General features: G+C 39.6%; 2 protein-coding genes and 1 long non-coding RNA gene across 15 annotated transcripts; 2 read left to right on the top strand and 1 right to left on the bottom strand.

Moving 5' to 3' along the window:
- Window positions 1–15,469: 15,469 nt before the first annotated feature.
- LOC123616372 (uncharacterized) lies at window positions 15,470–36,482 on the bottom strand. The gene is made up of 4 exons (XR_006724338.2): window positions 35,630–36,482; window positions 28,831–28,890; window positions 24,129–24,276; window positions 15,470–17,130 (listed from the first exon to the last, which is right to left on the bottom strand). It is a non-coding gene; the product is annotated as an uncharacterized LOC123616372 (long non-coding RNA).
- Window positions 36,343–240,039, top strand: LOC105067618 (pro-neuregulin-1, membrane-bound isoform). Of its 13 annotated transcripts, XM_074353787.1 has the most exons (14): window positions 36,343–37,398; window positions 75,815–75,992; window positions 85,727–85,848; window positions 93,719–93,769; window positions 96,120–96,170; window positions 198,734–198,863; window positions 211,467–211,525; window positions 218,293–218,316; window positions 222,909–223,011; window positions 224,560–224,686; window positions 227,160–227,290; window positions 228,102–228,308; window positions 230,462–230,603; window positions 231,006–231,143. In XM_074353787.1, exons 1-13 carry the CDS (start codon window positions 37,302–37,304, stop codon window positions 230,580–230,582), a joined length of 1,401 nt encoding a protein of 466 aa, XP_074209888.1. In that variant the 5' UTR covers window positions 36,343–37,301; the 3' UTR covers window positions 230,583–230,603; window positions 231,006–231,143. The 13 variants fall into 13 exon arrangements, with proteins under 13 accessions (XP_074209888.1, XP_074209882.1, XP_074209889.1 ...); XM_074353781.1 differs by lacking the exon at window positions 230,462–230,603 and having other exon boundaries at window positions 231,006–240,039; XM_074353788.1 differs by lacking the exons at window positions 211,467–211,525; window positions 218,293–218,316 and adding an exon at window positions 210,822–210,889.
- On the top strand, window positions 124,396–124,863 carry LOC141575161 (uncharacterized). Its single transcript, XM_074353792.1, has one exon. The coding sequence runs from the start codon at window positions 124,662–124,664 to the stop codon at window positions 124,848–124,850; it is 189 nt and encodes a 62-aa protein (XP_074209893.1). The 5' UTR covers window positions 124,396–124,661; the 3' UTR covers window positions 124,851–124,863.
- Window positions 240,040–243,793: the final 3,754 nt, after the last annotated feature.

Below are 243,793 nucleotides of genomic sequence, written 5' to 3' on the forward strand. Positions count from 1 at the left end.
GAGGTGCAAAAGGATGAGAAGGAATTTAAAGAGGTCACTGTCTGAACCTTTGGACAGATGCACTTAGGTAGCCAGTATATGGAGGATGCACACGTAGGGAGCAGAACACGTAGTCTCAGCCTTTGAGGTGACAAAGTGAGATGGCAGAAGCCATTCATGAGAACCACAGGGCAGTGTAGCTGGAGCTGCCATTAGGAAGCACTCCATGACCTCAAGCGAGTTACTTAGCTGTTCTCTGCTTTATTTTTTCATCTCTAACACAGAGATGGCAGTAGTCTGGAATAGTTTAAGAAAGTGCTGAAGACGGTGTCCCGTGGACTTTCTGAAGGAGCTGGACCTTCTGATTGCCTTGAAGTCGGGTTGGCTGAGAATAGGGAGGGAGAAGGCATTGCACTTTATCCGGTGAGAGGGGTTGGTCTCGGTGGGAATGCAGGGATGGAGAAATGCCCGGCTTGTGTGGGGGACGTAGTAAAAAGACTTCTAACTGGGACTGAAATTTATTTCCCTCCAGAATGAGGATCACTGGGGTCAGACTACGAGTCCTGAATACTTGGATAAGGAGTTTGCCTTTTCTTCTGTGAGACAGTTTTCCACCTCTCTCTTCCTTTTAAGACAAACGAATGATGGTGCTGTATGAGTAACGGAAGATGGCTGTGTATAACTGTGGGCAGAATTAAGCACCTGTAATCCAATAAAATTCACCGCAAAATTAATTTAGCATATCGTGATATACATCATCAGTGGCGTGCTGGTAGCCAGCTCTCCAGAAAAAAAAAAATCTTAGTTTATATAAATATCCTTATCATGGTCAATTGAAATCATCAAAGGATGTCACAGAACAGGGAGCTGGGAAGAGACTTACACAGTCGGCTCTCCTGAGCAGGTATGAGCGGGTGTGAGCACTGCATCATGCTTGGTGTCTACAAGCACAGACTGAGCTCCTGGGAAGCAGAGGCTAATGCCTTATCCTCCTCTGTATCCCCCGCTCTAGGCACCTAATAGTTATATGTCATTATAGTGTATGTGTATAGATGACGTATCATACATATGCCTATAGGTGTGTAGGTATACACAGGCGGACCTGGAAAATGGTGGTAAATGGCACTGCCTTTATATAGACAATCCAGATGTTAGGTTTTGCTTTCTTTCTCTTTATTTGTTCTCTAGTATCTGTAAATAGAATCAATGTTTGAGTGTCCCCCTGTTTATTCTTTGCACATCATTGCTACATGCTAAAAATCAAAAGCTTGTACGTCCCCCAGAGCAGATCCCTGCCGAGACCTCTGTGCCCTGAGGGTCCCGCTTCCCTGAGTCAGCCTGACCTGACCTCCCTCCATTGTTCCGGTGTGGTTAGGAAGGGACTGCTCCAGTGCTGCGGGCAGCTTTGTGGATAAGCCCAGTCCCTCTGTCTTCCCTACGGGAGGAGCTGGTCCAGAGTCCTGACAGGAGGAAATGCATTGAGTAGGGAAAGGTACAGCCCAGCAGGCTCGAGGTCCCAAGCTTCTCTGGAGTGTAGAGTCACGAGGATGGGGGCCCTGTGGGAAGAGGGAGGGAACGGGTAGGCGGAATGACCTGCAGGCAGATGGGCTGAGCTAAAACCCCAAAGATCCTCCCCTTCTCAGTCAGGAAGCCTCTAAGCCAAGCTGGTGTCAGGGAATAGTCCTGGCTTTAAAACTCATTTACACGAAAGTGCAAAATGACTAATTTGAGAGAAGGTTTTGATCTATGGGGAGAGAGTGTTTAAGCAACGTGAGACTCGGGCTGGCCAGGTGTCTTCCCATAGCCCCCTGCCTCACATATGGGGCAGTGTTTTGGATGACACTGAGTTAGCATGACCCACCTGTAACTGAATACGAATGCCTGTGTGTGTGTGTGTGTGTGTGTGTGTGTGTGTGTGTGTGTGTGTGTGTGTTGTTTGGGGAGAGGGGAGAGAGAGCATCTTCTCCCAGATCTTCCAGTCCTTGTAGTTCATTGTCTTGTTACTCATCCACACTCCTCGACTAAATCCTACATTCCCCCAAACACAGGCTGGCTGGAAGTGCCTTTTATTCACGGGGATAACAGGTCTATTATCTGAGATACGGGAGATATTTCAGGAAGACTCCCGGGAATGCTCCACTCCTATTGCCTTTGAAGAGACACACGTAATAAAACAGAAGAAACAGAGTGCTTGGGATGACTTCAAGTAATCTGACCTCTGCCTCCATCTTTAACTTCTTCTCTCTCCGCAAATGTCCTGTTCCTAAGCCCCTCCTGGTCCTTTCTCTGGACTTAGTGCAAGTAACTATTTCTGCTCCTCACGCTCTCAGGGACTTATGTCGGAGACTTGCACCCTCTGCCTTATAACCCTTGTCTAGGATGTCCTGCTCTCCATCTCCAACCTTATAGCGACCTATATAGAGCTCTCTCCCAAGGGGCCTGTCTGGCTTCTGTGCAATAATAACACAGTACAAGTCAGAGGAAATGGAGTGAAGAGGCCGCGGTAGACTACGGCTGTGCCCAGGTAGAAAATATTAAACATCCCTATATTGTTGCTGTCACTAGGCAGGAGAAGAGATATGGCAAAATATGTTTGGAATTAGCACGATTTAGGGACAGACCTAACATGGAGAAAACATGAGAAGGGGGAGTCAATATCGACAGAGCTTTCTGAAACAATCTACTGATGAAATGTGATCACATTAACGAACATAGAGAAGTTAAGATGGGTTTGGTGACAACTTGATGAGTGAAATTTTAAACACACTGAGGTCAAGGTGACTATTTGAAATCCAAGTTTCCTACCCAGTAGGCAGTGTGAGCTACAATCCATGCCATATATATATATATTTATTTATAGATGAATCTATGATATAAATTTATATCTATGCCTCATATTAGCCTACCTATGCCTTATACTGTTTTGTCTTCGCCTTTTTCTGGTGTGCTAAAACATGATGGGAAATATTCTAATTTTTCTCTTTTTCAGAAATTATTCAGTTTTACTCTTTGCCACCTTTTCCTTGAGTCTCAAAAGAATGTAAAAGCAATTTTTTAAGGCACCATCGTTTCCTCTAGAGGCTACGGAATTGCCAAAATGTAATGCCAACTCTAGAGTCTTTCCTTTCTAGATCTGGTAGATAGCAGGTGCCTGATACACGTGAATGAAGTGACTCTGAAAAATCTGGAGTGAATGGAAAAGTCATTTTTTAATGAAAAACCTATGGAGTACACTTTCGTCACATGAGCATAATAGGCAAAGCAAAATCTCATCTTTTAAATTTTGTCATTTCCATTCCTGCCAATACTAACATGTAGAACAGGATGTGTATGTCCCCGGCCAGCTACTGGATTCTAATTTTTTTTAACTTGGAAGAAAAGAGTAAAAATCAGTTTTGACCAAAAGTTGTGATACTGTCTCAAATCTGCTGCTGAAAGCATGAATGAGACTGAAGGGGTAACTTTAACGTTGCCTATAGCTGAATTTCCACTCTACCAGGCACATATAGACACTGTTTGACAAGAGACAAGGAATCTAACTTTTATTCATTTGACTCCTTATGTCTTCCTGAGAGAGAAGTTGATCTGAAAAGATAGATTTTTGGAGACAGTTTTTTCTTTTTCTTCTTTGTATTTGCTGTAAGGCAGGGCTCAATTTCTTCAGGTTTCTTCCAACCCTCTAATTTCCCTTCCCAAGTAAGCATTTGATACCAAGAGTCTCGGTGGGTGTCTTTGTGGACTGCCATTCCAGAGATAAGAGCCAAATGAGACCTTAGAAATCCCTGAACAAATGAAATGTGCCCCCATTTTATCCTTGGATTCCTCATAGACCCCCTGCCTGTATTCCTGTCCCCTGGAGTCCAGACTCCCCTGTTGAGCATTTGGTGCCACTGAACCCTGAAAAGGCAGGCACGCGGCATCTGCTGAGGAACACAGTCTGGTTTCTGTGGATTAGAAGCATTTCTCTAAACATTAGCGTCTAAAGGATTTTTAAAGAGAGGGGGGTGTCTACTCAGGAAACTCGTTACGCATCCCTCTCAACTGGAGTCCAAGCTGAGAATACTCAGCAGAAGGTTGTGGGGGGAGTAAATTGCATGCAGACTCCAGTCATCCCTGACAGATCTATTTTAAAGGCATGAGGTTGTGTAACGAGCTACAAAGACAGCTCATGATTCTAATTGTTGGGCCCTTTTGGAAGGGATCTTTCTGGAGACCTGTGGTTTCGTACAGCACCACAGTCCACCACCAAATGAAAAGTACCCTGCTGGCTAATTTCCTTCAGCACTTTCTTCTCTATTGTGCCCCATTTTTGTTTTTGTTTTTGTTTTTGTTTTTGTTTTTGTTTTTGTTTTTGTTTTAATCCCAGACCCTGTTTCTCGTAGGGCTGATGGAGTTTTTTTTATTATTTCCTCCAAATATTTTATTTCGGATAAATAAGTTTCCATCAACCACTCTGATCTCATTGCTTTCTTCTGACTTCTCATCTTTATAATTGATGATTTTTTAAATCGAGATAATAGAGGGAAGGTTTTTTTAAAATTCAAGTTCTCTTGTCTCATTGTCCAGCATTATGAAATCTGTGATTCTTGGAAGATAGATTTTACCCTATTTTTGAAAGTCCTGTGGCAGAATTTACAGTATGATTAATTCGATTTTCATTGATTTCAACACCCTCTATGAACATGATTAAATAATAAAGAATTCAATTTCACGACAAAATATGCAGCAGGGTCTACTGCCTAGAAGTTCTACTAGAGCAAGTGTGTTGCCAAAGCAAAATCAGAGGAATTCATGGAAGTCTGGGAATGTGAAAGTAAGCTTTCTCTTGGAATGCTAATCAGCACAGAGGGGATGAAATGTAGCAGCAAATGGGAGAGAGAGAGAGCATGACACCTCTGACCACTGGGGAAGCACCCCAAGGAAACGGCTGAGAGGCCCGCTGAGTTGTTCAGTGGTGCGCTCTTAACTTAGGATCTATGGGATAAGGACCCAGAAATGAAAAGACAGTAGGTGGAGAGGAGGAGCCCCAGATGGCACAGAAATGTGTAGCACCTGGGTGGGAGTGACCCTTCAAAGCTGAAAGTCACTGCAGGCGCCAGCCCAGGGCTGGGATCATGGTAGACTTTTCCTAAGGAGCCTTTTAGCCTTCGTCCTGGTGATGGACCAAGATTGTATGATGTTGGGGTGCAGATAATCGAAGATATTACTCATGGAAGGTAAATATTTAAATTAATAACTCATAATATTTCTCCAAATATTGGCAAAAGGCTTTCATTGAACAATAGTTGGCAAATATTATGTCAGTGGAAAACGCAGCCAACCTTTGGCTCGTCCAAAATGTTGTCATCGCCACCACTTTAATATTTAAGAGATTAATGTTTCAAGACTCTTCCAAAAAAAATTGTATCTGGAGCCTGAATGAAAGATGTCTCTGCCTCCCTTTGTTGTTCTTTGTGACTTTGTGACTTGGGACGTTCTAAATACACTTCAGTTGTATGTGCCTATGGGGAAGTCGTTCCTCAAAGGGTGGACCCTGGGCCAACAGGATCAACATCACCTGGGAACTTGTTAAAAATGCAAATCCCTGAGGCCCCACCACGGACCTGCTGAGTCCGAAGCACAGGGGTACGGGCCAGCTTGTTGATTAACAAGCCTTCCGTGCGATTCTGATGTGCACTCAAGTGTCAGAACTGCTGCTCCCTGGAAATGAGCAGGTACTAGGGCATGATGAGTTGAAGGACCGTTCTTGAGGGAGTCTTTCTGATTCACGAATAGTCAATCCACATTATTTCGGTCCCCACTAGATGTAAGCATTCTGTTGGTATCATTCGTTATCAATTACAGAGCAGAAGTGCCCCTCCTCACACTCACGGCCACATGGAGAAGATCAGGGTATCAGAGCCCAAGGGCACCTGCAACCCTTAAAGACCTGCCAGAGACCACAACCCTTTGCCTTGAGATAATTTAACCCCCCTTTTGTTTACAAGGTTCATTTAATCTTATCTTTACCAAAATTGCCCCCTCATTTCCTTGTTTTATTTTCCCACCTTAAATAGAGAAGAAGGTTTGGAAAGGAAAGACCATCAGCCACGCATTCTGTCCTCAGAGAGGAGTGCTTGTCCGTCTGGTTCCGATCTCCACCTGTCCCTCACCATTCAGCACCGCCCGCGTGATGTCACCCTAGGGTCCCCCATCTCCTAGTCTACATCCTTGATACTTCTTGGCATGCCTGTGTGGACAGTACCAGAAGAATACACAGCAAACCAAGGGTCAGTGTCCACAAAACTTCTACAGGGACTTTTTTCTTTCTTTCTTATCCTCAGGGAGGCATTGCTTATACTTAGTTACCACAGTTCTGTTTCTTAAGTAATCTCTATCATAGGGGTAATACCGGAAATCTTGGGAAGATGAGGAGAAAAAAAAAAATCCTTGAAATACTTGGCATAGAGTCTGATCCGTGCAGCCCATCAATCATGATAAATTATTTGATGCCAACACAATTGTTTTGGTTTCTTTCTCTATTTCTTTCAGATTAGTACCTTTGAAAGTAATCACAAGGAACCAATTCGCAAGAAAAGCAGCCTTTTATTATAGCACAAAGGGGATATGATATATTCCAGGAGATAAGTGTTTGAATCTATTACCCTGGTATGCTTGTGAAAGAATCATCGTTCAAATAAATTTCCTCATCACTTCGACCATGTACGAAAAGATGTTTTACTCCTTAATTATTGTGATAGGAGACTAGGGAACAAGCAGATTCATTTGCTTTTGAGGCCAAGAGGTGAGAGGCAGAATGTTTTGGGGGGGCAACCAAAATAGAAGGTTTCCTTCCCTTCAGTTCAATCAACCCTATATTATTGGTTACATGCCGTGTGCTGGAGAGGGGGCTCCCCAGGTAGTCTGGCTTAGGATGGAGCCCCAGACCCTGGCCGTCTGCACAGCTGCTGGAGGAAAAGACTGTCTCCACCGACTCCAAGAATGTCTCAGGGAATGAGAGTATATTCATGGACGTAAGTGCAGAATACTGTCTCACACAACGAAAGCTCCGCCGTAACATACCTGGTCTGTGGGTAACACCTTCCTGGACTTGAGCCACGTCCTCTGGGGCTTATGAGGTCAGAGGGATAGGCACAGGGACGGCTTTGGCTTCTGATGATCCAGGATAGTCCAGGATATGGATGAAGTGGCATTCTCCCTTGTGTGCTGTAAATCTTTCACCACAGCCTGGTCCCTGAAAAGGTGGAAAGCTGGACTCAGCTCTAGATTAGAGACATCAGCTGTGCACTCTAACCAAGAAACATCAGGATATAATATTCTTTATTCTGCATATACGTCTGCATTTTGCTTTGTAATCCCCATAAGGGTTTCATTCATCAGAGCAATTTATCCAGCTGAGACATCAAAACTTGAATCAGGATATTAAAAAAAAAAAAAAAGCTATTTTTGTCCCCAAACAGTCAGGGGGACCAGATTGCCTCTGTGATTCATCAGGGCCTGGTCCAGTGTTGAACACATAATAGAATGTCCAGTAAATCCCTGCGGAATTGAGTTATATGCAGGTCAATTGCTCGGCCAAGCATTGGGTTAAGAGGTTGAATCCCTGATAGACTTAACTTTCAGTTGACCCGTCTAACATTTGGTTTTGCAGCCTTGCATTCAGTGTCTTCCCATGCCCTTAGAAATTTGCTTTTACTCATCTTTTTTCCTCTTTTTATTTCTTTCTTTCTTTTTTTTTTTTTTTTTTTGAGAGAGCATACATCCTCATATAAAATCTCCACCAGTACACCCCAGAGCCAAGGTGTGGCACTTAGCTTCGCCCATGAAGCATGCTAAAGGGTCACTGATAATTTACTATGGACCAACATCCTTAAGTATCTTAGCACAAATCCTTTATTTTTTTTAAGAAAATTAACTCTAAAGGAGGACTGCTGTGGTGGAAAGAAAGTAGCTGAAACCATGTAATGTGTTCAGCGGATCTTACTTTCTGTCCCTGTGTTCTAACATGTGTCTTCACCCCTGTATCTTCATTTATTTGCAACCTTTAGGATGCTTTGTTCTCTCACGGTCCTAGTTTCTTGGAAATGCCTGTCCTGGTCTAAGCAGCTGTTACATTAAATAAGTTTTCACGAAACAAGTTTTGAGTGTGTGTGGTCAGGAGGGGGCAGGGTGTTAGGGGATATTAAATTCAGCATATTTTTAGCGAACAGTATGAACAAGAAATGTGTAAAGTGTTTCTCAAAACATATGGCAGCACAACAACAACGACGGAAAAGAATAATAGTAAAGATGGAGGCAGAGTTCTAATTAAAACAGAGCTTTTCCATCCAAGGTAGATGCTGGAGGGCTCCGCTTGCTGTTTCGTGTTTAAAACAAACCCTGCTCCAAGTGACTTCCAGTGGCAGCTTTACCCAAGTGGAGGCCACTAAGAGTCCTTCTGTGTGTTAAATCAGGGATCTATGGGGCGGGGAAGATTCAGGTTTTTATCGTGAACCAGAACCTCTTTTCTCGTTCATCGTGCTCTAAAAATCTCCTAAGACAGCAAAATAGTGACTCTCGATCCATTAGAACCCCTGAACTAAGAATCACAATGAGAGGTTCTGAGACCCACAGAGACGTGGAAGCAGGGTCTGGACCAGCTCTGCTTGACAGACCACTCAGTGGGTGATGCTCCCTGCGACTAGGAGTTGCCTAGTTCAGACAGTAACAAACGCCGAAGGACTGGCCGAGAGCAGCTCTGCCTTTTATTCTTACAGCGGAATTATTTCTTCTTTGCTTGAAATTAAAGGATAGAAGTGGTGTTGTGACTGTGGGACAGGGGATTACGCCTTCTGAGACATCGGTTGAAAAAACTAGTGGAATGGAAGAGACACAATGACATCCTTGTAAACGCTTCATTTGAAATCGCCACCTTCTGTGGGGCAATAGGCATCCCTCAGCTCGTTTGGTGAAGTATAGTAAATTGTTATTCAAAATAAAACTAAATCCATCTCCAGCATCTTTAGTCCCTGGATTGGGGCAGGGGGAGCGGTGTTTAATAATTCCAAACAGATCAAACAATTTTGCTGTTAACTTTGCTGAAGTTGCAGGAATGAACTGATTTGAAAGATAATGAAATCCTCCCTGTCAGAGTGTTTCAGGTTTCAGCTGGATAATTCCAGATGGTGTTGGAATAGGTGATTTGGAAGGTCCCTTCGAATCCTGAGATTCTATGCTTATAAAATCCATCATTATTATATTAAAAAGAAGAACCTTTAAAGGTGTTTGCAAGGAAATAATAGAATAATAAAGGGGAAATGCAGAGATGACTTTTTTTCAGTTGTCAATATGGAGTCATCTCACTTTAATAATTTTTTTAATTGCTTGTGTGTTTGTGACAAATGCCGTGTTGTAATCAAGAGGCTTTTACAATAATAAAACACTCCTCCAATTAAATGCATGGTGAAGAATGCAATGATGAATACAAGTAGTTCCTAGCCTTTTAAAAGCTTATTTATAAGGATCCCTTGTAAACTTAACTTGCTTTTCTGATGAGAAATGTAACATGTGTTTATTATAGAATATTTGGAAGCTACCAGGGACTGTAAGGAATCCATCATTGCCCCACTAGAGAAGATCATTCTTAATATTTTTAGTATTTTGGTATATTTCTTTCCATAGGTATTCAAATTCACATTCAAACTAAGTTTCCATATTATGTATCTTATTTTAACCTGGTCTTTAAACTTCATAATGTAATTGTACATCAAGGCAGAATTGTGTTTCAAGGCAGAGCTAAAGTGATTCGTTGGTGAATATTTTTTAAATCTTGCCTGGATGAAATGGACAAAGAGGTGCCCATCTGTATGCGGGGACGATGGGGCGAGATCAGGAGTTTTACTGTTCATTTGGGGGATTATGCAGCAATCAGCCGTGATATAAAGCCCAGATCACCAAACTGGCAAAAAGAACTTCTTTTTGTGGCCATGTGTCAAGGCTCAATGGAGACAAACAACAAAAACTAGCATAGAAATAAAAATGGAGAACTACAGTTTTTAATGAAAGTAAGAGCTTAGAAAAACCAGTGTCCAGATCTACTCAGACTAATTTTCTACCCTGGGCAATTTTGAATACTGCTTTAGCTTTTTTCTATGTGCCTGTTCCTCAAGTCTCATTGCCTTTAGTCATAAATTTTGTACACTTCCTGTTGCCAAACCTTCAAGTATAATATGTGTAAAATCACAAATTATGTACCTCTGGTCCTACATATACACCGTTCCTCGCCAGGGGAATGGCTTGTGGAGATGTGAAATACGCCTCAGGAGTTGTAAACCTAGACCAAGTCAACTCTAAGGAACAGTACAGAAGAAAATGCAGACTTTCCCATTGCTTCTGGGGTTCTGATTTGTTTCCCTTTGATTCTTTGCTTTGGCACTGAAACCCACTCAGTGAGTAATGCCGATAATTACAGCTGACAGTGACAAGGGGTTCTGTGCTCTCGCAGCAGCTCAGGGAAGAGGGACCTTCACGGGCCGGTCTGTCCTATTTTCAGATTACTTTCTTTGACTTGTCAAAGACTTTTTTGGTGAACTGCATCAGGCCGGTTATTTCTGAACAGAATCCCCGTTTGGCGGTGGTCTGGCTGAATTGCAATACATTCATAACAATTTCAAAAGACTCCTCCAGGAGTTGTATAAAGATACATGATATTAAGCTGGACAAATAGCACCAGGTAAGAGGGGAAGGAAATCTTCCACTATAGTTGTGGAGCTTTCTGACTTTAGCAAAAATCCCCAGACACACCGTCAAATTTCTGAGCAGGTTTCTACTGTTACAGCTCTTCCCCTAAGCAGTAGTTAATGAAGGACTAGATGTTAGAAAGGTGATTGCTTTATTGTTCTGTCTGGGTTGCCTTTTATCTGATAAGCCTGCCATTGAGAGCCCTGAACACTTTAGAGATTGCTCAGGAGACTTTCACCTCAAATTAGAAGGGATATGTGTGTGTGACGAGGTGGTTAAGCAAAGGACGTGGGCTCAAGTAAGGATTCGCTCTCATTTGAGTTCTTTTCAGTCTTTTTTTTAATGTCTGAGCATGCGTATTAGGACCCACTTGCACTATTATTATTACTATTACTATTATTTTAATTCCCAAGTTGAATTTAATAAGCTCGGGAAGGAATCAGCAAGCCTAGATCTTTCCTCTTTACATCAAAAACTAAGTCCTATGCAGCACTTGGCTACTAATGCATGCTTACATCTCATTTGAAACTTACTGTAATTTTGTAACATAGGGAAGGTGGTTACAAATTCTTATTCCCCTTTCACCCATAAGCAAATTAGTCCAGAGACTTTTAGGAAGTTGCCCAGAATCACACAGCTATTAAGAGTCAGAGCGAAGAAAGGGATCTTAGTTCCATGCCTTCTGGTTCCAATGCCATATTTTCCCACCCAGATGTGGTGGGATCTGGTTTTTAACTTTTCTAATTGATTTGTGAGTCTTATTGTGAGGAATTTAACGGAAATATCTAAAATCTAAAATCACATTAAAGTGTCGGAGAATTTAAATTGAGCATAATTATGGCTTCTGAACTATAGGTTACCAGATCACTACTCATATTTTGAAGGTTTGGAGACCATAAAGACCCAAGTCCATGCAGCTTCCAGTACCAAACAGTTGACGGTGATTCCCATCAAGCCCTGGCTCCCATCACAAGCTGTACACACAGCTGACCAGTGAACTAACAGATGCACATTGTTAGTTCAGGGACGGAGGGTCATGCAAGGTGACAGGTGGAGAGGAAAAAATTTTCCTGTACCCTCTTAGGTTCAGTTTATGGGAGCCTGCATATTAGAATAACAAAAGAGATTAACAAGAAAAAGGGCATACCAGTTTTATTAATATTTGTGTGCATAGGAGTTCACAGGAAAGAGAAAATTCAAAGACGTGATTAGATGTGGAGCTTATAGACCCTTCTTAACAAAGGAAAGAGCATTTGGACTGCAAAGGATGATAAATCAGGGGGAAGTGGCCAAGAAACATATGGGGGAAATTAACAGATGATATGGGCCATTTTAGTAAGATCCATTTATACAAGTTCATCTTGATACCGACTCTCCATCTTTGATGGTCAGTTTCTTCTTCTTCCTGGTACAGGGGCAGGGGCGTTCGGTGGTGGAAACACTTTCCTGAAAGGGAAATTTACACTCTTCTTCCAGGTATAGACGGGGAGGTGAGAGAATTCCCCTTGCATCTGTTGATTCCAAATTGCCTTCAGCTCAAAATAATCCCTGTGTCAAATTGGCATATATTGGGGTGGCATCTGGGCATAACTTGGAGATATTATGAGTTCAGTTCTGGATTCATCAAGATAAAACTAATCACACAATTTTTTTGGTTTCCCAGTGCCTATAAAAGTAAGTTTCCACTAATCTGTAGTCTCTTAAATGTGCACAAGCGTTATGTCTAAAAAAAAGTACATGTCAATTAAAAAATACTTTATTGCTAAAAAAATGCCCAATTATAGCAGTAACATTAAAGATTGCTGACCACAGATCACAAATACAAATATTAACAAATGAATATATTTGCTATAATATATTTTGTTACATGTTATATATATTTATATATGTTTTATATATATATATAATATATAACAAATACAATAACAATGAAAAAGTTTGAAACATTGTGAGAATTACCAAAAGGTGACAAAGTGACATAAAGTTAGCAAATGCTCTTGGAAAAACTGGCTTGCTTCAGGTAGGGTTGCCACAAGCCTTCAATTTGTTAAAAAAGAAAAACAGAAAGGCAGTATCTGTGAAGTGCAGTAAAGCAAAGCAGAATATAATGAGGTATCTGTATTCTGATCCCCTTTGGGGGAACTTGGCTCCCTTTGTATGACTCATCACAATTATCCTAGACCAACAGTTTCTCTTTGCATATGGAGATCAGCACGGTTCCTCTGTTTCATTACTTTCTGTTGGATGATGCCAAACAGAAACTTCGAGAAAGGTAAGGTGCACTTTCAGATTTACATCATGCCTTTGCGGGAGTAGGTAGGGAAAGAGATCGGTTATAGGCCCAAAAGAGCTTGGGCTGCCCAATTTTTAGAGCAGTTTTTTAAGGATGTATCATTTCCTAAGTTGCTCGGTTCTCGGATTCTTTACCCTTTAAATCATTCAGCCTTTTATTTGTCCAACATTGTTACCAAGACTCTACTTTGGGGCCCCCAGGATCCAAACATGAACCTGGCCCAGTTCTTAGACTCAAAATTCTTAACTTGTTACCGGAGAAGAGAGAGAAAATACATTTGTGGCAAGTCCTGAGTCAACACGGTGAAGAAAAGACTGTGAAAGAATAAAGAAAGGAGCGTGCAGCCTGCTAAATGCAGAACTGAATTCTAAAGCGGAGTAGTTCAGATGGAGAGGAAGTGGCTCATGGAGGCGGCGTGGCGGGGGCAGGTTAGTGACAGAGTATGTGTCAAATCTTCGAAGCACAACAAATTCTCAATGTCCTGGGGGCAGTAGAAGCATAAGGTTTGCAGGAGGCAATATCTAAAGAGGACACCAAAATGGTAGGTTGAGGCCGGTCTGTGAACGCTGTTGGAATGTTCGTTGCCTCTTGTTGACTACAGAGATCTGTCAGGGGCATTGCAGTTGGGAAATGTTATGATCTTCTTTGTTCTTGGTGGCTGTGAAAATGATAAATCAGAGTGGGGAGCATTTGTTGGCAAAGAAAACTGTTAAGATCATGTTGCAATGGTCCAGTCAAAGAGTAATACACTTTCAGTTGGAATATACATTTTGGGGAGGTATTTGGATAATATTTAATAATCCTTAAGAAATCTTTGCCCGAGGGTGCAAAGATCTATGTACAATCACATACAACAAGGTAGCAACCCATATGTCCATCCAGAGATTGACTAAACTGTACTATAGCCGAACAAGGTAATACTTTTCAACCTTTAAAAAGAATTTTAGAGATATACCCTACACGACAAGATGTCCTCCATGTAAGCGTTTTTTTTTTTTAAGTTGCAAAACAATATATGTGATATAAATTATATGTGCGAAAACGAAAGCAAGCTTTTCTATTTGGCTGTATGAATATGGAAAATATATGTACCAAAATGGTAGCAGTTGTCATTCTGATGTGTAAATTTACTGGGACACGTTCACCATCTATTTTTTATGCTTGTTAATAGTTTGGATTGTTTATATTATTCGTATATTACTTTATGATCTAAAAGAAATTCTTAAGACTTTAAAACAGAGATGCCTGGATTAAGGCAGTGGCGGCAGGAGAGAGGGAGGAGACTTCAGAAGTCTTCATCCGGAGATGATTTGGTGTCCGAGGGATATAAGAAATCAAGGTCAAGGGGAAAGAGTTGAGGTGCTTCTAGCTTGGTAGATTGGTTGTGTGGTGATTCTACAGATAGAGAGAAGAGAAGGCAGAGGAAGGTTTCCTTGAGGAAGATGAGTCTGTGAGTTTCATTTTGGATTTAAGTTAGCGGGTCCTGGAAGTGCATCTGTACCCTGGCCTTGAACCACTCTACTGTCCATCTTCTCAGCAAGTCATTGCTACACAGGAAGTCTTGGCAGGCTGATGTGTGTGCATGGCTGAGAGGAGTTAACGTTTTTAGGGATCAACATTTTTATCTGCATTGATCCTTTTACTTTCCTTTCATTCAGACCCTGACATTATTGCTGGAGGGAAGGAATGTGGTCTGGCCTATAAGATTCTATTTTTGGTTTATCTTCCCCCTCCAGCTTTGTCCCAGAAGAGAGAGACAATTCCTAACTATTGGGGAAAAAATGTCTTGGCCAGAACAGAGGAAAGAACACGGCTATCACGGACCTTTTAAAAATAAGAAGGAGGAAAAGAGAGAGAGAAGTGTTTACGGGTATCTGGAGACAGGAAGTGGAAAAATCTGCCCTCCACTTCTTGGGTAATGATGCTAAGAAGACAGTAAGGCACCCAAGGTTGTAAAGCCCTACTGGGTAAGGACCTTCTCCTTGGCAGGAAGGGGGACGGGGGAGGGGATGGAGGGAAAGACAAGAGCCGGAAGAACAACCCCTGAGCAGGAATGACTGTTTATGTTGAAGCTAATGGCCTCACTGATAGCCACAACCAATGTTCCAGTTTTTGCCCCAAAGCATCAAGGGCCATCACACCCTAAGGGCCATGCAAGCCGAGACAGGGTCTCTTCTAGGCACTTAAGGAAGGTGGATGACCCCAGGCCCAAGGGCTCTCCTCAGCTCTGCATCTGTCCCCTCCACCCAGTACCCTGGACAGACATCTCTAGGCAGAAGATCCTGGAAAGACTGGGGTTGTTTTTCTCACCAGTCCCAAAGATTATGGATTGGAAATCAACTTTGAGAAAATGGGAGTATATATTTTTAAAGTTTTAAATTATGAATTATGAGATTTTTTAACTCCTAGATCAGGTCAGATGGAAACTGTTTCAACTCACAGAGCAGCGAGACGTGTTCAATCATGAAAAAACATATGAATTTTTATTGAAAAATATATCAGTAAGCACACTTATATGACTCTGCTCCACTATTCTTATTTCTCATTCACACACACACACACACAATTCTGTGGACTGTAGAGAAACATGTACATTATGAGTGGATAGGAGCTGCATATAGCCCTGCAGTTCCATTGAAAATCTCTCCTTTCTTTAACATTACGGAAGTACTACACTTTTCTTCATTATTTTCTCAGATCAGCACAGACACTTCTGATCCATCCCACAGCCCAGATGATGTCCAGGCATTTCATACGCTGAGTGAAAGGAGCAACAGTCGTTAGGTGATTTCAAGCCCCTTGGATTGGGGGGCTCTGAGAACGTTTCTCAAGTGCATCCAAAGTAGGGTTTGTCAGTTCAGTCACGTGGCTTGCGTGGATCAAGGACTCCCAAACGAGGCAAGATTCTACTAACATCAAATATGCTATGCACAGCCACAGACACGCTTGAAACAAACTTCACAGCAGATGAGAAGTGGACAAGGAGCCATTAGGAGTGTGCAGCTGTGACCTCCGCCCGGGATGCTGTGATGTGATGGCTGTTGGAAGCCAGGTTTAATGGACAGACAGAGCAAGGACCAGCAGGGTAGGAGTAGGGTAGAGGCTCCTGTCTCGTGCTGGACACTGTGTTGCTTTTTCCACTGCCCAGCACATGCCAAGTGGGTGGCATCAACGTGGTCTGAAGCCATTCCATGCCACAGTTTCTTAGCTCCTGAGCTGGCCTGCTTCGTAATTCTGGAATACAGAGAAGAAAGAAATGGGCGAGAAAGCACTGCATTATGAGGGAGTGTGGAGAGTGGAGATGCTTCTAGAGGAACTGGAACTTAGATGGAAAGTCAAATCTGTTTGATACTAACACAAACACACATATTTAGTCAATATACTTTGAATTACCTTCAAAATTCATTGAACACGCTGTATTTGAATTACTTCAGAGAGTGTGTCTACTTTTCAAAAGGCTTTGATGTAGACCTTAAAATTTAGCCAGTTGGCCATACTAATAATAACTTGCTAAGCTAAACTTGACATTGAGGTAATAGACTGATGAAATACAAACTGATACCATAGCTTTATGATTCCATGAATTTCCTTCAATAGCCGTAATTTTTTATAGCTTTTTGTTGATGGTGGTGGTGGTAGGGGTTTTTTTCTTCCAATTTTATTGAGAGAGAATAGACATATAACATTGTATTTGTTTTAGGTGCACAACATGGTGATTTGATACAATTGTATATTGCAAAATGATCACCACAATCCGTTTAGTTAACAGCCATCGCCTTATGTACTGAGACATTTTTTTCTTGTGTTTTATAGCTTTTTATTACTCCTTTCCCGATGCTTTTGTTTGCATTTTGAAAGAACCTGAGAATAATTGCTAACACTTTTTGTGCATTTATTTTATGGCAGGCATTCTTCTAATCGCCTTTGTCTCTTGTGTCCCACACAGCATCCGTGGATGGAAAGTGCTTTTTGTTAATGTCTTTTATTGATACTGTGAATGAAGCACAGAGATGCTGGTTAACTTGTTCAAGACCACACAGCCAGTAACTGGTAGAATGAGATGTGAAGCCAGGCAGGTTGATTTCAGCACTTAAAATCTTCAACAATACTTTGTTGCCTCTAGAGTACTATGGATGCTTCTGGAAGAGAGACAAATAGGCTGCATCAGAGGGAGGAATTTCCAATTTTTCCCTTTTTAGAGTCATAGGCTGTTTGCATTTGTTTATTATAAGCATGCATTTATTTTTTAACATGAAAACAACAAAAAGAAATAGAAAAACTGATTTAAATAGATAGTGTCAGGGATCTATTTTGATCTAGATTTAGTTTTCCTTTTATTTATTTTAGTTTTAAAGTCATTCAAATGAAGATAGGTGTATGTGAAAACTGGGGACAATAAAATTATGACCTTTCTAAGACAGAGAGATGTCTACAAGCCCATTTTAATGGCAAGAGGATAATGTCAAGTCCTGGTCAACTATTTTGTATCATAGCTTATTTTAGCTAATTCTTTGCATTGGTTGGTTTACTGAACCTGGTTTCTGCATTTAATATATAAGATACACATTTAAATCTTTTTAGTCCTTTCTTTTTATTTGTGCTTCTCGACATGTTTAAGCAAGTGGTATCTTTCCATATAAGGGGCAAAAGAATTTGAGGCTGTGAGGCAGGCTGACAAAGAGGAAATATATCCTGTCTGAGCAAGCAAGAAAAAGAGAAAGGAGAGTGAAAATTCTTGAATCATTTAGCTCTTCAGAAAAAAAAAAATGTGGCCATAATTTCTCCATGCAGTTGATCTGTCACCTTAAATAAAAGTTCTAGAAATATAGCTATACTAGAAATGCCTGCCTGGGGCTCAGTCTTCATGTGTCAAATTGGGTAATGGGGCATTGGAATCAACTTCATGCCTGAAAAATTCCCTTCCGGTTCTCCCATCCTCTGAATCTCTAGGGCTGGTCTCTGTCCAGCCAGAAGTATTACTGGATACAAAAAAGTTTGTATCTTTTTTTTGAGAGTAAAATGAACAGCTTTTTCTCATGCATGTCAATGAAAATTTGGGTTGGAAAACAAAACTTTGTGATGGCGAAATAGTCCAGTTTATCTTTGACAGCACAAAATGTGGCATTCTAAATGAGAGTATCTTTTTAGATGGACTAGGAACTATTGCTTATGCTAGTTTCTTATTTCAACTCAAATAATAATCCTGCATAGAAATGGGAACAGGGAGAGCCGGCTAGTGTGTAAAATGCTCTAGAAGTATGTTATTATTCCTCAAGACCCGATTATGACCTGAAGAGGTGGTGGTTCTGATTAGCAATACTAATTGAACATTTTTCTAACGAGTCCATAACCTACGTACATTTTCCAGCTGTATACTGTAGCTCCCAGGGACTGGCAAGGCTGAATCAGAACATCTCCTTGCCAAGACTTGTCTGCAAATTCTTAACCTTTTTTTGTTTGCCAAGAACAAAGAAAAATTGTTGTAAACTTAGCTGCTGTTGTAACATATGAACAGTCTTTTTCTAAAAATGCAAATTAGACAAATAAGAATCATTACATCATCTGCCTCATGCAGTTACATTTGGGTTCTGCTATTGTGTGTTTATATTACTTTCATACCTTACTTGATACATTTTAGAGAGCTTTACTGTGTTCAGAGCACTTGCATATGTGAATATCATTTGATCTGTTCTGCCATCCAGTGTTTCTAATACATTTCGTTTGCAAAAACATTTGATACTTAAATTGATATGGTGCACATATCATACAACAATTGTTTTGATTATTGTTGTATGGAAAATTGTATTCTATCCTAAAATATAAGTGACACACATTTGGCAAAATAAGCTATTGTCAGTTTTTATTGCCACATGAGCTGGATTTTTGAATACTACCAAGTGCATCTGGTTTTTTTTTTTTTTTTTTAAGCAAAGGCATCATTTAATGGTTGCTATCCCAATACATGGGGAAAAGCCAAGTATTTTGGGTCAGGTGGATGACTACTAAAGATTTGATTAGGCTTAAAAATTTTATGCACTGAAAATTTTATTATTAACCTATAGATGACTAATAAACCCATTGCTTCAAGTGAAACCATATTTTTAGTTGTTCAGGCTTTGTTATTGTTCGGGTAAGAGCTGTCAGTTATCATTAGTTGTGACGAGAGAATTGATCAAGAACAGCAATTCATGGTTTTGTTTGGTGAGCAGCTACTATACCCCAGTGACAGAGAACACGTTCTCTGCTGGAATTGGAGGGCGACTGTACTGGAGATCTGTGGCAACAGGCATATGTCTGAGCAATTCTCTAAGTAAAAATGGGTAATTTGGAGTCAGACTTAAGATCACAAAACATGGCTAAAACTTGCATTTGTTCCTTCATCTGCCTGCTCCCACCTATTTGAGGCAAGGCGCGGTCTGCCCGGAGGGTTACCCTGAACAGCTAGAGCCTAAAGTGACCTCATTGTCCTTCAGCCAAATTGCTATCCTGCCTTTACCTTGAACGCACCACCGCCTTGCCGTTTTCTGTCTGGAGTACTTTTCCCCCTACTCTTCACTTTGGAAGCTCCTCCTTAACCTTTAGAGCGGCACTGAAGTTCATGTCCTTGAGAAACCCTTCCTTTGTAACACAGACGAAGTTTATTCCTTCTGTTAAACACCCTTACAGCATCCAGGATGTAACGTCCCAGCTGCGCATGTGGGATGAGGCTAGAAGAAGGAAGTTTTGTATTTGGTATCACATTTGAGAGGACGAGGACTTGGCGAAAGAAGAAGAAAACAAAGAATGCGTTTATATATGTTTCTCAAAGGCTTTTATTTTTATCTTTTCAGCGAAAACTGTTAACAAGTATCGTGTTTCTAATGTGTGGATACTAACGTGTCTCGCTCTGTGACATATACAAGATTAAGGACATCGCCTTTGTAAAGCTTAGATTTATTTGGAGAGGTAACTACAGAGAGATGTTCTATACAGACTCATATTAGGTATAATAGAACGAGGTGCTAGATTGTATGACATACAGACGACTGGCTTACACAGGGTCACCGGAGAGCTAAGACCGAATTTCTTTAACTTGCAGTACTTTCCCACAATATTCATTTGGGTTAATGCGCTACACTTACTAAATTGTCCACAAGCTAGCTAAACTAGAAATGTAGCAATATATTACCACATGAACACAAAGGGGCTTAATTATTCTCTAGCAAAGAAATATACAAGACAGGGAAACAGGAGAAGAAAACCGGAAACATCTGGAAATGGGACTCAGAACAGGGGACTGTATAGTAGAGAAGCCTGAACGTCAAGATGTAAGAAGAGGAAAGGGGACCAGAAGGAGGCTGCCAGCGCCAGAAATAAAGATATATTTTCATATCTCACTGTTGTGTCCTGAGCCAGTGCTGCTGACAGATTTTCAGATGCTCTTTTGAGGACTCATTTGGCACATCCAGGTCCTATAATATCTATCAATAGTTTGTTGGAATTGAGTAACATAGAAGCAATATTGGAGACTTGAAGAAATATGGCTGGTGTGGGGGGTGGAGTTCAAAAGAGAGAAATTAAAGTCCTGGTTACATGAGCAGCATATGTGGAGACACACAGCGCGTGCTTAGCCCATGACGAGTGCCCACAAAGTGTTCTTTTCAAATAAACAAAAGGACATTGCAGAGGGGTTCTCAGTGGAGGACACCGGGCAAGATCGCACGGCTCTCTAGTGATCTTGTTAGTGGCTGATGTCTGGCACAGCTGGACAGACAGGACACACCTCTGCTTCCTTAATTTCTCTCTTTGGAGCCATGTTTCCTCAAGCCTCCAATATTGTTCCTATGTTACTCACTTTCAACAAATGACTGTATCTCATTCTTGCCTGAAAAAGCCTGAAGGTGCCTCACCTTTCCTGATCTTAAACAGTTACCGTGTTCTCACTGCCTTGGATGTTCTCTGTGTGACCACTTCTCCTTACTCACCTTTCGTGTCATGAGGAGAAGTCAGCACTCCCTCTTTACACGGCACTCTCCACCCCGCCCTCCATCCCTTCACTTCTGCCCTGCCTTAGGACCTTCATCCAACATTTCTCTTCTGCATCCTCAGTTTCTCCCTTTCTTGTTTCCTTCCCTTCCACTGGACTTCCAAACATCCTTAATTTTTCCTTATTCTTGAAAAGAAATGAACTCAGAATCCTTCCTTCAAACATGATACCCCCTTGCGTGGCCCCCCAATTGGTCTATTTTTGTTGTTAAATTTTCTCAAAGAAGTTCCCTACATCAGAATTCTCAACAGATGGTTTGCGGACCTCTAAGAGTCCAGACACTTTTCAAGAAGACACTCAGCAACCTATCTGTTTGATGCCAGATTTTCTACATATATTTCAACCCAAACAAAATATTACAACAGACTGAATGCAGAAGCAGAGATGAGAATCCGGGTGTGTTCTCTTAAGCCAGACATTAAAGAGATTTACAAAAATGTAAACGAAAGCTTTCTTCTCACTAAAATTATCTTTGTTTGGGAAAATACAGTTATTTTTTCATTAAAATGATGTTATTTATATTAACATATACTGGAGTTGCCATTTTTTAATGAATTAATTCATTTTAAAATGTCTTCTTTTGTTTTAAATTTCTAGGAGGCTAAATACTGGTAGATATGACCCACAAAATCAAAAGCTCTCTGGGGTCCTGATACTTTTAAGAGTGAAAAGGAATTCTGAGATTAAAAGGCTTGAGAACAGGAGATCTACATTCATATTTCTTTTTCCCCACCACCCTCCCACCTTTCTTTTGTCTTGGCCCCACTGGTATCTTACATCAGATTTCTCAAAGTTATTTCGACATTAAAGACTTTTCCCCAGTGTTTTACTCTTCCTGGTTTCTCAGCAGTGATGAACATGCCTTAGCTCCCTTTTCTTAAACTTCTTCCTTCAGTGACAGCAAACTCCTCTGACTTTCTCCCTACCTTCCTGGTTACCCCTCTTTCCCTCTCTTGGTTCCTATTCGTGGAGATTTTTTCCCTCTCCGTTGTCTCTACATGCTTATCCTTACAGACATCTTCCCCATCTCTTTTCCTAAGTTTTTTGTAGATCTGAATTTTTCCCACCGTGTGAAACCCGAAGCATTCCAGTTGCCAGCTGACTATCGTGCATCTCACTATCAATGGCCCTAAAACCAAATTCAACAGCTGCTCTTGCAGAAACTCAATCCTCTTAGTTACCCAATCTTAACACCCCAGAGTAAGTGTCCACTCCTCCCCCTGCCACACCGCACGCGCGTGTTCTGATTGTTCTGGGCGTCTCCCATCCATTCCCAGACAAGGCATGATCAGAAACTTCTCATCACACACGTGGACTGTTTCAATGGTCCTTTATTGACTGCCCTCCCTTCTACCCACATGGAATTTCACCTGCCCAATTTTCCCTGCACATGCCGTCCAAGTTGCCATCAAAATTGTGTGTTTTCAACTTTGTAAGATTTTTAACCAGGAAAAGTTTTTTTTTCCACCAAAAACATCAATCCTAATATTTAGCCGTAGCTGGGCTGTACAGGTGGACTGATCCCTGACTGAAGAACTATGTGACGTTTCTTCTAGGCTGTGTGGTCACCCGCTAGTCGAGGTACTGGAGTAGATCTGTGTAGCTAAATGCCTCTTACCCTTTCACTCAGTCAGTCCTCTGTTTTCACTCTCCCCCTTTCCCTAACGTCCCATTCTTGGGCCCTTCTATAGTTCTTTAGCATGAATCATTGTTGGTTTCATCCTTCAGAGGAACAGCTTTTATGGCTATTTACTAATTTCGTTATCCCAGATCCATCAGCTTCCACCTTACAAAATCTGATACATCTTCCCTACTATTTTTTTTTTTATCTCTGCTAGCTTTTCTTTCTTTTTCTCATGGGTTAATACCCATTTTATCCCCCAAAGCAGAAACCAAAGATAATTTCCATAGTCTAGAAAAAATATTTCTCTAAGTTGCTAATTTTTGTTTTCATTTTCATTTGTGTGTTTTGGCATCTTGTAGATATAACCTGTGCCTTAGTTTACTACATGTTGGCATGGCTTCCAGATGTTTTTCTAAACCTTGAAAAAAAATAAAAAGACTGCTTCTGTTTCCACATAGAACACTTTTTTTTTTGATTTTTCATAGTTTAGGTCCGTAACACTGGGAAAAACAACAAATGCTGTCTTGCGTATATATAAATGCATATATACAAACAATAGAAGAAATATGCAATTTCCTATGATAGTAACGTTTGAAGACGTCATGACCAACGACAACAAAAAGCATTACTACTGTTAAGAGCTTGACCTTGAAAGTATAACCTTTAACTCCTGTGTTTGGAGATAGCATGCAATCAGGATATGAAACTCTAGAAATTTAAGTAAGATAAACGTGATTAGTTATGTATATAAAATACCTCTATATCCTAATTTTAGGGTAGGTCTGCATTGGACAACAAGTTAAATGATTTGACTGGATTAATTTAGTCAATTTAACTTGAACGATTAACTTGTGTTCATTTCCTCCTTTGAAATAACCACGGGATCATGTAGAGTTGGCACAATCTCTTTTGAATTAAGAACTGTTTTATACCATTGAAATTCTTCACTTAACTCTATCCCAAAATAATTCCCTTAAAAATAATACATTTAGCAATTTTAAAGAGGAAAATATTAGGGTCTATCAAAATTGAACAGTTAATTAACTAAACACCTAAGGAAACAGGCTCATTCATTACCCACCAAATATTTTCAACATTCCTAACAGGCAGAAATCACTCTATTCAGGACCACTGCAGATATAAAATTCCAATAACAAAGAAACTTCCCTCAAAGAAATGACACCTATTTATGTTTAAATTAAGATATATTCATCATCAGAAGGCAGATAGAGCTGTGGACAAGGACACATGAGCAATGTAATCAGGCATGGTCCTTAGATTCTAGGATTTGCAATGTAAGGAAGAAAGATCCAGCCAAAGAGTAAGGTGAAAATGTTAATTACGTTTGTACTCTGGAACATTTTTATAAGAAATATATGGGAATAGAACTGTGTTTTTGGCAGTTCCCGTCATGGTGTCAGCAAACCGATGTCATCCTTGTGGCTGCAGAAAGAGGACATTCTTTTTACCAGCCATGAGCCCCTTACCTGGAAGAAACTTTTGAAGAAACTCTTGAAGGAACTTTACAACCCATGTGCTCAAAGCATGGTGACCAGAGGATGCTCTCTGCCATGAGAATGGGAGGGTGATCTAACTCATTCAGGGCTGATAATGTAAAAAACATGACTTGAAAAGCTAAAAGGAAGAAAAAAAAAAAACCCAACTGTTTAGTCAAATTTCAGTATAGTGAAACCTAACTGTTAACCTTGTCTGTCCTTCTACTATAGTTGTCAAACAATAGTAATAGTCTCCTTCAAATAGGAGTTTAATTTTGGAGGCCCTTTTAAAAAATAAAGAATTATTAATACAAAATTAGTTACAGCCCTTGGAAGGGACTTCTGCAAGCGTGGAGCCCTAAGCCTAAGTTTTATTGGTTTCACCGTAATTCCACCTTAGTTCCCAGATATTTTCAATTCATGGGGCGTGTGATTAAAGACATGTAAGTCCAGTTAAATATTAGTTCCATCACCACATTGAAACACCTAGGGCTAGTTCATGAGTGGCTTTTATTAATGATCTGAGACATGGTCTACAAAAACGTTGATATCTGATTGTACAGATAATTGCATCCATGTCTACAGACCAGTCTGGATGGTTCAGACTTCAATGGCAACATTTCCTTTAGAATTGGGGCCCAATTTGTCAAAATCAGGATCACTATGTTCTTTCATCTTCCTTTTTACTTTGTCTATATAGATAGTCTGTGGACACGGTTAAAGCATGCTATATTATTGAATATTTGGAGATTGTTCCAGGATTTGAACATTGTAGATAACTTTGGTTTCTTGGAATTAGTTAATGCATACCACAACTTTCCTTGAAAAACACATTTGAGCCAAAGTGGCTTCAGGGAAGTGTTTTATGTTTTAATTAGGTTGGGAAAAGGAGATAAATTCATCTAGTCAGAGTAACATAGTAAATCTTGTTGAAAGGACCCTTTTCCTAAACGACCCAGCTATAATTTCATTCCAGCTGATTTTGCGGACTTGAAACACTTCACTCTGCTTTTCTGTCTCATAAAGAAGTTTCCGTTTGGGTTATTTGTACAGATCAACAGATAAAAACTTATGTACTAGAGCAGAAACAGCTCTGTTAAACATATCTCTTCTCCATGCCAACAATTTTGCTTCTTCAGGACCATGGACATTCCTTGGGAACACGTACACATTTCCCTAGAGAATCCTTAAGCTGTGATATATTTTTGAGTTAAATTGCTATTGTTTATAGAAAAGCTTTTTTTCCACCATCAATGCACATCAAAGTTTATCCAGCATTCATCTCCATGGCAGATGCTTTATCTTACTGATTATTTTGGCAGAAAACGTATGCCAAAAATCTCCCTGTGGGAAATAAAAGCAAACCTCCACCCTCCCAAAATAGAAAATAGCCACAATTTTTCAGATCCCCTTTGGACCTGTGGCTGAAGCTTATAAACCCTCCTGGAGTCCGTTTAGTGTCTGGGAGCCTGGCTGAAGCTTGGAGAAAGGGTTGGAGACAGGATGGTCTGCAAATAGAGGAGCTAGGATTGCTGCGTTGGGTTCGATCTGCTATCTGTGCAATTTTCCACATCACTTCCCCATCTGCCTTGTTTGTTCTCTCAAAAAATAAGAGTTTTATCACTTGAGCATTGTAAAACAGAATGTGAGAGGACTTTTAGAACCTGGAAAGCACCAAAGCAACTTGGAGGCACTGTGTCCATTGTTCAGCTCCTCATTTTACAGGAAAATTAAGGCTGGGAAAGCTAAGTGACTCCCCAAATCCATGGAGCTAGGAAGTGGCAGAGCTGGGAGAGTCACTGTAGATTCCAGCCTTTCTTCCTATTTGTCACTTCCTACCCTCTTCGAGATCTGCTGTCTAAAGCACTATATAAATTAAACTGTTTTTGTAAGTACATTAGGTTACTGTTGCTATGTAACAAATCATTCCAGTCTTAGCACCCAAAAGCAACACTCATTTATCAGCTCTCAGTTCTGTCATCCAGAAGTCTGGGCAGGGCATAACTAGGTCCCCCACTTAGGGTCTTACAAAGCTGAAATCAAGGTGTCAGCTGGGCTGTGCTCTGATCTGGAGCTCAGGTCCTCTTCCTGGCTCACAAACACTGTTGGCAGGATTCAGTCCCTTGTGGTTGTAGGACTGAGGTCCCTATTCTGTTACTGGCTCTCAGCCAAGTTTGCTTTGAGCTCCCAGAGGTCACCCTCCATTCTGAGGCCTGTGACCCTCTTACTTCATAGCAGCTACTCTTCAGAGTCAGTAGGATGAGCTTTCTCTTCAAGAAAGGCCCAGCCCTCCTTTAAAGGACTCACCTGCTTAGGTCCGGCCCACCCAGGATAATCTCCCTCCAGATTAACTCAAAGTCAACTGATTGATAATCTAATCACAGGAGCCATATCCCATAATATCCATAGGTCCCACCCATACTTAGGAAGAGAGGATCATACAGGGGGTGTGCAGAGGGGGCGAGAACCTTGTGATTAGAACTAGAATTCCATTTACTAAATCTACTAAATCTTCTACTCAATCAAGTACTAGCTTCCCTTTTTCCCCTCCTCTTCCCTTCTGCTGCCTCCCATTGAGCCAATTGAGATTCATCTGTCCTACAGAAAACCCAGAAACGGATGATGAGAGGAGGTGAATTAGGAGCAGTGTGGTGGAAACTTCAAATCCATGAAAAAATCTCATTTTTATTAGTTGTATTTATTCTTTGTAGCCTTAAGAGCCAATGGCCTGGGATAATTCAGAAGTACCTATTCAGTAACTACTGAATAGTTTTTTAAAAATTGCCTCTTCTTTTAGTAAAAAAGTTGGCCTGGATTCAGAGCTGTTTGGGGAAACCTGGATTCAGAGATGTAGGAGCAACAGCAGCTGGAAGTCAGGAGACAGTGACAACCAGCAGAGGTGCCATTTTCCTAGCGCCTCCTGCAGGTTGGCCACTTGACTCACAGGGGCTCATTTAATCCTCACAACAGTGATGTGCTATGATAGATAATACAGCTGGGAAGCGGCAGAGTCAGAATTCAGAGCGCTGACTCATTGGTGCTTTCTTTGCCAAGCTTCCATCGAAGGTTCAAGGTGGAGACCGTGACCCTGGGAGGCGCTCAGACCCAGAAGCAGAGAGGAGGGGATGGGAGATGGGTCTGCTGGCTGACATGCAGTTTCTGAGAGGGAGGCCTTTCTAAGCAATCACAAAATAGCACATCATCAAGTTATTATTTTTCTTTATAGACAAATTTACAAATAAGGAATGAGTTGAACTTTATAATACCTCCTTATGATGCTTAGTGAGTAACAAGCATTGATATCAGTATACAAGTTTTTTTTTTTTTTTTTAACGTGGACAAATACAGCATAGAGTAGGTCGACAAGGGGGCTAAAATGGATTTAAGTACATAAAAATGTAATGATAGAGACCAGCGAGCCTTAACCTTGAACCTGCTAACCGTAACTGTTGGCTGAACCAGTCCGTGAAGATACAGCTCATAAGCTGCAGAGCCTGGAAAAGTCGTGGCTACTTCGTGAAAGTCTCCTTTGCGTGGGAGTAAAAACTTGTATTTGGAAAGATTTCAAAACCCTTCAACTGCTGCTCCATCACTCTCAAGTTGAATTAAATGCAAATTGTGAATTCTTTGAATACATTTGCAGTCTGTTCATTTTAACATGCAGGTGTTGGACGTGTACTTGAGGGAGATAGAGGGGTGACTCCTGAGGCCTCATTCCCGCAGGGCAGAGACAGACTGGAAAACAAATAAGGGTGCAAACAAAGGTGCTCGGCTGAAGGGACACAGAAGGCAGACACTCGTGCAGCAGCAAATGATCCTGTTGGGGAGTCAGGGGAAAACAGACAGAAAAGGTGGGGTTTGAGTTCTATTAGACACAAAAGGGAAAGAAGCTTTAGGTAGCAGGAAAAACAGTCAAAGGCCCAGAAGTAAAAGAAGTTATAGTTCGGTGTGACCAGAGTACACCGAATACCGGGAACAGGTAGAAAAGAGGTTGAGTATTCATGCAGCACTTAAATTGGGAACGACCTGACTACCCTCTAAGGAGAAGTTTCAATTTTATAGCAACAGGAATCCAATAGAGAAATCCCATAAAGGATGACAAGATAATAGCTGTGTTTTAGAAGATTAACTCTGGTAGCAGGAAGGAGAAGGGCTGGGTGTGAACAAGGAAACTGAAGCAGTAAGAAAAGAGGCTGAAAAAGACGAGTCTAAGAATGACAGTGGACCCAGATCCACGGAGAAGCAAAAGAGCCAGGTGATGAGGATAAGAGCTGCTTCAGAGGGGAAGGCGCTGGAACTGGAGCATCAAACGGCTGGAACTGGGGAAGAAGAGAAGGGTGTGGGGAGAAAAATGATGATGCTGGCCTTTTTTTTTTTTTTTTATCCTTTGGTGGGGTAATCAGATTTATTTATTTACTTACTTACTTATTTATTTATTTGCTTACTTATTTATTTTTTAATTTTTTTTAATGGAGGTACTGGAGATTGAGCCCAGGACCTTGTGCATGCTAAGTATGTGCTCTACCACTGAGCTATACTATACCCCGCCCACAACGCTGACCTTTTGATCTTGCACTTTGTCTGTTTTTTGGTGGGCAGAGAGGGTTAAGGATTAATAAACTGTTCAGTTTGAGGCAGTTGAAAATAGAGGCTTGGAGTTTAGGAAAAAAAATACACACACACAGACACGTACCTTTGTGAATGACCAATGTTTGATGTAGTGGCAGTGAATCACAGTTTTTCTAGGATTATTCTGTAGTTCAGAAAAACAAAAATAGTTTTAAATATTGAGCCACGAGCTAGCATTCACAACACAGGTAGACGAAGGAAAAAGAATCAGGAAAAAGAGATAGAGAAAGTTCCACCATTAGGACATGACTACAAGTCGCTGGAAAAGGTTTCAAGATGTTGTGTGTGTCCGTGTCCCGTAAACATAAAGACACGTCAAAGGACAATCAGGAAGGCCCTGGTAAGTTCTGAGCAGTTCCGTGAGATCAGTGGTGAGCTGGGGGAAGAAATGGATTCCTTGAGCTGATAAAAAAAGGAACTGAATGTTCAGTCAAAGAAGGAAAGAAAGAGTCAAAAGAGAGATTTTTGTTGCTGTTGTTCTGACTTCTTTGTGAAAATGGGGAAAGGTAATGTTCATGGAGAAAACTGGGGGTTTGGGGTGACCTGGCATTAGAGATTGGCAGTTGGACAAGGAAGGGAAAGAACCAATAATAATTCAATGAAAGTTTTTTAGTTAAGAGGGAGAAAAGTAAATTTTAAAAGAAAGCAATGAGTTGAGAAAATGTGCATTAAGTTCTTTTACCTTGCACTTCTGAGCTAGAACTGTAGTTTTAGTACATTCAGTAAACACACAGTGATGTAAATCCTAGCTCATTGCTGGCTCTCAGGAGTCTACTTATTACCATGGAAATAAAAGTAATAGTGGATTTCTACCTCATATGTCATTAGATGATTTTTGTAAACAACTACAAAAGAAAAAAATGGCATAATTCCAAAGCAATTGGAACCTAAGCAAAAGTGACTTTCTCTTGCTATCTACAATACCAGGTTTTGGTCAATCTTCAAGACAGAAGTTGCAAATGGACTGAGATTTTTTTTGTGCCTGGATATATCTGCTTTATAGGACCTCAAGATTTCAGTCTGCTCTAGGACTCAACCAAGATCACTCACAAATGCTAATCCAAACATATTTCTTAGACATTCAATGGAATATCTAGGATCCAGGATCACTCCCAGAATTTCTTGGGTCCCAAAAGCATCCTACATGCTGGATAAGACCCTAAGCAAGACCAGAGCTCTCTGAGCCGTTTGAACTAGGTGGTTTCCATCTTGCATCTATGGGAATGGGTTGGAACAAGCTCATTCTTTATGATTAAGCAGAAAAGACAACATTTTCCATAAGAATGCAATCTTCTGCATGGTTGATCACCAGTTATTTTTTGGGATGGTCATTTAGTTTCTGTCAAGTTAGCTAATTGTCCTGCTAAATCATCTTTACAAGATGACTTGCTTTCTTGAGTTGTTAATCCTTGGGAAATTCTTTTCCCAAATGAATGAGAATTGAAAGATATACATATATATTTTTAACATACACATACACAAAATTTCCCAAACATCTAGTGTGTTGGAAGTTGATCTGTTGCAAAGTAACTTGAATTCTAGGCCTGGGTCCAGGGGTGTAGATGACTGTAACATTCCACTGAGAACTTCACTCTTGGCTCTTAGCTGAAAACTAAAAATCCCTAGTCAAGATATATGAAGTACTGAGCTCTAACTTGAGCAGGAACTGAAAAAAAAAAAAAAGGCAGGGAGGGTTGTATTCATAAAGATTTAGTAAGGAAGTTAGAAGGAATTATGTGGGAAAGAAGGAAAAAGAATGACTGTGGTGTTACTACATGCCTGGGCCAGGTACACAATATTGTGGGCCAGGGTTTCATTCCATACAGACCAGTTATCATGATGACATTATGAAGTAATTTCCTATACACTATGATCTGTTTTGGAAATGCTTTCTGCCAGGTGTCTCTTCTGAAATACACTGATGCCAAGAGTTGACCTGTTAAATTACTCTCACTGTTCAAATATTTGAAGTACTAATTCATCACTCATGCCCTTAAATTTATATTTTAACATCATTATAAATTTAACAGGGGCGAATCTTTTCACAATAATGAATAAAGTGACTCTTGAAAGGAAGGACGTTAACCGTGGAGAGGATCCTGTGGGGTGACTCTTAAAAGCCACGGAAGTATCTGAATCTCTCTCTCTCAACTATATATGAGGTGTTCACAGAATCTGAGCCCCACGCATGTATGGAGAAATGTCTTTGCATTTGGTATATGGATCTGCATGATGGGAAGTGATGAAAATATTAGGGGAGCTAAATCTAAACTCAAAGATAATTGTAAGGTGATTACTAGGTGCCATTCACTGAGATGACAATATATGGACTAACCACTAGTCTGTAAAGTGAAAAACCATCTTATGGGAAGAGGAACCTTATATTATGCCAAAGTTAGAAAGGGGTTTTTAACTCTCTATTAACAATACCATGTTTAAAAGTTTTCCTCCATGGTCATCTTGTCAGAACAGCCTTGCTAAAACCCAGCTCTTTTATGGGTCTCTCTGACACCTCGTACAAATGCAAGGGAGGAATTGCAGCCAATAAATGTCATCTACAGGTGAAATTTGCAGAGGCAATTTAGGAAAAGCAGGTAAGTATTCCCTTGAGATTTTACCATGTCACAAAAGTTATCATCTCACCTCTTAAAGTTTTGGGAAATTATACTGATTAATCAAGATTCTTATTCTGTATGTTTGTTCCTTGGAAAGGCTTATTTCAACTGAAGTTATCCCAAAATGTTATGCCTGGTGTCATTAGCAACATCATCATTTTCGAATTTACCAAATAAACATAAGCATATTTGTATGTATGGAGATATATATATATATCTCTATATATGAAAGCAATCCTATTTATCCTCATTTATATACCAAATAACAAAATGTATGTAATTGGCTATGATGAGACAGGCATAGTGCTAGAAATATAACATAGAACACGGAATAGTCAATCTTCGCCTCCCCCCAAAGATTACTGCCCAGTAGGAACAGATTATTGTAAAAAAACAATCACAAAAAGATCCCTGTAAAAATAAAAATCACACACAAAAAATAATTACAAACTGGAAGAAGTGTTATGAAGGAGATGCAAAAGTGGGATGGGAGATTAAAAGCATCTCCAAAGGGAATGGAAAGCTTTTCTGAGCAACTGGAATTTAGTTGGAGCCTGAGCGATAAGTGGAATCAGGCAAAGCATGGTCATTGTGGGAAAATCCATGCACAGGAAACAGCAAGTGCAAAGGCACTGAGACCAGAAAGAATGACAAGCTCTAGAGACATGTTGCAAAGAAGCCTCCATGTATGAGGCATAGAGAGTGAGGGGTGAAGCCTGGTGAGATCAGGCTGGAGTTAGGCACAGCCTAGCCCTTCAAGGGCATCGGTATGGTTCTCCACTGAATGCTGTGTATAGCCAAATAATTGGAGGGAGCAAGAGTCTAGGTAGAAAGCTTTACTATGATCAAAGCAAAGATAGGATGAAGGCTTGGATTGGGGTGGTACTTTGTGAAAAGAGGTAAGAAGAGACTGAAGTCAAAAATGACAGGATTTGGGGGAGTTGGCAGTAGAAAGGAGGTGTCAAAGATGATTGTCAGGGGAGGTGATTAGTAACTGACTGATAGAAAATGGTAATGTCAGGGGGAAGGGTATATATAGCTCAAGTGGTAGAGCGCATGCTCAGCATGCAAGAGGTCCTGGGTTCAATCCCCAGTACCTCCTCCAAGCAGAAATCAATGAATAAGCTGAATTACCTCCCTCTCATTAAAAAAAGAAAGAAAGAAAGAAAGAAAGAAAGAAAATGGTAGTGTCAGAACCAGGCTTTTAAACATTGATTCTATTCTATTTAAATTCATTCTATACAAAACTGTTTAGTCCTTACTAGGTGCAAAGTATGATGCTAGGAATTCTCGTGGATAGCAATGTGAAAAAAGTGGTTAAAAGCATATATTATCTCCACCTTTTATAGACTCACATTCAGATACAGTGTTTTTCATTTCCAGTAGAGGAAAGATAAATAATAACTATACCCCCACACATATATGTGCACACACACTCACAAATACAGACTTACACACACATGTACGACTGCATATGTGTATGTGTATATATTTGTATATACGTATATATAAATTTGAGGTATTTGCATCACACGCACATCTTAAGTATGTGTTGCAAGAGGATGAGGGAGACAAACAATTAGTGTGGAGGTGGGAGAAATCAAAAAGTTGCATGAGATTGTATTCTTAAAAAAAATTAAAATGTTTCAAAGGCTGTTAAGTCTTATATCTCCACCACACAACAGAAGAGATTTATAACACTGACCCCATTTTTCAAATAGTGTCCAGAAAAAGAAATTAGGCACTAGTATTCAGCTGTATAGTCCATTTTGGATCTACAATGTACCCCTACAATCATGAGAGCAGTCTTATCATTAATAATAATGATAAATAATAATAACAACCATCACTGGTATACGATCATGTTTAAAAATCACACAAACAAGCGGAAAAGCATAAACACAGATTTCATTTTAGTGCTGTTTGAACGTTACCTTTTTAGGATTTTTCTTAGGATTCTAAACTCAACAGTTTTGTTATCAAACTAACTCTCTTCATTGCAGACAGAACTTGAGTAGTTAATAATTCTGTTAAATATTTTCCAAATGTAACGGAGGACACCATTTCCAATTTTAGAAAGGTATCTTGTTGGTCAGGAGTCTTCTGTTTAACAAACTCAACTTCTGTGTTGATTCTAAGAGTCTAACTAAACAAGCGGGACAATTGGTAATCAGCGAATTCTTAAGGCTTCTTTTATCTGATTTTCCTTACACAATGGTCTGCTTGTTTCAGTTTTGTGTGTATTCATTTTGACTGCCTGTTAACGTCTTCTATTTATAATAATAGTATGTGAAAGTAGTATCTAATCTCTAAGCTAGTATATAATTGCAGACCATCACTATAATTGTGCAGATAGTGGAATATGTTTGAAATCAGTAGAAGTGAATTTGCCATGAAGCTAAAATGAAGCTTCAGGACCTCTCACTTCTAAGTTTCCCTTTAACATTCTTGGATCTAAATTTGTATTTTTTTGTATTTTTAATTTTGTGTTTTTGTTCTTTTCCTTTATAAAGATCTCCCATATCTTAATAAGCTTCAGAGCCCAGAAAACTTATCTGGCCCTGCTTTTCATCTGTATTGTAACAATTAATTTGTTTTAATACTTTTTTTTCATACTATTTTAGCTTCATGGGAATGGGGCAGTTTTTTTTTTCTTTTCTTGTTTCTCTACAGTCCAGCATTTAGTTCAGTAAATGCTTTGTGAATTAGTGACTAGGTCATGTGCATTTGTTGTGTTGAGCTGGTGAGGGAGATTTTTCTTTTGCATTCATGCATGTTTATTAATAATGAATTTGTTGCAGTTTTTAAAAAAGTAATCTTTAGAAATTATCTCGTCACTTAAAAGTTAAAAATATCTATATACAGAATTTTAAATTAAATTCCCATTGCTGCCAATATGCACAATAGTTTGCAACAATGTAATCTAGCTTCATGTATTAATGTTCTTTCTGTTTTCTTTTTTTTCTTTTTAAAATTTTCTTGGAGTATTTTCCAAACGGGAACTAATGAGAGAAGGGGTATTACATTTGGACAGCTTTGTAGAGTCTAAGAGGGCTTCTGGATGGTAAGCCTAGCCATAGAAAAATGCTATGGTGCCTCATAGCATTAATTTAAAGCTGTCATTTAATATAAGATGTACATTTTGTCTTGCTTTATTTCTCAAGTTGCTTATTTATAAATCTCCACTCTATTTTTCAGGAGTTGACATATGTTGACAGTTGGCATGTGTCACCTGAGAGCTGATATACCCTAAGAGCTGAGCAATACATAACAAATTAATACAATTATACCATGAAGACATGTCCTTGTTTCTAAATGAGACAACTGAGGTTCATATTCAGACTTTCAAGAAAACAAAATAGTCTTCTCCTTTTTCCATCCCTTGTTCTGATCATTTCCAAGGGTTTTATGAAAATGCAAAACAAAACCAAATTTGCTACTTCCTGACCATAGAGATGACTAATTAAGGACAATCTCAAACCTAGTTTTCCAACTGGCTTTCTGTTTTATTTGGAAAGATCTGAAACTTTTTTTTTTTTATTAATTCCAAATTACATTTCTGCTTTAGATCCTTCAATTCTAAAATAATGATATCTCTAGCAACATGGAGCAATTGTACACTAAGCCCTTACAGGGTCTCATGTCCTGGAGATAAAGTACCCCTTGTGCAAGGGCTCCCCTTTTCTGAGTTTTGCTGTTTCCTGTTTGTTAAGTAGTGGCCCCACCTGGGAAAGTATGGTTATGTCAGCCAAAATTCAACTCCAGTTTACATTAGACTCTGTGGAATATTCTAGTGCTATTCAGTGTTCACAATCTCCTGGATTTTGCTGTGTTTATGGCCCAGTCTAATTTACATGTGGTGTTTGTTGGGAGGTTATCAGAAGCTATTTGGACGTCAAACTCTTTTTAAATTAAATAATGTGGCACTATTGCTAAGATAGCTTTTAACAGTTTAACCCACCCAAAAGATTCTCATTTACAATGCAAATTGAAGGAGAATAAAATTCTTCTTAATTTAGGAGAGTTTTAAAATGAACGGGTTTGCCCCCCACCCACTTCACACGTACGTAGCAAGAAAGCACCCCGGGTTTCACCTTTATTTGAAATGGTGGCGTTTAGAAAATATACCAAGAAGGCCGGGTGTAGGTAATGGATCCGTTAGCATTAATCCCAGAGGATGGAAAAAGAGGAGCAAAGCACTTTTAAAGAGAAGTAAATAAATTTCCTATACGGATGGCTGGTACTCACCTCTTCCAGACCACAACACATGAGCCTGCCACTGTAAAAGAACCTTCTAAGTTAGCCACAGCTCTGATAAAACTGTGAGAACGTTTTCTCGATCATTCCGCGGTGGCCTTTAACTTTTGTCCTCCGCAGCGGGGTGCTAACGTTTTCTGGATTTTCCTGCTCTTTAGAATTCTCCACCAGAGGGAGGACAAGGCAAGGCGAAGTGGGTTTCACCCGCAGTTCTGAGCGAAGTTTGAAGCCGAGAAAGCGAGCATTGATGAATTAAGCATCTCTGGTTCCGTCTCTCCGCTCTCCTACTCGCTCTCTCAGCAGGACTGAGTGACTCCAGCTTTTGCAGTCATTTTATTGTCCGTGTGATTGCCTTTCCACTGGGGTTTTATCAGCTCTTTTAAAAATTAAGTTGTAGTGAGAGAGACAGTTTATGACCCCCTCCTTTGAAGAGGCCGGGCTATTATTATTATTTATTTTAGGGAAAGCTGAAGATGAGAATTCCGACAGGCGTGTCGTTAAACGCACGAAGACAGGACACACACACATCCAAGGAGTAGCTTTGGGAAGATGACGACATCTGACCGCCTTTAAGGCTCCCTGAGCCCTTCCCGTGTGTCCACAACCGCTTTACACTCAAACCCCTTTCTACCCAGAGTTCATCTTTGCCCTACATGCTTGCGGGATTTCTCACTAACGTAAGAAAGGGCTGAACCCCAGACTGAGGAAACAGCCAGCAGTCCTTTCCTTCCCACGGGTTCCAGAGCTTTCATTTGGCGGGCAGGTGTCAGAGTTGCAAACTTTTGTCTCCAGCACTTCTCCGCGCAGAAGGGAAGGGAGCGGCCCTCCCGGGCGCTGCCTGGCTGCGGAGAGCGAGGCGCCGGAGCTCCCGGGTCCCTCCCTGGGTCCCGACTCTCCCCGGGCCGCTCGCGTCGGCTCCCGCGGGCGCGGCGGCGGCGGCGGCGGCGGCGGCGGCGGCGGCGCGCAGCTTCCAGCGACCCCTGTCGGGGGTGCCCGGCAGCCGCCCCGCGCGCCGCCCCCCGCCCGGCCGGGCTCGGGGAGGGAAAGGGGCTGCGCCCGCGAGCGCCGAGCCCAGGCTCCTCCCGGTGGCGTGTCCGCGCCTCGGGGTGGGGGTGTGGTGGGGACGAGGGAGGGGGCGAGGCCAGGGGAGGGCGAGAAGGAGGCGCCAGCCTTCAACCTGCAGGAGGGAGGTGGTGGCGGTGGGGCAATTGAAAAGAGCCGGCGAGGAGTTCTCCTCAACTTGTCGGAACTCCGGCCTCGCGCGGAGGGCAGGAGCGGAGCGGCGGCGGTGCCCGGGCCAGACGGTGATCGCCTCTCCCTCGTCGTGTCGGGCTGCGAGCGCGCCGGGCCGAGGCCGCGGCAGGAGCCGACAGCGGCGGGAACCGAGAACTTCCCTGCGCGACGGGAGCCGCCCGGAGAGCGAGCGCGACCGCCTGACGGAGCGTCCCGCCCGTCCCAGGTGGCCCGGACCGCACGCCGCGTCCCCGCGCTCCCTGCCGGCGACAGGAGACGCCCCCGCGGAGCGCGCGCCGCAGCCCGGCCGCTGGCTCTCCTCCCGCCCCCGGAGGGAGAAACTTTTCCCAAAGCCGACCGCAGCCCTCGGACCAAACTTGTCGCGCGTCGCCAGGAGCCGTCCGCGCAGAGCGTGCACTTCTCCGGCGAGATGTCGGAGCGCAGAGAAGGCAGAGGCAAGGGGAAGGGCAAGAAGGACCGAGGCTCCGGGAAGAAGCCCGCGCCCGGGGCGGGCGGCCCGAGCCCAGGTGAGTGCGCCGCGCGGCCGGGGCTCCGCGGTTCTCCTCCTCCTCCTTCTCTTTCTCCTCCACTGGATCCGTCGCCTCTCCCTCGTCCGCCCGCTCCCTGCGCTCCGGGCGCCTGGCCCTGCCTCCTGGCGTCCGCGGGGCCGGGCGGTGCTCGCCCTCGGTGGGGCCGCCCCTCACCTGGGCGCCCAGCCCTACTCGGGTGCCCGCACCCCCGCGCGCAGGGTGAGGGGCGGCGGCCGGGCCCGCGCCCGGGGGAGGATCCGCGACGCGACGCGCCGCGCTCCCTGGCACGGCCTTTGCCCCGCGCCCCGCCGCTGAGCCCAGCCCGGGAGCCGGACCCGGAGTGCAGGAGCCGAGGCCCGGCGCGCGCGCGCGTCCCGCGCCAGCGGCGCTTTGCACGGGCCCCGTCTGCCCTCTAGCGAGAAGAGCGGGAACGGGGCTCCCCTCGGAGTGCCTGGCTCGGAAGAACGAGGTGCTCTGGAGAGAGAAGCCACGCGAGCAGGCACGCATCTGTGTTCCGGGCCCCGGGGAGGGAGTGCAGGGTCGCAGTGTGTGCGGCCGCTCACCCGGGTTCAGGCCTGTGGTAGTGCATCAGCTGAGAGGGATTCCTAGAGGTCAGCGAAGCAGATAAAAATCCAGCCCAGTGCCATGAAATGGTCAGCTCCAAATAAGTTCTCAAACTTTTGGCTTTGCAGTTCTGTTTTTCAGGACGTCCTTGATAAATATGGTTAATTTATGTTCCCAAGAAATACTCAAAAGTGAAAGTTCACCTGAAGTTTTGAACCCAGTTGCTTACTGCTTATATGATAGAATGAAATGGCGATTGAGGCTTTCCAGAGACAAATCTAGTTAGTACTTGATAATCAGAACAGGGACATGAATGACAGTCTTACCTTATATTTCCCTAAGAAGGGCTGATGCTTCAGGCACTATCTTGGACGGAGGAGGCACCCCAAATACATACTTGGTTATGAGAGATTGAGTGAAGAAGATACTGAAACAAAACAAAAACAAAAAATGGAGGGGAGGAGGAGGAAGATAAGGAAGGGCCTTTTTCTACTGCTGCCATTCCCAGTTGTTAACTGATCCAGATACCTTAAGTCACTAGAACATCCTCCGGCACATTTCGTAAAGCACTTCTGAAGAATTAATTCAATAGCACTTGGTAATGCATTGGCTGAGGAAGATAACAGAAGTATTTGCCTGTCCCTTGCAGGAAGAAAGCAAGATTTGCCTAGTCCTCTTATTGGCATCCCTGAGAACATTTCAGAACCTGGCTTATTGGCACACACCTTAAACAGGTTTTGAGCAAAACAAGTTGAACAGAGAGTAATTGTTTGGCCACTGACCATTCCTGTGCATGCTTCTATAATAAGACACTGCTGATCAGATTCACCTTACATTACCTTTCTTTAGCCCTCATGAAGGTGTATTAAAATTTTGCTTACTTTCCCCTATGTTTTGGAGATAGAATATAGCATTTTATTCAACAAGAGGTGAAATGGGGGGCTGGATTAGCAATTTCCCCAAATGACTTTCTCTATTGTCCTCTCAAAGGTCATCATAGTAAATTAAGGAGATCTTAGACCTAATCGCAGTGGTAAAGTTGTAAAGAGTTACTGGGGCTCTTTAAGTGCTGTCCTGTCCTGCCCGGGAACGCTCTCCCTGCAGAAGCTTCTCCGGTCCTCTGGAGGTGGTCTGATGAATTAAGGACGGAATGGTGATCTGAAGTGGCATTACTTTCAGGTAACAGGTCTGCATTTTGTCAAGGCTTCATAGCAGCAGTGCCTTACTTAGCATAGACATTTCAGATAAGCACCCATCAAGGGGCCAGGGAGAGATTTTAAGAGCAAACAGGCACTTCTGTGCCCTGCAGATCTTATCTACTAGGTGGGCAGCTGTGTTGGGACCTCCTCCTGTTCTCTAATGACACAGAGTTCAGAGCTGCCTTGTGATACTTTCCTGTCCCACAGCTGTGATTCCCTCGAAACCAGAGAGATTGGCATCTTTCAGTGACCTTCTGTTTACTACCTTCCCAGAAAATTTGTGGTGAACTTGACTCTAGGTTAGTTTTTAGTGTATTTGTCTTTTTTCCATCAGGTGGTTATCCTTCTTGGGGAGGAAGGCAGTTCGTGCTTATTAAACCCTATAAATCAGATAAGAATATTTATTCTTCATTTGATTCAAGAAGAGTGATCAATTTGAAACCTCCTGTATATAAAAGCACCTGGCATTGGATAGTATTGCTTTGAAATCACTGTTTCTTTCCTTCCTGTCATTTTCCTTGAAATGGTGTCAATGTCCTTTTCCCAGTCTTAGGAGAATACATAACTGATAGACATAATGGTCTGTGAGAGAAACCCACACCTCCTTTTCAGTCTTTTTTGCACCCTTTAGTCCTCAGGCATCCTCAGAGGACTGACCTCTAAAAGCCATCAATATAGCATTGCCACTTGGCATACCAGTGGACACCCATCTCTTAAATAGCTCCCGCATTAGTGCCCTCCAATCCCAACTTTCTTAAAACAGCCACTGAAACTTTATGTCCTACACGACAGACATGCAACAGCCAAGCCTCTCTTTGGATGTTATAACGTTTCTTCACGACAGCCGGGGGAGAGATAAGGCTGAGAGAACTCAGCCGCCCAGCCCCGCTGTGTGTTGTGTCCCATGCGGAGGGATAAACATCTGCTGGAGGGCTATTTCCAGGGGAGAAGCTTTCTTTAACTTTCATGCGACACGTGTGACTGATATGTGATACATACGTAGCTATGTCTCATAGCATCGCATTTTTATACAATTAACTGAATATTGAATTGCACACTATTGGGGCTGCAGATGTTCAGCAGAGTTATCTAGTCCATAATCATGGCTCTAATAGGTCCCAAGCCCTTGGGGTCATTGATTCCTCTTTGCTCAAAAAAACAAAAAAACAAACCATCTCAGCATGATCCTGGGCTTTGTAACGCAGATCCATGTACCAAGGGCCCTGCGACATCCTGCACCTCTTAGATACTGGACTTCCCGGGTCTAGATTCTTCACATTGATTCACTCAAGAAACTTTTTCTGTTGAAGCCTGAATTACAAAACCAGAGGTTTTTTTCGCCTTTTGGTATTTGGCTCTAAGCTGCTTTTATGACTCTATGTTTACTGACATATTTTTCTTTCATTAAAACACTGCTCAGGATTCTTTTTTTTTTTTTCCCGCCTTAAATGACCTGGAACCAATTCATTATCAAGCCTAGTTCAGTTCTAGACTAGTGGGTCTCCCTTCTTCCCTGGAAGAAGGGGCGTCCTTGAGTACAAGTGGTGGAAAAATTGAGACACTCAGTATCCCAAATGGGTAGAAGCCGGCCATGTGCTCCCCGGGTGACATCAACCACCTGTTTTGCTAACTAAGTGGCTCCCCAGGCTGGAGCACTTGTAAACATTCTTGGATGTAAAATGCCCTGTCACTAACGGGGCACCGAGTGTTTACAGAGCAGGAGGAGTGCCCAGTGATCTGTTTTAACCCGGTTACTCATAACCACTTAGATTATGTAATTATTAACAACATTAAATATTGTTTATGACATGAAGTCAGGTTTATTTGGAAGAATGGCTTTGAAGCAAAAAGGGGGGGAGAAGCTTGGGACACTGCTTTCATATCTGCAAAATGATAAAATGATCCTGTTAGGAAAATGGAGAGAAGAAATCATGCAATATGTAGGTAAATCAGAACATATGGAACCAGTACGAAAGCAGTGAACACTCTACTACATGCCAGGCACTATGCTGGACACTTGCATACTTATTAATAAAGCAGCTACTGTTTACTGACTGTCCCACCATGTTCCGAGCAGTGGTAACAGTTGCTTTGTGTATTTTATTGCCTGTCCCTTAGGAAGTATGAAAATGCCTCACTATTAGGCGGCAAGAGGCAGGATACCTAGTTCTTAGATCCAGAGCCAGAGTGCCTGGATTTAAATCCTGGTTCTGCTGCTCGTTAACTGTACCGTCATGCCAGAGTTACTCAGTCCCTCCACGCCTGTTTCCTTATTTGTAAAACTGGTATAATAATAGTATTATCATAAAGTTATAATGAGACTTAAACGAGATAATAGCATTCTGAACGTTGCCCGGTATGGAGTAAGTGCCCAATAAATGTTAGCTTTCTTCATAAAATTACCCGGGAAACAAACCGTCTGTGTCTTTGCCAAGATATTTGATAAAGTTTTCAAGATTTACCTTTTATGGTAAAAAAATAATCCAAAGCTGGCCTAAGATGGGAGTGAGCATAAATATTAATATTGACTACCTGTAAATACAGAGAGAAGGGGATAAACATGTCAAATACCATAACTGCATGTATGTTTCACAAAAAAAAAGTCCTGAATTCAGTCTAAATATTGAAAGTAGAGTGAGGTGAAGCATAATTTTATCTCTGGCAGAAAAATGTTGCGGTTTCAAGCCATGAGAAGGTTTTGAAACATGACTCCTTGTCTGGCAACACTGAAGAATATATGCCTAACCCCACCTTTGTTGTATCAAATGTGCGCATAGTCTCCTGTTTGGGGACTAGTACAAAAGACAGGAGTTGAAAAGGAAAGTGTGTACTAACACGCTCTTTGTTATCTTTTTAGCAAGTGTAAAGGTATATGCAAGATTCGTAGACTCCCGGGCAGGTGTTTCTAAATATAAACAGAATAATGAATATTTTTAAAAAATCTACATTTCTCAGTATCTTCTTCCCTCCCCATCCTCACTGGAATGGCTGTAGGTAGTGCTTAAAGTTCTGGGAGTATGGTTCTTACCAAATCAGTGATTTATTAGCATTCTCAAAGTAGCAAGTTAAATTTGACATTAACAGTATTGATGGTTTATCCTGTTTTGTTATGACAGAAAAAACAAACAAACAAACCAAGTGTCAGTATTCAGGGTGAGTGATTTTATTTGTTCAAAGAAGCGGAAAAAAGAGGCTTCTGATATTTTCGTTAACCCTAGAGTCCTCCTCTTGACAAACAGAAAATACAAAAACTTAAATCATATAATATTAGCTTACAAGCTGATTTATCTTAACCGGAAGAAAGAAACATCTAGTCAGTATGCTATCAGGTACATAAAATGAAATTTCCTCAAAGGAACGAGTGGGTTGTAGATTCATCCTAACCCTACACATGTTTTTGCAAGTTGTCCTTTCACAGGTTTCAACAGATTTTCAAAAAGCGAGCTACCAAAATGCCAATAGATGTCAGTGTTTGTTGCTTTAGAAAAATTGAGGTGTTAGAAGCGAAAAAAAAAAAGGCTTAATTTATCTCAGTTTTAATATGCATAAAGGTGGCTCCTTTGAAGTTTGACAATTAGTAATACCCTATGTAACCTTGTTTACTTACGTCTTGTGAATGAAAATGTCACATTTTTCACATCCCTCTCTTCTAAATATGAAAAGATGTCTCTCCAATTGATTGTGCAGAGAATTTAGAAATGCAGGCTGAAGATACACTAATCAGTGCATTTCTTTCTTTTTTTTAATTTAATGAAATTATTTGAAAATATTGTTACATATACCTTGGATTTATACTGTCTGCATCTGTAAACCGTAGATTTAGTATGCATGTTTCTTGTGTAGCCTTGATTAAGATTGAATAAGTACACTTTTGAGCCCAACTCAAGTGGAACGTGTAGAGTTCCACCTCTGGAAGGCCAGAGATGGTCAGAATTCTCTTCTTTCTTCATCTCACTGGTGTCACCCTTTTCTGGCCTCCAGAGGGTGCTCCAAGTGCATCACACTGCTATTCCCTAAAGAATGGCTCCTTTTTTCTTTTCTTAAGTGACTTCGATATTCTGGGCAATCTATGAGGAAGCATAGGACCTCTATTTCCTCAGAGTCACTACCTGAACTGGAGTTTGTTTCCCGGCTAGAGCAAGTAGCCCGAGTTCCAAAAGAACTCTGAATCAGAACCTTCCGAAACATCATTCTGAGGATGACAGTGCAGTTGTCAACTTGCAAGGGCACGTCTGTGAGATTACGTTTAACCAGCAAACTTTCCCCAGAGAACCTAGCATCTTATAAGCACCTTTCAGTTGCTCCTTGGAGCAATTCCTTTTGAATAAGTTTGGGCAGTACCAGCAAAGAGATTTAGTCATATTTAAAAGTTTCACTATGGCGTCGGAACATTAAACGTGAACACATCAAAATTAAACAAAGGATCTTTACAGAAGACGTCTGTTTTCATGTGTTCATACCATATCCTTAAACCCTAGCTAACATGTTTAAGAGCCCTACTTTGACTGAGCTACACGTTTTTCAAAATGGGTTTGAATGACTAATTCCTTTGGATCATGGGCTAATAGAATAGCACCGTCACAGAGTCGCTGTTGCTTGCTCATGGGTTATTCCCCCACTGGTCATCTTCATCATGAGTTATTCCCAGTCTGTTACTCCCCTTCTCTTTCTAAAGGGCAATAGTGTTCACATTGTTTTGGTCCAGGAAAGGTGTTATTGATGGGAGGTAGTCTTTGCTCTGTGACAGTGTCCCAAACCTTCTGTTTCGTAGCTTCAGTCGGCAGGCAGCTGGCTCCTCGGGGCAGCTGTGGAGTTTTAGTTTCCGCGATGTGAGAGGCAGGGGGTGTTTTATTAGATTGAACCAAAAGAAATTGTTGATTCTGTAGATCATACATGACTGAATATTGTCCGTGTCATATAGTTTAATATTTGGGCTCTCTTCAGTGGTCTGACTTTATGCTCTACGTGGTATTTTTAAAAACATGGTAATAAAAACTTCGAAAAAAATCGTAGAAATTTTGTTAATTAAATGAGGTTAAAGTGATGTATAAAAGGAATCTGGGCTAGGAAGTCACTGAACCAGTGGCATTTTCTACAGTAAATAGATGAGATCATACGATATGCATATAAAATGAATTCTGCATAGAGGCTGACTGCCAGGGTAACTAGCGGTGTTCCTTTGGAGAGAAAGGGGTACGTTTCTACCACAACGTGCAACTTGGATTTTTATTTGACCTGTTAGCAAACTGTTATGATGCTTCATCTCACCCACCACATTTCCGCAGAGATGTGAGTAAGAAAGGTTGGTGACTGACGGATAATCTTGGCCTTATTTTATGGAATAATATTTTTTACAAACTTCACTCAATTTCACAGGACTCCATCAATTCACTTTTTCTAGTAGTTTTAAGAAGTGTGAATTTTATTGTCAGGTGAAAATGCACTCGTTGGGAATGGCCTCTATTACTTTATAAGTAGGGTTAAAATTTAGGTAAAGACAGTTTTTTAAAAGCATATATATCTGTGTTCATAATTGTAACTCATCTGTTTATTACATATAATCTGACAATTGTAAAGACAAGCTGCATTTTTTTAAAAGATAATGACAGTCTCCTTAGCTATTCCATAGTAAATATAAAAACAATCTTTAAAATGAAGTGTCCAAATTTTAATTGGGATTTTTTTTTCAGAACAAATACATTTTCTACAGATAGCGAAATGTTTTGAGTACTGAATGTCTTATATTTAAGGACTCCAGAATTCAGTTAAAATTCCTACACATTTTATGATTTTTTTCAAAAAATGTTTCAACCTTATGCAAGGCAACGTTAGACTATTAATTATGTATAGAACATTTCTCTATTAAAGCTCTAAAGAAAGTTTTAAAAACTTTTGGGGGGGGCATAATTAGGGTTACTTATTTTATTTATTTGTTTTTTAATGGAGGTAACTGGGGATTGAACCCAGGTCCTCATGCAACCTAAGCACACGATCTACCTCTGAGCTCTACCCTCCGCCTCTAAAGAGAGTTTTTGATCTTAGCTGATGAGTGTATCATTTAAAATTTTTCATTTGTATATAACAGCAGGAAATCACATTTACATGTGAGCTGATAAGAAATGCATCCAAAAACCAAAGAAGGAAAAAATGAAGGAGCTGGTCAACGGGTATTTAAAAGAAAACTAAGGGTCATGAGAAGAGAGTTTTCTGACGTATTTCTTACATACATACGTTGCTATTTGGTGTTCAGAAAGGTGTATTTTGTAAAGATAAACTACTCTTAAGTTTACCAGGACTTAGAAGAGTTTCTGGTTATCCCTGAAGGTGGCTTCTCCCCTCTCCTGACCTGTGCTGTGGACTTTCTGTTATACTGGGGGACAGTAGGGGAGCTGAAGAGGCCTGGTAACTTGCTCTAATGGTGGCTGGTGTGAAGGAGGCTGCAGGGTGAGAGAAATCATTTTGGACACAGCACACTGCAGTTTTGTGTCTACAGCGTGAACAGTTGTATTATGTTTAACATGATTTAGTGTCTGAAAAAAATTTCTCGTGGAACTTCCTTTGCCCTCTCTTCCCCTCCAAACTTGGAAAGTTAACTTTCCAGTTATGAGTGTATACTGTATTAATGGTTACAGATACTTAAATAGCATAGTTGTTTTGTCTTTGTTTTACACATTTGTGTAATGAGAGAGTGTAGAGCAGGAGGACTTCTTTGGGTGGAGGCCAATGTCATATCCATTTGTGACCTCAGTTCGGGTTGAGCTAAAACACGCACTTTCTGCCCTTCAGTGAAACCCAGATGAACGCTTTAAATCCTCATTTTGGTGATTCTGTCATCATCTCTCCAAACCCGCTTCAGTGAAGGAAGTACAAAGTATGGGTGGCATTCTGAATCCACATCTACATGTTCCACAGGGGTTGGGACGAAACAATCCCCCACCAACCCCCCCAAAAAAGCACACACCTGGATTCAAGCCCTCCTGGGTGTGGTCCCACTCCTGACGCCGCTGATACCGCCCCCTCTCAACCTGCAACATCCTGACTTTCAGCAGCGCTCCAGAATTGAGCAGTATTTTGCTTCTCCCCAAACTGCCTGGCCTGTTCAGCTTAAAAATAAAAACCCTTTTTTTGAATGTGGCTAATAAAAAGAAAAATCAGCTCTCTTCTCTCCTAACCAGCAGGCCAAATGAGAATTCTTGTATTTGACGATAGTACGATTCAGACCACATCAACATGAAAATTTGGCTCTGGGCAGCACTCAGAATAGGTTTCTGGGACGCTTGCTTGGTGGCCTGGCTTAATGAGAGGTGCTGGGTTTAGTTAGATCAGAGCAGCCATTGAAAGGCAAGGCTCTGGTTCTGTCCTCTGATTGGCCGTCGTGAATCCTGGCTGTACCACCTCCCACTGATGGAACTCTGACAGTGACTCCGACTACGTAAGCCTCAGTTTCCACAGGTATACATTGTGGGAAATAATATTACGTAATTCATGTGGTTGTTCTAAGGAGTTGTGCTGAGTGTTGTGCTGGGTACAGAATAAGGACTAGACGATCAGTTTTACTGAATTTAAACATTAATAAAATCTAAGCAGTTTCTCCATGTTTGTTCCCCTAATACCATCTTCTTTCTGCGTATGTCTGTGTCAATGTTGTCGGAACTTTAAGCCCTCAGACGATATCTATAAATACTGTGTATCTTTCCACAGGGTCCTACACACAGAGGTTCTTTGTAAATAACTCTCGTGTTTTTGGTAACACATATCAAACACTTATTAAGCATATACATTCTATGGCTTTGGACTGTTGGTGAGAGTTGGATGCCATGTATGTAACATATTTCTGGAAAGAGCAGCTGGATATTCGTAACCTGAGTTAGCTTGAACGTTGGCCTATACATACACTCATTTCTAGAGAATGGAGGAACACAGTGGTGATAATTTAGCAGAGCAAAGCAGTAAGAGGTTATGTGCGCTTCTAGGTTTAATAATACACACACACACACCCTTCTTTTAAAATATATGCCAGTTAATTCTTTAGATGTAACGTTCCCATTCCTACTCTCCCACGTCTTAACGATCAAGAGTAACTTTGTTTTGTGGATAGTGCCTAGGAGAGTACTTTGTATACAAATATTTATAGAATAAATGAGTGGGGATCATTTTTCTGTATATATTTGTTGACTGTTTTGTCTCCTGAGCTACAGTGATAGATTATGGTAATTATTAACTCATCCAATTGGAGCATATTGTGTTGTGTTGTGTGTAAGTTCATTGATGAAATTTTCCACTTGTATATTAAGTTGACATTATCTTGTATATCTATAGCAAACCTGCTTTTATATTCTTTTGGCATTTTCCCTTTTCTCTGCCAAAAGAATGACAGTATTTGTGTTAAGCACAATACTGCATTGTTTGAAATGACAGGATTTTCTACCTTTTCCACGTTAAATGGTTTTTAAATCAATGAAAAGGGGGATCCTACCTTGAAGCTTGTGAAATGGTAGATTTTTATGGACAGTTATAATAGCAGTAACAGTGAAAATTATTGTCATCTTTTTTGAGAAAAATATTGAAGTCTGGTATATGGCCCCCAGAAGGATTAGTTCGAGTACAGAAAAGAGATGGTGATTATAATTTGTCTTAGTGAGGTCACCTTGCTGTATTCTTGGAATCTTCCCTGGGGGGGTGGGGGAGGGAACAGCTCATGCATTATCCGTTTTGGGAAAGAGTCATACACACAAGAATTATGGAAATGAGCTGGTGGGTTTGTCAAGAGAAAGCCAATTATTGGGATAGTGAGTTGAATAGAAAATGAAATACATAATTTTCCATATATTAAATTGAATAGAAATGGGAGACGTACGTCTTAAGGGTTGTTTTTTGTTTTCTGCTGTAACATGTTGGTTATATTGCATGTCCTCCATTGCCCTTAACCTGACAGGAAGGAGGAATGTCAATAGAAATAGTTGTTTTGTATATTTTGGTATTTGAGATGCAACATTAGTGTTTTAAGTGTTGTGTTTATTATTTATGCTCCGTCTAAAAGAACTGGGATCCACTTCAGGAAGGCAGGTGAGACAAAGGCCATTATTTTTCTCCAAGAATTAGCAGAAGTTAAGGGACAGAATTGAGAGAAGAGCTCCGGAGTCATCTGCAGACTCCTTGTTCTTGCAGACTGAATGGAGAAGAGACTCCTTTTACCAAGAGAGCCTCTCAGTTGGACTGTGCTTGGGGAAAAAGTGTCACCACTTACAATATGCTACTGATCACAGAATACATAGTCAGCAAACATAAAAAGCTCAGGGAAAGCCCCGCATCTGAATTTGGTGACTACGGTCACACTCTGTCAGGTGAAGACGGATTTCAGTGCTCCCCTGCTCCCTCCACCGAGGGTAGCTCATTTCATTCCACGTCCCAGTGGAAAGGGAGGATGCAGCCACCTTGCTGCTTCACCCTGAGCCCATCAGTGTGGGACTCAAACTCCCTGTGACTGGAAGGGTCCTGGCAACTGTCTTCCAGAGACTTGCATCTCCACATGCATGTTTGGGAAACCTCCAAGGCACCTACACCTTCTGACGTCAGAGAATTCCCTGAGAGAGGCAGCCAGAGATCTGAACGTTCTTTTTGTCTTTTTAAGTATGTGATTTTCGTAAAGTTCCTGCTGACCTTAATGCAGATGCCCTTTGGGGGTTTGTTTCTGTGAAGCTGGATGGCACAGCTTTCGAATAAGGCTGTTGCTCTTGTGCAAGATAAGTCACAACTTTGTAAAAGAACAATGCACTCATCCCCACAGTGGTCTTAACACTTCTCAGTTCCACTCACAGGGAGCAGTCAGCCTTCGGCAGATTCACAGGGTTTGGCTAGCATTCATATGTCAACTCCCTATAAAATAGGAACCAATACTCCCGACTCAGAACTTACAAGAATCTAATTCTTGATCACGAATACAGTGGTGCTGGGTTGAAAACTCCCTTGACAAATTAAATAAGTAATGGACATCCTTTGAATTGTCATGTTTCATGGTGCATTCGTAACTCAAGGCCACTTACTTAAGTAAGAACTGATGGTTTCATGGAAAAAGTTACTCTATTTCTGGTCTCTTGAGGAAATAAGAAACGGGAAAGGGAAATGATTACATATTGATATACATACGCAAGGGTCTAAGTACTAAATTTGCACGTTGCCTTAATATGTGGTTATATGCTTTCTATGGGAACAGACTTTCTTTTCAATTACTTACAAAAATTATTAATAAATAATTATACTTAAAATGGACTGCAGTTACCTTTTAAACGGTCAGATAGGTTTACTTTTTATAGGATTGTATTTGTGATTTCTAGTCCTATAAGTATTTCAGGATTTGTTATAAATGTGGTGTCGTTAAACCGTACGGACAGCTACAAATGTGTGTAGAAAATAGGTAACTTTCTTCGTTCTATCATCTTATTTTCTATAAAATGAAAAGCATACTATGACTATTTTTTATCTGACAATTTCATTAACTTTGATTATTTTATTTATTTTTAATGTCTTTATTCTTTTTGGTTTTTGTTTGTTTGTTTACAGAGCCCCAGTTTTTGTTTGTTTGCTTTTATTGACGTACAGTCACAGGGAACCATAGTCTTTTGTTTTTTATTTTTGGTTTGCGGAGATAGAGGTCAAAGCCATCTCAATTTTATTTTGAGCATTTTATTTTGTCACTTTTACAATTTTAATTCTTAGAGAATAAACTGTTGTCCTCACCTGGAGGAATTTTTAATTAGGTGGGCATTTTTGCACGTTTTAGCAGTTCATGTCTCCAGACTGTGAACCCGCAGGGTCATGTCTATTGTGTGCATTGTCTTATCACCAGGGGTCAGCACAGAGATGGGAACTAGCTTTGTTCTTAAGAATTTATTCAATGATTGAATGAATGAAGGTATATTGCTTACTTGCTTAAAACTGTCAGTTGTGGGAGTTTATGGGTAGCAGTTTACTGTGTTACTGTCAGTTAATAAGAAAGTCTGAGTGCAAATCACCAGCGATTCAGGGGTCTTTTCCTAAATTGACCCTTCATTATTTTGCTGCTTTAAATTTGCACACTTTATTTTAAAGCTCTCAGTAAGTAATAATCAGTGCTTAATTATACAGACCAATGAATAGGAATTCGAGGTTTGTTCAATCTACAATTCTTGCTAACCCTAAATTATTTTTGTTACATTTTTTTCTTAAGTGCATAGAGACAGTTAAGAAACTAAACTGGATGCAATTTAAGGAGTTAATATTTGTAAATACTTAGAACACTGCCTGGAACACCATGTTTGCTATATTAGGAGTTTGTCGTATAAATAAATGACAACCGTTCCTGGTAAGAAATGAAAATAATCTTAAACAGTATTAATGCCACCTAAATAGTAAGCTCTTCAATACAACCACAGTAGCCCTGGGGAAAACCATAGAATGTTAGAACTGAAACGATGATCTTGGAGGTCTTAGGTTCGAATCACAGCGCTTAAAATGAGGAAACCTCAAGATCCAGCAGAAATGTCCATCCCAGTATTGGAACCCAGGCATCCAGACTTCAGGGTGGGGATTTTAATTACTATGATGCTACACTTTCAAATCTAAGATTTATACTGTGTATAGTACTTTAAGTGTTTTGCTTCCAAGAAAGAGACAGATATTTCTGTGTCATCAAATCATAACTTGGGATACATCATGGATATGATTTTAGTTATTTTGAGGGTTGCAGTAAATTTAAATCAGCTAAACCTTTCTACCTAGTTGCTCCCTGTTACGGTATCTGGTACCCAAGTGGGCTGAATAAATACTGACTGACAAGATGACTGGTGAAGTAAGTAGTCCAAATGCCACAACCTGGAAGATGGGAGTCATGGCTGGGGGGTGTGTGTGTCTGTGTTGAATTCATGAATTCATGCATGGTGTGGACGTGAGCTGTCTCCGTCCTCTGAATCTTTGTTAGCACGGACACCTTAATGCAAGAGGCTCTAACAAGAAAGATCTCTGTGGGCTCTCTGGGTTCTCCGTAGAAATGATGTACATGCCAAAAAGAGTCATGAACACTTGTGCCTTGACAGCTGCTCTGAGACCACCAAGTCACTCTCTTGCATCTGTGAGCCACTGACCAGTCACTGATCACGGTGACATTCTATCACTAACAACCCGAATTATCTTTGACCCAGAGACCCAGAGGTCAAAGGTCGCCTACTGCATTATTGCATTTCCAGAGTGGTAGTCCAGTTGGCATTAGGAGATTTATTGATATTTATTTATTTAGCCTTTTGAGGGGAGAGGAGGGAGATAGGAGGAATGACAGAAGCAGTTGGTATTTTTAACCCCCTTATAGGATTAGGATTTAGTCCAGACCTTCATCTATAGGATGTGGCTAGCATCCGAAAAGAAAGGAAGGTCCCAAGACTCAACACATTGTGGTTTTTGTCTGGGCCTCCCACGGGGTCCTGAAAGTTACTGGGAACTGTCATCAAACTGGGGCTTCAGAGAAGAACGGCCTTCTACGGGTTGTAGCAGGGAGGGGCTTGCCTTGAGGACAATGCAGATCCTTTGAGGGTGGTGGAAACGCATCAAGCTGGCTGATTCATATTCCACTGGCCCCATTAATGAGGGACTTAATTAGTGGCTAGAAAGGGACTGAAGGGTTCACTTGGAGCCCATCCAAGGAGCTGGGAGGGCAGACAATGCTGATTCCCAGCCAGTCGCAGGGCTAAGGGCTCTTCCCGGTCGTAACCAGGGAAGCCTGCTGGCCGGGAGGGCGGGAGAGCAGAAGCCTGGCTTTGTGTGTGTCTGTGTGTGTGTGAGTGTGTGTGAGTCTGGACAAGTGGATAATAAGCAGTCACTTCATGGAGGAAGAGGGAAACAGGAGCTGTGGTGAAGGAGCCCCAGTGTGTGCTGGTGTGGAAAGGGCTCTGCTCAGGCTGGCAGAACAGAGAGAGAGAGAGAGAAAGAGAGGGAGGGTGGGAGGGAGGGAGAACACACTACATTCGTATGATTTGGACCATCTTTTAAAATTCTGGGTTTTACATTCTCTTCTAACAATTAAGGAGATTGATTTAGATGAAACATAAGCATTTTAGAGGTAGAAGAAAACTATGATTCAAAATCTGCATGCTGTTCGTTAGTGGTCTCTGCAAGACTGTCCTGCAAAATTTTGTGTAACGCTTTCCTGGTCCGTTTCTCTCAGAGGCTTAAGGAGTGAACACCTTTCCGGGAATCTTCGGGTATTTGAGAAATAGTGGTCACACAAGGTCTAGGCAATTAACAAATTCGTTACATGAGGGAAACATAGAATGCTGTTCTACAGAATAATTTTCGATGGGGTGAGCGAGTGATGTGGTTACTTTATCTTGGGAAACACCTAGGAGACTTGTTTAGGCATGTGAATTATTTAGTGAAAATACAGAACAGGATAATAAATATATTTATAGATTACTAGTACTGAAGGCTTTTATGTGAAGTTCCCGATAGAAACTGGGTACTGGCTGTGAATTATGATCTCTGATACCCTTAATGCTGTTGTTCCTAGAAAGCATATGGTACAGCTAGAGTTTATAGGATTTAACTGAGGGCCAGAGTGTGTGATGCAGTTAAAAAAAAAAAAGTACAGCCTAGACAGAGTCTTTGAGAAAGTCTCAACGTCTTTGCTTTAAAATTTATAGAATTTTAAGTGTTGTATGTTCTTTAGATTTAATTCTGATTCTTCTCCATCTTTTCCTTTCTATATAAGACACTTCCTCCATTTTTTTTTTTTTTTTGACATAGACCCTGTTGATTTTCCAGAAATGATCTCCTGGACTAAAATCCTCAAGAAATTGTTTTAACTTTGTTGATCATCTTAACAGAATAATGCTAACATTATGTTAAAATCCCATATCTTTTCTCTGTAGGAACTGAGTTGTCATCAAGATACCTCGTAAGCTTTGTATTATGAAGACTCCCAAATGTATCTAGTCTCCTCTGGTTTTGTTTTTTTGTTGGTTTTTTTTTTTTTTTTTTTTTTGGTTTGGTATTCTTAAGAAAGCAAATATTAGAAAAGCATCAGACTGCTTTTTCAGTGAAGTGGATTAAGCCGTTGTGATTGTCATTGTGAACGTGTACAAGTCATCGTAACTGCCTGTTTAACGTCAGAGTCACTGAGTTCCACACATAGAAGCCTAAAGTGTTCTCTGCACTTAATGCAATTCGTAATCATAATTAGAGATTTATTGATAAGATATAAAATGTGAATCAAAGGTCTGAGGAGAAGTAGGTGAAAGAAAACTTATTTCTCAAGAACTTAATTTAAGAGAAAAAATACTGAGCAAGCACCGAGAGCTTCATCTGTGGCCCAGAGACACAGGTGAGTGTAGCACCTAGAGGTCTGCTGACTACCAGGAGTGAATCAATTCCACTTATTCTTCTCTTTCTCTGTGGCACAGCTCCAGGAAGGAATTTTAATTGATTGGTGGGAACATTTTAACACAGATAAAACTTACAAGCCTAGCACCATTATTTCTAGTACCATGGCTTTACCACAGTATTGGGCAATAAAGCTAAAAGCAGCCCAAGGTTTCAGAATTATTTTCAGAAATTTACAACCTCTGTATTCCTACCACCTTGAGAAAGAGTTCAGAGGAAAGGCTTCGTCAGCATGCAATTATGGTATTAGATAAAATCTACAGTTTGGTCTACAACCAAGATGCAGTGAGTTGTCAGTGTACTTTAATCAATCAAGAATTGTTGAGAAATTAGTTGTCATTCTAACAGCCACTCCTTGAAAGTAATCTGCCTTTCTTCTCTGGATGCTTTTAAGATTTTGTCTTTTTTTTTTTTCTTTTCCTTTTCTTTTCTGGTTTCACTGTGATGGATTTAGGTGTGGATTCCTTTTTATTTATCCTACTCAGGGTTCATCGGGCTTCTTGAACCTGTACATTTGTTTTACTCTGGGAAATTCACACCCATTGCTCTTCAAAGATCTCCTCTATTCTGTTCTCTCCTCTCCTGGAATTTTAATTAAAAGTATGTTGGACCTTCTCACCTTCATCCGTTCCCTTCACATCTCTTTCAAAGTTCCCAGCACGTGTCTCACTCTGTTGCTGTATTTCTTCTGACCTGTCTTCCACTTCACTCATTGTTTCTTCTGCTGTGTACAGTCTGCTGCTAAGGTCATCCCTTAAGTTTTTCATTTCCATTCTTTTTTTTTTTTTCCTGGCAGTTTTATTTGACTGACCCCTTTACAGATCTTCTACATTTTATATTCTCCTGGTCCCTGAAGATATTCTTAAGTTTTTTCTTTCTTTATTTTAGCAGAATAAGCTTACTTATTTCATCGTTTGTGTGTGATGATTTCAGTATATGCTGGTTCTCAGTCAAGGCCTGTTTCTTTCTGTGCTTGTTATCTCTGACACTATGCTCGTTCTTGTTTGGAAAAAAAATGATCTGGAGCATGTCTCAAGACACAGGATGAAAGTGCATGCATGCGTGCCTAGGCCTGTGTTTGTTCCTGCGGGATATCGGGGACCCTACTGAGTTCATAGCCTGAGGTTCCAAGGCCTCTTCCTCTGCTTATCTGGGCTTCAAGAGACTGTCTTTAGCCTCATCTTTTCTTTCTTGCTTGCCTCAGGGTCAAGACAATTTCTCTTAGTTCTCTGGAGTTGAAGGAAGAGTTGGTTTTTGTTTTGGTTACATGTAGGCGTGGCTTTTTGGGCATCCTTCATAGGAATAGCCCTTTGGCTTCCTGGCTTAATCTGGAGAGGGTTTATTATAAGACTCCCCACTTCAGGGGTGGGCAAATGCCCTTAAAGGAAATGTGGTTGTGTTGCCCAAGTATTTCCTGGGTTCAATACTTTCCTCAGACTTTGTCCAAAAGTTCTCTGTCTTGTCAGATCCTTTTAAGGTGATGTTTGTTACATTTAACTCAGCATTTTAGTTGTGAAAATCTTACCCTCCATTTCTAGAAGAGGAAGTCGTTAATCAGAAAGAAGCTAAAAACTTCGGGGCAATATTAATGCCTCCCAAGAGATTTGTTAGCCTGAAGAGTCCCCAAGTTAGGGATTTCGAGAAGGTAATATTCTGAGGATGAATTGACTGGTTTTGTTGACCTTTAGGATCTAAGCAAACTTATATCTGGTCCATTTTGAATTAAGGAGATCTCTCGGAAATGCCTCAAGTGGAGGTAGGGGTGGCCTTTATAAACCAAAAGGTCAGTCCTGAAAACCTCAGTGAAATGAGGGGAAAATGTGGCTCAAGGTGTAATCGGACAAGATGTAAATCTCACTGAATGTAACTGCTGTGGTTACTACAGAGTTTACCAGAAAAGGGGCAAGACTTTGCAAAATTCATCAAGGAATCAGGTTTCTGGTATAGTCCAGTCATTTTCAAGAGAAAAGCCATGGAAGGTTAGGTGACTTGACCAAGGTCTCACAGCCTGGTGCCCCGGGGTGTCTCTACAGGCGGGCCTCATGCTTCACTTCCTTCCTTGCCTGGGACTTACAAGCTTCATGTGCCCCTCACTTCTTTTTAGTAAATGTGTGTGGTCTATTGCTGCTGCTTCACTCAAGCAGTGGCTGCCTGGGGCCACCCCCAACGAGAGTGCCCCGTCATGTTCTCCAGACGTGTGTGTGGCACAGACCCACAGTTAGCAGGAGAAAACACAGGCGTCTCTGCTTTTGAGTGTCAATTGAAGACACTGTGATTCCACTTGAATTGGCAACGTGTGCTCTCGCTGCGGCTGGAGTTTCTAGACATGTGATGTTGAGGGGTGGGGGCGGAGGAGACCAGCTGCGGGACGTGGGGAAGTGGCCGGGCTCTGGTAATCGTATTTAGTAGGTCGAGGGTGAGATTTAGCCTGACAAGATTTGGACTCTACCCTGGGCTAGCAAAGTTGTGTTAAAATCAACTCCAGGTGTTTCCGTTCTTCTTAATGCCTAAGTATTATTAAAGCAAAAAAATAATGTGTTTGAGGATATTGAAGGGGAGGGGATTGGTCACTCGCTGCTTGGGAAATCACTGATTTGTAATAGAGCCCAGTCTCTCTTGACAATTGCTCCTACTTGTTTAAAAATACACCATAAATCTCAAGTGCTTGTTTCCATAGTAAAGTTTCCTCCAAGTGAGCTGTTATCACTTTTGTCTTCGAGAGAATGCTAACTCAGTGAGCCTCTTCAAGCTTTTTACGCTTTGTCCTGCAACACTTTGGACTTTGCGTTGGCATATCCACAAGTTCCCAGGTTAAATGTGAGATGAAGAAGTTTTAAATCATTATGCTTATTTTATAAAAAAAAAATCTCAAGTACTACCAAATCATGGTTGATAGAAATATGCTTTGGAAATCTGTCCAAGTAGTAAATGGTAGGGGTTAGAGCACCATGAGACATTTTCTAAGAGATGCTTCTGATGGTTGAAATGTTCGTTTGGAACCTCCTAAGTCAGGGTCAAAAAAGATAAAGGGTGACTGACCGGTCGTCATTTAAGGCAGATTTTCCTTTACAACTTCTGCTAATTTTATCTTAGCCCAGTGCTGTAGAGTTTTCTAGGGTTACCTACCTCCTCTTTTTAACTTTTAGTGCCCGGCAAAGTTGGTTGAAACTCAATCTAGGCATAAACTTATGGGTGCAGGAGGAAGCTAGTCTAAATCTGTATAGTAGTTAAACATTTTTAACCTTATTACCAAAGGATAGGTTATGTCTTTCTTTGCCATGTCATTTTGGCATTTGGTGGGGGTGCCTACGAATGCCCCATGACTGTATCAGCTATGTCTTTCCCATCCTTGTCCTCCTTCGATTTCTCCTTACCCCTGCCCAAACACAAAATTAAGGAGTACAAACTTTATTAAACATGTTTAATTTTTTTAATTCAAAATTTTAAAAATGTTAATGAAATTTTTAAAGCTTACTTCCCATTTACAGTTATTACAAAATATTGGCTGTATTCCCTGTGTTGTGCATACATCCTTGAGCTGATCTTACACCGGCAGTTTGTCCCTCCCACTCCACCATCCCTGTCTTGCCCCCTCCACCTTCCCTCTCCCCACTGACAACACCTGTTTGTCCTCTAGATCTGTGAATCTGCTGCTTTTTGGTTGTATTCACGAGCTTGTTGTGTTTTTTAGATTCCACATGCAAGCAACATCATATAGTACTTATCTTTGTCTGACTTACTTCGCTTACTATATGTTTTTAACACCAGTTATTTTTCACACGTTGCCATCAGTTCCATGTTATCTGTCCTCTTGTTATTCCTCGGAGTATATAAGATACAGTGTGGTCTCTGGACCAGCAGTTTCAGCCTCAGTGGGAAGCTTGCTGGCAGATCCTCTGGCCTCTGCCCAGTCTTCCTGAATCAGAAGCTCTGGGATGAGGCCTAGCCATCTGTGTTTCCACATAGAGGTTGTGATGCTTTCCGAAGTCTGAGGCTCGTGCTTCTGGAGAACCTTGTTCAGCATAAAAGTTTGCATATCTGAATGAGTCAGAAGAGTTTTCTGAAAATAATATCCACCTCCTGGAGACTGCTCTGATTTATGGTCTCGCACAAAGCGCCATGTGCAGGTGGTGTCCTGTTAGTATGAGGAATTAAAAACAAGCAAACAAAAGATGATAAATATGCACATGAGTCATCCATCCAAGAGCCATGTGCTGCAGAAGCAGAGATAAAAGTCTTCGACAAAGAAAAAAGAGCCAAGACTTTCACAGAACCGTACGGAAGTAATGAAATTACACGCCAAGACCAAGACGTGCTTTAAGTGTGTGTGGGGTGGGGGTGCGTGCATGCGTGTGTTTTTCATGACTCACGTGCTTTACTAATACTGTGATCAAAGAAAGAGTGAGTGTATCTGGGTCAGGAGTGCTTCCGTAGAAAACTGTAATCTTATTATTTCTTTTACTTTCCATTTTCCCCTTTAAAAAAGAAAACATTTTACATAAGACCCATCATATTTGATATCTGTTAGAAAAATTAGATGAAAATGGTTACTCTTGCTTTTCTCTTCCTTTTCTCATGTGCTCTTTTCCATGCTTTGATATTATATTTCTCAGATTCATTTTCTTTGGACTTTTGTAATTCATCAGGAAGACAAGCTGGTGTTGAATTGCTGACTCATTACAGGAAGTTTTTGTATGCATTTATTCAACAAGTAATTGTTAATTATAGCCATCTAATAATGTTCTTTGAGTTGTGCTAAGTGCTGAAAATAGACAGTGAATAGAATAGAAATAATTCTTACTGAAGAGGAGTAAGTAATAAATATTCTAATGATATCCTGGAGTACCTTTTAACAGAACTCTTACTTATATACATAAACTCTAAGAATAGTAAGTTTTGCCTTTAAATTTTTTGTTACCCACTAATTGAACTTTATCAGCTCATCAGAAGAAGATTTAAATGGGAATTTCGAAATAAGTACTTTGCTCCACTTTATTATTAAGCTTTTAAAGATGAATAAATCTCAACTAAAATATGTTCAAATACAACATCATTGCTAATTAAATTTTCTGGTTAACTTAAGAATTAATCAGAAATCCCTGGGTATCAACCCTTGTTTTGAAAGAAACCTTTCTTTAAGATAAAGTATCACACACTTAACTGAATTATTGATGATTTTGGATCGTTCAGTAATCAATGATAAGGTGATTGTGCTCATATGAATTATGATTATAGGGTATCAGTAAAGGATGGGCGTGTTGGTGATGGACAGCGATGCACATTGAGCTTGCCATACCCGGAAAGTTAATCTTTGGGCCAGATCCACAAGAGGTGCTTTCCTTACTGCTTATCACATATGAGAGAAGAGTATATTTTATCAGTGAATGAACATATGGGTGGTGTGTGTATGATGCACACGTGAGCCACGCCTAGTTAAGTCCTGGAAAGACCTGTGGTGGGAAAGTTGGGTCAGCTGGATTGAAGGTAGCAGTGAACTTGTCATAGCCTTTATGAATATTTTTATAGACACTATAACAAAACAATAGGGACAGTGTTTCTCATTAAAGACACAACAGTGACTTGTACCTTTACAACTAATAATAATGGAGGCTAGGCTCTATAATTAACTTCTACTTAGCATCCCTTACTCACTGGGGCTGTTTTTGGGTCTTGATTCCATTGCAGTTTGAGATGCCTGTAGGTTCCTTTTGCTCTGTTATAAGTGATGTGCACACAAGGAGATTTTCAGCATCACTTCACCCCCCCACTGAACATCTGGCCTTATATCCAACTGGTTAGCGCCATCATGATTTTACAGCACGCATGAGGACGTGTGGTCTTCAAGGTTTTGACTTGTGTCTTCTTTCTGCTTGGGTCCTGCCCCAGTGTCTCTCCACCTTCTTGGTTCAGCTTTCATATACAAGTCTCGGATTCCTTTGCCTTGACACGAGCCAACAGAGTTACTCAAAATGAATAGGTGGAAATAAATCCCATTAAATAAATACCAGAAATAAATACCAACTCACTGTTAGTAAATAATGACATGTATGGTAGGGGAATAACCATATATGTCTATTTTTTAAGTTACAAATATACGTAGGGCTGTAAAAAGTGACACTGAGCTGGAATTCAGTCCTGGAACTATATCCGATTCCAAAACCCATGTCATTGCTATGTGCAGTTCATTGCTAGCCTTTTTTCTTTTATGTTCATCTTTATCTTCTGTCTACGTCGCCTGCATTTAAAAATTTTGACTTTCATCTGGCTTCTTACTCCAAGTATTTTATCCCAGTCCACTCTTGTAATTCTCATTTCCTCCTTTCAAAGAAACAATTGCAACACATTTTAGAAATATTTACATGTGACACACTTCCTGAGTCTTTCTAAAGTCTGTTTTCCTCAATTTCTCAATTTTTGGTTTTAAAGTCACTTATTTTTTTTCCTGCTAATCCCCATTACAAAAACTCAGCCTTATTTTGTAAACAATGTAAATGATCTCAGCGCCTTCCCAGCAACAGACTGGACAGTGTCATCCACACAGGATCAGCAGGGTCCAGAATCAAGTCTCTACGTTACAGTCTTCTAATACTGTTACTGTTCAAATTGGATTCATTAAGCCCCAAATCCGTCCTTTCTAAAATAATAACTAGTTGTCACAATTGGAATAGTTCCTGCTTAACCACAACGTATTATTCCAAATTAACATGTATATTTTTCTCAGTCATCTTGATTATAGTTGAAAATCATTGACAGCCATTGGGGCATAAAAACCGTGACCTCTCAAATCTAAACAGGGGAGATGATTTTATAAATGACAAATGCAGTAATATCAGAAGTTTCTTCTGTTGGGTAGATACAGTTGTCCAGATTCCTAAATGGCTGAGACATTTCATAACTATGTCTCTAACTTTACCTTCCACAGGCCCCATTTCCTCTCTCTGATAACTATCTTCGCCCCGGGAGTTTCTGTCAGTCAGGGTTTGGGTGAATCAGTCCCCTTCTTTTTCTAGGTAGGAAATCATCATTAAATAAAATTATATACACCAAATAGCTATATACCCAATCAAGTACGAATTCACAAATCCATAACACATTTATTTTCTTACTTTGAGGTTGATTTCTCCACCATCCTTTCCTAGTCTGTATATCCCATCCCCACTTGCAAGCAATTTTTTTTTGAACTAGGTAATGCCAGCATTTACCATAAGCCCATCGCAGCCGCCTCTGCGTATCTGGATGGGAAGCTAGCTCCCTTTGTATTCACGGGTAGTATTTTGAACATTCCACTCTGATACCCAGCTCATTCTTGCACCTCAAAACGTAGATCCCCCCATGGATTATTTCCATTCTGCAGTCTGTCTTTATGGAAGCAGCCAATTCTAGTTGCTGTCCAGACTATAGCATACTATGTGATGATCCTGTGTGATGACTTACTGATGCTCTGTAACAGAAGTTTGCAAACATTTCTGTAAAGAGCCAACGCTGCAGTTAATCGGAAAGCAGCCATAGAAGATTTATGAACAAATGAATTCTGTGTTCCAATAACATTCTATTTACAAAAACAGTTGGTGGGCAGGATTTGGCCTGAGGGCTATATTTTGTCTACCTCTATAATATCCTTTAAGAGTTACTGTATCTCAATATTCTACCATAAAATCTATATCCTTGCTATTTGCTCTGGCAGTCTGTATTCTGACTTTTTCTTAACTGGCATGGCTTATGTTCTCCAGTCCGTTCTGTCTTTTTACTGGGAATCTGGGTTCTCAAAGGGTTTTCATCAGGCCTTCAAAATACTTTTGATAAATTTATGCAAATCAATGATGACACTAAGGTAGGGCTTGAAGTTCTAATGAAGGTTAAACTAGGTCTGGGAATGAGAAGTTCTTCCACTATTTTTTATAGTTCTTAACTACCTTTTCTAGGTCTGGTCATTCCAATCTGAGGCCAGGCATGTGTACTGAGAGGAGAAAGCACAGATTTAAAGTTTTCTTTCTCTTACACGGATTTAAAGACGAGGGGAAAATATTTTTAAGCAACCTTCATCTGAACTCTCCAAAATAAATGTGTGCCCAATTAATACAATACATTTTCAAACTATTGTTTAAATATTATGAAATTACTCTGCTCTTACATAGAGAATAGTCTGCCTTTCGTAACATAGACAGATTCACGCAGGTGTCTAGTTCAGGAGAAATTGTTTGGAATAGCTGATTCTCTTTTTCTCATTTTCTCTCCTTTTTCATTTTTTTAAAAAAAATTTTTTTTACGCCCAGCACCTAGTGAACTGTTATTTTGGATATGAAGGGTTAGAATTTGAGCCTGGTAGATAAGTAAGCAGATGCCAACCATTACAGCACTACCCATAAGAACGTAAAAATTCTCATAATTTACTTTTGTCTCTTTCTGTAAGATCCTCAATTTCTCCAGAAGGGAAATTAAGTCTTATTTCTCTTTAATTTATCTAGGAAAATAAACTTTAAGCATTCCCCCTAAAAGATCCTTACTGGAAAGTGGGCATTAACTCTGCGTATGCTGAGCAACTTTTAGAGCGAACTGCTTCCCCAGAGCATTGTAATAGTTCTGAAAATACTGTGCCCAGATCACCCGTATCAGAGTCATCCGAGATGCTTTTTGAAGGAACTCATTCTTGGGCTTTCCTCCGCTTCCAGTGCATCAGAATCTTTTCAGGGGTCTATGAATATTTCATATTCATTTTGGTAAACTTGCCCAGGTGACGTGTTTATACACAAGGTTTGAGGACATCTGGCTTGGGGTAGAGCAATCTGCCAGACCATTGACTGATTCCTGTCCTATTTACAGATATTTTTGCTGTAATTCCATGTTTGCATTCCTGGAAAAATCCCCTCATTTTGCAAAATCATACACTAAAAATAACAGAGCTTCTGGGAAAAGTAGGGCTGGGTGAAGAGAAGTCAGAATGTGGAGAACTATAATTGGACCACTAACAAGAAAGGTAAGAAACTCTCACACAGTTACAGCTCAAATGGTATTTGTTCTCAGCAACTTAGTTCAATCTTTATACTCTTAAACCTTGAGACTGGTACCTAATTTGCAGACCTTGGTCCTTAAGGAAATACTCTTCTAGCAGAGATCAGTATTAACTTCATTATCAAATTTTTAAGACTGGTACATGCCATCATTATAGCACTTTGTACACAAATAGGGAAATACCTTTGCAGCCTTTTCATCTATACCCTCAGCTTCTCCAGGTAGGTTAACATAGTGGAAAGTGTAGCAATTCTTGAAGCTACTAAACCAACCATGACTTGCAATGCATATTTGTAGGCTATCAGCCTTTTTTCATAAACCGTTGTGTATTACTAAGGCTATCTCTTCATTCAGAAGGAAGCTTGTCTCTTAGTGCTTTCAATCAATAATGTGCTGATATGCTGCTACTTAGAACTTATTTATTACATTAACACATGCTGTAGCAGAACCACTATAGAAATTTTTCTTCTTTTTCTTTTTTTTTTTTTTTTTGGTCACCATTATGATAAAACTCAGTGAAGTTTGGGTTTTTGCAGTTATGTTCTAACAGTTAAATCAAAGAGGGCCACTGCATTGCTGGCAGATTTTTGTCAGAAAGTGCTGAGATACTATAGATGTTTAGAGATGGCTTTCATGACCTGTCTACAAGCTTCATGTAGCCAGGTTCTTAACTGTCATGTTTCTGTAGCTTTTAATTTATTTATATGACGTTCCCCCCTTTTACAGATAGATCATTGTTCAACAGATTCACTGCACACTTTTGGTCCCCTTACACAATTTTCCCTTGTGTTAGGTAAGATATTTGAGGTATACCAAAGTTATGCAAGAAATAACTTTCTTCAGATACAGAAATTAGGTCATAAAACCAAAATATATGATTCCCAAGTGATGGATTTCATTAGATGTCAACCCAGAAGTGAATGTAATGTTAATCTGTAAAGTCTTCTTTTGATGATTTTGTATAAGTTTTTGTTGCTTAAAATTCCTAAATGACATTTTCCAAAAACTAAGAAAAATTTACTGCTACTTTAAATAGGGAAGTCACTAGAAAAATAATTTATTTTGTTTTGTCACCTTAACTGTCAAATTTAAGCACACATCTACCAATATGTAGGTTTGGGTTCTTGAGAGCCTTGGAAAATTTTGTAAAAGTCTTTTCTTCTTTTTTCAGTCGTATGACAATACTATTGTCATTGGGACATAAATCATGTTTAAATATAAAAATTAGGTTGGTGACTCTCTGCTTATAAATTCCTAAAACACAGTGTACAAAAAGGAGAAGAAAAGATCTCTCTGACTCACTTTGGAGTTTAACAGCATTGAAAGATGACCTGACCTCTTCATGTTATGAGCAGGAAACAGTACAAAGAGAGAGAATAGTTGTCTTGGCCATAACTGGTTGGGGTCATTCTCTGGGGTTGAACCTCAGTTCTTGAACTCCTAATGGTTTCCAGTCCTCTGGGGTCCATGACTTCTTTGGTGGGAGGCTCTCCCTTGGACCCTGAATAGGAGTCCCTGAAGGGTGAGGTGATGCACAGCCAGTGGTCTATCTATTTTTATACACTAAGAATCTATATACTGTTTTGTGGGATGGAGTTCCACAGATGTTAATATTGGAAAATCAACATGATTGATTCCATTTTGGGAATTGTATTAATTTTCCGGTGCTGTTGTAATTAATTATTGCAAACTAAGTGGCTTAAAACAACACATATTTATTATCTTGGCATTCTATAGGTTAGAATTCCGAGATGGGTCTTACTGGGCTGAAATCAAAGCATTGGCAGGGCTGCATTCCCTTCTGGAAGCTCTGGGAGGGAGTCTATTTTCTTGGCTTTTTCATCTTCTAAAGGCTGCCTGCCTTCCTTGACTCGGGGCCCCCTTCCTCTGACTTCAGAAGCCAGCCACCCTACCTCTCTGACCATTCTTTTACTGACTGGGTGACACTGGCCGCTCTTACAGAGTCACACGATTAGATTGGGTGCTACAGCATCATCTCCACACTTCAAGGCCCTTACCTTCACCCCACCTGCAGAGTCCCCGCCCAGAAGGCAACAGAGTCACAGGGTCTAGGAAGTAGGATTGAGGCATCTTTGGGAATCATTACTCTGCCTGCCACCGGAATGAATGTACTTTCATTGGTCTCAGCTCTAAGTGGGCAGTCACTTTTAAACCTTTATAGTAACATAGAAAACTTTATAAACTGCTGAAAGTTACCGAAGACATAAACAGCAATATGATAAGACTATTTATTGAGTGCTTGCAATCGCACACACGCTGTTTGCTCAGTGCTTAAATTACATTATCTTGTTTAATCCTGTTAACACGTTCTATTATAATCTCACTTTAAATTTTAGGAAACTGAGGTCTAGAGAATTTTAATACTTTCCCCGAGGTTGCACAGCTAGTACTTGGCAGAGCAGGATTTGAATTTAGGTTTGTCTGACTCGGGCTTTTAACCAGTACATTTCAAGACTCATATCAAGTCATATGATGATAAAAGTATAACATAGTGTGAATATAGTTTATGCAGACAAAGCCTACCTAATGAAGAGCTGTTTTTAATTTGAAAAATAATTTGTTGTCTTGAATAAAAGCTTTCAAAATGCCGTTTTACCAATTGAGCTATATTTAACTGATTAATATTAGTTGGTTGTATATAGTTTTAGTGATCAGATCAAGTCACAATTTAAATGCAAAAGAAAGCTGTATTACATGACTAAGTGGAAGGGATGTAGTTCCCGCAACAGTTTCTTCGTGCTCTTAGATTGTAAAGATAAGAACTTATTTTCCAAGTCGTGTCATAGTCTACTTGGTTAATAGACTTCTCCTCAACTTCTGCCCCCACCCCAGGATTTAAACTTCAGGAGAGCCGGGATCTTATTTTTCTTACTCATGTCTGTATCTTCAGTACTTGAAACAGTGGTATCCATTTAATAGGCACTCAATAGTATTTGTCAAAAGAATGGAAGTTGAGAAATATTGAAGAGAATAAAGCTGATTATCTGTCTGAATACTAGTTGGATTTCAGCAGAAGGTCTTTTCGGTATGGAATATTCTGATGTGTTTGTTAAGAAAAGACCATATAGTAGGTTGATATCATACAAGTAAGACAGGTAGGCGATAACCCTGATGAATCCAATGTGTTTTTACACAAATCTCGTGCACTAGAGAGAAAGAAGGGGTTAATCTGATATGGAGTATTTGACTCACAGACTGACTTTATTTCTTTATTTGTTCTCCTGTTCAGCAAATATTATTGGTCACTGTGCTAGTTATTAGGATAAAAGATGAATTAAAAGAAAAAAGCCCCAGACTTATAGGAGCCTTCAGTCTCCTGGGTGAAGCAAATCCCTTTGAAGATAAAATGCATTGTATTAAAGGGAATAATAATGGATTTATGGTAACTCGGAAGAGGGCCACTTAACTTACTATTCAGAAAAGTACATAAATTGGGCCAGTTATCTTGCATATACTTTGGGGGTGTGGGGGAGAAATAATATAGATTCACAGGGGAGTTGCAAAGACAGGGCAGGGTTCCCATAGACCTTTCGTCCAGCTCCCCGTTCCCTTGGTATATTGATCACGACTGAAAATTAACATTGGTACAAAACTATTCACTAAACTGTACACCTTATTCACATTTTGCCATCTTGAGTCCAACTTTCTGTGCCGAAGTGAGATCATGTGTGAATGTGCTTCCTTTTTCATTCTAAAACATCTTATTACTTCATGATTCGAGGGTTTCCCATGCACTGTAGTATTCCTCTATGAATCTAAAATTTTTATGATTTTAAAGACCCCTCGCTTTCCTTTCTTGGCCTTCCTTGTATCAGTCTTTGGGATTCTAGAATGTTTAGTCTACTTCTTTACGTTGGCAGCCCTTCCCTTTGAGCTTTTTAGTGACCCTTCTTGATCGTTTCCAGCTGCTTTGTTTTTTTTTTTGGTTTGGGTTTTTTTTTTTTTTTTTTTTTTTTGTATCTTGAAGAATGACCACAGCTATGTGCAGTTTTTCAGGTGTTAATTATGTGAATTTGTGTCATTTGGATTTATAGGAGCTAATTTTTTTTAAGATGATTTACAGATACTGGCAGTCAAATCAGCACTAATCATGAAAACTATTTTTTTTACCACCATTTTTAATTAGAGCTTTCCAACTGTATGAAATAGGTAAGGCAGATCTCTCCCTCCCACTCCATTTTATGTACAAGCATATTGAGGTTCAGCTGTAATTATGTGTCTCTCTGGTCCCACAGACCAAACAACACTCAACTCCGGGTTTGCTGAGCCCTGATTCTTAACTGTCCGTATATACTGTCAGAAGCGAGAGGCAGAAGCACAGGATGTTATGTATAGAGTTTAGTCATTTAAATTCATGGGCTAGAAACTATTAGCAAAGAATCCAATTAAACTTCCTTCTAAATAAAAACAAACAAACCAAGAGACATCTCTAGTGGCGTGCCAGTGTCCCTGTGGAGGAAATGAAAGCCACGTGTTGACACGCTAAGGAAGCTTCCCTGAGGTTTCTTCTGAGTGATGTGTGTGAATCTTTGCGCTGAGAAAATTTTATTGCAATTTAGGAACCAATGGATCGTCTCAGAATGTGTGGGAAGCAGGTGACCCGTACTTTCAAGAGGTGCTTTAATGAATTAATTTCTTGCGTCAAATGAGGGAAACTGAATTCTAAGTCTTCCTTATTGCGATTGAGTGTGTGTGTGTGTGTGTGTGTGTGTGTGTGTGTGTGTGTGTGTGTGTGTTGTCTGAAACCAGACTCCTTTGGCTCTGACCTTATAGCTTGACTCCTGAGGATGTGCAGGAGAGCGTCGCAGCCTTGTCGCTCTGTTAGACAGGTCACAAAATGAGATTGCTGTAGGTGATCAGTGATGTAGCACAGATTTCCCAACTTACAAATAAACAATCTGTTTATCTGACCCAGGTCATTTCCCCTCATCTTCAACAAATTCGTGACGCTGGGAATCCTAAGATAAGAAACTTGCTTTCCTTGGTCTTTCCTGTGAGGTAGCAGGAAAATGATAAGGATTCAGTTGGTAGGTTGTCTGTGGACCTGCTTAAAAGTGCAAAGAACTACCCAAGCTTTTTAAAGACCCTCCAGAAGTCAAACCTGGGCCCTACTTAAGAAAGGATGCAATTACTTACTACTATTTCACTGTAGTAAGCAGAGCAGGGGAAAATTTAACTTTGATCTGGCTGGCCTCCCCTCCATCCTGGCATGTGCTTGTCAGTGTCATTCAGTTTCATAAGTTATCTGTGGATAAAAAAAAGATAAATCAGAAACCTCTGGTTACCAGGAAAATTGACCTGCCTAAATAACAAAGAAATAGACTTTAGAGGTCCTGACAGGACACATTTACCTCATGGTTAGCTCTGCTGAAATGTTTTCTTCTTCACAGGAGGGATAAGTTTTAAATGGCTTATATGCAAAGTAGATCGTGGGGTTCTGTGTATTGGTACAAATTAGGATTTTGTTCAAAAGCAGCGCTTTATGCTGTTTGCATGTGTTTTATGCAATGTTTAGAAGTTTCATGTAGCTGTCATAGTTTAAAACTAATTATAATCAAGTGTTAACTAACTCATCTTCCCTGGGAATTTTATCCAGTTTAGAACATCTAAATAAAGTTCTTCTCTCAAAGGGAAAAAGAGAGAGAATTTTAGTGACATGAGTTAATTGAATGATTGTAATTCAGTTTCAACAAAGAAATCATGGCTATGAAGACAAATATTATTAACACATCAAGGGCACGCTCATGTACTAAATGTACTCGAGCAATAAATACATCAGAAGAGAAAAACTCTTTTTCTTTTCTTTTTTCTTTATTTTTATTACAATAAGAAAAGAAATAAATATAGTATCAAATTTTCAGTAACTGGATATTTCTTCATTTCTCTGTTTAAGTGACAGGTTGGGGGAATATGGCAGGTATGGATAACGAATGAAGGAGGGAAAAAAAACCTGCCTTTTGACAACAGAAAAGATCCGATTTATAAACTTATGCCAAATGAAATTTGCTACACATCAATTAGGTCAAAAAAAAAAGGGTCCATTTTAACCCCATATGTTGATGGCCTTAAGTGATGCTTGTAGGACAGCTTCTCTGTGTCTCTGAGTGAGATGTTCTTGTAACTGGGGGCAGCTCTGGTGACGCATTAATTAGGCAGCTTGTTGAATACCTACCTTAAAGCTGCCAGCAAGGGTGCCGTGATTTACATCAGCATCCATGGTCACGGCGTGCTGCCTTTGGACCTTGAAAGAACAACAGGGATCTGTTAAGACCCTCTGGTTGCTGTGTTCCCTCGTGGGGAGTATCGAGTGTCAGTGAACCCTGGAGTCAGATACAGTGCAGTCCACCCCTGTGGCATTTGGTGGATGACAATCACACAGTTCAAAAACATTTCTTTGTATCATGCCATTTTCAAGTATTCTGTCTTGTTTCATTTCCCCATAAATCATCAGAGCAACTGAGGAGAGTCAGCAATTTTCATACCTACTTTCTCTCCCAGACTCTCTTTGGCACTTGGACAATGCAGAAATGATCTGTCATGTGCTGTATGCCAGGTTCTATCAGGAAAATAGAGGCACTATTCATATATCAATAAATTAAATCTTACATTTGACTTTAAACATATCCAACATAGCAAATTATTCAGCTGATTGCGTAGGAGTTAAAAGCAGGAGGGGCCCTGGCGTCAGCCTTCCGGGGTCCAGATACCGGTGCCCATAGGCTGGCTGTGTGACTGTGGGAGGGTGCTGTACCTCTCTGTTTCTGTTTCATCATCTGTACGTTGGGAATAATGGTAGTCACGCATATCTCCTGGAATTGTTACAACAGTTAAAGGAGTTAATAAACATAGCCTTCTTAGAATGGTACCTGGTACATAGTAGGGACTCAGCCAGCGTTAGCTATTATTATTCGGAAGGAGTTTATTGTTGAAAGTACTAAGATGATCTCCCTTTTAACTTCATCTCATAGGCCTTGGGAACACGATTATAGTAGTTTCATAATTTTGTCTTTGGCCGTCAACCTATGAAACACTGGACAAAGCACTACAGAATAAAAGAGGAAGATTGCTAATTTCAACAAATGTAATTATCAATTTTTAGGCTGAAAAAATTCTGTTACCTAGTAAACCTGTGCTTATGTCCCTTGTAGAATTTCACAAGGTTGTTAATCTCTTGCAGACGTGTGGAGAGGGGGTCTGGTTGATCTGGCTTCTTGTAAGGAACGTAAAATTACCATAGCGGCAATGAAGTGGAATCATCTTTCCTGATTTTTAGTCTCCCATCCTGTTCCCTTTTCCCCACCTCCATCTCAAACTGCGCAGTCTCTCCTGCTGGAGAGAAAGGTCCTGAGTTTAAATCCTGGTCTGCAGCTCGACGGCCTTGTGACATTGATCAAGCGCAGGTATAACCACCCCACGTCCTCACCTGTGAAGTGGGAAGAATAATTATTCGCCGCGCGTGAAACACAACGAGGAAAAGGGAAGAGGAGGAGGGCGTTTAACACAAATGGTGAATCTGAGGCTACATGTGGATCATAAATAACTTAATAGTGAAGGGAACAAATTTTGACCTCGTAGACTGGGGTCAGGCAATGAAGACAATCCATCAACTTTGACTTGAAGGCAGAAGAGATGATATTCAAGTGTGTGTGCTCCTTCTCGCTGCTGTGGGGGCACAGCCTGGGCCTCGTGGGGAGAAGCTGAGCTGGGGCGCACAAAAGGGGCGGGGAAGGAGCGTGCATGTGATGACCCACGTCTTAGCTGAGGCAGGGATCAAGCAGAGATCACTCTAACGGCGATGACCAGGTGAGAGAAATATAGGAGAACATGAACATTGCAAAGTAAAGACGGTACCGCTGACTGGGTAGTTTCCCAGGTAGACTTATGTTGCCTTTCCGTTAGCATCATACGGCAGGGGTTGTGCGAATCCTAATCTAATGGAAGACATACGAGCAAAGAATAGTGTCACTGGGACCGTTTGATCTCAAATTTTAAAAACTCTTCCGAGAAAGTAGGTGTCGACTTTGGAATAATTTCTGGACCTGGGTCTATACCAGTATCTTCTCGATCCTTCCTTCTACTTTTTTTTTTTTTTTTTCAGGAAACAGTTGAGGTCCTACTTTGTGCTAAGCCTCTGAGATCCTGTATCTCTTCTATCTCATACGTTTAGACATTTGGATGTTTGAATATAGTGCCAATCAAAATGGACCCACCATCACCAATAGCCTAAGCCTCCAAATAGGGACTGTGACCACCTACGAGTGACCGCTCTTGCCCCTCCTTGATTGGGTGGGGATCAGTTCCTTAAATGGCCCTCTTTTTTTAACCTGTGCTGCTTCAGTCCAGTCTGGTGGGTGTGGTATTGATCCATAGAGTGTGAGAGGTCATTTTCAACGGTCTTAGAATAAGCGTCACTGTTGACTGGGGTGATTGTGACCCATAACCCTCGAAAAGAGTTCTGTTGTTTCAGTCAACTTGTGGCAGTGAACTGTGGGAAGTGAGACTCGGAGCACATCCGTGTGTAAAACTCTCCACCAACAGAAACTGATATGTTTAGGGAATCAAAGTTAACATTAGTAAGGAGCCAACTTAGGCTGTCGGGGCACGACCGTTGTGAAGAATAGAAGTAAAATGCTAAAATATCATCCCCAATTTTATTGTTTTATGTTGTGTAATGACACATTCCATGCATATGTCATGGGGATTGTTCAAAATGCTCGTAAAGGTATCATCCAATAAGACACATATCTCCTTGACTCTGTAAGGAGTTGGACATGGAACTGCTATAATGGTATTTCTGGGTCCAAATCCACCTTGAAGACTATTCTCAATGGGTTTACTGGTTTAGTTTGCTGCCAGTGATACAGAGTCAGCTTGAGAATATTTTATAATAAATGCCTGAACTTCATAGTGATTTTCTCTCAAGTGAAGGCACTCACATGTTTTATCTCGTTCTCCAAACATCCTTGCTGAATACACAGATTCATGTAGTAGCTCTCATTTAAGCTTTTGGGGAACTCTAGTTAACTGGAGTTAGGGACAGTCTATCTGAAGGATGATTTGGCTGGATGTGGGGTAGCCTGAGTAGTAAGTCACCACGTGTGGCAAGGAGTAGTGACCTTGCGGGAGAGTTTTTAACTTAACTATCACTCCTTGTGGAAGTGGCGGTGGTTTTAATCCTAGGTGTCTTGCAAAATACCATTGTCACTAGGGCTTGCTGCCTTTTACAAGGCTTTATTTACAAAACTTCAAACCTGATAAGATAAATTTTCCCTTTTAAAGTCAAATTTGTGAGTGCAGCTCAGAAGAGAAGACCAGATGACAAAGCATAGACTTTTTCAACTCTGCGCTTCGACTGTAATCGTCTCATAAGATGGTGAAGGAAGGAAGAAATGTGATCGATAAAGGAGTTGTAGTCACTTATTTACCTTTAACATGACTATAAAAGGAAAAAAAAAGGACCTCCTTCTGCGTAGAGGACTGAGTAATGATATTTGTGTGGCTTTTATCAATTAACATAATCGTCAGTCACTAATTTTCACCATGAGATCTACAGGTGCATGATATCAAGCTTTTATATGGTTTTATGCAGGGAAGGCTTCAGTGGAATTGTAGCTGAAAGCTCACTGTTATTTGATAATATCTTGCAGGTTTCCTGTTTAATTTGTTCAGTGTGTTGAGACTCTTCAGAGTGACTGCGCAGCCAAACATGGAGAATTATGATAGGAGTTAACTTTGCATCGTCAGACCGTCAGAGAACAGAAACACCTTGTCTGGTGTCACATGCTATCAGCATATCTTGGCAGCATACACATGCTAAAATTTGTTTCCTGTTCTCAACAATACAGTACAGTGCTTGATACAGCAGCACTGAGTATGCTTAAAAAAAGAAAAAAGTGCCCCCCCAGACAATTAAAACAAGAGGATTGCTTAGATGAATGGTTCTTTTTATAAATGTATTTCATCTTTATCACAAATATTCATTCATGCATTAAATTTTTGGAGTAAACTAGCCTAGTGCCTTAGATTTTTGTGTGGTCAGCATGTCAAATAAATATTTTTGGATTACTGCCACAGTATTTTTCCTGCATTATGCAACATGTCAATTAAGAAATGTAATGTGCAAAAATAGACTTTTTAAAGTATACAATTATACCTACTTGCATTGAGTTAGAGTCAGAAGAATACACTTGTGATTTTTTTAAAGCCCTTTGAAACACTGAAATCCTGTGAAAAGGAGCCTGTAAAATGTGTGGCATTGCTCTGAGGGTATTTGAGTTTCTATTTTTATAGGCTGCTTTTTTTTGCACTTTACTGTCTGTCTCTGGCGATACATTTCTTAGGGTGTGGATGTGTTCATATTAATGTCAAGCAAGTTTGAAATAGATTTCAGCAAAGACTGCTTAAAACTTACTCTATCATTAAATTGTTTCAGGGTGTGGAAATGCTGCCTCTCCAGAATCCCGCTGAAAGCAAAATTATAAACCCTGGTAGACCAAATACAATTAAATCCTGCTAAGGATGCTCAGACCACTTACTGCTTTAGAAGCATTAACTTAGCATTGCGTTTGCCTTCAACCAGTTTTTAGTTATCAGACCATTTTACTCTTAGACCAGAATTGAAAGGCAAGTAAAAAAAAATTTGCAATTTTTAAATCAAAGTGCTCACTTAAAAAAAATTGCCCCAAGGTTTTGGAACTACTCCTCGTCTGATAAAATTATACCTGAGTGTTAGAAAGTACTTGGTGGAGTAGATTTTTTTTTTCCAGTGAAATAAGAGAGATTATTTCATGTGAGCAAACTGTCTATGGAAGAAATATACGTACTTAAAATGTATTCTGGTAACATAGAGTTATTATTTTATAATCTAATGGAAGAAAACTTACTGTACTGAAAATTATCTCATTATAAATAGATGAGAGAAACCACACAGATCAGATGTGCTCAATATTAGTTTGTATTTTTATCAGGAAATCTGTGAAATATTCAGGGCTCTTCCATTAGTGTGGTTATTGTGAAGACAAAGAAGAATTTATGTTATTGTCTAGTCTGCTGGAGACCTGAATTCGGGCTCCACCTGGAGTGAGTGAGGAATTTTGTATGGTACTTCTCTAGAAAAGGCTACTGACAGCAGAACGTGGGCCAGCCGTGCAGTCATGTGGCTGGGTTGGTGGTCCACAGATTTGCTTCTCCGTTTACACTATGGAGGATTTTGAGTTAACTCCTTAAAGATGCTCTTCTCTGAAAAGCTGGATATCTTCATGTCACAGATGGTTTCCCCAGAAGACACAGGAGAGACATTATTACAAGTGGACTTCTAGGGCCTCCAGATAAATTAAAAGGGGATATGTAATTGTAAGGACACTGCTAAGAATTCACAACATTCAAACTGTTTTGGCTGTAATTTATTGGAAACTTCATATCCTCATTCTTTTTTTTTTTTTTTTTTTTTTTTCTGGATTTGCTTGGTAAGGGCAGTGTTGTAGGAAAACGAACCCAGAGTAGGAAAGGGACTCCATTTCCTGTTCGTGTCTAGCATGGCTCTGGCTGCTGCCTTGGAGTCTTCACTGCTGTGCACAGTGAATAGCTGCTCACTGCATCCCAGAGGTGCAGTCTCCTTTGGTGTGTTTGAGGAATTAACTTCCTGTTAAGTCCTCAATGGGGGCAGAAGTAGATTTTGTAGTTGACTTTTCTAAGAATCGTTGGAAACAGAGGTGTTGAGATCTCCGATTCTGCAATGTTGATTATTAAGGGAAATTTTGTGTGCAGAGGGAAATCCATTCATTATGCTTTTTAAAAACTGTTTTATTATGAAAAAATTGGACATGCTATACAGAACTGTGTAACAAACCCCCGTTTCTACCTATTGTCTAACTTCTACAGGGATCTACTTCTGGGGAAATTTGTTTCATTTTTACGCCTACTCGTTCCCCCACCACCATTTCATTTTGAAGTAAATCTCAGCTCTTATAACATTTGATCCATAAATACTTCAGTAGAGAATAGATACTCCTTTAAGCAGTCTTGCTTAAAATAAGAATGTTATCTAAGTGTTTAATGTAAAATATCCTACAAATTAATGCACAGTTTAGTACTCCCAGTCTCTGTTTGAGAAGATGTAAAAAGGCTAAATCCAATCAAACTGATAATTTGATGGGAGTGTGGGGGTCATCTGGAAAGATCATGCATTGTCTGTGAAACAGTAACTGTAGGTCCAATAAAGGAGTGATGTTGCCGAAGAATTTCTTGAAGAAATGAACATGGTTCAGATTTATGAGTCCTCTTTGTTCTTTGGGCTACTTCTGATGCAAGGGTAGTATGACTGCGACTCTCCAGAATGTTGTAACCATGGACAAGAGACACTTACCTGTCTCTGAAGTTAAACGTCCCATTAAAAAGTAGGTATGGTACCTGCTGTACCTATTTGCAGAACTGTGATGAAGATTCATTGTGATCGGGGATGTGAGCATGCTTTAGAAATAATGGCCCAGATACGTATTCTTTAGCATAAGATTTTAGTTCTTTGAAATGACCAGTGTTCAGGATTTTTGAAGGTATCAGAGAATGTAAAGGTTGAGGAAATTACTATCACACCTATGTGTATATATACACACACACATATATATATGTACATCTTAGAATACTTTTTAAAGAATATTTTTTAAGTTGAAGTATAGCTGATGTACAATATTATGTAAGTTACAGGTGTGCAATATAGTGATTCACAATTTTTCAAGGTTATATTCCATTTATAGTTATTATAAAATATTGGTGATATTCCCTGTGTTGTAAAATATATCACTGTAGCTTATTTCATACATAATCGTTTGTACCTCTTAATGCTCTACCCTTATCTTGCCCCACCCCCTTTTCTTCTCCCCACTGGAAACCACTAGTTTGTTCTTGATATCAACGAGTCTTTTTTAAGAATAATTTTATAATCTAAGTTCTCTTTTTCCCCCATGAATATTTTTTGCTTGAGCATTTTATTTTTCTCTAAGTTGAAATACATTTTGGCTGCCCACCCCCACCCGCACCGACCCCCACCACTGTTTTGGTTTTTTTGGTTTTTTTGGTTTTTTTGGTTTTTGTCTCTCTCTCAGGTAGTTAAAGCCTTTGAGAATGGTTTCTTGATCAGGCTCACCAAAATTAATATGTTTCTCTCTGAAAGATCACCATGTGATCAGAACATTTTTCCATTCTCTTTTCTGTTTCAGCCTTGCCTCCCCGATTGAAAGAGATGAAAAGTCAGGAGTCGGCTGCAGGCTCCAAACTGGTGCTTCGGTGCGAGACCAGTTCTGAATACTCCTCTCTCAAATTCAAATGGTTCAAGAATGGAAATGAATTAAACCGAAAGAACAAACCACAAAACATCAAGATACAGAAAAGGCCGGGGTAAGTATCCTGTATGTCACGGCAGAGGAAGTGCCTAGCAGCAGAATGATAAAATCTGTATATATACATATAGGTTACTTGCAGCCTAATAAGTAAAGATACCATCAACAAACCATGATATACAATAAATGAAGAGATTTTTTTCATCATAGGGTGGCCAGAACTTGTGTCGTTATATAAGAAAGAATTTCAAGTTTCTGATTCTTGCAGTTTCTGGATGAGGAAAGGGAAGGATGGATGTGGAAAGAACTGTAGAGTGTGGGTGGAAATAGAAGGGCTGAGGGGAGACAGTATTAACAGCAGCTGTTTTAATAGCAATAAGTGAGATTCTAAAATTCTGCTTAGAGCGCCAGGGCCTCACACAGTCAAAATCCCGGCTTCGCTGTAAAGATCAATAATTACCTAGATTTATGGATAGACTTAGAATGTCATCCGTTGAATCTGAACTATTTTCAAGTGAGAGTTGAATACATAAAATTACACTTCCTAAGAATTTTTACCCAACAGTTATCTTAAAACTGCATCACCATTATAGCAGATTAAAACATCGGGTAATCCTGGGTAGCAAGAATCTTAAATGCCCCTGCCCTCCCTTGAGGAGGTCTGTATTTGAGAAGGTTTCACGTGACTCCTTGTAACATCTTGGTAGGTATGTTCTATACCGCCTGTAAAATGATGCTCTTTGATATTCCTATAGTCTTCATTTATATTTATTTCCTTAGTTAAGACATTGTTCTTCTAATATCCAGCTACATTTTGAAATTACAGGGAGAGATACACGTCTTGGATTTTTGCTTGTAAACAGTCCTTTGATCATGTGACGTGTATTCATTCTAATAGTGATTCCAAGCTCAAAGATTGCATTTTCTCTATTTACACTTCAGAGCAGTCGAGTGAAATCCCAGGTATGAAGCAGCAATGAAAGAATCCCCCCCCCCGGACTTGGGTTTCATAAGACAACTACTAAAAAGTTGTCACACCCACGCGAGCAAGAGTAAACGAAGTGATTGTAATGGAACTTAATTTAATCTTACCAAAGTGCTTAATTAGTCTAAAAGCCGTCATTAAGGAGGGTTTCCTGCTTTCCATGGTTCTATTAACTACACTGCTTATTCTAGTTATTGATTGTGTCAGCAAGATCTCTTGATTTCAAAGTATAATGCAGCGTAAAGGAAAGCCTCAGTGTCACCTTCTGTAGCAAGTGGTGCTTCAAAGATACAGAAAACAAAGACACAAAAAATAACACTGGAAAGTGACAGGGTGTTTTCATACATAATCTTGTGTGTTTGTTTTTTACAACATTCCCCTAGGTAGTAAGAGGAGTCAAACTGCACACGGTAACGCTCTACTTTTGCAGACTAAGAAATCAAGGGTCCAAAAAGCATTGCCTTGCCTCATGTCACCCAACTAGCTGTGACTAAGCTGGAACACAAATCTATTTCTTGATGCCTCATCCTTCTTTAAAAAGGGAAAGCTGACATGTTTACTACCATGTGTGCATGTGGGGAGGGGAGGAGACAGAGTGAGTGAAATGAAAAAAATGAGTCTTACAGACAGGTTGAACAACAACAAAAAATCCTTCTTGATAGATTTTGGTGTCTGTTTTGTTTTCATCAGTTAGCCAAGTTAGTAAGAAACTAAGTTGTCTGCACATGCAGCGTGATGTCTCGCTCATTTCTATGTGGCTGTCAAACAATAACAAAAATATTTACGTGCCCACAGAAGGCTTTTATGCTAGGAATACGGAGGAATGGAATAATCATCAGGTGTTTGTTATCTTTACGCCCAGGGAGTCATAAGATTGCAGAGTGATGATCTCATTCAGCCTTATATCAAAAAGGAGTTCCAGCAATCATGTGCTAAAACCCTATTAGAGCCGGGGAGCTTCAGGATTTTTAAGCAGCCCATCTGTGTACACATAGTGGTCTAAAAAAAAAAAGCATTACTTATATATTGAGGTCAGTTCTGCTTTATCATAAGTCAAGATTTAATCAGGGATATGAAATGTCTAGCACTTCATATCAGATAATAAAACTCAGTGCTAAATTGTACGTTACCGACACAAAGTGCCATGAGAGTGGTGGGGGGGACCCCAAGAGCTTCAGGAGTCCCTGTGAGGAGGTGGGTCTGGGGAAGAGGGAACGTGCCTCTGGCTGGGTAGGTGAAGAGCAGAAACCGCAGTCAGTAGCAGGCCCTGTTTATAGGGCAGTGAAGAGGCCATTTGGGTTGGGTCAGTGGGGGAGTCGATGGGAAGTTTTGCCCTCTCCCAGACAAGATGCCGTGCGTCTGCCCTGAGCTAGCTGCTGGGTCCGCGGAGATGAACAAGAAGTGCTCCCTGCTCTCCAGAGGCTAGGTCTCAAGATGGGAGGAGAATGTAAGCAGTTATGTAATCCTCAGTTTTAAAGTGGACGGGATGCTGTAGGAAGACATGCACATGGACGGTGGGGAGGGCCCCCAGCCAGGGACAGTGGAGGCTTCGCTAGGAAGATGGAGAGGAGGGAGGGAGGGAGCGGGGAGAGGGCCACCTGGGCTGAAGGAACAGGACCAAGCAAGCTGCAGACTGCAGGTGTTCCATGTGAGGATGCCTGGAGAGGAAAAGCTAATGAAGTTGGATAGATACGTTGATAAAAACGGAACAACAGAAAAAGTGAGCTGCCCAGAATGAATATGGCTTTGAAAGAGCACATGTAAATGTGAAGAGCTAATTTGTTACATGGCTTGGATGACATATAAAAGTGTCATTAGTATTCACAAAAGCATTTTCGTCTTGGCTTCATGGGCCCAGACACCTAACAGCACTGTCTTACATATTAATAAAATCCCATTATACCGGAAAGGCTGACATTCGGAAATTACTTCTTTTAAACAATAGCTTTGCTGGAAAGAATTAAATGAGAAGGGAAAAGACTTTTATTCAAGTAATGTGACTGTAAATTACTCTTGGCAAAACAGTGAACATTTTTGATCCTTTAAAAAAGAAGACACTTTGTGTAAAGTGGGCAACTGCTCGATAAGTGATCACCTTGTTGGGTTTCAGCATTGGGTATTCAGTCATTTCTGAAGTTGTATCTAAAAAAACAAAAATTGGTGTCATCGCCTTTTTTTTGAAGGACCAAACTGAATCTGAATTTAATTAACATTTGCAAAGTACTTTTTCATTTCATCTTATAAATAGTAAGAAAAAGAATACTGCTGTTTTTATACCCATTAAAAAATTAATATCCTGAAAATGATGGAAGCTGGGTTTCTGCCTATAGATCTCATGTTAATGAGGGAACACTTGGACCTGAAATTGAGCTGACTCTACGTCTCATGTCTTCTCACCACTCCTTGTGGTTTTGCTATGGTGTCCAGTAAAGTCACAGCATAGGGGAAGGGGCCTGTTTAGGCATAGGGTAAAGTCTTCAATAAAAAACATTCCTATTCTTCAGCTTCGTCTACATACTCACAATTTTTCATTACAAGGATATTCAGAATGTTAATGGTGTGCAGTGGTTACTTGCTTACTTGACTTACACTTTATCTTACTGTATTCGCTTTTACTCAAGAAGGGACACACTTTACCTGAGACTGTGCTCACCAAGCAGAGGTGAATTTTAGTGTGAGGTTTCGGATTTCCCTGGGATCCTCTTTATTTAATGTAAAACATTGACTCTCTTCCAAACCTTCATCTAAGTTTGTTTTTCACATTTTAGAATATAGATTCTTTGCAGCAGCTAGTATTTACCTTTAGTTCCTTAGTGTTATGAAAAGATTTCACACCAATAGGCAATGTCTGTTATTTTGTAAAGTCTTACCCTCTTTGGCCCTGCTCCTACTAATAAATGACATTCTTATATGTTCCTCCTAAGATTTTGCATTCACGCTTGAGCCTCTGTTTGTTTTCTTTGGCTAAATGATGTGTGGGACCAATTAAAAGAAATGGAAACTGCCCTAATCTTAATTGCCTGCTTATCCCTTTGTTCTTGTTTCCTTTGCCTGGTGGACGATTGTGATCAAGAAAACTGGTTAAAGAGCTTGGTGTGTGACAGATCATTGTGGGACCATCCAGTTGGCCTCATGTACATACCTGTTCTCTGTTAGCCTTGTTAAAGACTGACTTCCAGTTGTTTGTAAACGGTACATGCTTTTGGATGCCCTTAATTTTGTATCAGCTCTGTGTTTCTGCTCTTACATATTTTAATTTTGTTTAAAATTAACTCTAATTGGTTTGGTCAAAAATTTTTGAATTGTTTTTTAAAGAATTGTTTCTCTCGTTACCAATTGTTGGCGTTGTTGTGGCTGTTGTTGTTTTGACTCTAATAGAAAACTTTTATATGTGTTCCCTTCTCTTGTTAGCTGAGCCACTCTGGCACGTCACTGTAACTTCGTACGTAGGAAAATCTTAAACCCCTTCGGTATAAAATGGGAATTCCCAGTGCCTATTTCCTAGAGTTTGTGCAAGGTGTTTTGTGCAGTACCTGGTTCCACAGAGTCTAATAGTTGCCTTGAAGTCTCTCATTCTCTTCTTTACCTTTCTCATCATTGTCTGTTGGACAGTATCTGAAGCTGTGTTGAACACACACACACGCATGAGTTCATATGTTTCCTTAGAGATCAGAGGAATGGAATTATATAAACTAAGATCTTTGATATATGCATCTAAGTTGCTTTAGCCTATAAATAATTGTGGGAAGAATCAACCTAAATAAGAAAAATGAGATAGTGCTATTGGAACCTTGAATCCCTCTTGTCAGTGAGCACTAATTGAAAGAACAAAGTTTGCATTTTGATATAAAAAAAGAAAAAGAAGTAAATATTTACAGCTTTCATTTATAAATCGGTTTGTATAGTTTATTGTTGATTAGTTTTTCTTATTCCCAAAGCCACGCATGTTTATTATAAAAATCTAAATATTGCAGGAATGTAGCGTGTAATTGTAATAATAGCCAACACTTACTGGGAGCTTGCTGTATTTCAAGCATTGTTTTAAACATTTTTCATGTATTCACTCTTTTAAAAGTTTTAGAAAGTGAAAGTCCACCAAAGCATCAGGCCCTCCCAGCTTCCCAGATAACTCACCAATTAAAGACCAGAAAGTTAATTTTGTGGTGGGAAGGGAATTCAATAATTCTTTCAAGTTAACTTTCTTCTTATAGACAGTATATGGTAACCTGTTGAAGAAAGTAAAATGAGATTATTAATACCCATACTTAAACCCCTGAATTGTTGCAGTGTATCATTTTCAAGAAAGATTTGTCTTTTTCTATTCTTTCACTACTTCCCATTCCTACTCTTGGACCCAACGATGGAAGAATCTCATAGTTAGTAAATAAACTATGGTACACAGACAATGGAGTATTGTTTAATGCTAAAAAAAAAAAAATGAGCTATTAAACCCTGGAAAGAAATGGAGGAAACTTAAATGCATATGACTACATGAAATCAGTTAATCTGAAAAGACTATCCAATGTATGACTCCAACTAGTTGACATTCTAGAAAAGGCAAAACTATGGTGACAGTAAAAATAGCAGTGGTTGCCAGGGATTTAAGGAAGGGAAGACAGGAGTAAATCAGCTGAGCACAGAGGAATTTTGAGACGGTGAAACTTTTCTGTGGGATACTGTCATGGTGGATACGCATCAGGATACATTTGTCCAAAGCCATAGTACGTACACCACCAAGAGCAAACTCTGATGTGCACTGCGAACTGGGTGATGACGTGTCCGTGTAGGCTCATCAGCTGTCACAAATGCACATCTCTGGTGAGGAATGTTATTACTGGGGGAGGCTACAGAGGTACAGAGACAAGGGGTCTGTGGAAGATCTCTGTACCTTCTCCTCAATGTTGTAGTGAACTGAACACTGCTCAAAATAAACTCAATTAAAAGAAATCTGTATAGTGAGTTAAATGTATCATTGGAGTTCAAAGGGGCCCCTTGTGTCCCTTGAGAATGTTGAGTTTCTACTGAATTTCCAAAAGGGTTGCCTGCCTTTTTGACATAAACACTTTCTCTCTTTAGATTTTTAAATATGAGGCTCTGATTGAAGCTTTCATTTTGAAGCAGGATTTTTTTTTCACAAATAATTGAAACCACTGATCTATTTTAATCTTTCTCTGCATAGAGATATTCTTGTTAGGAGTTGCTCGACAGGTGGCTATCCAGACTTGAATCTTTCCAAGAGAGAACCTCACCCTTTCACGTCACACCCTCTCCACTTTTGAACACGCGAAAGTTTCTTCCTCATATATTTTCCAAAATGTGCCTTCTTTTTCTTGTAAGACATAATTCTACCTTCAAGAGCTTCTCCCAATAATTTCCTTTTTCAGATAACAGCAATGAAATACATTTAAATAGCTATCCGTATCTTGTTCACAGCTGCCTGCCTGTGGGACCTCTGTTTCTTTAATAGAATCTTCTCTAGTAATAAGATTTCTAGGTCCTATTCAATTCTGACCATCCTCTTCTAAAGTCCTCTAGCTATGGAGAGATATTTTTTCAAATGCCACTTTGAAACATAATTCAATACCCTAGATGTGATCCATCCTGTGAGCAGTATATTGAGACATTTTTCCAATTTGATTTATGCTCTTTTAATATTAATTTGGCCAAACAGTGCATACCTTTCTTTTTCTTCTTTTTTTGGGGGGGGAATAGTTGTGGAAGATGGAGTAATGTTAAATGTGTGGTTAATTGAAATCCTTTTTTCTGTATTTAGTGTTGTCCAGGCTCCTCTCTCCCAGCCCGTATTTCTGCTACTGATTTTTGAACCCGAATGTATTTGTCATGCTTCTCTTGATTAAATTGATTCTTGGTCTCAGCCCACTGAAGTTCAGTCCTGGAATTCCCAGGGGTTTCTCTACAGAAAGGATTCTTTAGTCGCTTGTCATGCCTGTTTTAGAAATTCACTGTAACTATTTGCATAAAAATGGCTAAGAGGTACTGCTGTAAAGATACCTGTTTAAGTCGGTTTAATGCAACATTTATTGGAGCATAGAAAATGCCTTTTTTTTTTTCTTGTTCTCTTTCTTTTTTGCTCTTTAAGCATAATGCTTATTTACATTACTTGGAAGAGTATTCCAGGAAACACTGCCCAAGTCTTTTAGAAGGATTTTGATTTTAAGATTTCTCCCTTTCAGGTTAACAGTAAGTCAGTGTTAACGGTAAATTTGATGACCATGTTTCTTATAGTTTGATTTGTTTCCATAGTTAAAATATGAATGGCACAGGGTAAAGAAAGAACTCCTTGCATATCATCACGGACTGTTCCTAGGTTTATATAAATAGGAGAGCACGGCTGTTCTTGGAATTACAGTAATCTTGGGGTGTTGTACATTCTCGGGATGTTGTTGTAATCATCTTATCTCAGAATTTGGGGGCTTAACGAGAAAAGTTACTATTTTCTTACATTAGAAATTCACTTTTTCTTCTGTGTTGAAAAACAAGGATGTTATTCCCATCCTGATATTCTTCCTGATTTATTTATCAGTGATTGTTAGTGTTTCCATGGTCGCACATGAAAATTCTTTCAGCTAATTAAGTTCTTGGGGGCTGGACGAGCTTATTGTATTTATTCCATCAATAATCCATTTTAAAAACACTAGATTTGAATACTCCAAAACCAGGTTTAAAAGTTAACAGAACTTGACAGGGGATTATATCCTAATATTGTTTTATATTGATAATTCTAAAGTTTTTATATTTTATTATTAAATCTTAATATCTGCTTACCAAGATACTTGCCATCAAGATGGTCTATTTTGGTTTATGGGGATATACTTCAGGGAAGCTTTTCTGTGAGTGACCCTCTCTGATTAACACGTGAATGTCCCTGTATAAATTGTCCTTGGAGGTCCCCCCATTACACAGATAGACAAGGCTGTTGTTAGAGTAGGTCCACTTGTCATCAACTAGTTGTGTAGATCATTCTTTTCAAAAAATATTAACACATATGCCATGTGAGTAACAAGAATTCTGTGGTCAAATAGGTTTAAGAGAAGCTAAATAACGTATTCCCTTCTTGGAGGATCAAAGGACATTGGCATATTAATCCTGCTGGATTTTTTTAAAGCCTGTTTTTGTTTAACCTAATGTCTTCCCAACTTATTTAAGCATAGCTTACTTTGTTCTGTTTTGTTTTCTCAAGTTTATCTGTTGACGTTGTTCTGAGGCACAACTAGTGAAGTTAACTTTTCAGTCCACATGTTGGTTTGACTTTGGTGGCCTTGGTCTAGACTACCTCCGGCTGGCTCTGCCTTCTTAGTACTGCATCCTCCCTGCCTGCTGCCAGCCGTAGGAGCATGAGGCCCTGCAGAGAGCTGGCGTGGGAACACGCAAGTATTTTATTCATTTGTCCACACGTTCACCCAACAACGTTTGAGGATGCACTGAGGACAAAGCGGTGCTGTATTCTGGGAGGATACTAGCTTGAGAGAGAAGACGTACTGAAAGACCCAGTAGACTCATGAGAGAGGCACTCAAGGCTGTCAGAATTTAGACAAAGGGGAGAGCGTGGCTCCCGCTAAGTGATTATGAAAGGTTTCATGAAGGAACTGGTGCTTGAGGTGGTCCTTGAAGGTCAGCTAATATCTTGATAGAAATATGGGGCCCCCATTCTAGGAAGAAGAAATGACCCAAGCAACAGCATTAAGGTGGAGGACCAAAAGGCTTACCCAAGCGGCTGGGTAGATGGCTCACTTGAGTTGACTGGGGGAGAAGAGTGGGAATTAAATTTGGAACAACTGATCCAACTTCATTAATAATATTATTAGACAAGAAGACCAGGAAGTTCACTTAAAAAGTAGGAAGGTGTAATTTATGGGAGGTATGCATGTAAGTCAGAGTTGCTTCCTTTGCTTCCTACCTTCTTTTCTCCCTGTTGCCCTCCTCTCAAGAACCCAGACCGTCAGTACCAGGCTTCTGTCTACAAGGACACTTTTCAAAGGCTTTAGTAAATGCTGAGCCAATCCTCAGCAGTTCCAAGTTTTTAAATCATAGAGATTGCTTAAATTATAGGCTATGTGTAACAGTTAAGCATAGATAGATGCAAATCACAATGCTGCTCATGCTCAAAAAGAGTGCCAAATATCGATTTAAGATGCAGACTTTTATGAAAGTGTGTGCTATTGTTGCATGAATATTTATTTCAGTATTAAGAGCCATTTGTGTGGTACTCTGCTCCCAGCAACGAGAATCTTCTTTAAGAAAAAAAAAGACAAATTCCCTGTCTTTGAGAAGTGATAAATCCTCTTCATTCAAAATCAAGGTAATTCCTGATGTTACTCTCCTGAGAAAAGAAGGACCGAGCGTTTTCATCTATTCTAGTCTTCATTAAGTATCTGCCCTTACCAGATTTATAAGAAATGATTTTACACTTTTTTATCATCCTTAACCCTATTGGCTGGTAACCTTGAGATATACAGAGGAAAGAAAATTTACTATTTAGATAGGAAAAATTCTGAGGCTAATAATGTGGTTAGTGGTGGTGCTAGAGGAATAAAAAGAAGAATTAGAGAAGGGAATTCCTTTAAATTGCCACTCTGGGTGATTAAATTAGGACTATGTCCAGGGTATAACTTAAATGAGGTGCATCTCACTTTCACTCTTGGTAAAATCATACCTCGATGAACAGTTGTATTTTAACACGTGTGTAGAGTGGGAAGGGGCAGTTTGAAACTACACGGAAATACATTTTGATGATCATTGTATTTCTGTGAAAAATACTTAACACCCCTTTGGTCCTTATCTTACAGGAAGTCAGAACTTCGCATTAGCAAAGCATCGCTGGCTGATTCTGGAGAATATACGTGCAAAGTGACCAGCAAATTAGGAAATGACAGCGCCTCTGCCAACATCACCATCGTGGATTCAAATGGTAAGAGATACCTACTGCATTCTGCTTCTCGGTGTGTAAGGCGTGTGCTCAAGATACGTGGTGAGACTTGTAGTACACTGGTGTGTTGAATCGCATTGTGAACCGATGAACACCACGGAAGGAAAATCATATTATTTCGAATATCTTGTGTGTCCTCCATGAAGCTCTTCACCCCAGGAAGTGAAATAAACCTGAAATATACATAGGTTTTCTTTTAAAGGGTTTGAATAATGTCATGAATGGCAGAGACAGGATGGGTTGCTAGAAGAAAGAGGTTGTACCTCCACTTTAAGTTACCTGGAGACAGCAGTCAAGACTTCCATTCAGTCAACAACAGAATATGTGTATATAAATAATTTATATACAGAATACATAGGTATATACAGAATATGTGTATATTGTATATATTTACATACATACATATATTATGTATGAAAGTGTGTACGTTGTGTGTGTGTACATGTGTGTAAACAGAATATAATCTTGACTTAGTCCTGGGAAATTTTATGTTCTTATATATAAGTTTTTAATACATCTGACTCTAGTAGAAGGTTAAGTCTGTCAATTTTTTAGGTCTTAATTGAAATTAAGAGCATCTTAGAGGCAAAGCATGTCCTACTATGCAGAAGCTTCAGCTTCTGCTTTCCTGAGAGCAGTGCCAAGGGGACGGTCATTAAAGAAATGAATGACGTGGAGGTAGAAGGTGGCACCGACCCTCCGGCAGCGTCTCTGAGTTATCCGAGGAAAGGCAGAGCATCACGGCCGGTGGCTCTCCATTTGTGATACCCAGTACCCCACAACGTGATGGAGCCATCTGCAGAGGAATGAGGAGCTAGCAGTGAGCATCGGGATCTCTACAAACAATAAAATACTGCTTCAAAGCTTTTTGTGAATGATGTCACTTAACTTCTGCCTTCAGAAACCCTGTCATCTGTTAGAAAACCAAGCCTACTTGCACTGCTTCCAGACAGGCGATGGCAAAGAATGTTCAGTGCCAAGATCCGAGCTCTTAAAGTGATGACAGAAGTGTGAGGCCAGCAAGGGAAGAGTGAGGGGAACTTCAGGGTTCACTCCACAGGACACTGGTGTTTGTATCAGTCGACTTTATAGGGTGGGAGAAGGGAGTGAGACGTGAATGTGAGGAAGGGTTGGGAGAAGCCACGTTCATTGCTAGGCTTCGGTGGACTTCCCAGCGAACTGCTCTAGCACAGTGGCAGCGAAGTTCATTACTTCCGTTTTAAATGCCTCCCTCCACAGAGAGTAAAGGACAACAGTGAAAAGTGGTTTCCATGATCATTGTTAGGGGCTGTGTTGATCGTTTAAAATTTAAGAGCCATTTAAAATGTGTATGAGTAACGATGACATCACCTTACTTTTGAATCAGCACAGGTTAAGCCATAGGGTTTTGCTTGTGTTATTTTACCCCACTTGGAATTTTATAGGTTGCAGCTTGAAGCACAAATTTAAAACGAATTTCAGTGGCTTATTCTTTTCTCCCTATTACACCATGCTTAATAGCCTGTTCTCAGTTTGTCACTGGCTTGCTGCCACATGTCTCTTCCTGGTAAAGGCGACTGAGTTATGATTTGGACACTTGGATTAGATTTGTGTAGCTATGCATACTATAAAATCCCGGGAAAATAGAATTAAAGTAAGTGTCATAGTGTGACTGGGTGCTTACAGTAGAATTATATTTAATATTCCATGTTTTCTGAATTATAGGATTAAGCAGTTAATTACTTACCACTGTATTATTCCTGGCAAAAGACTCACAGGGATCTTTTTATTTGGGGGTGCTGAAGCGTTGATAATATGACCTTTCACATTTCTTTCACAGGAGAGACATCCGACTTCTTTTTCCATATTAATTCATTCAACAATTGGTTTCGAATTTGAATATAGTGTTGACCAATTATGAAGTGTAGAGAGAAATGAAAGGAGGGATGTTTTGGATAATGAACTTTCTTTACCTGACAAGAATAAAGAGACGTTTATGAAATATTGTAAAGAGGTCATTGTTAAACAACCAACTAAAATTCTTCAGGGACTGGGTTCTCGCTGGCTTTTTGAAAGCATCTGAGGGAGGAGAATGAAGAATCTCAATTACAACGCAAGGTGCTTGTGTTGGTCTTCCTCTTAGAATGTTAGGAATAGTTCATCCTTATCCAACCCTCTCTTTACATTTAAAAAGAAATGGACACTTTGGATGTGTTTTAAGTTCTTTAGCCCCTGGTTCACTATAGCTCACTCTGTACCAGACTGTGTGTCTGCGAATGTTTAAGGTAGATTCTTTGGTTTGTGAAGAACAGAAACTGAACGGTGTGAGGCGTAAGGAGAGAGGGATTCCACGCAGAAGAACGAGAACTTCATGATAATGGGACTCGAGGAGAAAGTGATACCCGGGGCACATCTGTGAGTTTAAGCACCAGGAATGTGTGGCTTTTCTCTCTAGCGTCTCTGCCCTTCCTGTGCCTCAGATACTGTCTTGACTCTTCCACTGTTTCATACATTTTCTAACCTCTCCTGCTTTCAACTGTGCTTCTTTAGAGTAATTCTAATCTTTGACCTGATTATGATCCCATGTGGCCGTATTCTTCTTCATGGTTCTTTTTAAAGCATTCTTTCACTTTTGACTCCTTTTGTAGGATTGTTTCCTTAGTTCCCAAAGCTGACTTCCCATAGCAAGAATCTGATTGTCAGAGCTAACCATACCAGACCACATCAAAAGAGCTAGAGTGAGTACAAATCATCAGTGCATTCTAGTCCTGGTGCCCACGATGGGCTCAACCCTGAACAGTGAAGCCAGAAACATTGCTGCCTAGAAGCACTCCTCTTTTCAGAGGCTATGGCTGGGACACGCCCTCATCAGCGCCTGTGGCTTGGCAGGCATGTGGCAGACAAGGCCAATGTGTTCTGCGTATCAGGAGACCCTTTTTTCCCTACACCTCAAGGGCTTAGTTATAGTGCAACCAAAAAGGAAATACATAATCTATCTGATCTTCTTCCTTTTCTGTTACCATCTACAAATTTGCTATATTCAGATCAAGGCTGGTTATGAAAGAAGTCTCAGCTCAGGTCCTGAGTTCTCGGGGACTCAAATGCACTACCTTTGTGTTATCACATCCCTGTCTCCTTAGGAATCTGGGCAGAGGGTGCACAGAAACACTCTTTCAGAGAGGGAAAGAACACTGTACAGTGGTTATAAGCTGCCACATGGCCAAGCCATCTCTTCCTAAATGTGATTTACCATTGATCTTGGCTGAGAGTGGAATTCTCAAGAATTTTTCCCCCATGGAGAGGAAGGAGTCCTAGGTGGCGAAAAGGCTTAAAAATAAGAACATGTTGCCAAAATATTATATTATGTAGAACTCCCCTTGAGATTTTCATTTGTTTTCTAGAAAATATTAGTCATGTTGGGTTTTTTTGTGTATGGTCTCAGTCTTCTCTCCCATATTTCTCCAGTAAGTACACAACTGTGGTTTGATAATTTCTATGTAGGCTGCCTTGATGAAGGATCCTGGTATGTGCTGTGAACTGATTATCCTAATGTCATTCTGTGCAAAGGATTTCTTGTGATTTACTTATGTTCTCACAGAGGTGCCTTCTTTGCACTAAAATGCTTGAATATATTTTGGGACAAGATTCTAGAAGGGATGGCAGGATTTAGAGGACAACGTGCACAGGGCAAAAAAACGTGGCAAGATGAGCTTGCTGCTTGACATGATTTTTAATCCCATTATGAGAGCTGTATAACTATTAGAATAAAATTAGCACAGATCCTGAAAGTCTTCCATCCAATATTATGAACTCATTGTTTAGATTTGCTTAGATTAGCAGCTAGATACAAAAGACATGATACCAAAAAACCCAGAAATTTCCTTTGACTCATTATATGCTTGAGTGAAACAGTGATCATATTTCCAGTATTTTCAAGCATTTAGAAAAGAACGCATATGTAGCCAAACATTTTGTTATAGGCTATGCTTTAGGAATTTATATGTCTTCTGCCTTTTCCAATGCCTTTTAACCCCTACTTTATTAGCGGAAAAGAAGTTGTCGTACAGTAGACAGGTATAAAGCTATGCGGTCTGCTAATTACTTCCGGGAATATGTATAAAGTCTAACAAAATCCATTTGAGTTTTCATACAAAGAGGGATCTCATAGGCAATCATTACGTGATGGATTACAGATGGGTTCTTTTCATGTCTTCAAATATGGTAGATTAAAAGGCCACATATGCCATGCTTATACGAATCGCACACTTTATGTTCGTTCTAATTTGTATTTTATTTGGCTTGATCTTTATAGAGGAAACCTTAATCTAGCCATTAATTCTTAGGTGAGAGGCACCATAAAATCTCCTGGGCATCAGATTAAGGAAGAGAATAATAGACCTAACTGGGTTTCAAATTAATTAAGTACTGCTCTCTTTTAAAAGATTAATACAGGAGAATATACAACTAATCAATCATATCTTCTGCTAGGTTTTCTTTTTTTAATCAGGAGAAAAATTATTTGAGTGAGATTCAAGATCCCATAGGAGCAGTTGGGCTCCTAGCAATAAAATAGCTGTTCCATTATATGATGAGCAGAAAAAAAAGATTATTTCTACAAAATTTCATTAATCTAGCAATTGGCCCTTTAAAACCTGGGATCCTGTGGGTAACCCACATTAACGATGTTAGAAATGCTGTGAGATTGGTGAACAACTTACAGTTGTACAGAGAAGCACATAAAATATGTTTTATCCTTTGTATAGCAGTCTCCCTGTCTGTTGCGTTATATAGGATTCTTGTGAAGGGTAATAAAGAAGAGCAAAATGAGTGAAAGAATTTTCTCTTCAATGCGTGGTATTCATCCTGACTCTACACCACTTACTAACTTCAAAATGTCTCAGTTGCTTAAGAACAGGCACTCATTACGAGCAAGATTTCAGATACTTGAAGATGTTTCTGAAATCGTTTCTGAAATCGTTTTTACCAGTGCTAATAAATAAGTATGCCCAATTGAAGTCTTAAAAAAATGACTTAATCGAATTTTTTGAATGCACAGTAATGACCCCTAATTTTAGAATGATAAAGAGTCATTTAATTGGCTAAATACACACAGACATATCATATGTATGCTTGTATATGTTTATGTGTATTTTGCTAAATAGTTATATTTAGTATATTGTGCTTGTGATGAAATCTCAAACAAGTCATGCATACAGAATAATTAGAAAAATTCCTTTCCAGAAGGTGTATTTTTCAGTCCCTAAAAAATTTTTTCTTGAAACCAGATCCAGTTTATTAAAAAAGCATTCAAACATTGCAAATATATTAATGTTCCACATGTTTACTTACTTACTCAGCATAAGTTTCTCAGCTGTGATCAACTCTAGATGATTCTAAATCCTTACAAATTTGCGCTAATGAAAAGGATGTCCTTTATATATTAACAAATTTAATGTACCAAATTACTGCTGGAAAAATACACCGCTTAAAGAAATATCAAGGAGATTGCAGGAATTAATTTTTTTCAATCTGTGCTTGTAACGAAATTATTTTCAATCGTAACTGTCACAAAAGATTGTTTTTTAAATCTGTGAATTCTACCCAAAACACACATAAAAAATGATTGCTGAATGGTTTTAATCAAAAAGATTAACTTTTCTAATATCAAGGTTCTTTTGGTAAAGAAGTGTATAACTTCTGAGCTTGTATTTCCCCCAAGATAACTCGGAAGGCTTTTATTTGGAACCACGATCATTAAGGATATTTTTAAGGTCTCTAGGGTAAATACCTAATTTTAGGAAGTTTATTTTAAGTTATCTCTGTGTAGATACATCTTTGTAGTAACCTCCTGTTCCGGTATTTTTATGTATCATTCAATTAAAAAAGGAAATGTTATGGTTAACCTTTCCTCTCATTGAGATCTCTTATGCTGGAGATAGAAAATCTCTGATTCTGGGTGGGGAGGGGGAGGCTGTTTGCTTTTTGGTCTTTTCGGAAGGTCACAGTGGACAACTACTTAGTTTGTCAAAAATAAATTTGAGAAGAGTCTTGATAGTCATACTGGGGTTGGGATTGGTGCCCAGTTCCTGTGACCTTGAGCTTCCTGCTTCAGTCTAGCTGTCCCGTCACTGATGAGTCCGGAGAACAGAGTGAGGAAGCATCGCTCCCAGTGTGGGCACTGGCTTGGAAACGCAGGTCTTCTTCTAGCTACTTGAGAAAGACAGATGCTGTGAATCTTTGATAAAAGGGTTTCTCTCCCATTAAATTTTCCCCAAAGAAGAACAATTTCATTCTCTACAGCCCAAATCAAGCAAGCTAGCTGCAGCCACTTTAGAAAGAGATATTGTCATAGCCCCAGCCCAGAGGAGTCTCTGATGCCTGCTGCTTGAGGAGGCCCGAAGGATATCATATGCCTTCACTGGCTCATTCTTTTCACTTTGTCCCATTTTTAGTGGGTATGAGAGTCGATGTAGGTGACTGGGGGCTTGATAATAAGCTTGCACTTTGAATAGTTTGTCCTCCTGATGCTTTATTAGAAAGGACTGCCCGTACTAATATGCACGAGAAAAACACTGGTCTTACTAAAGCTATATTTCTGGTCTTTATATATACTCCCATTTAACCTGATGCTTATTCTTAAACATCCCTGCTGAATCTCACATGCCATTTTTATTTCCAATTCCACAGAGCCATTTATCCCCAGAGCCTTTGAGGTTGAAGAAATGCCACTGAAATTCATTCATCTTACTTACTAGACTAGTTCTATCATGGAATCCCTAAATGGTCATATCTGTATTTAAAGATGATTATGTTGATCCTGAACATTTCCAACTCTGTGATTAAGAGACTATTAATTCAAACATGAAATGATAATATATGACATATTTAGAATTCTAGTAGAATCTAGTAACTTTTGTAATACGCATATCATAAGAGATTCAACTTATCTTTTTGTCCCGGTTCATAAGTAGTAAATAGTAGACCATCATTAAGTCATTTGACAATAATTATACACACAGTGAAGGTTGCATAATTTCCTCCTTGCATCTGCATCTTTCCAGGCTTCATATAACTATACTTTACTGAAAATACTAGATTCTAACCAACTTTTCAGAAGGACCGGATGAATGTAGAATTATATTCGCCCTTTATTTATAGATATAATCGCCCTTTATTTCATCATAAAGGCAGCCAGAAAGAGTTTGACCAGGGCTATCACGATTCCCATGATGATGGTGTGTCCGGAAGCGTGCAGGTGTGTTCTGCATTTCCTTGAGGTGGAAGCTGCCTGGCTGCTCCATGCCCTGCCCTGAGCAGCTGAAATGATAGCACCCATCCTGGTTATCACTGGCAATCTTCTGTAGCGTCTGATGCCAGAATTTGATTTTGTCCATCCATCCTCATTATAAACATTGCTTGCTTTCGATAGGAACAAAAATGGAATTCTCCAAAGACCTGTAATTTAAAAATTTTGACCACAGCTTCGATGCTACTAAGTTTTGATTTTTCTTGGTCCTGCCATTTCTGTCTTCCTTTCTGAAGAGGAGGCTCCCTCCTCTTTGGCACATAGTCTTCTCCGCTGGCCCCAGGAGGGGCAGGGGATTCTGCCTGATTATTCTAGCACAGCTCCTCTCATGTTCTGTGCTCAAGAAAGAACTATTTACTATTTATCTGGACGGTCTTTTTTTTTTTTTTTTTTTTTTTTTTTTTTTTTGCGTTTCTCACTCTCCGTATGGATGAAGCAAAGCCTTCACCACCCCCTTGCAGTGCTTCCTTCTTCACACACATTTTTCCCTTGGAGGCAGGCTGTGGAACTGGCGCCCAGCCTCCCGACTATACATCATAATGGCCTATCACCTTTTCTTTTTTGCAGAGATCAGCACTGGCATGCCAGCCTCAACCGAAAGAGCATATGTGTCTTCAGGTAAGGACAATGAGCTCGTCAAGTTTTTACTAATCAGAGCGACAGACGTAACGGCTGGCTGTTCCTTCTACTAATCAGAACCCCTTCTGCATCCACATTTCAGCCGCTCTTGTCTTCTGCACCCATATTTTTCCTCCAGCTCATTCTGCCTTTTACGGATTTTACTTAAAGGAGTACAGTTGTTGCTGTATGTCTGAACTTGGCCCTGAGAGACGTGCATGAGAAAAAGAAATCTACATCTAGATACAATTTAGTGACATTAAGCCAGGAAAGGAGACACCTGGGCTGTAATTTCAGTTTTTATATCTTTCTAGGTGCTTCTCTTAGCCGCCCCTGCCCTCCTTCATCCATCAGTTTACTCCAGGAAAATGTATCAACGTCTGATCTCTGACCTTTGGGCTCTTAATGATCGGTTGTGGGTCACTAAACTGAAAAACAAAACAAAACAAAAAAACCACTCTTATAAGCCTGACTTTTTTAAATGCTTTTGCCTTTTTTTTTTTTTTTTGGTTGGTTGGTTTTCATTTGTTTCTCACTTGCCTGTAATATTTGCTGAGAGCAGTTACGGTCCACACATATATTAGCTACTTAAAACCCAATTCTACTAATGCATGTATAACCATAATTCATTGATTTCTCTGCTAGCTGTGAATGGAATTAATCTACTGTGAATTTCATTTTTTTTCTTTTTCTTATCCTCTGTAATTCTATGCTTAATAGAACCTTAAACTATTCAGACTATTTCAAAATAAGTATTTAATTGGAAACGAGGTTTTGGAGACTTAGATCCAAAACTCACTTCAGAGGTTTGATGATAGCTTTTTTTGTTTGTTTTGGGGTTTTTTTTTTGCATGATACTTAACAGTTCATAAAGATTTTTACATCTCATTTGATAATCACAAGAGATTTGTGTAACAAGGCATGATTTTTCTTCATTTGACAGATGAGAAAACTGAGGCATTAGAAATGCAATCATATATCTCAGCGAGTAAAAGAGCAGATCCTTCAAGCCCAGGAATCTTTTTACTGCCCCGTATTTAATGTTTTAGCTTCACAGATTTTTTTTTCATTGTGGCCTGTACCTTGTTGACGCTATGGGAGGCCACGTGATCTAACACAGCCATTTTCCATCTTCCCTTCACAAGCTTATCCTCTTCCCTTCAAAGCCATTGTTCAAAATCACGAAAGCTAAATTCCTCTGCATCCTAGGCTGTTTGGGCCGTATTTTGGGCACCTTCATGTGTCATTACTATGATGTAAGAATGTGTGTTTTAGGGGGAAATGATCCTGGAGTTTAAGAGGATCTTACTTTTCTGAGTAATAGAAAGACAATGAGAGAGAAGGAAGATAGGGAAAGAAAAAGAAAAACGGAAAGAAAAAGAAAACCTAAAAGAAAAAAAATTGTAGGTTTTCTGCATTTCCTTACTTTTCACTCCAGCATTTATCTTTAGTGTAAGGACTGCATTATCTGACCCTGTTGGATGCTGGTACAAGCCTGAGCTCTTAGATTTATGGGGAGCTTGCCTTGGGAATACGGAGCGACTGTAACTGTTATTTTCTGATACATGACTTGAATCTTGACAACTTTCTGGTGGCTGAATTTTATCTTTGATACTAAGTTGTTGTTATTGCTGACTAATAACAACCCTTACGTCCTGTGCTTTTTTTCTGCATGAGGTTATGTTTTATTCCCTGCTGCACTTAAATACTGGTTTTCCTCCCTTTATCCTTGCTCCCTAAGAGAATCATGCTACTGTACATCCCCAAGGATTATAGTATTCATTGAGCCCATCTAGTTCGATCCTACGTAACTGCTCCAGCGGATCTTGCATGGACTTTATTCAGCACCGTGTTTGGCCAGGATGTTTATGCCAAGCAGGTTGCCTGAAAATATCTTCATTTTTCTTTCTTTTTTTTTTTTTCTCTAAGCATGAAGGTTGCCTTTCATTCTCTCTGAATATGGGGATTGTTCTCTTTGGTTTCATGTTTCTTTAAATCAAGACCAGACCTAAGAGAAGGAATTGTCTGTTTTACCTGGAGTGTGGATCTCTTCCGAGTAGTGGTTCTAGGAAATCTGAACAGCAGCTGGGGTGGGGGATATCTTTGCAGATAGACCAACCCCATTTTCATCTCCTTGGGAAGTCTTTGGGGACTGGCCTACAGAAACACTCCTTTGTGGTCTTTGAATATTGCACTAATCTTCCTTTGACTTTGAGATGCGTCAGCTTTTCCATTGCACCATTTTCTAGCCCTCTTTTTCTTGATGGTATCCAAGCCTGGCAAAATTTCTAGTTGAAGAATCCAGGTGGCATGACTCAATAAAGCTTCATTCCACTTTTATGTTTTATAGAGTCTCCCATTAGAATATCAGTATCAACAGAAGGAGCAAATACTTCTTCATGTAAGTATATTTAAATATTCTGTTTATTCATTCTTAACCCAAGACAATATCTGCTTCCGAAGATTGTGTTCACATCTCTCCTGTGTCCTGATTGAGGGATGGGGTGCCAAGTTTGGAAGCAGGACGGTATTTCCTGTTTGGACTAGAAATAACCCCCTGCTATGCTTAGGGTCGACCAGATATCCCCTCCCCCTAAGGTACCTGTACACATTAAAAGATACTACATATGTGGTCATTTGGGATAATGTAGTGTCTGAATTTTGGAAACAACTGCATAGCCTCTGAAGCCTAGTTCTGGGTGAGCAATAGAGAACATTTTAGATTTGTGGTTTTTTTCTCTTTTTTTTTAGTGTGTCTCAATGCCTTCAATAACTGCCTAAGGCGTGTTTGGGGCCTCTATTTCAAAGTTCCTTGGTTCTCATACAAAGTCTGCTGTGATGGAGTAAGGAAACTATATATAGATGCCCTTAATTCAAATTTGATAGCAAGTGACTAATTATGAAAATGTTTGAAAGCAGGTCCCTAGGCAAGATCGCAGATTAGTTTTCATCTGTTTAATGTGAAATGTGCTTTGTGCTCATGGAATTCTACAACAGTTAGATTGATTGGTGCTTTGTGCTGTGTCAGGGGAACTGGAAAAGTTAGCAATGACTAGTAAAAATAGTTTTGATACTTATAAATTGTGAATAGCGTAGAATTACATTTTGATAGGCAACAGGGGAACTTATCAGACCCTGAAAATAAGCTTTTAACTACAGTCTTTCTCTCCCTGATTTTATTTCTCTATTTGAAGCTCTTTCTCAGTCTGATAAGCTCTTTAGTGTTAGTTTAATAGGCGTTCCCAGTAATTCTATTCCGACCTGGAGAGTGTGTTTAAGGAACATTTTCCTTTGGCAACAGCATGGGACCGCTTGAAAAGAGGGTCTGTGCTTTTGGCAACTTCGGTTGATTTGCCAGGCTGTTTAAATAGATCCAGTTTGATCCAAAAGCCTTTCCCTTTGGGTTGGTGGTACAGAACCGCAACAATACGACGGAAACATTTTTTTATCGCGTGAGGTGTGATGTTTGAGCCCTACTCTAGCTCGATAAAGAGTCACTTAACTGGACGGATGGCAACGAATCTAATCAGATCAAACAGGAAATGAGATGCTAGGACTAAATTGGCTTCCTCTGTATTCTAAGACCACTCATTACATACTCCAAAATAATAATCCCTCAGGGGAGTTTGGGATGTTTGTTATTTAATTCTCCTTACAAAAAGATTTGTATAATTATGTAGATTTTAGCTAACTGGCATTAAAGAATTATATTGCACTTTGTTTTATATTTTGAGTGTTTACTGTAGAAAAGCAAACACTCAGATTTTCTTTTTTGGCATTTTTGTCTGGGAATAATTCCTCCCCTGCATGATTCATTGAATAAAGTTATCGAAACTCTTGTAACTGGAACCCCTGGTGCTGTCATCAGTGGGGCGATGGATGCTATCCTTAAGCATATCCGAGTAGTTCTGGAGTGGAAGCAATACTTAGGGAACTGAAATGAATCTCTCAGTTTACATTTCTATCCATTGCAGTGCCGTTGAGAGAGAAATCATTTTGAAATCTGACTCCGATCTCTAAGTCTCAGCAGAATTAGTTCCTGATATTTGGTAAAGGTTTAAAAGTAAGAAAGAAGGTTTTGTGTACCATTATGCTAAAATATCTCCATATGCCATTTCCACCCGTTAACTCCCCATTCATGGTGGGCTCTCGGTAAATACTGTTGAATTGATTAATAAATATGTTTCTCACTGTCATGAAAATATGCTCTGTAGTTTGCAAATACAAAGCAATAGGGGCAGGATCCTGAGTCCAGTCTTGGTGAGAACAGTGACCGCGGCACCAGGCTCTCCGCCCTTCTAAAGGCAGCATCAAGTGTGATTCTGCATCGCAGAGGAGCTCTGATGTAAACATAGCTCCATTTAGTAAAGGCTGGAGGTGAAACTGGAACCGGCAATCACACTAAGCTGGACTCAAAAATTTGAAATATATGAAAGAGCCAAAGGCCTTGGAAAAGTTCACATGGATCAGAAATAATCAGCCCTGAAGAATAGGCTGCTTTTCACTTTATTTCAGCCAGAAAGGTGACATGGGTAAATCCCTGTATGTGAAAAGTGAGCTATGCTATTACCACGGAATCCTGTCTGTGTGGGCTCCAGGCTTTGAACTTTTGACATTGGTGCTTTCTGAAGCAAATTTGGAAAAGCCTTTCTGAAGTAGTATGGATTCAGCCAGCTGATTATGGATTAGAATGATTCAGTGTGCTTTTGGGGTCGGTGTTAAAAAGAAAAAGGTGAGGCAGCCCTATTATTTTGCAGGTCTTTTGGTACAAATCTGCACAGCCTTGTAGGGAAATGTCCCTTTATTGCCAGTGCTGTTTTGGGGGGCAGCTCACTGCTAGGTAAATCTTGGGAGACTTCATCAGTGTCGGTTTATGGTGTTGATGGCCCTGCTCAGAGCCCTGTCTAGGATGCCCAGTGTCTCTTCTTTCCTGACCACTCCCACCCTCGAAGTGAGCCTCCTTCTCTCCTCTGAAACTCGCGTTTCAATAGAACAAACAAAAAGAAGAAAGCTAAAGTTGCCCACCTACTTAAAATAGTATTTTAAAATATTTTCTTCTGATCATTATTCTTCATTCTGGCTTTCTCCTTTTCCATCCCCCATCTACTTAATGTACCTGAAGCATTTTTCCCATGTCATTAACTACTAATCAGAATTTTTTAAATATTTTTTAAAATCTAAAAATATTTAAAATAACTTTTAAAGATCACTGTGACAATAAAGAAATCATTCTTAACTGGAGGTTTTAATAAGGGATTTATGTTTCACCTATGAACACTATATCATTTTTGCCCTCTTTCTATTTATTTTTTCCAGCATTTCATAACAATTGGTGAAATATCAGGGTTACTAATCCTTCCCTTCATAAGGCGAATTTTAACTACTTCCTTTTTGAATTTGGGAATTTGCATTGTACATTCACTCTCTTTAGAGTTGTTAATTTATTATTTTTTTAAAGTTTCTTATAATAAAGACTATTATAAGAAATAAAGATTAGCATTATTTTATTCTTTTGTAAATGAGGCATCTGTGACTTAAAACATATAAATAATTTGCTAAATGAGTGTCCTATTGCACATAAATGACAGGTTATAGAAAAGAAGGACTTGAAATTTTCAAAACAGTCAGATGGACTATCTTGTTCCCCTTTAAGTAGAATCAGCAAAAAAAGTAAGTGGATTGTTTAGAACAAACCTTAATGACTTCTCTCTGAATTGCCAGCTGCTGGTGACCCCGTTTTGCAGACAATTTTGTTGAATGCTATAAAAAATACAATTGTTATACTGACCACTTTGCTGAATTAAGCCCCATCCATGCCAATTTAATATAAAAATGAGGGAAACAAAAATGGAAGGTCTAATGAATAGCAATAGGAAAGAAAACAAAGAGAAGTTTCTGGAAAACAGTCTTAAATAGTAATATGTGTTTCAAATAATTGTAATAGGAATAGCAAACCGGTGCTGAAATCTCCCTGTGTGCCAGGCAGGCGCTGTGCAAAGTAATTTACGCGGATGCTGATTCACGGTTCTCACAAACCTCATTCCATTTCTCAGATGATGAAACCGATGTATTTTTGTCTACAGTCCCACAAGTAGGATTCAAACCCAGGCAGTATGCTAGCCTGCTGTAATGCATGAGGTTTTGTTGCCTCAAAAAAAAAAAAAAAAAAGCCTTTAGTTTTAAAAGGAATGGGATTCTATGAATGGACAGAAAAGTGGTACAAAGTGGACTGGGAGTGCATGTGGTAGATTAAGGTAAATGCATTGCCTGGAACCAGCTGAGCCCACGTGATCTTTCTGGTACCCATCAAAGCGTGACGGGTGGTGAGGTGACGTGGAAAGAACACAGACGTTAGATAGACTCACGCCCTTAAGTCTGAATACTAGCCTGTTTTCTTAGGCAAGTTTTTTCATGTCCTTGAGACTCAGTTTCTATATCTGTAAAATCTTGTTGGTCTCAAACCTGTATTGAGACGCCTCATATGAGAAAATGAATGTGAGTCGTTTAGCACAGCCTTGCTTCATAGATGGTCAGACAGAAATAGATGTGTCTCTGAAGAAAGTGGAAACCGGGGCGGGGGGGGTGGAGGAGGTCCTTCCATTTTATTTCAACAATGTAGGAAAAGATCCTTATTGTTGGGGGAGGAAAGGAGTTCATGATTTTCAGTCTAAATGATGCTGCTGAAAGTTCTGTGCCAAGAAATCATTATGTCTTTTCGAAAATATTATATATTCTCAGCTAAGGATGCATTTTAAAGGAACATATCCAGGAAGTCTTTGAAATCTCTGAATGAGATGAACAATTAACTCTTTAATTTGGCACATAAAAAAACTAGCTGAAGGAAAAATGTCTTTTTGTCTGCAGAGACATTTCTGTTGTAATGAGATACAGCATGTTCACTTGGGAATAGTGATATGTATTGATTAGATTGGAGCAGGTCTGCTGGTCCATTGGTGAGGTTTAAAGCTAGGGGTCTTAATTCCACCCTTAGCTGTAACTGACTTACTACAAATGCAGACGGAACTGTCCGGACCTTTGCTAAATGATTCTCAGCTGGAAAAATGCCATTCCCATTTCAGATCTTTATTGGTGGCAAAATATGAACTCTGTCCTGTGACTGTTGGAGAGCTGTTCTCATTGAATGCAAATTATGCTTCCAGATTTCTCTAAACATGGTCTTTTCAAGGGTGTGGAGGCTCTCTCTTGTGGAGAATGACACACAGATTGCCTTGTTTCATATAGCGATAAAAGGATGATTTAAAATGAAGATTACCCAACTGGTATTGCTTCCACCTTTCTGACTGCCTAGAGAGTTAGTCATAGATTTTTAGGACGATACAGTGACTTGGAGCAAGAGTAGGTACAGCCATCCGTACTCTCAGGCAAGTTATTACCTTCATGCTCAGTTCATTCATTTTGTGCGTGAATATATCTTTTCCCCCCCTTACAGCACTTCCTGCGGCTGTACTGTAATTCTTTACTCTGCCCTTCTAAAGGCATTCAGCGTCTCTCATTGCATTCTGCTGCTGGACAAGATCATCTCAAAAGTTTTGACCAAACTTTTTTGGTAACTAAAGCATCGTTAACCTTTTGTAGTCAGTTGAAATTAGCGTTTTACAAAAGCACTCTTTTGAACCATGCAAATATATGTGTGTGCTCTGTATATATAAATAACTGATATCTGTATCCTACTATGTCTTTTATAAGGCATATTTTCATGTATTGAGTCATTTATTCACAACAATCCCATGAACTAGATGTCATCCCATTTGTCAGACAGGGAACTTGATTCTGAGAAATTTCTGACATGTCCAAATTCAAAAACTAAGTAGGTGGTAGAGCAGAAATTTAAACGTGAATTTTCTGATTTCAATCTGATGGTTTTTTATTACAAAGTCTTTGGGATCCATACAGCTAGCTAGATCTTCTTTGAAAAAGAAAAAGAAAGAAAGAAAGAACTTCTATTAAAAAAGGCATCAAAATGGAGTCTAGGTATATAATCACGTTTATATCAGTTATCTCAAAGTCAACTTTTAAGTGAAATAATAAGCTCTCCAGAATCTACAAGGTCATGAGATAGACAGGCAACGTGAGATAGTTAATGGCAACACAATTCAAAGATTTAATACTATAAAAGGTGGCAGAATACGTTGGTCTGGAGTCATTTCAGTGACTTGCTCTTTGGCTTTGTTACTCTGAGAATGATGTGGTCTATTTCCAAACATGCTATTTACCGAGATAAATAATCTTAGAGCTGTTGTGCTAATAGGAATCTGATCTTCATCAAACAGGGATCTCTTCCTCAGTGGTAGTTTATATTTGGGATAGATGCATTGCCTTATTCCAGGCTGATTACTGTTTAATCCTTTGCACAATATCATAAATCCTGGATATTATTTGTATTGTAGCTAAATTTGTTAGTAGAAAATTATCAGACCCAGAGCAATTACTTCTCTGTATTTTAGTCTTTTGGGGGCTTTATACTGGAACATTGTCCTTAATATTTAAAAACGTCTTCCAGCTTTTTGTATATTAGCTAGGAGAGGAAAGGACATCCTTATTTTTCTTGTTTTAAGGGAAACATTAAAATGATAGTAAGTGTTTTTAATTATTAAGGATACAGCAGTAAGGCAAATTACATACAATTTTTAAAAATTTTAATGGTGAAGTGTAGGCAAGAGAATGGAGACCGAAAGACATATACAAACAAAACATCTAAAAGAACAGAGCTAGCAAGATGTTGATAAATTTACTTATGCTGAACTTGATAGACTTTCTCATTCTAACTTTTTTTTTTCAAGTTATCTAGGGATGTGAGAAATAGAGAGGTAGGAACAGAGGCCCTTGTATTATTAAAAGACCCTTGATGCTATAGGAAACACCCCCCCCCCAAAAAAAAGAAGGAATAAGATAGAGGAAGGGGTGAGCAACAACATGATAAAACACTAAAATAAGAAATATGGACAGTGATTTAATTCGGAGTTTCTCAGCTGCAAGTTTCTCAATTCAACTCCAAAGAGCTTAAATATAAAGGGAGTATATTGGCTTATGGAACTGGCCTCGTTTGATCCAGAGGCTCAAACGATATCATGGGATGGTTTCCTAGTCTTTATGCTTTGTTTCTCTACAATTGTTAGCTTCGTTCTTAATGGGTTTTCTCTATCTGATAAGGGGGTAGCTGTTGGTATCCTTAAGCCTCTGTCCCCTTGGCTGATAATCTAAAAGGAAGAGAATGGCCACTCGTTATCCAAACAGCAGGATTTTAAAGAAGAATCTGATTGGCTCTGCTTGCATCATATGCTTAACCCTAAAATAATTACTGTATCCAAGGAGATTAATGACTCCAACTGAGCAGAGGCCGGGTCGGATATCCCCCACTGTGTGTGTTTGGGTTGGTGAGGCAGATGGGCTCAGCCCCGTGGGAACCCCAAGCGCAGTGTAGGCTCATTACAGAGAGGAGGGGTCTGTACCTACACGAGGGGAGAGCTGGCTGGTCAGGCACAGTCCACAGAGTGCTCTGTGCCTGATGAGCAGACAACTTTAGAAAAATCAGGAAATAGTGCTCACAGAGGATTTGAGGGGAACCTTAAAAATAGATGTCACTAAAAAGTGTTTTAATTGTGCAAAGTTAAAGCAGGATTACCATTGTAAAGAAAATAATGGGGTAGAAAACTGAACACAATTGAAGGATCATTTTTTAAAAAGGCTCTTTATTAGCATCTATGAGCTCTCAATCGTCATTCTTAGGAGTACCCTCTTAGTCCAGGAACTTCTGACGCTCTTCTGAAGAAAGTCAAAAAGAGTAGAAAAATGAGTTACAGTTTTCATTTTCAAAATAGAATACATGGGAAACATTTTCAAATTGGTCAAGTGTTCTGACTTGGGAGTTAAAAGTCAAAGAGTACTTGATCCAGATTGTTTTTTTTTAAATCCATGGTTAAGTAGATTTTGAAAAATTACTAGTTTCTTTCACCAGAGTAGTTGCATGTTGATTAAAGTTTTGTTTGGTTAGTTGGTTGGTTTTTGTTTGTTTCCGGTAAGAAAAGGAAAAGAAGCATGCTTAGTCCATTCCTTTTAATATTGCGTAGAAAACTCAGCAGGTCTTGTGAGAAGTGTGAGCTCACACTGACTGAGGCTTTGTCAGCTTCATTGATGTGACCCATGAAACCTAGAGGAAATACTGTCCCCAGTTGTTCATTTGTGAGCATCTTCCACTTTTCTTTCCCCTCCTCTTATTGTGATGCATCAAGCATGCAAGGTGCTTGGGTACTGAATTCATTTCTTTAATAAAGGTGTTGGGTATACATAGTTCAGCTGATCGTCAGAGAAATGCAGGAACGACATTTTCCCTTTTATCTCTCAGTCTATCAGAGATCAGCAAAACCTTAAAAACCAGTGATACAGGCCAGCGTGGGTTATAGCCTAAAGCTGTCCTCATGTTCACTCAAGTCCCGCAAACTACCTCTTATTTAGGAGACTGGGTGTTCAGGTTGGGTTAGTTCAACAGATATGAGCTATGATTTTGGTTTTTACTCATAGACTGCAGAGCCTCTTCTTCAGTGAACACCAAGCTTTGCAAGACCAGTGTCAAGAAGAGAGGGAGAAAGAGATGGAGAGATGGAGAATGACTTTGCCAAATATTGCAGGAACTTTGATTTTAATGATAAAGTATTTCATCCATCTTTCTTTTAATTTTTATAAGGAATTTTGGGGCAATTGATCTCTCCATTTCATAACACAAAGTAGAATATGGAGGGCAGACCTTTAAATCAAGTGATTTTTTAAAATAATATTGCTTAAGGTAGAATATGTTTATCCATTCTGTGGTGTGTGATTTAAAATGAAATATTATTTTGGTAATGATTTGTTTTACTGTTTTCCTTTTTTTTAAGTCATTAGTGTTTGTTTCTGCTTTGTATTTAAAGCTTGTTCCTTTCACCAAGAGATCAAAATCCTGAAAATCATCCCATTTGAAAGATGATGAGAATCTATCATTTACCATTAAAAGTCAAAGACTAAGATTAAGGGGCATCAGAAATTATCTCACACTGTGGAGGGTTTTGAAAGTAGTTTGGAGAAGTTTTAAAGAATTTAGAAATTTAACTGGATATTTTAGAAGTGTGTAACCACAGTATGGTAAATTGAATTACTGTTGGTTATCAGAAACTTATCCATGAAACATAGCTGGACTTAAAAAGATACATTATATTTCTTTCAAGATTTTTTAAATTAGATTACCTGGAAATGTATATTTCCTGTATTTTATTTCCTATATTTCCTATATTACCTGTAAATGGAAGGTTGCAGTTTCTTAAAGACTTTTATTTTTATTAGGTAAAATTTGTTTTTTTTTAATTTTTATTTTCTAAAGACCATTTAATTGGCCCAAAGATAGGAGAAGTGGTAAACTTGAAAATGTACATATAGTTATGTTATAATTGAGTGATACATCTAGTAAGTTAAAATAGTAAATTAATCAATTCAAATTATTAAATATTGAAAAGCAAAATTTTCCTTTAACAATGATTCCTCTCAATTTTCTTAAAATTCATTTATTTAGAAGAGTGATGAATTAACAAGAAGCCTCTGTGTCATTTGATCAAGTTTCTAACTACAAATTCCCCATATGGGAATTAAGACATATTAAGAGAACAATCTGCAGGAGATGACATTAAATGTTATTTTATAATGTTCTATACAATTGTTGTCCTGCATTTTAATTCAGATCTACCTGTTTAATCAACTTATAGAAGTCCATGCCATTCATAAATAACGTGACTGAGAAGAGATCATGCTTATTTATGTATTTCTCGGTGTGTAAATCTATAAGAAGGAAGTTGCTGCATTTATTTTTTTAAAAAATGCTGTAAAATCCAACATGTCCCACCTCTGATGAAATGTGCCAAGAGGAACTCACTTTGTCAGACAGGACATTTCTATGAGAAAATGTGACATGAAGGAAATATGAAGAAGAATAGCTTTACATATGTTTGGGAGAAAATTATTTAAGGTAGATAATAGCTTTTTTTTTTTTTCCACAAATTTTGTACATTTCCCTTTAGTTGACCCAGGGGGATTTTTTTCTCTGCTCTCCTCATAGAAGCTTCTTAATTTCGTGTCCTTAATGCTCCAAAGCAGAAATACATCTTTGTTCAGACTTTCCTCAAGTTATCTGTGAAAAAATAAACCATACAAAGGGTCCTTGGGTATGTTTTAGGATGAATAGATTATGGGGCTTGGAGAATTACCTTGTATATATGCAAATGAAACTGTGTGAAAGCAAGATAAGCCTTAGGAAGGAAACAGGTGACTCAAGGGCACAGAATCAGTTTATTTGAAACTTTAAATGTTTTTACAGTGCAGGTAAAGGGAACTGAGATTTAAAACTGTTGAGCTTAGTGCAAAAATAGAAATGAAACATAATGTCCACTACACGTGTACACACAGAAACAAGTATTATGGTAAAATTTTCTGCTTGGTGTTTTTTTTGTTTTGTTTTGTTTTGTTTTTTTTTCTCCTAAGCTTCTAGAACATTGGCTATGACCTTTTGGGTAAAAAGTGTGTTGAGAAGTAAGTCTAATAGAAGCTTCTGGTGGAGAGGGTCTTCATGAAGAATAGGGTCAGCTGTAGTCTCAATAATTTTTTGAAATGTCATAATCCCCCCCACCTTTTTTTAGAAGTGCAGACTTGGGTGTATTTTATTAAAAGGATGCTCTGAAATTGTAAAAACTTTTCTTTGTCCAATCAAGGGGTAAAAGCAAACTCTTTATGATTTTGTTGTTATACTGAGGTGTTAGATTATTTCCAGTCCCCCGCAGTTCTCTCCTGGTGATTTCATAGCTCTTGCTTCAAACAAGCTTGCCACTTATTACTGACACAGGTGTGTACATCAGTTCCCATACCAGAAAGTAAGGTCTTGAAAGAAGGCATTTTGGTTTATCTGTGTTTACAGTCTGTAGCACACCACTGTTCTGGTTCCCAGGAAGTATTTATTAAATGGATATAAACATTAATAGTGAAGTAATTTATTTTTAGTTAGATTATCGTATCTAAAAGTTGACACATATGTAATTATAGGAAAGCAGTCTAAACCTTCAATCATGAAAAGTATAGTTAAGTATTTTAAATCAAAGTGGAAAAATTCACATTGGCTTAAATCATATTTATTAGAGAGCTTTTAACATTTTGAGAAGCACTTCACACTTTGCATGCTTCTATTTTAAATTTACTTCAGAATCACTAGCCTCCCCCTCAAGGCAGATAGGCAGACAGACACACTAGCCTCCCCCTCCACTAGGTAGATAGGCAGGGAGATAGGTTGAAGGTTTCTTCGTTTTGTGATAAATACTTGCTTACATGATGATTTATAAGAATCTGTTTCACGTTAGATGGGATTGTTGCAAATTATCTGAAAATCTACATATTAACTGGCTGGTCGCTGTTCCTCCCTGTGGTGCTGAAGATTCACTTATTTGGAAGTAAGAGAATGACATTGGTATTAATAAGGTTGATTTTTTTTTATTATCATTAAAAATAATAGTCATAGCTACCATGTGTCAGGTACTTTCATCTGAGAATAGATATTATCTGTCACATGATATAGATGGGGAAACCGAGAGGCTCAGACAATTCAGTATTTGTCAAGATTACAGAACAAGTTCAGCTTCAGCCTCTCTGACTCCATGCTCTGTGTTCTTTTTATCCACTGACAGTAGAGACAGAGGGTGAAAGCAAAACCTTCTGAGGGCTCCTCTCGTGACCTCTGTCATACATCTCTACAGACCACGTGATCATTGCAGCTACTGTTAAATATGATCATTTCCCCAAATGAGATTACTGGGACCCCAAGTCAGTTCTATGAATCAAGTTTCCTGAGCAAGGTACAAAAATATATGTGCACATTTACTATGATAAAAGACATTAAAACTAGAAATTTGGGGGTAACGTTATATTTGTTAGGTACTTGGATACTTTAGAAGGAATACCATGAACCTCCCTTCCCCACCCCCACCCTCTAGTATAAAAAGGTATATGCGTTAAATATCTGAAACTCAGATTATTTAAAAAAAAATGAATAAGCATAATACATGGTATGTAACCTTAACTACTTCATCCTTGATTTTGAGGATAATTTTCAGATTAACTTTGAGATACAGAACAAAAACAATAGCTTTTTGTTGATATGTCTGATTGATACGGAAAATTAGTTGGTTTTTAACACTTCCTACAATATGTGTGTTTGTGTGTGTGTGTGTGTGTGTTGAGATTGACTTATTTTCTTAGTTTTTAGGGTTTTTCCCCCCAGGCAAGATGGTGTTCTCATCCCCTGCTGCTGTTAACATTTAAAGCAGGCAGCCTTTTGTTGCACTGTAGTGTAAATTCCAAGTGACTGACGTTGATTAAACAAAAAACGAAACTTGAATGGCACTATCTCAAAATCTGCTTAAAGTCATGACAGGTATCTCTGTAACAATATATCAGTTTTGAATACATGAAGAATAAGAAATTATGGCTCTTTTTATTTTTTTTTTTTTTTTGTGGCCAGGCTTCTTTTTCTTTGAAATCAAAGGGGGAAAAATACCAATGTGTCCTGGATCCTTAAAACAGTGATATGGATTTATAAACAGGGCAGACAGTACAAACAGACAATTAATTCTACCTGAACTTGAAATTGATACTGTGCACCATACCTATTGTATATTAGTTGTAATTTTCTCATTTATATACAGATAATGATAGTAACTTTTTTAAAAAAAAAAAAAAAGGATGTATAACTCTAATTAAAAAGCAAGCACTCAAGAAAGATAAGACACAAAGAATTAATTGGGATTCCAACTCTTCTTTCTGCACTGACTGCAAAAGCTTGGTGATCTGAATTGTGCTTCAGCAGTGAGCTCAGGACTCCCTGCAACCCCCAAGTTTCTTCTTTAACATTTGTTATTACTTAGCGATTTTATTTGGCAGGGATCCCTTCTGTCTCATCTTCTAATGCACTGGCAAGCTTCCTGTTGCCAATAGCTTAGAGCCTACTACTGCTAGGGTAAGCGGCATAGCCGAACTTTCTAGCCTCTGCATCCTTATAAATAATGCATCTGGTTTCCTGTAACTACATGAGCCCTTAGACTTTGGTAGGCATGTCTCTGTTGGTCAGAGTAAAAGAGTTGGGAGATGAACAGTTGTGGAAATATTTGTAGGCAGTTATTATCACTGATTAGAACCTGACTCCATCATATATACATTAATCACTGGGTTAGATGCTAATGGAATGCTTATGATATTTATAGTAGACGTAAACAAGATATATAAAAAGAATGTCTTTGCTGACTAAACTGCATGCTTAATTTAACATGGAAAGTGCTTGTAATATTAATCTAGGACCTTTTGAAACTCTATCACCCATAATTAGATCTGATTTACTCCTCATTTTTTAAAACCTCTTTAGGTTTGCACAGAAGTTATTGACTTTTTGGGTGTGTGTGCACTTGTCCTTAAGGACAATAATAAAATGAGATATTGGTTGAAGTTAATACCTGATGCCCTCGGTATCTTGATGGTATAACACATTATTGGACTTGAAATGAAGAAGGAAAAATGCTGCTAATAAGTTAAAAGCAAAGGAAGAAACGGATCTCATACTTATAACGCCCAAGTGTTACTTATAGAATTAAAAATTAATGTTTTATTTTTGAGCATAAGGGATATTAGTACTTAAACAAGAGACACCAATTTTTAAAAGTGAACACTGGTTTGGGAGTATACTTTAAAATGCACCTTCAGACAGTGTTAGTATAAATAAGAAAGTTCCACCCCAGTGTATATTCTTTTCCTTCATTGGATATATCGTCATTGGACATTCACAGAATGACAATGCTCAGCATTAGAATTATAGCATAAGGATAAAAAATTCAAATTGATTTAGATGTTGAATACGTGGATTGCTCCATACAGTTTCAGCAGAATTAATTGAAAAAAAGGGAAAATCATGTTTCTAACTTGATAAAGGATATTAATCTGATCATTTTATTATTGGCATCTTTAATTACCCTCAATTCATATTTGAATAGCTCATACATTTATGAAGATGATAACTTGGAACTTTAATAGTGAAGCTTACTTGGACATCTTTAGCCTTTGCTGCATCAGTGATTTTGCAGAGCCTGGGGAGTTACCAGAACTAACGTCACTCAAAATGTTTAATACTTACTTCTTTGAATCATGTTGAACTTCTTTGTTGATTAAATTAACTTCCACAAGCAACCAGTTTTGAATCAGATCTGTATTTGTATGTATGTAATATATTTTTTTCTCTTTGATTTTTGTCCGTACTTTGTTTTCTATTTTGAAACATCAGAATTTCTATGAAATTAAAAGATTTCCTTACGAATTCAGGAAATTTGGCTAACTAAATTTAAAACTGTGCATTGGCATCACCAGTAGATAAGAAGTCTTCAACTCATCAAAAATGATAATAGTAAAATGTATTAATATTTTTTTAATTTTAATCCACCCACCAAAAACAATCAAGCAAAAAACTTTAAAGAACTTAAAAAAAAAATCAACCCACCATCAACTTTCTACAATAGCCCACTCTGATTTGACAGTTGCTTTGTTTTGGTAGTTACTGAGAATGGAAATGGATGGGTTATGGTTTTCTGCCTCCAATTTTCATGTGCTCCCAAAGGCCTCTTGCCCAGGCATGGTCTCTTCTGAAAATGAATCTCCGCATTCTTCTGTCCCTCGTCAAAACAGAATGCCCTTAGAAGTAAACGTTTTCATAACTGGATCCCGAGTGAAGGAAAATCTGAGAAACATAGACATGACTATACAATAAAGAGTTTTTCCTGCCTGTCTCTCTTTTTTTTTTTTAAATCATTCCACAATGTGTCTCCCACAAAAATAGAATCTATTCTAAGACTGTGGACTCTCACTTCTGCAGTATTTGCATTCGTGCCAGACTAGGATTAGGAAAATGAAGTCCCTTTTTAGAAGGTAATACCTTGGAAGCAGGAACCACTGCAGCCTCCTTCCCTCTTTCTCTCTCAGTCTTGTGCAGGGCCTGGCACATTTGAGGCCAATGATTGAATGAATGAATGAATGAATGAAGTTACCAAATGCAGCAGGGAGAAGATCAGCCTAGCACAGATCTGGAAAAACTGAGAAAAGGCAACATTTTTTTAAAGATATGGGAAATCTGTGGCAGAAGAGTCATTAATTAAAGACCAAGCTTTCCCTTTTCACTCGAATGTGAATAATGTTTAACTTGCTGTAAATGCACGATGTTTTCAAAGACTGATTAAATTTCTTCAAAAGAATAATTGAAAGAGAGAAATTAAACTTTGCTGCTAAACTCCGGATTTATGGCATTTCTTTTTCCCTCGCCTTGTTCATATTAGAAGAGACATGCAACGGAGAGGCATCACAGTGTTCAGCACGTTAAGGCTCTTTGATTCATGTACTTACCGGCAGCATCGTTTCAATGTGGCCAGAGTTAAGCCCCACAGTGTAATTAAGTGCATCACCTCATGTTGCAAATTAAAGATTGGCTTAGAAAAAAGTTGTGCTGATCTGAGAAGTAAATCTCTCCAAAGTGGAAACTGATATGTGTGTGAACTGAGACATTCTTATTATCATGTTTGTTCTTTTTCTCTTCTTCCTCTTTCTGCACCTCAGTCTTGCTTGGGTTCAAGTCCTGTAGAGCTCAACAGAAAAATTATTTCTTATGTTATTGATGACTATTTTAAGTTTATTTTTTATTGAAATATAGTTGATACGTAATATTATAGAAGTGAACAGGTGTACAGTATAGTAATTTATGATTTTGAAGGTCGTACTCGATTTACAGTTACTATAAAATATTGGCTATATTCCCCGTGTTGTACAACATACCCTTGTAGCTTATTTTATACATAATAGTTTGTACTTTTTACTCCCCTACCCCTAACTTGCTCCTCCTCCTTCCCTCTCCCCACTGGTAACCACAGTTTGTTCTCTACATCTGTGATTCCACTTCTTTTTTGTCACATTCCCTAGTTTGCTGTATTTTTCAGATTCCACACATAAGTGATAGCATACAGTACTTGTCTCTCTCTGTCTGACTTATTTCACTTAGCCTGATGCCCTCCAATGACTTCTTTTTAAAGTCTGCTTCCATTGGGTGCAGTTTCCAAATACAACTCTCATGAGGAGAAATAAGGGTCCTGATAGCGAGGACTATAGGTAAGGAAGGACTGATGTGTATCAACTACTGGCCACCATGTCTGACCTGCTTCTATTTTTACAGTCAGCCTTCTCTTCTGTTTTCCAAGGTGACTCAGACCTTATCGAGTCTCAAAATTTGAATCATGCCCTCTCTCTTGGCAGATAACCTCACTTGCTACTTCAGAGAGAAGAGATACTGGAGGGCAGAATTTCTTTTCCTCTCTTGCCACCAAGTCTACGAGTCTCAGCACAATGCCAGGGATATAAGTGGCCACATAGTAAACATTTTTTTGGATGGATAGGTGCACGGATAGGGACATGAATTAACATATATCTTGGGGCTTTAGAAGTGTTAGCTACTTTTTAAAAAATATTTTTTATTGATTTATAATCATTTTACAATGTTGTGTCAAATTCCAGTGTAGAGTACATTTTTTCAGTTATACATGAACATGTATATATTCATTGTCACATTTTATTCTCTGTGAGCTACCATAAGATCTTGTGTATATTTCCCTGAGCTATACAGTATAATCTTACCTATTCTACAATTTTGAAATCCCGTCTATCCCTTCCCACCCTCCGCCCCCTTGGCAACCACAAGTTTGTATTCTATGTCTATGAGTCTGTTTCTGTTTTGTATTTATGCTTTGTTTGTTTGTTTGTTTTAGATTCCACATATGAGCTATCTCATATGGTATTTTTCTTTCTCTTTCTGGCTTACTTCACTTAGAATGACATTCTCCAGGAACATCCATGTTGCTGCAAATGGCATTATGTTGTCAGTTTTTATGGCTGAGTAGTATTCCATTGTATAAATATACCACCTCTTCTTTATCCAGTCATCCATTGATGGACATTTAGGCTGTTTCCATGTCTTGGCTATTGTAAATAGTGCTGCTATGAACACTGGGGTGCAGGTGTCATCCTGAAGTAGGGTTCCTTCAGGATATATGCCCAGGAGCAGGATTCCTGGGTCCTATGGTAAGTCTATTCCTAGTCTTTTGAGGAATCTCCATACTGTTTTCCACAGTGGCTGCACCAAACTGCATTCCCACCAGCAGTGTAGGAGGGTTCCCCTTTCTCCACAGCCTCTCCAGCATTTGTCATTTGTGGATTTTTGAATGATGGCCATTCTGACTGGTGTGAGGTGATACCTCATTGTAGTTTTGATTTGCATTTGTCTGATAATTAGTGATATTGAGCATTTTTTCATGTGCCTAGTGATCATTTGTATGTCTTCCTTGGAGAATTGCTTGTTTAGGTCTTTTGCCCATTTGTGGATTGGGTTGTTTGGTTGTTTCTTATTAAGTCATATGAGCTGCTTATATATTCTGGAGATCAAGCCTTTGTTGGTTTCATTTGCCTAAATTTTCTCCTATTCCATAGGTCGTCTTTTTGTTTTCCTTATGGTTTCCTTTGCTGTGCAGAAGCTTGTAAGTTTCATTAGGTCCCATTTGTTTATTCTTGCTTTTATTTCTATTGCTTGAGTAGACTGTTCTAGGAGAGCATTTTTGAGATGTATGTCAGATAATGTTTTGGCTATATTTTCTTCTAGGAAGTTTATTGTATCTTGTCTTATGTTTAAGTCTTTGATCCATTTTGAGTTGATTTTTGTGTATGGTGTAAGGGAGTGTTCTAGCTTCATTGCTTTACATGCTGCTGTCCAGTTTTCCCAACACCATTTGCTGAAGAGATAGCTACTTTTATTATATAAAATACAGTGACCTTAAAATCTGAAATCTACTGCTTTTGAGAAGCAGGTCATCCTGGGGTTTTCCATTTTTTACCTGCCAGACTGCAAAAAGAAGTTAGTTTAAATGCTGAACAGCAAATTTCCTAATCACCTGCTGTATGCTGGCTGAATTACAGTAATAGCATTTCATTTTGAATTGGATAACTCAAGCATTTAGCCCTGATTTTTTGACAGCATACACATCACTAAAATAATTATTTTTGTACCCATTCAACACATTCTTTTTTTCGCAGCCAGAGGTTATTTTGAAATCTCCTGTCTCCAGGAGTACAGCTAGCTCTGAGCTGCCTAAAAATGTTTTGCCTCCTCTTGCACATTTTCTTTTTAATTTCAGAGATCTCTCTCTGCTGTTCTTTTGCATCACCAAATGCTTAGGTACTTTTATAAATGCTTTAGTAGTGCTTACCTCGATAGATTTTTTTCTTTTTTTTTTTTTTGGTATTAAGGGGTATGAATGGTTAACACTAATTTAACTTAGAATATGCCCATATAAAACTTGGAGTCTTTCTGTGGATAAAGGGAAGAATGAGGAGGATCCAGTTGGACATGGATACCTTTTGGATGCCTTTGGTATCTGTCAGTGATAGACTATAGCAAACGTTTGGAAGGACGTGGTGACAGAAGAAAAGACTGGGCTAAATCCAGGTATTTAACCTGGGGTTAAGGAGACTTAACCCGAGGATGGGTTATTTGTCTGACCTTTAGTGACAGAGTCCTCGCAAAGCCTCAGGGAAGAATTTTTGAGAAACACTTGAAAAGATTTACGTTTCCTTTGAGAAGCCTGTCCAAAAGCCCTTCAAACTATTTAAGTTAAGCCTTTCCTTCTGACGGGCGGTACGTGGGGACAGAGAGAAGCATACAGTTGAATTCTCTGCACTGCAGTGATATGTAAAAGAAGTACTTTCCCTGCGAGGTTAAATTGCTCTGCATGCCTCTTGCCGTCAGTGACATGATTTAGTTAAATACAGATGCTTTTAGAGGGGCCTTTGTACTGCATCATAAATATTTAATAGTTTTATAAAATGTCTGTGTGCATAACTGGGTGGGAAATACAGCAGTGGAGAAACTCAGCTTCCACATCAGAACCTTTCGCCTTATAGTGCCCACTGACCAGCTGACCATTGAAAAAGTTATGTTCTGGATGACAGTGTCAGCAACAAGGAAGGGATTCTTTCCCCCACCGCCCTACCCAATAGAACGAAGCCTACTGTCTAACCCTTCTGATTTTGTCAGCAGACGGAACTTTACGATTTCCCTATTCACACTATTCATAGATGTTCCAATTCCCTAGTGATTGAAGCACAGCATTAAGAAAAATCCCTTCTCAATAAATAAATGGTATGGGAGGAGGGGTCAGGAAAAGCTCTTAGATTCTCTGCAGCAGCTAATGGTTTGTCACATAAAGATACTTCTTTGCCATTAGATGATTCAAATTATATGAATCCTATGTTCTTGATATAATTTTGAAATTCATAAGAGTGGTAGGGGAAGGTGGGTGGGGAAAGGTCATGCAGTGGAGGAAGGGAAATAATTGAGTGCCAGTCACTGAAGGTGGGATTGGTAGATTGTTTTGTTTTGTTTGGCATCAGCAAAGGAATTTTTATAATAAAAAATTTACTACATGTATGGTGGCCAGAAACAGCTCTGAAAAAAACTTTTTAGACTTTTTTTTTCAAACATACAAAATTTTCAAACATACAAAAAAGTTGAATGGATTCGTAAACAGCTTATCTCCAGATTTTACAGTTAACATGTGCCATATTTGCTTTATCAAACATCTGTCCATTTGTCTATCCATCAGCTTTTTATTTTTGATGCAGTTTCAAGTAAGTTGTATACATGGATGCATTTACCCCCAAATATACAAGTATGCATGATGTATATGCTTTATTACATTATTTAAAAGAATATATAAGTGATGAATTATGTCAACAAAGAGGATATAGGTTTCTCTGGAATGGGTGAGTCATCACATCTGGACCCGGGATTTTGCTGGCATCATATTTCAGAGTCTAACTCAGTCATCAGAAGCCTTCCTTATCCTGTTCCTGACAATCACTCCTTCCCCTGTCCCAATCTTAATTCTCCAGATTGAAAGAGGACGTAACCCTGGCTCATCCATTCTCAGATGTTGACAATATTTGATGTTGTATGTGTTTGAATCGTTGCCGTAATCCTGGGCTGATCCCCGTCTTGAAGGGACAGTCTTCTTTCCTGAAGATAAGCTCCCTTCCATCCTCTAAGTGTCTTTATTCTGTACTTTCCCACGCAAGCAATTAGAGCCCACATTCTGTGCGTGTCCCCTCAGCGATGAAAAGCTGTTGAATAACCAAGACTAAACGTGAATATTGGCTTCTTAATAACTCCCAGGAAAAGGGTCTTTATATTCCATGGAGTGGGGACCAAAAGTGGTCATGGGAGCACTGACTAGATTAAACGCTGAAGCAGAAATGGTCCCAGTGAAAGGTCAAAGTGGGGTCGTTCTCTAGAGATAACCCACAGCAGTAGTGACAGAAAATCTAAACCATTCACTCCATGGTGGTTACTTCACGTACCTACATGGCTAGTGCCTAACTAAAGAGCTTCCCTTTGTAGAAATGAATTGAAAGTGGAGGAGCAGGAGACATGAATGCTAGCCTGGACTCTGAAATGAATTTCAGTGGACTCCAGGCAGATTCTTTTTATCTCGTGAGACCTTTTTCTTTTTGTATGAGATAAAATTCATGAGTAAGGGCTGCTCCAGGTTCAGCAGCCAGTCAATGAAAATTTTAAATCTGATTATTCTTGAGATTACAGTGCATCTTCGCATTAGGCCTACTTCCTTTCACTGCAAATAATTTCTGAGAGAGAAAAGAAACAAGTCATTCTTAAACAAATCTGACTCTGGCAATGCAGTGTGTGATTTATGATAGAAAAGTTTTGACCTGGAGGTCAAATCGTAAGATATTTTTATCTGGTGACTTTCAAATTCATGTTTTTAAAGTAATAAAAATTGTAACAGTGCAGAAGACATTTCCACCATTTGGACTGAGAAACAGCAGAAAAACATAAAGTTGGCTTTTGACTTTAAATGGGGTCCTTTTTCTTGTATGTGTCACAAGGCTCATGACCTTTCAAGAGAATTGCTGGGTAATGCTCAGTCAGTTCTGGAAACTGCATGTGTTTTTTTATCCCTCCCTTTTCCCTTTGGTGCAACTTTACATTTTCATTTTGATCAGCAACAGGGAGAGAGAACTGTGCAGACTTTAAGGAATGTGTATTGTAAGATATTTCCTCTGGCTGAAATCTTCTCAGATTTACAGATTTGGACTATATTTAAAAGCAGAACGATTCAGATCATTCCTTTCCCCAAGCTTCCTTTATTTCGAGTAAGTTGTGAAGGTTTATGTGACATTTCAGAGTCTCTTAAGTAGATGGTAGTGTCTTATAAGTAATTCATAACTGCCTTCACATGTGAACCATCTCGTGCTCAACAGTTTCTGTCTGAAGCAGAAGATTTAAAAAACAAATTAGCAGATTTCTAGGGCACTTGTAAAAGTGATGTGCTGTGCGCTGCATTTCTGGATTGATCTCGGGACCAGGTTATAGAGTGAGCTGTCAAGCGACCAAACTACAAACAAATAACTAGTGCCTAAGTAAATCAGGTACAAAAACTTCCATTTTTGAAACTTAATTGAATTTGTATTAAGTTAGCATTGATGATCAGAGGTATTTCTTCCTTGTGTTCAGTTTCTCTTACTAAACCCAAAGTACAGCCTTTATTAATTTTCTTTAAATAAGATTATGCATGTACCTGCACATAAAAGCACACGTTGTCCCTTGTATTTTTGTTACACTTGCCATGAGCCTTGAGAATAAAGCAAACAAACAATTCTCTTAGCCGTGCTGCACTGCGCTGTGAACCTAACTTATTGTAATGAATATTAAATGAAACAAGCAAAGATATTTATTTGTTCAAGGTAACTAATGCCACATACACTGCTCTACGAAACATTATGAATGACCGTCCGTCCACATAGCATCTGAGTAGTCACTATAAAGATGATTTTCCTTTGGGTTTTTCTTTTTTCCATCATACACAGTAATCTCACAGTATTTGCATTTATTCAAGTAAAATCTGGCTTATCCATGTCTTTAAGACATTTTCCCATAGTTTATTTGGGCCTCTTTAGTAGCGTTTCCATATTGATACTATTCATTGGACAGTACTTACTGAGTGCCTTCTGTGTGCCAGGTTTGCTCTAGGAAATAGGGATACAGTGATGGGAACAGATGTAAGTTGCCCTTACGGAACTTACGTTCTGGTGATGAATTTATCCATCACGTGTTTTGTAACAAAGCACGCTGTGTCGAAAATACAGGTAATTCAAATAACTGCCACTCTCTCCCCATTTTTTTGCTCATATTCCTAGTTGCTCATATTTCGAATATAGTTCATATTCTAAACAGAGGAATGGGATGGTGTTGAACAATGACAAATCATATTTTAAGTATATAAAATGAGATAGTTATAAGCCTTTGCTCATTTTCTCATAAAACTTCTTTTGAATTGAAACCCTCAATGACACATCAATTTATTATGTCTTCATCTGTGTCTTTGAGTTCCTTGCGATGCAGTATTGCAGCACCAACGTCAATTCAGAATTCATAGTTAATTAATAATTGTCAGAGATTCAATGCTGCACAACCTACTGAGATTTTAGTGGAAGAAAGGGCAGTGTATACATGAAAATGTCTCATTATTTTAGTGCAGTCCACCAGTAAAACTGGTCAGACAGAATATGTTTTCCTTTTAAAATTAAATGTTGGAGAAGTTGAAACCCTGAGGAGTGTGTGTGGTGTAGTTTTTTTTATTTTTGTTGAGTTAGAATTCACATAACCTAAAATTAACCATTTTCACATGAACAGTTCATTCGCATTTGTCACAATGATGTGCGACCATCACTTCCATCCAGTTCCAAACACATCCCAGGTAATTTTAAAAGGAAGGTGACTTGTGGAACTAAAAATAAAATAGTAAACTGTTTGTATATAACTAAAGCTTTTAGTTATAAGGAGTGAGAAAATGACAGATTCTCTCAAAGTAAGCACATGAGAACCATCAGATTTAATTAAAAAAATCTTTCTATATAAAATTCTGACATTCTCATCTTTGAGATCATTTACTGTATGTAGCTCAAGATCAAAGGGTCTGAACTCATAAAGAACAAAATGTGCCAGAGTAAACTGATCATCCTGGTGCAAAATGAGGACACAGACGCACAGTCAATATCAAACATTAGATACAGCTTCTCAACAAAATAATTTTTACAATTAAGTCAACTTGTATTTTCTGAGATCCTTTTTCACTGGGTAAGAATAAAGCATAATCGGAGGCTTGACTCACCGTCAAAGTGGGAAGAAAAATACCTTCCCAGTAAGGTGGAACGGGTGTCCCCCACACCACCTGCACAGCATCGTGAATAATACAGAAGAACATCAAAGCGCACGTGGATTTGATTTGCCCTCAGAGAACTTTTCTTTTTAGTTGAAGAGAGAATTACAGGAAAAACAGTTAAATGTGAGAGTATTCCCAACTTTCCATCCACTGAAAGGATCTGTGATAGTTAAGAGTTAAGTATAGCTGGGGCAAAACAGTTTCCCTAGATTAAGATAAATTCGTAAAAGGTGTATTTGGGAACGGCCATAAAAATTTGAGAAGCTGTATCTGAACTGGGCATTAAAAGATTTCAAACAATGAAGGGGAGAATAGGGGGTACTTTCAGCGGATAGATGGATATGAAAAAAGGTCTTCCCGTTTATCAGAGGTGCCATAATCTGTGTAATTTAATCACAATTAAAAACAAAACTAAACAAAATGTACATATTGAACGGACAGCATAGCTCTGGTTTGGGACAGCCAGGTTCTGATAGACCTGGCTTTCAGAGAAACTGCATTCTTCAGTCCTACATACGTAGCATAATTAAATAGTAACACCTGTGAAGATTTACCCCATAAAAGCAGAGTTAAGAAACGCCGTGTCTGTAACCTGGGAGCATGGAAGGGTTCCGTGGAGGACCTGATACATGAGCTGGGGGAGGATTTGCAGATGAGTGGGAGAGGCTGACAGTCCCATGTGAGTCCTTTGTCCTCTCATAGGAAACAGCAAGTTTTAGGGAGCCTTTTAGGCCCTGGAGCTTTCTTGTGAAAATCCTGATTCCATAATCCATTAGCAAATGAATAAATCATTACAGTTTATACATAGTCATCTTCAAAGATTGTAATCCAAAAATGAAATCACCGCTGCCATCATGGTATTAGACACCACGAAGTAAATTCTGCCTTTTCAGCCATAGACTTAAGGAGCAAGGGTAACCATTTTTCAGAGATTAACATTTTCAGAGTGAAATAGCCAACATATCAAAATAAATGTACAAGAGAAAACAAGTTTGCATAATATGGTCAAAAGCAAAATGGCACTGACCATCCTCTTTCAGCTGCTGAAGCTGTGCTAAATACTTCTGATAATAAAATAAATGAAAGTAATGCGGAATCAGTAGCCTAGCTTGATTTAAGTTGCAGAGGAATTTGAATATTTTTTATTTGACGATATAATGGGATTGTTTTCTTCATTAAGTGGGCTTAGAAGGAAGCGGGACAATTATGACAGTGGATCAGAAATACAAGTGTGTTTTGACTTTGTTCTGCCAAATCCCATTGACCCAGGTGAAACCCTTTGGGGACTTCGGGGGTATTTTGGGCATGAGCCACCATTCTCCTTGCTCGACCCAGCAATAAACTTTACTCTACTCAAAGAAACAAGCAAAAAACCTTTCTCCTCTTGACCCAGGTTGCCTTACTAACATCTACTTCCTTATCTACCATGGTGGATTCACTGTGGCTGCAAATTCTTTATCACTCTCTCCCTCGAGATTTATTTCCCCTGTCCTTGAATCTCAGCCGGCACTGTGACTGGTTGGCCAGTCCGATGCAGTGGAAATAACCTGTGCCTTTTCCAGAGTCAGTCTTAAAGATGACTGGCAGCTTGGGCCTCTTCCATCTTGGGCTGTGTTCTCTCAGAATGCAGCTGCCATGCGGTAAGAAGCCACATGTTGGCGCACCATCTGACAGTCCCAGCTGAGCTTTCGGCTGACATCTGGCATCAGCTGCCAGTCATATGCACCAACCATCTTGCATATTTCAGCTCAGTTGCACCTCAGCTGACTGGAGCCCCAGCTGACATCGAACGGAGCAGAATAACCACTCAGCTGAACCCAGTAAACCAGCAGACGAGTGAAATATGACAGTGGTGGTTGTTTTAAGCTATTTCAGGGCAATCTGTTTCATAGCAATATATAACTGAAATAGCTTTCCAAAAAAAAAAAAAAAATCCCGGAACTGAGACTGTGGAAAAACTCATTCAATTAAATAGATCATATTTAAATAACCTATGCTTAATCCTTGTGACTTCTGAAAAATCACGAGGCAGAATTTTAGAAGGCTCTTGTTTTGGAAACTAGGCACCTTTAAGTTCGTTTACCACCTTCCTTAATGTAATAATGCCTATTTCATTGTTATACTTTCTAGTTCACTTATTTTCCTATTGAGGTGATAGGTAAGCAATACATAATCAGATGCATTCTTTTGATTAAAAATGAACCACAGTGTATTTCAGCAGAAATAGCATGAGTCAGATCTTTGTTCAAATCTTGGTCCTGTCACTTAAAAGCTGTGTGTCTCTGGCTGAGTTACCTAAGCTGCCTGAGTCCATTTCTTTATTTTCAAGAGAAAGTGTACTGTACAGGGTTGGTGAAGCTCAGAAACCATGTGTATTAAGACCCTAGCAGAGTGCCAAGCACAATCGTGGAGCTCAATAAAAGCAGCCTTTGTTATGAAGGAGGTGGTAGTGTGGTTTTTAAAAAGTAGTAAAAATTGATCTCTTGTTCATTTTTTAAGTGGGTATGGAAATATGGGTGTTCCTGAGCTTTACTGGGGGGGGGTGGAGCCTAAAGGGTTAAAGTGATGTATCCTTGCAATTCTTCCTAGAAATATGCCTGTTTTATTCAAAGAAATTCTGATCCCTAATTCTATTCACTCGAGTTCTCATTTCTTTCCTCCTGTAGAGGAATTGATAAAGGGATAAAGGGTACTTCTGACTCCTAGTCTCAAGGGTAGAACTAATGGAGAATTCCTTTTATTCTTTCCCTCCTATCTCTCTCCTTTTCCTCAATTACATTTATCTTCCAATTTGATGGGAAACAACCTTATAGAATGCTGGCTCCCCGCAAGCTGATCTTAGCTCCGAGAAGCCACAGGGTTCATGGTACATCTCCAGGGAGGAACATACACTTCCTTCCCCCGTCTGATTTGTGTAGTCCAAGGGAAAGAACAGCTGTGACAGCCCACGGGACTCTGTCCCCACTGTTTTGTCCTAGCCTTTATGTAATATGTTCTTTTCCTTTGTGAGTGTTGGTCATCCTTAATGGGACAACTAGAGCAGCGCCCAGTAATGTCTTTGTCTGCAGAATATGTTTGTTCTTAATGACTAAGGTGAGGTGAGTGGTTGTTATGGGTGTAAGTGAAGGGCCACTTTTGTTAACTGTGGGTTCTCAGTATCTTCTCTTACCTGCCTGACTTGGGCTACCTGAACCCCAGTTTGGTCTTTGAAATTTAGGTGACCTTGGCCGTGGATGAAATGCCAACATATTATACTTGCATGGAATATTGGTTTGGGGCAGAATTGAGGAGTAAAGTGCCACAAATTTAAACTGGGTGATCTCTAAAGTTATTATAAATTATCCTAATTTAGCATGAATATTTACTTGCTTATGTTGGTTTTGAGTAATTACATGAATATTGTTAATATTTTAAGACCTCAGTTTGAGTACTGTAAATGCCTCCATATAGTTTTTCTGTGATGTGAAATTTCATACCCATTGCTAGAATATTTAAGAAAAATCTCTCTCCTTTAAAATCAAATCGCTAAAGCTAGAAAGCAGGCACAGAAATTATTTTAAAGCACCGGTTACTGGTATATGAGTGCTGGTTATATAGAGGTGAACTTAAGGATAATTCATTTTGCACATCAGCTTGTCAGAGTCATAATTATAATTATGCAGATTGGTTCAGGCTTTTGTCATTGTTGTTAGTTATAGTACCACAAACACATTTTGAGATATTACTACCCTTTGGATCATTTATAGTCATGGGCTAATTTCATTTTGAAAGAAACGATAATATTATTTCATGCCCACTTAAAGCTTAAAACTGTTTCAAAGCAGTGGAGATTGTGCTGTACAAAATATAATGTGCTTAAAACAGATTCTCTCAGGACTTGAGTTCTACATTTTATTGCTTCTGGGACTCACATGATGGTTATGTAGTATGGATTTAGAGACAGTTTTTTAAGACTCCTATTGACATAGGTGAGCAAAATGGTTCCTCGGAAACCATTCAGGTGTCCAGTCGCAGTAAAATGTGGATTAAAGATTCAGATGCATCCAGCGTGTGCCGACATGCAAAGAATGGGAGGTTCGGGGAAGCCTGTGCTCTCTTTTAAGTACAGTGCATTCTCTTCAGTCTTTCAACCACTGCTGTTTTTAAAAGGAACCAGAAAAAAAAAAAGAAGTCATCCTTGAAGCTATCTGTAAGGTAAAGCTACTGAAACTTAACCCAAAAGGCATGGTCTTATAGAAGACTCTTCTTAATACTTAGTGCAGTGTGGTTATAGCTGAGGACATGTGGTGTACATTACAGCGTCCGGGGAATTCAGCCTCCGCAGTGTGGAGTCACAATGAAGGCTAATTTCAAAGCAAAGCGGTAGCTTCTGCTTCCTTTGTAGCTGTTACCTACCAGCGTTTCTTGTTCGCTTGACTTTAGGACTGCTGTGAGTGGGACGGGGCAGTGGAAATTTAAAGGGGACCGGAGTGGGGGCATATGAACCTCTCTCCCCTTCCCTAGCACCACTCTCCCTCCTACCACTTCACACTGGGCATCACTGAATCTGACATAATCTTTGCAGAAAAAGGGGCTGAAGTACAGAGCTGTCCATGGTTAGGGAAAAAATGTTCTCACTGTTGGTTGAAAATCAGGTAATAACAGTCCTCTTGGTGAACAAAACTTATTAGAGGGCTGGGGAAGGAATGCTATCTCTCAGCAGCAGGCGGGAAGAAATTGCTGTTGAAAAGCTTACCTCTCTAGGGAGGAATCAGATATCAGACTTTGCCAAGCCTCAGGTCCAACCCAAGAAGTCCCACCTACATCCCCCGCCCCATCCCAGCTTTGTTAGATTGCTAGCATTGATCGCTGGCTTTTTCTGACCCAACAGTGGGTGCAGGAAAGAGAGGCCAGCAAGACTTAGAGCAAGCAAGGTCAGGGTGGAAGACAGGGGCCGCTTGGGGAGAGAGAAAGAGAAAGAGGCAAACAGGGGTGGGGGCCATGGGGACTAAGCTTAACTGGTGCCTGCCTGCTTCTCTTTGATTTGATGGCCTTTATTCCTTCTAATTGGATAAAATAGGAAGTCACTGGCAGTCCCGTGTTGCTGGCTATCCTGATTTTACTCAGACCAGCCAGCAGCCCCAGAGTGCGGATGGAGGGTGGGGGCTGGGAGAGGAGGGAGGAAAAGGAGAGAGAGAGAGAGAGAGAGAGAGAGAGAGAGAGAGAGAGAGAGAGAGAAAACCTCTTTGGATGCCGAGGGGAAAGGAGGAGAAGGAGGCGGTGAAGAAGGGAAGAGCCGCAGAGGAAGAAAGTGAATGAGCGCTCAGGAAGGAGGACAAAGAGGAGTGGTTGGGGGGGCGGGGGTGGAGGCAGGGCGGGGAGCGCAGTTACCGCCCCTCCCGGCCGCGCTCTTGCCTTCCGATCCCTCTGCGATGCTACTGTTTGCAGTGATGCTCGGAGGGCAGGCACCTGCTGCTCTGTAATGATTCAGCCCCTTTCAGCCGTCGCGTTAACACAACAGGATGCTGTTGCTACTGTCACTGCTGCCTCTCCTGCCGCCGCCGCTGCTGCCGCCGCCGCCGCCGCCGCTGGTCCTGCTTTTGCTTTTACTTCTCCTGCATGACAGTTGTTTTCTCCATCTGAGCAGACAGCAGCTTCAGATGCTCGAGGTGAGAAACATGCCTTTCAGTTTGGGCTACTGGTTTACTTAACTGACCCGCGGTCAGCTGGTTTTCCTCTTTTGGCCTCTGTCCTCTTGACCCGCCGGGATGGTTTGGAGAAGCATTTAAAAGAACTGCAAAAGTGGCCCAGAAACAGCAGTAAAGAATTTACAATATACTTTCATTTGGTAGTTGCTAGAGGCTTTTTTTTTTTTCCTCCCCTTCTTTCCTCCTGAACTCCTCTTGCTTTTGATAATGGCCTTGGACTTGGACGGCGTATCGATTTCCCCCTGTAAGATGCTGTCTCATTTGGTTGGGGGGGGCTCTGCGTGGTAATGGACGGTGAGCGAGGCCAGGCCTTCTGGAGGTGAGCCGATGGAGATTTATTCCCCAGACATGACCGAGGTAGCCGCCGAGAGGTCCTCCAGCCCCTCCACTCAGCTGAGTGCAGACCCATCTCTTGACCGGCTTCCGGCAGCAGAAGACATGCCAGAGACCCAGACTGAGGATGGGAGAAGCCCGGCACTCGCGGGCCTGGCCGTTCCCTGCTGTGTCTGCCTGGAGACCGAGCGCCTGAGAGGCTGCCTCAACTCCGAGAAAATCTGCATTGTCCCCATCTTGGCTTGCCTCGTCAGCCTCTGCCTCTGCATCGCCGGCCTCAAGTGGGTATTTGTGGACAAGATATTTGAGTATGACTCTCCCACTCACCTTGACCCTGGGGGGTTAGGCCAGGACCCTATTCTTTCTCTGGATCCATCTGCTGCCTCAGCCGTGTGGGTATCATCTGAGGCATACACTTCACCTGTCTCTCGGGCTCAGTCTGAAACTGAGGTTCAAGTTACAGTGCAAGTTGACAAGGCCCTTGTGTCCTCTGAGCCTGCGGCGGTGCCAACCCCGAAGAACCGTGTTTTCGCCTTTTCTTTCCTGCCGTCCACTGCGCCACCCTTCCCTTCACCCACTCGGAACCCTGAGGTGAGAACGCCCAAGTCAGCAACTCAGCCACAAACAACAGAAACTAATCTCCAAACTGCTCCTAAACTTTGTAAGTAGAGAGAGAGGCATGATGTACAAAGGAGGGGGGTGGGTTTGAGGCCCTCAAAAGCCTCCCGAGCGTGTAGCTGTTTCCTTTTCTTCTGGGATTGGAGTGGCATGGTTTTGTTTTAAGCATATCATCTGACTGGGATGCTCGCGGTGGCCGTGGAGAGATGAGTGAAAAGATCTTGTAAGCTGCTGGGGAGAAATGATGCTCTAACACCGGCTTCCTCTCCCCGGATTGTTAAATCTGGGGTGGGGGACCCAAAGCTTCAGCATCTGCAAGCCATGCGTGAATTTCAGTTACATTCCATTTATTTCTAACACTTTTAAAAATGAAAACATCACACCATCCTTTTTTATATAGAAATGTGACTTCTGTCCAGCAGTGAGTATGATTTTGTCTTTTTTTTTTTCCTGTAAACTTCCAATCACCTCTCCTTAACTTTCTGTCAACCTCTGCCTCCCAGCAAGCCCAAGCTGCCTGTTACCTTTCTCCATCTCTTCTTCCTGGTCCCCAGGCCACTTCTCCCCTCATTTGTATTTTAATTGGTTCTTCCTGATTTTGCATGACATCTTTAGACATGCACAGCGCTCACCTCTCACCGGTGTCAGATTGTAGGTTCAGTTACTGAGCACTTACTAGGGGTGGTTTTCTTTTATACAGGACATGGTTCAATTCTGCATGAAAGGGTTTCCCCAAATTAGTCTTGTCTTCTGTAATCAAACGTTTAAATAGGTTCGTTGACAGTCATTGAAAAGTACAAGATCCATTAAGAAGGTACATCAGGTTTTTTTTTTTTAGATGTGTCATTTTCATCTGTCAGATTACGGCAGCCCCATCTGATAACCTATGAGCAAAGAGGGGCCAGGCTCTTCAAACAACACACAGAAAGACAGTGCTGCTTGGAATGGGTCCTTGCAATGCTTTATAATGGAAAAGTTGATAAGAATGAAAGCATGACTAGTCAGATTGTTCTAAACGTCATGATAGAAGAGAGGAGTTTTCTGTAGCTTTAAAAAAAAATTTCTAATTTATTTTTGTTTCTTTATCTATCACTTTTTACCATAGAGAATGTTTCCTTCAAATAAAGTAAAGAATCAGAGAATTTGCTTCTGAAGACCATGTGTCAAGTCTCTTAGAATTAAAGGAAGAGTTGAGAGTAACGGTTCGGTGATGAAATACTCATCCCTTCTGTTTCCCTCTAGATGGTTATGAAGAATAAAGACTATCTTTTTCAGACATTACGTTCAGTATGAGGGGGAGCCGTGTGATACAGAAACGCAGAAAAACTTAATTTGTGCTTGTGAATCAGGATTATTTCATGCACACCAGATTCAGGGGCAAAGATTTAAAGAAAAAAGAGGCTTGTTTTTCAGGTATAATTAGGGAAGAACCTCCTTTCTGCAGACACTGCTTTGTATCTTTATCAAATCCCTGAAGCATCATTAAAGGTCTGACAGCCATCACTGCATTCACTGCCTCTTCCCACCTGGTAAAGTGACCGGGAAATAATACCCAGATGAAATGACAGGCTATAAAAAGCAAGTACAGATCTTGCAAAGAGAAGCAGAATTCACCACGAAGACAAGGTTACTTCTTTGTCTTTATCATTTCCAATGTACGTCTTTAATGAAAATGTGCCTGAATAGGTTTAGTTGTCCAGAAAAAGAAAGAGGGTGCTTTGAAAACCTCTTCAACTAAATTCTATAATTTTTTCATCAGAGGAACATAAGCAAACAAAGAAACCTCAGCATATCTCCCTGATCTGGGACCGTGCTAAAAAAGAAAAAGTATGCTGTGATGTTTTGAGAAATTATTTTTTAAGGTAAATTCTTCTAAGTGTTTTAATAGATTATACATTCCATACAGTTTCTTTTCTTTTTTCCAAGCCAGGGCATTGATTTTTCTGGCATTTATATTGAGGGGAAAAGATTTACTGCTGCCTAAAAGCATCACAGTGGCCAGCTCTGGCCAGAGGCACAGCTGTAACGTTCCGAGTGTATTGGAGATAAGCCTGCAAGAGCTGTCTGGGAAGTCGTTTTCTCCTGAAAAGTTAGAGCTAGACAGTTGGTTAACACTTTACCGCCTATAGGGTCTGCTGTGTGGGAAGCTCTGGGTTGATTTTTTTGAACTAATGCCTAAAAACAACAAAAAGACGAATATCCTAAAAATTATAAGTCTTTTGGGGGGGGGAGGGGGAGAGATTGGTCCAGGGAGCTTTGTTTTCAGTCACTCATAAGTGGTTGTATTGTTTAAAAAGCTTCTAACTGTTAACTAAAAGAAGCAAAAAAAAAAAAAAAAAAAAAAGAGGCAAAACACATACACATTGGAATTGGACTGTCATTTTTCCATCTCTTTCACTTTTTGCTCTTCTGCTAAGAAAGTATTGCTTAGTCACAGAAAGGACCGGGGCTTTTCTTCCATCATCGCCTGTGTTTTTGATATGAACGAAGCTGTTGTGACTTATATTTTAAAAAGACGTTATATCTGAAGCATGCTCTCCCATAGTCTCAGGACTTTCTTCTCCTTTTCTATCTGTCTCAGCATATTCAGATTATTATGCACAGAGCTGTAGCCTTCAAGGTCATAGTGTGTTGAAGGCTAATTGATCCTCCTTTATCCAGGAGCCTGAGTGAGTCGAGGAGAGACCCTCCTAGCGACTGTCTGCTGCGTTAGTTCCCAAACCAGTCTACCTACTAGTGCATTAGGGTTTTATTCCATAAACACTAGAATTACTCTCTCCCTCACCAGCTCTCTTAAAATCAAAACATTCTTTGTCTTTATTATCATAAAAGGCAAAAATATCACATCTGAAATTACCAATGGGTATAGTGGCTGTCAGGGGTCCTAAAATGGGTATTTCTTTCATAAGGTAATATAAGTTCACGTTCTCACCATGTTAATCTGTGTGTACATGTAGATATTAAGAAACCTAATACAGGGCTGGCATTTAATTTATAGATTACATACAAAATATGAAAAAATTAAAATGTATTCTAAAGTTTTTCTGTTTGTGGTTAGTGGTTTCCACAGTCGTTATATCGCCTTGTTAATAGTTAAGTTTTTAGTTTTCACTGAGTCATGTAATGACCTGAACCATTAATTTGTTCTCTTTGTCCTGGGCTTTAAAAATTTTTTTTTAATCCTCCATTTATATGGAAAGATCTGATCTGAGAGACTGCAAACTTAGATGACTCTTAAAAAAAAAAAAAAAAGCTGATTGATTAAATTGTAACCAGGAAACTAGGGTACCATCTTGAAAGAAAATGCATTTCTGGATGGGAGCGCCTGCTTGACAGCAGACTCTTGGGAGTAAGAATGTATTTGTATTTTCATTTTAGGCCAAATTTGTTTTGCTTGGTCTTAAATCTTTGTACTGTTGGGTTTCATGGCAAACCATTGTTACCAGAGCGACAACATGAATTACTACCATATGCAAAAGCTCAGCATGATTAATTGAACATACCAAAGGACTTCTTCCCTTCCATTGAAAAGTGGCGTTCATCTTAAGCCCAATAGCTGCTCGTTCCTTGTATTTCAGAATGGTGATTCCAAATAACTTTTCTCTGCTTTAAGCATATGTATGGAAAGCCTGGGACAGTAAAAGCTGGGAGAAGCTGAAAGGGCCTCAGTTTGAACCAAATAATTTTGTACATTTACTGATGAGGAAAGGCAGACTCTGAAAGATGTAGTGAAATAAATTCTTTTACAAAAATTCACAAAACTCTGAAAGGTTTACCGGGATCCAAAACACTAGGAAACAGACTAATGTCCTGTCTCCCAGAATTTCATCCCAAATATTGCTGTTATGTTCCCCTATCATTTTTCTGCTGTTTTTAAGATGTGGAGCTGGGGACTGACTCTGGTAGTGTTAGTGGCATCTGACAGACAGTCAGGGAGGTCCTTCAAGTGGGACTACTGGCTAAGTGTGCAGAGTTCATTCTGTTCAAACTAGCTTTTTTTCTGAACTTCTTGTTCTGCTGTTACTAAATTTTCAATTGTGGTCATTTTTTTTTTCCCCCATTACCCACACAGTGTTCAGCTTACTTTTGAAAACTGCTTGTGTTTTCTAGGGTGAACTCTTTCCTGACAGGCAGCAGATGGATCCGGGGCTCACCTCTTTCCTAAACATCCCACTTTGATTTTCTCCTTATTCCTCCCCACCGCCATCCCACCCTCTTAATTGTATCTTGAATCTTTCTTATTTTCCTAATTATGCCATTTTGACTTGATATGTGAAAATTCCATTCTAAGAAAATTGCATTCTAAGATAACAAAGCATCTTCTTCACCTCTTTCCTTTCCTATATAACTTTATTGCATTTTAATACTGAATGGCATTCACACGTATTACAGAAGCACATACCAAAAAATACTTCCATCCAGTGAGCAATGTACTGTTTTGTTACTGGCACAATCAATTGAAACTTTTGTCCCTCTTCTTTATCTCTGTTTCTTTTTCTCCTTTGTATGTTTATCCATCGCAGCATTTCTGCATCATTATGTCCCATATGATACATCTCCTCTGTTCTTTTTTCCTAACCTTTTAAAAGCACCTCCTAGTATCCTTTGAAAGCGTGAAGAGATTGGTTGTAGATTGAGAAACTAAGGCATGAAAAAAGTTATGATTTATCTAACGATGAGCTGGAAGCCCCCGAGAAGGAGAATTATAACTCTTGTCTACTGAATCTGTTGAACTTTCTATGAAGCCATAAACTGTACCATGTCTACTTTTATGCTCATGTTTCCATTTTTATTATTGTCACATGTCCTTTTCACAGGTCTCTTCTATTGTTTCCTCTTTTTCTTTGTTCAGTGAATGCATATTAAGCACCTACCATGTGTCAGGCACTGTTCTAGACTGGGTACATCACAAAAAAACGAACAAAAGAAAAACAGCAAAGAACAGTATAAGTCTTTGTCCTCATAGAGCTTATATTCTAGTGGATTTTAAGAATCTACTTGCTCAATTCAGTGTGAGCTATTTCTTTACTTACATTCTCTGAGTTCAGTGTTTCTTCTCTTTACCTTTATTTTACTCACATTTTTGACTGCCATCCTCTTCCTCCCCTGTGTTCCTTTTCTCTCTCTGTTAAATACTGAACACTCGCCCAACAGTACCCTTTACCTTAAAGTGACACTGGTCCCATCTCTGCTGCCAACAAGCTGGGAAACTTGGGGTGATTCCTGTTTGTCCTCTTTGACACTATTTAACCAAACCATTGAAGTGATTGGGGAGGTAATATCTGTTTAGTCCTTTAGGAACACTCTCTTAAAATGGAAAATCCATCCATAATTCCACCATGGAAAGATTGTAAGATTATTTTCAGACCCTAGCAAGCTGATAGCTGTGACTGTTGTTTAAGTCATGTTTTCTATGTGTTGTTATGGCTTACAGAACAAGGGTATTAAAATATTTCCAAGGATCTTTTAGTTTCACTGCCCAGAGAAAGGCTAGAATCTGTCATTAAGTTATTTAGTTCTCAATCTGAAAATTCAAAAAAAAAAAAAAAAACTTGGGTTCATATACCATTCACATGAAGACCGATTGCGTAGAAGTGAAATAAGATCAAACCTTATCATCTCAAACTTTGTTGCCATCTTTACTGCGGTAAATTTAACCCGCTGGGATGTGTGTGTGGAGGGGTGTGGTGTATGCATTCAGAGGTCATTTCTGAAGAATATAATTGATATTCTGTAACCATGAAATTTTGTATGTTGAACATTTGGAGAGATTATCCAAACTTCCAGAATGAGGAAATCCAGATCTGGAAGAGTGAAGTGTTTTGCCCAAGGATAAGAGACAGCAAATTAGTGCCGGTTCTGAGACTAACACTGAAATAATCCTTTTCTTCTCTATACCCTGCTTTTCTTTTTCGAAGTGTTTTGTTTTGTTTTGTTTTAGCATTTATATGCAAGTAGTATGTATTGTCTTAATTGAAATGATTTTGATTTCCTGTTTATTATTTAATTCCTAGTGAATAAAATTTTCATCGCTCCATTATAGATGTCTTCTTGAGGGAACAGAATTTTGCCTCCCAGATTTTGATCAGTCTAGAACACCCCTCTGGAGTGGAGGCTGGACATCCTTTTCCAAACATCATAATGTATGAGGGAATTTTTTGACAATCAAAGTTACCCCAACTGAACTGTGTTACTTCTTTGGACCTTCTTTTTTAAATTTTTTAAAAATTATTTTTATTTACTTTTTCAGGGGGAGGTAATTAGGTTTATATATTTTAATGGAAATACTGGGGATTGAACCCAGGACCTTGTACATGCTAAGCACACACTCTACCACTGAGCTATACCCTCCCCAACTAGCTTCTTCTTAATGAAAGTATTATATCAGTGACATTGTTGAGGGATATTCATGCTCCAAGCAGATTATTAAGTGTATTTACCACTGATATCTTTTACAGCTTTGATTTCTCTGTCTTGCCCTAGGGGATGAGCTTTCCAGTTGGGCAGACCAGATTTTTAATCCTACCTGCCGTCCTTCATGGCCTTGAGCAAGTTAGATCATCCTCTGAATCTGTGTTTTCATTTATTTGTAAGGATAGCAGCATACATCTCTTAGGGCTGTTTGGGGGATTAAATAAGTTATTGAAAAGCACACCAAATCCTAAACTGAAAATAAAGTAAATATGAAACCAGTACTGATTTTCTCTCTCATTCTGCTTTGACTCCCTTCTTCGCTTTATCCTTTTGCCTCCTTTGATCTCGGCAGAGTTTGGTAACACAATCTGGAGAGTAAGTTTGGGAGTTTGGGGAAGCTTATGACAAACTTAGAAGGAAGAAAAGAGTTGAGGAAGCATCATGGTGAAGTGGAAAGTGTACTGGAAACTTGACATCAAATCCCAGTTCTACCATTCATAAGCTACATGACCTTGAGCAAACCACTTCACCACTTGAGATTTAGTTTTTATCATCCAAACAGATGGGAATGTTAATATCTAAAACGCCCAGGAGATTGTGTTCAGGACTACATGAGTTACTCTATGTGAAAAAAAAAAAAAAAAAAAAAAAACCTGTTGTTAGGACAGGGCTTAAGAAATATTAACTTTTTTCTTTCCTCTCTCAGTCATGGTTCATGTATATGATAGTCACATGTGTCAACATTCCTAAGAATAAATTGTAGGGAGTCTTAACAGGTGGGTTAATTTGTTATGTCTAGAGTTATATAGAACTCTACTAATTTCTCGAATCCTAGTATCATAAGAAAGTGATTTTCCCCCATAAAAATTGGCTGGGATATATAGATTATTACCCCTAGGGTAATATGCACAAATCACAGTGGAGGAGGAGCTCTCTTACAGGCATAATGATAAGGAATTGCTTGTAAGAGAGAAAAAGACAGATGGTAATTAAAATTGTGTTTGTCAAGAGAGTACCTTCTATGGGGAGATTGAGGTAGTGACAAGGGCTTCATAGTTTAGATGGAGTGCAGGGGAAGAGTTGGGCCAAAAAGATCATGAATCTTTCTTGATCTAAATGAAAATTATGTTCATCTAACTCTTTCCATTGTTCCAAACTGGAATTTCTGGACCCCAAAAGATAGGAATTAAGCTGTAAGCATTTCACAAAACCCACAAAAAATAATAATTTACATAAAATAATTTTACATGAGCCAAGCCAAACAGGAGTTCTTTTAATTGGCTTAAAATATTGTATATAATATAAACCACACAAATAATATATATGTTTAATTTATACATTTAATATCCTAGATAAAAGGAGAAATGATTACTTAATAAATAAAATTGGGTAAATAAAAGCATTTAAAGGTTGCTTATGAATAAGTTTGAAAACAGAAATAAAGACAAAACTCCAGTTCTATACCTAAAAGCTAGAGGCTTGTAGAAAGTAAAAGAGGAAAAAACATGTTAAGACGTAGAGAACAGTTGTGTCTTAAATATATACTGGAGGTTCTGCTATAGTGAACTCAAAATGAAATCTTATTAGCTGGATTATTGGTCCCTGTCCTACAAAAAAAAATAAATAAATAAACAGTGCAGTTCTGGATATCTGCACTGAAGGGCCTTTGCAATCTTCCTGTGCACCTAATGGTTTTTCTTGCATTGAGGTGTAACCCATGAGAGCTTGTCATTTGCAGAAATGTATAGTGATCAGCATAATATACGTGTTTCCATTTGTTCTTCACTGTGGAACTAGAAAGATGTGAAAACTTTTATGCTTTGGTTACCTTGATTCTTATTAATTCAAGTATGATAGATTTGCTGCAGAAATTGGAGTCTGAATCAATATTGGAGCAATGAGGCCACCACTTCTAAAGGGAAAATGCTTGATACGAGGGCAGATTTTACCTGGGTAGAAGGCTTTTCAGACTGTGCAGTGGAAATAAGGGGACAGACCCAATACAATTTGATGAATTATAATGGAAAGCTGCCTAAGGCACAGCATTCTTCATTTGTCATCAAGAGTACGGTGTGAGAAGACAAGACCTGATTTACTATCATTTTCAGTGATACGCGCTTGACTGTTGGAATTGCCTTTCTTGAGGTGCTGTTGGCCAGGCCAAAGGAGAAATTTATGAGCTCTATTTGAAGCAAAAGTTAGTACAGAATTGAACACTCCTGTAATTTTCTACTAAAAAAAAAAAAAAAGTGTCTTCCAAACTCATTTTATTTTAAAAACATAATTGAAAATTAAAGCAAACATCCATATATTCATACCCATTTAGAGATGAGAGCAATGGTGAAGACAGTGATGGTGGCCACAAAGGAAACGTAATTAATGGGCAAACAAATGACACAAAGACTCTCACGTCTTAACTGTGGTACTTATGTTGGTGTCAGATGTTGATACGATTTTATTTCTCCAGTTTTCTCTCTTCTCCCTCCCCTCATTTCTTACTTCCTTGCAATCCCACCGTTACTTTTCTCTTTGCCACGCTCTTTCATTTCCCACCGTTACTTCTTCTCTGGTGACCTCGCTGCACGTTCCTTCCATCGTCCCACCCTGTTCTGAAGCCAGGGTCCCCGAGCATCAGAGGTTATGGAGCAGATGTCCCAGACGTGTGGTTTCTCACTAGATGGGGTGGGGGTGGGGGGTTGAATGAGAACCTGAACCGCAGACTTGACCACAATGAGCCTGATGACTTTCACTGTTGCCTCTTCCTTTGCTAAGTAACAGGAAGTATTTGTTTTAGGAAATATGTTGGTGTCGTGCAATAAAAGCTCCATAAATAAGTGGAATGATCTGAAGACGATGAGATTGAACTCTTGTTAGCATTTGTTTGTAATCCCTTGGTGGAGCTTCCTGGATCATAATTGCTTGCTCTTCTGGGAGCAAAAGGAATCAGTAACCATTGATTGTTCCATGATGCTGTGTATGGCCTACAAAGCCAACCATAAGAGAGATTAGTGGCAGCACTAAGTGTTACAGCTCTGATCTTTCCTGGTTATTAGAGCAAGCTGGATTTTTACAGTTTTTCCCTTCAAATGACTCTTAGGGTTTTTCAAAGAAAAGAGAAAAAACAAGGCTATGTCATCTGTGAAGACTTCAGTTTAGATAGGAAAAGAAAAACATTATATCAAATAATTACTTCAGTCTTTTTATCTTTTTACTTCAATGACAAGAGGGAGATATCTACTCTAACCCCTGCCCAAGAAGCTGAGTTTCTTATGACTGTGTTCCTCTAATTACAGTCGATCTGCAGTCTAGAACGTGAGGTACACATAGCCCATGACCTGCGTATCCCTGTATGTACCTAATCAGTAAACTATATATAAAAACATTAGGTTCAATATAGTAAGTCTTTGGTTTCTCAAAACCCCCAGGAATTAGCTGTTCTACGTTGCTAAGTTATCTAAATATCTGATGCTTTGTCACCTTGAAACTTTAAAGTTTATTCATTTTGGGTCAAAATCTCTTCCTAACCTTGTGCTACTTGTTAAACGGGGTTTATTGAATATGGGATCTTCATAATGGTGAGTTCTGTGATGTCTTGAAGACATAGTGGGTTGTGCTATAACCCTCTTGAAAACTGAACTCATTAGAACATACTGGTACATTGGGAAATCTAACCGCAGATGGATATGTATTTTAAATGTGCTGGGTTATTGCATAGTCACAATTAGAATTTCAGGGGCTTTAAAGTCATCAAGGAGAGAATTTAAACCAAATCTTTTCTTTTAGCCCAGAGAAACCAGCTCAAAGATGTGAAACTTCTTGCCAGAGATCACCCAGGACCAGAACATTTTAGTGATGTTTTCATAAATTTCGTACTTTGAGCTATGGGTTTGCTTATCAGCACTTACTCTTTCAGAATGAGAAGTAAGTGAAAGATGGAGATTCTGCTTCCTAAGTAACTACTTGAATCTTTGTGTGCTTGGATTTAGAGGGCCTCAGTTTAATTCCAAGTTTTAATTTGTTCACTCGTTACCCCTTTGGTAACATGTAGAACAGGGGTGATAATCTTTAGACGTCGATTGTGGTCTCTAATATGAAATAATTCTTTGAACGTGTGAACTCTACAGAGTTAGTCAATGTCCTTTATTGGATCTGTTGCAAAATTCATTTGGGAAATCTTATGATTCACAAAATACAAATACTTTAATTTCATTTTCTTCTTGAGTCCATCATAGCTAATATGTGGAAAACACTTCTACTCTTTAACTTTCAAACTTTTCTTTGGTCTACAGGGCCCTGCCCCAGCAGGACCCCTGAATTCCAACAGAGCCCAGCTCCAGCTGCCCACCCCAACCACGTGGGCCATGGTCAAGCCAAGTGGGACTCTACATAGAATGTTTTTTTATTTCTCTCCACCATTCTTTTGCTCATTCTGTTGCTTCTTCCAAAAACGTTCTCTTCCTACAATCTCTATGTTCTTGATTCTGGGCCTTTAATTTATAATATACAAAAGTCTGCTCAGGTCTCAAGATTTCAAATCAGTTTGAGCCTTTCTTCCTGTAGAGTCTCCTAGCACATTATTTGTGCCTCAGCCAGGTCTGCTTGTCCCATTCTCACCCTGTGATGTTCTTATTTGCATACTTGCTTATCACTTATAAGACTGAAAATCTCCTGAGGCCTAGAGTGAGTCATTTTTGTGCCCCAGCATGGTGCCTAGCAAAATATTTTTTATGAAACAGGTGTCTCACTTGCATTTTTAGAATAAAATTTGAGATACACCGAGAGTGACTTGCTTATGGCAGCAGAGGAAGGAAGAAAATGATCTGAAACCGTATCTCAAACTTCTGGAATTTTAACTTGGAGGAATTCAATATACAGTTTAGTCATTACCAACTTTATCAAGACATGATTCTGGGCCCTTTAATATATGATTGACAAATTGTCTGTGTAGCATCAAATATATATTTTTTTACAGAGAAAATGTTCAGATGTAAAATATACAGAGAGATAGATTTTAATTCATATCATGGGGTATAAGAGACTCTAGGCTGTAAGAGATTTTATTTCATAATAGTGTATTGATGAAGAGCACGTACTTTGAACCAGACTGTGTGGGTTTGAATCCAAGCTCTGTCTCCGGCTGTGTGATGGTACAAGTTGTATCATCTATATGTGCCTTCCTTGTCTGTGAAGTGGTGGCAGTAATTGTACCTCCCTCTTCAGGTTGTTACGAGGATCAAGTAAGTTCATATCCTGAAAGCACTTGTAGCTGTCCCTGGTGCATAAGCATGAGCTACCATTATGCAGGCTTTTTTAAATTTAAATTTCATTTCTTTGAATTGCAAATTTGACACTTTGCTGTTGCTAAAACAGTCTTGAAGAAAGGGATGGGAATTCCAAGGGACATATTGACAAAGGTATGGCTATGCTACCATTTTGGTTTGGTTTGTTCATGTGGTTTTTCTCCCCTGTGTGATTTGTGTTACCATCTTATCTACATTGTTCTCAGGAATCAGAAGCCTGGCTGAAAAGGATAATCATCAGTCCACCTGTCAGCCAGAAATAGAGCTACATGGTTTAGACAGGTTGAGAGAGAAAGCCCTCCTCACTGGCAAAATGCCATCTATTGACATGACTATGGGCCAGCATATGGATGTATACTTAGAATTATTGCTGGGGCTATTACTCTGTCATAAAATAGTGTGCAGGTCCACAAGGAGATGATGAAATTCTCTTAATGGCTGGCGAACAATTGCAGAACTGTTGAATTCCATCGTGCTATCATTTTCGTGAGGCAGAAATCTACTCATTATCTGGATACTGTCAATAAATTCATGTGATGATTGGTGCTGCTTATGATGAGATAACAGTGATTTGGAAGTATCTGAGTTTTATGAAACAGGATCACAGCAGAACCATTGACATTTTAAAGATGTAAGCGCTCTTACAGATTAGCTGGTCAAAATATTTTACTTTACTCCTGAGGAAACCAAGATACAGAAATGTGAAGTGATTGAGCCTTCCATATTTCCAAAGCTAGTAAGAAACAGAGGCTGGTCTAAAGAATAGGAATGCCACCTCAGTGTACTGTTTTTCAACATCCTGAGCATCAGTAAATGCCTTTGAAATTCACCCAGGTTGGTGCATGGATCTCTGGTTTCTTCCTTTTTGTCCCTGAGCAGCATTCCATTGTGTGGAATTAACCCACATTAAAAAAAAAAAAAAAATCATTCAGTCCACAATTTGTTTGCTGCTCTGCATAACTCAGATCATTTTTTAGAGCTGGAAAAACTTCATTTTTTCCCATCATTCCATATTCTTTATTGAGTGACTTAATAGGCTTGGTTCCAGGAGTTTGTCTCTAAAGGGAGAAAACAGACAAAGGAATAATAAGTAAGTAAATCATGTACTATTTTAGAAGGTGGAAAGTTGTTTGGAGAAAATAGCCAGTATAAGGTTGTCAAATTGCTGAGGGGGAAGCGTGGTGATTTTAAATAGAATGGTTAGAGCAGGCTGCCTCAGGAAGGTGGCACTTAATACAGACTTGAAAGAGGGTACTGAGTTCAGCGTAGGGGAGAAAGGAAGCAAGGTGGGCACTGAGAGAGACGTGTGGTTCGGATGAGTCTGGGTATTTCAGGTACAAGGCAGGACAAGAGCGAAGTGGGCATGTCAGGCAGGTAGTGAGTGGACCAGTCTGACTGGTAGGAAGGAACTGGCTGAAGCTAGTGTTAATGAAGCGTTGTGTGCTCAGTGTTTCACAGGTATCATCCGGTCTTCACATCGTCACAAACAACCACAAGCTGGGGACTGTTATTGTTCCATTTCTGGAAGAAACTGATGGCACAGACATTAAAATAATAAGAACGATGATGATGGTGGTGATAATCTGAATAGTGCAAGAAAGAATGGGGGATAAAGTCTAAGACACTGTGAAGAAAGAATTCCGTAGGACTTAATTGAATGTGGGGAAGGAAGGAAGGAAATGATTTTGCACACATGAGTGCTTTAGAGGTTGTTAAATTAATGGGTTTCTGAATGACAGGGTCATATATTTATTCCACATGTGTTTATGGTGTCCTGCTAAGTCTTTACATATTTATAAATGTACAGAATGAGTAGATTTATGATGATAGAAAGTGACTTGTGGTCCAATTTCCAGGAAGTATTCATTGTTTCTTCCTGAAGGGACCACTCAGTTAATTAATATTAATTCATCTTTCCTTGATATTATATAAAAATTAAAATGGATAAAATACAGAACTTAAAGGCATTTTTACTTTACTTTTTATTGACATTTCCTGTTGCTGGTGAGTCAAAATCCTCTGGGGATGTATATCCTCTTTAGTAAAGCACTGGTAACTTAGGTACTGAGATTTATCTTGATGTGGAAATTACATATGGAATTACATATTGGATTTATAGCCAGCCTCTTCTCCTCTAGAATCTGCATATATCCATAGCATACCACTTAGCCTTACAAACTCTTTTGTGTTAGTGATGCTACGTGTGAATTCTCAGCTTGTAATTGTAAGGTCATTACAAAAAGCACACAGGCAATACTATTCCTACAAAACTATTATTAATTTTTTTCTCTTTTTTTCATGAAATAGTCAAACAATGCTATATATTCATTAAATTCGACAAGTTACTTCATTCAGTTTGTTCAAAATATGAACTCCCAAGTACTGCAGTTAATAGGAGATTTTGGCAGACTATTAATAAAAACAATCTCAATCTGTAGCTCCTTCATCCATGGAATTTTAGTGATACATGTGCTGTGTTCTAAGGAAAGGAATATTTCAAGAATAAAGAAACAATCAACATGTTGGTGCATCTATTCAGTTTTTCAAAGCTGGTAAATGGAAAGAGGCAATGTAATTTCTACTCGCAGCTTGAAAACAAGCCATTGATACTGGAAGTGTATCAAACGTACTATGACTACAGATGTAAACAGTGTTACAAATATTCCTTATTTAGTTGTGTAGGTAAAGCAGTGATTGTTAATATTAATAAGCAAGTTATTTTTAGAATTAGAATGAATAAGTATAATGAAAATACTTGATTTAAACAATGTCTAAAAGGAAAAAGCTTGAGCAAGAAGCTGTGATTAGTTAGTTGTGATATTTTATTGTGATTAGAATATTTAATATTTTCTATTCAGAGATGCATTCTCACTTGAATTAAAATGCATTAAGTGATGCAAAAATTCCAGTTTCTATCCTTTCTTGCCTGTTGTCTGACCTTGATCTTATGCTTTTTGAAAGGAAACTTCTTTTGTTAACAGTTCTTTTACTTCTGCACCAAAATTCCTTAGAGTTCAAAGCAGTAGAGAGAAAGCTAGATTTCTCCATGTCAGCTTGGAAATTTGGATTTAGTTCTGCTTACTTCCCCTTTCTGCATATTGAATACATGGTCATTATAAATGTATGGTACTCTTCGGCAGAGAGATTCAATATCATATGTTCAGAAGGACGTAGGGCAGAAATCTGAGACTGACTGTTCTTTAGCATTTCAAAATCTGCCCTCTTGTGCCCTGCTTCAAGGAGAAGATAAGGAAATCACCATAACTCTAAGTGGAAAAACTCCTCTAGGAGCAATACACAAAAGATTCAATTTAGGTTCATTGACTTCCTCATTGGTTTTCAGACTTGCCATTAGAAGCAACCTTTTCATGTTTTTCAAGGGAAAAAATGAGAGCCTAGGTCCATATTCCTATTATATCATTTCTTGTTCTCCTTGAACCAAATGCAGGAGAAGCTCTTTGGAAACCACCCAAATTCTAGGTGGTTTTTACTCAGTCTGCTTTTGTTCATCTAGGGTGTGAAGATCAAAACAAAGGGATCATTTTTTAAATAAATTTAGTCAAATCTGTGAAAAATAGAATTTCCTAGGAAAACATAGCGATGATTGTAATCTCATTATCATATATCATCTCATTATCCCTGCTTCTAATAGTACTGTGGGTTTGTGAAGATGCTCTAAGTGCTTACCAAAAGATGTTTTTAACTAGAGCAAAGACTTAGAATTCACGTATTTCTTCTTCTTACCCTGTTGGATCATTTCTAAGATATCTCATCCTTAATTGTTAAAACTGGCTGACTGATTTTGATGACTGACATACGCAGACCATTTCAAACAGGTTAGCCGTTCTGAAATGCATTTGCCTCTTTGGATTTTTTATAAACAGGGTCTCATGCCATTTTCTGACACATGATGAGGATGCTGAGAAGAAAGTAGGAGCTACCATGCTGCTTCTTTAAAATGCGGGGTCTTGGTTAAAGGTCTACATTCCCCCTTACTCAATTATTTAATCCCTGGGAAGAGTCCCAGCCAGGAGTTCCTGGTAGGATTGATTGTGCTTTGTGTTGTCAACAGAATGTTTTCTCCAGCCAAGCTCATGAAAATAATCCAGTTTACATCGCCAATGGTCTCAGTCAGAAAAATATGAGTGTAGGTGATTGAAGTGCTGGGGTTGTGTTGGTCTTGGCTGTGTGCTAACTAGGACTAAAATAGTGGAGTGAACCTTCTTGTTAGAGAGACTCCTGGATTACCAGTGTCACCACACGGTTGTCTCAGCTGGTATATTGGAACTGTGTCTTTAGGCATGCTAGAGACAGAGTGTAATCCCAGATCACATTTGGGCATAGTTAATTATAACAAGCACTGTTCTCATATTTTGTTTGTTCATCTTTTACTTTCCAGAGCAAAACATTAGTTTCCTCTTTAAATTGTGTACTATAAGATTCCTGTTGTTTTGAGGAAATAGGTATCTGCTTGTCTATAAGCATTGCTGACTCTTGACAAACCTACAACTTTAGTTTAGAAATAGAAAAGGAGAGAGACATTGGTGTCAGTAGCTCTTACTATAATCAGAGTGGATCCAACTTCTATTAGCAACAATGTAGTTCTTTTCCCCCCCCTTTCATTTCATAACAATTTTCTTTGAGTTAAACAGAAGAGATGTTTTTTCTTTAACATCCTTGATAAAGAATATTCCTTTTAATATAAGGAAGTAAAATATCCAAAGTTTGCAAGGCAGAGTGTGCTGCTGATATAGATGTAAATTTGAATGATATTTTGACAACTGAATCCTTCCTGAGAATTACTTGCTTAAGCCTTAGGCATCTCTGTCATATTGTTTATTTTACTCTGTTTTAGATGTTTATTATCTACTTCCCATTCACAATGAAGATGGGATTAATAAAGAGGCAATAAGAAAAAGGCAAAAAAGCAAAAGATAGAATAAGTTTTGATATTTTTGCCAAATGTATTGATTTAGACTCTTTCATAATGTCTTAGATGTGTTGACTCCTTGGCAAGCATCTTTTGGTGTTTCCTTCTTGCCGAGGTCCACTCCAAACTTCCCACCCCGTGCCCCCAAGCCCAAATGGAAATAACCAAAGAGTTCTATAGAGAAGCAAATGCCACATTTTATAAATGCAGAAAACTTTTCTTGTGGACACCAGAAGAAGAAAAGAACTAAGAATGCTGAAAGCTACATTGATTTTGAATTGTTCAGGGTGTTCGAAATCCAGTTCTGGCAAACTGTCCAGAAAGCAGTAGGTCTGATGAGTCAAATCAGCTTGGAGTTTGGTATTTGGAGTTAAGCAGCTTTTCTTTTCTATGTACTGACATTTGAGCTAATAGGGTGGTTTTTAAAGATTTCTTTAAAATATCACAGTGCTTCTGACATTTGGTTAAAAAAAAATTCATTACTTACTATGGAGAAGTGATTGAAGTCGGTCTTACTGGGTCAGGGCTTTCAAAATCCATAGTTTTGCCTCCTGGTGTGTGCTAACACAGTGAAGTTTGATTTTCCTAGGCAGGTTCAACCCTACACCTGCCATTGAGAAATATTATTTATTGTTTTTGTTACAGTCATTGGAGAGGGCTGGACAAGTGAAACTTGCAAAAAAAGGAAAAGAAAATGACATCTAATATGTTCAAATGTCTCTTATTCTTATCTTTATAGAGTTATGTGTAAGTGTTTACCAAAATAATGTCTAGCTGTGTGTTCAGTTTCATATGTTGCTTTTAAAAGTTTAATATTATATTTTGAGCATTTTTGTCATTAAATTTTCAAACACCTAGACTTTTATTGTTCAGTGTATTATATAATCAAGTATTCCTGTTGATTTAGAAGGATTTTCTTTTTTAATTAAGACTTTTTTTGAAGTTCCTTCTCTTCTGCCTTCCTATATTAACCATGCCACTGGACTCCAGTACACACTTGAGCTGTTTAACTGTTTAATTATGCACAGATATATTCACGGTCTGAAGAGAGGAGGTTTTGAGGTTGAACTGTGTTCCAGTTTGAGGACCAAGAAGAGAGGAAAAGTTAGAAGCTGAAAATGTATTCAGTTTCGAGCCAACAAAAAATACTTCCAATCACAGTCCAGAACTTCCCCTTACCCTTCTTCAGCTGGCTTCTCCCCCCACCCTATATGCTCCTAAGAGAATGGCTGTCAGGGCTGTTCCTGATGTATTGGATTTTTTGCATTCTTATCTGCCACCCCATCCCCACCTCCACTCTCCCACTCCCATCAACACTTGGCATCTCTGAAACCAGGAAAATGCATCAAGGTATTAGCAGTTGTGAATATTATGCATATCGAAAGAGTGAAAAATCAGTGAATTTAGAAAAGTGAAAATGGTTTGGGTAGCATCTTAAAAATATTGAAATGCTTTGATATATATTACTTTGTAGCATGTAGAGAGGGTTCAGAGTGCTTGCTGAGGGAGTGAACCCTGTCCAAAACTGTTTTACCCGTGAGAGTGGAGGACCACCCCTTCCCCGCCCCCGCCGCCCCCCTCCTCCCGCCAAACACACACACCTGAGGGTCTGTGGTTTGCTTAAAAGCATGCTCCTCCCAATACGAGGAGGGGAGCCTCGGCCAGGCTTTCTGTTAGCCCCTCCAGAACTGGGACAGCTAAGGAGATGAGCGATGACAATCACTTTGGACACTTTTGTTATTTAATTATTACTCCTTCCCTCATGAACACTGTATTCATGAGTTTGTTTTTACGCTGCTTTATTCTTAAACAGATTAAAGAGAAAATCATCCTTGAATGTTTGCAGTTTAACTCTTGTGACTAGTGGCTGTTGGAAGAGACCTGGTGACCAAGGCCAGGGGTTCTCTGGCTTTCCTTCACCTCTTCCTTGTTCATCCTCCTCTTCTTGCAGTGAATTCTGTTTCAGAATTCCTTCTGCTTTTTAGCAGATTGACTTCTGGGCCTGATCCGGAAGCGCAAAGGCTGATTTGAGTAGAGGCTACTTTGTTCCAGGTATCTCGCATCAGAGAGCCTGTACAACAAATGAGAGGCAGATTAGGCGTTTCCTGGAGATAAGTTTTTGGTCTGTACTGTGGGGAAAACCCTGCCTTAATTAATTAAATCTCAAATGCAATATGTGAAATATAGTCATCTTCATAATCAACAGGAAGATTTTCTTCTTAAAAATGCTTAATAAACATAAAGCAGCATATGTACACACACGACACATTATCAGCTTCTTGATAATTTTTTTTATTTTGATTAAATGCAGAGAAAGTCTTTTTTGTTTGTTTGCTTTGATTAAATGCAAAGAAAATCCTAAAAGTGGAAACTAATAGTGTTATTTCATAGATTCCTAAAAAATGAATATGATAAGAGGGACTCCCTGAAGTCTTTCTATGAATAAGTTTGAAGCACTTTATCTAAACAACACTGTGGTTCGTTAATTCAATAAAAAGCAAACTAAGGTGACAGAAACATATTTTTGTGATTAGCAAGTCATCATAAACACTTGAAGTGAAAAGAAAAGATCATTGATTTTCAGGTTACTTTTCCCAACTTCCTTTTGGCACCAAATTGTACTTGATAGGGGTGTCTTGTCATTTTCTTTCTGAATTAACTTCTCTGATTGCCCTGAAATTAGACCCATTTTTTTCTGACCCCTATTTCAGTATGTAACATTCATCTGCTTTTTTCCACTGTCAAGCATTTTTTTGCTCACTACTTCTAACGTCGTCTTTTTCTTCATATTGATCTCATCACTCTGCTATCTTTCCTGTATTCCTTCATCATGAGAACATCCCACGTGAAAAATATCAGAGACCCTGGAACACCCAGATGCTAGATGAGACAAACTTTGAATGTTACTGTTTGTACCAGCAACATTCTGTAAATAAATCCAGTGCCTACCATTCATGGGTTAAGTGGAAATTAATTTACATTGCATGACAGAGTCCATTTTTTTAATTTAAAGAAAAGGTTTGTTTCACTTACACCATTTCTTTCATCTGAAGATCAAAAACCATCTCACAATACTGACCTTCACAACCCCTCTCTTCCGTTACCCTCATTAACCTAGTAACAATAACAGCCAAGATTATCATTATGATTATTATGTTCCCTGAAGCAGTTAGTCCAGAGAGCTCAGTGAATTGAGCTGGCAAAGGACCCAGGTACACCCGATGTCCACCCCCCGTCTTCTTCTTAGGTTGTGAATTCAAAGAACTCCTTTTTCCTTTTTTAACTAGCCACCAATGATAAAGTAATTATTTGCTTTATAAAACTAGGATGTGCAAATTATTTTTACTGAACTTCAAAGTTACAATTGAATTGTGTTTAAGAACGAGCATCCATTCTGACTGTAGTAATTACATGTACAGTTCAAACACACAACAAACCCAAAACCTATCTTTTAAATGTTTTTGTGTCAGACAGAAACTACAAAGCAAGTCGTTTTAAAGCAGCCACTGGATACTGGATTATTTAATTCATAACAAATATCATTTGAAAAGTGGTAATAATTTTACCTCTATTTCTTAGAATTGCAGAAAGTACAGATAGTATCAAACAGTATAAACAGTTCTCTCCCTCCCTCCCCCTGGGGCATTTTAAAGGTGATGAAACTAAGACTCCGAGATGTAGAGTGGCCGGTGCCACTCTCATCGCACTAAGCGATTGTGACATGTTTTGAATGAGCCCAAGTCTCCATCTCAGTCTAGCACCGTATCTGCTTCACTGAGGTACTTCTCAGTCATGTCTATGGGCCAAGCATACAGAGCAGTTGGATTTTGTACTATATGACATGTCACTGCAAAGATGGGAGAGTGACAGTTTCCCACCGGGGTGCATTCCCTGCTTTGTTCACAACAAATGCACTGAAGAGAGAATGGCTTTCGTAGCACTGCCTTGAACACTGCACAGCAGCCCAGTGTCATTCCTGTGACTGGCCATAAAAGAGCAGGACCACGTCCCCCTGTGTTCTGGTTGAAATTTACTCTCTCTTCATCCTCTGTCACTCACCCAAACTAGGATGTGTTTTAGTCTTGAGAGTTTTGAATTCATAATGTTTCTTGAGGGTTTTTCTTCACTAACAAAGAACACTTCTTCCATAGTATATACCTAGTTATTTGCACAAGATTTTTTTTTACTTGAAAAAGACTTACACCTTAATTAAGAGAACAACTTTTGTGGGAGTTCGCAGACTTTGTTCAATCCTCTGTCAATCTGATCTTTTATAAGATTTTTGTTGTTGTTTTGGGAATACATACTGCCCAGATTTGAATGAGTGTGGTGGACCTGTGGTTTACAGATAAAAACATCTTGTTGTATTCAGAGAGATCTAAAGTAAAATCTTTAAATCAAATTTGGGCTGTCGGAATTTTATCATTTCTGCTTAGCTATGACACATCTATTCTATCTTTTACTGAGCAACAGCTATACTCCACAACTATTTTAACTGCTTGAGGAGGGACTAAAGAGAAGGAATTGCCTGCTTGGTGTGGATGGGTATGTGGGATTATTGGGGAAAATAAAAGTCACATTAGGCAACCACAATGAAGCTTTCAGTGAGGGCAGGTGTACAATGACTAAAGACTGGTACTTTACTAATGATCTGGTTAAACATAATCTCTTTTGTTTGTAAAATAGTCAAGGATTACTTCATTATGTTAATTCAGACTTCATTGAACTTAGTAAATAAAAAGAAATTTCTAGTCATTCTCTATTTAATTGACTACAAATCCAGAGGATCTGGAATACTTGCGTACTTTGCTAACTCTTTTCACTAATTTTTTTTGTGTTATGTAACTGAGAGCATGACAATAGTAGTAATTAATAAAGTTAATACTACCAATAATAGCAATTATCATGGTTATTTTAATCATCATAGTAGATGGGTGGTACTTTGAAGGTCAATATTGCAAGAGAGCCAAGCCCCTCTATTGCATCCTGGTGTTTTAATGACCACTTAATTGATATTATTGGACAAGGACTGGTTAAAGAGGTGGGGTTGCGGGGGGTAGCAAAGAGTGTGCTGGAGGCTTGGGAAGCAGAGACAAATAATAATGTCGTTGTCACCTGGGGTCTAAGATCACATCAGCATCAGATATTTTGCCTATTGGTCCTGCAGCCTCCATTTAGTAGATACGGTTTTTTGGGGGTTTTTTTCTTTTTTTGATCTTGTTTGAAATGTCTGTTGTAGACTTTCTCATTCTGAGTCCAATTAAGGGTTCTTCAGAGTGATCATTTCTAGCATTATATAGTGGTCAGCTTTAATGAGTGCTCAGAAGTACTCTCATTATATACCAGGCTTTTGAAATAACCTCCTGTCTCAATCAGTTCCTTCACCGCCTCAAAGCAATTAACATAAGAATAAAGGAGGTTGAATTAGACTGCCGGGCTTTGCTGAAATTGATTAATATCACTTCACCAGTGGGGACAAGATGTAGATAACCATTTTCATTACTTTACTTGCAAGAGATTATTCCAAGTGCAGCCAACGGACTAGTGCAAAGGTAACCCATGCTGAATAGGGAATCTTTTAAACCTATACATTGCAAGAGATTTTTTTCATTAATTTTAATTGCTGAAGTTTAAAAAGTTTCAATTCATTGGTAAATTGAGCTGGGTAAAATTTGGCTATTCAGTACTGACAACTGCTTGAGTGAAATGAAAACTGAAACATATTTTTTAATGGTGCAGAAAAGGAAAAAGTAAATATTTGTACTCTACTAGATAATAAGCTACCAGTTCTAGACAAATGATGACTGATTTATATTTTTATACATAAAAGATAAAATGTCTTGTAGCCATCATAGTTTACAGCATTCCAGAGCTGTAAATGCCAGCAACGTAAATGTGTTGATTAATAGTTTAGTAAATTCTTACAAATGTATAGTATATGTTTATCTTCTAGATAGTAGTTCTCATGTTATAAATGAAATGTAACTTTTCAAAATTGTGGCCGTTTTCCTTTTACATTTTACTTTTATGACCCAGTAATTTACTTAGTGTGATAACGTTAGTTGTCTTTCTCGAATTAAGCATTTAGCTCTCTCAAAAACACTGACGCTTTCATTTTTACCTTAATACATTGACAGATAAAATGGATTTCTCTCCTCCTCTTGCCGCTGTAGCATAATTCGTATTTACTGTACATTGCAAAATAACACCCGACCATTTGGGATTAATTCAATTCTTGGGGCACTTGTTACCAAAATGATCTGTTTATTTTTTTTAAGTTGACTAGGCAAGTCAGTCAAAATGCTTTTAATTCAGCATTTCATGAGTAAGGACTAAACTGCAGGTCTAGTCTGTTTCTCTGGTCTCACATATTCACTTCCTTTTGAGAGCAAAATATTAACTTCAGATGTTCTTGAGTGAACACATACTCATTTTGATCAGAATGAAAGGAATTTTTGCTAATGAATTTCTAAGTATGTTTACTCCTGTGAGCTAAACATTCTAACTTCTGAAAGTTATTACCTTGCTCCTTTCTAATCTCCTAGAGATAAAGAAAACTTGATGGCTTTCAAAATAGTAAAATGTCATATTATTTTAGACATTGAGGATGTCATTTTGTAAATTAACCTTTGACATTTTACCTTTTTTGCTAATCCTTCAGATTTACCTTTGGTCACGCTCAACTATGAATTAAGGTAATGAGTTGAATTGGGTACAGTGTCTAACATGCTTCCTAAGTCCTTAGTAAGAGGTTATTGTTCATGGGTCTGATGGTTGGTTGACAAGAAATCCTCTCCAATTTCACATTTTCAAAATGAATACACTGTGAGCAGAATGGTAAATCTATTGCTTAAGCCATATTAACCATTAACGTAGACCTTGGGTGACCAGTTGCTCCTGTTTGCCCAGGTCTGTGGGAGTTCCCAGCATAGGGGACTTTCAATTTTAAAACCAGGACTGAGGTGGAACAGAGGATGCTGGACTTTCAGTAGTAAAAGCAGGAAAGTCCCGGGCAAGGGGTATGAGTGGGTCGCCCTACACAGCTCGCTGCACAATGTAATTCAAGTGAACCATCATCTAATTTGCCCCTACAAGAACGTGGTTTCTATGAACATGTAGATTTAGCCACCGATGACTAAGATAAAGGATTTTGCTTAATGAAGAGACAGCTGGTATAGATTCCCACGATGATGTTAAAATGACAACAACAAAGGTAACCACTTGTTAATCACAAGACTGAATCCTTTTGAAATTTAGCCAAAGTTGAATTTCTCTAAAACCTTTCTCGATATCCTTCCCTGAGGCAGAATTTACCTTTTCTTCCTTTTTAAAATTTTTAAAAATTTTTAATTGAAGTATAGCTGATTTACAGTGTGGTATTAGTTTCAGATGTACAACAAAGTGATTTAGTTATATATATCTGATATGTATATTCAGATACATATTTTTTCAGGTTATTTTCCATTATAGGTTATTACAAGACATTGAGTATAGTTCCCTGTGCTCTACAGTAGGTCCTTGTAGTATATCTATTTGATATTTAGTAGTGTGTACCTGTTAATCCCAAACCCCTAATTTATCCCTCCCTCTGCATTTCCCCTTCGGTAACTATAGGATCGTTTTCTATGTCTTTGAGTCTATTTTTGTTTTGTAAGTAAGTTCATTTGTATCATTTTTTTTAGATTCCGCATATGATGTTTGTCTCTCTCTGTCTGCCTTACTTCACTTAGTATGAGAATCTCTAGGTCCATCCATGTTGCTGCCTTTTCTTCCTTTTTTACATCCAGTGTGCCCTCTGTCCAAGTTCCTGATGGTGCTGGTGAACGGCACTGTTTATTTGTCTTCCTCCACTAGACTGTAAGTTTCTTGAGGTGGATAGAAGCCTTCTTCTCTTTATCTTTGTACCCCAAGCATCTAGTGTGTTTTATGAATGGATGGATGACTTATATGTATTCTGTTCTTCAAAATAATACAAGAAAATACATGGTTTTTATTATCCTTATTTTACTGGTGTAGAACTCAAAAGATCCAAGATGTTATGTAACAAGCATAAGAACCCAGTGTTAATAAATGATGAGGCCAAAGATGGAAAATCAGATCTGTCTGATTGCAGAGCCCATCCTCTTTCCATTACTCTGTATTAAACAGCACTGACCACCACTGCTTTTTGGAAGACCTCCTCCTTTCAAGGAGGAGAGTAGGTATCAGCACTACAAATGAAGATCATGTTAGTCTGGTCATGAATACTGATTAAGGTTGTCTGGTAATCTGCATGATAGATTTTATAGGTAATCACTGTGGCAAAGAAGTGACTAAATGTAAAATATAATCAGTGCTGGTATGTTTGATTAGAGAAATCAAAATGCATGCTACAGTCAGGCAATTAAAATAAAATGATTCTGTATCTGTTCTCTTGTGTCACCCATAGACCTTTTTTTAATTAAAATATAGTTGATTTACAATATTGTGTTAGTTTCAGGTATGCAGCATAGTGATTCAGTTATATATATATATATATATATATATTATATATGTATTTTTTCCAGTTATGTTTCCATTATAGGTTATATCAGGACATTGAATATAGTCCCCATGCTTTACAGTAAATCCTTGTTGCTTATCTATTTTATGTACAGTAGTTTTTATCTGTTAATCTCATATACCTAACTTATCCCTCCTTCTCTCCTTTCCTCTTTGGTAACCATAGTTTTGTTTTCTGTCTGTGAGTCTGTTTCTGTTTTATATAGAGAGATTCATTTGTATTATTTTTTAGATTTCATATATAAATGATATTATATAATATTTGTCTTTCTCTGACTTATTTCATGTAGTATGATATTCTCCAAGTCATCCATGTCACTGCAAATGGCAATATTTCCTTCTTTCTTGTGACTAATATGCCATTGTGTAAATGTACCACATCTTCTTAAACCAAGCCTCTGTTGATGGGCACTTGCGTTGTTCCATGTCTTGACTATTGTAAATAGTGCTGCTATGAACATTAGGATGCATGTATCTTTTTTTTTTAACATTTTTTATTGATTTATAATCATTTTACAATGTTGTGTGAAATTCCAGTGTAGAGCACAATTTTTCAGTTATACATGAACATATATATATTCATTGTCACATTTTATTCTCTGTGAGCTACCATAAGATCTTGTGTATATTTCCCTGAGCTATACAGTATAATCTTACCTATTCTACAATTTTGAAATCCCGTCTATCCCTTCCCACCCTCCGCCCCCTTGGCAACCACAAGTTTGTATTCTATGTCTGTGAGTCTGTTTCTGTTTTGTATTTATGCTTTGTTTGTTTGTTTGTTTTAGATTCCACATATGAGCTATCTCATATGGTATTTTTCTTTCTCTTTCTGGCTTACTTCACTTAGAATGACATTCTCCAGGAACATCCATGTTGCTGCAAATGGCATTATGTTGTCAGTTTTTATGGCTGAGTAGTATTCCATTGTATAAATATACCACCTCTTCTTTATCCAGTCATCCGTTGATGGACATTTAGGCTGTCTCCATGTCTTGGCTATTGTAAATAGTGCTGCTATGAACACTGGGGTGCAGGTGTCATCCTGAAGTAGGGTTCCTTCAGGATATATGCCCAGGAGCAGGATTCCTGGGTCCTATGGTAAGTCTATTCCTAGTCTTTTGAGGAATCTCCATACTGTTTTCCACAGTGGCTGCACCAAACTGCATTCCCACCAGCAGTGTAGGAGGGTTCCCCTTTCTCCACAGCCTCTCCAGCATTTGTCATTTGTGGATTTTTGAATGATGGCCATTCTGACTGGTGTGAGGTGATACCTCATTGTAGTTTTGATTTGCATTTGTCTGATAATTAGTGATATTGAGCATTTTTTCATGTGCCTATTGATCATTTGTATGTCTTCCTTGGAGAATTGCTTGTTTAGGTCTTTTGCCCATTTGTGGATTGGGTTGTTTGGTTGTTTCTTATTAAGTCATATGAGCTGCTTATATATTCTGGAGATCAAGCCTTTGTTGGTTTCATTTGCCTAAATTTTCTCCCATTCCATAGGTTTTCTTTTTGTTTTCCTTATGGTTTCCTTTGCTGTGCAGAAGCTTGTAAGTTTCATTAGGTCCCATTTGTTTATTCTTGCTTTTATTTCTATTGCTTGAGTAGACTGTTCTAGGAGAGCATTTTTGAGATGTATGTCAGATAATGTTTTGCTTATATTTTCCTCTAGGAAGTTTATTGTATCTTGTCTTATGTTTAAGTCTTTGATCCGTTTTGAGTTGATTTTTGTGTATAGGATGCATGTATCCTTTCAAATTAGAGTTTTCATCTTTTCTGGATATATTCCCAAGAGTGGGAATGCTAGATCATATGGTAGCTCTACTTTTAGTTTTTTAATGAGCTTCCATACTCTTTTAATAAACCTTTTTTAGACACGATAAACCAGCTGTACCTTAAGAAACCCTTTATTAACTCTCACTCACTGCGTCCTTGTCATTCTCCCACACCTTCTCCTATGCACTGCATCACATTTCTTTTCACTTTTTAACTGGGAACTGAAGATAACAAAATATGTTGATATTATAAGTATGTTCAGACAGCATAGACCTGCAGGAAGAATATATTTATACTAGGACCTTTTCTTTTACACAGTGATGAACTAATAATTAAACAAAGCAAAGCAAAGAGTTTCCCAGATGCTTGGAAAACATTTGTATACAAACTTCCATAAAAATTAGCTCTTGGTATAATGTCACCATAGAAATGTGGCAATTCAGGCCAATTCAGGACATTTACAGGAAACGATCTGAAATAAAACATGCATATGACTTCAGTTTCTATGATATGAAAACAAACAGTGGCCCATTCATCAAGGTTCACTATGCAGATGTGGTAGGGACTTTAAAGACATTACAAAATATTTACCAGGAATTAAATGTTTAATATTTCAGATCCTCAGTGCAAAATGTGATAGAACATATAAACCCATACAGAGAAAATATATTCCTTGAATACCTATATGCTGAAGACCTACTATGTGCACACAGCACTGCATTTCAGGAATGTATTAATGAAAACAGTGATCAAATAAAATTAAATTTGTTAATATACTCCTTTGTTATAGTCTATCTTTTGGGAAAAAATTGAGTATAGATAAATTGTGTTGTCAGTGACAAGATCACTGCAAAGTTTTTACTTTTAAAATAATAAAAACTAGTGTAATTCCTTTTTGTAGTTAATAAGGTGACTTGGAATCTGGGGAAACGGTGCTGTTTTTATTCTACTAAGGAGCCCATCCATGTGCATTAAGCAACATTGACAAATATGTAGATTTTCAGCATTTTATCTTAAATATCTGATTGTCAGCACTTTAACTTAAGTGTCTACGTCTTACTCATTTAGAGATTAGGACAGTTATCTGTCTTCACATGAACATCAATAATACAGGAACTTGAGAGCTATTGTTGAGTATAATCTGTTTTACTTAGTCAAATTATATGATAAGACTGGAAGAAACTCAAGCTAGCTAGAATTCTGTTTAGCCCCTGCTGTTAGGCTAGTAAATATAAGTAAGCAATACTCTATGTTCACTTAAAAATGGATCTAAAAGTTGAACACACAAAAGTCAAACAATAGATTATATCCCCCGAAAGGAAACTTCTAAAAGCCACAACTGCATCTCAGTAATTAAAGCTGCATTCTGTCATATCCACCCATAATGTTTATGCATTTTTTGTTTTGCTTGTTTTCTTCAAAATTGAATATACTGTGAGCTCACTTAAGCCCACTCTGCATTCATCAAAAATATGTGTATTAAATGTGCAGTTACACTCAAAAATGCACAGTCACCATAAAATAGTCAAATTGTAAGAGAGTCAGGGGTTACCTGAATCTAAACCTTGTGTAGCAATGGAACTTTTGACATGTAAAATATTTCAAGATAGTTTTTCCAGTTTGATTTAATAAATCTTAGGTGCCTATTTAGGTATCAAGCCAATTCCAAGAGTGTGACATTTGCCATCTAAACGATTCCTCTTAACCAGCCTGTGAGTTAGGTTCTGTTACTCACCTGTGACTCTTTCCCACGAGGAGACAGATTTGCCCAAGCTCATAAGTAGTAGGTCCCAGTCTTCTTCCAGAGCCCCCATGCTTAACCACTGTCACAGAAAAATCCAAAGAAATAGAATAAAATTTAGACTTAGAGCCTTGAGAGTGACTTCAGATGACTTACGAGAGATGCTGCAAAGCACTCTGCAGTTTAGTGGAATTCAGCAGTTAATTTCACAGTTCAGCGTGGACAGCGAAAGGGTCAGAGAAAATGAGCGCTGCCCTCCCCGGTGTCGCACCTGGTTAAGCAAATCAAGGGAGACCTCGAGTGAACAGTCAAACTTTGAAAAGGAAAAACTGGTGAAGTTGAAAAAGCCTTCCCAGGTTCAGAGATAGAAAAGTCTGCAGTCGCCTTTCCATAGAGCAGAAATATTTGTAATTTCACGTAAACAGCCCATGTGGGGTTGGGAGGAAGATGAGATTGGAATTGTAGTTAGAGACTTAAAGGTCTTGAAATGCTGGGTTGAAGAAGCTGAACTTAATTGGGCAAGAATTGGAGATACTGTGATGATATGTTTAGCAGGGGAGATAGCATATTAAGATTTAGCATATTAAGATTAACTGGACAGGCTGTTTAAGAATTGTGTACCTCGAGAATATAAATTAAAATACCTTTTCCCCAAAGAGAAATGTTTAACCTGAAACTTGAATAATTTACTTTATTCTCCCAGGTAGAAGGACTCTGTACTTCAGTTATCTCCCAGTCAAATGGACAGGTGATTGTTCTTTTCATCCCCTAATAATTCTGTGTATACTTGCACGTAATTATTCATTCTCCACTTACTATCTCTTCTCATGGGGAAAAAAAATCCAGTGCATCATTATCCAGAACTGGTTTTTTTCCTTTAAATAATTCATTTCCATGAATCTCTAGGTTTGTTTGTCTTTTTTTTCCCAATCTTCCTAAGTAAGGAACTTAGACAGGATACAGTCCATTCATGTGAACTGAATTCATTAAGTCCCAGTCAGTGATGGGAAGCACTTGGGAATGTGCCAGAGTGTCTTGAGTTCTTCTCTCTTCCATTTACCACGTGTAGTGGTGACACAGTAGAAACAAATTCAAGGCAGGGAGAGGCATGGTTGGATGGCCCTCTTAAAACAGTCAGTTGTCAGTATGGCCATGGTTTGCGTTTCCTGCTGTGTTTTTGCCAATTCAAAAATGTGGCTTTTTTTTTTTTTTTTTAGTTTTCTTTTAATAGGGAAATCATACTTACCTATCAAGTCAGTGTAACAAAAAGATGTGTGTCTTCCATGTTTGGACTGGTCATGCCCTAGTTACTGTGTCTGGAGATTTATAGTACCTACATTGCTATTATTTTCAGTACTGGCACCAATACCTAATTTAAGTCCAGTCTAACAGCAAATATTAGTATCTGGACCATCATTTTGTTTGTCTCCAATTTAAAAAATCTTTTGAAGCATAACCCTTTTTGGTTTTGGGTTGAATTTCTACTCATTCTAGTAGATCACATGCATTAACTTGTTGAGCATCTTGAATCTTTTGAGTTTATTGTAGCCTTTAATTTATGTCTATAGCCCTACAGAGATATCCTGACCCCAGTGAGTCAAATGCAAGTCAGGCACACTTGTAACAATTAATTAACTTTTTTTTCCTTTCCTTTCTTTTTTTCCTTTCCTTTCTTTCTTTTTTTTTTTTTTTTTTAACTTTTCAGCTGTTACTCTCTTACTGTATAAGTGACTAGTAGGATTGTATTCTCCATGATTATTCTTCCTTATTGTATATGATATTTTGACATATGATTATGAAATGATGTAGGTTATTACTGGATTTTCAGTCCAAGGTCACAGACACGAACATATCCTGGTGTACTTGAGAAAAGAATTAATTTGCAATGTGGAAAAAAACTGCCGCTTTCTTGTATAACACTTCTGTGATGCTATTGGCCATTATGCTTCCAGAAAAAAAAAACTGTAATCAAGTATGATCCGTATTATTTAGGATTATACTCATAAAGTAATCTTGGTCTAAGAATAGGTAAGAAACATCAGTTTTGCATCAGGTCAAGAATCGTTTTGTTATTAAAAATACTACCTGTAGAAATTACTTACTCTGGAACTGAATTATCATATATTGCTTGTTAACATCCTGTTTCTGGCATTTTTATTACTGACAGAGAAATGTGACTTCAGCTTCGGATACAGTGGAAATACTATCAGTCTATATCCACTGATTAATTAAGTGCCAGGCGTTGACTGGATAAATAAACACTTCCTTGGGAACATCCACATGTTCTTTGCTATTACAAGCATCACATGGGAAGAACCACAGAGATTTTTAGCTGAACTTCCCGGTGTTAGACGAGAGAGCTGCTCTCTGCAGGAGTTCACTGACCTCCTCAAAGCCACAGAGTTTGTTAGTAACAGAACTGACATTGGACTCAGCTGTTCTGTCTCCCAAGTCCAGTATTGTTTTCATTCCTGTTCCTCTTGTGTTCTCTGGCAAACTTGGAGTCCTGAAGGGAGGCGAGTAGTCAGTATTTAATGCAGAACGCTACGTGGAGGAATCAAATGAAAAATTACCACCCAATTTAGAATATCCTCCCAAAGTAGCAATTCTGTGACTGAAGGATTTCAGACAATGAATCCACTGAAATGCACCTTAATAGGGTTACTCCAGAAAAATGATAGAGGGGACATTTCATCAGCACAGTTTGGCCTTTATTTTCCTTTCCTGGAGATTCACAAAGCCCTTGATCATATATAAAAATGAGAATTCCTAAATTAAAATAATCTACTGACTTTTTAAGTCCGGTGTTTCTCAAGAGGTTTGCCAGTGGTATTTATTTTTTCCCCAGTCACCTATTTACTTCTGGAGTTAGGGTTCTTATGGAAATATTCAACTAAATACTAATTAATAAACCAAAAGGGAACCCCAAAGTAAGAATCCTATAAACTTGTTTTTGCTTCCATATTTCTGGTAACATAATGGGAGCAATAATACCGGTTATTTCTTGATTGTGTTAAAAACTATAGTAATTGGCTATTTTATTTCAGTTCCTCTTAGAGGAAGGTGCTTTCTTCCCCCCTAAGTATCAGCAAAGTACAAGTTGTAGTCGCTATATTAGAACTTTTGTTTTTAATGTATAGTATTATGAGACTTGTCGTTTTCAGTATGACATGGCTAAAAGGATTTTATCATGCTGAAAACACATAATAAGTTTATTAAAACTTAGTCATGAGTAAAATAATTCTGTAACATCCTGTTAGTTGTGTAATCCCTGAGTCTGATGCCCTCTTTTACTTTTCCAAATATATTGGTTTCTTTCTAGAAGTCAAATCTCAAGTGATCCAGAGCTAAATGCAGGATTATTCTGCCACCTGGAATCTCTCCGACGTTGTCATGGGGGAGGCATCTGGTGCTGTTCCCCCAGCGTATCCGGCTTTTATTTTCCCATGTAAAATATAATAGAATAATAAGTAGTTATGGTAAGGCTTATGGAAATGAAAACTGTTTTAAGTCTATCACTGATATAAAATTTATGTAGGAAAGTTATTGCTCTCCTTAAAGCAATTGTCCTTTGTCATAACTTAGTTTAGAATAAAAAGTATGCATACCTTCTCTAAACTGATTTATGAAGCATATACTTTGGCAACTATCTAAGGAAATTCATAGAAAAATTTTGGAACCCCCCCTCAAAAAGCTTAATAGCAACATCAGCTATACTTTTAGCATAATTTATACCTAACTTTTTATTTTTATAATAGCAATGTATTATTCCAGCCAGTTCGAGCAGGCAGTTTAATTGGCTAAACCCTTTAGCAATTTTTTATGCATAACAAGAATTCTGGCTTTTTAAAATTAGCTTTAAATGTTTGGATCAGCTCCACAAAGAAACATATTGTGCAGACAAACTTGAGACCCTCCCCATTTCTGCACGTGTGACCAGAAGCCAAGACTATTTCCGTGTTTATTTACTCTTTGTTTTACTGTGTTATGTCAGTTGACAGTGTTCAGGCTGATGTTGTTGTAAAATGCCATAAAGCAAGGAAACACGGGCTATTGGACTGTCAGGGCGGCTTAGCACGGCAGAACAGCACAATTTAAGAAAAGCGTCTGCAGAAAGATTCAGTGTCAAGTCTTTGGAAATTGATTCTAAATGCAAATTGGCCTCAACTCTGCAGTTTCCGGAACAAAAGAAGATGGGAAGGGAGGAACCACCAAACAAGCCGAGTGCACTTTTAAGCAGAGCTGCTTTCATGAAGACAAAAATAGGATCCCATTTGTTCATTCACAGTGGATATTCAGACTCGACATTCTGCCATCGCCCCATTTTATGGGAACCTGCAGTGGTCCCAGGAGAAGGGTTGCCTCCCTCCTACACAGGGAGGTCTTGCGACCCTCCCCACTCTGTAGGGTTGGAAGGAAAAACTTCCTCTGACGCCAGTCTCTTCTGTTACCTCTGTACCTTTATGCTGATGAAAGGCTGTTCTGTTTTACTTTAGTTTGGATCTTGCTGGTGTCTCCTCCTGACTCATCCTGCCCTGTAGCCAGGAACCAGGTCTGAATCCCCGTTACAAATCTTCAGGCTCTTCTCATTTGCTTTGGGAATAAAAAGGAATCCTGGAACCCCTAGGTCAGAGGGCCCGGGGGACAAACGATAAGGCGCAGAGTGTTTTTTAAAAATTTTTATCATGCCTATAACTGAGACCTTCTAACAACATGACTCACGTTTAAGGAATTATTTCATTGAAGAGATAAATACATAGGAAAAGAACTTTTCATCACTGAAATTTTTGCTTTTGCTCTGTCTCATCAAAAACAATGATTTTCTGGTTGCTTTTTCAAGAGGTTTTTACTTTGAAATAGAATAATAGGAAAAGTGGCTTTAGCAGGGGTTTACTTTTTCACTTGTAGTGGTAGGTCAGTATAAATGACACGTTTTAATGGAACTGAAGTGTCCTCATCTGTGTATATTCTTCTGCTTTCCTTCTGCATATACCTTTCAGTTATTAAGAAAGCAACGACAGGTGTTACTTGAGGAAGTAATCTTAAAACACCAATTTTTGAGAATTAATTATGTCTCGAATGTGTGTGGGGAGAACCTAATTCTCAAATTCGAACAATTGTCTTTGGTCAATACTTAGTATTGATTTTTTTTCTCGACAGTTCATATCAGTTCGAACACTGTATTGTGCGATATCTAGAGCAGAGAGGTAATTAGTAAGATGGTAAAATTTTTTGACAGTTTTGACTCGATTGATCTTTGTAGAGAGACCCTAGTTCAAGGCGAATCCAGGTGATAATTAAATGCATTTCTTTCTAAAGTTAAATTTTGAATTTGAGATCATCCTTGATCCACATAGGGTTGTAAGAAATAACACAGAGAGATCCCATGGACCCTTTACCCAGTGTCCCCCGGTGGTAACGTCCTTCAGAACTATAGTACAGTATCGCAAGCAGGATGATGGCATGGATTTAGTCAAGACACAAAACAGTCCTGTCACCAAAGGAATGTGGCTATAAGAGTGCAGATACTAACTACTATACATAAAACAGATAAACAACAAGGTCCTACTATTTAGCACAGGGAACTATATTCGATATCTTGTAATAACCTTTAATGATAAATAATACACGTATTTATGTACAAGTGAGTCAGTATGTTTTACACCAGAAACTAACACAACATTGTAAATCAACTATACTTCCATAAATAAATAAATTTTTAAAAAACAAAGAAAATAGAAAAGAAAAGAGCACTTAAATGCATTTTGAGGATTATCCCATCTCATCTCTAAATTCACTAAATATTCTTTCATCTGGACAAACGAACAATGGAATTTATGGGAAACATGATATGACTTGGGGGTCAGTCACCTGGAGTTCAGTTGTCAACTCTACCACTATAACTGGGTTTATCACATTTGGGGAGTCACAGCCTCATTGTGCCTTAATTTATTCTTTTGTAGGGACTCGGTCTAAACCAGTGACTCCCAACTAGAATGAAAGTCAGGGATGTTGCCTCCTCTTGTGGAGACTTGTCAGAATCTTGGGTTGGAAGGTTTTTCCAGACACAGCCAAACCCCTTTCCTTCCATCCCTCCACCTCCGCCTCTGTCTCCACCTCCACCTCCATCACAGGCAGATGCTGATTTTTGTTTGGCCCCAGACTTCTAGGATTTCAACTCCCTCGTCCTCCATTGAGAATGACTTATGAAACTGACTATGTTACAATTAAATATGGTACCAGGGGGCTGGAGATACGTGATTGGCCAACAAGTCTCCAGCATCTCCCAGCTACTTTATCCCTTTAAAATAATGATTTTTAAAAACCCACAAAGATCACTGAAAATCTTTCCGCTTTATAGCATCCAGCTGATGACTCACGGGAGTGGAGGAAAATGTGTTCAGCCTATGAGCCAAGTTCAGAGGGGTGTCTGTGGAAGATCTCCTCCACGAGTAAGTTAGAGAAGGGGATCTGAGGAAATGTAGCTCTTACCAGGGAATTTCCTACAGAAACTGAATCACTCAGAGTGAGACGCTGAAGAAAATGAGTCACTCAGCATGAGAATCTGACCCTGTCTGATGCCTGTTTTCAAAGACATTTAGCTTTTTTTTTTTAATTTTAGAACATCAAATTATAGAGAAGCTTCCCTATCTCCAAAACAGATTTATTATAAACTTAGAGCATAAAAAGAAAGATACAGTGTGTTTTTACCATTATAGTGACTGTCTTAAATACGTCTTTCCAGGATTCATCCTAGCTTGTTAAACCTCCTTAGTCTCACACTTCTGGTTGGTGCTTCCCCGAGCGTGAGAGATACAAATTACCGACATGGCTCCTTTCCGTGTCTGTCCTTAAGAAGTCAAAACATATGAGAAAAAGAGAAAAAAAAATCTAGGATCAGCTCTACATAATTCATATTGGAATGTTGAAAAAAAGAAATGAGTCTGAGCTCAGAACCAAAGAGACAAGGAAAGGAAATAAAGTGTTTCTGTATCCCCTTAGAGATGGTACATTAAAGAAAAATTAAGGGTCTCCAGTAACAATAATATATTCTCCAAAATGACAGGGAAGTGAGATTTTTAGACCAGGGTTAGAATGAACCGAGTCAGGGAGGTGAAGGTAGGAGAGATGAGGAGAGAAAAGCATCGGTCCATGTGTGAGCCTTCAGGTTTAGAATAACTCAAAAGATATAAAAATTCCGTTCTTAGATCTGGGATTGTTTGTGGCAGGCTTGATTGCAATTTAAGAGCTATCCAGAGTTAAGGGACAGCAGGTTAACCTGGACACCTGCTCTCACATAAGATCCTCTAATTCTAGAAGGTGAGTAACACAGCTGTCCTAAGAGATGAAATGCCAGCTCCGCAGTCATGCATGGAGGGTGGTCAGAGTGAGGGAGCCCCAGAGACTGGGAAGAGGGCAGAGCAGCTCTGGGCTTGACAGCATCAAGGCTGAGTTTGATGACTCAGGGGAAGTGGAAGAAGCGTGCTCAATTTATGGGCAGCTCCAGAGTGGCGCAGAAGAGAGATCATTTGGTTTTAATGACACAGTGTGTCCATAGAGGACAGGAAGTGTAGCCGGTTACCATTAAAGTAAGGGACTGATTTGTATTAACCCAGTGTCTGAATCTGGATGCAAGAGCCTGTGTGGTACTGTGGTACCAGCTGCTAAGTCCCTCTTACACTTAATCCTAATGGGTGCAGATTCAGAAGTCTTGGGGATTATTGCTACTTCTTTTTAAACTCCTGATCTATAGAAAGATGTATCAGCCACATCCAACCATCTTCAGCATACCACTGTATATTAATACAATAGAGAAGATAGTATGGATCATGAGCAGAGGAGATAAAAGAAGCTACGAAGAATTGGTAAAATCTAAAATATATTATCACTACCAACCAACATTGCAATAAAGGGTGGGAAATGATTGTTCTGGTATCATCTGTGAGAATTCTAGATAAACTCTTTTAGGAGGAAAGCAGGCAGACAGATGATGGATGGAGGGAGGGGGTGAAGGATAAATGGAGGGATAGATGGATGGATGGATGCATGAGGGCTAAAGGGTTATGTGCGTTGAAAGAAAATGTAACAGAGCACCATCCTCTAAAGTCACTTGAAGTTCCTCTAAAAAGAAAAAGAACAAAGGAAACCCGGAAACCACATATGGGATTAGCACAGCAGAGCATGAGCCTGAATTTACTGGGAGGAGGAAGAGCTATTAAGGAAGCTGTCAAACTAGACAGATGACCCATTACCAGTGGAAACCAAGAAGCTCAAAACCATTAGCTGGGACCCAACTTGGAGCCTGGAGAGGTGATCAGAGTCCACCTAGGAACAGTTACAGCTTCTCACATGACGATCATGAGAAAGAACATCGTGAGGTCCAAACCACAGACTTCTGTGACAAACGGAGCATGTTGTTCAAGATAATCCCAGCTATAGCTCGTTAGTACAGATAAGCCTTTTGTACAACTGGTGTAATTGTGCTGGGCTTGTATTATCAAAATGTGTTAGTGGAAGACTTTATTTTTAAAAGAAATCATGACAGGTGTTTTGGGGAGGGGGGGGGAGCTGGTATCATGGCTTTCAGAAATGGTGTGTTTCTGTGTGTTTCACCACCACTATCCCTGGCTCATCTCGATCAGATACAAAATAGGGAAGTATTTAAGGGCAAAGACTGAACACAGACTGCCTGGGTTCGATTCTTGCCTCGACTTACTTACTATCTCTGTGGCCTTAGACGATGTCCTTAATGTTTGGAGATTCTTCAGTTTCCTCATCCTTAACACGGAGATGAAAATAGCACTGAAATCAGAGAGCTGTTAAGTTTAGCTGAGTCACCATGTGTAAAGCACTTTGACAGTGGAACATGGCGAGCACCACCACCCAAAACGTGGCTTTCCCGGTCTCCATCCTTCTGTTTCCCCCAGGGCTGCGTGTGGCTACGCACGCGCGGTAGCGACTTCCCGGGTCTGTGGGCAGGTTGACGGAGGCTGGTTACGTAGAGGCAGCAGCAGAAGAGGAGAAAAGGGGCTTCCGTAACGTCCCAGCCAGTTCTTACCAAAAAAATAAGAATTATCTTTGAATGGTTCCGTAGGAAGGAAAACAGTGAGATGGCAGGACAAGACTACCGATATTTTTAACAAAAGAAAAAGAAAAAGAGAAGTGACTAAAATGCACAGAAAATGTACAGCTCAGAGCTAAGGAACTCGGTCCTTCCATGTTCATGGCAATGTTTCAAATACCTGTGGGTTTTTTCCACCTGTGCCTCTCACCCCACTTGGAGTGCTTTGCCCAAGAATCAGTTTCCTTTAATTGACATTCTCCCCATCTTTTGAAGCATAGAATGAAATTGCCTTTATATCCTGCTACAAGAATTTGCCAAAAACTGCTCTTTATAAAAGTCCTTTTGAAATTTGCCTTACTTTTCTTATTAGACTATAAAATCTTTAAGACAGAAATCCTGTTGTCATTACCATGTATAATTTATTTTTTTTTAATTTTTGTTTTTGGGGGGGTGTAATTAGATTTGTTTATTTATTTATTTTTAGAGGAGGGACTGGGGATTGAATCCAGGACCTCATGCATGCTAAGCATGTTCCCTACCACTGAGCTCTACCCTCCCCCCACCATGTGTTATTTTTAACCTTCACCTCTGCCCAGTCACAACCCCTTGTGCAGTAAATGCACAAAATATATTTTTTTAAGTTATAGTTGAATCCCAAATCTATATATGCAGGGAGTTTCCCTCCCTGGTAAAACTCTCAGAAAATCATTTTCCAGGCCCCAGGAGACCCAGTGTCGTGATAGTGACAGCTTTTCCACAGTTACTTAAATTCCATAGTAAGTTATTAAAACAGTTGCTGCTTGAGGTTGTTAACTAATGAAGATAAGGATATACTCTCTTCTCTGTTGGACCAGTTGGTTTCTCTGTGAGTTCTTGTTCCTGTTTTTGTGATACTCCTGAAACCACAGCCGGTTGCTGGCTCGTCTGTTAGGCATTGGAAATGTTGAATTACTCTGCATCACATTTGTTCTTGTATTGTCTAGGCTCCAGCCGGCCTCCTAGGGTCGTCACACCATAATCTTAAACACAACATGTGCCTTGTGGCCCAGATGTTTTCCAAGAGGGGATGCTGCCGCCAAGAAAAGCAAGATAGTATCTTGAAAACCCAAAGGGGTTGATAGGACTGAAACGAGCAACCGCACAGCCAACTGCACAGCTGTCCAAGAAAAAGTGAGCCTATTATCTGTATAGTTGGAGTTTTTGTGATCAAATAGTAGAAATCAAAAAAATTGTTATGATAGGATCTTTCACTTCACAGACTCTCACAATATCTGCTTTTCTATAATGGACTCAATGTTTGGCAGTTTGTAGATAAAACTAGGATTATAGCAACAGCAAGAGAAACCAAAGAGGGAAGGAAAGAGGGAAAGAAAGAAAGAAAGAAAGAAAGGGAAGGAAAGAAGGGAGAGAGAGAGAGAAAGAAAGAAAGGGAAGGAAAGAAGGAAGGAAGGAAGCAAGGAAGGAAGGAAGGGAGAGAGAGAGAGAAAGAAAGTAAGAGAGAAAGAGAGAGTAAGAAAGAAAGAAAAAGTTCATGGACTATGTATTGTTTCTCTATAAACATGACACAATAAAAATTACCTTTCTTTTCTAATATTTGCAAGTAACACAAAGAATGAACAAAGATTCCTTCTAGAACTATGGACTGCTGGGTGGATAAGCTGCTTTTCTTGTTATTTCTGTTTTTCCCCTGACAAAGTTTGCCTTTTGAATCTTTGCAATAAGCAGAAGTGCCTACAATTATGTTCCCTACCCCCCCCCCAAATTGCTAAGCTATATCTTTTTGTGGTGAGGGCACCTTCTGGATTACCTACCTGTGAGCAAAGAAAGGATGTGGGAACATTACATCTGTATTTCCATTTCATTATCTTATGAAGTGGTTCACATCTTTTTCATAACCATTAATATAGTTTACAGTCATGAAGAGCAAGCCTTAAGGAAGTGTGGGATTTCATGTATGTGTCATGATAATGTCCCAGTCAAATTTACTCCCACCTCTGACCTCCAAAAATGTTGTGGCTTCTGTTCTAATCATAACTTGAATTACCTCATTTGTCTGGCCTGGTTGGGAAAAGGGGAACCAACAGGAAGCCCATTTGGTTCTGGGATCCATCTAGGTCTGCCCTAGGAAAAGTGGTCTGAGATGTCCTTTCCTGAGCCTGATTTTTTTATATTCTCAGCTTCAAGATCCTGGACGTAGTATTACCTCGAATGAGTCAGACTCCCACAAAACTAGCTCCTCAATGCTGGTTTATATCCCGGTGCTTTTTGAAAATTTGTAAAGCATCTGAATCCTTGTTTTCTGCAAATGAAATCCTGTGGTTTTGTTTTGAAACAATAAAATCAGATTTCCTCTTTTTAAAGTACTGATGGGACCCCAGGAACCCAGAAGTCCCTTGGCCCCAGGGGCCACTTACCCTCCACAGCAGCCCCACGGGTAACTTTAATGGTGCCTCAACTCACCCATCACCATGTGAAGATGTCAGCTCTACTCCATCCAGGCTGGACCTACTGTAGTTTCCAGTTCACCTGGCCTGGCCACCCTGGCCATGCATGCAGTGAGGACCACACAGATCCAGAGGTCACAGTTTGCCAGGTGCCTCCTGCTGCCTTCCCAGTAGCACATGCGATGTGACTGCAGGATACTCACACCAACGTTTTAAGTCCTGTGTAGTTTTCTCTAGCCTCTCAAGCTCTGAGGCGTAATCGTCTGTAAAGACCCCAGGCTCCAAAGGGTTAAAGTCACCACCTGCAGGTCTCCTGGTGAAAGTAACCTCCGTGGGCATGTAAAGAAAGCCAGGGAGGGACATACGTGACCTTCGTTTGCCTTTTGATCATCAGCAGTAACCTTGAGCAGAATGACCCTTTATCAGGGATCTCGACACTTAGGCGGGGTGACCATCACAGAAGAAGGAGGAATTTGGGGGTGATTTTTATCGTATCTTAGACTCCTGTAGGAGTGTCTGACTACCGTTTGAGAGCTATCCTTCCAAACATTATGTGGAAATCTAGGCTCTGTCATTTTTCTCTTTCCTTCCCTCCCTCTCTTGTGTGTTACTCATTTATTGAATCCTGCAAGCGAAAGACAGTCCATAAACTCTGTTTTCACACAAGTTAAAAGGTGAAATAAAAATTTCCTTCAGGACTCCACTTAGCCCCTATGTTCCTTGTCATTTACCCCTGTTGATAAGTCCCAAAACATCCCTGTTGGGCGCAAGACTTCATCTCCCCACCTTGGACTGCTAAGAAACAGAATCTGAATATTGTCTGAGGGAAAGAGCATCTGAATGCAACCACGAACTTTTTTATAGATTGTTTAATAAAGATATTTATTGTGACAGGTTGAACATTTAACTATTGTTCAACCGATTAAAACTTTGGGAAAAGGTAGCTTTCAAGTAGAAAGATTATGCAAAAGTTAAATCCAGGAATAATAGCAAAGAAGTTGTGGGAATTGTTGGTGTGATTCAATGGTAAAATTTGTGGGGGTTTTTTCCTGCTCATTAGCTAATGTCCTGCATTCAAGTTTTGGTGTGAAAGAGATCCTTTAGCGGTAGCCTTCTTTTAGCTTTCTATATGAATAGTTGGGCTGCTTTCTGCCTTGATCATTAAAAGCAAATTATATGTATCCCATTTTCCCTGAAGAAAAAAATGATACCGAGTTTACCTCATCATCGTCATCTTCATAACTAGCAGCAGAATGCCTTTACTGAGCACCCACTGTATACACAGCACTATTCTAGTCCAAGACAGGCACATAAATAAACCTTGGAGGTCTATTTCCTATTCTTCCTACTTTATTTCCATAACTTAGTTAGCCTCTAAATCCCAATTCTAATAATTCTAATACTTTAAGTATATTCCAAATTCAATCCGGTGGGTTTTTTGGGTTTGGGGTTTTTTTTAAGTGTTCTCAGGACAGGGTCAACACTATTACATACACCCACTATGAGAATTTAGCACAGTTGGCTGCTGGCAACAGACACAAAGATTTATTCTGTGCAGCTACTTTCTAGCCTGCTGGATGCCAGCCAGTTGCCTAATGGATCATGAGTGAGTCAGTTTCATTCAGCCTCTTAGCAAAGTCAATTTGTCCAGCAGCACACGATTTTCTGTCATGTAGGGTCTCTGCCTGGCACAGCTGTGACAAGCAGAGTCTTGCTGCTTCTGCGTTTCTAGATTCCAGCTGGGCTTTGGCCCCAGAAAGCTGGTCTAGGGAATCAAAGTCCCTTCTAAGGGAGGAAAAATGGTGTAATGAAAGCTTCCTGGAAGAATTAGTCAGACTCTACAATTCACCTATATTCCAAAATGAGGCACAAGAATATCCATGAATTAATACATTAGCTTACTTAATATTGGCATATGCAATGAACAACAGCACTTGCCTTTTGATTCCTTCAGTCCCCCTCCCCCCCCAAAAAAAGTTGCAGAAAATAATGAAAGCAGTGTACATCTGGAAAGGACTGAAGAGCATTGGCTGATAAACCTGAGTCATGGTCTAGTGTTGAAGTCAGCGTGGCTTCTCTTAAGAAAATCTGCCCAGCGCAGGTGACAAGGGATCAAGACTGGGCAGGAAGAGAGATAAACGCTCCTTCTCTACTCCTACTCCCCCAAGATTGCTGTGCAGTTTCCCTTTCAAGGGTCATCCACTGACATGTCCAAGTCCAGTTGGGTATCTTGAAGGGAAGACATCACCATCCATGTCAGGTTTTTAGAATACAAGCAAATCATTACGGTCCTTGTGGAGGAGAAACCTATCGCCAGAGGCTTTTGCTGGTAGCTGTCTTGACTGGCTGTGAACAACCAGGAAGTCTTTTTTTTTTTTTTCTTAAGGAAGATATAGGGGTGGGGACTGCTCTTTGCACATTACTCATAGTCTTAGAAGAGATTTCATTATGCCAAAAAGCCACCTTATGCAAAAAGATGATTGTTTTAAGCTCATGGCTCTGAGAACAGCCTAATTTGTCTTCTCTACAGGTCACTCATTTTTAAGTGGATATTTAGGTTTTCAAAGAATTCACATTCCTAAAGCCGCACACTTGGCCCTGGCATCTGGAGTACAGTACAGAAGCAACATGCTCCTGCTTTGTAGGCTGCGTTCTCTCCATTTCAGAAATCATTAGATGGAGGGTGCTGGGTCTACAAATAACTACAAAATGTGATTCCCCTTGTAGAAACTGTGGTTCACTGTGTCTTTTGTTCACTTTCTTCTATTTGATACAGTCAAGTCAAAATCTTGGGGACCATTGTGGAGTAAGGAGGGGTGTTCCCGTGGATAGGAAGAGTTTTTGTTCCATTATTCCTACATTATACTTGTTAAAAGTACATACTAGACAGCTTAGCGGTGTAGACTTTCTACTTTCATTTTTAAAAACAAGAGCAGACCACTCTTCTCTTTGACTCATTTTTGAAAGCTTGAACACAATGATGGCTGCCTCACGCTGGTCTGTTTCCCTCTTCCCTTTTGTTTCTCCCTGTCTAGCCGAAGGAGCAGGTCTTGGCTTAGTTTCAGCTGTGCTTTTGTAGCTGCTTTGCATCGAGCACATTCTACCAGGTAGAGGCTAGAGAATTCTTTTCACTAAGGCTGGAGAGTCATTACTTAATCTTCCATTTCTGCCTTTTACCTCTAGAATCAATCTGGTTAAAACTTGTATTCAAAAAAAAAAAAAACATATGTCCTATATTATATCCAGCACTTGTTAGTATCAATTATTATCATAATTTTAAGCCCTAGCATGCAGATGTTCACGCAAAGACGTTGCCAATGTTCTTATGTTGGTTGTTTTTTCCTCCCCTTGATGAGTCTTCCAATTTAAGTGTGTTTTCTTTTCAAGAGTCTTCGTTGTGTAACTATTCTGACATTTTAGAGGTTGTAGTGTTCCTAATATGCAGTCTCATGAGATACTTCATTTTTTAGAGTACTCTTTTTATGGTGGGTGTTTTCTCCTTGCTGACCCATCATAGCACTAGATCAGTTCCTTATTTTTCTTTGGAGCATGACTAATAGTAATAAAGTCTGAGCTCTGGTCTCATATTCCATATTTTAATTGTATAAAGCAACTATGAAAGCCCACACTGACAAGATCCTGAGCCTAAATGAAATTAGGTCATGTCTCAAAGAAATCATCCTGCGAGTCAAGCGAGATGTGTGGGTGTGCACATGTGTGTGAGAGAGAGAGATTCCATCGCACAGCTTACGATGCTGATAATGTTTCTCCAGACGGCTCCTATTCGGTGTCCTTGTAGTAAAATGAAAGGAGCTTTTGCAGGGTGTTTGGTAGTCCTGTTGCAGATTAGGACCCTACAGCCAAGAGAGAATACAGCATTTGCCTGAGATCCCAAAGCTCTTGTCAAGTAGAGCTAGACCTCGAATCTCCCAGTATCCTCCTGATCCCACCCTCTTTACTCAACTCCGCATAGGCCCTGGAACCCTGGAATACTGCCTGGCAGTTGGGTGCTTAACTACTGATAACACAAACGGAAAGGGCAGGTGGCATTTTTAGCCCACAAGTCAATCTTGAGATTCTAAAATTTACCAGCAAGCATGGGAACACAAGAGTTGCTAAATAGTACACCAGAAATTGACACAGTATTATAAACCAACTATACATCAATTTAAAAAAAAAAGAAGAGTTGCTAACCAAAACTGGAGAATATCGGTGTATCTTTATCATCACAGTTTTATGCAGACATACAGACATGAATCAAAAGCAAAGCAGTGGCGCCTTCTGTACCTGGTAAGCAGACACATTACGGAGCAGTCGGGGAGGAATTAGTTACAGGCAGATGTTTTGGGGGGATTCAAAAACACCATTGTGGAAATCACAAATTGTTGGAGACCCAGTTTGAAGCTGGGTGCCTTGATAGTCACTGCGATGTTGGGTGGTGGCACTCTGCAGGGCATATGTGGGGCTCCAGATTCATAAAATGCCACATGGTCAGAAGTACCACTCCTTTTTGCTAATCTTATTAAGTGCCATTTATTAAAAAAAAATCAGAGGCTCACAAACAAGAGTATTTAAATAATTGGAGGAAGCAAGATATTGTGTTTCCCATTATTATCAAAATATCGTATCCAAATAAGGATCTGAGCAAACAACTCAGAACAGTCCAAGAGTGAAGCAAAGGAATGTCCTCAGTATTCTAAGCTAGTGTCTGGATGCTAAAAATCAGACTGACTCATCAAGGAAAGTGACCACAGAATTAGGTGATTTTGACCCCAAAAATGCATTAGCCTTCTTTCCGAGAGTATTTGCCAGTTTTCCATTTCTGTGTTTCCCCTCCTCACCCCCAGCCCCGGGAGGAAATGAGGATGGTTTTGCAGTTGTTTTGTTTTAAAGAGAACTTTATGTCACTGAACTGTAATGGGAAGGGAACTGTTCCCATCAAAACCGGCCGTCTCAGGGAGACCGGGAAAATGACAAGACCACGCATGTGTTAGAAAAGCTTTCCCAGGAGTTGACTAATCTTGGATAATGCCATGATCCTCTTCAGTTTCAAAGTTCCTTAATTACCTTAGAGAGAAAAAAAAAATATGTAAGTGGCAGAAATCTGCATTTCTTTTTCCTTAGTGAAAAAAGGGCATAGTGTTCTTCCATGGAAAGCCCTCTTTGATTTCTCACGTTGCTTTTCACGGACTTTTAACTCCACCAATAGCCACCTCTGGGCAAAGAACAGGGTCTTGAAAATTATCATCATTTTAGGATTATTGATTATATCAAGCAGCCTCAAATTTCTTCCTGCTTTTACCTACTCCTGTCTTTTAAAACTATTTTTTTCCCACAAGTTCATGGAAGATGGGAGGTAGTAAAGGCTCATGATTCTTTTCCAAGGACCTTAAAATGCAGTGCAATCAATCTCTAATGATTGTTTCATATGTCTGAGTCTTGCACTTGATGTAAAGTTAATAGAGTAAAAGTTCTATAAACTGTCGGGCTGCATGGATGTTGCCTACAATTCCATCTGGAGAAGCAACTTTATTGTTACATTAAACTTTAGAGCTGAAAGAACAAGTCCTTCAGAGAAGTAGACTGAGAAATAGCGAAGTAGTACCAGCTTGGCTGAGCTTGAGTCAGCCTATTCTGTTGAAGAATTACATGACACAGCAAGAGGAGACAGCCCTGGACTAGTCATCAATCTGAACTTTGCTACGCCTGTAGTTTTCATATGATCATTCAGAGATACTCTCGATTTAACTATTAAATGTTTCCTACTTCATATCCAAAGTTCACCGCTCATTTTGGGCTTGAGCAAATCAGAGGATTGCCACGTGCCGAGTACTTACCTCTTTGTTCTGTAGGTAAGAACGTGAGAAAGCTTTCTTACTGGTTAAGACAATGTTGGACCACCGTCAAGTGTCAAGACTCTTCCCTGGGGCTGAAGTGGTCCTCCAGAATAAGTGCACACTGCCGTGGAATTTCAACTCAGTTATATGACTCTCCGAGAGAGCTGATTAAATTTAGAGCTGAAAAGTCAACCTATATATGGCTGAGTTGGAACTGGTTAATATAGAGCAATGGGCAACCCATCAAAAGCCATGGCAATCACTTAGTTTAAAACTGTGTTACGAAAAATAAATTGCGAAAGCAGATATGATTTTCATAAATCAAGGAAGTATGGCTCTGTTGCCTTTTATAGCATCCGAATTATGGCTTAGGCTTTTTATGAATTAGAAAAACAAATTTCAGTGCCGTCAGTGATACCTCGGTATAATATGGAACAATCTGTTAGACATCAATGTGCTGAAAAGATAACGGTGCTTTTCAATGAGTAAACACCTAAGTAAAGCACATCGAGTAAAATTGCTTTTTTACACAGCATTCAGGGAACAGCTGAAAAATGGAAGATGCGTAGAAAGAGAGAAACATCAAGAAATACATATTGGTGATTCAAGTGTAAGGAAAGGTCGTTACGGGAGAGTTATGAGGGCAGACAGGATGTTCTAGCTCTCAGGGAGCTGCGTGGGATGTGCCCACCTTAGCAAGGGCATTACAGACCTAAGCACAGCTTTAAGGTGGGGCAGCAGTAGCTTACCTGTCTCTGATTGCACGAGAGAGAAAACCCAGATGGTAAAGAGCCTTAGGAAATAAGGGGCCCATAAAAGAGCTCTGAGCATCTATAACAAGGGATAATGGCAAGGTAGGGGTCCAGGAGGAGGTCACCTGGAGTCCTGGGGAGGAAGCCAGGGCCCCACCTCCGTAATTCAGGATGGCTTTTGCATCATCCTTTGTAGCATATTCCACTTTCCCAAGGCTCGTTTCATGGAATTTCTGTTCTGTCCTTTTAGACTAAATACATCAAGATTAAACTACCCCCCATCCAGCTATTACTTGGAAGTGACTTCTCATATAATATTAAAATCTTAAGGCTAGGAGGGATTTCGAGCGGGTGTTGAGTCTAACCACCACCTTCAGATCGAACTTCACCTAGATAGAACAAGGACATGCATTACCTAACTCATCCATTCTCAGATATGGTGTAAACCTTCAGGAAGAAATTCTGCAACTGCCCTGACAAATGCTTCCAGTGATAAAAACCCTAAAATAACTCAATATATGTAGTTAAAAATCACTAACCCGTTGTTATTTTGCTGAGTAAATTTAAATACCTTAAATAAATTATATTTCATCCCTGTAAATTTCAATCTGGATTTCTGTATGGGTTTTGTATGAGTGCACATGTCCCATAGTCAATTAGTTTGAGGTTATGTCTGAGTAATTTTGCATAGATCAAACTGCCATGCAAGTGTAACTTTGCCTTTAATTAAGTGATCATTAAAAAATAAAACTTGTCTACTCTCTTCTATTCTGTAGTTGACAGTGATTGAGGGGCTTGGTGGGCCCATGATGACACAGAAATGGAATCAGTAAATCAGAGCAGCTTGTCGGACCCAGATTCTGATTAGTTAAACAGCTTGCCTGGGTTAGTGATTACTGCAGTTGTAAGGAATAAAATCTGCTTTCCTAGGGAAGTCAAAAGACAACCTTTAGGACCTGGAGATTATCATACTAAGTGACAGAGAAAGACAAATCATATGATATCACTTACATGTGGAATCTAAAATATGATACAAATGAACTTATTTACAAAACAGAAATAAGACTCACAGACATAGAAAACTAAACTATGGTTTCCAAAGGGAAAGGAGGTAGGGGAGGGATAAATTAGGAGTTCTGGATTAACAGATACACACTATTAAATGTAAAATAGATAAACAGCAAGGACCAACTATATAGCACAGGGAACTATATTCAATATCTTGAAATAACCTGTAATGGAAAAGAATCTGTAAAAGAATATATATATTCATATATATGTATAAAACTGAATCACTCCGCTGTACACCTAAAATTAACACAGCATTGTAAATCAACTATACTTCACTTTTTAAAAAAAAAAGGAGAACCTTTAATGTAATAGAGTTACATGACAGTTGTCTGATTGTGTGAACCATCTTTGAACTTAGTCAACTGTAGATGTTATTTAATATCGGGACTCGAAAAAAGAATGGAAAGATGGCTTCGAATTAAGAGGACAAAATTTCCTGGTTTCTTTTGTTATTTTTTGTTTTATGTCACCACATGAATGTGATTATTGCAACTTTTGAGATTATTCTTTTAGAATTTCTTGCCTCTTGAGCCATCTTTTCTCTGGAGACATGCTAACATTACTAGTGGTTCGGATTTTACTGTAATGTTAATGTGGAAATCCTTATTTGGTAATATAGGGGCTGTGTTACGAACAGGACAAAAAAGTACTTAAGAAAATATTCATATGCACTTGTTTCTCCTTCTAAGAGTTTAATGGTTCAAGTTGTCAAAAAAAATTTTTTTGGTAACAACTTCATGGTGATAGAAGTCACAATACCCTAAGATTCACCCTTTTAAAGTATACAATGAATTGCTTTTGGTATATTCACTAAATTGTGCAACCCGTAATCACTAATCTCAGAACATTTTCATCACCCCCGAAACAAACCTCATACTCCTTAGTGGTAACTTCCCACTTCCTCGTCCTCATTTCCCCCAACTATTCAGGATATTTTTAAGCAGGTGTTCTGATTAGAGCTCCCTACATCTGCCTTTTGTGTTTGTAGCTTGCAAAAGTTTTATTAATTCAAAGTAATTGATTCCAGATATGTATTGGTATACATCATTTATTAGAATGTTTTTCATTTCATTTTTAATGAAATGAGATCATGAATAATGGAATATTTTAACATGTATAACTGATGAAATAATTTAGCCGTATTGTGAATGAAATGAAAGAAATAAAATGAATGCTTTTATCCAACTCAAAATTGACATAACAGAAAATCAAATTAGCTAAGTAAATTAAAGATAAATTCTCTTCAAGAAACAAAGTAATTACCTTTCCTCTAGTGTACAAACTATTATATAAATTGGTTAACCCTGTAAAAAGAACTCAGGTTGGAAGTACCTTTAAAAAATATGCAGCCCTTTTTATTTATTCAACAATACTTCCTTTTCACCACAATACAATAAATCTTTATTCTGTTCACTTCTCCTAATTGGTACCTTGAGTTAATCCTGCACGTCAGCTAAAAGAATTGAGTTAACATTCATCTCATCTTTGAGACTAGCCTTGTACACCTAATATCAAAATGGAAAAATCTTTGAATTCCTTTTGTAAGTTATAACCAAAAAAAAAAAAAAAATCAGTAAGAAATGGATATTTAAAGAAGACGTGTTCCTCATTGATCCGAGACTGCCCACATGTGGAAAATGACTCCAGGACATCAATCTCAATGATTTCTCTCAGGAAGCTCGTGGGAAAACATTTGTGCTTCTAAAAAGCACGTCAGTCTCAGTTCAGATGTGCCTAATGGTCATACGTGAAATCGCATGTATAGAAAATCAAGGGAAGCTGCTGAAACAACCTAGGTTTGTGCATTTGTGCGGGTAGAGATGAGCTTTCAGAGGAGAACAGATTCGTGGCTATTATGAATGCTAGCAATCTTTTCCATGTTATTGTGAATTTTCATTTGCAAAGCAGTCAGCTCTTACACTTGAGGAATGGAAGAATCAAGAAAAGGAGGTATTATTTTATTGGTCTTACAGTCCTATTTTTGTTTTTCCATTCCTTTCCTCCCCTTAATGGTTGGATTTTTCAACCGAAATGCAAGCGAGCATAAAAATTTCCACCTGTACCCTCAAAGTGCATACTTGTTTGAGGTTGGTGTTGATTTTCTTGAGATGAATCAATAATTTAACTGGGTAGCATTTAACTGTATTTGCTCTCTGTTTATGGAAATATTTTTGTATTCGGATTTCTTCAGTAATGGTGTTTATCTTGGTCAAAAGATGAGGGGGCTTCAGAGAGAATATATGAGGGCTGTGGGGGCATTCCCACCTGTCTAGCCTTGTTGACTGGCCCCGGAGCCTCGCAGGACTCTGAGCCAATTAGAACCTGAACATAAACAATGCTGATCAGAGCAGGGATTACACTGACCGCTTTGGAGTGTTCAAATTTTCTCTTTTCTTCCATTGTCCCGTAGTGGGGCCGAACATTCTCATAAATGCTACTGGTGTTGAAACATCCTTCCATCTGATTCCTTTCCCAAATGAGCTGCAAAGCGCTTTGATCTCTTGTGTCCCATGATAGAATAGAACTGTCCTGTTTATTATTTTTAAATGTTTTTTTATGATTGTCACAAACATGTGACCCGAGCTGTAATGCCATACTTAGAACTTGCATGCAAGGCAACATGATAATTCTCATGTGCAGACTTTCCTAATGGGATCTGAGACATCAAAAGCAATGTCTTCTACAGGGACAGGCCAGGCACGCACATACAGTCGTGACTCCTGAGAAGGCTGGTTTTACCGTCACTGTCCTTCTGACTCCTTTGCATGTGCAGGTTGCAGGACGCTGATTAATTTCAGATACCATCAGCAAAAATGGAATCTGCTGAACAAGCAGTATAAACTAATGGGTCTTTATAGACCAGGGCTGTGGCCCTTCAGTAACAAAGAACGATTCCGAGGAAATGAGTTAATTTAACAAATTACCAGCTGCCCACCAGCCATCTTAGTGGAGGAATGATATATGCGAGGAGGGCTAAAAAGAATGTTTTCCTTAATTTTTTTCTTCCCTACCCTCCATCTCCCGTTACTCTCTGGGGAGGTCCTAAAGGTGGTGGTGGGGATGGGGATATATTAAATAAAAAGTGCGACAGACTGGGGAATTCTTATGGTGATTTGTTGAGCTGGGTTGAATGAATTTGGAGTTGAATCTTCAAAGGGATCGTTTCTTTTTTTCAAGGATTTATTTATAATCTGGATACTTCTGCTTGAGAAGCAGTGATACCATCAGGCTGCAGTCTCCTAAGGTTTATTAAATTGTATACGTAGCTTTGCGAAAGACACAATGAAAGAGCTTTTGTATTAGGGACCGGAAGATTAATCTCCATGTCACATAGACAAAGTTAGAAGCAAGTTGTCACCTATTTTATGATGAGACAACAGCAAAATAAACAAGCATTCAAAAGGAGTAGTTCAAAATCTATATTAAAAGGCAAGATCTGACTTCCCAGGGCTCAAGCCAGTTTGCGATTTGAGAAAAATGCATAAATGTTACCTGCATTTTTGTACAATGTCTGACTACGTTGCTGCTACTGTTACGAAATTAGCGGAGGAGGTTCAAATATTTCCGCTCGAAAAACATCGCTAAGATGCAGTGTCTCCCAAGTCAGAGCACAAACATGCTCATGTTTATCATCTGCCGGAAGGTTTTATTGGTCCTGGTGCATTTCGTCACCCCCACCCCCACTCATCTGCTGATGGCCAGTAAAAGCTATAGGAAGTTTCATCAATGAAATTAGCAGTCTGTGGGGACAGAGATGCAGTTAATGCCTGTCATTCTAGATTTGTGATCATTGGGCTGTGCTTTTTATGATCATTGAAAATATTGGCCTGACTTAATAAAATGTTGAGTTGTTTCTATTGTGACATATGTTTTGAAATTCTAAACACAAAAATATTCTTGGGTAGCCAAGTGATTTTTTTTCAAAAAATGTTAACAAGTATAACTTTCAAGACTAGCAGTCAGCACGTCAAAAGTGACCACGTATTTTAGCGGCTTCTTCTATCCTTGCCAAAACCTGGTAAAACGGTACAATTTTTTGCTATAGAGATTTATAGAGGGAGAAAAATATGTGCGGGACCTTAGGTATTTTTCCACTTTGAGGATCTGCTCTGTATTGCCTGTCCCAATGTGCACCAGTCACAAGGTGATGAATGACAATCAGGATGCGTGAAACTAAGATTCAGGTGTAGCACTTTGTGATCTGTAACAATCATGTCCGATCTTGCTTAAATATGAAAATGGTTGAGTTTAGCTCGAACCACCAGCACCACTGATACAGTGTTTAATCCCCTTTTTAAAATCATAGAACCTCAAAATTGGAAGCAATCTTGAGTGATTTGAAGTCCAACCCTACCCCCACTGCAGTGAGTCCCACTGAAGAAGAATCATCTGTCTCCTTTTTCTTTAGTTATAAAGAAATGTCCAACCTACCAGGGCTCACTCATTTTATCTTCGATTAGTTCTACAGTTTTTTTCATATACTCAGCTGAAAATTAGTGTTCCTGTAGCTTCTATTAATTGGACCCAGTTTCTGCCCCTCAAATACATAAACATTCCATGTATCCAACTTTGATGCATTTGGGTACCAACGCCATTTTCCTGGATTCTCCTGCAGTGAACATCAATGTCATCTCCCGTCTTCATATGGGAAAACGTGCGCCTCTTAACCAAGCAGATCTCTGTCCTCTGAACCAGTTACACTAGACCAATGTTCCTTCCATTCTTTCCTCTAACACTGAGTCCGTGGCATGCATAGCATCTCAGTGAAACACAGATCTGGTGACCAAGGCAGCTCCCCTCCTCTTCTGGGCTGCCGTCTCAGGGAACCCGGCCGTGGTGTTAGTAACATATAGTTTGAAAAGTTGTCTCAGCGCATCTTCATCTTCCCTTTAACTCACAGCACTTGGGAATTATCCTCCCCTCTGTGGTGCTTGTGCTGAGGGCATAGCATTTCTGTTGCAAACTCAGCCTAATTCAGGGGGCTCCAGATATGCTTTTACTGCTGTTTCGTCGTGAGCCCTGTAGACATGAATATTATTGAAAACCTGACTCTGAGGATGTGTGCAGGACCCGTGTCTGGACCGCTTAAAACCCAACAGCAAGACTTTCCGTTGGCAGGGTTATCGACTCCGAAGTTATTACTGCCCTTGGACTTGAATTCTGACACCCAGCAAACACAAAGGAAGGGGCACCCACCAAGTGTGTGTGGAGGGTTGCACTGAGGGCAGGGCTGGATAGATTCTGTGAAGTGAGTTTTTATTTGAAATTTCCACCCCCTTTGGTTTTAATCACAACAGAAATGGAGTGGAACTCCCTGAGGTATAGCAGCAATATAGAAGTGTAGTTCTAATCTTTTTGCCATTTTGATAAAGACAGTTGCAGGACCGAATGAAAAAAATACAGCCTCATGGTTCATTTTTATGACTCGTGTGTGTGTGTGTGTGTGTGTACATTTTCTTAGGAAAGAAAACACTTAAAATATCGTATACTGTTAGGGCTGCTGGATAAATTGTAGGACACCTGGTTAACTTTGAATTTCTGATAAACAAAGCATCATTTGTTAAAGTATGTTCCAAATATTTCCTGGATACACTAACAAGTATCCATTATTTATAAGAAATTCTCACTGAATTGGGAATCCTGAATTTTTATTTGCTAAATCCGCAGTCTTGCTTTCAGGTGGGGCGTGATAGCCAGAGCATCTTGATCAAGTAAGAGATCTGTACTTCCAAGCCCTGGGGAAGGAAACTGAGCCCCACCTTTGATAGGTTATCTTTTAACTTTTAAGAAACAAGGACTATTGATTATTAAATGGCAGAGGGAGTCTCATCCCTTCTTGTGTAACGCATGCTGCCCGGAGGCTGGGGCCAACCAGAGGAGCCAACATCTAAGATTCTCCTTTCCTGAGGGGGCTGCAGCTGAGCCAGACAGATGGTTTGATAAAGCAGTCAGGAGGGGAAGGAGCGAGGACCAGGGAAAATGGTAAGAGAGCGTGCTCCAAGCCAGGAATACAAAGTTTATCATTGAAGATAAAAGGTTTAGTCTTAGGCAATAAATGAGGGAAAAGAAAAGAAAAGAAAGGTTTTTTTTTCAGGAACCCAAACACGTAGGGACGGTTAGTGGACGGGAAGGGAGAAGATTTTAGATTGCCTGATGTTAAACGCGGGGACGGAGTTGATGCCCATGGATGTAAAGGATGTAAATCGAGTCCAGAGGAGTTTTCTTGTGGAGAGATGATCTAGCAAAATGACATAAACTGGACTGATAAAAATTATCCAGACCAGGGTTTAGACACCTATGCCAGTCTCCCTGGTACTAAATCTGTCTCTAATGGCTCTGAGCCAATAGCAGGCTAGTGAGACTAAAGGTTCGTGACTGTCATGGAGAAACCTATCTTGGATGAAAACTTTGCTGAAGATTTTCAACTGTTAACTCTATTTAGAAATAGATCATATGTAGGCACAGACGTATTTGAATATTTTATACCTTCTCTCATTTATCTTTCTACTACTAGAAAAATAGGACTTGTAAGGATCTGAGTAGGCAAATAAGAAAAAAAAAATATATATATAGCTTTCTTATTTTATCTAAGACACTGGGTGATGTGCTACAGAGCAAGTCAAATGGGATCATTTTGGCCTGGTGTCTGGGAAAAGGCTTCCATGCGTATGATGGCCAGTTCACTATTTTTAAAGTTATACTTGACTATTAAAACCTTTAAGAAGTGTTGCAAGTATATAGGGGGTGCGTGCATGTGTGTGTGTGTGTGTGTGTGATTTCCCAAGTTTTTAGAATTATAAAATAACAATAATTTAAGGAAAATATGACCAACATTTTCACCTAGAAATGTTAGCCTTTAAATCTGACAAATACTGCAGATCCTCAAAAGATCTTTAAAATTTCGAGACCAGGAAATTGAAGTCCAAAGGAAGGATTGGTGGTTCTTTTTTAAAATTTTAAGTTTTTTCAAATAATATTTCACCAAATATTAGTCTCACTTATATAATTTGACTCAGTTGGTCCTTAAAAATCATAGTCAAAATTAATCCTATTGGATTTCAACAGAAAGAAAGCTCTGGAAATGAATCTCTTTGTTTCTTTGTAGATAAGTGCTATTTAATTAATTACCAAAGTTAAAGTAATTTCAGTTATTTAGTAAGTTTACAGAGTCCTATTGTGAAACCAGTGTTTTGTGTCTTTTATTCCAGTGTCATCTGAATTCTGGAAAAATTAAAAGCAATACGTATAAAGAGAAAGCAGTACATTTTAAAGAAAAGTGCATTTTTGTGCTTGAATGCAGTGCTTTTTCATCACTTAATAAATGGCACTTTTAATGCATTTAATTCATAACCAGTTATTAGGTACAATAGACTTGCTACTCTGTTTCTATAAAATAAACTTGCCTTGTTACAGTAGTGACAAAATATTGCCTAAAATTAGTAATAATAATGTCATAAGGTAAGAAAATTATAGACTTAAGAGTTAAATTCTCTTTCTAATCTTCTGAGAAGACAGTAGGAACAGAAGTCACTGAGGCAAAATACTTCCTCAGAATTGTTTTCAGAGCAATGCAGAAGAGAAGGAAGAAAATTAGTCAGAGATTGTCCCGATCAAATTTAATGTGAAATAAAATGTTACATTTTTTCAAGCAGTAACACTTTTATATTTCATAGCCAACAGTATTTAGAATTATATGAGTGGGTTTCTGTACTAAATGTTAAGATATGTCAACTTTGAGTTTTCCACTAAAAAATTATATTAAAAATTTATGTATAGCCCCTGGTGTTTTGAAGTTGTGCACTTCAAAACAAACATGTAAATGAAAATAAATCTAAGCGATTCGTGATATTTGTGCTTTGTTTCTTTAGAAAGAGTGTGATTTTTGTTAAAATAAGTTATTGCTGAAGCTGCCTTTCAGGAAGTTGGGTTTCTATATGAAATAATGCTAGTACCAACTTAAAAATAAGGATATTTTAAATTAGTAAGTATTTTTCTTCTCTCAGTAAAAAAGGAGAAAGCTGGAGACCCTCTTCCTCCCTGCTCCCCTCCCGGCCACCAGCTTCTTCTGTGATTTTTTTAAGCCATGGGGCACCTTTTAAATGAGATATTCTTTCATTATCAAAAGTAACCTGTAAAACACAGTGACAGTATTTGTAATAAACTCCTAAACGTTCAATCATCTTAATTATACTTACAGAGTAGAAAAAAGAAAAATAAACCTCATAAAGAAGTTTTCATTTCCTAATTTATATTGTTTTATCTTATCATGCTCTGTGATACTTTTGGAGATGTTCTTAAATGTTCTTATATTTGCTTTGAATATAGTTAACATCGATTATTGAGAGAGGTGCCTGAAATGAAGCAAGTAAAAATAATGACTAGAAAGGAAGAGCTTTTTATCTTATCTCTGATGGAATCAGGATACTGAGTCTTTTGAATCATAGAAGTCAAAGCTCTTTTAAAGTTTGACCTCACATGAAGAATTCTTAACTGGAGCTCCAGTGGAATAATTATCAGTTGGTTTTAGAGGAAGGGGTCCATGAAACTGCAAAATTGTATGCTTGGGCCTTTTTTTTTTTTTGCACATGTAAACTAAAATCCACAGCTTTCTCTAGATTCTGAAAGGAATCTGTGGCCCTCAAAATAATAAGAACCAGCATTTTAAATGCTCAGAATACTTGAATGGTGTCTTGGAGACCACAGGGACTTTGTATTCAGAGACCTGAGTTTGAATCTTATCTGCAATTTTCCATCTGTAGGATGCTGGCAAGCCCCTTAACCTCTCTGAGAGGTCGTTTGCTTTCTAATAAGTAGGGGAAATAATACAGAACTTACACGCTATTGAGAGAGCTCTGTGAGCTCATGTGTATTTTTCACTGGCTCATTGAAGTCACTCAGTAATTATGTCCTTTCCTTCAACATCTTTCCTCAGAGATGATACAAGTAGCTAAAGCAACTACATGTGAAAAACGAGGCTTTCCTTGTTATTTGTCATCATGCACGGCTATATCTAACACTGCATTAAGGAGTCAGTTCTGCAAGGCAGTTTTCAGTTGTGAATTTTTATAATGGAAAGCAGCCACAGTACTGGCAATATGGCGCAGGGTGACATTTGACATTTATATGGTTATTTTTTTACATAAAGTAATTTAAATGATTGCCTTTTCTTTTTATTATGGAAAAAAGCGTAAGAATGTTGACTGTTCACTCTGTCTGAGCTCCCCTTTCTGCCTTCAAAGCTTTTCTCAAGGACGTTAAACACTCTTCCTAATTACTTTTTATTGATTTCTTGACATTTCTGCTTAACATTGACTGCTTATTTTTAGGAGACAAAGGATGCTAAGCTAAAAATGTTAATGGTTCATTTGAAAGTACAAAGTTCAATATTTTAGCCATGTCTCTCCCACACACTGAAAGCTTGAAAAACTGTGTAACAGTTTTGCCATCTTTCTCAGTTGTCTTATTTTACTGCAGAAATAAATATAAAATCTTTAACTCACCTTGAGGAAATCTATGATTCCCCCTGCAATATTTCAAGTTTTTCATGAGTAAAGCTAAGACTTGGCAGAGTCAACTGAATAAAAAAATTAGTAAAATATTTACTAAATTACCGAATAGAGAGATTGATGAAAATTAAGCAACTCAACACTGTATTATACATTCTTATTCCAACTTTGCAGCCGTTGGCCATTAGTAAATACTTTAATTGTCTGCCGTTCTCTGATTTGTACATTTATTTTGTTAACGATGAATATGTAAAGCAATTCTGATTAGATGATTCCCTACGTGTAACCTAACCAAAAGAAAGCAGTCTTGTGTTAACTTTGTAGAATAGTCCATTTTTGTAATAGTTGCTCATTTAAATTACTTGGTAGTCAGGATCTGACTTTCATTTAGGGGTGCTACCACAGGACCCATTTTAAAAACCTTCTTATGAGTGATTTATGTGTTACATGAAAATGAGGTTAGAGAAAAATTACCAGTCAACAAAATGAGCTCAATTTCAAATGTCACTGGAGATAATTTTCATTTTATATAATTTATCTCCATCTCTTAGAGATATGCCTTCTTTTTTTCTCCCTATCTCTTTGCTGAGTATAATCAGCTTTTAAATGGTCTAGTGGCACTAATATTAAATATTGCATTGAGGTCAATCAGAGATCTTATACAAATATTAAATATTGCTCAGGCATCATAACTAGATTTAGTGTTTCATTTGGGATACTTCCTGCAGCCACAACTCCCCAGTGATGTCCATAACTTAGTGTATTTATATTTGTACATGCATTTGTAGTATGTATGTGCATAATTTCTCTTACTTTGTCTTCAGAAAGAAATAAATGAGGTCATAATGTTTTGAACTTGGAGATTATTAATAAATGAAAGTAAAATTATTTTTTAAAAAATGATTTTACAATGAAAAATGAGGATAATTTGAATGGAGGTTAGAAAGAACCCTTTACAACACTGTGATCCCGGATAGTCACAGCATCAAATTTTTGATAACTTTCCCAATTTAGACTAAACTATTCAATTTTTGGTTCTTAGAAAAGCTTAACTGAAAAGATAACCATTTTACTCTGAAACAGACAACAGAACAGTAGGTAACGTGGACTGAGCATTTTCCCTGAGTTAAGACTAAAACAGCATTGATTTGACAGACGCTGACCTCCCGTCTTCTGAGAATGCTTAATCTGAAAGTAATGTGTTGAGTCTCATTTCCTGACTTGCAGTTTACAAACAAGGGGAAATATTCAGAAAGTGATACTTTCAGGAAGATGTAGTATAGATTCTCTAATAGCCTGTGGAAAGGCTGTCGGGGTTTTTTGTTGTTGTTTTGTTATTTCTAACTACAAGGTCACGTATGTAGTTCTGGACTGAAAGAATCATAAGATAGGATGTTTCAGTGGCTGTAAGATGGGCCTTGCAGTCAACCTGCCTTGGAATTCCTCTCCAGGTTATTATACTGAGAACACAGGCATGCAGTTCACGCTGTTTATGCCTCAGTTTCTTCATCTGTGAAAAGGGTAAAATGTCACCTATTTCTTAGGGTTATTGCGATGACTACAGGGCAGAATACCTGGCACACTGTAGATTTTTAATGGATATCAGTCTTCTTATTCTTTGCTAAGAATTGTATTGCCTTTACCATACACATAACTTTTGAGTTTCTTCAACATTTATTTCTCCCCCTTCCCACCAAAAAAAAAAAAAAAAAAAAAGGAAGCTGACAGAATAGAAACAAAAAACATGCCCTTACTATTTATAGCAAACGTTATCAATGCCAGAACCTACTGGGCTTGGTGAATATGATTTCTACTTCAAAAGACAAGATTACTACAGAAAATGATAAAGTTTTATGACATCAAGAGGAAGATACGTAAGGTGAAAATATACTATGAAGAAAATTCTTCCATCTTTGTAATCATAAAATGTCTTCTCTCTCTCTGCTTCTTACTTATTTTCCCTGATCTATTTTGAAGATTACCTTAAAGCCAGACCATGGTAAATAGCATGCCCAGTGGAAATGGTAGTTGTGAGCATATTTAATGAGCTCTTTGGTGTTTAACTCTTAGCTTCTTTGGGATATAATTTGTGATGGGTCATACTCTAGAAATATGACTGTTAGTAACAGGTAGATTTATTTTTTCTATGAACAAGAAAGGCAACAGAAATGTATTCCCAGAAAGATGGCACTCCTTTTTAAGATTTCACACTTAAGTTGGATACTGGGGAGGAGAATTTCACCGGAGTAACTAGTAAGCCTGACATGGCCCTTTTCCTTATACTTTCTTCTCTTTGAGCCGCTAATGAATCTGATGGTTTAGCTTCCGACATTTGGTGAAAACCATTTCCCAAACGGTATTTTGTAGACCTTGATTCTAGCATGTAAAAGAATCAAGACAGTCTTTCCCACATGCATGTTTCTGGCACAGAAAAGGGCAGTTTCTATCACAGGTAATAATGATAATCCAATTTAATTTGTTACAACCTTATTTTCATTTTTCAATTTAATTTCCCTTTTGGATGACATCGTTAACGGGAGTTGCCTATAAAGAGCTTTATACAGAATGACAACAATATTGTTATTATTATTATTTTTGGCAAAAGGAGTTGGAAATAGGGAGTGAGAGAAGCATGATGGAGAATTTGGCAGTCTCTTCCTGGTTAGCAGCAACCATGTCTGTTCTTCAACTTTTGAATATTTTTTAAGGCACTTGTCTCTTAGTTTAATTTATGCCTGGGGAATTGAAAATGCTGCACATAGCAAGTTCTATATTTGGAATCAGTACAGATCCCTGTCAACCTTGCTAAAATGATTACTTTTCAGCTAACTTGGAACATGTCATTTTTACCTTATTAAGTCATCAGATTTAGCAGAGCAGTGAGAGTGATCTCTTTGTTATTTGGATGAGAAAATGCTCCTGATCATTTTCAGGGTAGTTATGACTAAGACTTCAGTGCCACCCCTGGTATTTCTTGTAATCACCTGTGATAGTGATGGATTCCATCTGTCCGGATCTCTACGCCTAGGGTTCTCTGATCTAAGAATAGTTGGAACTCTGTTCTGACCTCATGCTGTGCCTCGTCACAGAAAGTCTTATAAAATAGAGGGAAATTTTTAATAAATCGGATCTATTTCATATCTCTAGAGCTGGATCATTCACAACTTCTTTCACAGAGTTTCTCAAACAGTCAGCAGTGTCATCTAGAGACCTGGTGCCACAAGCCAGAAGACCAAGGCTCAATTCCTAGGTCAGTCGCCTTCTGGCCATTGACCTGTGCACATATACTTGGGTTAACCTGTCTCTAGAGTGTGATCCCAGCAACACAGATCACATTGCCCACTGAACAGATTCCATTTCATTAGACTTCTTCGATTTCTACAAGTTTTCTTGTCGCCATGCTGCTGTTATTATAGTTCTGTGTAGGAAACTCCAATGTCATGTCAGGATTTGAAGCTAGATTTTACCATAAACTGGAATTTTCCAGCCTCTCAGCCCAAGGAATATGGTGTATTCAACAGGAAGGAACCAGTTGAAGAAAGTAACCACGTTTTTCACTTAAGCATCAAAAGTCCTTTAGGTTGCAGTAAACCCTCCGATGACCAAGTTTATTCCCTGAAGGGGAATCCTTATTTATTTTATTTATCCTTATTTATCCTTATTTATGTCACAAAGCTGGCGTCCCACCCTTCCTAACTGAACTGAACTTCAGATTCACTGTTAGGGCCCAAGAGGTGCTAAGTTTCCCCAGAGCCAGCATCCTTTCTCTTCCATCCATCATCAGCCTACTTTTTTGTTTACTTTCTCTCACACATTTATGGGTAAGATTTTTTTTTTTTAATTTTAAAAATATGTGGGGCCAGCATTTTCTGTGGATATTACTGTGGACTTGCCCATGCCTAGTTTTGACTTCAGAAGAAATATTTTGACACTATGCAATCACTTATAATTTCCATCTGTTCATCCATGTGTTCTGCTTGTTCACCTTTGAACAACGAAAACTTGTTACTTACAACTAAAATAATTCACAGACGAAATAGGCTTCGAATCCTGAAAACAAACAAACAGACAAACAAAAAAATGAAAACAGACAAAAATCACTAAGCAGATATTTGGAGGATTGAATTTTGCAAAGGATAAAATTGAATTTTAAATATTTTTAAGAATAACCAGATGCTTTAGTAGTATTGGTAAATAATGAATTCATTTCTATTCAGTCTGTTTCAAATTATATTTGACTTTATGATGAACTAATATCAACTGATTAGATTAAAACAAACAAGACGTCTAGAAAACAAAAATGGAGAGGGGGGAATCGTGGGATATCTTGGGCACTCTGTAAGCTCTAGGAAAAGCTGGCCAGAGTTATGAGGTTGAGTTAAGGACAAAATAGCCTCCATCTTTATTTACCAATGACTCCTTCGGGTCCTGTCTTTTTTTTTTTTTCCTACAACAACAACAACAAAAAACTCTAAGGTTATAAAGCAGACTTTAAGTCAATGGGTAATACAGTGCAGTTGGTTTTCTAAAAGAAGAGTCACACATACACACACACACACACACACCACACACACACTTGCCTGTTTAGGTGGCCTTGTAGAACCGCAATTCCCTCACCCCTGATGTGCTGCACAGCCGCGATTCCCTCCTTGCGCTGTTTCTCTCATCCATGTTGGAGTATGAAGCACCTTAGTAATGGATGGAGAGGACACGGATCTGTGTTCAGCACATACTTGCAGTGTCTACAGAAACAGTTTGTATTTGAAAAGGGGGAAGTCTTCAGCCATCCGGAATTATTATAACTTCCAGAGAAGCTTTATTATTATTATTATTATTATTATTATTATTATTATTATTATTATTATTATTCCGTAACACAGATAGATATATCACCGCTGGGGGAAAAAACTAATAAATTATAACTAAGATCTTATGTGTGGACCTTCTTAATATTCCGTTTCTGCAGTGTGGGGAAATAGCTAGGCAAGCTTAGATAAGACCCTGGCCTCCACTCCACCTTTCTTTTACAATGTGCTTCAACGTGCCCTTTTTTGGTTCAACTCTAAGCAGAATGATGATTTCCATTGAGTTTTTCCAACAAGCAAATGATGTGTATATATAAAACAGCGAGGCAAGACAATGAGACTAAAGACACTGAACATATGGCTCCAGTTTTTTTTAAAATATTGTGTACTTTGGGGAAAGAGTTCAAAGTGTGCACCTGTCTGGTTCCTTTTCATTGAACCACAAAGTTTAATGCCAACAGTAGAAAAACAAGTGTCTGTTCGGTTTGAGCGTCAAGGCCCAGAAATTAAAAAACAAAAACAAAGCAAAAACCCCAAAGCTTGAAGGAAAGCTTCTTTAGGCATAAGGTAGCCAAGGTTAATTTATTATTTTGGCCCAGTTCCCATAAAGGCTCAGGATTTGACTGTCATATTCCACCCCCCACGCCCCCATCCTCATCTCTAACCTAAAAGCAGTATGTTCTTTAGCAAAACAAGACCTGTTATGAATTAAATATTATGAGACCAACTAGTCCTATGAGGGGGAGTGGACAGGGCAGAAAGTTTTCTCGAGGTGAAGTGTTTAAAGTCATGTGTTTTTTTTGAAACCTTGTTTTATCCCTTTTCAGATGGGCCGTGCGTCCCCCGCAATAGCAGTAATGAAAAAACGTAGATTTCCAGGTGTTATTTGCTTACAAAGAATTTGTGCTAGGAGCCTAAAGCCTGCGTGCAGATTGACGATTAACGACACATCATCTTACGGGGAAGGATGGTTTGCTATTCTGATCACGAACCAGGGAACAAGTTGCCCCTGGGAGTTCTGGGAAAATACGCGGACTGAAATTAGCCAAATGTCACGGCGAGACTCCTGTGTTCGAACATGCTTTTACTGCTCCGTTCCTTTGTGTGCAGCAACCTTTGGCCTCAGTGAGGAAAATGTGCTTGTGGATCCGGAATCTGGCCATTTATGTCCATAGCCATCACACAAACGCAGAATTGCCGTGATTTGGCTAAATCTGTACAGTGTAGGGGTTTTGAGCTGCAAAGGCACCATTCTAAGGAATATTATTCAGACTTGTGTTTAGAGCCACTGACCAAAGGGGCCTGGCTCAAACCTGAAAGCCTTGGAAGATTGTATCTTGTGTTGTCTTGGCTCCATTTTTTTCCTACACTTTTTTGGAAGCTTCTTTATGCAAAACACTGAGAGGTTAGATTACTTAAGACACTGGTCAGGGATCATTTCCCGTCGGGGAGATGCTTTCATAACATTTAGGACTATCACTGCCTTGATCATCTGTTTAACTGAGAACTTCAGGCTGACTGTGTTACCTTCTGCTCTTAATGTTTATATCGACGGACACGTGATAGAGTTAAATTGGGAAAGCATCAGTCGTGTAGTTTCGGTACTAAGACTTGACATTTTATTTTTACCAGTGAGGACTCAGGACTGAGAATGGGCCTGCCTCTGTCTCATAGTATCACATTGATCATAATAAATATTCCTAGATTGTGTAAAGAGTGGTGAGAAAAATGTGTGCTAGGCGGCTGAGATGCCTTAGAAAGGGGTGCAGCACAAGGTGTGAAGCACAGACTCCAGCATTTAGTTCTTGCTGAATTTTAATATATATAAACACAAAGCAGCGTTAATTCTTAAACGTGGTGCCAATATTCCTCTCCTGTCGTTCCTGAGCTAGTTTGAGCCGTCTTCCTGTCTCATCCGGACCTAGGTATCGGCTTCCTCACTGGTCTCCACACCTCCGTTGGCTCCCCTTCCAAAAGCTGCAGAAGAGACCGTTCATTTTATTCATCATGGCCCTAAGCAAAAACCCAGCGCTACTCTCTCCACGACCTGGATTAAACATTAACTCCAGCCAGGTTACCAGGGGCTTCTCCAATACGATGTATTATTATTTAATAGCCTCATTAACTTCACCTCCCTATTTATTATCCATCTCCCGGTCAGAATGAACTGCTACCTTTCACTGAACGTGACCTTCCTTCTTCTACCTCCACACATTCACTTGCTTTTCCCTTTAACAGAATCGCTTCTCCCCTAAGCACAGACCCGGTTCCCCTTCTTAATATACCACCCTTTTCAAGTATCTCCTTTTCTGCATACTTATTGTAAGGGTCACGCCTGCCTGACCTAATTGATTTCTATTTCCTCTTGCTGTTGTAAAGATAAGGCTTTTATGTCATTGGGCTTCCTGGCTAGTTAATACTGGTATCCAATCATATCATCTTCCAACAGTGATTGTTTTATCTTCTCATTTCCCACCGGTGCAGCATGATGTTTTACTCCTGCGTTGTTGCATTGTTAGGACTTTCAGAGCAGAGTTAAATCACAGCATCAGAAATCAGCATTCTTGGCTTGTTCTTGATGTTAAGGAAGCCACTCCCACCAAGAGTTTCAGTGTTAAGTATGATTTAGGTTGGAGCTAAAAGTCAGCATTTTTAGATAATATGGAGTATCATTCTAATTTCACTTTATAAAGATGTGCTTTGAGAAGCCTGAAATTGATAATTTTGCATTTTTAAATTTTAAACATAGGCAAGCATATATTTAAACATGTTCCTATATATGTATAAATTGAAACATGCATAGTGAACATACAAAAGTACAAAGAATGCTATGTTGGATTTCCACGTAGCCACCATCCACTTCAGCAATTACCAGTTTTGTTTTATCCTGATCTGACTCATTTCCCTCCCCTCTTACTATTTGGAGGGAAATCCCAGACATCTTATCCTTTGATGCATACATATTTCAGCATGTATCTCTGAAAGATCAGGACGTTTTTATACCTAACCATCATGGATTCGACACATATACAAATGCTACTAATATTTTATTCTCTAATCAGTGATCAGATTTCCTTTTAGGAATATCGTATATTTATGACTGAATCAGGATCCGAATAAATGTCACTCATTGTGATTGGTTTATATGTCTCTTTTTAGTGTCTGTATTCGGGGGTTTTCTTTTCTCTTGCCCTTTTGATCTGTCTCTAGCTCTAGTTGTCTGTGTCTTTATCTTCCTGTAATTTTTTTTTTTAAGAGATTAGCTTATTTGTTCTATAGAGTTCTCCAGAGTCTGGGTTTTGCCGATCGCATCCATCATGTTCTTTTATATGTTCCTCTGACCTACGTTCCTCCTGTAAATTAGTAACTATCAGGATGCTGGATGAAATTCAGGTTTAATTTTGGGGATAAGAATACTTTACAGACAGTTTTATAGAAACTGATTTTCAATCTCATCAAATGTTGATTCTGTATCTATTGAAATGACCATATGGCTTTTATTTTTGATATGCCATGATTTTTTTTTAATTTGATGAGTAAGATCATGAATTTGCCTCATAGTATCTGTCTTCTGACCTTTCATCTACTTTCATTTCTAAATGTTTCTCAGCTGATGAATAAATTAACCTATGTCATTAAATGTCACATGGTAATTTCAGCAGCTCTCTGCATAACTGAATCCCTTAACAGTCCCCTTTGTTTTAATGCGTTTTGTTTGGTGCTCCAAACTTTTGATGAATTTGGAAAGTGGCGTGTGAACATTTTCTACACTGACATGACCTTCTCCCAACCAAACTGACGCTGGTAGAAAATGCAGAACACAGTAAAGAATGTGCCCCCTCTACAGTTAGTGTGGCGAGATCTATGAATATATCCAATTAAGCATGTCAAATGGAAAAGGTATTGATGGGGAAAGATTAAGGGACTGCTTGAAAGTTTGTTGACTCCTGGCTATGGAAATTTTATACTCAGGTTAATCTGTCAGTGATTAGTAGAAAATATATAGCAGAACTGTCTTTCTGGAGTTGGCTTCTTGGATAAGAAAAGCCTGTTGCCTTTGTAGGGAAGAAAATGCCTCTTTCTTGTAACTCCACCCAGCCAACACTGCACTGCGGGAAGACACTCCTTCTTTAAGAAAGCTAAGACATCCCACAAGGCATTTATGCCACTGACACAATACTCTAAGAGGTAGTAGGCTAGAATGATTGCACCGCGTCATGAGTGAAATGTGCGATCAGAAAAAAAAGAAGGGAAAAAAGCAGCTTCGATGCTTGAAAAAAATAACCTTTCTTGACAGTTTTATTTTTCTAAGGATAACACTATCTAATGACACAAAAACATCTCCCTGCTCAGCAGCTGCTGGGAACTTAGGCTATGCTTTCTGTTTAATTGCAAGGAAGCTCAGTGTTACAACAAAAAATTATATTTTTGAAAACAAATATATGTATGTATATGCATGACTAGGCCATTGTGCTGTACACTAGAAATTGACACAGTGTAACTGACTGTACTTCAATTTAAAAAATAAGTTATAATTTTGTTTTATGAGGAGAAATACCCAAAGGTCACTTTTCATTCTGCTGAAGAAGGAAGAAAGAAAGAATACTAGGGTCTGCCCAGAGAGCTTTGTAAGGTAAAGGGGGAGCTCAAGAGAATCTTACTAACTTCCTCCGGCCCCAGTGTTCATTTAACAAAACAGAAGACAAGCATGCCCTCATTCACCTGGGTGACCTTGGGCAGTCTTCCCCTGTACACTTCTGTGAATTCTTAGTTCGGGATATTTTATGGAAGACTGCAGAAATATTCCTTGGAGACAATTTGTTTCCTCTTTTTTCAATATAGGATAAACTATAAAATATGTTAGGATTCTTCTCGGTCCACCATTCTATGTGTGTTTAAGTAGCGCCAAAGCCTGAGGGCATCTCTTAAACCTCCATCAGCCCATGGTGTCAGCTTCTTCTTTGGACGGACTCTCACCTTGTAGGTAATCTACAAACCTCTGAGTACTTCCAGCGTATCACCGAGTCCTGAGGTCCATGAAGTGCAATGCCCTCCTTCTACTTTAGAAAATTCTGGTTCCCTTTATGGTCTCATGATGGTTCCTCCCTGGCTCCCCTGGATGTTTCTGTCGCGGACTGCAGTAGAGGAGAGGCCAAGGAGATGGTGTGCCACTTTAAGTCGCAGTGTTGGCTCTGGGAACCTTCACGTCAGGACCGGTTCCTTCTATCTTCTCCTGTCATTTTTTTTTTTTTTTTTTCCTTTTTACAAGAACCTATTCGCTATTCAGCAAAGGATTGAATTACTACTCAGAAAAAAAAATTCCAGCCCAGAAAGATGATGCTTCAGTGGTTCTGAGAGTGGCTCTGGGTTTTCCTTTGGAGAGCGAATGCCTCCCCTGTCCTCCTGTGGGCATCGATAGAAGATCCATTAGGTGGCACAGCCTTTCCTGCTCAGCTTCTGAGCCAGAGCTTCGTTTTCAGGAACCACATCAGCATTTTTTCCCAGTAAGATTTCAAAGTGCTTCTAGTACACCATTGCTGGGGCGCCATCTTCCCAGCAAGAATAATAATTTCAGATTAAAAAAAAAAAAAAAAGACTGGGAGATTAAAGAGCAGGAAGTTAAGCAGATTGCTAAATACATAGCCATGGAAGATATCACAGGTAAGGATTAAAGGGAAAAAAACCCCTGCAATTTTGTAGTGATTCACAGTTGCATGTTGGAATATAAAAATTGTTCAAACTTGTATACGTTATTGAGAAAACTGCCTGGAGTCATTTAGTTTAATCGTCTGCAAGTAAAACTTTAAGAATGGTCCTAAAAGCTCTTAGTAAGGACTCGTTGCCTCAGGGAAGACAGGCTCAAATGATAGCTCCTTGGGGTAAATGCTCAATGCTCAGACTAATTCCTGCTCATTGTCAAAGAAGAATGGAAGGGACTTCTTATCAGCAGTTTGCATTTGTGTAAGGGCCCTGGTCTGTCCCTGCCGTGGGCTTCACCGATAAGGAAAACACCACTTAAAACTAGCGAGAAAGTAAGCCACCTTCCCAGCATTATTTTCTCTGCAGCCTGCCTTGAGCGGAAAAAGCCTGGCATTCCACAGGAAAGATTGTGTGACTCCATAGGGAAATGTTTAGTAATGGACAGAGAACTCTTAAGCACTCCTCAAAATTTTATTCTGTGTATTTACTAAAAAGTGCAAGAGTATGTGATTTCCAAAATGTTTAGGTATAAACAAAATTGATTCCATGGCCATCACACCCTATTTTTAAATATTTTATTGTTTTTAAACTGTTACAGTAACACACAACGTTATAAATGCCATTAATTCATGTGACTCGAAAGCTCGGTCAGAAATATTAGAGAATTTGTGTGACTCTAGAAAGTTGAAAATAACTACCCATGTAAGATAGTTCCTTTTTCTTTTAGCTCGAATTGTTCTTCAGTCTTACTGTATAAGCAAGTTGAGTGGGGAATACATTATTGACAGAGGCTTTGATAGAGTTAAACAGAGTAAATTACGGATATTTACTTAATGCTTCGCTGTCATTCATTGGTTACCGCTCCAAGTCAGACCATCTCTTCACATTTTGTAGAAGAATAATTTACTAAGAAACAACATTTGAGGCTTGATCAGATGTAATTACAGAGTCTGGACAGAAGTGTTTTTCTTCTCTTTGTTCCATATTTATGCCATCAGCCGTAGACACAGATCATCTCTTTGTGTGCAGTTTTGCAACTGACAAAATATTTTATCAAACTGTGTGCCAACCCTGTGATGGCTCATTCCTGCAGCTGAATAGACGGAGGCAGGTAGCTGGACGGCGTCTCACAGCTCGTCTTTGGCAAAACTGTGCCTTGGGCCTGACGCGTCTCAGCTAACTCCAGTGTCGCTCCACTGCATTTGATCTATAAAGATCTCCTTTTAGGGAGAATTGTTCACAGTCTACGGTTTTCAACCCCAGTAACTTCAGTTGTTGTTATTACGGCTTGCATAAAGTAGGCAGTCATTTAAGAATTGGGGAAGGAAGAAAGGGAGAGAGGCTAGGAAGAAGGGAGGGATCCTATTGCGTCGTGCAGGATTTGGGGAGTCTGTCAGTGGTGATTTTAGTCTCCAGATCCTGGGCTAACTCACAGAACTAGCCAGACTTCCCTGGGATGGTCACTAGTCTTGACCTAAATTGCCAAAATAGACCAGATGGAGAATGAAACACTCAGAAGAATGTTCTCTGGGAACAAGTTAACTGTTGTATTTGTACTTTCTTCCTTGTAATTTTGTAGTTGCTAACATCCCAAGGAAAGTGTGTTTGGGATAAAATGTTCATATAAATGACAAACATAAAAGTAATGGAGTCCTATTTATCAGTGTTCCTAATTGCTGTTCAGTTCGCACTTTACTAGAAGATGACAGGTCCCAGATGATGACAAACTAGTTGCAAACCAGAGGGAGGCAGGGTGTATTAAGTACTGAATGAGTGAGATCTGTGTCACCTACTTCCAGGAACAGCTATGAAGGTCACCTTTTATGCAGCCAAACACATTCTGTTGGCAAAACCTTTAGCTTTACCTGTGATCAACTCCTCCCAGCTCTCCCCAGAAAGAATGTTGTTTCCACAGCTTGGTTTAAGAAACTGCTTTGTCTGTTTCATTAATTTCTGGCAGAATTACCATGCGGAAACTGGCTTAGCAATACAACGTGTATCGACCAAAGAGAAAGGATATCGCTGCAAAATGCATAGATCTGCTTAGTGCTGACTGTGCACCACGTTTTACCAAGGAGAATAAAAGGAAACCTGGCAAAAATCGGAAAGGTGCATGTATCACCATCTCCACCCCAGGTTTTTCTGACAATTACAACTTATTCCTGTGTCTGGCTTGTTGGTTCAGAACAGCTGTACCCGGTCAGTTCACACTTTGTGTCACCTGGGAGTCAGTTGCTGCTTTGCAATTCCGTGATCATTTGTGTTCTCGCTGCTACTAAAAATGCTAAGCAGGATTGTCTGTGACCGTATGAGACAGTTGCTGCTTCATTTTCTCCAAGAATTATTTCATTATCAAATACCCCATAACTAATTTCAAGTCATGATCTAAGAATTTATCAAACGAATGTGTCACAACTCAGCACTGCAAGATGGCGTTCAAAGCATAATCATTTCAGGGGAGAATATTTCTAAAGGACTGAAATAAAGAGACTATTTCTAGTTTTAACCTACATTTACTTACAGTCTTATTAGATCTCACAAGATCAGGAAGTCCAAGGACTAGGTATGAGGCACCTGTCTCTGCTAATGTTCATTCTTAGTTTGCTATTAACGTGGATTGAGGGAGTTGTGGGGGAGGGGAGAGGATGTTGGTTTTGTTGTTTTTAATAAAAGCCTTGGCTTTTGTTCTGAAAGTGCCTGCTGCAGTGTTTGCGGCTTAGCCCGGGTGAGGGGTGATTCCTAGCAACCTGTCAGGGATTCAGAGACCACTGAGGTCTGCTTGAGGCTCAGAGCTCCTTTGGAAGAACGATGGTGACAGAACACTGCAGGCGGTCCCCTCGGCACTGTCGCTGGGGACAGCAGAGATACCCTGCCCAATTTGTCATCCCGTGGATGCCTGTCAGCAGTTGAAAGTCTTAAGCACAAAACCTTTAACTTTTAAGACAAACTCCCTCCGAATATTTTGTAAAAGCAGTTGCCATGGATGAAAACATTCATAGCCCCTAAATAAACAGTTTTTCACACGAAAATATAATATGTTAAAATTTATGCTAAGGGATGTATAGAAATTGTCTGCTCTGTGATTTTATAGACCAAATGATGCCAGTCACCTGCCTCTCTTCCTGATAAAGATGGTAAAAGTGTAGCTGATAACAGGGTAAAATCAACTTTCTCCTCATCCTCCCTGGTTCCTTTTGTTTGGTTTGTAGCCCTGAGAAGGACACCTGGAAATACGTTCTGGAAAGAACTTTTTGTTCTAATAACAACAACAACAACAACAAAAATGGACCCAGTTCTTAATGATCCATAGTCATGATTCAAAGAAAGCATGCCTCTTTGAAATCTTCAGATTTCGACTCTCAAGCTTTCCATCTGATTGATACATACCCAAATTAAGATTCTTCCTTACGTGCTCAGTAATATTACCTGCTAATTCATTGGATGCCAGTTTTGTGCCAACCTTTACCTCGATTATTGATAACCTCTATCGAAGTCCTGTAAATCCCCGTTTCCTACATGGGAAATTTGACCATCTGAGTGGTTGAGTAACTTGCTCTAGACACAAAGCTAGCAGGAGATGGGATCTGAAGATCTGTGTCCAAAGTGCAAATCATTTTTTGCACTGTCCTTTGCTGTTCCTCCTAAAAGCCATCTTGAGAGCAGTGAAATGGTCCCAAACACGCCTTAAACAGGAGAATAAGAGACAAGACAGGCCTTGAGTAATTCAGAAATTGAACAATCAGATGCTGAATATTTTGATCAAGTAGGGTGAGAATGAAGCAGAGTTGGAGGAGCAGTTGGGTTACGTGTCAAAGCAAAATGTGCACTTAACTTATGAAGGAAATGAAAAAGAAAGGGAAAAGAAAATAGAAAAGTAAGACATGACAGGTCAAATAAAAGGAAACAAGGGCATCTGAATTTCACATGCAAATAGCAAATAGTAAAATAGAAATTGGTAAGAAAGACAAAGCGTTGAAAATCACTAAGAAGGAGTCAGGTAACAGATGAGACAACTTTTGTCTAAAGCCAGATTTTTCCCACCCTGGAAGAGTAAATATGGCTTGACATAGTGGTTTTGCATTTCATCCTGATAATATCAGGGATAAACGTGATGTAAGTTAGACTTGTTTGGGGTTGAGACTGAGTCCTGTTTAAGATGCTCCCAATGAAACAAGTGGGGAGAAGTTCTGATACTAAATCCCTGCACCTAATGGTGGAGGAATCATTGTCAGCTTGACTTTTCAATAACTGTGAAGTTTGAAGGCAAGTGAATATCAAGTTTATCACGTGAAGATGTTGTGAACCAAAATTAAAACTTGTTTCTACTCCTAATTCAGATTGAGTGAATTTTGCTGTGATTTAGTCTACATTTGCAGCAATATTAGACTATCTTTGCATTTCTTCAAAAGCAGGATGGCGATCAGATATTTAATAATATTCTTCTGAGTAGAAATTAGAGAAAAATGGAAATTTTGAATGGAATGCCCCTGATCTATACATTGACATATATCCAATTAATAATAATTTTTTACATTAGGAACAAATAAGCCACCTTGTATTTTTCTTTGCTATACATTTTGTCTAAAAAATACGAAGTCCATATTGATATAACACATAATTTTGAAAATAATTTTATCAGTGAGTTACCATTAACAATTGTGGACGTTGATACCTAAATTCAGTTGCAGTGATACGACTTCATGTCATTATTTTTGAGCCTTCCCAGAAAATGTATTTTGCTTCATGACAATAGATCTTCTCTTTTCTAACTTCCTTAGAAGATAAAATATGGGTTAAACAAAATATTGAACCTGTTTCCTGTTTAACTATAATTAAATGAATTAACTGTAATTTCCCTTTTATGACTTTACTCTGTTTCATTACATCCAGAAAGTACTGAGGTCCTTGCTGTTGTTTTTTGAGCCTGAAAGTTTAGTGGAGTACGCCGCATCTTATATTTACTCTTCCTTTTAAAAGAATTTAAAATTAGAGGTTGCTTAGAAGAGGGAATGACAGACGTAAACCTGTCGGCTTCTTTATCTTTTATCCAGCCACATCCACGTCTACAACGGGGACAAGCCATCTTGTCAAGTGTGCGGAGAAGGAGAAAACTTTCTGTGTGAACGGAGGCGAGTGCTTCATGGTGAAAGACCTTTCAAACCCCTCAAGATACTTGTGCAAGTAAGAAAAGCAATCCTCTGTGTGGCTTGTGTCCATGGCTGCTTGTTTCAGATGATCCCACGTCTTATGATATTTTATTGCTGCTTTTTCCAATTCTGTTGCATCCTTTGAATAATGCTGTTTTATTTGTAGAGTGTTGTGAAAAGTTCACACCATTGGTCATCTTCTGTGTTATATCCAGAGTGGTTTTTTGCTTTTTCCAATGTGGTTTTTTTTTTCTCTTTTTTTGCCTTCATATTTATAAAGTTGCTTTCCTCGTGGTTTTCCTCATTGTTACCTAGAAGAGATGTGCAAATATCCTAGTGGCCTATGACGTTGGATACCTACGTCTCCATCCAATGTATGAAGGAAGCTCTAAGATAATGTTCCTTTTTACCCCAGGGGTCACCTGTAAAGAGAATAGGACAACTAAATGAAGCAGAAGGGCAGAAGACCCTTTACTGACACTTCTGTTACACTTGCCATTAGCTTGTTCTTTCTTAAGTATTTTTTAAAAGGGAATTTAGGTTGATCTCACAAATGAAAAAAACAGCAAAGTGCATTTGTTTGGAAGTGCACGCGGTGTGTGTAGCATCATTGCATGTAGGAGGCAGAGTGTTCTTCCATGCACTACGGTTATTTACAGATATGTTTAGAATGGCGCTCTCTCCAACGACCCTGAAGGAGCTGGTGCACCATTAAGAAGTCTCACATTTATTCTCACTCAACAGGCAGAAAAAAACAAAGATATTATCAGTACATTAAATATTTAAACCTTGCAGTTTTAGGTCTCATTAAAAAGCACATGTTTATTATGCCATGCATTTTGAGTCTACTTTTGATATTATTAGGCTGTATGTGGTACATGGATTCAAGTAGTTTGATGTGGTAAAAGATGTTTAAAGTCTCACTGAAATGATGAAACATTTATTTTGCAGTTGACCCATAGCTGGGTCCCATTGTTCTAAAGTCAAGTCCTAAAAGAGAAAAAAAAAACCAAAACATATCATTGTAACAATTGTCTCCTACTCCAGAATATTACTAGCTTGTGACTTAAATGTTGACAAGAAGAGCAAGTTTGTCAGAGAGACAGCTGAGCTCATAGAAAGAACAATTAGCAAACTGAGAAAAAAGGCACAAGAAATAATTAAGAAGGCCGTTTTCCTTTTACATCATAGAAATAGTGTACCAATGTTGACATGCCAGTTCTAAGAAAGGCTGCATCATTAGTAAGTAATAAAATGCATCTTAAAAGGCACATATTTTACAATCATAACACGAAACACAAATGCCATTGGGAAGAAATGTTTTGCTGTCCCCTGTGCTGTTCTAGACACAGGCTATCTGTAGACTGTCTCAGGGGACCTCATGGCTGTAAACAAGTACCTTCCGGAACTGCCTTTTTGCCCTCAAAAACTCTTCTTTTAAAAGAGTAGAAGCAGTTCCAAGAGAGGACAAGTTTGGATGGTTGTGTAGCTGATTTTATCAATGAAGACAGACAAGGTATAGAAGTAAATATAGTCTCTTATTTATTTTATTATTATTATTTTAATTTAGTCTTTTTTATTTAATTTTTACTTTTATTATTTTTACGGTCTTATACTTTTATAGTGAATAAAAGACTAGGAATCACAAGGGTAAAATTCTAATTTCAATTACTAAATAGTTCTTTCATTGATAAAGGTAATAGTTCTAAGCCAAGATAAAATTAATGGGTAAGAGTCTTTAAAACTTTAAAGCAAGCTAAAAATGACAAAGTATATAGAAAAAAAATATTTCTTTCAGACCTGAATTATTTTATGACTATCAGTGTTTGTTTTAAAATTAAAGATTCACTTTTTGATCACCACTCTATTCAAATCTATATACCTATATCAAAGAGTTAAAAAGTGATCAGGTTTAGATTTTGGTTCTGCCGATTTGTTGTGAATACGGCCCAAACACACCCCCACCCCGTAATTATCAGTGAATTCGTATCAACAAATTTTACAGCTTCCTATAAGATTTTCTTTGATCAGAATAGAAAATACCAGAAGCTGAGAATTGTAATCTGTAAAATATGAGGCTCATTTATTGCATGAGGAAATTCTGTCATTCTCTCCTAATTCTGGGTGTGTGATGTAATTAAACGCTTCTCCTTTTTAAATGATCGTACCCATATTATCTGTCCCCTCTTTTTACTTCTCTAGAAAAGCATCTGAGACCACTCAGATTTAATTATAATAATGAAACATGAGCATTTTTCATCATAGCCATTGCACAGATTTACAGGCTGTGTGAGTACATACGATCGTTCCTGAATGCCTCTTAGGAACCAGCGCAGCTATTTCCCACATATTAATTTCAGCTATTCTGTAGCCCTCCCACGTCCCATACAAAACACGCTATCGCCTAAGTGCTGTTCATTTGTTCCATTTTGGAATTGTGCCAACAACCGTAATTTTTTTCACCCACACAGCTTTTCATTAAAGTTTAAGCCCAACCTAGGAAAAAAAAAAAAACACTTGCTATATGTATTTTTTAATCTTGAGGCGAAATGTGTGTTTTTCTTCTAATAATTATTAAAGCAGCAGAGCAGGAATGAACATTCTGATCCCCCAAGCTAACTTGCCTTCTAGTTCTCAGCAAATTGGCACCATGGTTTTATTGTCTCTTTTTGGGGGAGTAATTCTCATCTTTCAAGAGAGTGTTAAAGCTTATTACTAGATCTTGTTGGGAAGAGTATCTTTGACATCTATGACTTTGATGAGTTTTATCCCCCTTTTGGACCATGTCTTTATTGACGCATCAAAGTAAACAGTACATTGAAGGAAGCATTACAGTGTATTTAACATCCAGAATATTCCATGCCTTTTTTTGTGAAATGAGAGTGTTTTTAATCCCTGTATTAAAAACATCTATAGCGTTAAAAATAATCACTACTCAGAATAGAAACAAAGGCAATCATAGACTATGTCTTATGATCATACATAAAACCACTTGAATAGAAACAGAAAACAGGAAAATGCTGCATTGGCTCATCATGGTCCTGTGTATGAAGCCAGTTCATAGTTTCCATACCGTCCATGTGTCTAGAGCAGAACATTTCTGAAGCATGAGCCACATCATTCAGAATCAACTTCATCCCTGACTAAAGCCATGACTCGGAAACACCACAAGCATGGTAGTTTCCAAGTAGTCTCTCTGGTCACCTAATCCACTTGTTGCCTTCTTGGGAGTTGAAGTCGAAGACTTTTCAACAAATTTCTTTTGTCTCTCAGTTCAGAACAAGGCGTTCCAAATGGATTAACCATGTAACAGTTAAACACTTCTCTGAGGAGAGGTTTGCTGGTTACTTGGACATTCCATGGGAACTGTGCGGGAGTTTCCGCGGTGTTTCTCATCTTTTATATTTCTCTGCTCTCTATAGTAATTTAAAATTTATCCTGGGGAAAACAAAAAAACAGTTACTATTCCAGATTGCATAAAGACCAGAAAAGAATCATTCCATCCTGTACTGTCTGGTGTCCCCAGTAGTCGCATGGTTCAAAGAAACAAGACAATTTGAACATGACCATGACGTTGTCCAGACTTTCTTCTTTGTTTTCTCCCCTTGTTCTTGTACATCTGTTCTTCTGAACAGTTTTACTTAGAGAACTATTTTTGAAGATGCTGATGTGATTTTTTTTCAATCTAAAAATGATTTTATACCAGATCGTATTTATAAACTCTTACACTGTCCTATGGACAGACGTGACTTCCCCATGTGAGGATTAGTATTTTAACCACCAATTTTGGTGAACAGTCTTGAGCCCTTTCACTTCAACTCTCTGGACAATATATTTATTTATAACATGGACTTAATATGTTCTCCAAATTTCTTTCCAGGGAGTCAGTGAAATTAAATGAATTCATTTCTGCAAAAGTACTTCTAACTCAGGGGAAGCAAGATTCTTTTTTCCCTTATAATAAAAAATAAATGGTGGAATTACATTCTCTCTGTAGACACTGGGAAAATATATACACCTGTCTTAACAGAGTGTGTCACCATGTTTAATTCCCAATTCTTCATTTTATTTAACATGAGCAGTTTTTATTTGATTTGTTGGGGCCACCAGCTAGCTTTATAACTTTGCATTTGCATTCATTTAATCATTTAATATCTCTGATCATGAACTTCCTTATATGCAGAAACAACAACAACAAAAAAAAAAACAGAAATAGAAAGCAAACAAACAAAGCCTGGGAAGATGGGAGGTGCCTTCAAACATGAACTTGTGGTTTTGTATAATTAATTTTTATGAAACCGTGTAGTACATGTAAGGGCCTATATTGCATTACACATTATTGTAGAGACAGTTGTGAAAATATATAACTATAGGTGATAAAGTCACAATAAATATCGTAGTAAATTAAACTCAATAAATGAAATATTAATTAACATTTATTTATAGAACAGCTACATCTGTACCAGACATTTTTGAAAACACAGAAAAAGTATAAAGCCTAGTCTGTGGCCCCTGGGAACTTAGTCTATTTATGGAAACAGAGCAGCTAAAATAGTAGCTCAGTTAGAGTGACTGCAGCCGAGTGGCACAGAGCTGATTATTATGGTAATGAGAACTCGAAGAAGGAAACGAGGGGAGTAAGTGGAAGGCTTTATAAACACAGCCATCATTTATGGAGATTTTTTCCGTACACCAGGTAGGCACTGAGGCTGCAATGATCTTTTTGTGAGACGCACTGACATGCATACCTAGACCAGCAGCTCCATTCTGGGACGTAAAACAAAACAAAACAAAAACCTCAGTTAGACATGAGTCGGTTTCTGAGCTCTGGAGGCCGGGTGGAGGACTTGGGATGCTGTGATAGCTCACAGGGAGCCACAGGAGCTTCTGGAGCAGGAGAGATACCATGGCTGTCTAGGGAAGAGAGACTTCCACACGGGCTGGAGACACCTGGGGGCCCGGGGGATGGGGGAAGCCAAGGCACTAGCTACGGTTGAAGTTTTGTAAAATCCTGGCAGAGTGGTGATGATGGTGAGATTCACAACCCCATTAATAGCTGGATCGACACAATTAAATGAGGGGTGATGGTTCCAGTTCAAGTTGTGTCCTATGGCCTCATCCCCATGGCTGTAGAAGGAGAAATCTGGAATCTATGAAAGGGGTGTATTTTGGGTGAGGCCTGGGGTCCCCGAGAACAGACTGCCATCCTCACTCTAACTCCTGCCCCTCAGGGTGGGTGCAGACACTTCCCGCAGCGCCCCTGTGCTCTTCAGTGCTGTCACGTTTAACGGAGAGAAGTGCCTGGGACCCTTGTACCTTAGATCTAGATGGTCAGCTCTTGGAGCAACGCCATCCTCTACTTCTGTGTCCTTCCTGTTCTAGAATCCTCCATGTACTTACTAGGTGTTTCTTGAGTCACTGCGACTTTCACTAAGACAGACTGAAGGAAATGCTTTTCTTCTTATGGAAGCCAACTTAGGTGCAGTTTTGCCTCCAATCAGGCGCACGGACTAAGTGTTCTTTACAGCTTCTTTTTTTTTTCTCCTGAAAGCAGTTAGGCAGCCACATACAGGTATTGATCTCCCTTCTAAGAGGCAAGCTCTGTGCTTGTGTTCAGTGTGAAGGGGTGGGCAAAATCGCGTGGTCTCTGACCGTATGGAGTGGGGAGACTCTTGCAAATAGCAAACATATTTCAAGTAATTAATTTAATTATAATTCGTAGGTGTGTTGAGTGCTCCAAAGAGTATTTAGGGGGTTAAGGGAATGTGTAATGGGGGACCCCAACTAGCCAGAGGCAGAGACTCCCTGGGAAAGAAAAAGTATATGCAGTCCTTGCCTTGAGAAGCATATAGTCTATTTAAGTTAGGAGTTTGGGATTAACAGATATGCACTAATATAAATAAAAGATAACCAACAAGGACCTACTGTAGAGCACAGGGAACTCTACCCAGTATCTTGTAATAAGCTATAATGGAAAAGAATCTAGTATGTGTGTGTATATATATATATATAACTGAATTGCTTTATTGTACACGTGAAACTAACACATTATAAATCAACTATACATCAATAAAAATGAATGTTTAAAAATAAAAGATAAAATACACACAATTTTGAAATACTTATATTGAACAATTTAAGTCAAAAGTGAATATTTAGACGTTTCATCATGAGGCGAGGCTGGAGTAGGTGGAACTGTAAAGTTCTGAGTCTCTAAGCTGTTTGAAGAGACAGGGAAGGGCATCGTCCAGAGAGGAAGCCCAAACCACAGATCAGCTGCGTCCGTGCTTGTGTCACAAGGACGTGGAGATGTATGGAGTGCAGATTGAGCCCATATCCGATTAAATTGTTTGACCTCACAGTAGAGGATACATCATTCAGAGTAAACAATGGCGAGGATTTTCATCTCCCGATGAGCTTTTCAGAACAAGCTGTGCAAACAGAGCCTTGGGAAGGGCACCGGGGTTCAAACGAGGAGGGGGTTCATTCATAAACACTGCCATCCTCATTAGCGGGATTGTACGTCTTAGACGCTGAAAAACAGCAGTGGGGAACCAGGACAGCTTCGAACGCTTTTCCCCCAGGGTTTACCCCGCGTCCAGTGTGACCAGTCTGTGTCTACTGGTATCTCAAGAAGTGAGAACTCGTCTCCTGATCGTGATAGAAAAGGAATGGGACGCCCGTGCTAGCTGAACAGTGATGGGGAGGTCTAGGGTTGGGTCTCACGGCAATGTTATTGGAACATATTATATGTAACATTTTCTGTAATGATGCTGAAGAAGGCATTCCCTTGAGGAAACAAATGCTTCTGGCAAATGATACCATAAAGAATGCTAAATTAGAAAAGCACAGAGCATGCTCAAGAAATTTCACTCCACGGTAGAAAACAGCGCAAAGTTCGTCTTGGAAACAGGCAGACTAACAGTAACAACCCATCTGGGAAAGAATAATCTACAACGCAGATACTCAGCCAGTGAGTGGGCGAGCTGCAGTCAGAATCCTGAGCAAAAGGGTGAGAGAAGTCAGCCCCTGCAATCTGAGAGTGTAGAAAAACAGACCAGCCCCATCTGCCCTCGTGTGTACACCGCCAGCTCTGGTTCTCGGAGGAAGAGCAAAAGGCCTTAACGCCTGACACTTAAACTCGCCAGGAGTCCCCAGTATGTACGTGCTGGCATGTCCATTACTTGAAATTTGTAAGCATGGGTAGCAAAGAAATTATTTCTGATGTTGCACAGTATGAAGGAAATACCCCAACTTGTATAGAGGTAGAGGGGAAAGACAATAGGGACTCTTCTTTTTTTGGACAATTGTCTAAAAAATTGTCCAAATATTCCATTGTGAAGTGGTGACTAGAGAGAGGAGATACCAGATGTAGACCTGTTTCTCTTCTGCCTGACCAAGGGAGGGCCTGATGGAAATTAATGAAGCCAAGAAATAAAGAAAGGACGAGAAAGGATGTCTAAGGATGGTTTATAAATTGACAATAAATTTGCAAAACCACAAGTCCATTTATAATGGTTTATAAAATTAGCAAACCCTAAATAAGCAGAAATTTCTTGGGGTTCCGAAAGCATCTTTGAATATGTCTAGTGTCTCCACCAAAAAGATGGAAAATAATTTATGCAATTAGAAGGTTAAAAAGTACACCAGGCACTAAACTGATTCTCAAAATACATGCATGTATGATCAAAGACATAGTAAACACATCAGGATATCCACCGTGTATTAAGGTTATTGTTAAGAACAGTTTTTATTTTACTGATGCTGTGCAGAAGTCTTGGTTACTAGATTATACGGCTTGATTGAGTCCTAGGTAAAATGGTATTTCAGTAACAGGATTTAAATTTGAGGTAATAGACGTCTGTTAGAGAGTTATAGAGTCTTTTCCAAATTCCAAACACAATGCTAAATGTTTTTGTTTAGGGGAGGGCGCCTGTGAAGGGAATACTGGGGGCTCCTATAAAAAAAAAAAGTGTTTGGAAGTCTACAGAGAGAAGGCAGTTTGTCACTAACTATAAAAATAAAAACCAAAAGTTCAAAACTGACCTGTACTTGGCAAATCAGTTGACTGCATGGAAGTCTCTCTGACACAATTCTTTATGGGACACTGGGGTCTGGTCTTCTCTTGGGTTCAGTTTAACAGACGTTTTATGAGAGTCCTTTATGAGCCAGGGAGTGTGCTAAACATTAGAGACAAGACATGATCAGAATGCGGTCACTGTCCTGCAGAGAGAATCACAAACAGCTAAGTAAGGGCAGAAAAAGATCAGGGCAGAGGGGCAGTGTGACAGCGGAAAGCAGTCCCTCACCCAGGGCGTGGAGGGGGCGGGTGGGGAGGTGACAGGCAGGGAGGAGTTAGTTTGAAAAGGTGATGCTTCAGTTCAGACAAAACTGTCTGGGAATTTTTATCTCATTAAGAACAAATATAGAGTAACTTTTAAAAATCGTATAAAATAAAAAAATTTAAGTCAGAAAAAGGAAAAACCCTAGGCAATACAAGCCATAGTTCAGTGATTTAGTGAAAGAGAAAACACATGTAAATACCAAAACTTTTAGAAGTGGAAAAAAATTAACTGTATGGAAATAAAAAAAAAAACATTAGTTCATATGTTTGAAGTTAATGCGATACTAACAACAAAATGGAGTCAATAAATATGTTGTGGTGTCAATTTTTAAAAATAGAACAAATATAGAACAAAGATTGTTTATCATGTTAAAAGCAAATACTAAATCTTTTTTTTTTTTAATGCTTTCCATCCTCTATCAGGGAAAGAAACAGTATATATAGTTTTGAAGTTATGACAGGGGTTCCATTACTATTCAAAAAGATTCTTCTAAGACATAAAATTCTTGGAATGTGCTCAGACTCATGCCAAATATTGTTCAGAGTCAGATTAAATCTACCGTACTCTTATCTCTGCTGAAAGTGGTAGATTGGATGCTTAACATACACTTAAAAAAAAAAAAATACAATGCTAATAGAGAAATACGTGAGAAGCCAGTCTCCTATTCTTTTAGAAGTAATTCCATAGAATTTAATCAGAGCCTGTGGATCCGGTGAGTTTTCATTTGCATATGCCTTTTCTACACAGTCAGTGCAGCCTGCAGTTTGCTTATGCAGAAACTTGTTTCCCCTTTCTTCCATTTGATTTGGCAACAACTCTGTGTGTCCACAAAAGTTACATGATGACTTGTTGCCAATGAACCCTTGAATTGCTTAGGAACAGGTAGTTGAAATTTGTTTTGCCTCCATGATTGTCTTAAGAATCCATTCTATCAGAAATGTTTTTTTTAAAAGTTCTTGAGTCCTCCCCGACTGGTAGTACATTCAGAAGAAATGATGTCGGGGTTGCTGTACAGTGATTTCGTGTGTGAGGGCGACTCCCAGAACCTTTGCGGTAAAAAGAAACCTTGAATCGTCACTTAGTCAAATCCTTGCAATTTCATCACTGAGGAAAACAGAGCCCAGTGAAGCCAAATGGGCTTCTCACCTCCAAGCAGCAAGATTCGGTGATGCCAGGATGGAGGGCCTTGGCATCCATCTCCCAAGGTGTCAGGGTCCCTGACATCCTAAACTTTAGTGTAAATGCAGATCTCTTAAGGATCTGGTTAACATGTGGGTTCTTATTCAGTAGTTCTGGACTGGGGCCTGAGAGTCCAGGACACGCTGGTGCTGTTGGTCCTTGGACCCCACATTGAATATGTATAAGGCTTTACACTAAGACGATTCATCTGAGTGAAGATAAACGTAAGCGAAAAGATACTTCTGGTTCAGATAGAGCTGATGATTCCAGAAAGGATTGGCGCACTTTAAGCAGATCTAGTGTTACTGCACCAAACAGTCTATCTCATCTTGTGATACAGATAAGCCAGCATCTCATCATGCTGGTTTCCTAGGAGATATCGTTTTAGAAGTTCACACTAATTAGAAAATTGATAGGGTAAGGTTTTCGAGCCCTTTCATCTAGTTGTCCTGTGCCCTCTGATCTCAAAAGTGTCACGTAAGATGCATAAATGGCAATTTTTCTAGTAAATGAGTTTCTTTTAAGGGACTCATGATTCCTCAGCTGTTTGTTAATTTCATGGCCCTTAAATAAGTGAATTTCTTGCCTCTGATGGTTCTCTCTCCCTCCCTCTCTCTCTCTCTCTCACACACACACACATGCCCCATATTCACATATTTTATATTATATTCTTTGTGTGAAGCAAGTGGATTATTATGTGATCAATGTAAGAATTTTAACTTTTATCAAGAATGCAAACAGGTAAGATGAAGTGGTCATTATAGATGTAGCCTTAATTCTGGCATCACCTACTTAATTATAGTGTATGTCTAGATGGATTTACAGTCCTGGTTGAGAAACAGATGTACAGATAAAAATCCCATATACTTCAAAAATTATTATGTCAAATGACTTGTTAACGGAAAACAGGTTTCCTTGTGTTTTTCCTGTGTTACCTGGGAAGACATTCTTATTGAAGCAGGTAGACTGACATCTTCATGAGAAATGACCCAGCCTCACAGGCTATAGTTCTTATTTCTGTGTTTCCTCAAGTAGCTCTTTCTCTCTAGTCATTGCTGCAAAAATATTCTAAACAAAAATAACCAGTTCATTTATCCAAAAAATGTTTTGAAGAATTTTTTTAAAAACCATATCAATACGAGATGTTTGCGGTTAAGCTTACTGACATTATTGTTAATGATCATAATTACACTTTGCTTACACAAGTACTCATGGGGCTGGAAATCTGAACGTGCTAGTGTCTATTCTCTCAAGCCACTCTTACCAAATCACTGGATAACACTTTCTTGGCATTGAATTTGGCTTTAAGGGAAATGAAAAAAAAAATCAATCTTTTATTAGTAAAAATGAATAGTTTTATTCACATCTCTTTGATGCCAGGAGAAGAAAGGGTTGTATGTAAATCACGAGGTCTGCACATGGTGGTTACGATATAGATGAGCTATTAATGATAACCACGGCTGTGGGTGCTGGGCGTCTATAGGAAGTGTATTTGTGTCCTAGAACCTTTCAATGACCCTATTTACTAGAGTATGATATTGCGTAAAATGAATCCAGCCTGAAATTCTTCAGTTACTGGAGGGACTGCAACAAAAAGAACAGTTATAAAGGACTTCCACGTTTAGGCCCAGCCCCATTACAAGACCTTAAGAACAATATTCTACCAAGATTCTGGAATTTTGATAGGCAAATGTAGGGGAGTGAGTAAAATGTCAACTTTATATAATTTCAAAATAGTTTACCTTAAGCGCAAAATGACATTTACTAAATACCACTGTGGAAGAATAACTTTAAAATTTTTTTTAATGTGTTTGATGTGGGATAGTTGGATGAAATTTGTACTGATAAAAATGTGCCTCTTTCTGTCTTTCACCATTAAAAACGAAACCTAATCTGTGGTATCTTAAGGGAAAAAAATAAACAGAGAATGCAGTTTTTCTTGTCAGTAATCACTGGTGTGCCAAAGTGCTTGATTTCTGTTGCAGTTTGATGATTTAGCTTATAACGTATAAAAATACCGATGAAACTAAATACAAAATTATGTTTACAGCAGAAAAAGCTCAGGATCATTTAAATCTTAAAAGATTATGGACTGAACCATGCAAGCTCTTAACTAAAACCAGTGTTTTAACAGAGTAAGAGTCAGTGATCAGTGGCAAATAAGGAAATGTCAAAGGGAAACTGACTTAGCTGCCCAGACCTTGCCACCCCAGTTCAACTTTTCAGCCTCACTCTAGTTAAATTGCAGTTAACTGATCTTACGAAGACTGAAGCAAACAACAACAGAAACATACACCCCACAGTTTTCGCGGTTCACGGTTTTCTAAATGTTTTGTCTTTTCCTTTTCTCTACGTTGCTCAGCCACCAGGTCATTTGTAGGACTTTCATATTCTGTAGGAGGAAATTTGCCAGGCTGAAAGTTCAGTGTCTTTAGCATTCGATTGCTTATTACATTTTTACCCTCTAGGTGCCAACCTGGATTCACTGGAGCAAGATGTACTGAGAATGTGCCCATGAAAGTCCAAAACCAAGAAAGTATGTTAAAATAATCTGAAATTTGCTTTCTCCCCCAAACTACAGCAACAATCACTACCTCTTGGTGCTTTTACAGCTCAGTGGTGACTGATTCCTTTTGTTCTAATTATGGTTTAACCACTCAGGGCATAATCCCATTCCATATGACCTTGTTTAATTGTCTCTCAGCACGGAGACCCCAGAGGTCATCGTGAACCCACTGGGACGGTCAGTGATGCTGGCGATGGTGGTGGGCAGGCCCCTCCAAAAAAACCCTTCTAACCTTTGGGACCAGTGCTATCAAATGGAAAACCTAGATGAAGAAAACGTCCCCTTTCATTTTAAGTGGCTCCCTTTAAGAGAAAGCAGTCACTTAAAATGCTGGGACCTTTCTGGGTTTTTTGTCCAAATGTTGAACCCTTTGGGGGAGATGCCAGAGTCTGGAAGCCATGATTAGGACAAAGACTCAGTTCCTGAGGGTGAACTCACCAAGTTCAGTCAAATGAACACTGAAGGAGCTTCTTTCTAGCATATATTCACCTCTTCTCTTTTTCTCTGTTTTTTTTTCTACCATTGTTTTTTTTGTTTCTTCTCTCAGGTGCCCCAATGAGTTTACTGGTGATCGCTGCCAAAACTACGTAATGGCCAGCTTCTACAGTACGTCCACTCCCTTTCTGTCTCTGCCTGAGTAGGAGCATGTTCAGTTGGTGCTGCTTTCTTGTCACTGCATCTTCCCTCAGATCTCACCTAGAGCTAGGTGCATTGACCGGGTCTAACACTGACTGCCTCTGCCTGTCGCATGAGACCGTTAACAAGAGTGATTGTATGACTTCTCTGCTCATGACTAGTTGAACTAGCTCTGAGACAGACAAATAGGTGTGTGAGGCCCCGGATGCTCCTGAAATGGATCTGGAATCACGTGACACCACACGATAGCCTATATCACCCAGTGCGATCATAATAAAGGCCTTTAAAAGTCTCACTTTCATTGATAAAAAAAATAATAAAATCATTCTGCTGAACAGTCCATCTTCTTTAGAACCATGACCACATCCTGAAAAGGGATGTTTGCTAAGTTGTAACCAATACGCACCTGAAATGATGGTAAGTTCATTTCGGTTCAGAATGTGTTCTCTGTAACAAATAAACAGAATAAAAAGAGTTCAGGTGTTTCTCTTCATTAACCAAACAGTTTGCATTTAAATTTTTTTTTAAAAAAGCACTGATTAAGGAAATGAAAAACAAGCATTTCACAGCCAATGAGACAGTCTGGCTTCTATTTACGTTGCTTAGGAAACCAGTGATCCAGGTCTAGTTTAACGATCATTTATTTATGTTATGCTAGTCTCAATAAGAATTTTAGAAACATTTGTTTTTTAAAAATATTTATTGGTTGCTTTGAAACCTAACAGTTCACTGCTAGACGTATATTTTAAAATGAGAACTGGGAAATCCTGATTTCTGTGGCTTCATGAAATTTTGACCATCTTTCCTAAAAGAGCCAATTCACAGTGTATATAATTGTACGGATAAATGAACTATGAATCTGTCCTTCTTTTGTGAACTGGGACTATAGTTTTTAATTCCGGAGCTTTCAAAGCATTATATTTAAAATGGATTCCATATAGATATCCATTTAGATCAAAGGTTGACAATTTTTTTTTCCTGTAAAGGATCAGATAGTAAATACTTCTGAGTTTGCAGACGACCCCGTCATTGTCACAGCTACAGAACCTCTGTCGTTAGCACAAAAGCAGTCATGAACAATGCATGACCTGACAAGCATGGCTGTGTGCTATTGAAACTTTATTTTCAAAAGCATCATAAAGGATTTGTCAACCTCCAATTCAAATATGTCAATTGCTCGCCCTGAAAAATAATTTCACATAGCCTGTTAGGGTATAAATTCATGGAACACAAGAAGCAGTGATAGAAATTGGTCATTTGGGGGACCCTAAAGAATGAGAGATTTATCCTTATTTGTATGCATTACAAAGAATAAGATTCTGTTCCTCAGGTTAACGGTCATGGAAGAATAAATTCTATAGATGAATAAATCTCATATGCATTATGGGGAGATTAGACCCACATATTCAATCATTTTTTTTACTGAGGTGGTATTTATTAACAAGGGCTGCATATCAAAGATTCTGTTATAATGTCCTGTTGTGAAAAAATTGATAAATTGGCATTGCTAAATTTTCAAACACAGTCTCCCCTTTCTTCAGGTTCTTGAAATACTATGCATTTAGTGGACAGAATTTTTCTCGTTATAGCTATAATTTTTTTTAAAGATAGGCAAGATGGAAAGTAAAAATTGAAGGGAAATAAAATTTTACTTAATATAGTAAAGCCATTCCTTTTAGACATGTGTATTTGTATTCAAATAACGTAGATTTAGCAAATCCATGTGACTGTATAAATACAATACAATTATAGTATAGAATGGAATGAAAATTCTGAACATGTGCATTATAAGTATAATGTTTGGAGTAACATTGTGCACTGAAGGCCATGTTGGAGCTCCCAGGTAGAGAAAAGCATGAAAAAAATGAAGCTATTTCCCCAAATAATAATACAGTTAGATCTGACAATAGTAACCCGAGAAAATATTCTCAACTTCTCTTTTAGATCAATTTCTCTTCCGGAAGATATAATTTTAAAGTAGCCACTATGTGTTTAATCCGAATGTGATTCCTTGAATAAATTCTTTAGTAAAACTTTCAGCGACACTTTTGGAAGACATCCAAAAAAGCAGCATTCATGTTTAACCTGATTTAACAAAGATTAATAGGAAGCACATTTATAAACAAAATCTTCAAGGACTGTACGTCATTGCTGCCTCATGTCTGAAAAAGCAAGAGCTCCCAGTCAGAAACTGCTTTCCAACAGTGTCTTGCCCAGAGTTGATTTGCTAACTTCCCTATCTAAAATTCTCAATTTTGATTTCTGCAAACCTTCACACAGAAGTCAGGAAAATAAATTCTCGCTGCTCGGAGAACTTTACATTCGAGTAGCAATGAGGGCTGCACAAAAGATCACGTGTTGCCACTGTGGTCATGTTTCAAATTTATTTGTTTGTTTGCATTCATAAAGTTTGAAACGCATCAGGTAAATTTTTAAAGAAAAGGTATCCCCCAGCTTCGAAGAGAAACCAAACCCCATTTTCAGAGGAAGAAGCACATTCTAAAAGAATGTCCTATCTTTTTAAATGCTTAATAAAATGTAACTTACATTATTAGGATTTAATGCAATTTTTCTGGTCAAGATGTCCTATGAGGCATTTATTGATCTATAAAGACTGCTTTAAAATATAAACAAAAGGAACACATGTATATTGTATAGATCTTTCTTTGGGGGGGGGAGTAATTAGGTTTATTTATTTTTTTTTTTAATGGAGATACTGGGATCGAACCCAGGACCTCATGCATGCTAGGCACGTGCTCTACCACTGAGCTGCACCCTCCCCTCTTTTATAGGACTTTCTTGAAGGCCACCTTTTGCGTTGAAATAAAACATATTTATAACACTTTCTAGGAAAATATTGTCGAGGTTAGTCAGCTTCAAATTTGACCCCTCTTGATACAAAATTCCTACCTGAAAGGATTATGTTCATTATTGTGTGTGTGTCTGTGTGCATGTGTGTATGCAGACAATTGATAATCGATTTATAGACTTCATAGAGAGGGGGAAAAGGCCTCAGAAGTAGTTACAGGCAGCGTAGAGCACTTAGTCATACATAAACTAACATATAACAGGAAGAAATTATAGAAAAGCCCAAATAATAATATTCTGAAAAACTGCAATTTTGGAACTTGTAGGCATATTCTCAGAATGATTAAAACTTGGGTAGCGTTAGAAGTGTTCGCTAACATAGGGTACTAGGGCATAAATTATTTGTGTTGCTTTTTCTAAATGTTCTAAGAACCCACTGAAGTTATTCATTTATTTATCAAACGTGTACCTTGCTGAAAGTAGAATAAAGACCCCCTCAATCTGTGACAGAATTATCGTTAACTCCGACTGAGTGTTAGTGAGATTTTTCTGTGTGCGTTTTTGTGGATGTGCCCACGAGCACATGGAAACGTGGAAGGAAGGAGAAAGTTCCTATTATGTTTCGGAAAGCTGAGTGGCAATGTGGATTGGTATATGTGAAAAAAAAAGTATCTACATTTGTAAAGGTAAGTGGAAAATTAAAAGTCAGATGCTAAATTGGTCCCATTTAGAAACGGCATTGATAGGACCCCTTTAGAAATCACAGAGGTGCAGAAAGCCAAGATGACATAATATCTTTGAGATTATTTGCGTAAGGAGACCCAAGATGTTAAGGAATAAAATGCTGAATGTCTTCAAATTTTAACAAAAATTATAATTGCCTGCATGAATAATTCTGATACAAGAAAATTCTCTTCTCGTTCTTTTCTCTAATGCAATTGAAAATTTAAATTAACCTCCAGGCTCGTCAGTTTTCCTCAAACAATGATAAAATCCTACAGCAAAGGATTAGCTAGTCAATATTTAATAGTTTCTGAAGACTCTCTTAGTTTTAAATTAATTTTTTATATTGCTTGCTGCACAGCAGGAAATCACATGTAAGAAAGGAAACTAAATAGTTTACAGTAACCTTCGTGTTTTTGAATTATTAATTTAATTTGAAAAATGGAGTGGCTAGGCAGAAGTTCAATAGGAAACGTCTGGTACGCAATGAGCCTAAGCCAACATTAGATTAAATAGGACAGATAGAAAGTAATAACCTCTTCAGAAAATGAAAAGTGTTTGTGGATTCTGCTTTTCTGGACTCGCAATGAAAGAAATGTGGCCACCAATAGTAAAAATAAATTAGAGCCCTGTTTGCTCCAGATCTAGTATGAATGATGCGTGTCTCCTCTGCCTGGTGCCTTGTTAGGGCTTACGGCCAGAAGAGATTCCAGTTTTAAGTACCAATTTCCCTTTGAATTATTTGAAATTGGAGCTGCCTGATATGAATGACTTCCCATGAAATGAAATTAGAGTTAGGCTCACAGACTCACCTATAAAACTGTAAATGCAGTAATATGTATGCATGAGCATGCTACTAATTTTATTGAAGACTTAACCAAGCTTCCTACGCAACTAATATAGATAATTAGCAGTGTTCACGTAGGCATGGAATAACGATTCTCTTCTCTGGAAAGAGTTTTTGTAGATATCTCTTGATGTTAACCCTTAAACTATTACTGACGTAGGAGGGAAAGGCAAGAGATGGAGGGGGTTCTAGGGAGAAAAATTAAGTCACATCCTCATGGAAATGTGTAAGGAAATTTATTACCACTTCTTCAGAAAATGAATTTTTGTACCTTGATGTTCCAAAGTTTGCATGAAGGAAACAAATGGGGGTAGGGGAGGATTGTTAGTTTGTCAAATTGAGTGTTGCACAGAGGCAAAAGAAATTTGTTTGAATTGGAATAAATTGTTATTTTGCTGTGAACATTGTGCAACCAAAATCACTCAACATCCTCTGACTCTTAATTTATGAAAAATATAGGTTATTTGCCTGAGTACCCTGGACCCAAGGCAAAGGGAACTCTCTATTATATAAAGTGCCCCTTTATCATTGTTATTTCAATGTACTATCTGATATATATATATATATATATATTCTTTTTTCTTAATCTGGGAAACTTCCATTTCCTTAAGAGGTGGGAAGTTTTTAAAGTCTAAATGCTCGATGTATCCCAGGAGCTTTCAGAGTTTTGGGGGCCGTGAAATTAATTAAAAGTAAATCTGCATGTCATGCAGGAAGTAGCCCAGAGTGAATCTCCAGGTATGTCTGTTCTCCAAACTGGTAAACCCCTCTGCCATTGGCTGACATCCTTCATGGCCCCTTTATTCCACAGGGTCACCCTGTGAGGTGTGTGTCAGCTTTTTAAGCATTTTTCAATGGGAAATTAACTTGTCCAAAGTCACTGTGCAGGTAAATGGCAGAGAAAGGACCTGAAACCAGGATGATTCCAAATGCCCTTACCTCTTCCATTCCCATGTTAATATGAGGAGCTTTGCCCAAGCCCAAACTGGCACTTTTGAAAGAGAAATACCCCTCCACCTCATGTTTTCAAACACGAGGAGTTTGCTTTGCCGCACTTTGCGACCGGCCTGGCACCTCTCTAATCAGCAACCAAAGGAGGAAATATGGACCCCGGAACCCTTCTCTTTTCATTCTGGTCCCTCCCTCCCACCTGCCTCTCCACCTCACATGCACAGATGAGGAAGTCCTGAAAGGCCCCACGTGATGAAATTTGATGGAAGGGTTTTTGTTTCAAGGATGCAAAGTGTCATTTCCAGAGGGGTTTTTGTTTTTGTTTCTAATTTGCCCCATTTCTTCACTTGAGCCTGTGCAGGGTCTGCTGGTCCTGCAACCCCAGTGCCTCCGCAGTCCGGTCTGCCAGGACTGTGGGCGGTGGGCACGCATCTTTGAGTCCCCTTCCCTGGGCAGCCCTGCAGGTTCCTGTGCCTGTCAGCTCTCGTCTGGACATTGGAGCTCAGCCCTGTGGAGTGATCATCTAATTGACTCTCAGTGATTTAAGGAAGCAGTAAATTAAAATTAAAGTAAATTAAAGACTACAGGAATTGCCTCCTCCCCACCTCCTTTTTTTTTTTTTTTTTTTTTTTAACAGTTTGAAAAAGTGAGGCATTCAGAGCTGTCCTAAGGCAGACAGGAATTATACAGAAAACTAGGAGCAGCCTCCAGAGCCCCAGTGCCCTGTCTGGCTTTTTGAGCAGAAGTGTTTATTACATGTCATGAGACATGTGGAGTGGTGGAGAGTGTGGAAGATCTGGAAAAAAGGAGATAGATTTTTTTTTAAATAAATAACTAAAGCAATAAGAAATATGAAAGCATAGCTAACCACAAACAGTGAAAGGTACAAATCCAACGTGATGAAATTGTCCAACCAAATGACTATCCTCTTGGCTTCACCTCCTGGCTCTGCCACTGTGCATCTTTGGGTAAAACGATTTCACCTCCCTGGAGCTTCACATCTGCCTTTTCAAAAGAGAAGGATGAGATGGTGCCAAATGCCATTTCTGATTATACATACGGTGTTCCTATTCACAAACATGGAAATGGCGTGGAGGAAGGTTCAGCCATACAACTTCTCCCTCAGTAAGGTCTTTTAAGGGTTAATAAAGACAGAGTGTGCTGGCATTTGCACAACTCTTGCAAGAGACGTGCCCTACGTGGACTCCGCGGAGGCGTACCTGAGCACTGCTTCCTTAACCATCCACATGTGTCTGTTCCATGTGCACGCACGGAGAGCCGTAATCGTCATGTGTAATGTGTTTTGGAGTGCCAGTGTATTGCTCTTTTCTGAAACTTTTTTCCCTTTCTTTCTTTTTTTTTTTTTTTTTTTTTTTTTTTTTTTTTTGTCAACTTTCTGCATTGGCAGAGCATCTTGGGATTGAATTTATGGGTATGGACCAATCATCATTCCTTGTAGCCTGCAGAATTTAGAGCCTATGAGCTGAAACCTCTTTCTCCCTGTCTACTCTTCCCTTTCAGTTCCTAACTAATTTCCTTTCTCTTTAGAAGGGGTCATACAGCCATAACAATGATTTCTCTGCTTTCAATCTGTGGTTAGTTGACCGACATTGGGATTGAGCGCAGCAGTTTGTAGACTCCCAAGTTTCACTTAAGAGTTTAAAACCACCTTACCTGCTGCAAATGCACACATACCCCGTGCTCCTTGACCCACTGATTGGATCTGGCCAGGCTGTTATTTCAGAGCTGGGGTAAGTAGGAGTGGTGCATGAGGCTCTAAGGAGGAACCAAACCAGGGACCTGAGGGCAAACAGAAGCTTTGAATACATCAGCTTAAAAACACTCCACATCTTAGGCTAACGGGATTTTGACATACAATGTAAAAGTCACCTATTAATATAGGAACATAGAAAGCACATATGTTGCAAGATAATATTATATGCATAGACTTGAATTATTCTGATTTTCCAGAGATATTCAAGCACTGTTCTGGTCAAATTCATTATCTTATGAGCCAGGAAATAGAAAATAGAAAGAAACAAGCCTTGTGTTACTTCCGTTGGAAATCCCAGCGCTAATAGGATTAAACTAGAGTCACTAAGATTATCCCAAAAAGTAACCACATAGAAATTCTCACACTGGAAATGTGAGCTACCTCCTATGAGCAAGCGTGTGAATTTGGAGCATCCTTTGTTGGAAGGCCTTCATCCTACATTGTTGGGAGAAAAGGCCAGCCTTGGGAGGAAGGGGAAGGCATTCTTTTCTCCCGAGGCTTCTCAGTACAGGCCCCCAGGCTTCCTGAATGCCGCCTCCAGCTTTTGGATGCCAGCATCACTGTCTACCCCTAATGTGCTTTCCATAATTTTTGTAAAATGAGGCTGTTGGAAGCTCCATCAGTTACAGAAACTCAATTAATTGCCCATTCCGCCCTCCCCCCAAGAAAAAATTCCAAGAGAAAACCATTCATTTGATGGGAAAACCCCCATGTGAATGTGAGTGGTCCTTTGCACGTGAGAGAACGTCACCCAGGAGTGAGAGGGGATCCCACCACCATCCCGCGGGTGGCAGGTGGTCTATGTGAGGCAAGTTAACTATTCAGGTTACTTCTCTTGAGATAGAAATGATCCCCTACTAAAAAGGCTTACTGGCCTTACCTGCCGGGAAGAAAACGTTCTATCATCACCTTCCCTCTTCTCCCTAACAGCATCTTTCCTGCTTTATCACTTTAGGGTATAATGTTTGAATTTAATATTGCTATTCCCAGCCAGTGAAGTAGGGTGATGCAGAGTTCAGAGGTATGACCGCCCTCAGGAATATGTGAAGAGTTCATACAGGCACCGTGTACGAACAACACACCTCTTAAGAGCAAACATTCCAGAGGGTCCACAGTCCCCAGCTGGCCAGAATGTTCCATCTTTAAGGAAGATTAGAACTTAAAGGTCAATTAACACAGAGGCGCCAAGGCCTCTGTCTCTTGGCCTGGCCAGACCAGTCTGAAAAACGTGTTGATCTGATTGACTTTAATTCGCCCGGCCAAGTCGTATAGCCCCAGAAGTGTTTCTACTTATTAAGGCAGATCCACCAATGGCATTAGTGGATTCTTTCCATCAGTGCTGCCTCTGATTTGCTCCTGTGCTATTGGCCCTTCACACTAGGGGGAAAAAATAAGGGAGAAAAAAGAGGTTTAAAAAAAAAAAAACATTGTTTACATTATTGTCCATCAAATGTTTCTCTTTGAACACATATTGTGAGGGTCACCTGATCTAGTAAACAATTGGGAAATCAGATAGAAATTTAGCTGAGAAACATTTAAGGCATTCGGTCCCTGACCCACATCCTAACCCACACCTGTGATCCGTGGGCCTTGACTCTAATTGGTTCCTCTTTGCCATTTGTGTTTTGCCCTTTGGCCTTTACTGGACTGCCTTTCTATTCCCAGGACTGATTTTCCTGGAAAACGGGTGTCTTTTGACAAAACCTAGGAAGAATGGGCAAGTCGTCAAGTTTGTTCACTCATCCAAGTCAGTCTGTTCTTTTATGATTAACAGCCACCAAAACACTTGTCCAAAGAACCCCTGAGAGGCACGATGCCTTCCCCCCTTCAGCCCTTGGGTAGGTCTTTTTTGTAGTTGGCAGAAGCAATTTCCCAATTTTTTTCTAAAGATAGACTGGGAAGGCGACTATCAGGTGCTTCCTGATTTAAAAGAAGAAAAAATAAAGTGAAAGACGTAGAGCAGGGTCTTCATTTTCTAGGCAATGATACTTTCACACTCCTGTTTCTTAGCCAGTTCATCACAACCGAAGGATCCCTGCTCTGCGTCCTGCATTCCCGGAGAAGGACCAGGGGGGTGATGTCTTTGCAGCTTAGACTTAGTGCTAGAAACTGACCCGGATGCCAAGTCAAGGTGGAGTCCCCGCGGCATCAGCTCAGAGATGGACACCTTATGACACTTAATTCCCTGTCCTGTGGCTTTAGGGCGGGGGGGGGGAGGGGGGATGAGCAGCAGACACTAGCAATTAACTGGTGAGCCTTCACACGCCACGTCCTCATTTAACTTTTGCGGCACAGAACTATGTGACACCGCTCTCCGCCTCCTGGTCCGTTGTTGCCCCTGCAGTGCACCAGCTGCTTTGCTCCCTAATTGTGGCTTCCACGTGACCGCCAGCCTAGGTTAGGAGTTATGCTGTATGGGCTCGCCCTTCCAAATCTGCATCCACCTCTTCTTCCCACCCCGGCATTTCCCCCCTCTGCTTTTTCTTTCATGTATTTATTTTTTCCTCCCTTAGTATCAGGCATGCTGGGCCAGGGACTTCAGATGGCTCCTCCTTCACTTTTTAACCTTGTTTTCCCTCCTACCTGACTCTCCCCCGCCCCACCCCCCCATCTCTCTCCATCATTCTGTCAGTCTGTCTGTCCTCTTGGTTTGTTTTCCTTTCCACTTCCAACCCTTTTGGTTTGTTTTTGTGTGATCTCTGAGGCATTCTGGTCTTTTTACCCACTGACTTCTTTCTCCTCCTCCTCCTGTGAATAATCAGTGCTCTATTAATTTGATTTGACAATGTTCCTGACCTGTTAACTGGAATTTGATTACCATGGGCTTGGCTTGTAGGAAATGGTTTGTTTAATGATAAAGTCTACTGTATCACAGAAATTACGTTGCACTTTTTCATTGCAAGAAGACTTCTTGCGACTTGCCCTTGCTCAGCAGGGAGAGAGAGAAAAAAAAAGGTGGTGTTGCTGAGACAGAAAATATACGTTGAAAAGGTTCCAGAAGGCCCCATGTTGATGTGCAGATAAGAGACCTTCGTGTGGAAAACAACCCCCAGTTCTCGACCAGTTTGTTCATCGTAATAGCAGTTACAGCGTACATCGCTTATGATGAACTGGTCGAGTTCCCCTTCTCCTTGAACTTGTGAATTTCTCCCAAGAAGTGTGATTGGATTGGTTGGAAGCCTAGTTCCTAAGGGGATCAGGTTCCCTATTAAATCAGCCAGTCTTGTTAAGAGCCTGACCTACCAGAATATAATCAAGTTATCTGCCCTTCAAAAGCTAGCTTAGAAATTGAAAGCCTTCCATGAATACAAACTGGTTACACTTGGGGTACAGTAGTACCTTCACCTGAAAGTTCTAAGCATCACACTTGCCTGAGTGCAACCTACATCAGCTAATTTGCCAGGTGGGTCAGTGCAGGAATGTACAGTCCATTCCTAATCGTGTATCATTTGTGCTAGTGGGGTTTTATTGCGAAAAAGTCAGGTCTCTGAGTACAACCAGTGAAGTAATAGTAATTGTTCCTCAAAGGACAAAGCTTCATCAGGGTCCAGGGCTCTCCCCCGAGTCGCACTGGTTTTTCTCTGATACAGTGCCCTGCTATTCCATGTCATGTTGCTTACGTTCACGTTTTACTGTCAAATCATGGGGATCCTGCCTCAGTTTTGTTGCTAACTACAAGTCAAGCTCATGTTTGCTGATGTCTTTGAGTTTACTTTATGTTAGAAGTGGCTCTTTGTAAAGACCACGGGAATATAAAATAGCTGGGAAACAGAAGAGGTTCGGGTGGGTGGGCTGGGGAGGGCCTGGGAAGATGAAACGATGGGCAGAAGGTAGGAAGGGGGAGGGGAGGGTCCCAGTGGTGCCAATTCCAGCTCCTTTTATTGGCCTCGATTCCTGTTGTCTTTGCGAGAGATTTTTTTTTAAATAAAAAAAGACAGTTTTAACCAAATAGTTATTTTATAATTCATGTTAATGATTTGCCAGTTTAATGCCTATATATCTGTAGCTTATAATTAATTTAATAATATCATGTTTTTTTAATTATAAGTGCCCCCCCACAACGGGCCTTGCTGTTTTATGTCTAAAATGTAATGCAGAGTAGATTGTACCTTAAGTATGTCTGCAAAAGTCATGAATTGTCCCGTGTGTATTTCCTTGTGAACATGGGCAGTGCAGCATGCCAGCTGTTCAGCTGTCAGTGCCGGCACGGGGCGGGGACCGTGGTGACATCTGCTCTCATCCCTTTCCAGAGGCGGAGGAGCTCTACCAGAAGCGAGTCCTGACCATCACCGGCATCTGCATCGCCCTTCTTGTGGTCGGCATCATGTGTGTGGTGGCCTACTGCAAGACCAAGTAACTTCCTCCTCCCCGCCTCCTCTCCCCTCCGTGCGCACACAGCCCAGCCGCCGAGGGCTTTGCAGAATCCAGGCTCCGCAGTCCAGTCTTGGGGGAGAAAAGGGAGGAGGAGGAGCCCATATTTTTTCTCTCGAACATCGAGGACCTTTCCTAATCACATCCATTAGAAAGCTTTGCCTGTTTGTGTGAAAGCGTTCAGAGGACTTCTGATAGTGGACCCCAGCCCTTGACTGAAGAAAGGGTTGGAGGGGCAGGATTGCATAGGGACCCACATGCGGGTGTCTGTGGGTGTGGGTGCATCCTGAGGGGAGTGGGGTAGGTGCTACAGGTGAGCTCGTCCTATCGCTCGCTACTGAGGACACGTTCCACCTCACACTTAGGAGACAAAGGAAACACTTGGTGGTGTTTGAAATACAGGGTTTGGGGGTTTTTTTAAACGGTATCACGATTATTTTTCAGTTCCATTTAACTAGGTTACCAGTTCAAATGCTCTCAAAGTGTGAGATTACAGAAAGAACCTCCTGGGAGGAGAATAAAGTGAAACTTGCTTTGAAAGAATAAAAGAGAAAACATTACAACAGATTTGTGTTCCCTTTCTGGGTCCTTTAAGCTGGGTCCATTTTAACAAAGACGACTGTCTGACACGAATTCCTTTCACTTGCCCCTCGTACATACAGCTTCCACTTCAAGTCTGAAATAATGTTACCAGTTTTGTTTTGTCACTTCGTGGCATAAACTCTCTTGCCAAAACTAACCATGGGAGTATCCCTAGGACCCGAATGTTGCATAGAGCAACAAAGGCAATGTGTTTTTATGCCACCAAAGCAAGGGCACAGGTGACATTTTCTTAATGCCCCAGGATTTAGCTGTTGCCAGCACTGAGCAAGGCATGGAGATAAAGCAGCCTTCACAGAATCCACCTTGTGAGATGATCTCAATATTTCAATCTCAGTATTTCAATCTTCACTACCCAGTTATATGAAACAGTGGTACTAGGGTAGGGTCATGTTATCATTGTGCCAAAACCAATTGGAAAAATAGGTGTACACCTTCACTCATGTATGATGCTATCTATACACTCACACACAGCATGTATGACAGACAGATTCAAAGCTAACTGCGTTTTCTTAAGAGACACACAGGCAGGCAAGTCTATAAATGAGATGAGTCTTATCAACTGCAGAGCGTGAATTGTTAGCAAAGACAAAAGGCCATCTGCAGGGCTCAGGCAGAGATGGATTGATTAGGAAAGTTGGGGTTTTAGCCAAATATCCACTTGACTCGTCTGGTCTTCTTTTTCTTTCTTTTTTTTTTCCCCCCTTATCTCTCAGCAGTCCACTTAAGTTTCTGTAAGCATCCCATTTGTCTTCTGAAATCTACTTGCTAAGGATGGGTGACTCCACTTCCGAGCTGGAGTGGCAGGCCCTCTGCCTCCCTCACCACCGACCCACTGCCTTGAGTTTTGTGTTGATAGAATAAAGAACTGACTGTACTGAAAAACATAAATAATCGAACAAATAAATGCTCCTTTTTTTCCCCGTCCAGGAAACAGCGGAAAAAGCTTCATGACCGGCTTCGGCAGAGTCTTCGGTCCGAACGAAACAACATGGCGAACATGGCGAACGGGCCTCACCACCCGAACCCGCCCCCCGAGAACGTTCAGCTGGTGAATGTACGTTGATGCTGGCCCGTGGGAAAGCTCCGCATGTCTCCTCTGTTCAGGCACCTTGAGGTTTATTTTCTAAAGCTTTCAGCCTCTTAGCTGCTGCCATTAATCACCAGGGCTTCCAGGAATCCAAGATTTCGCCAGAGAAAATAATGGGAACACGTTTTAAAGTGGATTTGGTGACTGTCACACCAGCCCATTTTCTCTTAGAAAGTGCTCATTAAGGGGTGGAAATAATAATGTTGGGTTGGTTCTGCAGGGAAACCACAACGGGAAGAAAGAACGGAAAAATAATAAAATTCATGATACAAGAATCAGAAGGAAAAAAATTTTTTTTAATAATTTGGAAATGAAGGTGACTCCAGTCTACTGCTGGTCAGCACTGTGACTGGACTAAAGACTCTGGAGTGATTTTTTTTGTTCGAGGCATTTTGCTTTACTGATTCTGATTTCCAAGAGGAGAAATCAGGGCGTGAAAGGGCCAAGGCACTTATCAGACTGGCCCCTCAGTAGCCAAACTAGAAGAATTTAACACTTCCTGACTCCCTCTTTCGACATGATCCTCAACCCTGCAGATGAAAGTATCATTCAAGTATACATTCAAGTATCTATTTCTTAAAAACTTACTACACATTCAACTTTTAAATATAATGAAGTCATAGAATATTCGATTCTGAGAGTCTTTAGAGAGACCTTCCAAAACCTCCCTTTTTAACAGATAAGGACCAGAGCAGAGCTGGATTCAGCTTTCCTGGCTCTGGAGTATTGCACTTCCTAATCCACTACTGTTTTTCTTCATCGCCCTCTAATGTTTGGCTTTTTACAGGCTGAGATGTATTTTGTGGGAGGCAAATATATTAAAGACCCAAGTTCAGGGTTGCCAGTTGCTCAACCATTAGCAAGTCTTATAGGGAAGACCTACAGGAGACTGTCAGGTGCTGGTCTGTTAACATCCTCTGCAGCCTTCCTCCCCCTGCCAGTGTGCTCAGCAGAGTGCGCTGCACGGTTGATAAATGCGTTCACTGCTAACACACCTCTGATCTGTCACTTTGTATGTTACAGTACACAGGAGGCAGAACGACTGCCTGGATTCCAATCACAGCTCAAGCCCCGTGGCTGTGAACTCTAACTTTCTAAACCTTATTTCTTCATTATGAAAACAGCCCTAAAAATAATACCTACTTCACAAAGTTCTTGTGGGCATTAAAAAATAATCTGTATAAATGCTTGTGGGGGAGGGGATAGCTCAGTGGTAGAGCATGTGCTCAGCATGCACGAGGTCCTGGGTTCAATCCCCAGTCCCTCCACTTAAAAATAAATAAATAAAAATAAATAAACTTAATCACCCCCCCAAATCTGTTCTTAAAACAAAACAAAACAGAAACACTTAGCCAGGGGCATTTAGTGAGTGTTGTGTAATTGTTAAATATTATTTTCATTAGATTCTCTGAGTTTACATTGCCTTCCAAGGGGCAAGAGTCTGGTACACAGACTAGAAGTGGCTCATTACACGTGACAACACCGTCTTTTCCTTAAAGCAAAGATCCACATGGAGAAACCTTTCCACTAAGAGAAACAGATATAATTCAAGCATAATTCAAGTTGCTTTTTTGGTGGGGGGGAGGTTTCCATGAATATATGGACTCTCTTAGAGCCCAAAACCCATCAGATTATAAAGCGCCCTTATTTCATCTCAGACTGTTCCTGCCTGTGCCTTTTCCTGTAATTTAACTCCAGTCAGTGTAAATACTAATGGGTTTTAAAAGGCAATTTTAAAATGTCCCTCTCTCACTAATAAAAGGCAGCAATAGCTGCTGTGATTCGGTGGTGAAAACAAAATAGAATCTATTTGCATGAAATATAAGGCCCTCTATCATGTGTTTTGTCAAAATGTGTAACCTTGACCACCGTTTTGAGTCCTTCACGTCTCTCAGTAGCCCTGTCGGTCTTACCACAGACAACAAGTTAAAAATGTCTCTGATATCATTCGAGCAACATGGGCCCTGGGAAACGGAGAGAAAAATAGATCCAAAATATAGAGGGGTTTTTTTGTTGTTATTTCATCTAATGACTTAAAATTTGAAACAAGATAAACCATCTGTGTGCTTTAGTTTCACTCAAATATCTGTTAGTTGTCTTTGGCTTGGCAGCAACCATTACAAAACTAAGTACTGGAGAGACATTTGTGTTGCATTCTTGCCATGCTGTCAACTGGAAGCAGAAGACACAGGTCTGTTTCTGATAAAAGGCAGCTGTGATGGTAGGACCTGCACCATGTGCACATCCAGAGAGTGATTCCTCAACCCCGTGAATCTAATCTAAAGACCACGGTAGCCAGGATAGGCCTTGCCACCTGGCCGCTGGAGAAACAGGACATATTACGAGGCATGTGCACGAGAGTGGAGTGTGTGTATGTGTATGACAGTGGCAGCGCTTTGATTTCCCTGAATCTTCAAGCCATGTCTCTTCGTTTCTCCAGCAATACGTATCTAAAAACGTCATCTCTAGTGAGCACATTGTTGAGAGAGAGGCGGAGACGTCTTTTTCCACCAGCCACTATACTTCGACGGCTCATCACTCCACCACGGTCACCCAGACTCCTAGTCACAGGTATGAGGATGAAAGACAGCATGGCGCTTCCCCCAGGACCCATCTTTACATGTTGCCTTGTGCTCTCGCCGCCGACAAAGCGGGCGGGAGCTTAGGGGGCAATGAGGTGCAGTAAAAGGTATGAGATGGGACAAAAACAGACTTTGGGCAGCAGCTGGCTCGGCTGTTTAATTGCTGTTGAATTTGAGCCTCAGTTTTTCCATTACCAAAATCAGGGGAAATCATCCCTAACTTATAGGATTGCTGTTCCCCGTTGTAGAGATTGTCTGTTCTCGCGCCCGACCACTTACAGGATTGCTGCCCTGGGAAGAGCTTGTCTCAGATGCTGTATAATGCTCAGAAGGTGACTTCTTCCAGTGGTTGGGTTGCTCTGGGATATGCACCTGAGAATCTGTTAAATACCGAACCCTAAATTCTCAAATGCCCTGGTGGTCTGAGTGTGTGCTACCAGGGGCAACAGCAGAATCCCAAACATAGTCCATGAGGCCAGTGTTTCCTTCATCTCAGCCACTCAAGAACAGAGAGACCCTAAGAATACTTAGTGCAAAGTGGCCTTTGGCTAATGTGTGTTGAACATGTGAACTGATAAAGTGTATCCTTACAAAGCCCAACTAAGGATCCTGTCTATAGCAAGCATCTTTGTAGCAATTCTGTTCTGAGACAAGCAATGTCCTAGTAAACTAGTGATGCACCAGCCACATGCAAGATTTGTCAGGTCACACCCTCTCCTTTCCATTTGTGCATATAATTTAAATATACGTGTGTGTGTGTGTGTGTGTGTGTGTCTGTGCCTCTCACGTTTCCTCTGTAGCTGGAGCAACGGCCACACTGAGAGCATCCTTTCCGAAAGCCACTCTGTGATCGTGATGTCATCCGTGGAAAACAGCAGGCACAGCAGCCCAGCCGGGGGCCCGAGAGGACGGCTCAATGGCCTGGGAGGCCCTCGCGAGTGTAACAGCTTCCTCAGGCATGCCAGAGAAACCCCTGACTCCTACCGAGACTCTCCTCATAGTGAAAGGTAAAACCGAAGGGCAGAGCCACTGCAGAGGAGAAAGAGCCCCACTAAGGGAGCCCCCGTGCGCACCCGCGCTCTCACCCAAGGAACCTGCTCTCATGAGAATGGGCGCTCCTAGCTGATGAAACCACCTGTTGGTTTGACTGGACTCACTTCTTCCGAGCTGCTCGCGGCGTCCCGGTGGCTGACAGGCGACAGACTCTTAAAGAGCTGGAATGATGGGGTGTGGAAGGCGCAGCACAGCTGGAGAGCCCGGCTCTGGCCTGAGGCTCAGACCCTCTGGGCGGGGGCCAGGGCAGGGGCTGTTTCCTCAACTGTAATTTGAGAGCGATGGCATCAGTGATTGATCAGGACCCTGCTAGAATCCCGAGTGGCCAGTTATCCAGACTCTGGTGGGGCTGGCCTCCTGCGCCCCTGCGCTAACTCTCTCTTGCCTTCCAGCCTCAGTTAAATCGAGTCAAGGGCTGTGCATGGCTGACGGCCGGCCGTGGGGGACCGCCGCCTGCCTTCCGCCAGTAGTCTCCCTTTTATGAAAGTCCGAGGCGGGATGACTCAGTGCATCTCTTGGGCGCTGCCTCTCGCAGTCCTCACGGGAGCTTTTCAAAGCGGATGCTGCCTATGATATGGTCCTTATTCCGGAAATGTGTCGGCTTTCTTCTGGGGAGACTGGGCTGGGCCAGGGGGGAGTTACAGCAAAGGTAAAATAAAGAACAGAGGAAAGTAAACTGAAAGACATGCTTAACAGAAATACTGAACTCATAGATTTCCTTGATCCATTTTCCCCTAAACTGAGAGGGAGGTATACCCAACCAGCGTTCCCAGCCCAGCAGGAAGCTGTTACTTGCCTGTTTTCAAATCCAGTGGGGTTTTGTCTGTTTGTTTGTTTGTTTGCTTTATTGTCGTCTCGGTCTAAGTTTTCACCACTTGCTAAAAGGTTTACGTAATGTGGAAACCATACTTACCTGGTTTTCATGGGTTTTCACATCCTTTTGATACTCTCTCCTGCTCATACACTGGGAAGTGCTTACAACAACGGGTGGCCGGTTCTGGGCCTGCAGGTCGTGTAGAGCCTGCTGATTCCTTTTTTAAACCTCAAAATGGTATTTCAGAATTTTATGGAATCAGAGGTTGTTCTGTAATTCATCTCTGAAAAAGTAGGCATGGTCCAAAACTCGTTAAAAACATTAGCCTCAAGTTCATGTAATGATGTCTTTATGTATCAAGTTGGTCCTAATTCAGTCTTTTTTAAAACCTGAAAAATAGATTAGAGATAAATTCTGTCCCCATTACTACATGTGATATTTTTCTTCAGCATTTCCCTGCTGGGGTGAGCTTCCTCACCTACACTAGATTATCCAGGACTACAAAATACACCTGAACCCAGAGTTCATGGAGAGAAAGGATGAATCACCTTTATGGGTGGCTTGAATTTGGATTAGCATTTCTCAGATGGCTGAATTTAAGTATCTCAAAACAAAAAGTCTGAAGACTCAAGCCCCAGATATTTCGATCTCTAGACACTTTCCCATTTTAGGCACAGTCAGATCTCACATCCACATGACTCAGGATCATGGCAGAAAAGCAGGAGAGTTCATGGGTTTCCTGTTCCTGTTAGCTAGAGTCTAGATGATGGTGTCCTGTGTCATCACAGGTCGTGTCAAATTAGACTCTGCAAATGCCAATGTGGAAAAAAAAAAGAGTCCTTGAGTGCGATGCATTGGTGAGATTTTTATCCAGGTTGAGAAATGTGACTCTGAATAAGCCACATCTTTCTCGGTGCCAAGTCAGGTCTTCTTGTTCTGGGGAAAGAAAGCATGATATGGTAAAAACGATGCACTGAAGGTCTTGACCCTTGAGATTCACTGAGCATTATCAGACATAACGTGACATGAGTGGGGTACAGCCCACCCTTGGGCAGTCACAAAAGATAAGCCAAGGACCGAGGCAGCCCTGGGTTTTGGAAGAGAGCTAGACCAGAGACTGGACAGAAGTACGAAGCCAACGTAAATTACCTTGGGATGTCATGCTCACTGGGAGGGATAGTTGCCAATTGAATGTTAAAAAGTAGCATTTCATGGAAAAATGAAAAGCACACAAATGTGTTACGCTGTTGTCAGGAATAAATCTAAGTTACTATGCTCTTTTTTTTTCATAAGACGTAGCCTTATAGCTGAGCTAAGGAGAGACAAGGCACACAGATCCAAATGCATGCAGATCCAGCTGTCCGCAGCTCATCTTAGATCTTCCTCCATTCCCCATTTGGGCTTCATTCTCTAAGACCCCTTGGCCTTTAGGAAGGTATAGTATTTAAGTAATACTTCTTTCCCTTCCAAATCCCTGAGCCTTGGTCCCGATAAACTGAGAGGTTTCCAGGACCTGGTGCCCCCTTGTCTGGACTCATGTGCTTTTGTTTAAAATCCTGAGGAGACTGAAAATCCCCAACGTTGATGAGCTAGGCAATTCAGCTGCTCTTTGCATGTCCTTCTGTGAGGATATTCTTGGCTCCATAATTTTAGATTCCAAGGGTGCTGAATGTCCTAGTGTTAAAAAAAAAAAAAAAAAAAACCCGAGCAGAATACAATGAATAGAAGTTCTTTGATCTCTGACGGTATTAATGTGGGTGAGCTCTGTCCCCTTCCCCTCCCCGCTCCCTGCCTCCTCTGCCAGCACACTCACGCAGGGTATTCTGTGCTCACACAGGTATGTGTCAGCAATGACCACCCCGGCTCGTATGTCACCTGTAGATTTCCACACGCCAAGCTCCCCCAAATCGCCCCCTTCGGAAATGTCTCCGCCCGTGTCCAGCACGACGATGTCCATGCCCTCCATGGCCATCAGCCCCTTCGTGGAAGAGGAGAGACCCCTGCTTCTTGTGACGCCCCCCCGGCTGCGGGAGAAAGCTGACCACCCCCCTCAGCAGTTCAACTCCTTCCACTGCAACCCTGCGCATGAGAGCAACAGCCTGCCTGCCAGCCCCCTGAGGATAGTGGAGGATGAGGATTACGAAACCACCCAGGAGTACGAGCCGGCTCAGGAGCCCGCTAAGAAACTCACCAACAGCCGCCGGGCCAAAAGAACCAAGCCCGATGGCCACGTGGCCAACAGGTTAGAAATGGACAGCCACACAAGCGCTGAGAGCAGTGACTCAGAGAGCGAAACAGAAGATGAAAGAGTGGGAGAAGATACACCTTTCCTGGGCATACAGAACCCCCTGGCCGCCAGCCTGGAGGCAGCCCCCGCCTTCCGCCTGGCTGACGGCAGGACTAACCCAGCGGGCCGCTTCTCCACGCAGGAAGAGTTACAGGCCAGGCTGTCTAGTGTAATCGCTAACCAAGACCCTATTGCTGTATAAAACCGAAATAAACACATAGATTCACCTGTAAAACTTTATTTTATATAATAAAGTATTCCACCTTAAATTAAACAATTTATTTTATTTTAGCAGCTCTGCAGATAGCAAAACAGGAAAAAGAAAAACTTTTATAAATTAAATATATGTATGTAAAAATGTGTTACGTGCCATATGTAGCAATTTTTTACAGTATTTCCAAACGAGAAAGAGATCAATTGGTGCCTTTATGTTCTGTTATGTCGAGAGCAAGTTTTGTACCGTTTCCGTGAGAGCTTTTTCACAGTATTTCAGCAAAACTTTCCCCACGCCATATTTTTTCCATTTTTGCTGGCTCCTTGTGCATTGCATTGCAACGTTGACTGGATGTATGGTCTGCCAGATTTTCAGCTGTCCCTCTGTTTGCTTCAAGTAGTACCCAACTACCCACTCAGTACGTCTTGTAATGGCACATATCCATCCCAATCCTCTTTCATATGAAGTTCTCTTCTGCTCTCAGTGTATGAAATGAGTTGTGTCTACTCTGCCGGCCAAAGGTTTGCTTCATTGGGCTCTGAGATAATAGTAGATTCAACAGCATGCTACTATGAATTATAGCAGGAAACTGCATTAAGTCATGTTACATATTAGGAAGAAAGTAATACTGTGTTTTTTTTTTTTTTAAATGACGTGATTAAGCAGAAGATAGCTTGCTCTCACTAAAAGGAACTACCACTGACTTTATTTTGATGGATTTTTTTCTTGGCAAAAAGCAACCGTTTTCAGGATAGTGTAGAAAGTGGGTTCTGGCTAGCGATCACGGTGAAAACCAGCCCCTAATCTGAGGACTCGGTGTCACTTCCTTCCTGGGCAGTTCATCTAGTTGAAGATCAAAGCATGGCTGGAAAAGGTGCAATCATTCCTGACTTGTTTTTCACTGGTCTGGGAGCCAATGATTGGTTATGTCTTCTCGGCTCAAGAACAGACATGTTGTGGCACAAAAAACTCAGCTTAAACAGCACACGCAGCAATTTGTTTGAAATGATTCCAGAGTGAAATGTGCCTGTTGTCTGTCATGGTGACTGGTCATCGTAGGGAAATACTTCTGTCTTAGGTTGTCTAGGAAGCGTGCATATAGAGAAGACGTAGGTGGAGAGCAGTTGTGTGACTTGGTTAGCAATTTTTTAAGCACTTTTAACTGTTTTTTTGTTCTCATTGTTTTTCTCTTTTTTTTCTTTAATGTTGCTTTGAGTAGGTCATAACTAAGCATGGACGTTTTTGTCAGGAACGGCCAATGTGCATGTGATTTGTGATTAGTTAAGAACCTCCCCCGAGTGATGAATCCTCAGGAAATGTCAAGACAGTTGGAAAGATTGCACCTTTACTTGCAGAAATGACCCCCACCTGCGTGCAAACCTCTCCATTTGCAGCTATAATATCCATTCCCCTCCCCTTCAACTTTCTTACTTTTTGCTTTCCTGTCATAAAATGGGATTAAGATGGGTCTACACTTTGCATGTTCTCTTGTGATGGCCAATCCAAGCAAGGCCTCTAGGGAGAGACGTTTGAGATTACTGCCACTCTAGGAAAAGAATAATTTTTTGAAAAATTGCAGGCCTCATTTCATGCCCGATCTGATATCTATCAGATCAGGCTGGAGCTTTACTTAGGTTCCAAGAGGCCTTCTAGGAGCCAAGGGACAAAATGGGATACAGGTTTGCCAGGGTTCAGGACACCAGGCGTGATGTCAAGGAGAGTCACTGAGTCAATTTCTTCACCAAATCTCTGTATGGAAAGTAAAGGGAAGAAGTGACATGAATAAGTCTTAGAAGAGAAGTGCAGGCTGGGCATGAGCCATGTCTTCAGCTCCTAAGTATTTCTATAATCCATGGATACTCCTGTCTACAGGTCCTTGGAGTTCCTCGCAGTGTTCAGTATCCCAAGTCATCCCTCACTGTTCCATACCACTTCCCCTGCGCTCAGCGGCGTCCTCGCCTGCTCGCTAGCCCACCCGGAGGAGCCCCTGACAAGTGTGCCAGTTACGCTGGTCTCCTGACTCTGTAGAAATGAGTAAGCTCGTGGCAGGGGGAGGAAAACCATCAACCCCAAGAAGTTCCCTCACTCTTTCTAATATTGCCTTCGAAGACCTTGACTCCTTCTTAGACTATTTCAATAAAGAAATTCCTGCCATAATTAAAACTCTAAAATTTCTGTTTCAAATTCTTCGAGCATCAGAGTAGTGGCATGTCTCCCGTTCTGGAGAGTTCTTCAGGAATAAATCAAATCGTTTTCCTCCTTATGAAAACTTGCTGTAAATTTTCAGGTTGCAAAAATATATGAAAATTGGGGACCAGAGGAAATGTTATTTCCAGCTTGGCTCTGGTGACTCACCATGGTGGCATTTCAGTTCGGACAGGCTTTCTGTCTGTAGAACCAGAGAATCCCTTGATAAGAAAGGTCAGAGGATTCCTCAGGGCTGCCTGCCACGGCCACCAGATTTGTGTTCACAGGGACATCTCTGGGGTGTTTAATTGTCACCATCCCCGTTTATAAACTCAGGAGTGCAGTGGCAATCGAAAGAAGGAGTATGAACCTAAGTCCCAGCATATAGGGAACTTTGGTGGGTCTTCAGGTAGTGGAATTTGCCTAGAAGTTTGACAGCAACATTGTTTCCTGGGTCTGAAATCATACCCCACTGGGGGATACGTAGTGGAGCGTAGTGTCTGCAAAACTCCTTTTTCTCACTCCAGATTCCTTTTCCATCCTGCTCGCCCTCCTTGCCTGGTCTGACTTCTGTTTTTGAGATTGCCTGGTTGGTCTTGTTCTTTCTCCAAAATGGCAGGCTCTGCCTGGGGGGTATGTGGTGAATGTGTCCCAAACGCCAATATGACATATCTTTGTTGTTTAAGTGTGACTGTCTTGATATAGAGTTTATCCAGGGTAACTTGCTCAGTAAATACTCTTTTTTTTTTTTTTTTGGAGGGGGCCTGGGGTTGAAAGGTGCATGGCTCACCTTGGTGAAAATAAGAAAGGCCTAGTTTTATCTTTAAGGACTGGCTGTATCTTACCAGCCACAGGGAATTCTATCCACAAAGACCCGTGAAACACTGCAGAGAAATGTAGACAAGAGGAAATAGCCACATATCACAAGTTCTATTATATACTCTTTTGTAAATACACATTGTACATTACTTGGATGTTTCCCTAAATCATTTACTGTCTTTATGAGTTAACGTCCGTTTTTTACTCTCTCAACTTTACTGTGTAACATTGTAAATAACATAATGTCCTTTATTATTTATATTTAAACATCTAACATAGAGTTGTTTTCATATAAGTTTAAGATAAATGTCAAAAATATATGGTTTTTTTTTTTGGTTTTTCTTTGCTTTAAAATTATGTATCTTCTCTTTTCTTTTTTTTTTTTCTTTTTTGAAGAATTATTTATTGTTCAGGAGAAAGAATGTATATGTAATTGAAACTATTTGAAGAATGCACATTTGAAGGCCGTGAGGTACTGATAAACTAAAGAATTTATTATCCAAAATACTAAGCAATAAGTAATTGTGATTTATTTAAAGTTCTGTTCATCTTCCATGAAAGGCATACTGCAATAAAAATGCTACTCTGCGGAGACCTGGGAGCGTTGGTCTGCAGACAATGGTCCAGTCTGTTAGACCAGCACCTCTCCTTTTACTGTGATGGGTGTGCTCATTTAGGACTGTGTTTCATGGACCCCCATGATCATCTTGTCTGTCCTTTGCTGTCCACCCGTCTATTCTTGAGTCATCTTCTGCTTGCTGACTCCACTTACCACTGTGTTCTTGCTGAAGGGGTCACAGACCAATAATGTGATAATTTCTTCCTCGCCCCGCCCCCACCCCGCCCTCGCCCCACCCAGCCCCGCCCTCGCCCCTCCCCCACCCCATCCACAATAACATATCAGGGAGGACGTTCTAAGCCCTGGATCTCAGATGTTCTCATATTCTTCAGGGATAGCAAGGAACTTAGACTAATAGAAATGTCAGTGTGGAAACCCATCCGGTCATGAAAGGAAAACTTACTACCGTGGTTCAGATAATCTGGTGGCCTCCACAGCCTACGAAGCAGCCAGTCAGAGCCAGGCCTGCTAAGCTTTCCTCTCCCTTTACTAAATGTCTTTTCTCCATCAGGCCCATGATGCATCCACTCATGGTTTTAAGTGAAAATAAGGCTAACTTGGCTTCTTTCCTCCTCATTCTATCAGTAAATCAGACTAAATGTCCACGTGCCTGCTCAGGGAAGGGCCCATGCATGAGAAATTTCCCACCTTCTAGGTCATAGCAATGAGGCTATCACTGCTCTCATCGAAATCAGCCTAAACAAAAGCCATATTTTAGCAAGCAGGTATTTGCATGGGTGGTACTTTTTATCTATTTCGAGCATTTTATTCATTATCCTAGACGGGGTCAGGACTTCTGAAGCATGTGGAGTGGAGGTCAGCAATGCTTTGGGGTGACCATCGGCCTCCTTCGGAGTTTGAGGGTCCCCTAAGGCTTCCCACCAAAGTCCACCTCCATCCATGTGTACAATTCCTAGTACCTAGTAATGGACCCACTGGTGTCATTTCCAAAGCAGTCTGATGGCTAGGAGATTCAAAGAGTGACCTTTGTGCTAGTTTTTACTTTTTATATTACTAAATTTTCAAAACTACTCAGAATCCTCATATTTGTGTCAACGTTGGTGTACACACACACACGTGCAAATTCTTAACACACTCTCCTGAAGTCACCACATTCACTCACTTGTCCAATCCACCCAACCAGCCATTCAGCAAATCAAGGCGTGCACAGAATATTTAAAAATTAAAGCTGAAGACACTTTCCTGTGTCTTCAATTTTCAGCCGAGGCTTTGTCCAACCCCCGAACTAAAAACCACAAACAGCTATCTTAGTCATTTAGGTTAAAAATCGAGTACCTAAGATATATTGATATTAGAGGCAGAAGCACGTATGGTGGAGGGTGGTCTGAAGACAGGGAAGACTCACATGTGGCCACACTAAGTATCTGGATAATTATTACAACCCCCATGTGCTTCAACCATGCAGACTTTTGAATGTCAAATGCAGGCCAGCTCTGCAAAGTGGCAAACAATCTGTCTTTCCAATCTAATGTCTTACTCATCATTAGATTTCTTGGCTCTCTGTCCTTATGAGAAATGATAAAGGGACTTGATGTCAGAGATTTGGGGTTATGTAAGGCAATTCTGAAGTCAGGAGGAGTGGAAAATTTTGATGATCTCATGGAATATCACTTTTCACTTGATCTCTGACTTGCTCTTTCTAAAATGGATGGAATCAAATAAATTTATGGAAACTCTTATTCCAAAAGATTAATTTGGGAGGCAAAATGCTTTTGGTTTACAAAAGAACCATGCTGCTGCTCCAGGAAGCTGCAGTATTTCTAACGCTGAAGGCTGTTTTGGGGCAGAGTGGTCAGACCCAGTCCTGTATGTAGCTTTGAGCTCCTTTTGACTTCCTGGGACTGCAGTTGTTGGACCTCTCTGGCGAGCTGTTGGTTTTGAACTTGAGTGAGCCGTCCAAAACATCACCCACCCAGGGGATAAGGGAAGGAATCTGTTACCTGAAGGAAACCTGTTACAGTCTACCTGATCCTTTTAAGAACAGACCAGGAGAGGGAGACCAGTAATTTCTAAAGAGGAGACAGAGAATGGGGTGACATTCCCACCCAGGTTCTTTTTCTAGCTCTCCTCCTTTGAATGAATTTTATGGAGACAATGACCCCTCTCCCCACCCCGCAACATACCAAAGAGGCTAGAAAATCCTTACCTCTGTAGATGTAAACATCTTTAATAGCTTATGTCTGTGTTTGCTCATATACAGATAAATAAACTATTAAATATAATGACATTTTATAATGTTTATGACTTAAAACATCCTTTATTTCTTTTTTGTTCTCTTAACCCTGATATGCTAAATCATGAGGAAAAGAGGCTCAGAAAGGTTAGCACTCTTTCCCGGAGCTACAGGTCCTGTGAGTCACAGAGGAGATACTGGCTCCCAGGTTTTCTGACTGCAACTCCTATTTCTCGGGATTGTTCTCTGCCCCCTCCCTGAGCCAAGCACAAACAACTCTTCTATTTTCAGCCTTTTATCCCATGGACAGAATAGGGTACAAGCAAAGCCAAATTTCTATTTGGAAGAATATGAGCCCCTCTGGCTTGGGTGTGAAGTTACTCTAGTATCCAGTTTGCTTGGCTGAGTGACTCTGTGCCCTCTCTCCCTAAGCGCCACTTTCTAAGGAAATGAAGGGTAGCCAGGGGGATGCATTCACAAGTTCCAGGTGTAGGTAGCTTCCTGCAGTGCAAGGAAGGGGGGCTTTGCCGTCAAAGCACCATCCCTGCCACTTAGCAACTTAGTGAATTTGAGAACTTCCTCCTCCAAGCTCATCCCCTGACTCTACCATGGGAATTTAAGTGAATTTACAAACTGAGGTGTGGCAAGTGTTACATTTGAACACACCGAAGGAAGCCAGAAAATGTCCAGCACATAGTGAATGTTCAAAGCCTACCTTCCATCTGCTCCTTCTCCTGCAGTTTCTTCATTTGGGAACCTAAAATTTTCAGTTCCAAACGACACCCTCAATATTGCACAAACGGAACAAATAAACATATTTCACCCTTTCTCCAATCTAGTACCAGTAAGCAAATTCCTTTCTTAATAATAACGGTGTGTTGAAAGGCATACTTAGTAAACAAGATTTAAAGTTGTAGCTTAAGTTCTTTATTTTATATGTGCTTTTTCTGTAGTCACACTGTTTCCCATAAAGTCTCTAAGTTTTTAACGGCTTATTACATTAACGCTTTGTTATAATTTTGCAGAAATTTACTGATACATAAGTTTTTGTAGAGTTTTCATAATACGATCTTCAAACTTTATCGAAAGCATCTAATAAAACAAACAGGAAAATTGATCCCAAGTTGGTAGGATATCTGTGCACACCCATTTACCTGCATTTGCACTCAGGATATTCGAACTAAATCAAATTACATCCAGAATGTCTATTTCCTTAAAAAAAAAAAAATATATATATATATATACTCCATGCAAAGGTCTGCAGAGTGACCAAATTTCAGGAGTCAGACCCCAGATAAACTCTTAAATATAAGACACCACATTACTTACAGCTGTTTCTCATCCACTTCCATTATCTATAATTCTTCAATTTCTTGTCACTCTTTATGCATAAAGCAGGATGCGTTTCTCTCATCCTGGATAAGAAGCAATGAAAAATTGAAAGACTTAAGCTTTTTGTATTCCATCCTTTAAAACCGCCTCCTGCATCAAGGGTGGTGGGTGACTTGCTCTCGCGATCAGATGTACAGTAGAGTTAATACAGTTACATTGTCAAAGCCAAGAGACTCGAACATAATTGCCCATCCCTTATCCTTCATTTAAATAAAAGTGTGTTTCATTGAAAATCATCCAAACTCTAACTCCCTGCAAAAGTAATACATGAGGAAGTTTTCTTATATTTTTCAGGAGATAATCTAGAAGCAAACTTCTTATTCTATTGAGTGTTAGTTATCATTATGAGTTAAGCAAACTTCACTTCACACTTCGAGCAAAACTTTATTCAGAAACGATGAGGTTTATGATTTAAAGTAGTTTTTATTAAACTAGGAAATCTTCCCTCATTTGCGGTAGACCCTGCAGCAAATTTTAGGGCAGAGTCCAAGGGCATCACATTTGCTTGACCAAAAACTCTTTCACGACCTGAAAGCATACTGACTCCACCACACATGCTGAGTTCTGCTCTGCTTGTCTCAGGAGTTAGATCTCTGACCATGAGTGTGAGGGGAAGGACCCTATGAAGCCGTTACGCAGAGTTCATGAGGTGGAGGGGTTCACTTCGGATCACAGTCATGTCAATCATCAAGCCAAGGGAAAACACGCCCTCAGCTGGTGGAGAGAGCCCCACGTCGCCCTCAGAACAAGCCAGAACCTAAGAAATATTCTAGGTTTCTCCCTCCGCATCTAATGGTGGCAATGGTGACTGTACCACTGAGACGTCAGACACACACCCCCGCCCTGTCCATCCAAGGCCCACTGCTCACCTTCCTGCTTATGCTGTCACTGAGCCTGACTCCTCAGCATCCTAGGATGCTCTTCCTGGACTGGCTTCTGCCAAACATTTTGTGCTCACTTCCACTCTCATGCTTCACTCCACCTTATGACTTTCTATTTTCCAAACGCACCACATCAGTGTTTACCAAACTCTAGTCATCGTTGTACCAACTTCACGACCATGACCACATTCATGTACCACCTGCATTATTTTGGGGCATATTGTTCTTATTTTAATTGATGGCATTTTTAAACTACAATAAAGTCATTTCAAATGAAACTGTATCAATGATGTGAATGGAAAGCTGCAATCAGTTGCCATGATGAAAATAAAACTGTAATAATAAATATAATAAAAATGAAACAATGCAATTAAGTTCTAAGAAGATACTGTTGCCCTGCTAAAATACCTGAGGCGAAAGCCTGCTCTCTATTTGACAAAAAGGGAAACCAGTAAGGGTTAGAGAAATGGGAACCACACTTGGATACACGGGAAGATTTATTCCTTGAATTAAACAAAATGGAGAAGGAATGAACAGGGAGCGACTTCTACTGTTTCATTCAATATTATTTAAAGCTGGATCCTAAAATCATTCTGGGTGCAATAGTCAGTCACCCCATACCTCACACGAGTACATGGCACTATGCTTATTATGTCCCCCTGCCTTTGTGAGGACCGTTTTGTTTTAAAGGAACCCCCTTCTCTAACTTAGCCTTCTGACAAACTTCTTTCACCCTTTATCTGGGTGGAGAGAGAGAGTCCTTATCTGGGACTCCTTGCATGACAACTTCCCACCTTTCCCAGATAAATGCTCCTCCTCTGTCGTCTCAGTGAGACCCCTGCATTCTTCTACATAGAACTTTCCACCTTGCTCACAGCCTCTAGTAAGTGAATGTCCAGACAGGGCCAGAATTGTGTATAGCACCCAGGACCATAGATAGCACGTTGTTCTGGACATCTTAAATCCCCCACCTAAAAGGCACGAAGTTGACAGGCAGAGAGTGAAATCTGAGTAACTCAGGAGTTTGTACATGGCTAAATCTCTGAGGTCAAAATATCCTTGCTCCAAGATCAAGTCAATGGTTTATTTTTCTTATATAGTTAAGGTCCAAGAGATTCAGAATGAACCCCTCACATTTACTACTCTTCCTTTGGAATTCACAACTTGAGTATGTCAAATGATCGGGCTTGCCTACCAGCACTGAGCCAATAAGATGAAGATGGGAAAAAGCAACCAGGAGCCCCTCAGCTATCATCAGACCATGCTGTTCCTCAGACTTTAAAGCCTTTGAAGAAAATTTGAAGAGTAGAAACCTTCTGCTCTTTCTTGCTCATCTTCATTTATCCACATTCCACTTTGGAAGCTGAGAAATAGTGTATAGCTTTGCTTAGCATCCATGTACATGGTGGGACAAGATTAATATGGTGTAAGGAACATGAGCTCTGAAACCAGTGAGGTCTGGACTTGAGTCCTTCCTCTTGGGCAGTTTGGGCAAGTCAGCATCCCTGAGCCTCAGAATCACTGTGTGAATTAAGTGAGATAATTACTATATGTGTCAGCTGCATCATGGTGCTTTGCCAAATAGTAGGTGCTCAATAAATGAGACATCATTGGTGGTAAATTTCTTGGGTAGAAAAGCTACCTTGTCTGGTGGTGACAAAAGGATGGACAGTGCTCCTATGCTTAGCATCCTAGCTAGCTTTGGTTTTTGTCCTTCCCTGCCTGTGGAGAACTCCCTGGAGAAGCTAGTTGAGGACGTGTGTCATCAGAAAGTTGGATTCCAGGCTCTGCTGCCCATATGGGGTCCCCTCTTTTGCTCACCCAGCTCCACCAGGAAAAAAAAAAAAACACGCAGGACGGAGTTAGCCCCACAGAGCAGATGTTAACGTTTCCCTGAGAAAAAAACAACTTTACAGATTCAGGAATGGAAAGGATCACTCTCTCCATCCAATTAGCAGGAGCTAATGTGGATTTCAAGGTCATCGTTTACGGAGTACTCCTCCTTCACACGCCCAGAGCTTGGGCCCCACTCCCTCTCCGGGTTCAAGTCTTGGCATCCCTGCACACACTGTAGACAATGACAGTTTCCATTTTAGGATTTCATCTCCTGGTGATGTGCCCCAGACCTCGTTTTTAGGAAATTGATGTTTGGCAAACGATTCAAGATTTCATGGATTATGAAGGTTATGGCACATTTTTTTTTCCTGCCTTATGGCTTAATTTAATTAGACCTCCTGTAACGGCTCAGCAGCTGAGCTGTGCAGCAGAATGGGCTCGAATCTGCCCATCGGCAACCCTCAGAGCAGAACCAATCTGAGAGATGCTGGATGACTCATCAGCTGATGAAAAATGCAGTGAAACCTCTTCTTTTTCAACAGGATCAGGCAAGGTGACTATGAAAGCGTCCCCGGGAGTTGACACCTGGTAACTCTGCATCTACAAGATCATTTTTAAATCTGCTTATGGTGAAGTCATCGGCCAACCCACTGTCTGACCTTGAAATTAATCTGTGGCCCCTGGACCTTGAAGGCACTGATGGAGGCAGTTAAATCCAGCCGTCTGGGACTTTGATCAACTATGTCTGCCCCCCACGGAGCAGCCAAGACCTCGGTTTGCAGGAAGGTTCTCCAGGGCATGAGGCCCAAGCAGAAAAGCCAGGAGGCCACGCTGCTCCTCCCTGCTCTGGCAGATGCTGCCTTATCTCATGCTTTTGCGAGATCTGAGACATGTACAAGCTCTGATGTTCATTACCCTTATTGGGAACACTAAGTGTCACAGATATTGTTTTTCAAAACATAAAAAAACCCTTAGGCCCCAAAGTTGCAGGGTATTTTGGCAGCTGCGTCCAGGCCGAGGAGAAGGGCAGCCTGCAGGGAGCATAGCTTTTCTCCGGCTCCATTTTACTTGCCAGCTTCAGAAGTAGATGGAGAGAGAACTGATTAAGTGGAGGCTGTGATGGAGTGTCTTCTGTTAAGATGGAAGTGAGGGAGGCTTTCGACAAGTGACAAGGGACTTCCCGAGAGACCACACGGAACCAGTCATCCCTACTTATGAACAGGGTTGCAGCTTAAGACACAGCGCCAGAGGTGGCCCAGGACCACATCAGACTTCCTGATGTGGTCAGCTGGTACAGTCGCATCCCCTTGGCAGGGTTGGAAAGGGAGTCACTCCCTGCTCCCCCTCACAGCCATGGCCACACTGCCTGCCCACTGGATGTCTGAACAGCCATCTCTGACACTGTCCTGCAGCCCCTTCCAGAACGGCTGCTCCAAGATGCAGTCAGACCTCATTCCTCTACGCAAAACTCAGTATTTCATTCGACAAGCATTTACTGAGTATATGGGGTATGCATGACACTGGACTCAGAGCTGGTGATGCAAAGAATAAAAAAACACACCTCATTTGGACGCATCTAGTCCTTCTGAGAGAACACATGGGAGTTCTGGAGACTAATGCATGGACACCTGCAGTGTGACTGGTTGCAATGAGGAGGCTGTGCTCTGGTGACAAAAACACAGGACTTGAGATCTTCCATCATATGTTCACTGCTAAGTCTGCCATCATAGGTCCCGTGTGACATTGGCGTAAACCTCCTGGACACTAATTTATTCACCTATAAGGGTTGAATAATCTCAAGAGGATATTGTTAGGGTTACACACACACACACACACACACACACACACACACACACACACACATGCTTTTACATATAAAAGCATCAAATGAACTTATTATCTCGCACAGAGCAACTACTCAGCGATGGTTTAAATGGGGATCCTAAAATGCTGTGATAATGAGATCACAAAGTCCTAGCAGAGCACAGCAAAGAGAGCTAGTCTCTGAGAGTTATGACTTAGTCAGGTTTTAGAAGAGTTTTTGCTCACCCAGCAGAGAATTGGGTGAAGATTACTGCAAATTAATTTCCATGAGAAAATACCCAGGAAAGTGAGAGAGCAGGGTCTAGTCAGGTTGGTATGGAGGGTGCAAATGGTAGGTGGTGTTGGAGGTGGATTCAAAGGCGAGGCTGGTGG

Source organism: Camelus bactrianus, chromosome 26 (genome assembly GCF_048773025.1).
Source record: "Camelus bactrianus isolate YW-2024 breed Bactrian camel chromosome 26, ASM4877302v1, whole genome shotgun sequence".
In the NCBI taxonomy this organism is placed as follows: domain Eukaryota; kingdom Metazoa; phylum Chordata; class Mammalia; order Artiodactyla; family Camelidae; genus Camelus; species Camelus bactrianus.

What these genes read in the sequence shown, in the direction of transcription:
- LOC105067618 (XM_010953207.3), top strand. Translation starts at nt 125,175, where the DNA reads ATGGAGATTTATTCCCCAGACATGACCGAGGTAGCCGCCGAGAGGTCC. An exon ending in CCCTCAAGATACTTGTGCAA is followed by an intron (nt 198,864 to 211,466) that starts GTAAGAAAAGCA and finishes TTCTTCTCTCAG; the next exon opens with GTGCCCCAATGAGTTTACTG. An exon ending in TCTTGGGATTGAATTTATGG is followed by an intron (nt 218,317 to 222,908) that starts GTATGGACCAAT and finishes ATCCCTTTCCAG; the next exon opens with AGGCGGAGGAGCTCTACCAG.
- LOC141575161 (XM_074353792.1), top strand. Translation starts at nt 124,662, where the DNA reads ATGCTGTTGCTACTGTCACTGCTGCCTCTCCTGCCGCCGCCGCTGCTG.